The sequence below is a fragment of the Leucoraja erinacea genome, unplaced genomic scaffold, assembly GCF_028641065.1.
Source record: "Leucoraja erinacea ecotype New England unplaced genomic scaffold, Leri_hhj_1 Leri_82S, whole genome shotgun sequence".
Classification (NCBI taxonomy): Eukaryota; Metazoa; Chordata; class Chondrichthyes; order Rajiformes; family Rajidae; genus Leucoraja; species Leucoraja erinaceus.
This window is the reverse complement of record NW_026576762.1, coordinates 157,570-445,927: the sequence shown is the minus strand read 5'-3', so window position 1 is coordinate 445,927 and position 288,358 is coordinate 157,570. Positions and strand designations below refer to the sequence as shown.

General features: G+C 47.9%; 2 protein-coding genes across 4 annotated transcripts in view; both read left to right on the top strand.

The window, feature by feature from the left end:
* The window catches only part of LOC129694866 (SUN domain-containing protein 2-like), a 17,473-nt gene extending 4,491 nt beyond the window's left edge, over positions 1-12,982 (top strand). Inside the window, exons 2-5 of one of the 3 annotated variants that reach the window (XM_055631624.1) lie at positions 6,253-6,293; positions 7,424-7,569; positions 10,101-10,310; positions 12,730-12,982. In XM_055631624.1, coding sequence (XP_055487599.1) covers positions 7,513-7,569; positions 10,101-10,310; positions 12,730-12,843 — 381 coding nt within the window. In that variant the 5' untranslated portion in view covers positions 6,253-6,293; positions 7,424-7,512 and the 3' untranslated portion in view covers positions 12,844-12,982. The remainder of the gene's footprint in view (positions 1-6,252; positions 6,294-7,423; positions 7,570-10,100; positions 10,311-12,729) is intronic. The other 2 variants (XM_055631622.1, XM_055631623.1) reach the window with 2 other exon arrangements.
* An 85,529-nt stretch (positions 12,983-98,511) lies between these two features.
* On the top strand, positions 98,512-237,248 carry LOC129694860 (murinoglobulin-2-like). The gene is made up of 38 exons (XM_055631616.1): positions 98,512-98,624; positions 105,760-105,961; positions 108,569-108,737; positions 122,539-122,591; positions 123,155-123,175; positions 124,152-124,317; positions 126,484-126,568; positions 128,084-128,183; positions 130,273-130,387; positions 130,617-130,726; positions 134,689-134,850; positions 135,461-135,667; positions 151,276-151,339; positions 153,297-153,442; positions 154,016-154,165; positions 154,974-155,123; positions 162,295-162,382; positions 165,232-165,367; positions 166,242-166,467; positions 168,130-168,253; positions 169,870-169,991; positions 172,236-172,287; positions 173,078-173,161; positions 178,355-178,531; positions 179,604-179,685; positions 180,686-180,842; positions 181,091-181,171; positions 181,590-181,659; positions 201,956-201,999; positions 202,361-202,520; positions 210,261-210,475; positions 211,277-211,489; positions 212,551-212,660; positions 214,194-214,266; positions 214,387-214,455; positions 214,606-214,711; positions 215,147-215,203; positions 237,148-237,248. Exons 1-37 carry the CDS (start codon positions 98,560-98,562, stop codon positions 215,194-215,196), a joined length of 4,404 nt encoding a protein of 1,467 aa, XP_055487591.1. The 5' UTR covers positions 98,512-98,559; the 3' UTR covers positions 215,197-215,203; positions 237,148-237,248.
* Positions 237,249-288,358: the final 51,110 nt, after the last annotated feature.

Below are 288,358 nucleotides of genomic sequence, written 5' to 3'. Positions count from 1 at the left end.
TCTCCCCTTAAACACCGACCCACGGCAGCGCTGTCACAGCCCAGGGGCGCTTCACCGCTGAATGAACCAACCGCACATTTTAAAGAAGTATTGTACAAGTTATTGACATTTGTAACTTTACAAAAACTACTTTTAAAGCCGCTTCCACTTGCCCTGTCTGTCAATGACGTCACGATGGAATCCCGAATCTCATTCATTTACATAAAATTCTAAACAAAATCTGTTTCATTCAAATTCTTCCGTTTTCATTCACAATAAACGTCACACATGGAATTCGAATCTCATTGACATTAAACATCGTGTGGGGTTGGGGTGGGATAGGGTAGAGGTGAGGAGTGGGGGAGCAGGCAGGCAGGGAGAGGTGTTATGGAGGGAGGAAGGGAGTGACTGAGGGAGGGAGAGGTGGTTGAGGGAGGAAGAGAGGGGAAAGAAGAGGGAAGGTGAAGGAAGATGCCTGGTGTGGGCCGAGCCTTGGAGCTGTAGCCGGGCCCAGGATTTGGGCGCTGGGGAGCGGACAAAGACACGGACTGGGCCCTGAGTGCGGCTCCGGGCCCTGCGCTGGGGTTCGAGCCGGTGTGGGGTCCGGGGTTTGCTGTTCCGGGCCCGCGGGGAGGGAGAGGAGCGGGAACCTGGGGCAAGAACCTCCCCCAGACCACAGCCTCAGCCTCTCCCTCCCATGGCTCCAGACCTGTCGACACGTGACGCCTGTATGGTCGTGAATAGTCGTCCAAAAAGTCGTACTTTTTCCTGGTCACCGCTGGATTTTCAACACGTTGAACATTTTTGGCGACCTGCTGCGACTATGACGGGTGCCGGCAGTCGCCGAAAAAAATAGCCTAAGTGGGGCAGGCCCTTTAGACTGTTGAGAAAGCCTTGTTTATGGGCTCATAGTCAGGTGGGGGCTGTAAAGCTCCACTTGGTTCCAGTTGGATTGTCTGGTCCCTGTATTGTCAGAGAGACACAAAATGCTGGAGTAACAATAGGACAGGCAGCATCTCTGGAGAGAAGGAATGGGTGACGTTTCTGGTCTAGACGCTTCTTCAGACAGATATCAGGGGAGTGGGAGGTACATTGACAAGGAAATCTATAACTGTATAGATAAGGATATCTCCCACTCGCCTGACATCAGTCTGAAGAAGGATCTCGACAGGAAACATCACCCATTCCTTCGCTCCAGCGATGTTGCCTGTCCCGCTGAGTTTCTCCAGCATTTTGTGTCCATCTTTGGTGTAGAGCAGCATCTGCAGTTCCTTCCTACACAAGCCATGTGGACAGGCCGGTGGGGGTGGGTAGGAACGGGTTGGGGGAGAAGTCGGGAGTATGACGACGGCCGCTGACTCTACTAACAACGTACCTTGGTGTAAAACACCCCCCCCCCCCCCCCCGGACATAAAGGATAGTTTGAGTGAGAATGCTAAATGCATTTCGTTGTCTCTGTACTGTACACTGACAATGACTGTGAGTATGGGACAATTAAAATTGACGACAAAGTCACTGTGTTGATGGTGCAGGTTTAAAAGGGTGGCACGGTGGCGCAGTGTAGAGTTACTGCCTTACAGCGCTTGCAGCCTCAGTGATCAGGGTTCGATCCCGACTACAGGTGCTGTATTTACACAGTTTGTATGTTCTCCTCGAGGGTTTTCTCCGAGATCTTCCATTTCCTCCCAAGCTCCAAAGACATATAGGCTTGTTGGTTAATTGGCTTTGGTTAAATGTAAAATTGTCCCTAGTGTGTGTAGGGTAGAGTTAATGTGCGGGGATTGCTGGTCGGTGTGGACTCGGTGGGTCGAAGGCTTGTTTCTGCGTTGTACCTAAACTCCACAGTGATTGGAAACAACCAGCGCTGCCTCTGGGTTGTTGGTTTTTGGTCACATTTGCTCTGAAACACAGAAGGAAGCAGATCCGGTGAAACTTCTCAAAGAAACTAGAGAAATGATGGAATGGGTTTACTAGCCAGTGGGCGAAGAGCGAGGGGCAGGGGGATTGGTGATTGTTCAAGCATTTGTGATTATCTTCCGTTCACACAAAGTGGGCGCAGGCAGCCATGTGTTAGACACTTAATACAACTAGTTATAACTCGTCCCAAAGACGTGCAGATTTGTAGCTTTATTGGCCTCTATAAATTGTCCCTAGTGTGAAAGGGAGTGGATGTGAAAATAAGGTCGCTTTGGGGTTATGGGGAAAAGGTGGGAGTATGGAGATGATGGGAAAAGATAGATCAGCCATGATTGAATGGTGTAGTAAATGATGGGCCGAATGGCAATTCTGCTCCTCGAACATATGAACATAGAACTAGTATGAAAGGGAGATCGATGGTCAGCGTGGACTCGATGGCCAAAGGCACTTCGATCCTTTCAGTACCTCACGTTTAGCTTTATTATTGTTACATGTGCAGTGAAAAGCTTTGTTTTGTAAGCTATCCAATCAAATCAGATAAAAAATATTCATCAATACAATCGCCAAATCAAGTTGAATAGATGGAGCAAAGGGGAAGATACAGAGTGTAGAATATAATTCTCAGCATTGTAGTGCTGCAGTTCCAGACACTGTCCAATGTGTGCAATGGGGTGGAGGTGAATTGGACAGTATCCTAGTTTCATTCGTTCATAAGTGATTGGAGAAGAATTAGGCCATTCGGCCCATCAAGTCTACTTCGCCATTCAATCATGGCTGATCTATCTCTTTCCCCGAACCCCATTTCCTCCCCATAACTCCTGACACTCCGTACCAATCAAGAATCTACCTATCTCTGCCTTATAAATATCCATTGACGGCCTCCACAGCCTTCTGTGGCAATGAATTCCACAAATTCATCCCCCTCTGACTGAAGAAATACCTCCTTATCTCCTTCCTAAAGGAATGTCCGTTAATTCCGAGGCTCTGACCTCAGATCCTAGACACTCCCACTAGTGGAAACATCGTCTCCACATCACATTAGGAGATTTACTAGAATGTTGCCTGGGTTTCAGCAACTAAGTTACAGAGAAAGGTTGAACAAGTTAGGGCTTTATTCTTTGGAGCGCAGAAGGTTAAGGGGGGACTTGATAGAGGTCTTTAAAATGATGAGAGAGATAGACAGAGTTGACGTGGATAAACTTTTCTCACTGAGAGGAGGGAAGATGCAAATAAGGGGACATGACTTGAGAATTAAGGGACAGAAGTTTAGGGGTAACATGAGGGGGAACTTCTTTACTCAGAGAGTGGTGGCTGTGTGGAATGAGCTTCCAATGAAGGTGGTGGAGGCAGGTTCGTTTTTATCATTTAAAAATAAATTGGATAGTTATATGGACAGGAAAGGTATGGAGGGTTATGGTCTGAGCACAGGTATATGGGACTAGGGGAGAATACGTGTTCGGCACGGACTAGAAGGGTCGAGATGGCCTGTTTCCGTGCTGTAATTGTTATATGGTTATCACAGTTTATGATCGTTCTAATAATCAGACAATTGGCCTGCCACATGCTGTATCCAGAGACTTGATGTGTGTGTGGGTACTCTCCCATCCCTACTGATGTTGCCCATTTTTGATGATTACAGCCCACAAAATGCTCTGCCTCATCATCAGATGCCTGGAAGCCAGGGCAATGGTGAGCTGGATAGAACAGTGCTCTGAAACAAAGCTCTGCCGTGTATATTTCTGTGAACGGTGGCACAGCGGTAGAGTTGCTGCCTAACAGTGCCAGAGACCCGGGTTCCATCCCGACTACAGGCACTGTCTGCATGAAGTTTGTACGTTCTCCCCGTGACCGCGTGGGTTTTCACCGAGATCTTTGGTTTCCTCACACACTCCAAAGACGTACAGGTTTGTAGGTTAATTGGCTTAGTATACATGTAAATTGACCCTTCCTCAGGCACAGGCATCAGCTGCCCTGGCCATTTTATGACTGTTTTTTTTTACTTGCATTTTAATGTTGCCTTTTACCTGCACTTTTTAAAAAACTATTCATACTGTTTTTTATCAGGAACTGGATTGTTTTTTATTTATGCTTGAAATGTTCACGACGATGCAGTAACTGCAAGACATTGTGTATTCCCTTCCTGAAACCTGCAGACCCAGTTTCAGCAAGTCTGTTCAGCAGCCATTTCATGCTCTTTATTTCAGTCTACCTGGCCAACCATTTTACCTTTACAGAACAATCTTATAGCGTTGATTCAGGATTTCCATTCACATCAGTAGTCTGTTACCTGCGATGGAGATAGTGAGGTCTAGAAACGGTTGGGAGATGTCGGAAATGGTTGAGGTGAATTTGAGTGCCGGATGGAAGTTATTGGTGAAATGGATGAAGTCAGTGAGTTCTGCATAGGTGCAGGAGGTAGCGTCAATGTAGCGGAAGTAGTGTTCGCTGATAGGGCCACGGTACGCCTCCAACAAAGATTGTTCTACATGGTCTACAATGAGACATCCATTTGATTTTTTGAAGATGTGACCAGAAAGGTGGATGAGGGCAGAGCTATAGATGTTGTATACATGGATTTCAGTACGACATTCTACAAGGTTCTGCACGTTAGGCTGCTCTGGAAGGTTAGATCGCATGGGATCCAAAGGAGAGAAAGCTGAATGGATAGCAAATTGGTTCCGTGGAAGGAAGCAGAGGTTGATGATGGAAAGTTGCTTCTCGGACTGGAGGTCTGTGACTAGGGTTGGGTGCTGTTCCCGTTACTGTTTGTCATCTACATCAATGATTTGGATCAGAACAAGTTTGCTGAAGATACAAAAGTGGGGGGTTTTGCAGATAGTGAAGATGGTTGTGAAAGATTGCAGCAAGATCTGGATCGATTGGCCAGGTTGGCTGAGGAATGATTGATGGAATTTAAACCAAAGGCGGCTTTAGCGTTTTCAAACCAAAGACAGCTTTAGCGTTTTAAAACCTTAGGCAGGTTTAGCATTTTGAAACCAAAGGCAGCTTTAGCGTTTTCAAACAAAAGGCGGCTTTAGCGTTTTGAAACCAAAGGCGGCTTTAACGTTTTCAAACCAAAGGCCTTTAACGTTTTCAAAGGCGGCTTTAACGTTTTCAAACCAAAGGCGGCTTTAACGTTTTCAAACCAAAGGCGGCTTTAACGTTTTCAAACTAAAGGGCGGCTTTGGCGTTTTTAAACCAAAAGCGGCTTTAGCATTTTCAAACCAAAGGTGGCTTTAGCGTCTTCAAAGCAAAGGCAACACAGCTTTGCATTTTCAAACCAAAACACACTTTTGCATTTTCAAACTACATTTTCAAATCACATTAAGGACACTGACAGGTCAGTAAAACCACTCACAGTTTAGTCGACATGTGGTCAGTGTTATTCACAGCTCAGACAGAGCTGTGACCTGTCGCTCCCCCCCCCCCCCCCCCCCCCCCATCTTGCAGATAACTGAGGCACCTCTACACTTGCGGGTTTTATAGTCCCTGAGGAAGGGGTGTGGCCTTCATGGCATGATGGACAAGAGAGAGAATCTCAATATTTTTAAAACATTAATAAGTCTTTTATTTTTCAACGATGGGAAAAATCCTCTGGCCCTGCGCAGCGGATGGGGACTCTGAGTAAGATGGCCAAAAATCACAGCCGTAAGTGGGAGCGTTTTTCTAAAATCAATATGCGGTGCAACAGGAAGTGGTCAAGATCAGAGTTTTAATGATATAGATTTAGCTTACAATCCTGTACGTCTTTGTAGTGTGGGTGGAAGCCTAAGCGTTCTCCATGCAGGTCATGGGGAGAACGTACAAACTCCATAAAGAAAGCACCCGTAGTCGGGATCGAACCTGGGCTCTGGTGCTGTGAGGCAGCAACTCCACCGCTGCACCACCGTGTTGCCCCTCAGCTGCTCTACCTCTCAGTCAGACCATTTATCTCAGCACATTTAATGCCATACTCTCAATTCCCTAATATCAAGGCCAGTCATCTCGCTGGGACTGGTCTCCGTAGCCACTTGGGCAGATAATTCCCTGCATTTCCCATCCGCTGGATGTTCAGCTGCTACAGTTCAGTGAAGTTTGCTTTCAATTGAATGGTGGATTCTGCGGGCAATTGATGGGAATTTGTGAGGAACGAGTTTCAAGGCAAATTTGTGATGGACTTGGATTCTCTGAGAGCTGGCAATGATTTGATGCGCTGAAATGGCCTATGTCATAAGGAAATATGAAGTATGGAAAAGTGACGTTTCTGCATTACATATTTGTAACTTTGACGTGTATGTTGTGACATAAGTAGCTACGAGTAGAATTAAAAATCCTCCAAACTTGAAAATAAAAGTTGTTTTTAATTTCTATTCCTAGGTGTTGCAGGAGGTGAAGGAAATGGAATCTGCTGTGGAAAGGTGCAGAGCTGCGCTGGGGTAGTTTCCAGACTGCATCAACTGCTCACAACGATAAATAAATAATTTAAGGGCCTGTCCCACTTGGCGCTTTTTTTCGGTGACTGCCGGCGTCATATCAGTGTCGCCAAAGATTTTGAACATTTCAAAATACAGAGGCGACAAAAAAAAACTTGAAAAAACACCGCGCATCCACACGTGATCACGCCACGTCACATGTCATCACGCCGCGTCATACGTCATCACGCCACAAATGTTTCGGCGTTGATGTCGTCGGCCACAGCAAAGATCCTATAGCGGAACTAAAAGAATTATGAATCTAACCCTATATCACACACACAAACCATTCCCCCGCAACGTTGATTACACTGCGAGTCGGGTCTGGTCGGGTAGGTTCCGGGTACTAAAATGGGCGGGGAAAAATGCCCAGGATCCCCTCCGTAGCGTACTACACGTCAACCCATTGCATTTCCCAGCAGTGGCCTATCTTACTCCACTGTAGGATCTTTGGGCCACAGTATCTGCAGATGCATCATGATGCCCTTGGGGTTGTGGCACGGCAGCAGGTTTGCCTGTGGCTGAGCTGTGAGCAGCATAACGCTGATGCTGTAAGTTTCCAGCCAGGAGTGGAGCAGCAGCAGACCCCTGGGGGGGAGGGGGCTTCGTCGGTTGCTGCGTGCAACAGGTCAACATCGTCTTTAGTTTAGAGGTACAGCGTGGAAACACGTCCTTCGGCCCACCGAGTCCGTGCAGACCAACGATCAGCCTTACACCGATAGTCAGGATTGAACCCGGGTCTCTGGCGCTGTAAGGCCGTAGCTCTACTGCTGCACCACCGTGCCGCCTCTGCTCTTACACTCTGATGGCTTGCTTTGTCCTGTATAGGACAGGTTTTGTCTGGGCCACAGCCAGACATAAAAACAGTATTTTTCCACGAGCAGTAGCTCTACTCAACAGTAGCCTCTGTTTACTCTGGTACTTTATTTCCACATGTTTAAATCATAATATTTTAGTTTTAATTGTCTACTGTATATCATGTATGTATCCTTGCAAGCAAAGCATCAAGGCAAGTTCTTGTATGTATACATACTTGGCTAGTAAAATTATATTGATTATTATTATTATTATTATAGGTTGACAGATGAACAGAAGCAGCTACTGACTGCACTGGCATTGCTGGAGGAGCAGCTCAGCCAGACACGGCTGGAACTGCAGACTGCACATGTGGCACAGAAGGACATGGACCCCAGCATGCAAGCTTTGGAAAGCAGACTTCAAAGTATGTCTGACGCAAGTCTTCCCAAATGTTTTTTTATTTAACTGTAAAAGGCCAAAACTTAGCACTTCTTCTGCCCAGAGTTGATTAAAGAGATTGAGGTGAAGAGGAAAGTGTGGAAAGTATCTTGCCCTCTTCCCTCCCCTTCTTTAACACTCAACTCCCACTACCCCCTCCCTCTCTACTGCGTTCTTCCCTTTCTCTCACTGTCTCTCCTTTTTCCCCCTCTGCTCCTTTCCATGTGTTCACGACGTGGTCTCCTCTACATTGGAGAAACCAAACGGGCGTTGTGTTCGATCCATGGGGCACTGCTGAGCTGCCTGTTATCTCATTCTGACTCTTGGATGTGGGACTTCCTGTACTGTTGCAATGAGGCTCATAACAATCTTGAGGAATGGCATCTCACCTTCCATTTGGGCTCATGGCAGTCCCCTGGGCTTGTACTGAATTTGATAATCTTGGGTAACTTGATTCCCCTTTTAGTATCAATTGTCCATTCGTGATAATTGGGTTGGCTTGTTTTTTAAAATCTCTATCCAAAAGTGGAGGGCATGTCCATGCTGACCTGCCAGACATGTCTTGTGTGAAAAGCGTCTCCTCCTGAAACGTCACCCATTCCTTCTCTCCAGAGATGCAGCCTGTCCCATTGTCTATCTTCGGTTTAAACCAGCATCTGCCGTTCCATCCTAGACATGTTTCCTTGCTGTGGATTTTGTAACTGCTACGATCTTTTGTCTATTTTTCTTATCACCTAACCGCTCCTATTCACTCCTTGACCAAATAACTTTGTGTGCAGCTTATCGCCTGGGTTTACGCTATCGGAGTTATCCACCCACCTGTGCAGTTTTACAAGTTTCTTTTGTCGCCTCCCCAGCTCTGACAAAGGGTCTTTGACTTGAAACATGAATTCTGTTTCTATGGCTGTGGATTTGACCCGAGTGCTCCCAGCATTTTGTTTTTCAGATTTATTCCATCTGCAGTTTTCACGCATTTATTCTAACTTTTTTTTCTATTTGACTGCCACCTTTCAGTCCATGTTAGCACACTTCCTCCAATATCTTGGGTTCTTCATTTTTGTGCAGCAGCCTCATATGTGACAAATGCCTTTTGGAGATCTAAATCCACACTACATTTACAGGAGATAGACACTAAAAGCTGGAGTAAATCAGCGGGTCAGGCAGTATCTCTGGAGAAAACAAATAGAAAAGTCCTTTTTCTCCAGAGATGCTATCCGAGCCGCTGTTACTCCAGCTTATTGTGTCTATCTTTGGTTTAAACCGGCATTTGCAGTTCCTTCCTACAACATTTACATTACATTATCAACTCCCTATCACATCCTGTCATGTTTTGTCACACATGATACAGTGTGGAAACAGACGCTTTGGCCCAACTTGCCCACACCTGCCAACATGTCTCATCTACACTAGTCCCACCTGCCTGCATTTGGTCCATATCCCTCCAAACCTGCCCTGTCCACGTACCTGTCAATTGACCTACAGTTCCCACCTTCTGTTTTATGTGATGGGAGGCCAGGAGAATCTCGCTCACAGCCTCTTCTATTGCTGGTCCAGGTGCCCAGTAAATGTGAGTTCTGCTTCCAACAACCATTCAGGCAGTGAACCCTTGGCCCACTGTACTAATTGCATCAAACCCTTGTGCCAATTGAATTACATTTCCAACTTTGTGCTGGAAAGATAGTTACATTGTTTACTCTGAATGGACCAGTCAGAATATCATAACCTTATGTGTAGGAAGGAACTGCAGATGCTGGTTTACCCCGCAGATAGACATCAGCGAGACAGGCAGCATCTCTGGGGGAGGGGGGAGGAATGGATGACATTTCGGGTTGAGATGTCTGAAGAAGGGTCTCAATCCAAAACATGATCCATTCCTTCTCTCCAAAGATGCTGCTTGTCCCGCTGAGTTACTCCAGCATTTTGAATTTTTTCTATATTATAACCACTCAAACAATCTACCTGCTGCAGTTCCTGGCAACTCTCTCCTTAGAACCTTTCTTCTCCAGTCCTGCAAATGTTGTAAACCTTTCTTGTGCCTCTCGAGTGAACTCCCATCAATCCTGTAGGGAGGCAACCAGAATCCACACAATGTTACAGGTACGGGTGAGCTAACGTTTTCCACAGTTTCAAGATGACTGTCCCACTACCTTCAAAGATCCATCAACAAGCTCTCCAAAGATAGACACAAAATGTGTGAGTAACTCAGCGGGATGGACAGGATCTCTGAAGCATTAGATGCTGCCTGGTCCGCTGAATAACTCCAGCATTTTGTGTCTATCTTCAGTGTAAACCAGCATGTGCATTTCCTTCCTACACAACAAGCTCTCCAAGATCTTTCTGTTCCCCACAACGGTTCAGTATCCTTTCAGCTATAATGTATTCCCTTGCCTTGTCTCCCTCGCCAAAGCATCAACAATTGTAAAATAATGTTTTTTTTAGGTTGACAAGGATACTGCTTTGCATTGATTTCAATGTTTACAAGGAGGAGCACTGACTATCCTGCTCTTGTGTGTTTAGAAGGAGACGGTGTTGCTCCCACTTGTCCACAAGCTGCTCTTCGGTTCATCACAAGATAGCACAGGGGAACCACTGACAGCACAGCTGGTACATCACAAGGAACTTGATGCCCTCCTCGCTGGCTTGGAGAAGATCCTCTCTGATGCTTCACTTTATCCTGGTACTGCAATGGAGGCACACTCGACAGCTGTCAGAGCAGGGATTATTAAGGTACAAGCATACAAGCAGTCAGTGGTTCTGGAGCACATTATTGTATTTCAGAAAAGTAATTTATGCATAATACTAGACTAGGTGGAACCCGTTCGGTCCCATATTCACACGGGTCCCATATCACACGGTCCCATATCCCCCAACGCAATATTCCACCTCTCCACCAATTCCAATATTGGTGGTGGGGGGGGGGGGGGGGGGGGCTTTCTGGAGTGCTAGTATGGGTGTTGTGGGCTGAAGGGACTGGTTTCCAGAGGGCTAGTATGGACATTGTGAGCTGAATGGATTCTTGGGCTGGCAGCTCAGTCACTCAAGCCTGGTGTGCTGGCAGCTCACTCACTCACTCACTCACTCACTCACTCACTCACTCACTCACTCACTCACTCACTCACAGCTGGTGGACTGGCAGTTGACTCAAGGCTATTCCTTGAAATTAAATTTTAAGCAGATTGCAAGGCCACCAAATTCAAAAGCAGTTTCCTACCATTTCAAGCAGGGTGCAAGGCCACCAAGGTGACCTCTCCCTCCCCCATCTTGCAGAGACTGTCACGCCCACAATTCCGGATTTTAGAGTCCCTCCCCCTCCCACCAGAAGGGGCGTGGCCTTCATGGCAGTGATTGACAGGAGAAAAATCTCAACATTTTTTAAAGACAAGTAACTTTTATTTATCATCGATGGAAAAAATCCTCTTGTTCTGCGCAGAGGGTGGTCTCTGAGTAAGATGGCCAAAAATCACAACCGTAAGTGGTCGCATTTTTTCTAAAATCAATATGCAGTGCAAACAAGAAGTGGTGAAGATGAGACTTTTAATTATATAGATAAACAGTTAATGAAATTCGGGCATGTCTTGCTCCACGTTCCATCAATTCAGCACTTTCGTTTGCAATGCGTCAATGAACACCACATCCTTAAACAGTGCTCCCATGAAGTGTCTGAGAGTCCCTCAGTGTCTCGTGGTGGCCGGACCTTAGACATGGGCCACTTCGCCACAGCCTCTGCAGTGACTGCACTGAGCTTCAGTGTGTCCCTCACACCACATACTCTCACACCCTGGAATGTGCCAGTCGGCAGCAATTCATTTACCCACATCTTATGCGGGAAGATCAATTTTTGTGCAGACCAAAGTGAGTCTTCCGCTGAGATAATGATCTTCTAGCAGCAAGATCTTGGGCGGCCCTGTGAACAGCTCACTGACGCACAACTGCTCAGGATGAACCATGACAAGAGCCCATGCATTCTTCTGACCTTCCTGTCAAACGCTCAGTGCATAAGGAGGTGAATGTTTCAGTGAACACCACAACCATCTCAATGGCAGCGTGCATTTTTGACAGAGCAGGCAGGGTCTGACTGGGAGGGCTCCTCACACTACTGTTGCCGAGTTCCTCTGTCTGATTAGGGAGCCATCTGATGGGATCCATCAAGTCCTTCTCCCACGGTGCCTGTAGCTTGTTCTACCTTGATCACTAGTGGTCAAAGGTAGTTTTCTTCAGGAAGCTTTATGTGAAGGACAGGTAGTAAGGCAATGTCAAACTGAATGGAACGTTGCATAAGTCTACATCGGCCAACATGTCCCAGCTACACCAGTCCCACCAGCTTGCGTTTGCCCCATATCCGTCCAAACCTGTCCTGTCCATGTCAATGTAGTGTAATAATTATTGACCTGATCACATAATCCTGCCGCCTTCTATGCAGTATACATGGCCTCTCCATTGCTCACTTTTATGAGACCTTGCTAATTCCACATTATGGGAATGGATAACAGGGATCATTTTGTGGGAACTGTTGAAGGGACAGTTGAGTGGGCTCTGCACTCTATTGCACTCGACTGCTCCCTTCTTATCCCAGATGCAAAGATAGGGAAACCGAGGAGAGCTGATCTACTTGAAGCCTCTACAAGTTTCAAACTTGCTGAACCAATCCAGAGTACAGATTGTAGAAACAAGAACCTGCAGATGCTGGTTCACCGAGGAAAGACACAAAATGCTGGAGTAACTCAGCAGGTCAGGCAGGCCCAGGAATACTGCCGACCCACTGAGTTACTCGAGCATTTTATCTTTCCAGAATAGGTTTATTTTTCATGGCCACTTTATTCACAATTTGTCAGTTGCCACAAAGCAAGCATGTGTAAGTAAGCTTGTTCTCTCCTCATCCACGATGCAACATGGAGTAAAGCTGTTGCTCCCAGTATTTCCTGCTGTCATTTGAGATCCATGTTCTCCTCATACCTCTAAAGTACCGACCTTATCCATGATAAAATGCTTGTAATCAATGCTGTATGTAATTGAATAGAATGTCCTGAAATCCATGATCAGTAGGATGTTTTAAGTCTGGTTTGTAGCTAATCCATCTTCTCTCCTGCCGACTTTCATACTGAAGCACAGGTTCTCTGATCTGTCGTCATGTTTTTTTGCTTTGTAGAACAAAGATGCTGCAGCATTCAAACTAATTGAACAGCGGGTGAATAACAACTGGGGTCATCCAGAATACACTTGCCTGTACCGGTTCTGTGTCCACGGAGAAGCAGCGATGTGATTCTGGAGGTCAGCTACCCCGCACTGTGCAACACTAACAACCTCTACGTAATCTGGATTCAAAGTTGATTTCCTGCAACAATGTAAATTTCTGTCATAAATGCTAATAGTGTTTTAAATTATTGATAAGTATTTTGTATTAAGTATATTTAGAATGAAACATCTTTAATTTGAATGTGTGGGGGAAGGGGGTCGTGGGGGAGAGGGGGAGGGGGGGTGGGAGAGGGGCTGTGGGGGAGGGGGGGGGGGGGCTGTGGGGGAGGGTTGATGGGGGGGTTCGTGTCGGGGGGTGTAGGGGACCTCCAGAATCACATGGGGTGTGGGAGGGGGTGTGTGGGCTTACCGGTTCCCAATTTAGGACGTGTGTGCAAGAAGGAACTGCAGAGAGAGACAGAGAGCCAAACCCAAGGGTTCTTTGTACCTTAAGCTCCTGAATTAAATCTGCTTCATTGCACATGCATATTGAAATCCCCACACGCACATTGAAGTCACGTTTCCTTGCTCACATGCTTATATCTCCTGATGTAACTTATACCCTACATCCTGGCTACTGTTTGGAGGCCTGCATATAACTCCCATCAGGGTATTTTCACCCTTGCAGTTTCTTAACTCTACCTACAAAGATTCCTCATCTTCTGATAGAAACATAGAAACATAGAAATTAGGTGCAGGAGTAGGCCATTCGGCCCTTCGAGCCTGCACCGCCATTCAATATGATCATGGCTGATCATCCAACTCAGTATCCCGTACCTGCCTTCTCTCCATACCCCCTGATCCCCTTAGCCACAAGGGCCACTGATCTTATGTCATCCCTTGCTAAGGATTGAATTGGGGTTGAAGATTGCAACCTTCACGTGGTCCGCCCTGTTTCTACTAATGCAATCAACTTGACGTGCACAAACGGAATATCAAATAGAACAAGTTGTCCAACAAATTTAGGCTGTGCACGCCACACGAAAGAAGAAGGATTGAATTTCATTTCTGTACCAGCAGAGCCACCCCACTCTCTCTGCCCACCTGCCTGTCTTCTTGATCGGATGTGTATCCTTGCATGTTTAGCTCGCAGCTCTGACCCTCTTTCAGCCAAGTCTCTGCGATCCCTACGTCGTACCAACCAGTTTCTAACTATGAGCTCATGCACCTTGTTGCGTACACGGTGTGCATTCAATTACAATGTTTTTACATATAGTAATAGACAATTGGTGGGGAAATTGTGTATTATTGCCAATTGTCCGTTATAACCGAGTATAGTATTATCATTGTACGTAGTTGAAACAAAGAACTGCAGGTGGTGATCAATACACAAAAGGACACAAAGTGCTGGAGTAACTTGGGCAGCATCTCTGGAGAACATGATAATTTGGGACGTGTGTGCAAGAAGGAACTGCGGATACTGGGTTAAACCAAAGATAGACATAAAAAGCTGGAGTAACTCGGCGGGACTGGCAGCATCTCTGGAGAGAAGGGATGGGTGATGATTCGGGTCGGGACCCTTGTTCAGACTGCTGAGTGCTCCAGCACTTTGTCGTTTCACCATAAAACTGGCGCCAATGCCGCTGCTCTGCACCACGAGCCCTTCTTCACCCACCGCACGATCCGAGGAGACGGTTGTTGTTGCGGCTCATGTTGTAGACCCTGGGAACTAAGCTTTCCTCAAGCTGCGGCCAATGGGGGTCCCCTCCCCACTCACCTGCTGCCGCTTCCAAGGTGGAGTGTGCGAGGGAGGAGGAGGAGGAGGTGGCGGCGGTGGGCAGGTGGAGGGAACCTGAAGAAAACGCTGATGACCAGGGGCTACAATGAGAGTCGCAACAACAGCCACAGTCATCAGTTCATACGGATGGTGAAGAAGCGCACCTTGTCAGCCGGGGTTGGGGCAGAAAGCCTGTCCGCTATCATTGAAATTTGTTAGGTGGTCAGTTAAATTAAGGATTTACTGTATTCGCTATCACTTTTAAATTGGTTCACATTTTGCCTGACATTAGATTCTTATCGCTTTTTAAACTTTTGCTCCTATTACGTCTGGACATGAATAACCTCTCCTGGGTTCTCCTTCCCTTTAACTTCATGAATACATTTCCAATTTGTTGACCTCACCCCCCCCAACTATTTAGTTGAAAGCTCTATCTACATCAAGCCCTAATGAGGTGATTTGCCAGGACCCTGGTCCCAGCAGCGGGTCCTATTGGAACAGTATCTGTTTCCTTTATACCACAGTGTCCCACCAATTTGAACCAACTTCTCTCAGACCAATCTTTGAGCCACACGTTGAAACGATTTGCTTGTTTGGGGCTCAGGAAGTAAGCCAGAGATTATGATTCTGAGGATCTGCTTTTTAATTTAGTCCCTCTTGAAGTCCCTCTTGCCCAAATTCAGAATTGTAACTTGTGGGCCCACCCTCAATGTTGGTTTAATTGTCTGGTGTGCAAATAAACCGTGCTTTTCTTACATACAGTCCATATACAAACACAATTCCCCATTAGCAAAGTGTACAGAAATAGTCTACTGAGCCCGCTGCACGTAAGAGGCGATAGGTTTTGGCACTTTTTGCAAAAAGTGTACCTTCTTGCAGATGGTACGAGTAAACGTGGTGGGGGTCCGTGATGATGCCTTTTGAGGCAGTGTCTCCTGTAGATCCCTTCAATTGTGGAAGGGTCAGTACGTGTGATGGACTGGGCAGTGTCCACAATTCCTTGTAATCACCTTTGTTTCTCGGAGTTTGAGAAGCTGAACCAGCCCGTGATGCAACCAACCTACAAGCTCTCGACCGCACACATGTAGATGTATTCATGGACATACTCATGTAGGATAGACTAGTGTACGGATGATTGCTACACAACATGGGCTGACAGGCCTGTTTCTCGATGGGCCGACAGGCCTGTTTCCATGCTTTATCTCTAAACTAAACCATACCAAATCATGGAATGTTCAAAGTTCTTTAATGCTATAAAGCAGGTGGGAACCGTGGACCTTAGTAATGAGGAGTTGAAGATGTCCATAAAACTTCCACACTATCTAGCTCCAGTGCCGTCAAACACTCATCATATGTTAACCCACATATTAACCATATAACCATATAACAATTACAGCACGGAAATAGGCCATCTCGACCCTTCTAGTCCATGCCGAACACATAATCTCCCCTAGTCCCATATACCTGCGCTCAGACCATAACCCTCCATTCCCTTCCCATCCATATAACTATCCAATTTATTTTTTAATGATAAAAACGAACCTGCCTCCACCACCTTCACTGGAAGCTCATTCCACACAGCTACCACTCTCTGAGTAAAGAAGTCCCCCCTCATGTTACCCCTAAACTTCAGTCCCTTAATTCTCATGTCATGTCCCCTTGTTTGAATCTTCCCTACTCTCAGTGGGAAAAGCGTTTCCACGTCAACTCTGTCTATCCCTCTCATCATTTTAAAAACCTCTATCAAGTCCCCCCTTAACCTTCTGCGCTCCAAAGAATAAAGCCCTAACTTGTTCAACCTTTCTCTGTAACTTAGTTGCTGAAACCCAGGCAACATTCTAGTAAATCTCCTCTGTACTCTCTCTATTTTGTTGACATCCTGGCATCCTGGCATCGTTCTTGTAAACCTCCTCTGGACCCTCTGCAGAGCCAGCACATCCTTCCTCAGATATGGTGCCCATAACTGCTCACAATGCTCCGAATGTGGCCTGACCAGCGCCTTATAGTCTCAGCATTACATCCCTGTTTTTGTATTCTAGCCCCCTTGAAATATATTTCGCTTGCCAATGGGAGGGAGAGAGAGACGAGGGCAGGCTGTTACGTTTTTACCTCAAATTGGAGAATGAGAATCGCATGGGGCGAGCACAAATTGAAGGGTTTCAAACAAGAGTGAACCCTCTGAGGTGAGGTCTGCCTGCCTGCGTTTCACAAATATAGGCAAGGCAGCCTCTCCAAGAGAAGCACAGCTACTGAGCCATTATAATGACAGAGAAAAAAAGCAAACAAATCAAAAGGTGTGAATGGCTCCGTCTCATCTCCTTCCAGTACTTCCTTTTTTTTTTTTTTTTGTTTATTTTATTAGAAGTTAATACAGCACAAAACAGTACAGTGGAACCTAATTTTAGGTGTCAACTATGTAATACCGTAATCCATTCTATGTACAACCTCTAGTTTTATGTTATAAGAAGGAAGTAAGCAGGACAAGAAAAAGAAAACAATAGAAAGGGGAAAAAGTGGAAAAATAGATGGTAGAGAGTAGAAAAACGTGAAGTGTGTATATAAAAAATAAAAAAAGGAAGAGAGAAAGTGGAAAGTAGAAATAGAAGAGAAGGCCCCTTAAAAGAGAATTTTTCAAATCTGTATTCGGAGATGTTGATCTATCCGCGTCATGAACTGAAATCAGCAATCCTTACGGTACCGCTGCATCACATGATTCCAAAAAGTCGATGAAAGGAGACCAACTCCTTAAGAATTGGTCATATTTATCTATTAGTCGGAGTCTCATTTCTTCAAGGCGTGCTATGTCCATCATATTCCTAATCCACATTTTAACAGTTGGTGTGGTTGTATTTTTCCAAAATGTAAGTATCAATTTCTTTCCAATTATTAACCCATAATTTAAAAAAACATTTTGATCTTTATTTAAATTGGTATCTTCTCCTATTATTCCAAATATAATCCATTCCGTTTTGGGTTCCATTCTTGACTTGAAAATCTTTGTAAATATATCAAATATATCACTCCAAAATTTATTCAACTTTGTACATCCTACAAATGAATGTGTTATATTAGCGTTTTGAAACAAACATTTATCGCATCTGGGAGAGACGTTTGGATAAAATTTATTCAACCTCGTTTTTGAATAATATAGTCTATGTAATAATTTGAATTGAATTAAATTATGTCTTGCATTAATAGAACAGTTATGTGTATTCATCAAATACTTTTCCCATCTATCCTTCGAGATCTTTATCATTAGCTCTTGTTCCCAATCTTCCCTTAATGCTTCTGTTGAGGGTGATTCTCTATTTAATATATTATTATAAAAGTATGATATTAATTTTTGTGAATCAGCCTTAATATTCATTGCTTCTTCTAAAGGATCTAAAAATATAGTTTGAAATCTATGTGTATATTTCTTCATAAAGTCACATACCTGTATGTATTTAAAATATTGATTATCCTTCAATTTAATTTTTAATTTTAATTGTTGAAATGATAACAGTTTGCCCACTTCATACATATCCCCTACTTTCCTAATCCCCAGTCTATCCCATTGTTGATATGTGTTGTCGATGAGAGAAGGTTTGAATGCGGGGTTGTTCAATAGTGGGGTTAGTACTGATAAATTATTTAATTTCATTTCATTTCAAGGATACTTTATTTAATTTCAAGGATACTTTTATCCTTCCAGTACTTCCACACCTCAAAAAAAAGTTTCATTAAATAGAATCCCAAATTACCTGGAATTTGATGGTATTTCCAAAAATTTTCAAAAATGCCTCCTGCGTGCTATTTGTTTTTAGGTTTTTTTCACGGGCACACGTTAACAACACAAAGAAGAATAAGGCAAAACTGATCTATGTAACTACACTGTAGCTGCCTGCTTGTTATTCAGTTGTACAGTGTTAAGCATGGCAGCTTTCCTTGCCCCCAACAGCTTTTGTTTTTTCACCGCTCTCATGTCTCTCAGTCTCTCTCTCTCCCTCCCTCCCTCTCTCTCTCTCGTCCCTCTCTTGCTCTCTTTCTCACTCTCCCTCCTTCCCTCCCTCTCTCTCTCCCACCCCCTCCCTCCCTCACTCTCTTATTCCCTCCCTCTCTTGCTCCCTGTTCCTCCTCTGTTGGCAGAGGTGAATTGTGCAGCGATTCTTGCAGCCTACCCAGTGCTAGACCGACGATAATTCAGAGGAGTAAAAAACACAGTGGGGCATCCATCTTGTTCAAACGGGAAAAAAAACTTTATTGACACACATGCGCACACATCAATAACAGCACCTCTCATTGGCTGTTATCATTGTCAGTTATTATTGGCTGTTATCATTGTCAGTTATTCACTACCTGCATCAAGTTTGTCTGAGTAACAATACAACATTAAGATTAACTTCTTTACAATTGAGAGCATATTTTTCATATATGTCAACTTGCTCTCGCATTGTTATCTTAACTCAAAATAAAACATCCTAAGGTTTTCTACCTTACATCATGTAGACTTTTACATACATGGTTGCTCTCCAAACATAAACTTTGCAAACTCCATCAACTTAAATTTTGTTGCAGGTTTTGTCATCACATCTGCTACCATCTGGTCTGTTGGGCAATACTCCAAACTTATTTTGCCATGATACACAGTGGACCTCACAAAGTGATATTTTAGGTCCACATGCATACACCTCTGTCTACATACAGGATTCTCTGCTAACGCAATTGTACCCTGGTTATCCTCATAAACCTTGGGTGTTGGTTACTGATGTCCATCAATACCTTCTAGTAGTTGTACTAGGTACATACACTCTTGTAGTGTTGCGGCTAACGCCATATACTCAGCCTCACAAGTTGACAGTGCAACGGTGGGCTGCTTTTTGGTTTTCCATGAAATCAAAGGACCATTTTTGTTTAGGCTTACACAATAACCGGTTGTACTACGTCTGTCGGTTACATCAGCCGCCCAATCTGCATCACTGTACGCTTGTAACGCCAGTTTCTCGTCGTCACATTTCTTGTAACACAACTCTTTCTCAATTGTGCCTCTCAGATATCTCAGTACATGTTTTACAGTAGCTCATTGCTTTTCCGTCGGCTCAGTAAAGTACTGTGACAGTTTACTTACTGCAAAACTGAGATCGGGTCTTGTGCAAGTAGTCAAATAGATTAGGCTACCTAATACCTCTCTGTATTTTCTGACATCAGTCATCATTTCTGCATCATCAGTGTAGTTCAATTTTTGTTCACAAGGTGTCACCCTCGGTTTACAATAACCATACAACAATTACAGCACGGAAACAGGCCATCTCGGCCCTACAAGTCCGTGCCGAACAACTTTTTTCCCTTAGTCCCACCTGCCTGTACTCATACCATAACCCTCCATTCCCTTCTCATCCATATGCCTATCCAATTTATTTTTAAATGATACCAACAAACCTGCCGCCACCACTTCCACTGGAAGCTCATTCCACACCGCTACCACTCTCTGAGTAAAGATGTTCCCCCTCATGTTGTATTGTATTGTATTGTATATCTTTATTGTCATTTCCTGAGTATTCGCATGCCCAGAGGAAACAAAAAAACGTTGCTCAACCAGTGTCCATTCAGTGTGCATGAAAAATAAATAGAAATAAAAAAAAATACATGTATCATGAACAAATTTAACTCTCTACTAAACATTCAACAGGCGTTCCGACCGGCAGCGGCACAACAGTGGCTCTGCTGCAGTGTGGGGGTTTGTGCGCGATACTTGGCAGGGGGCAAAGTCCATTTAGCAGTCTTATAGCCTGTGGGAAGCCTGTGTGTTACCCCTAAACTTCTGTCCCTTAATTCTGAAGTCATGTCCTCTTGTTTGAATCTTCCCTATTCTCAAAGGGAAAAGCTTGTCCACATCAACTCTGTCTATCCCTCTCATCATTTTAAAGACCACTATCAGGTCCCCCCTTAACCTTCTGCGCTCAAGAGAATAAAGACCTAACTTATTCAACCTATCTCTGTAACTTAGTTGTTGAAACAATCTTGCATATCAAACCTTTCAAGTATTTTCTCCACATATTTCTTCTGTGACATTCTCACACAGTTATCACTCTGGTAAAAATCATTGCCAAGAAAATGTTTCAGTTTGCCCATGTCTTTCATCTTGTATTTGGCTGTGAGCATCTCCTTCACAGCTTTCAGTGCCTTTTCATCACTGGCAGCAATAATTAAGTCATCGACCCATATTATCATGATCACTTCCTCATTTTCTGTTTCTCTTGTGTAAACACAATGATCAGCTGAGTTTTGCACAAAGTCGTTCTCAGTCAGATACTCGTGTAGCATTTTGTTCCAATTTCTACCCGACTGTTTTAACCCATAAAGTGACTTTTCTAGCTTATACACCAACTTTTCATTTGCACTGGATTTTACATCATAACCTTCTGGCTGTTCCATGTAAATCTCGCAATCTATTGGTGCATGTAGGTAGGCAGTTTTGACATCCATCTGATGCAAAATCAGGTTTTCCTGTGCTGCTATTTGCATCATCACTCTGATACTGGTCAGTTAGCAGTAGGAGAAAATGTCTCCTCATAGTCTACACCCAATATTTGACTGTATCCTTTGGCTACATACCGTGCCTTGTATTTATCAGATCCATCCTCATTGTTCTTGATTGCATATACCCATCTACCCCCCACTGCTTTCTTACCCTCAGGCAAGTTGGTTAGGGTAAATGTGTCATTTTCTCTCAGCGACTGCATTTCCTCATGCATTGCGTTAACCCATTCCTTTGAGTTAGTTGAGGTTACAGCTTCCCTGAATGTTAGGGGGATGTTACACATCAATCTGTAGCAATAATCTATGTTAATCATTACATGATCATCACTCGCCTTGCCAGTTACATATTCACTTAAGTAACCTGGTTTCTTCCTCAATCTAGAAGGGTAACGTGCAGGCTCATGCTTGGTTTCACCTGTCTGTGCTTGGCTATTCACCTCAGGCCTAGTTACTGGATCTTGGCCCTGAGTATGTCCTGGACTCTCATCAGTATTTTTTCTCATCCTACTGGCCCTATTCTGCACCTCAAAGCCATCGTCACCGGTGGTCATGTCAGTCTGTGTCTGCCGCTCTACAATTGTTTTGGTCACAAACTTCACCAGTCTGTGCTTCTTTACTTTCCCATTGTCAGGATAGTAAACCATGTAAGCTGGGCTATTCTTGTCGTACCCGACAAAGATTCCCTTCTCACACTTTGAGTCCAGTTTTCTCCTTTTCTGTTCATAGGCATAACACTCTGACCCAAACTTTTGCATCCTAGACATGTTGGGCCGTTTTCTTGTCAGCATCAAGTAAGGCGTCTGCTTTGTGCGCTTGTTAAAGCATCTGTTCCTCACTACAGCTGCTGTCTGCACTGCATAGGTCCAAAACTGTTTAGGTAACTCACTCTCTATTAGCATACTCCTGGCCATGTCAAACAGGGTGCGCCAATTTCGCTCAGTAGTACCATTCTGGTGTGGTGAGTATGGCGCTGAGGTCTCATGTCTAATGCAATTTCTGCTGAGTAGTGCCTGGTAATTCTTTCCCATGAATTCAGTACCATTGTCAGACCTCATACATTTAATCTTCCCGTATGGGGCTGTGTCAGCAAGAAACCTCTTGGTGGCTTGCACTGTGTCACTCTTATTCTTTAGAAAGTACACAAACACTGCACTGAAATAATCATCAGTGAATGATAGCGCAAACCTGTACCCCTCTCTGGACTCTGGGTCTATCGGTCCCGCTAAATCTGTGTGTACCAACTTCAAGGCTGCTTTGGCTCTTACATCAGGGTCCCTAGTTTGGGTAAACTTTCCCTGAGTACACACTTCACAGTGTAGAGCAGGTTTGTCTGTTTTGCCCTTAATTGCCATACCTTCAACAACATTCTGTAATTTTTGAATATCTTCATAATTACAGTGCCCTAGAATCTCATGCCATGTCTGCATATCATAACTGCTCTCACATTGGTCATCACATTCAACGTTTACCGTGTGCAAGTAGTACAGTCTGTTGTACTCATGAATGTGGAATTTTGTACCGTCCTTGTGTTGTAGGACGTCTTCCCCGTCCCTGAAGATTACGTTGCTCCGCTGGAAGTAGCTGCTTTTACAGAGAAGATGTCCTGCGGGTATGAGGGGATGTACAATGCCTGCCTCAGTGTTGTGTTGTGGCGGCGCCCTTGGCTGTCGACCAAGCAAACCTCCGCGTCTCCTCTGCGCTCCGCGACTCCATCACACCTTGTGCCGTCAGCCAACTCCACGCTGTGTGTCTCGGACTGGAACATATCGTCAAACCTCTTGAACCTTGCTATATCAGTGATGATATGCGAAGTTGCCCCCGTATCGACCATCAGCCCTTTCAATTCGACTCCACGATCTGACTGAATCACCACGTCCCTTTCACTCACCAGGAATGCATATTTCTTGTTGTTAGTCTCCACGGAAACTTGTCGTGCGTCGTCCCGCCGCTGTTTCCGTCTACAGGTAGCGTCCCGATTTGTGGTGCTTTTACAGTGAATACACCACTGCTTGCGTTGACATGCTCTGGCTTTATGTCCCTTTAGGCCACACCTGAAGCACACAGTGTCCGCTCTCTCCGCACTTGTACTTGTCGTGGCGGGTCTCACACTCGGTTGCACACGTGCCTTCATGACATTGTCATCGGATGCTGCTGCACGCACCTTTTCCGTGTCTTCGTAGTTTAGTTTAGTTTTAAATTCGGCAAAAGGCATTGCCTGCTCACTTTGCGTGACATGGATAGCAAATGGTTTGAAAGATTCAGGCAGTCCCTTCAGAATCATTGCAATTAACAGTCCGTCACTCAATACCTCACCAGCGTTTCTCAATGCTGTGATGGCTGTCTCTGCCCGTATAATCTAAATGGTGGCCGACTAGGATATTATCTAAATGGTGGCCGACTAGGAAAAGCGGAGATGCAGCGAGACCTGGGTGTCATGGTACACCAGTCATTGAAAGTAGGCATGCAGGTGCAGCAGGCAGTGAAGAAAGCGAGTGGTATCTTAGCTTTCATAGCAAAAGGATTTGAGTATAGGAGCAGGGAGGTTCTACTGCAGTTGTACAGGGTCTTGGTGAGACCACACCTGGAGTATTGCGTACAGTTTTGGTCTCCAAATCTGAGGAAGGACATTATTGCCATAGAAGGAGTGCAGAGAAGGTTCACCAGACTGATTCCTGGGATGTCAGGACTGTCTTATGAAGAAAGACTGGATAGACTTGGTTTATACTCTCTAGAATTTAGGAGATTGAGAGGGGATCTTATAGAAACTTACAAAATTCTTAAGGGGTTGGACAGGCTAGATGCAGGAAGATTGCTCCCGATGTTGGGGAAGTCCAGGACAAGGGGTCACAACTTAAGGATAAGGGGGAAATCCTTTAAAACTGAGATGAGAAAAACTTTTTTTCACACAGAGAATGGTGAATCTCTGGAACTCTCTGCCGCAGAGGGTAGTCGAGGCCAGTTCATTGGCTATATTTAAGAGGGAGTTAGATGTGGCCCTTGTGGCTAAGGGGATTAGAGGGCATGGAGAGAAGGCAGGTACGGGATACTGAGTTGGATGATCAGCCATGATCATATTGAATGGCGGTGCAGGCTCGAAGGGCCGAATGGCCTTCTCCTGCACCTAATTTCTATGTTCTATGTTTCTATGTATAACATATTCAGTTACACTCTCGCTGCTCAACTTTTGAAGTGAAGTCAGTTCTGTATACAGGCTTATTATACGTGGCTTTCCCTTACCCGCATAATAATCTCTCAAAATAGTTAGCGATTTCCGCCCATCGTCCGCTGCTTCTCGTATTACCAGCGACAAACTCTTGTCATCCAGAAACTGGATTAGCTCAGCATATGCCTCTGCATTTTTGGCCTCGTCTTCTTCATTGTCGGTAGGCTCTTCCAAAATGGTATCCTTTAGCCCTTGCAACCGAAGATGGCCCAAGAATTTTGTCTCCCACAGCTCATAGTTCTTTTCATCTCAGTCAAAAACTAGCCGAGACCAGCGGCTACTCGTCTGGGTGCTCTGTCTACTCATGGTGCTAGCTTAGCAAGTTAACTCTCACCGGACACGCGGTACGTCGCAACGTTTCTCTCGGTGGTAAATCCCTGGGTAACTGTCTCTGGGTACCTCTGGGTAACTCTAGGTAAATCTGGGTAAATCTGGGCCCATAACCTGTTGGCAGAGGTGAATTGTGCAGCGATTCTTGCAGCCTACCCAGTGCTAGACCGACGATAATTCAGAGGAGTAAAAAACACAGTGGGGCATCCATCTTGTTCAAACGGGAAAAAAACTTTATTGACACACATGCGCACACATCAATAACAGCACCTCTCATTGGGCTGTTATCATTGTCAGTTATTATTGGCTGTTATCATTGTCAGTTATTCACTACCTGCATCAAGTTTGTCTGAGTAACAATACAACATTAAGATTAACTTCTTTACAATTGAGAGCATATTTTTCATATATGTCAACACTCTCCCTGCACCCTCTCGGTCCCTTGAGCCCACCCACCCAGAATTCTACCACTGCCAGAAAAATAATCAAAGGCTCAACTTTTACTGAGAAAGAGAATTCCAAAGAAATATACATTATAGAAACTTACAAAATTCTTAAAGGGTTAGACAGGCTAGATGCAGGAAGATTGTTCCTGATGTTGGGGAAGTCCAGGACAAGGGGTCACAGTTTAAGGATAAAGGGGAAATCCTTTAGGACCGAGATGAGAAAGACATTTTTCACACAGAGAGTGGTAAATCTCTGGAACCCTCTGCCACAGAAGGTAGTTGAGGCCACAGTTCATTGGCTATATTTAAGAGGGAGTTTGAAGTGGCCCTTGTGGCTAAAGGGATCAGGGGGTATGGAGAAAAGGCAGGTACAGGATACTGAGTTGGATGATCATCCATGATCATATTGAATGGCAGTGCAGGCTCAAAGGGCCACATTGCCTACTCCTGCACCTATTTTCTTTGTTTCTATGTTTCTAAAGATTCATTATTATACAAGAATTTTCCTGAACAATCTTTGACCCATAACGTTATATTGAATTGAATCCTTTATTTGTCATTCAGACCTTTCGGCCTGTACAAAATGTCGTTGCCTGCAGCCATACATACAGCCATAAACAACACACAATAAACACAAATTAACGTCCACCACAGTGAGTTCACCAAGCACCTCCTCACTGTGATGGAGGCAAAAGTCTTAGGGTTGCTGTCTCTTCCCTCCTCTTCTCCCTCTGCGCTGAGGCGATACCCCACCGGGCGATGGTAAGTCAGTCCCGCGGTTCAAGCTCCGCAGCCAGGGGGTGGTCGAAGCTGCCGTCCTCCAGACCAGCGGACGCAGTTGTTACCACGGGAGCTCCGGAAAACAGGCACCAGCCTGTGACCCGCGAGCTCCCGACGATGTCATCCACTGGCCCGCGGCCGAGCCCCGGATTCAGGTCGGCGCCGCCGGAACGCCGCCTCAGCCACCGGAGCACCGCCACCGGGCCGCCCCCACAGGAGCGCCATTCCAGCCCCGAGCCGGGCCTCCCTCACGGGAGCGTCTCAGCCCCGCACCGGGCCGCCCCCACGAGAGCGTCTTCCAGCCGGGAGCCCTGGCCACCCTCACAGGAGTGTCTCAGCCCCGCGCCGTCCGCCCTCACCGGAGCGCCGAGTCATGCCGCTGCCCGAATGCCGCCGCAGCTCGAAGACGGCCAGCCTTGCGTTGGTAAGTCCTGGCTGGCTCTACCTCCGGATCCTCGAGGTTGGTCGCAAGATGGGGGAAGAGAAGGGGGATACGACACGAAAGTCGCATTCCCCCGAAGGGAGAGACAGAAAGCCCTGTTTCACCCCCTCCCCCCACACTCATAATACAACCTAATAACCAAAAATTCCCAGTTCCTGGGAATAAACATCTCCCAGGACCTCAAATGGCAAATGAACACCGTCACTCTCGTGAAGAGGTCTCGTCAGCAGCTGTATTTCCTAAGGTCTCTACGGAGAGCAAACGTCTCACAGCTGCTGCTGCTGTCCTTCTATCAATGCGCCGTGGAAAGTATCCTCACCTATGGAATCCTGGTGTGGTTTGCCAGCTGTACTGTGGCTGTGAGGAGGGCGCTGCAGGGAATTATAAAAACTGCGCAGCGCATTACAAATGCTAACCTGCCCTCCTTGGATGACATATACAAGGCCCGATGCTTGTGCAGGGCCATAAATATCAAGAAGGACACATCCCACCCTGCCAACCACCTTTTTACTCTGTTACCCTCCGGGAGGCGATTCAGGTCTCTGCAGGCTCTCACTGGTAGACTAAAAAATAGTTTCTACCATTGTGCGATAAAAGTGCTTAACTCCAATAGTGAACACTGGGAAGCAAGAAGTAACTTCGAGGAATACCGCTAAATTCTTTTAATCTCTTTTAAAAATGTATTTATAATTTACTATTCAAATCTCTGAATGGGCTCGCCCCGCCTTACCTCTCTGAGCTGCTCCACCCATACACTCCTGCCCGGTCCCTCAGGTCAGCTGGTCAGCTGCTCCTGGAGGTACCGAGGTCTAGTCGGAGGCTCAGAGGGGATAGAGCCTTCTCTGTTGCTGCTCCGGCACTCTGGAACACCCTGCCGCTGCACATCAGACAGGCCCCCTCACTGTCCATCTTCAAATCCAGTGTTAAAACGCATTTGTACTCCCTGGCTTTTGACCATGCCTGAGGCTTTGCTTCTGTTTGTGGTGTTTTTGATGTTTCTTTATTTTACATGTCTTTTCCTACTATTTCTTTTGATTGTTATTTTTGGTGTGTATTAACTTTTTTGTCAATGATTAGTGATGTACAGCACTTTGTTGCAGCTATGTTTGTTTTTAAAGTGCTCTATAAATAAAATTATTATTATTATTATTATTACTATTAACTGTACATATGTGCATTGGTGTTGTGTTGTATTTCTTTTAACGGAGGAGAAACAAATGGAATTTTGTTGCTCAGTTTTGTGCAATGACAATAAACATATTCTATTCTAAGTGAACAAGACAAAAAAAAACAACACAAAAAAGTGCCGCCACTTAATATAACGTTAATAAAGTCTTTGGACCTTAATCACGGCGTGAGACTTTGGTTATTCCTACAGCAGAAGTTCAACATATATTTCAGGGGGGTGTCAGAAGTGGGATCAAACCCACGCTTCCACTTGGAGACCAGAGATTTGCTGTCCGTGATGAGCTAGTGCTGCAGGATGGCATAATTTTAAAAGGACACAAGGCTGTGGTCCCTGCTTCGCTGCACAGCCAATATTTTAACGCTGTCCATACAGGGCACCCACATGCTGAAGCTACTGTCCTACGGGCAAGATACATGTTTTACTGGCCTGGCATGGCCGAATACATCACAGAGAATGTGGCGTCCTGTGCAGTGTGCAACAGCTTGGCACCTCACCAACAAAAGCAACCCCCCCCCCCCTTCTCCTAAACTGACACCATTCAGATAATAATCTGCCTTCCTCTGAAGTGGATAATCTCACATTTATCCACATTATATTGCATCTGCCCACTCACCCAACCAATTCCAAGTCAGCCTGCAGCCTCACAGCATCCTCCTTGTAGCTCACATTGCCACCAAGCTTTGTGTCATCCTCAAACCTGGAGATGTTGCATTTAATTCCCTCGTCTAAACAGTCAAAAAGGCACAACATAGGATGTATGTCCTACGGCAGCTGAGGAAGCACAATCTGCCACAGGCAATGATGGTCCAATTCTACACGGCCATCGCAAAGTCTGTTCTCACCTTCTCCATCATGCTCTGGTTTGGCTCAGCCACCAAGCAAGCCACCTGGAGTCTGCAGCGAACTGTACACTGTAAGGGCCAGGAAGCGAGCAGGCAAGATCATCTCTGACCACTCTCACCCTGGCCACAAACTGTTTGAATCACTTCCCCCTGGAAGGCGACTCCGGACTGTCAAAGCTGCCACAGCCAGACATAAAAAGTTTTTATCCACCAGTAGTTGCTCTACTCAACATCCAAAAATCTGTAGCCTGGTATTTTGTTGGTTCACATGCTTGATCAATGGTGTTTTATGATTAATGTTTTATTAGAATTAGTGTTTTCTGAGTCATTCGTAACTGTCACTGTATGTCATGTTGTTAGTTGTGGGTGGAGCACCAAGGCAAATTCCTTGTATGCGAATACTTGGCCAATAAACTTACTTACTTACTTACTATGCGGCGGCCATTTTTGTAATCATGCAGCGACCGTGTGGCAGGAATCCGCAGCAGCCGTTTTTCTAATCGCTTTGGTGGCCATTTTTGTAGTTGCGGCGGTGGCCATTTTTGTAGCCGAATGGCGGCCATTTTGTCGGCGGGCGGGCGGGGCGGCCATTTTGTCGGCGGGGGGGCGGGGCGGGTCGGTTGGCGGGCGGGGCGGCCATTTTGTCGGCGGGCGGGCGGGGCGGCCATTTTGTCGTTGGCGGGCGGGGCGGCTGGGGCAAGGACAGGCCCCACTCACCCACCGCTACAGGTTGGGATCGGTTGGCGGGCGGGGCGGCCATTTTGTCGGTCGGCGGGCGGCGGGCGGCCATTTGTCGGTAAGCGGGGGCGGGGCGGGCCGTCGGTTGGGCGGGCCGGGCTCCCATTTTGTCGGTTGGCGGGCGGGGCGGATTTTGTCGGGCGGCCACGGGGCGGATCGGGCGGGGGCCGCTGCCGGTTGGCGGGGGGGCGGCGGCCATTTTGTTGTCGGCGGGCGGGCGGGCGGCTGGGGCAAGGACGGGCCCCACTCACCCACCGCTACAGGTTGGGATCGGCTCCACCCACCGGCGCCGGGGCCGCTCACCCGCTCCCTCCCCGGAGTCTGGAAAACTGCCGGGGAATCGGTGGCGACACCGACCGACCGACCGCCGACTGACGAGCGGCCGATGCTCCTCCACCCCGATGCTGGGCGGAGCGGACGGGCAGCAGCGGCTGGGGATCGTCGACATCGACATCGGCGCCGGTGAGTGAGGGGCAGAAGGACGTGTTGGGCCGGGCGGGCGGGCGGGCAGCTGCCGCCCCAGGTCGCTCTACCGGGTGGCGACGCCTTGAGCAGCGGCGGCGGCGGAGAGTCGGGGAGTTGACGGTCCGGCCGCTGGTCGATGGGCGGCGGTGCCGGTGATGCTGGGGGCGGGGGCTCCGGGCGGCAGCCGCGGCCTCTCAGGCCCGGTGGCGGCTCCGGGCGGATCGGCTCTGTCATGGAGGAGGGAAAGCGAGGGCCGAGGCTGCTGTTGCCGCTGGCAGATGGTGGAGTCAGTGACAAAGATGAAGGTGAAAGTGATTAAACTTGTTGGATCAGGGCGAACTGGGAAATGTAAAACCAGAGAGATGTGGGTGGGAAGGTCAAAGGGAAATATGGGACTAGAAGATGGAGATGAACGTCCTTCGCTTCACTCCCCCCCCCCCCCCCCCCCTACTCACTCACCCTGGTGAACACATTGCCCCCCTCACTCACTCTCTCACTAACCAACACCAGTCGGTCCTTTCCTTCCTCTCTACACTCATCTCTCAAACACCAGACCCATAGAGAGTTTGCAGCTGTGGAGGTCACGACCCGTCATCCGTACTGTTGCCACGCAACGACAACTGGAGTACACGCGGTGAAGCCAACTGGAGTACACGCGGTGAACTGCAGGTAAGCATTTACTATGTAGGAATGTTACAACAGTTTGAGATTTTAAACATCAGATAAAGCATAAAAATAAGTTTAATTTGACACCTAATTCACTTTCATATCTTCAGTATTAAAAAAGTTATGGCCATTTTCATACTCGGAAATTAGCATCTTGTTCTCTATTGCTTTTCCATTTAGGCTGTGGGCCGAGCATCAAAAATGTGTCTAGAAATCCATTTTCGTGACCCACATCTCGGAACTACATGAAATTTTCCATCGATTTAGATGAAATATAATTGAGAAGAAAGTTATGACTCGTCAGTGCCAAACATTGCACATTAATCAATTAAACTAATTAGCAAAGTTACAAAATTTTGAGATTTAAAAAATTAACTCTGCAATTTATCCCATCAGATAAAGCACAGAAAGAAGTTTAATTTGACACCTAATTCACTTTCATATCTTCAGTATTAAAAAAGTTATGGCCATTTTCATACTCGGAAATTAGCATTTGTTCCCTATTGCTTTTCCATTGACTTAACACACAAGCTGTGATCAAGGACAGTCAAAAGCCCATAACTTTCTTAAAAATTAAGAGAACTGAAAGAATTTTTCAGTAATTATAGATTGAAGCATTCTGAAACAAAGTTTACCCAAAGCAAATAGGTAGTGTGTGAGGCAGGAGGCAGAGAAGGGAAGCACTCAGACCCAACATGTAGGGGGGAGAAGAAAAAATATAATAAACAGAGAATAAGAGGAGGTGGGTCTCTTAAATGTGTGAGCAGAGAGACAGAGGGGTGTAAAATGAGGGTAGAAGCATTAGGTTGCAAGGTGAAAAGTAAAAGTGGCAGGCAGACAAATCTAGGGCAAAAAACAAAAAGGGCCATTTTTCAACATAATTGTATTAGGGCTACGAGTGTTGTAAAAACAAGCCTGAAGGCTTTGTGTCTCAATGCAAGGAGCATTCGTAATAAGGTGGATGAGTTGAATGTGCAGATAGTTATTAATGACTATGATCTCGTTTGGGATCACGGAGACATGGCTCCAGGGTGACCAAGGCTGGGAGCTGAACATCCAGGGATATTCAATATTCAGGAGGGATAGACAGAAAGGAAAAGGAGGTGGGGTAGCGTTGCTGGTTAGAGAGGAGATTAACACAATAGAAAGGAAGGACATTAGCTTGGAGGATGTGGAATCAATATGGGTAGAGCTGCAAAACACTAAGGGGCAGAAAACGCTAGTGGGAGTTGTGTACAGGCCACCTAACAGTAGTAGTGGAGTTGGGGATGACTTCAAACAGGAAATTAGAAATGCGTGCATCAAAGGTAAAACAGTTATAATGGGTGACTTCAATCTACATATAGATTGGGTGAATCATATTGGCAGGAGTGCTGAGGAAGAGGATTTCTTGGAATGTGTGCGGGATAGTTTTCTGAACCAACATGTAGAGGAACCAACAAGAGAGCAGGCTATTCTAGACTGGGTATTGAGTAATGAGGAAGGGTTTGTTAGCAGTCTTGTGTGTGGCCCCTTGGGCAAGGGTGACCATAATATGGTTGAGTTCTTCATTAGGAAGGAGAGTGACATAATTAATTCAGAAACAAGGGTTCTGAACTTAAAGAAAGGTAACTTTGAGGGAATGAGACTTGAATTGACCTAGATAGACTGGCAATTGATTCTTAAAGGGTTGACGGTGTAGATGCAATGGAAGGCATTTAAAGGCTGCATGGATGAACTACAACAATACGGTTTGGCAAAAGAATTAATCAGGGAAGGTAGTGCACCCGTGGATAACAAGGGAAATCAGGGATAGTATCAAAACAAAAGATGAAGCATACAAATTAGCCAGAAAAAGCAGCCAACCAGAGGACTGGGAGAAATTCAGAGTCCAGCAGAGGAGGACAAAGGGCTTAATTAGGAAAGGGAAAATAGATTATGAAAGAAAACTGGCAGGGAACATAAAAACTGACTGCAAAAGTTTTTATAGATATGTGAAGAGAAAGAGATGAGTTAAAACAAATGTAGGTCCCTGCAGTCAGAAACAGGTGAATTGATCATGGGGAACAAGGACATGGCATACCAATGGAATAACTACTTTGGTTCTGTCTTCACTAAGGAAGACTTAAATAATCTGCCGGAAATAGCAGTGGACCGGGGGTGAAATGAGATGGAGGAACTGAGTGAAATCCAGGTTAGCCGGGAAGTGGTGTTAGGTAAATTGAATGGATTAAAGGCCGATAAATCCCCATGGCCAGATAGGCTGCATCCCAGAGTACTTTAGGAAGTAGCCCCAGAAATAGTGGATGCATTAGTGATAATTTTTCAAAACTCTTTAGACTCTGGAGTAGTTCCTGAGGATTGGAGGGTAGCTAATGTAACCCCACTTTTTAAAAAGGGAGGGGGAGAGAAAACGGGGAATTACAGACCAGTTAGTCTAACATCGGTAGTTGGGAAACTGCTAGTCAGTTATTAAAGATGGGATAGTAGCAAATTGGGAAAGTGGTGAAATCATTGGACAAAGTCAGCATTGATTTACGAAAGGTAAATCATGTCTGACGAATCTTATAGAATTTTTCAAGGATGTAACTAGTAGAGTGGATAAGGGAGAACCAGTGGATGTGTTATATCTGGACTTTCAGAAGGCTTTCGACAAGGCCCCACATAAGTGATTGGTATACAAACTTAAAACACACAATATTGGAGGTTCAGTATTGATGTGGATTGAGAACTGGCTGGCAGACAGGAAGCAAAGAGTAGGAGGAAACGGGTCCTTTTCAGAATGGCTGGCAGTGACTACTGGGATACCACATGGCTCAGTGCTGGGACCCCAGCTATTTACAATATATATTAATGATTTGGACGAGGGAATTGAATGCAACATCCCCAATTTTGCGGATGACACGAAGCTGGGGGGAAGTGTTAGCTTTGAGGAGGATGTTAGGAGGCTACAAGGTGACTTGGATATGTTGGGTGAGTGGGCAAATGCATGGCAGATGCAGTATAATGTGTATAAATGTGAGGTTATCCACTTTGGTGGCAAAAACAGGAGAGTAGACTATTATCCGAATGGTGGCCGGGCAGATGCAACAAGACCTGGGAGACATGGTACACCAGTCATTGAAAGTAGGCATGCAGGTGCAGCATGCAGTGAAGAAAACGAATGGTATGTTGGCATTCATAGCAAAAGGATTTGAGTATAGGAGCAGGGAGGTTCTACTGCAGTTGTACAGGGTCTTGGTGAGACCATACCTGGACTATTGCGTACTGTTTTGGTCTCTTAATCTGAGGAAGGACATTCTTGCCATAGAGGGAGTACAGAAAAGGTTCACCAGACTGATTCCTGGGATGTCAGGACTTTCATATGAAGAAAGACTGGATAGACTCGGCTTGTACTCGCTAGAATTTAGAGGATTGAGGGGGGATCTTGTAGAAACTTACAAGATTCTTAAGGGGTTGGACAGGCTAGATGCAGGAAGATTGTTCCCGATGTTGGGGAAGTCCAGAACAAGGGGTCACAGTTTAAGGATAATGGGGAAATCTTTTAGGACTGAGATGAGAAAAACATTTTTTACAGAGAGAGTGGTGAATCTCTGGAATTCCCTGCCATAGAATGTAGTTGAGGCCAGTTCATTGGCTATATTTAAGAGGGAGTTAGATGTGGCCCTTGTGGCTAAAGGGATCAGGGGGCATGGAGAGAAGGCAGGCACGGGGTACTGAGTTGGATGATCAGCCATGGTTATATTGAATGGCGGTGCAGGCTTGAAGGGCTGAATGGCCTACTCCTGCACTTATTTCCTATGTTTCTATGTAGCTAATTACAAAATTCAATTACTAAATCTAAACATCTATCCATTTCTTAAGAAAAGATTAACATTTTTTAATAGCCTAAGTGTCCAAATAACATTCACACAAGAATTCACAATATAACATGATTTTTAAATCTCATTGTCATGAATTTATAGGCTAAATGGAAGGAATTTAGTGTTTAATTCTCGTAAATTAAAGGCCATTTTAATCATCTGGCGAGAGGGTTTTTGAGCAACGCGATCATTTGGAATGTCGCGGTTGCAGTGAATTTAAACCCCATATTGGCAGGAAAAATACTGCCGGTTCGTATGGGTCCTAAATCACCGTTTCGCGACGTAAAATGTGGATTAAAGGCATCTTAAGAAGCACTTTTATATATAAAATAAACGGCTTTCCTTTACCTGTCCTGTACGTGAAATCCGTCCCCGTTGTCGGCGTTGACGGCTTTAGAAACTGATTTTTAAATTACTCCTGTGCTGAACTTGTCGGGCGATTTAAATAAAAATTCACAGAACGGCTGTCGGAACAATTCTTCAGCAAAAGCTTGCACTCCGCATAAAAAATATATTCAGGACAGGTAGGAGTAAAACACATTTTAACCCCGCCCCCTTCCCCCCCTCAAAGGCGCCAAAGTCGCGCACACGGCCAGTGGTAGAACTGCAGCGCCGCTGAAGGTAAGTTTTGAAACATACCTAAACTAATTAGAAAATGAGATTGGAAAAATAAGCGCCATCTGGTGGCCAATACCCATATTACACCATGGGGAGCCTATTTCCGTGTTGCAGTCCATTTAAACTATATATTATACCTATATATATGACTGTAATCATATATAGTTAAGTATAATTATATTATATAAAAATATTATGATGAATATAATTGTGAGTGTGTTTTTTGAATGAGACTGCTGCAGAGATCTGCCTTCTGAACCAGCCCAATTAATAGTTGAGGGCAGTTCTTGTGGGTTCCTCCCTTTACTAATAACCATATAACCATATAACAATTACAGCACGGAAATAGGCCATCTCGGCCCTACAAGTCCGTGCCGAACAACTTTTTTCCCTTAGTCCCACCTGCCTGCACTCATACCAAAACCCTCCATTCCCTTCTCATCCATATGCCTATCCAATTTATTTTTAAATGATACCAACGAACCTGCCTCCACCACTTCCACTGGAAGCTCATTCCACACCGCTACCACTCTCTGAGTAAAGAGGTTCCCCCTCATGTTACCCCTAAACTTCTGTCCCTTAATTCTGAAGTCATGTCCTCTTGTTTGAATCTTCCCTATTCTCAAAGGGAAAAGCTTGTCCACGTCAACTCTGTCTATCCCTCTCATCATTTTAAAGACCTCTATCGTCCCCCCTTAACCTTCTGCGCTCCAGAGAATAAAGACCTAACTTATTCAACCTATCTCTGTAACTTAGTTGTTGAAACCCAGGCAACATTCTAGTAAATCTCCTCTGTACTCTCTCTATTTTGTTGACATCCTTCCTATAATTGGGCGACCAAAATTGTACACCATACTCCAGATTTGGTCTCACCAATGCCTTGTAGAATTTTAACATTACATCCCAGCTTCTACACTTATAAAGGCTAGCATACCAAAAGCTTTCATTACCACCCTATCTATATGAGATTCCACCTTCAAGGAACTATGCACGGTTATTCCCAGATCCCTCTGTTCAACTGTATTCTTCAATTCCCTACCATTTTCTTGGTCTTGGTGAGACCACACCTGGAGTATTGCGTACAGTTTTGGTCTCCAAATCTGAGGAAGGACATTATTGCCATTGAGGGAGTGCAGAGACGGTTCACCAGACTGATTCCTGGGATGGCAGGACTGTCTTATGAAGAAAGACTGGATAGACTTGGTTTATACTCTCTAGAATTTAGGAGATTGAGAGGGGATCTTATAGAAGCGTACAAAATTCTTAAGGGGTTCGACAGGCTAGATGCAGGAAGGTTGTTCCCGATGTTAGGAAAGTCCAGGACAAGGGGTCACAGCTTAAGGATAAGGGGGAAATCCTTTAAAACCGAGATGAGAAGAACTTTTTTCACACAGAGAGTGGTGAATCTCTGGAACTCTCTGCCACAGATGGTAGTTGAGGCCAGTTCATTGGCTATATTTAAGAGGGAGTTAGATGTGGCCCTTGTGGCTAAGGGGATTAGGGGGTATGGAGAGAAGGCAGGTACGAGATACTGAGTTGGATGATCAGCCATGATCATATTGAATGGCGGTGCAGGCTCGAAGGGCCGAATGGCCTACTCCTGCACCTAATTTCTATGTTTCTATGTTTCTATTTACCATGTACGTCCTATTTTGATTTGTCCTGCCAAGGTGTAGCACCTCACATTTATCAGCATTAAACTCCATCTGTCATCTTTCAGCCCATTTTTCCAAATGGCCTAAATCACTCTGTAGACTTTGGAAATCCTCTTCATTATCCAAAACACCCCCTATCTTGGTATCATCTGCATACTTACTAATCCAATTTACCACCCCTTCATCCAGATCATTGATGTACATGACAAACAACAAAGGACCCAACACAGATCCCTGAGTCACCCCACTAGTCACCTGCCACCAACCCGACAAACAGCCATTCCCCATTACCCTCTGGCTTCTCCCATTCAGCCACTGTTGAATCCATCTTGCTATTCCGGCATTTATACCCAACAGTTTAACCTTCTTAACCAACCTTCCATGAGGAACCTTGTCAAAGGCCTTACTACAGTCCATATAGACAACATCCACTGCTTTACCCTCGGCAATTTCCCTAGTAACCTCTTCAAAAAATTCAAGATTATTAGTCAAACATGACCTTCCAGGCACAAATCCATGTTGACTGTTCCTAATCAGACCCTGTTTATCCAGATGCTTATATATATTATCTCTAAGTATCTTTTCCATTAATTTGCCCACCACTGAAGTCAAACTAACAGGTCTATAATTGCTGGGTTTACTCTTAGAACCCTTTTTAAACAATGGAACAACATGCGCAGTACGCCAATCCTCGGGGACTATTCCCTTTTCTAATGACATTTGAAATATTTCTGTCATAGCCCCGGCTATTTCTACACTAACTTCCCTCAATGTCCTAGGGAATATCCTGTCAGGACCTGGAGACTTATCGGCTTTTATATTTTTCAAAAGTGTCAGTACTTCTTTTACTTTGAAACTCATAGTATCCATAGCTACTCTACTCATTTCCCTTACCTCACATAATTCAATATCCTTCTCCTTGGTGAATACCAAAGAAAATAAATTGTTCAATATCTCCCCCATCTCTTTTGGCTCTGCAGATAGCTGCCCACTCTGTCTCTCCAATGGACCAATTTTATCCCTCATTATCCTTTTGCTATTAATATAGCTGTAGAAACCCTTTGGATTTACTTTCACCTTACTTGCCAAAGCAACCTCATATCTTCTTTTAGCTTTTCTAATTTATTTCTTAAGATTCTTTTTATATTCCTTATACTCCACAAGCACCTCATTTACTTCATGCTGCCTATAATTATTGTAGATCTCCCTCTTTTTCCGAACAAGATGTCCAATTTCCCTTGAAAACCAGGGCTCTTTCCAGTTTTTACTGTTTCCTTTCAACCGAACAGGAACATAAAGATTCTGTACTCTTAAAATTTCCCCTTTAAATGTCCTCCATTTCTCTTCTACATCTTTCCCATAAAACAAAATGTCCCAGTTCAGTCCTTTTAAATCATCTCGCATCTCATCAAAGTTAGCCTTTCTCCAATCAAAAATCTCAACACTAGGTCCAGTTCTGACCTTCTCCATAATTATATTGAAACTAATGGTATTGTGATCACTGGACCCGAAGTGCTCCCCAACGCATACCTCCGCCACCTGTCCCGTCTCTAACAGGAGGTCCAGCACTGCCCTTCCTCTAGTAGGTACCTCTATGTATTGCTGCAAAAAACTATCCTGCACACATTTTACAAACTCCAAACCATCCAGCCCATTTACAGAATGTGTTTCCCAGTCTATGTGTGGAAAGTTGAAATCTCCCACAATCACCACCTTGTGCTTACATAGTTTACTGAACCCCACTGACTGCCAGTGTGCAGAGTGGGGGTCATGGCCATAGTGGGACTGGGGCAGTGCCATGCTGGGGGACAGACCGGCAAGGCATCTTCCAGTCGCTTGAATAGGAAAATGAATGAGACTGCCGCAGAGGTCCCAGGTTTTAAGGGCTCATGAACCTGGTTTTAAGGGCTCATGAACCTAAAGGGTCAGGACAGATCTTCTGGGTTTCCCCCGTTTGCTGAACCCCACTGACTGCCATAGTGGGGAGTGTGGGGGTCACGGCCATAGTGGGACTGGGGTACTGCTAGGCAGGGGGACAGACCTGTAAGAGTAAAATCTTATTTCTGATGTAAATGTCACATCGTGACCAAGAATCGAATGCTCTGATGTTTACTCGATGAGTATTCATTTTAAGCTACAATGAGCCTATATTTATGTTGGAGAACCCTCCCCGCCCGCCCCCCGTGGTGCCTTTGCAAATGAGGGCTATTAGCTTTACCCTAAAAGAATCCTAAAAGTGTTGCATTGAGTATCTGTAGTTTGTGTGCGTGTCTGTGTATACCTGTCAAATGGGTGGATGTAAACGTGTGGATGTATGTGTGTGAATGGATGGATGTGTGTGTGGATGTGTGTGTGTGTGGATGTATATGTGTGGATGGATGTGTGCATGCATGTCTGCATGCGTGTGGATGTGTGTGTGTGCGGATGCATGGATGTATGTATGTGTGTGTGTGCATGCATTTAAGTGTGCGTATGGATGGATGTGTGTGTGTGGATGTATGTATGTGTGGATGGGTGGACTGTCGCACTGTCAGCACGCCATTATCATAAGTAACTCACTCAATTTTTAAATAATTTGACCAAATAAACAGTGAAGCGATCGACATTAAAATAAAACTTTATATAATAATTTATTTCCCCAATTTATTTGTTTACATTACATCTGATCTTCATCTGAATAGTCTTCATCAGATTCCAAGTCTTATGCAGTAATAGAGTTTCTGCAGTCAACACATAAATCTGGACATGGCTCACCATGCTGTTGACAGGAGTATCTTCCTTTCCCTGTACTTGATTTCTCAGTTTGTTTTCTTGCATGAACAGTATGTTAATTCTAGCAAGGTGCTTGTGGCTGGAGGCAGATCACCCTAGTCAATGTTCAATTCACCACCTACAATTTTCCACCCATGTCCATGTTTGTTGTCATGGATCGAAGCAGTCTCTTTAGGGCCAGCTCATCTGCTTCGCCATCAGGAACTGCCTCTTGAGGTGATTCACCGGCTTCAGGCTTTTCAGTGTCTTGAACTCAATTGAAAGAGGAAAGAGAAAACAGAAAAGGAATGAAAAGTAAAATAAATCAACATCCTCAAATATATCTTTTCATTTTTTAAAGTAACATCATATGACCGTTAATAAAAAGAATTGTTGTTTGAGTCCTATCATTAGCTTTCTTCCTTCTAGACCTTGCTATAGCTCGATTTATTGTTGTAGAAACATAGAAAATAGGTGCAGGAGGAGGCCATTCGACCCTTCGAGCCAGCACCGCCATTCATTGTGATCATGACTGATCTTCCCCTATCAATAACCCATGCCTGCCTTCTCCCCATATCCCTTGACTCCACTAGCCCCTAGAGCTCTATCTAATTATCTCTTAAATCCATCCAGTGACTTCGCTTCCACTGCTCTCTGCGGCAGGGAATTCCATAAATTCACAATTCTCTGGGTGAAAACGTTTTTTCTCACCTTAGTCTTAAATGACCTCCCCTTTATTCTAAGACTGTGGCCCCTGGTTCTGGACTCGCCCAACATTGGGAACATTTTTCCTGCATCTAGCTTGTCCAGTCCTTTTATAATTTTATGTTTCTATAAGATGCCCCCTCATCCTTCTAAACTCCAGTGAATACAAGCCTAGTCTTTTCAATTTTTCCTCATATGACAGTACCGCCATCCCAGGGATCAATCTCGTGAACCTACGCTGCACTGCTTCAATCACAAGGATGTCCTTCCTCAAATTAGGAGACCAAAACTGTACACAATACTCCAGATGTGGTCTCACCAGAGCCCTATACAACTGCAGAAGAACCTATACTGAAATCCTCTTGTTATGAAGGCCAACATTCCATTACCTTTCTTCACTGCCTGCTGTACCTGCACACCAACTTTCAGTGACCGGTGTACAAGGCCACCCAGGTCTCGCTGTACGTCCCACTTACCTAACCTAACCCCATTGAGATAATAATCTGCCCCCTTGTTTTTGCCGCCAAAGTGGATAGCCTCACATTTATCTATATTATACTGCATCTGCCACGCATCTGCCGTCTCACTCAACCTGTCCAGGTCACACTGCAACTTCCTAACATCATCTTCACAGTTCACACTGCCACCCAGCTTTGTGTCACCCGCAAACTTGCTAGTGTTGCTCCTAATTCCCTCTTCCAAATCATTAATATATATATGATAAATAGTTACGGCCCCAACACCGAGCCTTGCGGCACTCCACTCGCCACTGCCTGCCATTCTGAAAAGGACCTGTTCACTCCTACTCTTTGCTTCCGGTCTGCCAACCAATTTTCTATTCATGTCAACACCCTACCCCCAATACCATGTGCTCTAATTTTAGTCACCAGTCTCCCGTGCGGGACCTTATCAAAGGCTTTCTGAAAGTCTAGATACGCTACATCCACTGGCACCCCTTCATCCATTTTATTTGTCACATCCTCGAATAATTCCTGAAATTAGTCAAGCATGATTTCCCTTTCATAAATCCATGCTGACTTGGACTAATCCTTTTCCTGCTATCCAAATGCCCCATTATTACCTCTTTAATAATTGACTCCAGCATCTTTCCCACCACTGAAATCAGGCTAACTGGTCTAATTCCCCGTTTTCTCACTCGCTCCTTTCTTGAAAAGTGAGATAACATTAGCTATCCTCCAATCCACGGGAATTGATCCTGAATCTATTGAACATTGGAAAATGATCACCTATGTGTCCACTATTTCTAGAGCCACCTCCCTGAGGACCCTGGGATGCAGACCATCAGGCCCAAGGGATTTATTATCCTTCAGTCCCATTAGCCTACCCAATACTATTTGTCGCCTAATGAAAATAAATTTCAGTTCCTCTACCCCCTTAGATGCTTTGTCCTCCAGTACATCTGGGAGATGGTTTGTGTCTTCCATAGTGAAGACAGATACGAAGTACCTATTCAACTCCTCTGCCATTTCCTTGTTGCCCATAATAATTTCACCCGTGTCTGCCTTCAAGGGACCCACATTTGACTTTGCTACTCTTTTTTTCCTTAACATATCGAAAGAAGCTTTTACTGTCCCTCTTTATATTCCTGGCCAGCTTCCCTTCGTACTTCATCTTTTCAGCCCGTATTGCCCGTTTTGTTTCCTTCTGTTGTCCTATGAAAGTTTCCCAATCCTCTGGCTTCCGGCTACTCTTTGCTGTGTTATACATCTTTTCTTTTAGTTTTATTCTATCCCTAACGTTTCTTGTCAGCCACGGTTGCCTCCCCTTAGAATCTTTCTTCCTTTTTGGAATGAAATGATCCTGCGTCTTCCGCATTATGGCCAGAAATTCCTGCCATTGCTGTTCCACCGTCATTCCTGCTAGAATTCCTTTCCAGCCTACCTTGGCCAGCTCCCTTCTCATGACTTCATAGTTCCCTTTGTTCAACTGCATCACTGCCATTTCCGATTTAACGTTCTCCTTCTCAAATTGCAGATTGAAACTAATCATGTTATGATCACTACCTCCGAGCGGTTCCTTTACCTCGAGTTCTCTTATCATATCTGGTTCATTGGACAACACTAAATCCAGAATTGCCTTTTCTCTGGTCGACTCCATTACAAGCTGCTCTAAGAATCCATCTCGGAGGCCTTCTACAAACTCTCTTTCTTGGGGTCCTGAACCAACCTGATTTTCCCAGTCTACCTGCATATTGAAATCCCCCATCACCATAGTGGCATTACCTTTGTTACATGCCAGTTTTAACTCCTGCTGCAACTTACACCCTACATCCGGGCTACTATTTGGGGGTCTGTAAATAACACCAATTAGTGTCTTTTTGCCTTTGCAATTCCTCAACTCAATCCACACTGACTCTACCTCATCAGTCCCTTTGTCTCCCCTCACAAGGGACTGAATTCCATCTCTCACCAGCAGAGCTAACCCCGCTCCTCTGCGCACCTGCCTGTCCTTTCAATAGGATGTATAATCCTGAATAATAAGTTCCCAGGCCCGATCCTCCTGCAGCCACGTCTCAGTAATCCCCACAATGTCATACCTACCAACCTCTAACTGAGCCTCAAGCTCACCTACTTTACTTCTTATACTTCGCGTATTCATATACAATACTTTTAATTCCTTTCACATCGATCCCTATTACACTTGGCTATACATCCTATCCCATTGTGAGCCTTTCCCGTTAATTCTGGAGTCATTAACCGTCCCTTTACTCTCTTTCCCTTTAACTGCATCCTCGACTATCCCATTTGACACCCCACCCCCCTCGTTCAGTTTAAAACCACCCGTGTAGCAGTGGCAAACCTGCCTGCCAGAAATCTGGTCCTCCACCTGTTAAGATGCAATCCGTCCCTTTTGTACAGTTCCCCCTTACTCCAAAACAGATCCCAGTGATCTAAGAATCTAAATCCCTGCCCCCTGCACCAGTTCCTCAGCCACACATTCAGGTCCCGTATCCCCATGTCCCTGCTCTCGCCAACATGAGGCACTGGAAGCAAACCGGAGATAACAACCCTGGAGGTCCTGCTTTTCAGCATTTTTCCGAGCTCTCTAAAGTCACGCTGCAGAATATTCACCCCCTTCTTTCCGACATCGTTTGTGCCAACATGCACTACCTCTTCCGGCTGTTCACCTTCGCCCTTGAGTATTTTCTGTACTCTATCCATGACATCCTGGCACCAGGAAGGCAGCACACCATCCTCGAATCCCGTCTATTCCCGCAGAAACCCCTGTTCGTACCTCTCACAATGGAGTCTCCAACTACAATGGTGTTGCCTGACGTTGGCCTCTTTGGTTTTGGCTCAACAGCCCTTTTTGCTTCGCAAGCCAGTCCGCCACTCAGTGTGATAGTGTCTTCTGTCCCGACATCTTCTAAGTGGGTGAACCTATTCACAAGAGGTACACTATGATGTCTATCAGTGATGATAGCACTCAGCATGATAACCCGGGATACACTGCTGCCTCCTAATAATAGAAGATAAAATGTGTTGGGGAGTATTTTATATCTTTTCATGTTTTATATTACGTAAGACAATATCAACATATCAATAGGGAAATTATACATGTATGCATGTCCTGGTGGATGGGATGGCAAATCTGCAAATGATCAAATTAGTGCTCATTATGGCACAGTGCCGACAGTGAAAAACACTTTTGTGAGGCCAGGCTCTGAAGAGTGGAGGGGCAGAAGCTGCAGAACTTCTGCCCCTCCCGACTTAGGTCTGCATGGACTTCAATTCATAAAATGTCAATCTCTTCTTAATGTCAATGAGACTTACGCTGTAATTTACCGCCATAAGATAAGTTAGATCAAGTTCGAGGGGAGGGGCAGAGGCTACAGAATAGCTAGAGAAAGAAACAACTCAAAGTATTTAGGTCTGCATGGATTTCAATTCATAAAATGTCAACCTCTCCTTAATGGCAATGAGACTTGCACTGTTATTTACTACCATAGATAAGTCGGTTCAAGTTAGGGCGGTGGGGCAGAGGATACAGAAAAAAAAAATCTCATAGTCATTAAGTCTGCATGGACTTCAATTCATCTCATTTCAACCTCTTCTTAATGTTAATGAGACTAACACTGTTACTATCATAGATAAATTAGTTCAAGTTCAAGTACACCAATTCATTTCTACATAAACATCAACCATTTCTGACCATTTATCACTCCAATGGAAGCCTATAAAGTGCAGTCAATATACCTCCGTTGTTCTCCCGTGGCCAGGGCCTGGAAGCGGCCCCGTTACAGCTTCCCCCTGCGGAGATGATCCAAACACACTCCGCGTTCGCGAATCGGCCGATTATTAATTGAGACCGTGGCTTCACTATGTTAAGTACATGTTAGTTTGACGTCAGTGGTGGGCAAATTAATGGAAAGGATACTTAGAGATAATATATATAAGCATCTGGATAAACAGGGTCTGATTAGGAACAGTCAACATGGATTTGTGCCTGGAAGGTCATGTTTGACCAATGTTCTTGAATTTTTTGAAGAGGTTACTCGGGAAATTGATGAGGGTAAAGCAGTGGATGTTGTATACATGGACTTCAGTAAGGCCTTTGACAAGGTTCCTCACGGAAGGTTGGTTAAGAAGGTTCAATGGTTGGGGATTAATGGTGGAGTAGCAAGATGGATTCAACAGTGGCTGAATGGGAGATGCCAGAGAGCAATGGTGGATGGTTGTTTGTCAGGTTGGAGACCAGTGACTAGTGGGGTGCCACAGGGGTGTTGGGTCCACTGTTGTTTGTCATGTACATCAATGATCTCGATGATGGTGTGGTAAATTGGATTAGTAAGTATGCAGATGATACTAAGATAGGTGGGGTTGTGGATAATGAAGTAGATTTTCAAAGTCTAGTTCCTTGAGTTGGGTCACGAACTTGCACAAAAAAGCTCCTCGGCCCACAGCCTAATTGACTTAACACAAAAGCTGTGATCGAGGACAGTCAAAAGCCCATAACTTTCATATAAATTAAGAGAACTTAATGAAATTTTCAGTTATTATAGATTGAAGCAATCTGAAACAAATATAAAACATCTTACTTGGATGACCTGAAATTAAAGCATATAATTAGCTAGTAACCTAATTACAAAATTGACCGTTGTGACGGAAATAGTAATTAACACCCAGACTGCCTTGAAAATTCAAAAATGTGATATTCTCATGATCAAAACTTTAATATTATTGTAACAGATGGGTAAATAAATTTCTAGCAATAGACCAAGAGTTTATGAAGATCAGTTGCTAGCAGATCAGTTGCTAGCTGGTACTTTGGCATATCATAATCAGTAGCATCATCATACTAAGCAATTCTGTACACCTTGTACAGAGCCGGTCCTTCATTCCCAGCAACCGGACTGGTTACACACTCGTGGACCCCGGGCCAACTATCCACGCAGCTGTGAGTGGGTGGGTGGGGGGGGGGGGGGGGGAAAGAGGTCGCGTGTCGGTGCAGCATGGTCAGTGACTGGGTGGGAGGAGGGAGCAGACCATCCCCAACTGACGTTGCCTGGAGTCGCAGCCCCGCTTCCCCTGGCCCCGCTTCCCATGGCCCTGGCCCCGTTCCACCCCGGCCCCCACTTCCCATGGCCCCGGCCCCGTTCCACCCCGGCCCACTGGCCCCCAGCCCAGCCCCCGTTCCCGGCCCCGCTCTCCGCTTCGCCCCGGCTCCGTCCACCCCCCCCGCCCCGCTCCAACTTCCCCCCGGCCCCGCTCTCCGCCCCCCGGCCCCGCTCTCCGCTTCGCCCCGGCTCCCGCTCTCCGCTTCCCCCGGCCCCGCTCTCCGCTTCCCCCCCGGCCCAGCTCTCCGCTTCCCCCCCTTCCCCCTCTCCTCTTCCCCCCCGGCCCAGCTCTCCGCTCTCCGCTTCCCCCCCCCGGCCCCGCTCTCCGCTTCCCCCCGCCCCGGCTCCGTTCTCTCCGCTTCCCCCCGGCCCCGCTCTCCGCTTCGCCCCCCGGCTCCGTTCTCCGCTTCCCCCCGGCCCCGCTCTCCGCTTCCCCCCGGCTCCGTTCTCCGCTTCCCCCCGGCCCCCGCTCTCCGCCCCCCTCTCCGCTTCCCCCGGGGCCCCGCTCCCTTCCCCCCGGCCCAGCTCTCCGCTTCCCCCCCGGCCCCGCTCTCCGCTTCCCCCGGCCCCCCCGCTCTCCGCTTCTCCCCCCGCTCCAGCTCTCCGCTTCCCTTCCCCGGCCCCGCTCTCCGCTTCCCCCCGGCCCCGCTCTCTCTCCCCCCCGCTTCCCCCGGCCCCGCTCTCCGCTTCCCCCCCGGCCCCGCTCCCCTCCGCTCTCCCCTCCGTCTCTTCCCCCCCTCGGCCCCGCTCTCCGCTTCCCCCCGGCCCCGCTCTCCGCCCCGCCCCGCTCCCCCCGCTTCCCCCAGCCCCGCTCTCCGCTTCCCCCCCCGGCCCCGGCCCCGCTCTCTCTTCCCCCCCCCACTTCCCCCTCCCCTGGCCCCGCTCTCCGCTTCCCCCGGGCCCCAGCTCCCTCCGCTTCCCCCGGCCCCGCTCTCCCGCTTCCCCCCCGGCCCCGCTCTCCGCTTCTTCCCCCGGCCCCGCTCTCCGCTTCCCCCCCCCCCCCGGCTCCGGCCCCGCTCTCCGCTTCCCCGGCCCCCCCCCCCGCCCCGCTCCGCTTCCCCCCGGCCCCGCTCTCCGCTTCCCCCCGCCCCCGCTCTCCGCTTCCCCCCGGCCCCGCTCTCCGCTTCCCCCACCCCCCGGCCCCGCTCTCCGCTTCCCCCCGGCCCAGCTCCCCCGGCGCTTCCCCCCCCCGGCCCCGCTCTCCACTTCCCCCCGGCCCCGCTCTCCACTTCTCCCGGCCCCGCTCTCCGCTTCCCCCCCGCCCAGCTCTCCGCTTCCCCCGGCACCGCTTTCCACTTCCCCCCCCGGCCCCGCTCTCCACTTCCCCCCGGCCCCGGCCCCGGCTCCACTCCCCCTGGCCCGGCTCCCTCCGTCCCGCTCCGCTAGCCCCGGCCCCGCTCCCCCCGCCCCAGTTTGTGGGTGCTGCCAACCCACATCCCCTGACAGTGTGGCCCACAAGGGGGGACGGGGCGGAGGGCGGCCATGGCTGGACAGCTTTGACCACGAGGGGAGAGTGGGGGCTGTCCCAAGGGATGCGCTCCTTCAGCCGCTTACACCTTGGTGCTCGGGTTCAGAGCAAAGATACCTTCCCACTTTCAATGACAGCACCCACAAATATTTATAGTGCAAAAAATGACAATTTTGGCGTTTTTTAACAGGTAAGAAGGTACGGGTTCTGTGTGTTAACAGTGTTTGCTGAGGCAGCTATGTTCTCCACATGGATTGAGCTGCTCCGTGCGTCACACCCTTTGACCCGATGACCTTACGTGCAACCCCCCTTTATTTCCTTCTCTGCCTTCCACCCATATCTCTCCCTCTAGTTTTAGTTTTATACTAAAGGGGGACCCGTTGGGTCCCATCATCACACGGGAGGGCTGGTCACCAACGCAATATTCCACCTCTCCACCAATTCCAATACTGCTCACCAGTGGGGAGGGGGGGGGGGGGGGGGGCTGTCTGTTGCGCTAGTATGGGTGATGCCGGCCGAAGGTACTGGTTTCCAGAGGGCTAGTAAAGACATTGTGGCCTGTATGGATGCTTGGGCAGGCATCCAACTGTTGCAACGATTTTAAAAGCCAAGCCAAGGCAAACAATTGGGCTGCAGCCACCCGACAAACCAAAATTCATTTTGTAAACACAAACTTGTTAAAAAAGGTGAGGCAAACAATTGGGCTGCAGACACCCGACAACCAAAATTCATTTTGTGAACATAAACTTTTTTAAAAGGGCTGCAGTCGCTTTACAGCCGCATCGAGGTGACTCACCTTGGAGTAGACGTGTGTTCCGTGTTATTCGCAGCTCAGTCTCTCCCAGACCCTCTCGCTTCCTGGGTCTGGCAGAGACTGAGTGAGGCACGACACTTCCTGGTTTTATAGTCCCTCCCCCTGCCGCCAGCGGGGGCAGCAGAGAGTATGGGGAATTTTGTAAAAACATTAATATCTCTCATCATCGACGGAAAAAATCCTCCACACTCATATGGCGGAGGGGGGCTCTGAGCGGGTGGCCAAAAATGACGGCTGTAGGTGAAATCGCAGCACAGTCGGCCAAAAGCGGTCAAGATCAGAGATTTAGTCATATAGATTTCAGCGTCTCCTTATCTGGCATTTTATCCCTTTCACCTTGAGCCTTTGGCACTCACTCCATCCCTATGCTAATCACGCTTCACATGTAAAACCTATTTACTTGCTGGCTTTGTCCTGCGTGCCTCTGCTTCTTTTCACTCTCTTTCATCAGGCTGAGAAAATTCCTGACCTGAGATGTCATCTGTCCATTCCACGTGGTCAGGTAAGATTGTGCCTTTACTGCTGAATTCCTCCAGCACTTTGTCTTTAGTCAGAGCCATGTTCCCTGGTTAAGGTAATTGTAGTTGGCTCCTATTACAGGGAAGTAGAGTTTAATGTTTATGGTGTATTAATTTGACTGTTTTGTACATCTTTGTCAACTCCATCAGGATTTGGTCTTTATGGGCATGGCATTAAGGTAAGGCCCCTGTTTCAAACCCTCTCTTGGGTTTCAGTGTTTGGGGAAAGATTGGGCAGCACAGTGGTAGAGTTGCTGCCTCACATCACCAGAGACCTGGGTTCAATCCTGACATGTTTTGTCTGTACAGAGTTTGTATGTTCTCCCTGTGACCATGTGGGTTTTTTCCAAGTGTTCTGGCTTCTTCCAACATGCCAAAGACATTCATATTTGGGAGATTTGTTTTATTAAACTGTCCCTAGTGCATAGGATAGTGCTAGTGTACGGGGTGATTGCTGGATTGTGCAGACTCAGTGGACCAGTGGGCCTGTTTCCACAATATATCTTTGAACAAAATACGTTATTTTGTATTCAATGTTCTTTCAATTCAGGATGCTGGAATCTTAAACAAAAACAGCAGTGCTGGAGGAACTTGGTGGGTCCGGCAGCATCAGTGAAGCGAAAGGATAGAAGTATCTGGGGTTACACACAAAAGCTGGAGAAACTCAGCGGGTGCAGCAGCATCTATGGAGCGAAGGAAATAGGCAACGTTTCGGGCCGAAACCCTTCTTCAGACTGATCGGGGGCGGGGGTGGGCGGGGACAAGAAAGGAAAAAGGAGGAGGAGCCCGAAGGCTGGGGGATGGGAGGAGACAGCAGGGGGACTGAGGAAGGGGAGGAGACAGCAAGGACTAACAAAATTGGGAGAATTCGATGTTCATGCCCCCGGGATGCAGACTCCCCAAACGGAATATGAGGTGCTGTTCCTCCAATTTCCGGTGCTGCTCGCTGTGGCCATGGAGGAGACCCAGGACAGAGAGGTCGGAGACGGAGTGGGAGGGGGAGTTGAAGTGCTGAGCCACCGGGAGGTCAGCTTGGTTATTGCGGACCGAGCGGAGGTGTTCGGCGAAACGATCGCCCAACCTCCGCTTGGTCTCACCGATATAGATCTGCTGACATCTAGAGCAGCGGATGCAATAGATGCGGTTGGAAGAGATGCAGGTAAACCTCTGTCGCACCTGGAACGATTGCTTGGGTCCTTGAACGGAGTCGAGGGGGGAGGTAAAGGGACAAGTGTTGCATCTCTTGCGGTTGCAAGGGAAAGTGCCCGGGGAGGGGGTAGTACGAGAGGGAAGGGAAGAATTGACAAGGGAGTTATGGAGTGGAGCGGTCTTTGCGGAAGGCAGATATGGGGGGAGATGGGAAGATGTGGCGAGTGGTGGGGTCACGTTGGAGGTGGCGAAACTGACGGAGGATTACTTTTTGTATGTGACGGCTGGTGGGGTGAAAGGTGAGGACTAGGGGGACTCGGCCTAAGTTGCGAGTGGGGGGATGAGGAGAGAGAGCAGTGTTGCGGGGTATGGAAGAGACCCTGGTGCGAGCCTCATTTATGGTGGAGGAGGGGAACCCCCGTTCCCTGAATAATGAGGACATTTCAGATGTCCTGGTGTGGAACGCCTCATCCGTGGAGCAGATGCGGCGTAGACGGAGGAATTGGGAGTAGGGGATGGAGTCCTTACAGGAAGCAGGGTGGGAAGAAGTGTAGTCCAGATAGCCATGGGAGTCAGTGGGTTTATAGTGTATGTCGGTCAGAAGTCTATCACCTGCAATGGAGATAGTGAGGTCAAGGAATGGTAGGGAAGTGTCGGAAATGGTCCAGGTGTATTTGAGTGCCGGATGGAAGTTAGTGGTGAAGTGGATGAAGTCAGTCAGTTGTGTGCGGGTGCAGGAGGTGGCATCAAAGCAGTCGTCGATGTAGCGGAGGTAGAGGTCGGGGATGGGGCCCTGGTATGTATTGAACAAGGATTGGTCGACGTAACCTACAAATAGGCAGGCATAGCTGGGGCCCATGCGTGTGCCCATAGCTACGCCTTGTATTTGGAGGAAATGGGAGGAGTCGAACGTGAAGTTATTGAGGGTAAGGACTTCATTATCCTCAGATAGAACCTCAGATAGAAGTATCTGGTTGGAATCCTTCAGACTAGAGTGGGGGAAAGCTGGAAAAGTGAGGTGGGGTGAGGCGAAGCTTAGCGAGTGGATTTTGTCCTGCTCCCTTTTCTCTCCCCACTTTCTCTGACCTACTCCATCAGTCTGAAGAAGGTTCCCGACCCAAAATGCCTGTCCATCCACTATGTGTTCAGACAGATGGTGCCTGAACCACTGAGTACCTCCAGTACTGTTTAGACCTAGTTATATTCCCTGGTTAAATTAGTGCTAAAGATAGTGCGAAAGACATATTCATGGACTTCATTTTAAGCCACTTACAATTTATTAATCCAGCCCATTCCAGTAGTCTCTAGTTTGGAGAGATAGTATGGAAATGGCCTCTTTGGCCCACTGAGTCCATGCTGACCAACAATTACCCACATTTTACAGAAGCCGACTAACTTACAAACCTGCACCTTTGGTATGTGGGAGGAAAGCAGACACCCAGTGAAAATCTCTGTGGTCGCAGAGAGAACATACAAACTCTGTGCAGACAGCACCAGAGATCAGGATCAAACCCAGATGTCTGCTACTGTAAGACAGCAACTGTACTACTGTGCCACCCATATTTTAGTTGGCTTTAATGTATTTGTTTCGTAAAATGTGAAGGAGGGTCCCGACCCGAAATGTCACCTATCCATGTTCTGCAGAGATGCTGCCTGACCCGCTGAGTTGCTCCAGTACTGTCTATTTTTCATAAACCAGCATCTGCAGTTCCTTGATTTTCATGCCAAATCTTCCCTGGTTTCAGGGCTTTTACCAACATTGGCATCTGGGCAATACGAGCATTTTGGGGAAAGAAAACGGGTCACAGAGCAATAAAGAACCATTTTGCAGTAAAGAGAAAAATTATATCTAATTTGTAGACATCATTCCCAATGTGCAGTGAATTCGTATAACGGGTCGCTCCGATTTGTGGTCAACACTCCCACCATGTGGTGATCCGCTGCACTGCAGGCCCGTCCAATTTGTGGTCAATACTACCATCGTGTGGTGGTCCGCTGCCCTGCAGGCTCATCTAATATGTGGACAACATACTAGTTTAACTCTGATGGTCAGGCAACATCGCTGGAGAACATGGATTGGTAATTCTGCGTTGGGACTTTTCAGACCCTTAAGATCAAAGATCCTAGAGGAGCAAGATAGACCACTCCTTCGAAATCCAATGGACTGGCGTGTAGTACGTGACGGAACGTCACGGCCGCCATTTTTTAATGCGACACGCGACTTCCGGTATGCCACCCGCTGTGATCCAAAGCAAAGATTATAGAGCTCCGCTATAATCTTTGATCCAAAGCAAAGATCCTTGAGTATCTTGTAGTAGGAACAGCCCCCTTCTTTGCGTAGTTTCCCTTGCATTGTATTGTGCAGTTTCCCTTGTATTGCTTTAACACACACTGCACAAAATTAAATTTAACGTATATATATTTTACATATTTATATGAATGTGTGTCTGTGTGTGAGAGGCAAGTTAGAGATAATAAAGTTTATTCTCATGGATCAGAAGCAACTTTGATTTAAATAATCACTACAGGAATTCATTTGTCTTGTAAGATGATGTGCATGAACCATAAAGGCAATTATATATATAATTATATAGTAATAATAAATATATGCATATATATATTTATACACATACATATATACACACATACATATATACACATACATACATACACACGTATACACATACATATGCACACATACATATGGATACATTTATATGCATACATACACACATATATAAACATATATACATACATATATATATACACACATATACATGCATATATACACATACATGCATATATACACATACATATATATTTATACATATGATCATTTTCCAACGATCAATAGATTTACGATCAGTTCCTGTGAATTGGAGGATAGCTAATGCTATCCCACTTTTCAAGAAAGGAGCGTGAGAGAAAACGGGGAATTACAGACCAGTTAGCCCGACTTTGGTGGTGTGAAAGATGCTGGAGTCAATTATAAAAGATGTAATAATGGGGCATTTGGATAGCAGTAAAATAATTAGTCCAAGTCAACATGGATTTATGAAAGGGAAATCATGTTTGACTAATCTTCTGGATTTTTTTGCCGCAAGGCTTGGTGTTGGGGCCGCAACTGTTTACCATATATATTAATGATTTGGAAAAGGGAATTAGGAGCAAAACTAATGCATACATACCTACATATTTAAATTCATCTGATAAGTTGGTCAAATAACATGGGCACCTTCTTGCTTTTTTTGAGACATGGATTTTTTAAATGTGAATGTCTCATAGCAACACATTTGTGGGTCAACAGTATTTTGTACCAACCTCCACAATTTCAAATAATTCTAAATTGAACTTCTTAAACAAGGAAAACAATTTTTATTTACATCATTTTGTGTGGCTGTCAATTATGAGACTGCCGGGCAGTATCACTGTGAATGGCGGTGGCTGTGTGTTTTAATGCAAGTGTGAAAAGGAGAGTGCCAATGGCAGGTAAAAAAAAACAGTATCGCCAATGTGAAATGGTGATTTGAGTGGCCAGTGTGTTTTAATGCAAGTGTGAAAAGTCAGAGTAAAGAGTTGTTTAAGCCTCAGAGACAATGTGAGATATCCTTGCCTGACGGCAGGGTTTCATCCAAGAACCAATTTAAAGGCAAGGTTCCATCAATTACAGTATTTTAATTGAAAATCTTACTCTTAATGTTCTTCCTAATTAGGCTTTTTGTGTTCCCTCTTGAACCTTGTGTCTCCCAGAGCCTCTGGGGAGGTTCTGGAGATACAATAACCCAATCTTGAGGCAAATAACCATAGTTAAAACTGGCATTGCCTCTGCCTTTAATTCTACATTCTCCGAGGATGCTGGATGCTGCGACAATCCCTTGCAACAAGTACAGAAAGGCAGTCAGCTGCAAAAAGATCAAAGAGAGGAAAGAGTATGGAAGGGAAAGGCTTTTCAGAATCATAATCAGATTTTATTTGCCAAGTATGTTTTGCAATATACGAGGAATTTCATTGGCCAGGTCAGTCATACAATTAAAAGCAACAGCACTCAAAAACACATTTTAATACGGACATTCACCAAAGTGACTCCTACACATTCCTCACTGTGATGGAAGGCGAAATAAAGTTCAAGTCCCTTCCTTTTGTTCTTCCTCGGTCGGGGGCCTCAAGCCCCCCGTTCAAACTCCGTTCAATGGTGAACTCCTCTTGGTCTCCAGGCCTATAGTGCTGCACAAATCACTGCACCACATGCATCTATTTATTCCTTTTTCACATGGTTCATGCAGCTGGATATTAACTTGCTGACATGGAAAGAGATGCAGTGAGCATTCAATAGTTCAGACTTCTGTGCGAATTAAGAGGCTGCTTGATGGGCTGAGGGTAATCGAGATTGTCTGATTGTCATTCTTTTGGAAGAACTGATGGAAGTTCTTATGGAAAAGCTGATGAATTGACTACGGGATGAGCTGGTGGGCTCGAGGATTGCTGGATGAGTGTTCTAGAAATTTAGAAAATAGGTGCAGGAGGAGGCCATTTGGCCCTTCGAGCCAGCACCGCCATTCATTGTGATCATGGCTGATCAGCCCCAATCGATAACCCATGCCTGCCTTCTCCCCATATCCCTTGATTCCACTAGCCCCTAGAGATCTATCTAACTCTCTCTTAAATCCACCCAGTGATTTGGCCTCCACTGCCCTCTGTGGCAGGGAATTCCACAAATTCACAACTCTCTGGGTGAAAAAGTTTTTTCTCACCTCAGTCTTAAATGGCCTCCCCTTTGTTCTAAGACTGTGGCCCCTGGTTCTGGACTCGCCCAACATTGGGAACATTTTTCCTGTATCTAGCTTGTTCAGTCATTTTATTCATTTAGATGTTTCTATAAGGTCCTCTTGCATCTAACAAGAGTGTTTTATTGTCATGTAGAACAATTTCCTGCATCTAGCTTGTCCCAGATAGAACAATTAAATTCTTACTTTCAGCAGCACAACAGAATCTGTAAACATAGTACACTGTAAACAATATGGTAAGATCCCCCCTCATTCTTCTAAACTCCAGTGAATACAAGCCTAGTCTTTTAAATCTTTCCTCATATGACAGTTCTGTTAGGTTATTTCATGGTTAGGACAGGTTTAGAGGGGTATGGGCCAAATGCAGGCATGTGGGACTAGTGTAGATGGGACATGTTGGCCAGCGTGGGCAAGTTGAGCTGAAGGACCTGCTTCTACGCTGTGAGATTCTATGACTAGGTGATCTGTTGAGGCTGGTGGCATGCCATGAGGAACAATGGGCATGGACCTTTGTAAACCACCACCTGGTTGAGTCTCCTTGAGTCACCATTGATAACATCAGTCAGGGGTTGATGATCTGCAAAAAACAAGTTGGTCTCATTCTTGTTCTCTCATGCGATACAGGCAGCAGCTCTGAACTGCCTGTGTTTGCCCTCTTGGCTGTCTTGTTAAATTACGCTGGAGATTAGAGTCACCCCTGAAACAAACAGTGCCTTGTGATCCACAGGGGAAAAATAAAATCTAAATGCAAAACAATGGATGGTTTAAATCAAAGAAAATGTTACAAAGAGGCCATTAGAGCAATACCGATCTAGGAAACTGAGAGCAGATTTTACAATGCATTTAAACCTCTCCCATCGGTTTCCTCCCACACTCCAAAGACATGCAGGTTTCTAGGCTTGGTATAAGTGTAAATTGTCCCTAGTGTGTGTAGGATGGTGTTAGTGTGCGGGGATCGCTGGTCAATGCGGACGCGGTGGGCCAAAGGGCCTGTTTCCGTGCTGTGTCTCTGTAAGAAATAGAAGCAAGGATAAGCCATCTAAGTTCACACCACCATCAGTAAGATTATTCTTGATCCTGCAACTCAACACCTTATTCCCACATTCTCTCCATTATCCTTCATCCTCTTCGTATTTGAAAAAAAAATCTCTCCTTTCAAGGGCTCGACTTCCACCATCTCACGGGATAAAGAATTCCAAGATTCCCAGCCCTTGAGTGAAGAAACTGCTCCTTGTCTCATTACTAAATACCCATATTCTGAGACTTTGGCCCTCGTTCTAGATCACCAGACCAGCCGCAATCTCCACCCACGAGTCCAATCTAAACAGAGATAGACACAAAATGCTGGAGTAACTCAGTGGGTCAGGCAGCATCTCTGGAGAAAAGGAATAGGTGACGTTGTAGGTCGGAAGCCTTCTTCAGACTGCGTTCTGACACTTCTTCTTCATCTTATTGCGTATGGCGTGCACAGCCTAAAGTTGTAGGACAACTTGTTCTATTTGATCTTATTTGACTGTGCACACCGGGTTGATTGCATTTGTCGAAACAGGGCGGACCACGTGAAGGTTGCAATCTCCCACCCCGCGTTCTGACACCAAAGAGCAAAATGTCCAACGTAGATACAATAATAAATATATCGCCATTTGCACAATTTCACACAATGCACATAAGACGGCAGTTATTTGACAAATACTCTGCAGTTCGGTGCAGGAGATCTTGTCGACGAGTATTCTGGACCCACTGTTGACATCTGAAATTACAGGAGATATCATTTAGGATTAACTAATAAGAAAAAAGATGATCATAACTACATGCCTGAACAATGGATGATATATCACTTAAATGCAATTGTTTTCAGTTGTGTGGAGATCTGTATGTTGAAGATGCTTTTTGCCAACTCTCACGAAGAGGTAAGGGAGGGAGAGAAGGAAGGGAGGGAGATCGAGAGAAGAGAGAGAGAGATCGAGAGAAGAAAGGGAGAGAGAGAGATCGAGAGAAAAGAGGGGAAAGAGAGGGAGAAGGGGGAGAGAAGAGAGGTAGAAGGGGAGAGGGAGATGGGGAGAGGGAGAAGGGGGAGAGGGAGAAGGGGAAAAGGGAAAAGGGGGGAGAGGGAGAAGGGGGGAGAGGGAGAAGGGGGACAGGGAGATGGGGGAGAAGGGGGAGAGGGAGTGGAACGATACCACATTATAACGCGCAGCCGTCCCATTCCGACCAAAGATTATAGAGCAGAGCTCCTCTCGTATCTTTGATTGCGGCCGCCGCCGCCTAACCCCCCGGCCCACCATTGCACCCAAAGATGATAGAGCAGAGTTGTATAATATTTGATTGCACCCTTCTTCACGGCGGGCTTGTGATCTTTGCTTGTGATGTCTCGACAATTCGAGGGACATAATGGGTAACAGCCGCCGCATTCTCGGACACGAATCTGAGCTCGAAAAATCCCGTGGTCACTGGGCCTGATGTGTCCGCGGGCCATATTTTGGAGATCAATCCCTTACAAGAACAAAACCAAAAATGTACAGAAGTGTTAAAATTGTCTTTATTATTATGGTAAGTAAAGATCTATTAAAAATAAGTTTAATAACTTTCTAATGTACCGACAAACCTAGTTTCCCAATGGCTGTTGATGGGAGAACAGAAAATAACATTTTCACGACAGAATATCGACTGAAAATAATAATAATATTTTCTCACCTTTCTTTTTTATTGGGGAACCTAAAGAGTGACAGGTTGGGTCGTTTAGATTTACGATTAGAACAATTGATAGCAGAGCAGTGATGTGAAGATTTAGATAAGGACGCCATGACAGTGTGGGGGAAGCCCAATAAAATGCCTCACAAAATGGCGTCGACAATCACACACGTCATACTACGCGTTTTTCGAGGAGTGGTCTATCTTGCTCCTCTATAATCTTTGCTTAAGATTGTTAGTCTAAATATTAGACTACCTTAATATTGGTCCAACCTGTAGCAGTTGCTGCTGCAGAGACACAATTGTCCAGGTGGAGGATTAGAATCTTCTCATCCAAGGCTGTCCGTCCAACTGAGTTACTCCAACACTTTGTCTATTTGTAGAAAAGGACGTTGGAACATTTCGAACATCATGGTATGTTAATTTTACTGCACCTCTTGAATTACTTCAAGTCTACCTGGATTTAGTCTTTATGGATGTCATAGGAAAGTAAGGCACCTATTTCTAACCCTCTTCAGTTTAATGGGATAAATGTGTTAAATTAATGATGGCTTTTCCAAATTCTTTTGAGAAAGTTCTTGCATGTATTGGGGGTAGGGTGTTGACATGGATAGAAATTGGTTGGCAGACCAGAAACAAAGAGTAGGAGTGAACGAGTCTTTTTCAGAATGGCAGGCAGTTGCGAGTGGAGTGCCGCAAGGCTCGGTGTTGGGGCCGCAACTGTTTACCATATATATTAATGATTTGGAAGAGGGAATTAGGAGTAACACTAGCAAGTTTGCGGATGACACAAAGCTGGGTGGCAGAGTGAGCTGTGAAGAGGATGTTAGGAGGTTGCAGGGTGACCTGGACAGGTTGAGTGAGTGGGCAGATGCGTGGCAGATGCAGTATAATATAGATAAATGTGAGGTTATCCACTTTAGTGGCAAAAACAAGAGGGCAGATTATTGTCTCAATGTGGTTAGGTTAGGTAAGGGGGAGGGGCAGCGAGACCTGGGCGTCCTTGTACACTGAAAGTTGGCTTACAGGTACAGCAGGCAGTGAAGAAAGCTAATGGAATGTTGGCCTTCATAACACGAGGATTTCAGTATAGGAGTAAAAAGGTTCTTCTTCAGTTGTATAAGGCTCTAGTGAGACCACATCTGGAGTATTGTGTACAGTTTTGGTCTCCTAATTTTAGGAAGGACATCCTTGTGATTGAGGCAGTGCAGCGTAGGTTCACGAGATTGATCCCTGGGATGGCGGGACTGTCATGAGGAAAGATTGAAAAGACTAGGCTTGTATTCACTGGAGTTTAGAAGGATGAGGGGGTATCTTATAGAAACGCTAGACTAAGTGGGACCCGTTGGGTCCCATGTTCACATGGGAGGGCTGGTCCCCCAACGCGATATTCCACCTCTCCACAAATTCCAATATTGGTGGCCAGTGGGGGGGAGGGGGCTTTTTGGAGAGCTGGTATGGGTGTTGTTGGTTGCAGGGACTACTGGTCTCCAGAGGGCTAGTATGGACATTGTGGGCGAAATGGATTCTTGGGGTGGCAACTCAGTCCCTCAAGCCTGATGTGCTGGCAGCTCACTCACAGCTGGTGGGCTGGCAGTTGACTCACAGCTATTCCTTGAAATTCCATTTCAAGCAGAGTGCAAGGCCACCAAATTCAGGTTCAGTTTCCAACCACTTCAAGCAGGGTGCAAGGCCACCAAATTCAAGTGCAGTTTCATACCATTCAAGGAGGGTGCAAGACCACCAAATTCAAATGCAGTTTCATACCATTTAATAGTAAGATTAAACGAGTACTTACCAGTACGAAGTTTGATCTGTATTTTATGAGGAGTTACGATGAGGGATTACGTGAAGACCCCAGCCCAGTGCGCAGGTGCGGCATACTTCGAAGCAGCGGTGTGAAATCACAGGATAGACACAATATTTGAAGTAAGATAGTAAAGATCATGAGACATCAGTTTATTAGTTTGATCTATATATTGAGGGTGGGAGCGGAGGGTTTATAAAATACAGATCAAACTTCATACTGGTAAGTACTCGTTTAATCTTACTATTTTACTTCGGAGTCACGTGAGTGATTCCGTGAAGACTTCAAAGGTCTGTGATTTCAAACCGTGTAACAGTTTTTATTTCACTCACTGCCGAAGTTTTTGAGGGAGGAAGTGTTATCGTAATCAACCAATGGATCTGCTTTCACAAGAAACAGAAAGGTATTTGTTAACAATAACAACATAAATAGCTCCCCTGAGCTTAAATTAATATTGCAGTTTGTAATATTCTTTCTGCAATTAAATCAGGCTTATCAACGGTTTACAATAAAAAATGTTCTGAACGTCGTTTCCCTTGACCATCCTGCCATATTGAGAATGTGGTCAACCGGGATGTCCATTCGTTCAGCCGCTGATATCAATGCTGCCCTAGTGGAATGGGATTTAAATGTATTATTATCTATTCCGGCAGCTTTCAGTACCTGTTTGAGCCACCTTGAAGTGGTTTGGCTCGTTACCCCGTCTTGGGGTTTCTGTGGTTGACCCATAGGCTTTCCTCTCCCTCTAAGATTGTGGGTTGTGTCTATATATTGTTGTTGATGGGTCACCACTCTCAACCTGGACTCTGGTGGGTAGGCCCGGAATCCCACCAGTGAATTGGGCGTTCCTGGTCCATATAACCATATAACAATTACAGCACGGAAAAAAACAGGCCATCTCGACCCTTCTAGTCCGTGCCGAACACATAATCTCGCCTAGTCCCATATACCTGCGAGTTAGGTTTTTACCAGACCTAGAATATGAACGTGATGCGTCTGGGGTAATCACCATGTTATCCAGTCTAGTTTTATGGAGTGACTGGACTCTGTGAGCGTATACGAGAGCCATAAGCATGAGCGTTTTTAACATAGATTGAACAAGCTGAGGGATCTGGCTGGTGCCATTCTCTGATATATGTCAATATCACACCGATATCCCATATATGGGTATACCTGGGTTTTTGGGGCATTATTATAGTTGCCCTTCATAAGTTTACCTTCAGTGGATGGGATCCCATGCTCTGCTGTCCTGCTGTTTTTAGATAAGCAGACAGGGCGCTCCATGCTGTATTTACGGCACTGTAACTCACCTTTTAGTCATGGTGTAGATGTTCCAGGAACTCCAGTACGTCAGTGGTTGAATAGTTTGGTATGTTGTCCCTGCGTCGTGGCAGTATTTTACCCATGTTAGCTCTTGGTGACTGTTCGCAGGGATGCCGACATGGTGGTAATGGTTCCTTTGGATAATCCCAGTCCCTGGTAAGGTCTATTCAAAACCTGCACCCAGGAGTTTAATGTTTTTATGGCATGGGTGGCTTATGCCTGATACTGGGTTGAGTCAGCAACCATGGTCCACTAGGGAAATCCATAGGTGACTCGCCCACCATGTCGTGATGAACTGGGAACCATGGCTGTGTAGGCCGGTCGGGCACGTTCAATATCTCGGAGACAGATTCCATCTGTATTGCGAAGTGCCCGACTGATGAGGCAGAAGGGAGGAAGGCAAAGCAGGAATTCCCCCTTCCAGCGTGTAGGCATCTATCGCTGCTGCCTCTGATCTGGTTCCTAAGTCACATACATAGGTTACTGGTGATTCCGTCTTGTGCAACCAAATTGATATCTGGCTTTCAAACTGCTTAATACCTTTAGCAGACATTTTGGGTTTGACATCTATTCAATGTTGTCATAACTGTTTACCCGTGATGTGGTGTCTCCCACTGTGTTCTAGCTTCCTAGGAAATAGGCAGCTGATAGTTAAAATGTCTTTTGACACACCATTGCCAGATCTGTTTGACCAATTTGTTGCACGATAATGATTTTATGCTCCCCACATGGTTGATATAAGCCACCACCATAGTATTATCAATCCGTAACCGCATATGTACGTGCTGCATTTGAAATGCATATGCTTTTTAGCCCAATAGGCGATCACCAATCCCAAATAGTTGATGCCCGGTGTGTGTAGTAACGATGATTCTGAATTGGTCCATCTGTTACCTGTGCTGGATATGGAGTTTAGTTGCTCCCCAGCCTAAAGTACTGGCATCGGTTTTTTAAATAACCAAGTTGGGATTGGTGATAATAATAGGGCTGAAAACTATGCCAAACATATGTCTGCCCACCACTGTAATTGTGATATAGCTTCAGTGGGTACATTCATGATTTGATTATAGTGACCCAAGTACCTTGGCAAAGTAACAGTCATATGGATGGAATTGATATTGAAGCCCAGATAATCCATGGTAGTTAACGGCTTCAGTTCTGGTTTATCTGGACGTGGGATGAACCTCAGTGCTTTAGGGAGCTGTTTCGTAGCTAGAACTGCTGCCACAGCTAATTCCTTTGTTTCCCCTAATATGAGGATATCATCCAATATATGCCATGATTATGCTTGTTTTCTTAATATTTTCATGGCTATTTTTAATATTTATAATAGTTTAATAGCCCCATTGGGAATGCTCTATACTCCCATAGTTGCCCTAACCGGGATATCCATTATCCAGGTCAATTTTTTAGGTATCTACAATGATCCTAGTGTATGGGTATAAGATAGTTTGCATCTTCCATATCAATGCTCGCCATAAGGTATCCTTTGGAGATCAGATGTCTGGCAGTGACAAAAACCCCGTCTCCATCTTAAAGTGTATATACTCAACAGATTTATTTAGTGATATTAGATCAATGATGATGCTACATTCACCATCTTTTGTAGTTTTAGTGAATAAATTCGATACAAATTCCAATGGTTCATGTTTATTCCCATGATCCGTTTAGTAATGAGCCTTTCTAGTTCAGCTTGACCTTCTCCCTTCTCTTTCTTAGAGGGAGAAAATGCCCTTTGGGCGCATTGCTGAACTGGCGGTAATATTCCCAATTTGAATTCAAGTTTTTATCCACTAATACTGTTGAGTATATATTAGTTATTTGTGACAGCACCCCATGCTTTTATCAACAAGTGTAAATGCCCCCCCCCCCCCCCCCCCGCAGTTAGTAGAACACCCTTATTTTGTGTAAACTGGGAGGAACCAGACTACCTACCTCCATGTTCATTGTTTTTTCATGAAGGCTTAGTTTTGCTGGTATGCTGGTGCTGTCGGTGGGGCGGCACATTTTCCCACGGCTCCGCTCTGGGCCCCTGTCTAAAAAGAACTTTGGGGGTAATGTGAAGCGGTCGCCAGGCTTTCACCAGTCCTTGTTCGATATTTGCTGGTGGATGCCGAGGGGTGCTGCCAGCTGGGTGTTGGATGCGATGTCCTGCTCGTTCCATGGCCTGCCCTCATGAGGCGCACAGGTTTGGCTGCCTCTCTTCCCGCAGCAGCGGTTGCATAGCCCCGTATATTTGGGGTTGAGGGCAGGTCTTATATGCACAAATGTCAGTCGAGTATCCCAAATTTGGGCACATCTTAGGCGTCAGCACACTCGTAGTGCAACGGGATAGTCTCATCCTGGGAGAACCACCTTGGTAATCATGGCATCTCGCCTGCCAGGTGAGTATGATCTGTGGAAAAAACGAGCAAAGGCGGTGACATCTTGACCCTCTGTTAGGAGCTTCAAAGTTCGCTGCTTTTAGCTCTTGTCTGCGAGTCTGCTGACCCAGCTGCCTGCAGATTTGCCTCTAGAAAGGCCTACTCCTGCAGGGCTTTGTTTGGGAAGATGGTCGCGTGGAGGAGCCATGTAGTGGCCCACGACACCCAGCAGCTCTTCCTGATCCTGCACCCCCGGCATACTGCTGTTCTCGTCCGCCTGCCCAGCGTTTAAGCCAGCCCAGCCCTGGCCTCCTTAGCTAGCCTCAAAAGAGGGAGCAAAAGGGTGTGCTGTAAATTGGAGGAGGCATAGCTCAAACTCCGTTGTTGCATCAATCCCTCGACAAGGGAGATGGCTAGTACAATAGCACTGGGGTAGGAGTTTTTCCTGGAGGTTTTGAACTCCATGACCTCCTCTGGCTTGGGGAGACAGATATACTTATTTTTGCTGTCTCCACCTGTTCCAGTGTTGGAGGAAAGTTGATTCCTATAGAACCTGTAGTTTTAGTAAGGTTTTGGCTTACCTGTAGTTAGAGGCTGCCTGCCGTTTTTCAGGCGGCATTATAGCGGTTCCCGGGCGGCGATTCCCCTTGTCAGGAGTCTGCAGGGCGTTGGGGCTTTGGCGGCAACGCCAAAGCCCCAACATCCCCAACGCCAGCCGCGTAACCCCAACGCCAGCCGCGTTACCCCAACGCCAGCCGCGAAACCCCAACGCCAGCCGCGAAACCCCAACGCCATCCGCGAAGCCCCAACGCCAGCCGCGGAGCCCCAACGCCAACCGCTGATCCCAACGCTAACCTCTGAGCCCCAACGCCAGCCGCGTAAACCCAACGCCAGCCGCGTAACCCCAACGCCAGCCACGTAACCCCAACGCCAGCCGCGAAACCACAACGCCAGCCGCGAAACCCCAACGCCAGCCGCGAAGCCCCAACGCCAGCCGCGGAGCCCCAACGCCAACCGCTGAGCCCCAACGCCAACCGCTGAGCCCCAACGCCATCCGCTGAGCCCCAACGCCAACAACTGAGCCCCAACGCCAGCCGATCATACCCAACGCCAGCGACTAAGCCCCAACGCCAGCCACTAAGCCCCAACGCCAGCCGCCAAGCCCCAACGACATCCGCCAAGCCCCAATGACAGCCGCCAAGCCCCAACGCCATCCCAACGCGGATGGCGTTGGGGTTTCGCGGCTGGCGTTGGGGTTTTGCGGCTGGCGTTGGGGTTACGCGGCTGGCGTTGGGGCTCGGCGGCTGGCGTTGGGGCTCGGCGGCTGGCGTTGGGGCTCGTCGGCTGGCGTTGGGGCTCGGCGGTTGGCGTTGGGGCTCGGCGGTCGGCGTTGTGGCTTGGGGGTTGGCGTTGGGGCTCGGCGGTTGCGTTGGGGCTCGGCGGTTGGCGTTGGGGCTCTGCGGTTGGGGTTTCGCGGCTGACGTTGGGGCTCAGCGACTGGCGTTGGGGCTCAGCGTCTGGCGTTGCAGCTCAGCGGCTGGCGTTGGGGCTTAGCGGCTGGCGTTGGGGCTTAGCGGGGTTTCGCGGCTGGCGTTGGGGCTTAGCGGCTGCCGTGGGGGCGTCGCAGGTGGCGTTGGGGCTCGGCGGCTGGCGTTGGGGCTCGGCGGCTGGCGTTGAGGTTTTGCGGCTGGCGTTGGGTGATGGCGTTGGGGCTTGGCAGCTGGCGTTGGGGCTTGGCGGCTGGCGTTGGGGCTTGGCGGCTGGCGTTGGGGCTTGGCGGCTGGCGTTGGGGCTTGGTAGCTGGTGTTGGGCTCAGCGACTGGCGTTGGGGCTCAGAAGTTGGCGTTGGGGCTCAGCGGTTGGCGTTGGGGCTTCGCGGCTAGCGTTGGGGTTTCGCGGCTGGCGTTGGGGTTTGGCGGCTGTTGTTGGAGTTTCACGGCTGGCGGGGGCGTAGATTTTGGGGTTGGTGCTTAGCGGCTGGCATTGGGGCTTAGCGTCTGCCGTTCGGGCTTCGCAGTTGGCGTTGGGGCTCAGCGACTGGCGTTGGGGCTCAGCGTCTGGCGTTGGGGCTCAGCGGCTGGCGTTGGGGCTTGGCGGCTGGCGTTGGGGCTTGGCGGCTGGTGTTTGGGCTCAGCGACTGGCGTTGGGGCTCAGATGTTGGCGTTGGGGCTCAGCGGTTGGCGTTGGGGCTCCGCGGCTGGCGTTGGGGTTTCACGGCTGGCGTTGGGGGTTCGCTGCTGGCGTTGGAGTTTCGCAGCTGGCGTTGCTGCTTCGCAGCTGGCGTTGGGGTTTCGCGGCTGATGTTGGGGCTGGCGTTGGGGCTCAGCGACTGGCGTTGGGGTTTCGCGGCGGACGTTGGGGGTTCACGGCTGGCGTTGGGGATTCGCGGCTAGCGTTGGGGTTTCGCGGCTGGCGTTGGGGCTTTGCGGCGGTTGTTGGTGTTTCGCGGCTGGCGGGGCTGGGCTTTTGGCATTGGTGCTTAGCGGCTGGCATTGGGGCTTAGCGGCTGGCATTGGGGCTTAGCGTCTGCCGTTCGGGCTTCGCAGTTGGCGTTGGGGCTCAGCGACTGGCGTTGGGGCTCAGCGTTGGGGCTCAGCGGCTGGCGTTGGGGCTTGGCGGCTGGCGTTGGGGCTTGGCGGCTGGCGTTGGGGCTTAGGGCTGGCGTTGGGGCTTAGCGGCTGGCGTTGGGGCTTCGCGGTTGGCGTTGGGGCTCAGCGGTTGGCGTTGGGGCTTCGCGGCTGGCGCGGTTTAGCGGCTGGCGTTGGGGCTTGGCGGCTGGCGTTGGGGCTTGGTGGCTGGCGTTGGGGGCTTGGCGGCTGGCGTTGGGGCTTGGCGGCTCGGGGGATGGCGTTGGGGCTTGGCGGCTGGCGTTGGGGCTTTGGCGGCTCGGGGGATGGCGTTGGGGCTTGGCGGCTGGCGTTGGGGCTCAGCGACTGGCGTTGGGGCGTTGGGGGGTTCAGCGGTTGGCGTTGGGGCTTAGCGGTTGGCGTTGGGGTTCTACGGCTGGTGTTGGGACTTAGTGGCTGGCGTCGGGATTTAGCGGCTGCCGTTATGGGCTTAGCGGTTGGTGTCAGAGCTTAGCGGTTGGTGTTGGGGCTTAGCGGTTGCCGTTTGGGCTTAGTGGCTGGCGTTGTGGCTTATTGGCTGGTGTTGGGGCTTCGCGGCTAACGTTGGTTTATAGCAGCTGGCTTTCTGGTTTAGAGGATGGTGTTGGGGTTTAGCGGCGAACGTTGGCGGCTCAGCGGTTGGCGTTGGGGCTCAGCGGTTGGCGTTGGGGCTCAGCGGTTGGCGTTGGGGCTCAGCGGTTGGCGTTGGGGCTCAGCGGTTGGCGTTGGGGCTTGGCGGCTGTCGTTGGGGCTCGGCGGTTGGCGTTGGGGCTCAGCGGTTGGCGTTGGGGCTCAGCGGTTGGCGTTGGGGCTCAGCGGTTGCCGTTGAGGTTTCGCGGTTGGCGTTGGGGTTACGCGGCTGGTGTTGGGGCTCAGCGGCTGGCGTTGGGGCTCAGAGGTTGGCGTTGGGGCTCAGCGGTTGGCGTTGGGGCTTAGCGGCTGGCGTTGGGGCTTCGCGGCTGGCGTTGGGGCTTCGCGGCTGGCGTTGGGGCTTGGCGGCTGCGTTGGGGCTTGGGCGCTGGGGCTCGGCGGCTGGCGTTGGGGCTCGACGGCTGGCGTTGGGGCTCGGCGGTTGGCGTTGGGGTTTCGCGGTTGGCGTTGGGGCTTCGCGGCTGGCGTTGGGGCTTCGCGGCTGGCGTTGGGGCTTCGCGGCTGGCGTTGGGGTTTCGCGGCTGGCGGGCTGGCGTTGGGGTTTCGCGGCTGGCGTTGGGATTTCTCGGCTGGCGTTGGGGTTTCGCGGCTGGCGTTGGGGTTACGCGGCTGGCGTTGGGGCTCAGCGGCTGGCGTTGGGGCTCAGCGGCTGGCGTTGGGGCTCAGCGGTTGGCGTTGGGGCTCAGCGGTTGGCGTTGGGGCTCAGTGGATCGCGTAGGGGCTCAGTGAGGCAATACCTTCAGCAGTCTTCCCAGATCATAACACCCCCACCACTCACAGATGAGTTGGTATGTTTTGGATCATGGGCAGATTCTTCTCTCCTCCATACTTTGTTCTTGCCATCACTCTGAAATAAGTAAATCTTTGTCTCGTGTCCACAAGACCTATTTCCAGAACTGTGCTTGCTTTTTGCCAAGTGCTTTTTTAACTACTTGGCAAACTGTAATCTGGCCATTCCTTTAAGCTCGGGAGCAGCAGGAGGGAGTTAGGTGATTGGCTGTAAGGTAAGCTCATGGCAGTTTATTTTGTCTCCTTACAGGAGCGGTTAGTTTAAAACCGGGCGCGACCAGCTGGGATCACGTTCCTTACAGGGCAGGAGGGAGTTAGGTGATTGGCTGTAAGGTGAGCAATTTGCAAATTGGTTAATTGGTTGTTGGCAAATTGGGCAATTTATCAGCCAATATAAGCACGGTTTGCTGTCGGGTAGCGCCGTGGTTTTTGAAATCCTGCTACAGGTGCACAACCTTTTATCCGAAGTTCCAAATAACGGAAAGCTCTGAATAGCGGACATTTTTTCGGTCCTTGAAAAAAGGTCCTTGAAGACGTTCACCGAGGTCGGTCCTCGAAGAAAGGGGAACTAAATCCCCATTCATAAAAGAGAAGGTGAGGGTATATTGCGCGGGAGGGTTAATAATTGACAATATGCTGCTGCCTGCCCGTTGAGTTAAAAAAGTTCCCACGGTAGACTCAAGATACACAGTATATCGTGAGTCTTGCGTGGGAACTTTTTAACTCAGCGGGCAGGTAGCAGCAGATTGTAGCTCCCTTCAGTTTCACCCCACCTACACCCCTCTGCTTCCCGGCCATGTGTGTGACCCCTTCCCTCCCCTCTCCAGCTCCCCGCCCATTGCACCGGCGCGGGGGCTTTGCACTGTCTTCACGTCGGAGCCAGTGCCAGTCACCGGAGACGTCAGGACCAACTGGACACTGGCCCCCAGGCCCACTACAAGCACGGAGATCCCAGAGACCCACAGCCAGCAGCAGCCCAGCCCCGTTCCAACTACAGAGGAACACGCTCCCCGTAGGGACAGAAGCTGATGGTGTGCAAAGTACGTCTTGGTCTTGGCGTTGCGGATGAGGGGGCGCAGCTCGGGCTGTGAGGTCTCCGGCCACCCCCCTGTACAGGAGATGAGACTGGGAACTGTGGGGTTGTTTGCAGTTGCCGAGGGAGGGGGTAAGGGCGGTACAGTTCCCAGTCTCAGCTCCATTCTAGGGGGTGACCGGAGACGTCAGGACCAACGGGACACCGACTGCAAGCACGGAGATCCAAGAGACTCACAGCCAGCAGCAACTCTAGCCCAGCCCCGCTCCAACTCCAGAGGAACCCGGGTTGCGGATGAGGGGGCGCAGCTCGGGCTGTGACGTCTCCGGCCACCCCCCTGTACAGGAGATGAGACTGGGAACTGTGGGGTTGTTTGCAGTTGCCGAGGGAGGGGGTAAGGGCGGTACAGTTCCCAGTCTCAGCTCCATTCTAGGGGGTGACCGGAGACGTCAGGACCAACGGGACACCGACTGCAAGCACGGAGATCCAAGAGACTCACAGCCAGCAGCAACTCTAGCCCAGCCCTGCTCCAACTCCAGAGGAACCCGGGTTGCGGATGAGGGGGCGCAGCTCGGGCTGTGACGTCTCCGGCCACCCCCCTGTACAGGAGCTGAGACTGGGAACTGTACCGCCCTTGCAGGTGAGCAGGAGAGTGGGGTTGTTTGCAGTTGCCGAGGGAGGAGGCAAGGGCGGTACAGTTCCCAGTCTCAGCTCCATTCCAGGGGGATGACCGGAGACGTCAGGACCAACGGGACACCGACTGCAAGCACGGAGATCCCGGAGACTCACAGCCAGCAGCAACTCTAGCCCAGCCCCGCTCCAACTCCAGAGGAACCCGGGTTGCGGATGAGGGGGCGCAGCTCGGGCTGTGGGCGAACTGCCACTTGTCGCTGTAGCGGCGCATCGAGGAGCGGGTTCTTGTTGGTCCTGACGTCTCCGGCCATCCCCCTGGACAGTAGCTCAGAGACGTCAGGACCACCAGAAGCCGCTCCCCAATGGGCCGCTACGGCGACAAGTGGCAGTTCGCCCACAGCCCGAGCTGCGCCCCCTCATCGGGACATCGACCCCAGGCCCACTGCAAGCACGGAGATCCCAGAGACTCACAGCCAGCAACAACTCTAGCCCAGCCCCGCTCCAACTCCAGAGGAACCCGGGTTGCGGATGAGGGGCCGCAGCTCGGGCTGTGGGCGAACTGCCAATTGTCGCCGTAGCGGCCCATCGGGGAGCGGATTCCTCTGGAGTTGGAGGGACAGGGAGACACAGCGGCTTTTGAGAATGGTGGGCAATCACTTCCAAAGTTCTGCCCACACAGTCAGTACACCTCTCCTACACTTGTCTCCCGCACTAACATCATCTCGCAGAGAATGATCCCAGCCTAACCCTCCCTATTCTCTGCTATTCTGCAAGAAAAAAATACATTGAAGACTCAAACTCGCGATTGAGTAACTGCCGGGATCGTGGCGCATACTCGCGACCTTGCGGATATGAGCCGAGCACTCTACCACTACGCTAAAAATCTTCCATTCCGAAAGCCGAAAAATTCTGAATTACGAAAAGTGTCTGGTCCCAAGGTTTTCGGATAAAAGGTTGTGCACTTGTACTATTAAGCCAAGTGACAAGGAGGGGCAGTGACGTGACTTTGTTGTGGGTCCCAGCACACATTGGTGTTCTAGGGAATGAAAAGGTGGATAAATTGGCAAAGGAGGCTGTAAAAAAAAGAAACATAGAGGTAAACTTACAACTATCCAAATCTGAAGGAAAACACATTGTGTGGATGAAAATAAATCAGGAATGGCAACAATACTGGGAACAGGAGACAAAGAGGAGACACCTCTATTCGCTACAAAACAGAGTGGGCATTACAGTAAGAAGAGGGGGGAACAGGTAGTATTAACAAGATTGAGGATAGGACACACTCACCTGAACAGCACCTGAAAACACCCTACTCGTCTGTGTGAGGAATGCCATCAACCAGAAACAGTTCAGCATGCCCTAGTTGCATGTAGGAGATATGAGACAGAAAGAGGATTTATGATCATTGAAATGAGGAAAATTGGATTGACAGAAATATCGGTAAAGAACATTCTAGAGTGTGGAGGGAAAGGAAAAGGAATAAAGTTGTTGTTTGATTTCTTGAAGGCCTCTGGGCTTATAAAAAGGATCTAATGTAAAGACATGAGTATTGTGGAATAAAGCCAGAATGTGGCGGTAATGCAACATTGCGGATGCCGGCTGCCGTAAAACTCCAAAGAAGAAGAAGAAGAAGAAGAAGAAGAAGGGTAGCGCCGTGTTAAGGGAAGTGCCTTGTGAGAAAAGTGCGAGTCTGGCGTGGGGGCTAAGGGGAGAAGACTAAGCAAAAGGCTGGAGAGGATGGGACGCGGTGAACACATAACGGGTAAAATGAGGCAGTATGATGTTTACAGGATGTGGGAGGCCAGGGACACTGATGGAGCCTCTGACTGCTACAACTGTGGTAAGTGTGTCCAGGTTCAGCTCCTGAAGGGCCAAATGGCCTCCTCCTGCACCTATTTTCCATGTTTGTTCCAAACAGCTTGTTCAGTCCCAACAATTTACCGAACCCATTTCCTGACTAATGTGGATTCTCTTCAGTTCCTCACTCTCACTAGATCCTCGGTCCATTAGTATTTCTTGAGGATTGTTTGTGTCTTCCTTATTGAAGATAGAACCAAAGTACTCGTTTAACTGTTCTGCCATTTCCTTGTTTCCCTTTATAAATTCACCTGTCTGTGATTGCAAGGGACCTACATTTGTCTTCGCTGATCTTATCCTTCTTGCATATCAAAATAAGCTTTTACAGTCAGTTTTTATATTCCTCACAGGCTTTCTTTCATGCTCTTTTTCCTCCCATTTTATTAACTCTGTTCTAAATTTCTCCCATTCCTCCGTTTCACTGCTTCCTCTGGCCAATTTATATGCCTCTTCCTTGTATGTAACGATGTTAACGAGGCAATAAATAGACATGGGATTTAGGTTCCACAGCATAGCTAGTTTATGTTTAAAATAAACATTAGGGGTTGTAAACTAAGTCAGGAGCAATAAAACTGATCAGGAAGTAATTACTTTTACTGCATTCATGTGTTATTCAAATGGCAGAGTGGATTTCTAAATTGCAGCGAACACAAAGATAACTATGGGGAAAGCAAAGACGTAGTGCTTCAGAGACACTGATCAATGATGAATTATTCAAATATGTAGAATCCACATGTGACCATGTGAGAATGCAAACATGCTGTGGCTGCTGTCAGACTTTGTAACTTTTTTCTGAGGGTGCTTACCAGTGTGCACCGTTAAGGCCTGATTTGCTCGAAAAACTGAGGAGATGCAGGCCCTTCCAGTCCACAATCCATGTACGGCCCTTGACATCAAGCATTTGCAGGTCTATCTGGTCCAAGTGTAGGCCTCACGTTGAGAAAGTGTAGGCTTAACTGGACAATGGGCCTGGTGAAATGTGGGCATCAACACCTGGGAGATGCCTCTCCAACCAGTCCATGGCCCGAGCATGTATGGCCCTTGACGTCTGGCATCTGCAGGTCTAACTAGCCCATGGACCAAGCCTGGCCAAGTGTGTGCCTCAAAACCGTGAGGACAAGAATTGAATCAACCTCCAGGCCGGTTCAAGTGGATGTCCCAATGTCACGGGCTGCAGGCCCGACTGGACCACCATGTTTGCAGGAAAAATGTTCCCAATGGTGGGGGAGCCCAGAACCAGGGGGTCACAGTTTAAGAAGTTTTTAGGCATTTACAGTGGCGCAGCAGTAGAGTTGCTGTCTCACAGCGCTGGAGACCCGGGTTAGATCCCGACTATGGGTGCTGTCTGTACGGAGTTTGTACGTTCTCCCCGTGACCAGCGTGGGTTTTCTCCGAGATCTTCGGTTTCCTCCCACACTCCAAAGATGTACAGGATTGTAGGTTAATTGGCTTGGTAAATGTAAAAATTGTCACTAGTGGGTGTACAATAGTGTTAATGTGTGGGGATTGTTGGTCGGCGTGGGCCCAGTGGGCCGAAGGTCCTGTTTCTGCGCTGTATTTTTAAACTAAACTCAATAAGTGGTAGGCCATTTATGCCTGAGATGAGGGAAAACTTTTTCACCCAGAGTTGTAAATCTGTGGAATTCTCTGTCACAGAAAGCAGTGGAGGCTAATTCACTGGACATTTTCAACATAGTTAGATGTAGCTATTAGGGCGAATGAAATCAAGGGATATGGGAAGAAAGCAGGAATGGGGTACTGATTTTGGATGATCAGCCATGATCATATTGAATGGCGGTCCTGGCTTAAGGTGCCGAATGGCCTACAACTGCACCTATTTTCTATGTTTCTACCATTGAGTTTATTGTCATCTGCACTAGGACAATGAGGGACAGGTACAATGATAACTGCCTGTGTCAGCCACAGGGATATAGGCAAGACACAATACATGAGGTAAATTTAAATACAAACATTTTGCAGGGCAGAGAAAATGAAATGACTGGGAAACGCAAGATGTTGGTGCTGCAAATCCATACGATTGGAAAGCCCAGTCATTGGTGGTCTGTAGTTTTCCATTGCTGTTGTCCATATTACCCAAGGTACAAGGTCCATTAAATGATTCAATGTAAACAAACAGATATGTTACAGCAAAGCCAGATATTGTGACAAACACTGATAGCCAGCCAAGTAATCTGACCCATGTCCTCTTCACTGCTACACAAGGTACAGAGGTCCCACATCACCGGGTTCAGGAACAGCTACTAAACAACCATTAGGTTCTTGAACCAACCTGCACAACCCTGATGAAAATGCCGTGGATATTTTCTAATTGACCAAAAATCAAGACAATAAATCCTAACAGATCATAGACTGTTTTTCCATATAGTCATTGTAGTTTAAAGATTAAATAGACAATTTCACCTGAAACGTTGAATGGAGTTATCGCCAAGTTAGCAGCCCTACATTCCACAGTCCCTCAAAAACAATTTTCCAGACATGTTTTCTCCTCGCACCTGTGCTCATTGCCTGGGAACACAGTCTTCAAGGCCATTCTATGGGAAACACAACACAACAGCAATTGTTGGGTAGATCTCTGCTGCTAAGTAGCGCACACTGCCGCAAGTAGCGCAGAAACGTTGCAGACAAGGGAGGCTTATGATTGGCTTGGGAAGGGGGCAGTGGGGGCTGCTTTGATAAGAAATGCCATAAAGATTGGTGTTGGGACTTCCGGTGGCGCTATGGAGACACGCGTGCAACAGCTCTGAACCGTATTGACTAAATTACTTTATAAAAAGAATGAAACGGATCGTTAAACTACATACTCACCGGTAGAGGCTCAACAGACCGCATAGTTATGCGACTCCCGAACATCGCCCAAATGGGCGAAAAAAAACCGAAGAGGAAGGCCGCGGAGATGCCCCGACCTCACCTGAAGAACAGTCCCGGGAAGGAACGGCAATTCAAACGCCCGCCCTGCAAGACATTGGAGTGCTACTACGTCGGGAACTTTTAATAGTGAAACAAGAGATCTGCAACAAGATCGACTCTCGTATTGAAGAGGTAAATACTAACCTGAAAGGGGAAATTCAAAAGCTGGAAACCGGCATCAGCCATAAGCTGGAATCTATTCTGACTACTTCACTTTCACACAGGATACTCCCTGGACTAATCGGGAGCTGGAAATAGCAGCGGCAACAAACTCAGAGGTTACAGACAAGCTGACAGCTGAAGTGGAGCGCATCTCCGGCTTGGTATCAAAATTAACAGACAAATGTCTAGATCTGGAGGGGCGTTCCAAGCGTCAGAACTTAAGGATTATCGGAGTGAAAGAAGGCAAAGAACACGATTAAAACGTCCGAGACTTTACAGCTCAGCTACTTAAAGATCCACTCACTTTGGATGAAAAACCCATGCTCGACAGGGCACCCAGGCCGGACGACAACGCCCCACCGAGACACCTGATCCTGTGGGTGCATCACTGCCATGTCCTGGAGGAAATACAGGTGCACAACCTTTTATCCGGTGTTCCGGAAACCGAAAAACTCCGAAAACCGGCCATTTTTTCCAGGATGTCGTCTGCACACCAAAGCTCGCGTTTGGCGCCAAACTTGACCCGAAACGACCCACGGTCAACCCAGGTCTGTACTACTGTAGCGGCTGCCTCCTCCCCGGAGACCGGAGAGACACTTAAACATCTGTAAATCATTGCTTAAATGTTAGTCAGTTAGTTTGGAGGGCTTTTATGTGAAGGGGGGGTTGAAGGGGTAAACTTTAATTCTTAGTCCCCTACCTGGTCGGAGAGACGGGGAGCGGTCAATGCCTTACCGGGTCGCCGTGCAGTAAGCTCCGCAGCGCTGTGGCCGGTGGGGCTGCGGGCGGCGCCGGTTGTAGCTCCGACCCCGGCAACTCTACCCCTGGCTGCGAGGCGCTCCAAATCCAGCGCGGCCCGCGGCCGGATGCCCCAGCTCCGCAAATGTTGGGAGTCGGCGGCGTCGCAGCGCTGGGATACCAGCGGGAAGTGGGCAATGCCTTACCGGGTCGCTGTGTGGTAAACTCCAGGGCGCGGAGGCCGCCTTCTCCCAACATTCGCGGAGCTGGGGTGGGGGGCGTCCGACCGCGGGCGGCGCTGGATTTGGAGCGCCTCGCAGCCAGGGGTAGAGTTGCCGGGGTCGGAGCTACAACCGGCGCCGCCCGCGGCCGGACGGAGCCCCCAGCTCCGCGATGTTGGGAGTCGCCGACCAGGTAGGGGGCTAAGAATTAAAGTTTCCCCCTTCACCCACCCACCCCACCCCACCACCACCACCACCACCACCACCACATAAAATCCCTCCAAACTAACTGACTAACATTTATGCAATGATTTACAATGATTCCCCGGTCTCCGGGGAGGAGGCAGTCGCTCCAGACTATTCAAGCCGCCCGCGCTACCTACCTAATCTACGCTAAAAATCTTCCATTCGGAAATCCGAAAATGTCCGAAATCCGACAAGTGTCTGGTCCCAAGGCTTTCGGATAAAAGGTTGTGCACCTGTACTTTGTAAAGTGGCCAAGGACAGGAATTTAACATACCAAGGACAACAGATACGAATTTTCAGAGACTTTCCCCCTGAAGTCGTTAGGCAAGGAACACTCTTTTCCAAGTCGAGAGGCATTCTGAGGGACTTACCAGGAGTTCGATTCGATACCCTGCCAAGCTCTGTGTCACACATAAAGGTGTTGAATCTTGTTTTACCCATCCGAACAAAGCATTACTGTTGGCTCAGGACATTGCCAGAGCCGACAGGGCATAAGTACTTGTCCATAGAATTTATAAATTACAAGCTGTTACGGACTCGCGACTTGGTAATATGTCAAACACAGTATCGGCTGAAAGTTAACTACATATGTTAGTTGAAATCAACACTCAGCTAATTACACATACCTTTGTATAGATCCCGAACTGGAGGGGAATGCTGCGCCCCTAAATTAAAAAGTAATAATAATTAAATAAATAAAATAAAAAATCTTCACGTTTAGTTCTGTTTAGTTTTTCTAACACGTTAAAGCTGCGGGACTATCTTAATATCTAATAATCTTATAATAATGATAGTATTTATAAGGAAGTTTACTCGAACACAACCACCGATGTGTGGTAATCATTAGCAACATCTTTATGTTCTTTCTTTTGTTTCTTTTTTCTTCTTTCTTAACTTTGTAATAAGTATCTTAATATCTTGTACTAAAGTACACCTTTCTTGGAGATATCTCTGGGTGGTAGGGGTAAAGGGTGGGGGTTCACAGCTAACATTCAAAAGAAATACTTTAATCATTGTGTTGGACCATTTAATTCAGCAGAGATCATATCATTTAGATATGGAAGATGATGTAGCAAGCACATTGGGCGGGTAAGGAATCACCTAGGCCAGAGGCTTTCGTTCCCAGTTGAAATTGCAGTTACCAACCTGCGACCAGACCTCAGTCTCTCGTCCAACTCCTGTTGGCGTGTTTTCATCATTGAGCTGACGGTTTCATGGGAGGATGCGGTGGACGAGCATTATGAAAGGAAAAAGCTTTGATATTCAAACCTTGCATGAGAGGCAGAGGAGAGAGGTTTGAGGGTAAGGGTGTGTCCAGTGGAGGTGGGGTGCATGGGCTTTGTAGCCAGTTCCATTGCAAGGCTCCTGAGGAAAGTAGGCATCAAAGGGCAGACACAAAGGAGGATAATAAAATAACTTGCCTATGCCGCCGAACGGAGCAGTCACTGGCTGTGGCTGAAGAGGAAAGAAACTGTCTGGGCTGCCACGTGACCATCTAGAGACAATAAGACACACTCCCAGGTCTGATCACCCTACGGTGGGCCTGCTTCGACTGAGGGTGTCTTGTGATAAAAGGCCGAAACACCCAGTGACGTTGAGGTACACAACTGAAGATGTGTCTGATTGGTAGATAATTCACTTAGTGGTCATAACCAAGAATGTCAATTGTAGTGAAATCTTAGGGATTGTAACACCCAGTCCTACTAATCAATAGATATGGAAGATGATGTAGCGAGCACATCGGGCGGGAAAGGAATCACGTTTTGTAGTTGGAACGTCAGGGGTGCAAATGAACCAATAAAAGGGGTTAAATACTAGCCCACTTTAAAATCTCTTAACACTGACATAATATTCCTTCAGGAGATTTCCCTCAAAAACGAATCAGGTCCAGGCACTTTTCAAGGGTTCACCCCTCTGAAGGATTTCCTGACATTGGCCTCTGTGACTGAGACTGAAGTACCATCACAGCGAATGGAGGCTCGGGAAGGCACATCAGTGTTCTCCCTATCAAAGCGTGCGTAAAACGCTTTGAGCTCATCAGGGAGTGATGTTTCGCCGACATTCGAGCTGCCTCCTCATTTAGTGGTTGGCGTTGGGGTTTTTGCGGCTGGCGTTGGGGTTTCGCGGCTGGCGTTGGGGTTTCGCGGCTGGTGTTGGAGTTTAGCGGCTGGCGGGGTTTCGCGGCTGGCGTTGGGGTTTCGCGGCTGGCTTTGGGGTTTAGCGGCTGACACATCTGTAAAACCCCAATCTCTCAAACCTCATCTCTCAAACCGTAGTCCCATATTTTCCTCTCTCCCTTCCACCCATCTCCCTCCCTGTAGTTTCATATTTCAGTGCTTTCCTTGTTTGGCATTTTGTCCCTTTCACCTTGAGCCTTTGGCACTCACTCCATCCATATACTAATCACGCCTCACATGTAACACCTATTTACTTGCTGGTTATCCACGTGAGGTTATCCACTTTGGTATCAAAAACAGGAAAGCAGATTATTATCTAATGATGTCAAGTTGGGAAAAGGGGAAGTACAACGGGATCTGGGTTGTCCTTGTTCATCAGTCAATGAAAGTAAGCGTGCAGGTACAGCAGGTAGTGAAGAAAGCGAATGGCATGTTGGCCTTCATAACAATAGGAGCAAAGAGGTCGTTCTGCAGTTGTATAGGACTCCAGTGAGACCACACCTGGAGTACTGTGTGCAGTTTTGTTCCCCTAATTTGAGGAAAGACATTGGGCAGCACTGTGGTAGAGTTTTGTATGTTTTCCCTGTGACTGTGTGAGTTTTCTCCAGGTGTTCTGGCTTCTTCCAACATGCCAAAGACATTCAGATTTGGAGGTTGATTTGTTTTAGCAAACTGTGTAGAGTCTTAGTGTCTTAATTTGAGGAAGGATATTCTTGCTATTGAAGGAGTGCAGCGTAGTTTTACAAGGTTAATTCCCGGGATGGCGGGACTGTCATATGCTGAGAGAATGGAGCGGCTGGGCTTGTATACTCTGGAGTTTAGAAGGATGAGAGTGGATCTTATTGAAACATATAAGATTGTTAAGGATTTGGACACACCAGAGGCAGGAAACGTGTTCCTGATGTTGGGGGAGTCCAGGAGTCACAGTTTAAGAATAAGGGGTAAGCCATTTAGAACGGAGACTAGGAAACACTTTTTCTCACAGAGAGTTGTGAGTCTGTGGAATTCTCTGCCTCAGAGGGTGGTGGAGGCAGGCCACTTCTCTGGATACTTTCAAGAGAGAGCTAGATCGTTTTCTTAAAGATAGCGGAGTCAGGGGATATGGGGTGAAGGCAGGAACGGAGTACTGATTGGGGATGATCAGCCATGATCACATTGAATGGCGGTGCTGGCTCGAAGGGCCTACTCTCGTGCACCTATTTTGTATTGTAGGATGGTGCTAGCATACTGGATTGCTGGATTGTGTGGACTCAGTGGACCCGAGGGCCTGTTTCCACAATATATCTTGGAACTAAACGTTCTTTCAATTCAGGGTGCTGGAATCTTAAACAAAAACAACATTGCTTCAGGAGACTCGCCTCAAGAACGAATCGCATAACAGGCTGATTGGACAGTTGTATCACTCCACCTTTCCCTCTAAAGCCATGGGAACTGCAATTCTAATCCGTAAAGGTATCAAACATAAGTCCACAATAGCTGATAAGGAAGGTAGGTCCATTATAGTATCCGGTGAACTGGACTCAACATCATTGATGTCGGTGAACATATATGCTCCAAATTGTGATAGCCCCCCAATTTTTCAACCAAAAACTGAATTTAATACCAGACATGTCCCAATCCAATTTGATAATGGGGGGGGGGGGGGGGGGGGGGAGAGGGCACACACACGCGCGCGCACGCACACACACACACACACACACACACACACACGCGACAAATAGACAGCCGTGCTGGAGAAATTTAACCCACAAATACTTGGAGAGGCCAGGTGTTGTGACTTGCTTTAGGAAACTTTTAAAGCCCTCCTTAGAGGCTGCATCATTTCATACCAAGCATCACAGAATAAGAGAAATAGGGCAGAACAATTGGAGTTAGAAAAACAAATCAGACAATTAGACTTAGAAAATACAGCTGACCCGACCACGAGAAAACACAATAAGATAGCTGCGCTGAAATTCAAATTAAATCAGACACTCTCGGCAACAATCAGTAGGGCATTTCAATACACCAAACAAAACCACTTTGAATTCGGAGATAAACCCCATAAACCTTTAGCAAGACAACTTCTTAAACTAGAGAATGACCGCATCACACATAAAATCAGATCAGAAAAAGGCGAACTGCTCTCACTGCCCAAAGATATCAATGAAAGATTTCTACAATTTTATCAAACCCTATACTCATCACAAACATCAGCCGATTTAGCGAAGATGAAGATCTTTCTTGATATGTGCAATCTCCCATCCCTCAGTGAGACGGAACGTGAGGAATTAGGTGCAGAGATAACAATAAAGGCCATTTCAGACACCATTAAATCACTGAAAAATGGAAAAACTCCTGGCCCAGACAGGATTAATAACGAATTTTATTAAAAAAATTCAACTGCATTATTTCCCCACGTCTTCAAAGCCTCTATACCCAAACATTCAAAGTGCAGACTTTACCACAGACTCTTGGTGAATCAATTATTATGTTAATTCCCAAAAAAGATAAAAACCTTGAAGAGCTGAGATCTTATAGAGCAATTGCCATCTTAAAAACTGACCAGAAGATTCTAGCCAAGACTTTGGCTCATAGACTCATTGGCAAACTTGTACACCCAGATCAAACCGGGTTCATACTTAAACCTAAACCTATCTTATATTATGCCTGTTTAATATAATTTATTCGCAGAGAATATCAAACAAAAACCTAACAATCATCTCACTGGACATGGAAAAAGCTTTCGACCAAGTGGAATGGCCTTATCTTTTTGCAGTGTTGGAAAAATTCCAATTGGGGGGAAAACTTCACCTCATGGGTGAAGCTTCCATACACTAATCCGAATGCCAGAATACTAACAAATGAAATGCTTTCACCTAAATTTTACCTATTCAGGGGCAATGGACAAGGATGTGTACTCTCCCCGATGCTATTTGCATTAGCCATAGAACTTATTGCCGAGAATATTAGGTCCCACCCAGGCATATATGGATACAATACTAAACACACTACAGGTATTAACAAAATTTCCCTATATGCAGACGATGTACTTTTATACGTTACTAACCCCCAAATCAGTATTCCAAATTTACTAATCACGATGGATCAATTAGGTTCCTTTTCTGGCTACAGAAGCAATTGGAACAAAAGTGAAATTATGCCAATAAAAGAACAAGACGTCACCCAGCTCCATCAGTTTCCCTTTATAATAATTACTGAAAAATTCAGATACCTCGGAGTTCACGTTACCAGAAAATATTCCCTTCTGTTTAAAACAAATTTCCCTCCATTAATTACTCAATTTCATACACTCAACTGCGTATATTCAATTTTGGAAAACACTGCCTATTTCCCTCCTCGGCAGACTAAATGCCGTAAAGATGATCTTTCTCCTGCAGCCTTTATACCTATTCCAGACAATACCGATATATCTTCCCAAAATGTTCTTCAAAAAAATTGATTCCATTGTCACTAATTTCATTTGGGACTATAAAAGCCACTGAATACACAAAATACACCTGTGCAAATCTAAAGAGAATGGAGGATTAGCCTTATCCAATTTCCTCTTTTACTATTGGGCAACAAATATTAAAACAAGAATTTTCTGGCTGGATGACTCGTACCAACAGGCAAACTGGCTAAAAATGGAAAGAGAAGATTGTTTGCCTTTGCATAGGCTCGATTGTCCTGTCTCCAATATCCCTGAATAAGTCAATGTATGAGCATAACCCGATAATACATGGTACTATTAGTATCATAAACAGTTGAAGCTCAGTCTCAAATTAAGATACATGTCTCCCCTTCCAATGGCAAACAATCCCTCTTTTAAACCCTCTACTCTAGATGGTGTTTTTGTTCAATGGAAGACTAAGGGAACTAAGGGAGACCTTTATCAGAAGGGGACTCTTTCCTCCTTTCAAGAATTGCAGGAGAAATACGATCTGAACACCAATAATTTTTTCAGATACCTCCAAGTTAGGGACTACGTGAGGCCACACAGGCACCACTGCTCCTCTGCAGGTCCAGACAAACTCGATGAGTGTTTGAATAGACATGCAGATACAGAGAAGTTGACATCCCACATTTATCAACATTTATGGAGAAGGTCAGAACTGGATCTAGGGTTGAGATTTTTGATTGGAGAAAGGCTAACTTTGAGGAGATGCGAAAAGATTTAAAAGGAGTGAATTGGGACATTTTGTTTTATGGGAAGGGTCAGATTCAGATTCAATTTTAATTGTCATTGTCAGTGTACAGTACAGAGACAACGAAATGCATTTAGCATCTCCCTTGAAGAGCGACATAGCAAACGATTTGAATAAAAAAAAATAATAAGTGTCCGGGGGGGGGGGATTGGCAGTCACAGAGGTACGTTGTTGAGTAGAGTGACAGCCGCCGGAAAGAAGCTGTTCCTCGACCTGCTGGTTCGGCAACGGAGAGACCTGTAGCGCCTCCCGGATGGTAGGAGGGTAAACAGTCCATGGTTGGGGTGAGAGCAGTCCTTGGCGATGCTGAGCGCCCTCCGCAGACAGCGCTTGCTTTGGACAGACTCAATGGAGGGGAGCGTGGAACCGGTGATGCGTTGGGCAATTTTCACCACCCTCTGCAATGCCTTCCGGTCGGAGACAGAGCAATTGCCATACCATACTGTGATGCAGTTGGTAAGGATGCTCTCGATGGTGCAGCGGTAGAAGTTCACCAGGATCTGATTCTTCAGTCTCCTCAGGAAGAAGAGACGCTGATGAGCCTTCTTGATCAGAGTAGAGGTATTGTGGGTCCAAGAGAGGTCATCGGAGATGTTGACTCCCAGGAACCTGAAGCTAGAAACACGTTCCACCTCCGTCCCGTTAATGTGGATGGGGGTGTGCGTGCCGCCTCTGGACTTCCTGAAGTCTACAATGAGCTCCTTGGTCTTCTTGGAGTTAAGGGCCAGGTTGTTGTCAGCGCACCATGCTGCTAAGTGCTGGACCTCCTCCCTGTAGGCCAGCTCATCGTTGTTGCTGATGAGGCCAATCACCGTTGTATCATCTGCATACTTGATGATGGTGTTAGTACCATGTACAGGTGTGCAGTCATAGGTGAAGAGGGAGTAGAGGAGGGGGCTCAGCACACAGCCCTGAGGAACGCCGGTGTTCAGGGTGAGGGTTGAAGAGGTGTGCTTGTCTAACCTCACAGACTGGGGTCTGTTGGTTAGAAAGTCCAGTATCCAGTTGCAGAGGGAGGGGTCGATGCCCAGGTTACCGAGTTTGGTGATCAGTTTTGATGGAATAATGGTGTTGAATGCTGAGCTGTAATCGATGAACAGCATTCTTACATAAGTGTCTCTGTTGTCGAGGTGGGAGAGGGTGGAGTGAAGTGCCGTTGAGATGGCATCCTCCGTACTCCTGTTCTTGCGGTAGGCAAACTGATAGGGATCCAGTGTGGGGGGTAGGCAGCTTTTGAGGTGTGCCAGGACCAGCCTCTCGAAGCACTTGGTGATGATGGGGGTAAGTGCAACTGGGCGGAAGTCGTTGAGGCTTGCCGCAGTGGAGTGTTTTGGCACTGGCACGATGGAGGTGGCTTTAAGGCAAGTGGGGACAACTGCTTGGGCAAGTGACAGGTTGAAGATGTCAGTCCAGACGTCTGTCAGCTGCGCAGCACAGGCCCTGAGCACGCGCCCGGGGATGCCGTCAGGGCCAGCAGCCTTACGTGCATTAGTCCTACTCAGTGCCACGTACACGTCGTAGGGGGTGAGTGTGAGGGGTTGGTGATTGGCAGGTAGCACAGCCTTGATGGCTGTCTCTAGATTGTCCCTGTCGAAGCGGCCATAGAAGTGATTAAGCTCCTCAAGGAAGGAGGCGTCGCTGGATGTGGGGGTGATGTTGGAGGGTCTGTAGTCCGTGATGGCCTGGATGCCTTGCCACATGCGTTGGGGGTCGGAGTTGTTGTTGAAGTGCTCCTCAATCCTGAGCTTATGGCAGTGCTTGGCCTTCCTGATGCCCCTCTTCAGGTTAGCCCTGGATGAACTGTAGGCTCGAGCATCGCCTGACCTGAAAGCGGTGTCCCGTGCTTTCAGCAGTAGCCTGACCTCGCTGTTCATCCATGGCTTCTTATTCGGGTATATGGTCACCTGTTTGAGGGAGGTGACACTATTGATGGTGGAGTTTATAAAGTCCAGAACAGAGGATGTGTAGGAATCAATGTCCGTTTGAGAGTCAAGGGTGGCCTGGGCTGCAAACGCCTTCCAGTCAGTGTTTCCAAAACACTGCTGAAGTGTGAAGTCCGCTTCCTCTGACCAGACTTTAACTGTCCTTACAGTTGGTTTAACCCGTCTGATGAGTGGGGAGTACTTAGGGAGCAGGAACAATGAGACGTGATCAGACTGACCAAGGTGGGGGAGGGGGATGGCTTTGTTAAGCTTCAGCCATGTTGGTGTAGACTTTGTCCAGTGTCTTGTCTACTCTAGTGGGGAAGGATACATGTTGGTGGAATTTGGGGAGTACAGTCTTCAGGTTGATTGAAGTCACCCGCAACAATGAAGGCTGCCTCGGGGTTGTGTGTCTGTTGTTTGCTAATGGCAGTATGCAGCTCTTTCATTGCAAGCTTGGCATTAGCATCAGGAGGGATATAGTCTGCAGTCACAACAGTGGAGGTGAACTCTCTGGGCAGATAGAACGGTCTGCATCTAACCAAGAGGAACTCAAGGTTAGCTGAGCAGTGACTCTCGATGATGGTGGAGTCCGTGCACCATGCTTTGTTTACATAAATGCACAGACCCCCCCCCCTCTGGTCTTACCAGAGTCTGATGTCCTGTCCGCTCGGAGTAAATGACGCCCCGATAGCTGGATGGCGCTGTCAGGAACGTCAGTGTTGAGCCAAGTTTCAGTGAAGATCAAGATGTTGCAGTCCTTGATCCGGTTGTGGGAGGTGATCCTTAGCCGGAGTTCATCCATTTTGTTTGCCAGTGAGCGCACGTTGGCGAGGAAAAGGCTAGGAATCGCTGCCCTGTGTGGGGCTAGCTCTAACCTGGCCTTTAACCCACCTCTGCGTCCCCGGCGGTGTTTTCGTACCCGTCGCCGTCTGTTGGTGCTTCTGGTGGGCCGAGCTGGCTTGGTGCGCGCTGGTGTTCTGCCGCTCCGTTGCTCCGCGTCTGCGTTACTCCGCAGGCGGTCTTCAGCCCCGCGGCTCTGCTGATGGTCTCCAGCCCCGGGGCTTACCTGGCGTTCTCCAGCCCAGCGGGTCGGGTGGCGGTCTCCAGCTCCACGGGTCGGGTGGCGTTCTCCAGCTCCATGGGTCGGGTGGCGTTCTCCAGCTCCAACGGGTCGGGTGGCGTTCTCCAGCTCCACGGGTCAGGTGGCGTTCTCCAGCTCCATGGGTCGGGTGGCGTTCTCCAGCTCCCCTGGTCGGGTGGCGTTCTCCAGCTCCGGGGTGTTCTCCAGGGGTCGGGTGGCGTTCTCCAGCTCCGGGGTGTTCTCCAGCTCCACGGGTCGGGTGGCGTTCTCCAGCTCCGGGGTGTTCTCCAGCTCCACGGGTCGGGTGGCGTTCTCCAGCTCCACGGGTCGGGTGGCGTTCTCCAGCTCCGCGTGGCGTTCTCCAGCTCCGGGGTTCTCCAGCTCCACGGGTCGGGTGGGACCGGGGGTCGGGTGAGCCCCGGGGGTCGGGTGGCGTTCTCCAGCTCCACGGTCGGTCGGGTGGCGGTCTCCAGCTCCACGGGTCAGGTGGCGGTCTCCAGCTCCACGGGTCGGGTGGCGGTCAACAGCTCCGGGGGGTGGCTCCAGCCCAGCGGGTCGGGTGGGCGGTCTCCAACTCCGCGGCGTCGGGTGGCGCTCAGATCCAGGTCGGGGGGCGTTCTCCAGCTCCGGGACCCACCTCGGCGGCGGTCTCCAGCTCCGCGGGACGTTTCCAGGCTCAGGGGGTCGGGGTGGCGTTCTCGGGAGGAGTCGGGCGAGGACCGGGAGTCGGGCGAGGACCGGGGGTCAGGTGAGGGCCGGGGATCGGGTGAGGACCGGGCGTCGGGCGAGGGGCCGGGAGTCGGGCGAGGGCCGGGAGTCGGGCGAGGGCCGGGGATCCGGTGAGGACCGGGAGTCGGGTGAGGGCCGGGGATCGGGTGAGGGCCGGGGATCCGGTGAGGGCCGGGAGTCGGGTGAGGGCCGGGAGTCGGGCGAGGACCGAGGGGCCGGGAGTCGGGTGAGGGCCGGGGATCCGGTGAGGACCGAGGGTCGGTTGGGCTCCGCGGGTCGGATGGCGGTCTCCAACCCCGCGACTCACCTGGCGGTCTCCAGTCGGGTGCTCTGTTGCTCTGATGAGCTCAGACGGAAGAGGGAGATCGTCCAAAAAGTTGTTGCAGCCGCAGGAACCGAAGTCCAGAAGTTCCTGTCGGCTGTACGAGATGAATACAAGACTGCTCCGAGTGAGCAGCCTTGAAGCAGGTAAGGGGATCGTCGCTATTTTTCCCATTCTAGGGAGACACAGGGCGTCGCGGTGTGCCCGCGCCGCCGCCATTTTAGATTTATCTAGATGAACCCCAAGTTCTCCGGAGATGCTGCATGATGAGTGTTTGACTGCACTGGGCCTGTGCTCGCTGGAGTTTAGAAGAATGCGGGGAGATCTCATCAAAATGTACTGGATAATGAAAGGCTTGGATAGAGTGGAGAGGATGTTTCTACCAGTGGGAGAGTCTAGGTCTAGAGGTCATAGCCTCAGAATTAAAGTACGTTCTTTTAGGAAGGAGATGAGGGGGAATTTCTTTACTCAGAAGGTAGTGAGTCTGGATTTCTTTGCTACAGAAGGCTGTGGAGGCCAAGTCAGTGGATGTTTTTAAAGCAGACTCTTGATTAGTCCGGGTATCAGAGGTTATCGGGTGTAGAAGAGAAATGGAGGACATTTAAAGGTGAAATTTTAAGAGTACAGAATCTTTATGTCCCTGTTCGGTTGAAAGGAAGTAGTAAAAATTTGAAAGAGCCATGGTTTTCAAGGGAAATTGGACACTTGGTTCGGAAAAAGAGAGAGATCTACGATAATTATAGGCAGCATGGAGTAAATGAGGTGCTTGAGGAGTATAAAGAATGTAAAATGAATCAAGACAGAAATTAGAAAAGCCAAAAGAAGATGTGAGGTTGGTTTGGCAAGTAAGATGAAAGTAAATCCAAAGGGTTTCTACAGCTATATTAACAGCAAAAGGATAACGAGGGATAAAATTGGTCCATTAGAGAGTCAGAGTGGACAGTTATCTGCAGAGCCAAAAGAGATGGGAGAGATATTGAACAATTTATTTTCTTCTGTATTCACTAAGGAGAAGGATATTGAATTATGTGAGGTAAGGGAAACAAGTAGAGTAGCTATGGAAACTATGAGATTCAAAGAAGAGGAAGTACATACACTTTTGAAAAACATTTGAAGTCGGTGGTGGGCAAATTAATGGAAAGGATACTTAGAGATAATAATATATATAAGCATCTGGATAAACAGGGTCTGATTAGGAACAGTCAACATGGATTAGTGCCTGGAAGGTCATGTTTGACTAATCTTGAATTTTTTGAAGAGGTTACTCGGGAAATTGATGAGGGTAAAGCAGTGGATGTTGTCTATATGGACTTCAGTAAGGCCTTTGACAAGGTTGCTCATGGAAGGTTGGTTAAGAAGATTCAATTGTTGGGTATTAATGGTGGAGTAGCAAGATGGATTCAACAGTGGCTGAATGGGAGATGCCAGAGAGTAATGGTGGATGGCTGTTTGCCAGGTTGGAGGCCGGTAACTAGTGGGGTGCCTCAGGGATCTGTTTTGGGTCCACTGTTGTTTGTCATGTACATCAATGATCTGGATGATGGTGTGGTAAATTGGATTAGTAAGTATGCAGATGATACTTAGATGATACTTAGATAGTGCTGGCCTTTGTAAATCAGAGCATTGAGTATAAAAGTTGGGATGTAATGTTAAAATTCGATAAGGCATTGGTGAGGCCAATTCTGGAGTATGGTGTACAATTTTGGTCGCCTAATTATAGGAAGGATGTCAACAAAATAGAGAGAGTACAGAGGAGGTTTACTAGAATGTTGCCTGGGTTTCAGCAACTGAGTTACAGAGAAAGGTTGAACAAGTTAGGTCTTTAATCTTTGGAGCACAGAAAGTTAAGGGGGGACTTGATAGAGGTCTTTAAAATGAGAGGGATAGACAGTTGACGTGGATAAGCTTTTCCCATTGAGAGTAGGGAAGATTCAAACGAGTACATAACTTGAGAATGAAGGGACATAAGTTTAGGGGTAATATGAGCCGGGGCTATGACTTTACTCTGAGAGTGGTAGCTGTGTGGAATGAGCTTCCAGTGGAAGATGGTGGAGGCTTTTTCGAATCCATCACAGTTATAAAAATAAATGGATAGGTTATGTTAAAAGGAATGGAGGGTTATGGTCTGAGCAGGTATTTGGGACTAGGGTAAATAAGGTTCGGCACGGACTTGAAAGGCGAGATGGCATTTTCGTTTGGAATTCCAATATGGACAGTAACCATATAACCATATAACAATTACAGCACGGAAACAGGCCAACTCGACCCTTCTAGTCCGTGCCGAACACGTATTCTCCCCTAGTCCCATATACCTGCGTTCAGACCATAATCCTCCATTCCCTTCCCATCCATATAACTATCCAATTTATTTTTGAAATGATAAAAAGAACCTGGATGTTGTCTATACAGCTACCTTCAGTAAGGCCTTTGACAAGGTTCCTCTCTGAGTAAAGACGTTCAGTTCCCCTAAACTTCAGTCCCTCATGTCATGTTAAGAAGATTCCCTACTCTCAGTGGGAAAAATGGTGGAGTTATGGTATTCACACAGCCCTCCAATACAGAACACCATCGTCTGAGGTTGGATAGGCATTTTGGGAGGATGAGATTTGCCAACACATCTCCAAGGATATATGGGATGAAAGCCGACAATACATCCACTATTGCTCCCTAAATGCCAGACACTGCCTGATACATTTTAAAGTGCTGCACAACCTATATTACTCAAAGACCAAATGAAGCAAGATTTTCCCCAGTGTTTCCCCTCTTTGTGATAAATGTCAATCTCAAGAAGCCACCTGAACCCACAGTTTGTGCTGTGTACAAAAATAGAAAGTTTTTTGACAGAAGTATTCAGCGTCACCTCCAAAACACTGACAACTCCATTTGAGACGGACCCAAAATTGAAAATACTGGGAATATCAGGCATGTAGCAACCTGATGGGTTCTCAAAGACGCTTTCCCGAATATGGACTATTATCAGCAAAAAAACATACTTATATTCTAGAAAAAGACGGAAGTCCCCTCAGTGAAGATGTGGATTATTGAAATGACGGGCACACTACATCTAGAGAGAATTAGGTTTATCTTGAATGACAAACCGGAACAATTTAAAACATGATCTCCTTTTATTGAATTTCTTGAGAAATAAAATGATTGAACACAAACTCAAAATTGATTGTAGGACTGGGTGAGCGGGCACATGGGTGGGTCGAAGGACATATCTGCTCTTTTTTCTCCGTCTTTTCATCTTTCTCCTTTCCTTCTCTTTTCAACTTAATATTCTGGTTGTAAAATATTAAAATTGAAGCTAGCATTGGAGAACTGTCAAGTCATTTTTTTTGTACAATTGCTTCCGATAAAATATATATTAAAAAAAAAAAGATTGGTGTTGGGCGCCCTTTCAGGTAGAGAACCTCAACCAAATTTAGTAGTGTAATAAATTACTGAGTAAATAAAAACACCTGAATCCAGTGATTTATCAAACACACCATTTGGCGTGGTCGTCAGGATTCAGATAACTATCTAACCATCTAATGTGCTCCCATAAGAGGGAGCACATTACGCCAATTTTGGCCTCCCTTCACTGGCTCCCAGTGCACTTTCGAGTTCATTTAAAAATTATTTTATTTGTTTTTAAATCATTGAATGGCCTCGCCCCGCCTTACCTCTCTGAGCTGCTCCACCTGTATGCTCCTGCCCGGTGCCTCAGGTCAGCGGATCAGCTGCTCCTTGAGGTACCAAGGTCTAAGCGGAAGCTCAGAGGGGATAGAGCCTTTTCTGTTGCTGCCCCGGCACTGTGGAACATCTTGCCGCTGCAGATCAGACAGGCCCCTTCACTGTCCATCTTTAAATCCTCCCTAAAAACTCACTTTTATTCACTGACTGAGACACTGGCTGAGACATTGTTCCTGTTTTTAGTGCTTTTAATGTCTTTTAATTTTTACTGTTTTTATAGTCCTGTCCTCTTAATGGTTTCAGTAGTTTGTAATAACTTTTTGTTGACTTCCCATATACAGCACTTTGTGGTAACTGATGTTGTCTAAAAGCGCTTTATAAATAAAGTTATTATTATTATTATTATTAACCATATAACAGACACTTGGTATTAAACTAGACTCAGTGGGACCTGTTGGGTCCCTGTCACATGGGAGGCCTGGTTCCCCCATGCAACCCGTTCCCCATCACAATATTCGACCACTGATCCTTTCCACCCACGCAACCCGTTCCCCCAACGCAATATTCCACCACTCATCCTTATCTCCTCCCATCAAATCCACCCTTCTCTATCCCCCTCTCTCTCTACTCCCCCAATCTATCCCACCTGGCCCATCACCCTGGTCCCCTTCTACTCCCCTTCCTACCCCTCCTCCACTCCACCACCTCTCTACCCCACTCCCTCCCTCTCATTCCACCCCTCCCTCATCCCTCTTTCCCCTCTCCCTCCCCCACCCACCCTCATCCATCTCCCTCCATCATCCTTCTTTACCCCTCCCTCATCCCTCCCACCCTCATCCACCTCATCCACCCTCCCTCCCTCCCTCATCCCTCTCCCCCCTCCATCCCTCCCCCCCCCCCCACCAGTCTTCTCTCCCCCCCTGTGCTGTGGGCTGTGCTGCGGCACTCCCTCTCTCCGTGTAACGGTGTGATGCGTTAGGCCCGCTCCCAATGTCAGCACCGGTGGGAAAGGGAAAATATACACTTAATAACATGGCCCTCATGATAGAGTAGTAAAGAAGGCATACAATATGCTTGCCTTCATCGATCGGTACAATGATTATAAGAGTCGGAAAGTCATAATGCATCTCTACTGTATATAATTTGGTTAGCATGCGGTTATAGAGTCATAGAGTGGTACAGTGTGGAAACAGGCCCTTCGTCCCAACTTGCCCACACTGGCCAACATGTCCCAGCAACACTACTTCCACCTGCCTGAGCTTGGTCCATATCCCTCCAAACATGTACCTGTCTAACTTTTTCTTAAACATTGGGATAGTCCCAGCCTCAACTACCTCCTCTAGCAGCATGTTTCATATGCCCACCACTCTTTGTGTGAAAAGGTTACTCCTCAGATTGCAGCAGGCAGTGAAGAAAGCGAATGGTATGTTAGCTTTCATAGCAAAAGGATTTTAGTATAGGAGCAGGAAGGTTCTACTGCAGTTGTACAGGGTCTTGGTGAGACCACACCTGGAGTATTGCGTACAGTTTTGGTCTCCAAATCTGAGGAAGGACATTATTGCCATAGAGGGAGTGCAGAGAAGGTTCACCAGACTGATTCCTGGGATGTCAGGACTGTCTTATGAAGAAAGACTGGATAGACTTGGTTTATACTCTCTAGAATTTAGGAGATTGAGAGGGTATCTTATAGAAACTTACAAAATTCTTAAGGGGTTGGACAGGCTAGATGCAGGAAGATTGTTCCCGATGTTGGGGAAGTCCAGGACGAGGGGTCACAGCTTAAGGATAAAGGGGAAATCCTTTAAAACCGAGATGAGAAGAACTTTTTTCACACAGAGAGTGGTGAATCTCTGGAACTCTCTGCCACAGAGGGTAGTTGAGGCCAGTTCATTGGCAATATTTAAGAGGGAGTTAGATGTGGTCCTTGTGGTTAAGGGGATCAGAGGGTATGGAGAGAAGGCAGGTACGGGATACTGAGTTGGTTGATCAGCCATGATCATATTGAATGGCGGTGCAGGCTCGAAGGGCCGAATGGCCTACTCCTGCACCTAATTTCTATGTTTCTATTCCTATTAAATCATTTCCCCTTCACCTTAAACCTATGTCCTCTGGTCCTCGACTCCCCTTCTCTGAGCAAGAGATTCTATGTATCTACCCGACTTAATCCTCTCATGATTTTATACACCTCTTTAAGAACTGGTCGTCCCATTACAGGAAAGATGTAGAGGCTTTTCAAAGGGTGCAGAGGAGATTTACCAGAATGTTGACTGGAACATGGGGTATTAGCTACAGGGAGAGGTTGGACAGATTTGGATTGTAATTTCTAGAACACTGGAGAGACAGGCAGACAGAGAGAGGGGAGGAGGAAAATGGGAGAAAAGAAAGGATAGGAGAGAGAGGGAAGGTGAGAGAAGGGAGAGAAAGAGAAGGAGGGATAGAAGGGGAAAGAGAGAGGGGAAATAGGAGGAGAGAGGAGGGAAGGAGAGAGTCGGAAGAGAGAGAGAGATGGGGAAGCGAGAGAGGGGAAGAGAGGGGAATGGAGAGGGGAAGACAGTGAGGGAAGAGAAAGAAAAAGGAGGAAGTGGAAGAGGGGAAATAGAGAGAAAAAGGAAGAGAGGAGGAGGGTGTTAGACAGGGGAGAGAGGGAGAACTGACAAGCGGAGGTGGGGTGAGGCACTGACAGGAATAGCCTGGAGAGAGAGTGAAGATAGTTCATTCAATGCTTTGGCTGAGTGGAGGGAGTGTCCACAGACAGTGAGCCCCCTGCACATCCTCCCAGTCCAGAGTTGACCATGTAAACAAGAGCTGGGTTCATCAACTTTACACAAGAGTCACCAACGGACGTTATCTCCCTGGCGCTAAACTTATCTCTCGATATATAGAAAACAAGCACACCCATGTTAACTTCCAATTTATCTATTTATCTAATTTATCCACCTATTTATCTATTTATTTATTTATTTTCTTGATTTATATTTTTATTAGAAGCAGTGTACAGTAATATAAACGGCCGCATATGACAAAAAAACATTTATTGTACATCTTCCATTTTTAATTTAATGAAAAAGAAATAGAACAAGAGAGAAAGAGCGAGAAAGTGAACGAAATAGTGAATGTGTAAACCCCTAAACTACCAAATAGTGCAGTCCAGGAGTGAATAAGTAAAAGCTTAAAAAAGAAGAAGAAGACAAAAACGAAGAATAATGAAGAAGAAAGAAAAGGAACCATTACGAGTTGATATACCTGCTTCATTTCTCACCACACCCATCACCCTGTTTGTGAATCGGTTTAATTCCAGAATTGTGTTGCACCATACTATACTTGTAATGAATCAATGAAGAAGATCATATCTTTAAAAATTGCTCTGATTTTCCTGCTAAGACGACTCATATCTACAAAATGTAGCGTCTTAGACATGTTTGTAATCCACATTTTGAGAGTTGGGGTAGAAGCATTTTTCCAAAATTTAAGTATAAATTTTTTTGCCATTATCAGGCCATAATTAAGGAAACGTCTTTGAAATATTGATAGCTCAGCACAGACTCCTGTTATTCCAAGAATAATCAATTCTATGTGGGGGTCCAGTCTTGGTTTTAATAATTTTGAGAAGATTTCAAAGATTCCTTTAAAAAATTTATGAAGTTTTAAACAAGAGGCAAAGGAGTGTGTTATAGTTGCTTCTTGAGATAAGCATTTGTTGTAGATGGGCGATAGGGAGAAAAAGGAGGAAGTGAAAGAGAGAGGGGAAATAGAGAGAGAAAGGAAGAGAGGAGGAGTGTGTTAGACAGGGGAGAGAGGGAGAACTGACAAGTGGAGGTGGGGGGAGGCACTGACAGAGGAATAGCCTGGAGAGAGAGAGTTCATTCAATGCTTTGGACGAGAGGAGGGAGTGTCCACAGACAGTGAGCCCCCTCCACATCCTCTCTGGGCTCAGTCCACCTCTGCTAATAGTTGACCAGGTAAACAAGAGCTGGGTTCATAAACTTTACACAATAGTCAACAACAGACGTTATCTCCCTGGCCCTAAACTTATCTCTGGATATCTAGATAACAAACACACCCACGTTAACTTCCAATTTATTGACCATCGCTCCATCAGTAACACTATAATCCCATCCAAACCCATCTCCAAACCCCTGGGCCAAGGCGTACCCACCCCCCTCTGCCACTGGATCCTGTGCGTTCTGACCCACACACCACAGTCGGCGAGTATGGGCAACAACACCTCCTCCACAGTAAGATTCTACACCGGAGCCCCGCAAAGATGCGTTCTCTGCCCACAACTACACTCCCCACACACTCACGACTCCACGGTCAAATTTGGCTCCAACTCCATGTACAAGTTTGCAGATGATGCCACTGTAGTGGGACGCATCACGAACAATGATGAACAATGACGAGACGGATTCAAGGAAGGAGATAGAGAACTTAGATTCATGGTGTCAGGACAATAACCTCTCCCTCAATGTCAGCCAAAGGGGCGAAATGTTTGAGAGAAACATAGAAAGATAGATGCAGGACTAGGCCATTCGGCCCTGTGAGCCAGCACCACCATTCAATATGATCATGGCTGATCATCTAATATCAGTACTCTGTTCCTGCATTTACCCCATATCTCTTTGATTCCTTTAGCCATGAGAGCTAAATCTAACTTAAAAGCTTCAATTTCCTTGGCATTAGTATGTGTATGAAGGTGGACAAATCTCCAGGGCCTGATCAGATGTATCCAAGGACATTGTGGGAAACCAGAGAGGAAATTGAGGGAGCCCTGGTTGAGATTTACGGGTCGTATTTTAATACAGGAGAGATGCTGGAAGACTGGAAGGTGGCAAATGTTGTGCCTCTATTCAAGAAGGGCTGCAGGTTAAATGCTTGGAACTATAAGTCTGTGAGCTTAACATCTGAAGTTGAAAAGATATTGGAGAATTTTCTGAGGGATAGTATATACATGCATTTAGATGGACAAGGGTTGATTCAGGATAGTCAACATGGTTTTGCACATGGGAGGTCGTGTCTCGCAAATCTGATTGAGTTTTTTGAAGACGTGTTAGTGCAGCAGTAGAGTTGCTGCCTTACAGCGATGGAGGCATGGGTTTGATCGTGACTATGGTACTGCCTGTATGGAGTTTGTACATTCTCCCCGTGGCCTGTGTGGGTTTTCACCGGGATCTTCAAAGACGTACAGGTATGTAAATTAATTGGCTTGGTAAATGTAAAAATTGTCTCTGGAGTATGTCGGATAGTGTTAACATGCAGGGATCACTGGTCGGCACAGACCCGGTGGGCCAAAGGGCCTGTTTCCGCTCTGCATCTCTAAATTAAACTAAATGTGACTAAAAAGTCAGTGAGGACAGAGATGTAGATTTACATATGGACTTCAGCATTCGACAAGGTATCTGCATGGTAGGCAGACACAAAATGCTGGAGTAACTCAGCGGGGCAGGTAGCCTCTCTGGAGAGAAAGAATGGGTGACGTTTTGGGTTGAGGCCCTTCTTCAGATTCTGCATGGCAGTCAGCTCTGGAAGGCTACATCGCATGGGATCCAAGGAGAGATAAAATAGCTCAATGGATAGAAAATTGGCTTCATGGAAGGAAGCAGAGGGTGATGGTGGATGGTTGCTTCTCGGACTGGAGGCCTGTGACTAATGGTGTGCCTAGGGTTTGGTGCTGGGCTTGTTACTGTTTCTCATCTATATCAATGATTGGAATGAGAACATACACAGCAAGATTAGCAAGTTTGCTAATGATACAAAAATGGGCGGTTTTGTAGATAGTGAAGATGGTCGTGAAAAATTGCAGCAGGATCTTGATCAATTGACCAGGTGGGCTGAGGAATGGTTGATGGAATTTAAAACAGAGAAATGTGAGGTTTGCAATTTGGGGATTCTAACATGGGCAGTGAATGGTAGGGCTCTGGGGAGTGTAGTAGAGCAGAGGGATCTAGGAGTACAGGTACATGGTTCCTTGAAGTTGGAGTCGCAGGTAGATGGGTGGTAAAAAGACTTTTGACACATTGGCTTGCCTCAATCAGTGTATTGAGTTAAAAGTTGGGAGGTCATGTTGCAGTTGTATGAGACGTTGGTGAGGCCGCATTTGGAGTATTTCGTTCAGTTCTAAGCACCATGCTATAGGAAAGATGTTGTCAAGCTGGAAATGGTACAGATAAGATTTACGATTATGTTGTCAGGACTAGAAGGTCTGAGCTACAAGGAGAGGCTGAGTAGGCTGGTACTCCTTTCCTTGGAGTGCAGGAGGATGAGGGGTGATCATATAAAGGTGTATAAATGCATGGGAAGGCATGTAAGAATTGTAAACGTGTAAGATGAGGATAGAAGAGGCCCAGGCCAGAAAGGTCTGTAAGGGAAGTGGAGGTAAAATGATTAGCAACAGGGAGAGATCCCACAGACCTTGGTGGACCGAACACCTGTGAAATGGTTGCCTAATCTGGAAGGACTGCTGAGGTCGCTGGATGGATGTGACAGAGGAGGTATAGAGACAAGGGATATGGGGAGAAGCAGGAGAATGGGGTTGAGAAGAAAAGATAGATCAGCCATGATTGAATGCTGGACTAGACGATGGGCCGAATGGCGGAATCAAAGGATATGGGGAAAAGGCAGGAACAGATCATCAGCCATGATCACATTGAATGGCGGTGCTGGGACGAAGGGCCGAATGGCTGACTCCTGCACCTATTTGCTATGAATCTATGCCTAATTCTAGTTCTAAATGTTATGAACTCATGACAGGTGTTGCATCTCCTGCGATTGCAGTGGAATGTACCTGGAGAGGGGATGGTTTGGTGGGAAGGGGTGAGTGAGCCAGAGTTGTGGAGGGAGAGATCTCGGCAGAAAGGGGTGGGCTGCCAAACCTGCTGGAACACCTAGTAGCTAACAATGTTAATTCCCATTCCCCTTCCCTTTCTGACCTGGGTCTCCCCCTGCATTACCATAGTGAGGCCACACGCACAAAGGGAGGAACAGCGCCTCTGTTGCACTCGGGCAGCTGAATTCTCAAAAACTGACAGGTGTTGCATCTCCTGCGATTGCAGTGGAATGTACCTGGAGAGGGGATTTTTGTAACGATTCCACAAAGCTTTCTCAAAATGTACCTTCCACAAATTTGCACCTTCCCTCTTCCCCCTCCCCCCCCCCCCCCCCCCCCCCCCCCTGTGCTTCAACTGGATAAGTACCCATTTTCCCCTTCCTTTACCTTACTTTACCAAATCATGACATGAATAGATTGGCTTCCCTGTGCTTCAACTGGATAAGTACCCATTTCCCCCTTCCTTTACCTTACTTTACAAAATCATGAGAGGAATAGATTGGCTTCCCTGTGCTTCAACTGGATAAGTACCCATTTCCCCCTTCCTTTACAAAATCATGAGAGGAATAGATTGGCTTCCCTGTGCTTCAACTGGATAAGTACCCATTTACCCCTTCCTTTACCTTACTTTACAAAATCATGAGAGGAATAGATTGGGCACCGAATCGGGGAATCGAGGGCCGGAGGACATAGGTTTAAGGTGAATATGTAAAACATATTTAAAATTGAATTGGAACCTGATGGGTAACTTTTTCACACATAGGTTGTGGGTGTATAAAACTGACTGCTGGAGGAGGTAGTTGAGTCAGTCACTAGAATTTAGAAGATTGAGGGGGGATCTTATAGAAACTTACAAAATTCTTAAGGTGTTGGACAAGCTAGATGCAGGAATATGTTCCCGATGTTGGGGAAGTCCAGAACAAGGGGTCACAGTTTAAGGATAATGGGGAAATCCTTTAGGACCGAGATGAGAAAAACATTTTTCACACAGAGAGTGGTGAATTTCTGGAATTCTCTGCCACAGAAGGTAGTTGAGGTCAGTTCATTGGCTATATTTAAGAGGGAGTTAGATGTGGCCCTTGTGGCTAAAGGGATCAGGGGATGGAGAGAAGGCAGGTGCAGGATACTGAGTTGGATGATCAGCCATGATCATATAACCATATAACAATTACAGCACGGAAACAGGCCATCTCGACCCTTCTAGTCCATGCCGAACACATAATCTCCCCTAGTCCCATATACCTGCGTTCAGACCATAACCCTCCATTCCCTTCCCATCCATATAACTATCCAATTTATTTTTAAATGATAAAAACGAACCTGCCTCCACCACCTTCACTGGAAGCTCATTCCACACAGCTACCACTCTCTGAGTAAAGAAGTTCCCCCTCATGTTACCCCTAAACTTCAGTCCCTTAATTCTCATGTCATGTCCCCTTGTTTGAATCTTCCCTACTCTCAGTGGGAAAAGCTTTTCCACGTCAACTCTGTCTATCCCTCTCATCATTTTAAAAACCTCTATCAAGTCCCCCCTTAACCTTCTGCGCTCCAAAGAATAAAGCCCTAACTTGTTCAACCTTTCTCTGTAACTTAGTTGCTGAAACCCAGGCAACATTCTAGTAAATCTCCTCAGTACTCTCTCTATTTTGTTGACATCCTTCCTATAATTAGGCGACCAAAATTGTACACCATACTCCAGAATTGGCCTCACCAATGCCTTGTACAATTTTAACATTACATCCCAACTTCTATACTCAATGCTCTGATTTATAAAGGCCAGCACACCAAAAGCTTTCTTTACCACCCTATCTACATGAGATTCCACTTTCAGGGAACTGTGCACAGTTATTCCCAGATCCCTCTGTTCACCTACATTCTTCAATTCCCTACCATTTACCATGTACGTCCTATTTTGATTTGTCCTGCCAAGATGTAGCACCTCACACTTATCAGCATTAAACTCCATCTGCCATCTTTCAGCCCACTCTTCCAACTGGCATAAATCTCTCTGTAGACTTTGAAACTCTACTTCATTACCCGCAACCCCACCTATCTTAGTATCATCTGCATACTTACTAATCCAATTTACCACCCCATCATCCAGATCATTGATGTACATGACAAACAACAGTGGACCCAACACAGATCCCTGTGGCACCCCACTCGTCACTGGCCTCCAACCTGACAAACAACCATCCACCATTACTCTCTGGCATCTCCCATTCAGCCACTGTTGAATCCATCTTGCTACTCCACCATTAATCCCCAACCATTGAACCTTCTTAACCAACCTTCCATGAGGAACCTTGTCAAAGGCCTTACTGAAGTCCATATACACAACATCCACTACGTTACCCTCATCAATTTCCCGTGTAACATCTTCAAAAAATTCAAGAAGATTAGTTAAACAAGACCTTCCAGGCACAAATCCATGTTGACTGTTCCTAATCAGACCCTGTTTATCCAGATGCTTATATATATTATCTAATGGCGGTGCTGGCTCGAAGGGCCGAATGGCGTACTCCTGCACCTATTTTGTATGTTTCTATCACAATGTTTAAGAAACATTTAGACAGGTACATGGATACGGCCGGTTTATAGGCATATGGGCCAAATGCAGGTGGGTGGGACTAATGTAGATGGGACATATTGGCCGGTGTGGAAAGTTGGGCTGAAGCGCCTCTTTCCATGCTGTGTGACTCTCCGTTTCTATAACAGGCTCTTGTATCCTCAGCTCTTTATCTCACATTAATCCCCCCCCCAACTAAATATCCACCTATCACTCACCAGGGATATGGGGAAAAGGCATCTCCCCTTTCCAACTCTCAAACCTCTGCAGCCACCACAATCAGTCTGAAGAAGGGTTCTGTCCTGAAACATCCCATTTCCATGCCCTCCAGAGACGATGCCTGACCCGCCGATTTACCCCAGCACTGTGTCCTTTACAGCAACCACAGTTCCCTGTATCTAAAGCTTTTCACTGGATGTCTGTTCACATGAAAGTAATACCATACCAACAACTATGGTTCCCTCATCTTGCCTTCCTTCTCCCTCCTTACTGGTTCATGAGGGTCTTTCACTCTCTCCCAATGTTCCTTCCTGTCTCACTATTCCCTCTCCATCTCCTCTCTCTCCCTTCCATCCCTTCCCTCTTTCCCTTCTCTCTCTTTCTATCTTTCCGTCTCTGACTGTCTATTCCTCGGTGTTTCTCCCCATTCTCTCTCCCTCCTGTTCTTTCCCCTACTTCCCCTCCCCCATCCCCCTTTCGCTCCATCTTCCTCTCCTCCCTTCCCCATGTCTCTCCATCTCCTCTTTCTCATGCTCCCCTCTCCATCTCTCCACAATCTTTCATCTGCTATCTCTTCCAACACTCACTCCTCTTCCCAATCTCCTCACCCTTCCCCGTGTCCTGCCGTTCACTGGAACCTCTCTGTGTAAACATGTTTATCAGCATTGATAGTGAAACCCACTCTGTGACCTTCTGTTGCTGATTTAAAGATCAGTCGGGAGTCAGACTCGCAGTCAGTGAAAGACTGAGATGGACAGGAGAGAGATGGTGGCTGGCGTCCTGTTCCTCCTACTGGGGGTAGTGGGAGCAGCCCCGTGAGTACTGGTGGACAGGGGGCAGGGGGTGCGAATGGGGAGGGGGAGATAGTGAAGAGGGAATTTGGGCCGAGGGAGAGATCAAAGGTAGAAAATAGGTGCAGGTGGCCATTCAGCCCTTCGAGCCAGCACCGCCATTCAATGTGATCATGGCTGATCATCCAAAATCAGTACTCCATTCTTGGTTTCTCCCCCTATCCCTTGCTTCCGCTAGCTCTGTGCTAATTCTCACTCTCTCTTGAAATCACCCAGTGAATTGGCCTCCACTGTCCTCTAAGTGAGTGGGGGAGAGAGCCGGGGTGGGAGAGAGACTGGGAGAGAAAGGGAGACTGAGGAAGACAGGGAAGGAAAAAGAAAGGCAGGGGAGGGAAAGAAATTCTGGGGGAGAGAGACGGGGAGAGAGAGACTGGGGTAGAGCAACACTGGGGGGTGAAAGACTGGGGGAAAGAGACGGGGGAGAGATCGGAGAGGGAGGTGGGTGAAGGAGGGGTGCGGGGAAGAGAGACGGGGAGAGATACAGGGGAAATAGGGGCGAGAGAGAAAGACAGGACCAAGAAAGATAGGGGGAAAGAGAGATGTGGAAAGAGATGGGAGAGAGAGAGAATGGGGAGAGTGAGAGACTGGGAGAGAGAGAGAGAAAGAGAGAGAGACTGGGGGCAGTGAGAGGCTGGTGGGAAAGAGAGGCTTGGGAGAGAACGGGTAGCAGAGGAGAGAAAGAGAGGCTGGGGAGATAACAAGATCACACAGAGAGCTAGAGAGAGAGCGGGGAGGTAGAGAGAAAGTGAGAATGGGAAGGGAGGGAGAGAGAGAAACTGGGTAGGGAGAGGGATCAGAGAGAGAGAGAGAGATTGGGGAGAGGGAATGAGGAGAGTTCAAGAGGAGGGATGTTCCTTCTCTCTGTTGCTGACACTCCCTCTACCTGCTGCTCTGCTCTATAACACGCGGTGGCAAATTCTGTGGAAGTTCAGTGTCAGTCAGGCTGGGACCATCCAGTTTAAGAAGGAATCTGAACCGGCTTACTGAATAATAAAGGCAGGAACTTAGTATAGAAATTGGGATGTAATGTTAAAATTGCACAAGGCATTGGTGAGGCCAATTCTGGAGTATGGTGTACAATTTTGGTCGCCAAATTATAGGAATGATGTCAACAAAACAGAGAGAGTACAGAGGAGATTTACTAGAATATTGCCTGGGTTTCAGCAACTAAGTTACAGAGAAAGGTTGAACAAGTTAGGTCTTTATTCTTTGGAGCGCAGAAGGTTAAGGGGCACTTGATAGAGGTCTTCAAAATGATGAGAGGGATAGAGTTGACGTGGATAAGCTTTTTCCATTGAGAGTAGGGAAGATTCAAACAAGAGGACATGATTTGAGAATTAAGGGACAGAGGTTTAGGGGTAACATGAGGGGGAACTTCTTTACTCAGAGAGTGGTGGCTGTGTGGAATGAGCTTCCGGTGGAAGTGGTGGAGGCAGGTTTGATTTTATCATTTAAAAATAAATTGGATAGTTATATGGACGGGAAAGGAATGGAGGGTTATGGTCTGAGTGCAGATATATGGGACTAGGGGAGAATAAGTGTTCGGCACGGACTAGAAGTGCCGAGATGGCCTGTTTCCGTGCTGTAATTGTTATCTGTTATATGGTTATTGGACCACTGGCAAATGATGCTGGATAAGTAGTGATGGAAAATAAAGAAATGGTTGATGAACTGAATACATTATTTTGTGCCTGTCTTCACAGTGGAAGACAATGTGAAGCAAGGTGATAGAAACACATGAGTCAGGGACAGAAGTGAGTGCAATCGTTTTACAGAGGAGAAGGTGCTTGGGAAGCTGAACGGTCTGAAGGTGGATAAATCACCTGGACCAGATGGACCACACCTCAAGGTTCTGAAAGAGGTAGCTGTAAACATTGTGGAGGCATTCGTTCAGATTGTTCAAGAATCACTAGAGTCAGGAATGATTCCAGAGGAAAATGGTAAATGTAACTGTACTGCTGTAGAAGGGAGCGAGGCAAAATAAAGGAAATTATAGGCCGATTAGCCTGAAGTCTGTTATTGGAAAGGTTTGACTCCATTATTAAGGATGTGGTTTCAAGGTATTTGGAAGCAGATGATAAAATAGGTCAAAGTCAGAATAGTTTTGTTAAGGAGAGATTTGGCTGTCAAATTTGTTGGAAGTCTTTCAGGAAACAGACAAAGGAAAGTCAGTGGAAGTTGTTTAATTACATTTTCAGAAGGCATTTGATAAGATGCTGCATTGTGAGGCCACTAATCAAGATAGGAGCCCATTGTTTAAGAGGCAAGGTACAAGTATGGATAGAAGATTGGTTGACTGGCAGAAGGCAAAGAGTGGGAATAAACCAGGAAGGCTGGTTTAAATAAAGTCCTATCGTATCGTATTGTATTGTATTGTTTTCCGGTTCACTACTGGTAAGGGCTGAATGGCCTACTCCTGCACCTATTTTCTATGTTTCTATGTAACTTGTGGTGTTCCTCAGGAGTCAGTGTTGGATCTGCTACTTTTCATGTTACAGTATATTATTAATGATCTGGAAGATGGAATTGTTTAAGAAAAAACTGCAGATGCTGGAAAAAGTGTAATTGATGGAAAATGGAATTGATCGCTTTGTGGCCAAATTTGTGATATAACAAAAGTTGATGGAGGGGCAGGTAGTGTTGAGGAAACAGGGAGTCTGCTGAAGGACTTGGACAGGTTGGGAGAGTGGGCAAAGTGGCAAATGGAAGACAACATGGTGATGCACTTTGGTAGTAATAATAAAGAAATAGATTATTTTCTAAATAAGGACTGTATTCAGAAATTGGAGGGGCAAAGGGACTTGGGTGTGTTGGTGCATGTTAATTTGCAAGTTGAGTCAGAAGTAAAGAAGGTAAATGCAATGTTCGCATTCATTTTGAGCGGATGAGAATATCAAAGCAAAGATGTAATACTGGTGACCGCATTTGGAATATTGTGACCAGATATGGGGCCCATGTCTGAGGAGGGATGTGGTGCTGGGGAAGGTCAAGAGGAGGTTTATAAGAATGGTCTCACGGACGATTGGATTGACGTATGAAGAGCGTTTGACGGCACTGTTCTCTGGATCTGAAGGGTGGGATCTAATTTAAACCTACTGAATAATGAAAGGCCTGGATAGGGTGGATGTGGAGAGGATGGGAGTCATGGGAGCGTCTAGGACCAGGGCACAAGCTCAGAATAAAATGACGTACCTTTAAAAAGAGGAGGAAGAATTTCTTCGGACAGAAGGTGGTGAATCTGTGGAATTCAATGCCGCAGAGGTCTATGGAGGCCAATTTGCCACAGAGGTCTATGGAGGATAATTTTAAAGCAGAGATTGATAGGTTCTTGATAGTAAGGGTGTCAGGGGTTATGGAGGGAAAGGGGGAGAATGGGATTGAGAGGGAGAAAGAGAACAGCCATAATCAAATGGTGGAGCAGACAGGATGGGCCAAATGGCCTAATGCTGCTCCCAATTATATGATCTTATGGTAAATGACAGAGGCTTATGGTGGAAGGACAATATTCAGGCTGGAGGTCTGTGACCAGTGGAATTCCGCAAGGATCTGTGCTGTGATCTCAGCTCTTTATGATTTATACAAACAAATTGGATGTAAACTTAGACAGGTTGGTTAGTAAGTTTGCCATCAACATCCACGGGTGAGAGACATGTGGGTCACGTTAAGGAAGGGCAAGGGGTAGAGGCAGGAACGAGTGAGTACTCCAATGTCGGTACACCTCGCAAATAAGTACTCCTGTTTGAGCACGGATGGGGGTGACAGGGTTGCACTTGAACCCGAGGGGGACCAATATCCTAGCGGGGAAATTTGCAAAGGCAGCTGGGGAGACTTTAAACTAGAATGGTTGGGGCGAGGGACTCAAATAGCGAAAGGTAGTAGACAGAATGGGAGGCAGGAAGCAGAAATGGGAAGCACTCGGACACAAGAGGAGAAAGAAAAAAAAGGAAATAAACAAAGAATAAGAGACGGGGGTTTTCTTAAATGTGCATATTTTAATGCTAGGAGCATTGTAAGAAAGGTGGATGAGCTTAGAGTCTGGATAGACACCTGGAAGTATGATGTTGTGGCGATCAGTGAAACGTGGTTGCAGGAGGGCTGTGATTGGAAACTAAATATTCCAGGATTTCGTTGCTTCAGGTGTGATAGAATTGGAGGGGCAAGAGGTGGAGGTGTTGCATTGCTAGTCAGGGAAGATATTACAGCAGTGCTTTGGCAGGATAGATTGGAGGGCTCATCTAGGGAGGCTATTTGGGTGGAATTGAGAAGTGGGAAAGGTGTAGCAACACTTATAGGGGTGTATTATAGACCGCCAAACGGGGAACGAGAATTGGAAGAGCAAATATGTAAGGAGATAGCGGAGATTAGTAGTAAGCACAAGGTAGTGATTGTGGGAGATTTCAACTTTCCACACATAGACTGGGAAACACATTCTGTAAATGGGCTGGATGGGTTGGAGTTTGTAAAATGTGTGCAGGATAGTTTTTTGCAGCAATACATAGAGGTACCTACTAGAGGAGGGGCAGTGCTGGACCTCCTGTTAGGAAATGAGACTGGACAGGTGGCGGAGGTATGCGTTGGGGAGCACTTCGGGTCCAGTGATCACAATACCATTAGTTTCAATATAATTATGGAGAGGGTCAGAACTGGACCTAGGGTTGAGATTTTTGATTGGAGAAAGGCTAACTTTGATGCGATGCGAGATGATTTAAAAGGAGTGAACTGGGACATTTTGTTTTATGGGAAAGATGTAGAAGAGAAATGGAGGACATTTAAAGGGGAAATTTTAAGAGTACAGAATCTTTATGTTCCTGTTCGGTTGAAAGGAAACAGTAAAAATTGGAAAGAGCCCTGGTTTTCAAGGGAAATTGGACATCTTGTTCGGAAAAAGAGGGAGATCTACAATAATTATAGGCAGCATGGAGTAAATGAGGTGCTTGAGGAGTATAAGGAATGTAAAAAGAATCTTAAGAAAGAAATTAGAAAAGCTAAAAGAAGATATGAGGTTGCTTTGGCAAGTAAGGTGAAAGTAAATCCAAAGGGTTTATACAGCTATATTAATAGCAAAAGGATAAGGAGGGATAAAATTGGTCCATTGGAGAGACAGAGTGGACAGCTATCTGCAGAGCCAAAAGAGATGAGGGAGATATTGAACAATTTTTTTTCTTCGGTATTCACCAAGGAGAAGGATATTGAATTATGTGAGGTAAGGGAAACTAGTAGAGTAGCTATGGATACTATGAGGTTCAAAGTAAAAGAAGTACTGACACTTTTGAAAAATATAAAAGTGGATAAGTCTCCAGGTCCTGACAGGATATTCCCTAGGACATTGAGGGAAGTTAGTGTAGAAATAGCCGGGGCTATGACAGAAATATTTCAAATGTCATTAGAAACGGGAATAGTCCCCGAGGATTGGCGTACTGCGCATGTTGTTCCATTGTTTAAAAAGGGTTCTAAGAGTAAACCTAGCAATTATAGACCTGTTAGTTTGACTTCAGTGGTGGGCAAATTAATGGAAAAGATACTTAGAGATAATATATATAAGCATCTAGATAAACAGGGTCTGATTAGGAACAGTCAACATGGATTTGTGCCTGGAACGTCATGTTTGACTAATCTTCTTGAATTTTTTGAAGAGGTTACTAGGGAAATTGACGAGGGTAAAGCAGTGGATGTTGTCTATATGGACTTTAGTAAGGCCTTTGACAAGGTTCCTCATGGAAGGTTGGTTAAGAAGGTTCAACTGTTGGGTATAAATGCAGGAATAGCAAGATGGATTCAACAGTGGCTGAATGGGAGAAGCCAGAGGGTAATGGTGGATGGCTGTTTATCGGGTTGGCGGCAGGTGACTAATGAGGTGCCTCAGGGATCTGTGTTGGGTCCTTTGTTGTTTGTCATGTACATCAATGATCTGGATGAAGGTGTGGTAAATTGGATTAGTAAGTATGCAGATGATACCAAGATAGGGGGTGTTGTGGGTAATGAAGAGGATTTCCAAAGTCTACAGAGTGATTTAGGCCACTTGGAAAAATGGGCTGAAAGATGGCAGATGGAGTTTAATGCTGATAAATGTGAGGTGCTACACCTTGGCAGGACAAATCAAAATAGGACGTACATGGTAAATGGTAGGGAATTGAAGAATACAGTTGAACAGAGGGATCTGGGTATAACCGTGCATAGGTCCTTGAAGGTGGAATCTCATATAGATAGGGTGGTAAAGAAAGCTTTTGGTATGCTAGCCTTTATAAATCAGAGCATTGAGTATAGAAGCTGGGATGTAATGTTAAAATTGTACAAGGCATTGGTGAGACCAAATCTGGAGTATGGTGTACAATTTTGGTCGCCTAATTATAGGAAGGATGTCAACAAAATAGAGAGAGTACAGAGGAGATTTACTAGAATGTTGCCTGGGTTTCAACAACTAAGTTACAGAGATAGGTTGAATAAGTTAGGTCTTTATTCTCTGGAGCGCAGAAGGTTAAGGGGGGACCTGATAGAGGTCTTTAAAATGATGAGAGGGATAGACAGAGTTGATGTGGACAAGCTTTTCCCTTTGAGAATAGGGAAGATTCAAACAAGAGGACATGACTTCAGAATTAAGGGACAGAAGTTTAGGGGTAATATGAGGGGGAACTTCTTTACGCAGAGAGTGGTGGCGGTGTGGAATGAGCTCCCAGTGGAAGTGGTGGAGGCAGGTTCATTGGTATCATTTAAAAATAAATTGGATGGGCATATGGATGAGAAGGGAATGGAGGGTTATGGTATGAGTGCAGGCAGGTGGGACTAAGGGGAAAAAAAATTTGTTCGGCATAGACTTGTAGGGCCGAGATGGCCTGTTTCCGTGCTGTAATTGTTATATGGTTATATGGTTATTGCTGGAGTCATGAACTGGGAGGAATGCTGACAATGTATAGTGGGGTATAGATCAGCCTGTAATCATTTACTTCAAATGGGACTAGATGCAATCTTGGTGGGCCTGGACAAGGTGGGCCGTAGGGCCTGATTCCGTGCTGCACAGCTCGAAGTCTCTATGGGTCTCACAGTTTGGGGTGAGGGGTCTCTAGGGTAGGAGTTTTCATGACGTTTCTCTCCCCCCTCCCAGGCACATGCTGGTCCTGATCCCGTCGGAGATCCAGCTGGGAAGCCCGGAGAAGTTGTGTGTGGTGCAGCCGGCCGGGGCGCAGGGGAGCGAGGGCTCCCTCAGGGTGACTATGTCCTACGGCCAGGTCCATATCACCCTCCTCCAGATGGAATCGCAGGACATCGGAGCCTATCGCTGCGTCCAGTTCACGGCGAGCGAAGGGGTGAGGCATGGGGGGGGGGGTGGAAACTGTGGGTGGAGAGAGGGCTTGTAGGGAGAAGGGAGACAGCGAGTGGGCAGATGGGGCAGGGGATATTGCTGTGGGCATGAGAGTGGTGGGCGGCAGACTGGTCAGGGGGGAGACACTCCAGAAGTGGGAGACCTGAGGAGGGGTCAGCCAGCAGGTGGGGGGGGAAGCGGGAGAGACTGCATGCGTGGGCTCTGTGGGGGGTGGGGGTGTGGGAGACATGAAGGGGGCGAATGGTTGGGGGATGATGCAGAGAGCCCACAGAGAGAGGAGAGACTGGGGATGGGGAGGCAATGGCCTGGGGTGATGGGGTGAGATGGTACAGAGAGATGGGGAGGAGATAGAGAGATAGAAAGACAGATAGATACTTTATTATCATACGTGATATATCACGGTGAATATCTTTGTTTTGCATTCCATGCACAAGGTATGCAAAGGTCGCCAAGTTGTAGACCATTCGACCCTTCGAGCTAGAACCACCATTCACTGTGACCATGGCTGATCATCCACAATCAGTATCCCGTTACTGCCTTCTCCCCATATCCCTTGACTCTGCTATCTTTAAGAGCTCTATCTAACTCTCTCTTGAAAGCATCCAGAGAACGGCCTCCACTGACTTCTGAGGCAGAGAATTCCACAGATTCACAACTCTGGGTGAAAACGTTTTTCTTCATGGCCAACCCCTTATTGTTAAACTGTGGCCCCTGGTTCTGGACTCCCCCTACTCGGGAACATGTTTCCTGCCTCTAGCGTGTCCAATCCCTTAATAATCTTATATGTTTCAATATATCTCTTCTCATCCTTCTAAATTCCAGTGCGTACAAACCCAGTCGCTCCATTATTTCAACATGTGACAGTCCCAAAATCGCGGGAGTTAACCTCGTGACCCTATGTGATACTTCCTCAAATTTGGAGACCTAAACCGCATACAATACTCCAGGTGTGGTCTCACTAGGACCCTGTACAACTGCTGAAGGACCTCTATGCTCCTATACTCAACTCCTCTTGTTATGAAGGCCAACATGCCATTCGCTTTCTTCACTGCCTGCTGTACCTGCATGCTTACTTTTAGTGACGGATGAACAAGGACCCACAGATCTCGTTGTACTTCCCCTTTTCCCAACTTGACACCATTCATCTAATAATCTGCCCATCTGTTCTTACCACCAAAATGGATAACCTCACATTTATCCACATTAAACTGATTTTTAATTTGATTTAATTTATTGTCATTGTCTTCAATGAAGAGACAACAAAATTATTTTGCCCTTACAGTCATACAAAAATAAATAAATAAATAAATAAACCACAGAGCACAGTCTACAACACAAACATCCCCACAGCAGCACCAAAGTTCCCCACTGTCAGGGAAGGAACCTAAGTCCAGTCAACCTCCTAGCCGATGTTTCCAAATGTTCACCCGTGGTCGGGGCCTCCCGAGCACCCAATAGTCGCCGCTGCGGGCTGCCCGATGTTCAGGTCTTCTTGCTGAACCTCTGATCGGCCACCTTTCACCGGAGTCTGTGGCAACTGATGTCCTCAGGCCGCGCTGGCTGGAGATTCGCGCTGGCGACCCCCTGCAAAGAGTCCCAGGACGCCGCGATGTTAAAGTCGGCGCCGCCCGTATTGAGAGCTCCGCACCCACAGCTCTGCGATGTTGGAGCAGCGGCCCAGCACTCCGGAGCTCCATTCGGCAATCCCAGGGAAGGCCTCGCCCGCTCCGTGATGTTTCCAGCGCTTCGCCGCCGCTGTTGAAGCTCTGGTCCGGTCACGGCAGGAAAGGCCGTGCCATTCCAGCTGGTAGGCTGTGAGGTGGGGGGGGGGGGGGGGGGGCGAGGAAGTGACTCGAATAATAGCTGCATCCTCACCAGGAAGCGACTGAGGACGGTTTCCCCCTTACCCGCTTCCCCCCACATAAAATACCAAACAAAATCTAAAAAACAAAAAACACAACAAAATATAAAAAGATGGCCAGACCGTGGGCGGAGCAGCTAGCAACCGCGCCACCGGATGTCCAGACCAATGCATCTGCCATGCATCTGCCCACTCCCCCAACCTGTCCAAGTCACCCTGCAGCCTCATAGCATCCTCCTCACAGTTCACACTGCAACCCAGCTTTGTGTCATCAGCAAATTTGCTAATGTTACTTTTAATCCCTTCATCAACATCATTAATGTATATTGTAAATAGCTGCGGTCCCAGCACCGAGCCTTGCGGTACCCCACTAGTCACTGCCTGCCATTCTGAAAGGTACCCGTTAATCCCTACTCTCTGTTTCCTATCTGCCAACCAATTTTCTATCCATGTCAGTACCCTACTCCCAATACCATGTGCTAACTTTGCCCACTAATCTCCTATGTGGTGGTGGGTCCCACCTCGCTCTCGCAGCACGGGTCCCATTGACGTCTGCGGCAGTCAAGCCGGGCTGACTGGAGGGCTTTTTTCCGCTCAGCGGGAATACTCCTGGCCATACTGCTAACCGGGAACAGGGGAGGGAGGGAGGGAGCAGGGGCGGGATTTGTGTGTCTCCTTGCCACACCGCACACCGCTCTCCTGAATGGTCTCGTGCTGTTCCTCGTGTAGGCAGTGAAGCTGAATCTGGACAATGAATGGAATTCCGTGGCCACAGTCACGGTGATCGGATCTGGGGAACTGGCCGCGATCAAGATCACCAAGAATGTTCTCCTGAAGAAGTACCACTCTCTGACCTTTGTTCAGACCGACAAACCCGTCTACAAACCAGGGCAGACAGGTGGGTGGTGAGGACATACATCCACACACAGCAATGGTCCGCACACTCTGCATTCACCGCACCACCCTCGGTGTTGGTCCGTGCACTCAGCATCCACCACACCCATTGTTGGTCCGTGTACTCAGCAACCACCACACCCATTGTTGGTCCGTGTACTCAACATCCACCACACCCATTGTTGGTCCGTGTACTCAGCATCCACCACACCCATTGTTGGTCCGTGTACTCAGCATCCACCACACCCATTGTCGGTCCGTGAACTTGACATCCACTATTTTACCCTCATTGATAATCTGTGCACTCAACATCTATCACTCCATCCTCATCGTTAGTATGTGCCCTTGCCATCTGCTGCTTCACACTTATAATTAATCTATGCACTCAGCATCCGCCACACCACACTCAACATTAATATGTGTACTCCACATCCACTAAAGTAGCCTCAAATTTAGTCCAGCATAATCAAGGACCAGCCTCATCCTGGTCACTCTCTCCTCCCTTCTCCCATCAGTCAAGAGATACAAAAGTGTGAAACATAGAAAATAGGTGCAGGAGTAGGCCATTCGGCCCTTCAAACCTGCACTGCCATTCAATGTGATCATGGCTGATCATCCCGCAGTATCCTGAACCTGCCTTCTCTCCATACCCCCCCGATACCTTTAGCTACAAGGGCCACATCTAACTCCCTCTTAAATATAGCCAATAAACTGGCCTCAACTACATTCTGTGGCAGAGCATTCCAGAGATTCACCACTCTCTGTGTAAAAAATGTTTTTCTCATCTCAGTCCTAAAAGATTTCCCCCTTATCCTTAAACTGCGACCCCTTGTTCTGGACTTCCCCAACATCGGTAACAACCTTCCTGCATCCAGCCTGTCCAAACCCTTAAGAATTTTGTACGTTTCTATAAGATCCCCCCCTCGATCTCCTAAATTCTGTACAATTGCAGTAGAACCTCCCTGCTCTTATACTCAAATCCTTTTGCTATGAATGCTAACATACCATTTGCTTTCTTCACTACCTGCTGCACCTGCATTCCTACTTTCGATGACTGGTGTACCATGACACCCAGGTCTCGTTGCATCTCCCCTTTTCCTAATCGGCCACCATTCAAATAATAGTCTACTTTCCTGTAAATAGCTGGGGTCCCAGCACTGAGCCTTGCGGAACCCCACTAATCACTGCCTTCCATTCTGAAAAGGACCCATTTACTCCTACTCTTTGCTTCCTGTCTGCCTGCCAGTTCTCTACATTAATACTGAACCCCCAATACCGTGTCCTTTAAGTTTGTATACTAGCCTCTTATGTGGGACCATGTCGAAAGCCTTCTGAAAATCCAGATATAACACATCCACTGGTACTCCCTTATCCACTCTACTAGTTACATCCTTGAAAAATTCTATAAGATTCGTCAGACATGATTTACCTTTCATAAATCCATGCTGACTTTCTCCAATGAATTCACCACTTTCCAAATGCGCTGCTATCCCATCTTTAATAACTAGCAGTTTCCCCACTACCGACGTTAGACTAACTGGTCTGTAATTCCCCGTTTTCTCTCTCCCTCCCTTTTTAAAAAGTGGAGTTACATTAGCTACCCTCCAATCCTCAGAAACTACTCCAGAATCTAAAGAGTTTTGAAAAATTACCACTAATGCATCCACTATTTCTGTGGCTACTTTCTTAAGTAGCACATTTGGAAATTGGTGAAATCATTGGACAAAGTCAGCATGGATTCATGAAAGGTAAACCAGTTCTGACGAATCTTATGGAATTTTTCGAGGATGTAACTAGTAGAGTGGATAAGGGAGAACCAGTGGATGTGTTATATCTGGACTTTCAGCAGGCTTTCTGCTAGGTTCCACATAAGAGATTAGTATACAAACTTAAAGCACACGGTATTAGGGGTTTAGTATTGATGTGGATAGAGAACTGGCTGGCAGACAGGAAGCAAAGAGTAGGAGTAAACGGGTCCTTTTCACAATGGCACGCAGTGACTAGTGGGGTATGGCAAGGCTCAGTGCTGGGACCCCAGCTGTTTACGATATATATTAATGATTTGGACGAGGGAATTGAATGTAACATCTCCAAATTTGCGGATGACACGAAGTTGGGGGGCAGTGTTAGCTGTGTGGAGAATGCTAGGAGGCTGCAAGGTGACTTGGATAGGCTGGGTGAGTGGGCAAATGCACGGCAGATGCAGTATAATGTGGATAAATGTGAGGTTATCCACTTTGGTGGCAAAAACAGGAAAGTAGACTTATATCTGAATGGTGGCCGATTAGGAAAGGGGGAGATGCAAAGAGACCTGGGTGTCATGGTACACCATTCATTAAAAGTAGGCATGCAGGTGCGGCAGGCAGTGAAGAAGGCGAATGGTATGTTAGCATTCATAGCAAAAGGATTTGAGTATAGGAGCAGGGAGGTTCTACTGCAGTTGTACAGGGTCCTGGTGAGACCACACCTGGAGTATTGCGTACAGTTTTAGTCTCCTAATCTGAGGAAGGACATTCTTGCCATAGAGGGAGTACAGAGAAGGTTCACCAGACTGATTCCTGGGATGACAGAACTTTCATATGAAGAAAGACTGGATAGACTCGGTTTGTACTCGCTAGAATTTAGAAGATTCAGGGGGGATCTTATAGAAACTTACAAAATTCTCAAGGGGTTGGACAGGCTAGATGCAGGAAGATTGTTCCCGATGTTGGGGCAGCCCAGAACAAGGGGTCACAGTTTAAGGATAAGGGGGAAATCTTTTAGGACTGAGATGAGGAAAACATTTTTCACACAGAGAGTGGTCAATCTCTGGAATTCTCTGCAACAGAAGGTAGTTGAGGCCAGTTCATTGGCTATATTTAAGAGGGAGTTAGATGTGGCCCTTGTGGCTAAAGGGATCAGGAGGTATGGAGAGAAGGTGAAAAAGTTACTTATCTTAACTACTAAACCAGGTTCGCTTCTTAATAAACAGACACCACACAAACTGTTTTGGTAGACCAGTTCAAAACTTTACTTAACATCGGCCGATGGAAGGGAGGGAGAACTCCAGTCAAGTGACCAACACAGACACTTGACTGTCCTCAGCCACCTTCCCTGAACAACAGAATTACATTGCCTTAAATAGGGTTTTTTCCCCTTAACACCTTCCACAGACATTAATCATGTCAGAGGTACAGGAAAAGGTTTCCACAGAATGCATCACATCAAACCTTTTTTTTTTACATGGTACAAGATATACTAAAAACATTGTCCATTTGTTTTATCTCCAAATAGACCACCCTTGCTCTGTTCGCTGCTTCCTCTGTCATTTGGTCCCTCATAAACATAGGTCATTTGTTTACAAAGATGTGACTGTTTATTTCGCTCTTCCTTTATTGCCTCCTTCCCATAAACATTGGTTTATGGCATCTCCCTGTGAAGATTTAACCAGCTATCTCTATAGCTTCTCCTCTGCCTGTCACTTGGGAGACAATGTTATAGGATTTATTATCTCACACACCCACAACCTAAGGCAAGCCTAACTTGACACTAAATATAAGCTGTAAGCTAGCCCAGAAACCAATTTAATATCTTCTTATATTTTTAACTAAAACTCGGCTTCATCATTCCATCCTTTTATCAAAATTTTGATAACAACTACAGTCCTTCCTGAGTACATACGAAAGACCATAAGCATCTCATCAGACAAATTAATAGTACACTAGTAACACAATCAATTCATAGTGGACAATCGTTTCACAAGTCCCTCCAAACATTTTAAATGGCCACCAACCTCCCCCGGATGTGACACTAAGATACTATCATAGGACAGGAAAAGGTTCATAAAAATTGCTCAGCCTTTATTCGGCTTCATTTGGAATTCCCTGTGTGCTGGTGTAACTGGTTCATGCTTCTCTTGTGTAGCACTGCATTTCCAACATAACAATGCCCTGTCACAAATATACTGTTTCCTTAATATACACCAATGCCATGGTTGTGGCAAAAACAGGTAGATTTAACTGGCCTTTGCAGACCTCTTACTGTCTGTAGTCAGGGTATCTTTGCTGCGCTTGTCATGTTTGACTTCAATCTTGTTTAAAAGGAGGTGTGTACCATCCTTTAAATGTGGGTTAGTCTGCAAGTTTGCCATTCTGAAGAAAGTTCAGTCCATGTGGGCTGGGCCACCCCAGAATAAAGGAAGCATCAATAGCCCATCGTCCTTGTTTCCACAAACTGTTCACAGTCAATCAAATGTATCCAGCGATGATGATCTTTCATCTTTACAGCAGTTCATGTTGTTAGCAACACTTGGTTGTTTTTTTCAATACAGTTTCAATTTCTTCTTGTCCCTGCACCCCCGTCATCGTATAGCTTTTATGGCTCCCAGCAAAGCTCCTCCAACCTGGAATGTAGATCTGGCAAGACATGGGTTAATTGCCGACCATACATAATTAGTTAATTGCACAGGGCCTGTAGGTGGCTTCCCCCCACTCTCCAGGGGCAATAAAAAGTTGTAAATCTTGTTCACCAGCTTAGTTTCACCAGCACTTTTGTCCTCCTTTGATCCTCCATGTTCCTTCTTAACACTTCCCTGTGAATTTATTCTTTAATCCGATTATATCCGAAGAGGCTCTCCCCACCTAAATATTCAATTCTCCAAATATGTTCTCTTCCCCAATCTACTTTATCTTGTCACCTTTTGTCCCTCATTGTGAGTTCCCTCAAACCTCCTTTTTTAAGTCGCAAGACAATTTTTCATCTACCTTCATTTCTCTCACACAGCACGTGCTACAGCAACATCTTTTTTTTTCCTTGAAAACAGTAATCTTGCTTCATTTGCATTTTAAAAGACAACCTCTGTTATCATATCAAAACAATCTTTCCCAAAAGAACTCATTCAGAATCAGTAATCAATAATACATTTTCTTTTCTCTGTAATTTTGACATTTCCAATCTCATTTAACACTTTAATCGGGATGAGTCTTTTTTAAACTTGGTTCAAAAGATTTATAACCAACCGCACCCCATTCATGCCTGTTTCGTAACGGACACACCATAAACTTTGTAGATTTGCATTTTAAAGGACAACTTCTTAAAAAGTGACACACAACTTTGCTCATTGCTTCGAATTTCACATTCCGCATACAAAAAACATTGTTTTTACAAGCAGTACATATACAAAACCATTGTTTTACCAGCAGTATATAATATTTCATCTTCATAGACATCTCTTTGTAATTTACTTTCCCTTTTTCTGACAAGACTTCTGTTTACCAAAATCCTGGTTACCTACCCCTAATTGGACATTGATCCAGATCATGATTAGTCAGACTCCCCTTGACTTTTCAGTCTCCCTATCCTATCCTATCCTCATTTCTCCATTGAATTTTCCTTCACCCCCAATTTTTATAACATAGTTGCTTGTCAGAAAAAGGATTTACCTCCTGGGTAATTTTGTTTTGCAATCCCCATTGACTCTTTCCACCATCCCAGATACCTGTGGGTGGTGTACACAGTGAATTGCTGTCAGATATTAAAATGTGCACATTTTTCCTTATTAATAGTGGTTGGTAGAGCTTCACTCCACCTACTAAATAAATCTAAAATTACTACGCAATATTTATAACACTGGGCCCTTGGCATTATCTCCTTAAACTGCTTTCCCATCCTTTACCAGCCTCAACTCAAGCACAAACAAAAGCCCCTGGATAGCTTTGTGATTAATAACATATGTATATATCATTTTCCTCAATGCCAGAGAGCTAAAGACACATAATTCTCCGGATATGCTCCTACAAGCTCACCTTGCCCACAGAACTAAATCTGCATTTTCTCCTGATTTTAAATTTTTTTTTTTTTTTTTTTTAAAACACAAAATCATTCAATATCCCTTCCTTCTCATCTTTTTTACTTATTTTGCTTATATGTAATACTTCTCAGTTAGTCCCTTCAAACATGTTGTCATATTCCCAATACATATCGTGTAAACATCTCCCAACCACTTGTTCTTGAATATAGTACTGGTATCACCAAAATCAATCCTCTATTTAATAGTTTAACAAATACAACGTGTTGCTAAAGTAGGAGCAATTCCAATCCAAGTCATTCTCATCATTCTTAATCTGTTACCTTCGACATAGAGATAACCAAATTTGTTCATCTTGGACCTTGCCTACAACTGAGACTCACTACCGAGAGACGTCATCCATCCAGACTTACTTTTACCAGAACCCCAGGACAGACTGAGTAGTCTCTCACAAGGTTGAACAACCTACCTACTGCAGGAATTGCCAGGCAGAGTGTTCTACAGACTCACCCTCAATGACATTTTGAAGGCTTTTTGTTGCCAAAGGCATTAAAAAGGAATCAAATATATTCAAATAACAATGGAAAAATGTATTTAAATAGTTTAAACATAACAGATAGTTTAAAACATGAACAGTAAAACAACTCAAGCATGTAACTTTTTACACAGGTCGGCAACCCCATGCAAATGAATAAAGTTGCCATTCCTAATATGCAGTGCCACCACATTTCCTTTGTTATCCTATCATTCCCTCCTTACCAGCATGGGTAAGACGGGTAAAAATGTATCGTTATACACCAACTTGTCCAAGCGGGGTGTGCTGAATCAATGGCACAGCCCACTTGTTTCCATAGTTATTATTATATACAAGAGGCGTCCCTCTATAATGTACATACCTCCCTCATGTTTGGCAGGACCGTTCTATTTGCTAGTATCTGTTTACCAGATGTCACCACGCATTTGGATGTACAGGCTGCTTGCTTGGATACACTATCAGCGACTCATTGCCTTTTGCTATAGGGTCCCCAGCACCAGTGTGTGCAGTACATTTAATAATGATCAGCTGTTCTGGTAGCATCAATGCCTTAAACAAATTACACACAGAAAGGCATTCCCGTGCTCCCAATCCTGGAGAGCTTTGTAAGGTCAGAACTTCAAGTTATAGGGATGTTACTGATGGAACTGTCCCAGGTAAAGATGCCATTGCTACTGGTAGACATCTCTCAAGATTATCTAACTCCTCCTCATTTTCATTACCAAATAGGGTCGTCGTGCCAGACATGAAGTCTCCTCCAGAGGATTTACCAGTACTGGGTTTATTTTTTACGAACCATCACCTGTTTTTTCTCACCTCCTGTCTGTCTTTTAATTCTATTCTCTTGTTCCTCTGCCCACTGGCATTCTAGTTGCAATAATTTCCATCCTTTCCTAGTGCTATCCTTGTTTCTTAACTATCTGGCAATTTACCAAACTGTGAGATTTAAAAAAAAAAATCAAATCTGCAATTTATCCCATCAGATAAAGCATAACAATAAGTTTAATTTGACACCTAATTCACTTTCATATCTCAAGTAATAAAAAAATTATGGCCATTTTCATACTCGGAAATTAGCATCTTGTTCCCTATTGATTTTCTATGGACATAACAAAAAAACTGTGATCATGGACCGTCAAAAGCCCATAACCTTCTTAAAAATTAAGAGAACTGAATGAAATTTTCAGTTATCATAGATTGAACCATTCTGACACAAATATAAAATAATCTTACTTGGATGACCTGAAATTAAAACATATAATTAGTTAGTTACCCAATTGTAGCTAATTTCAAACTTCAATTCCTAGATCTAAACATATATCTATTTCTTGATAAATGATTAACATTTTTAAATAGCCCAAGTGTCCAAATTATATTCACAAATAATTCACAATAAAACATGATTTTTAAATCTCATTTACATCAATTTATAGGCCAAATGGAAGGAATTTAGTGTTTAATTGCTGTAAATTAAAGTCTATTTTAAATCGGCTTTCTAGTGGGTTCCTGTCTTCCTTTCCCATATCAACACCTCTGCTTATTTAATTGTCTCGACATTCCATGTGCCCCCTACAGGCCAGGCTTCATCCCCCAACCATTTGGTCAACTTGTAACTTAACATTCTAAATTTCTTATTATACATAGGATTCAAATAACACATATATAGGACTGGTTTCCATAACATTCCCCATAGATAGATAGAAAGAGAGAGAGAGAAAACACACTTCTTAATTCCGAATCGTTCCAAATATATCAACCAGGCTGACCCACTAAATGAGACCCCAGTTTCTCAATTTGACTGACCTTTTTTAACTCTTTAATATACGACCCAAGTGTCTCAACGAAGCAGACCCGCTAACCGAGACCCCAGTTTCTTTCAACTTGGCAGACTTCTTAATACTGTAATATACAACGTCACTTATTTCTCAACCCGACAATTCTTCGGATGTCTCAATAAGCCAAACACACACCTCAACCCCCGTATCTCAACCCGACAAATCACGGATATCTCAACAAGGCTGATGAGCCCTTAGTAGAGAGAGAGAAAAAGAGAAAACAAAGAGAGATAGACAGAGAGAGGAAACACTCACGTCCTTCTTAACAATATACATAAGACCTTTCTTAAAAATACATACACAATTCCGTCTTAAAAATACATACACAATCCCTTCTTTAAAAAAAAACCATATAAAGCCCAACTGGTGTTACCTTTGTCTGTTGCTAAGAACCTCGGCAGGGAACCAATTCAATTTCTGATGAAGGATCACAGATGTGACCGGGAGGTTCTAGGGAGTCGGTCTTACAAGGGGACCGATAGAGCTCAGTTATCTCCCTTCCAATCCCGGCAACCTCCACAACCTCTTGCACAGTCAGCTGTTGATGTGGTCCCAGCGAGGCCTGCATAACTACGCCAATGAAAAAGTTACTTATCTTAACTACTAAACCAGGTTCGCTTCTTAATAAACAGACACCACACAAACTGTTTTGGTAGACCAGTTCAAAACTTTACTTAACATCGGCCGATGGAAGGGAGGGAGAACTCCAGTCAAGTGACCAACACAGACACTTGACTGTCCTCAGCCACCTTCCCTGAACAACAGAATTACATTGCCTTAAATAGGGTTTTTTCCCCTTAACACCTTCCACAGACATTAATCATGTCAGAGGTACAGGAAAAGGTTTCCACAGAATGCATCACATCAAACCTTTTTTTTTTACATGGTACAAGATATACTAAAAACATTGTCCATTTGTTTTATCTCCAAATAGACCACCCTTGCTCTGTTCGCTGCTTCCTCTGTCATTTGGTCCCTCATAAACATAGGTCATTTGTTTACAAAGATGTGACTGTTTATTTCGCTCTTCCTTTATTGCCTCCTCCCCATAAACATTGGTTTATGGCATCTCCCTGTGAAGATTTAACCAGCTATCTCTATAGCTTCTCCTCTGCCTGTCACTTGGGAGACAATGTTATAGGATTTATTATCTCACACACCCACAACCTAAGGCAAGCCTAACTTGACACTAAATATAAGCTGTAAGCTAGCCCAGAAACCAATTTAATATCTTCTTATATTTTTAACTAAAACTCGGCTTCATCAAAGGCAGGTACAGGATACTGAGTTGGATGATCAGCCATGATCATATTGAATGGTGGTGCAGGCTCGAAGGGCCGAATGACCTACTCCTGCACCTATTTTCTATGTTTCTACTCTGGGATGCAGTCCATCTGGCCCTGGAGATTTATCGGCCTTTAATCCATTCAATTTACCTAGCACCACTTCCCGGCTAACCTGGATTTCACTCAGTTCCTCCATCTCATTTGACCCCCGGTCCCCTGCTATTTCCGGCAGATTATTTATGTCTTCCTTAGTGAAGACAGAAACAAAGTAGTTATTCAATTGGTCTGCCATTTCCTTGTTCCCCATGATCAATTCACCTGTTTCTGACTGCAAGGGACCTACATTTGTTTTAACTAATCTTTTTCTCGTGACATATCTATAAGAACTTTTGCAATCAGTTTTTATGTTCCCCGCCAGTTTTCTTTCATAATCTATTTTCCCTTTCCTAATTAATCCCTTTGTCCTCCTCTGCTGGACTCTGAATTTCTTCCAGTCTTCTGGTAGGCTGCTTTTTCTGGCTAATTTGTATGCTTCATCTTCTGTTTTTATATTATCCCTGATCTCCCTTGTTATCCACGGATACACTACCTTCCCTGATTTATTCTTTAGCCAAACTGGGATGAACAATTATTGTAGTTCATCCATGCAGTCTTTAAATGCCTTCCATTGCATATCCACCGTCAACCCTTTAAGAATCAATTGCCAGTCTATCTTGGCCAATTCACGTCTCATAACCTCAAAGTTACCTTTCTTTAAGTACGGAACCCTTGTTTCTGAATTAATTATGTCACTCTCCATCCTAATGACGAACGCAACTATACTATGGTCACTCTTGCCCAAGGGGCCACGCACAACAAGACCTCTAACTAACCCTTCCTCATTACTCAATACCTAGTCTAGAATAGCCTGCTCTCTCGTTGGTTCCTCTACATGTTGGTTTAGAAAATTATCCTGCATACATTCCAAGAAATCCTCTTCCTCAGCAGTCCTGCCAATTTGATTCACCCAATCTATATGTAGATTGAAGTCATCCATTATAACTGTTTTTCCTTTGTTGCATGTATTTCTAATTTCCTGTTTGATGCCATCCCCAACTCTACTACTACTGTTAGGTGGCCTGTACACAACTACCACTAGCATTTTCTGCCCCTTAATGTTTCGCAGCTCTACCCATATCGATTCCACGTCCTCCAAGCTAATGTCCTTTCAATTGCGTTAATCTCCTCTCTAACTAGCAACGCTACCCCACCTCCTTTTCCTTTCTGTCTATCCTTCCTGAATATTGAATATCCCTAGATGTTCAGCTTCCAGCTTTGGTCACCCTGGAGCCATGTCTCCGTGATCCCAACTATATCATAGTCATTAACTAGACTAAGTGGGACCAATTGGTTTCCAGCATCACACGGGAGAGCTGGTCACCAATGCAATATTCCACCTCTCCACCAATTCCAATATTGCTCGCCAATGGGGGAGGGGGCTTTCTGTTGCGCTAGCATGGGTGTTGTGGGCCGAAGGTACTGGTTTCCAGACGGCTAGTATAGACATTGTGGGCCGAATGCATTATTGGGCTGGCAGCCAACTGTTGCAACGATTTTAAAAGCCAAGCCAATGCAAACAATTGGCTGCAGCCACCTGACAACCAAAATTCATTTTGTGAACTCAAACCTTTTAAAAAAGGCAAGGCAAACAATTGGGCAGCAGCCACCCGACAACCAAAACTCATTTTGTGAACACATTTTTTTAAAGGCGAGGCAAACAATTGCGCAGCACCCACACTACAACCAAAACTCATTTTGTGAACACAAACTTTTTAAAAAGGCGAGGCAAACAATTGGGCAGCAGCCACCTGACAACCAAAATTCATTTTGTGAACACAAACTTTTTTAAAAGGCGAGGCAAACAATTGGGCAGCAGCCACCTTACAGCCGCATCGAGGGGACAAACATGGAGTAGACGCGTGTTTTTCGCAGCTCAGCGACCCATGACTCTCGTTCCCTGGGTCTGGCAGAGACTGAGTGAGGGACTACACTTCTGGGTTTTATATATATCTCCAGCGGGGGCAGCAGAGAGAATGGGGATTTTTTTTTAAACATTAATATATCTCTGATTTTTCATCGATGGGAAAAATCCTCCCGTCACGGAAGGCGGAGGGGGGCTCTGAGTGAGGTGGCCAAAAATAACGGCCGTAGGTGGCGCCGTTCTCTCGGAAATCGCAGCACAATTGTGGGCCAAAAGTGGTCATGATCAGACTTTTAGTAATATAAAGATAGCTATCTGCACATTCACTATCCACCTTATTATGAATGCTCCTTGCATTGAGACACAAAGCCTTCAGGCTTGTTTTTACAACACTCTTACCCCTTAAACAATTATGTTGAAAAGTGGCCCTTTTTGATTTTGACACCCCACCCCCCTTATTCAGTTTAAAACCACCCGTGTAGCAGTGGCAAACCTGCCTGCCAGAATGCTGGTCCCCCACCTGAGTATAGAAGTTGGGATGTAATGTTAAAATTGTACAAGGCATTGGTGAGGCCAATTCTGGAGTATGGTGTACAATTTTGGTCGCGTAATTATAGGAAGGATGTCAACAAAATAGAGATAGTACAGAGGAGATTTACTAGAATGTTGCCTGGGTTTCAGCAACTAAGTTACAGAGAAAGGTTGAACAAGCTAGGGCTTTATTCTTTGGAGCGCAGAAGGTTAAGGGGGGACTTGATAGAGGTTTTTAAAATGATGAGAGGGATAGACAGAGTTGACGTGGAAAAGCTTTTCCCACTGAGAGTAGGGAAGATTCAAACAAGGGGACTTGACTTGAGAATTAAGGGACTGAAGTTTAGGGGTAACATGAGGGGGAACTTCTTTACTCAGAGAGTGGTACCTGTGTGGAATGAGCTTCCAGTGAAGGTGGTGGAGGCAGGTTCGTTTTTATCATTTAAAAATAAATTAGACAGTTATATGGATGGGAAGGGAATGGAGGGTTATGGTCTGAGTGCAGGTATATGGGACTAGGGGAGATTATGTGTTCGGCATGGACTAGAAGGCTCGAGATGGCCTGTTTCCGTGCTGTAATTGTTATATGGTTATAAGATGCAATCCGTCCCTTTTGTACAGTTCCCCCTCACTCCAAAACAGATCCCAGTGATCTAAGAATCTAAATCCCTGCCCCCATGCACCAGTTCCTCAGCCACACATTCAGGTCCCGTATCTCCCTGTCCTGCTCTCGCCCGCACGAGGAATGGATGCAAACCGGAGATAACAACACTGGAGGTCCTGCTTTTCAGCATTTTTACGAGCTCTCTAAAGACACGCTGCAGAATATTTATCCCTTTCTTTCCGACATCGTTTGTGTCAATATGCACTACCACTTCCGGCTGTTCACCTTCTCCCTTGAGGATTTTCTGCACTCTGTCCGTGACATCCTGGGTCCTGGCACCAGGAAGGCAGCACACCATCCTCGAATCCCGCCTGTTGCCGCATAAACATCTGTCCGTACTTCTCACAATGGAGTCTCCCATTACAATGGCGTTGCCTGACGTTGGCCTCTTTGGTTTTGGCTCAACAGCCCTTTTTGCTTCGCAAGCCAGTCCGTCGCTCAGTGCAATAATGCCTTCTGTCCCGACAGCTTCTAACACACACCTCCTGATTCAGAGATGGAAACCATCCTATCATCAAATAAAGAACAGTCCTGACCTCTTATATACTTCATTGGAGACCCTTAGACTACCTTTAATCGGACTTTGTTAGTCTTTATCTTGCACTAAACGTCATTCCCTTTATCCTGTATCTGTCCGATGCGGGCGGCTTGATTGCAATCGTATAGTCTCTCCATTGATTGTGTTAGCAAGCGGAAAAATAGCTTTTCACTATTCCTCGGTACATGTGACAATAAACTGAACCAAACTAAACCAAACTAAGCGAAGCTAACCTAAACTAACTGAACTAAATTAAAATAAACACAATTCTTCTCATCATTAGTCTGCACTCATCCTAATTGTTAGTCCATGCCTCAACATTCGACACACCATCTTAAAGTTGAGTCCATGATTCACCATCCAACACTTCACCTTCATCAGTTAATGTAGACACAAAATGCTGGAGTAACTCAGCGGAACAGGCAGCATTTCTGGATCGAAGGAATGGGTGTCGTTTTATTTGAGTCCCTTCTTCAGACCTCTGAGACCCTTCAGAAGAACTGACAGTGGAGATGTACAGGGCAAGATATTGTGGCCAAAGGGCCTGTTCTGTGCTGTACTGCCCCATGTTAACCTCCCCTTGCCCCCAGGCTACTGGAGGTGAAGGTTCACCCTGCCCTCACCCCCTGGGGGCGTTGTCACGGGATCTGACTGTGCCTCTCATCCCCCAGTGCGGTTCCGGGTGGTGTCATTGGACCAGGACTTCCAGCCGACGCTGGAGAAGGTGAGGTGACCCCTCCCCATCCCAGCCCCAGATTCCCCCAAACTCCCTCGCCAACGACCCTCCATCCACAGGTCCCCTCCCCCGAAGCCAAGGACATTCCAGATACCCCCCGCCCCCCTCTGCAGGACCCTTTCCCACTCCACACCACACTCGCCCAGACTCTCCTCCATAATCCCCTGTCCTGGACCCTCCCTCAGTGGACCCTCCTGCCCCCCTGCCCCCCTGACCCTAACCCCACAGATACCCTCCCCACCCAGATCAAATCCCTAGACCTTCCTGCCCCTCCCTGGAACATTCACCCTATCTCAGCCCCCTCTGCTTGCCCCTACCCCCACAATATTCCCATCTCCTCCTTCACCTCCTCGGTCTCCCCCTCCCTTCACCTCCTTTCCTCTCCCGCTCGACTTCCCCCCCCCCCCCCCCCCTCCCTCCCTCCAGCCACTCCCAGTCCCCCCTCACCACCCCCACCCTGACCTGCCCCCTCCCCGTGCATGCAGGAGACTGTTCTAAGGGCTCCAAGCTGTGCTGTGCCCCCACTGACTGCCTTCTCTTTCTCTCCCCAGTACCCGCTGATAACCCTCTATGTGAGTGTCTGTGATGGACTGCGGGGGAGAGCAGCGCACGATCGCCCCAGCTCCGAGCCCCGGTCCACGGTCCATGAGCCCGCCGGTCCCACGGAGGAGACGGGTCCTGGGGGCGGAGGCAGAGGCAGAGGCGGGTCCCACAGGGAGAGGCGGGTCGCACGGCAGAGCTAAATCCCCGGGCGGAGACCGTGCTCCACTGCTGGGTTCCTCCACTGCACCGATGCAGCTGGGGATGATGCATAGGGGTGGGGGGTGGGCAGTGGCCCAGCCTGGCATGTTGGCCCCTATGCCGAATCAGGCAGCGCTGCAGGAGGGGCGGTACGCAGGGAGTGCGGTACTGAAGGAGCGCCGTGCTGTGGGAGGGGCGGTAAGGTAGTGCCGCGCTGTGGGAGGGGCGATAAGGGAGCGCCGTGCTGTGGGAGGGGCGATAACGGAGCGCCGTGCTGTGGGAGGGGCGGTAAGGGGGCGCAGCGCTGTGGGAGGGGCGGTGAAGGAGCGCCGTGCTGTGGGAGGGGCGGTGAGGGAGCGCCGTGCTGTGGGAGGGGCGGTGAAGGAGTGCCGTGCTGTGGGAGGGGCGGTAAGGTAGCACAGCGCTGTGGGAGGGGCGGTGAAGGAGCGCCGTGCTGTGGGAGGGGCGGTAAGGTAGCGCAGCGCTGTGGGAGGGGCGGTGAGGGATAGTTACAAGTGGGAGTAAGATTAAGAGAGAGCGAGAGACGCAGAAGGGTGCATTGAAAGAGAGAATATGAGAAATAGAAGCAGAGAGAGTAAGAAATAGACAGGAGGCGAGGGAGCGGGAGTGAGCGAAGGGGTGGGAGGGAGAAGCGGAGGAGAGCGATGGACGAGAGGGAGAAGCGGAGGAGAGAGCGATGGATGAGAGGGAGAATAGGCAGTGATGCGCGAGAGCGATGGGGTGGATAGTGAGTGACGAGGGAGAGACAGAGAGGGAGTGAACTGCTGGAGATGTTGTGATCCTCAGGACCTTGCGCAGTATCGGATTGGCCAGTGGCTGGACCAGGCAGGCAGGCATGGGATCGTGGATCTCAGCTTCGACCTGAGTCCCGACACCCCGATGGGCTCGTACATGATCCAAGTGCAGAAGTCCAGCGAGAAAGTGACCCACAGCTTCACCGTGGAGGAATACGGTGAGCAATCCCTGCCACGGGATCCGGACATCTCCCCATTCACACCCCCTCCGCACATCCCTGCATTCTGCCGGTGCAGGGAAGCAGCCGAGGGATCAATGGCAGGACGTTTGGAATGGACCAGACTATTACTGTTCATCACCAGGGGACCGGGCATATGCTCCTCTCCCCCCGCTCCCTGTACCCTCCCTGACAACTCCCACCTCTCCCCTCTAACTTTTCAACTTCTACGCTCAATGCCCTGACTGATGATGACCAAAGACCTTCATAAGTTCATGTGCAGTTTTGGTCTCCTAATTTGAGGAAGGATATTCTTGCTATTGATGGAGTGCACCGTCGGTTCACCAGGTTAATTCCCAGGACGGTGGGACTATCATATGATGAAAGAATTGAATGACTTGGCTTGTATTCACTGGAATTTAGAAGGATGCGAGGGGATCTGATAGAAACATATAAAATTATTAACGGATTGGACAAGCTAGATGCAGGAAACATGTTCCCGATGTTGAGGGAGTCCAGAACCAGGGGCCACAGTTTAAGAATAAGGGGTAGGTTATTTAGAATGGATATGAGGAAAAGCTTTTTCACCCAGAGAGTTGCGAATGTGTAGAATTCTCTGTCTCAGAAGGTAGTTGAGCCAAATTCACTGGATGCGTTCAAAAGAGAGTAAAATAGAGCTAATGGGGTACTACTGATTGTGGATGATCAGCCATGATCATATTGAATGGTGGTGCTGGCTCGAAGGGCCGAATGGCCTACTCCACCTATTTTCCATGTATCTGTGATAGGAACAGAATTAGGCCATTTCGCCCATCAAGTCTACTCTATGCTTCAATCATGGCTTATCTATCTTCCCCCATTCTCCTGCCTTCTCTGGATACCCATACTAATGAACAATCTATCTATCACTGCCTTGAAAATATCCAGTCTTGGCCTCCACAGCCTTCTGTGGCAAATAATTCCACAAATTCTCCATCCTCTGAGGTGAGAACAGTCTTGACAGCAGTCAGTGTTACAGTTTAAGAGGTGCTGAAGGTACTATCATGATGGAAGGTAAACAAATCTCCAGGGCCTGATCAGATATATCCGAGGACATTGCGGGAAACTAGAGAGGAAATTGTGGGAGCCCTAGTTGAAAATTACGAATCGTCTTTAAATACAGGAGAGGTGCCGGAAGACCCTTCTTCAGACTAGTTAAGGATAAGGAAAACAAGAGATATAGATGGTGATGTAGAGAGATAAAGAACACTGAATGAAAGATATGCAAAAAAGTAACGATGATAAAGGAAACGGGCCATTGTTAGCTGTTTGTTGGGTGAAAACAAGAAGCTGGTGCGACTTGGGTGGGGGAGGGATCGAGGGAGAGGGAATGCCAGGGCTACTTGAAATTCGAGAAATCAAAAATCATTCCACTGGGCTGTAATCTGCCCAAGTGAAATATGAGATACTGTTGTGTTTCCAATTTGTCTTTCTGTTGAGAAGGGTTTCGGAGACCTGCTGAAATTCCTTAGTGTTCTGAGGAAGTCTAGGTGTTGGTCTTCTTTCTTGGCCATAGCGTTGATGTGGTTGGTACAGGATAGATTGTGGACATATTTCCGGCCAGGAGCTTGAATCTCTCGACCTGCCTCTGATATCCCGAGGAAGAGATGCAGGAAGGAGGCTCTCTTTCCTGGGGTAGCCTCGAGCGAGGGGCTCCATTGAAAACATGGGACGTCCCGTGTGAGATGGAGAGCCAACGGTAAGGGATTCCCATGAAGCATTGGGACCTTCTCTCTGGAGGAGGTGAAGCCGGTGGATATTTCGGAGACATGAGGAGATAGAGGGCCGATGGCCAAGGATGCATGATCCCAGCTGCCTATACCTGTCCCAAGTCAGAGGTTACCGGGATCCGATCTGACTGAGAAACCTCCTCCTTGTCCGTGTCCTAGGAGAGGAGTTTGGGATAGATGGACAGAGTTCCCAGGTGGAAAGAGGCGCTGGGGGGAAGAGTTTGGGTCATGGGCCATTGAAGGGTCTCTGGAGGAGGTGTGGATGGGTATCGGAGAGCTGAAGCCAGCGGGAGGGAGGCAGGGCAGGAGGAGTGTACCGGGTTTGGGAGTGCGGTGGGTGGGGGACCACGTTGGGGAGGGGATGCAGCTTCACTGACCTTCTCCTTCTGTCTTACAGTGCTGCCCAAGTTTGAACTGAAGGTTCATCTTCCAAAACAAATCACTATCCTAGACACAAGGATTCCCATCAAAGTGTGTGGCAGGTAAACGGGTCTGCTTTCAATTCTGAGCCACAACTTAGTCAGCTCAGGTGTGTGAGGGGACAGTGTGGAGGGAGCTTCACTCTGTGTCTGATCACGGGAGTGTGTGAGGTGACCATGCAGAGGGAGCCTCACTCTGTCTGATCACGGGAGTGTGTGAGGGGACCATGCAGAGGGAGCTTCACTCTGTGCCTGATCACGGGAGTGTGTGAGGGGATCATGCAGAGGGAGCCTCACTCTGTCTGATCACGGGAGTGTGTGAGGGGACAGTGCAGAGGGAGCTTCACTCTGTGTCTGATCACGGGAGTGTGTGAGGGGATCATGCAGAGGGAGCCTCACTCTGTGTCTGATCACGGGAGTGTGTGAGGGGACAGTGCAGAGGGAGCTTCACTCTGTGTCTGATCACGGGAGTGTGTGAGGGGATCATGCAGAGGGAGCCTCACTCTGTGTCTGATCACGGGAGTGTGTGAGGGAACAGTGCGGAGGGAGCCTCACTCTGTGTCTGATCACGGGAGTGTGTGAGGGGACAGTGCGGAGGGAGCCTCACTCTGTGTCTGATCACGGGAGTGTGTGAGGGAACAGTGCGGAGGGAGCCTCACTCTGTGTCTGATCACGGGAGTGTGTGAGGGGACCATGCAGAGGGAGCCTCACTCTGTGTCTGATCACGGGAGTGTGTGAGGGGACAGTGCAGAGGGAGCCTCATTCTGTGTCTGATCACGGGAGTGTGTGAGGGGACCATGCAGAGGGAGCCTCACTCTGTGTCTGATCACGGGAGTGTGTGAGGGGACAGTGCAGAGGGAGCTTCACTCTTTTTTTCCTTCCAAGGACTTTATTCAATAATTGCATATTCATTGGCGGTCACACATAGAAACATAGAAAATACATTCAGGAGGAGGCCATTCGGCCCTTCGAGCCAGCACCGCCATTCATTGTGATCATGGCTGATCGTTCCTTATCAATAACCCGTGCCTGTCTTCTCCCCATATCCCTTGACTCCACTCGCCCCTAGAGTTCTATCTAACTCTCTCTTAAATCCATCCAGTGACTTGGCCTCCACTGCCCTCTGTGGCAGGGAATTCCATAAATTCACATCTCTGGGAGAAAAAGTCAATCTTCCCCGTCGAAGTTGCAACTCTGAAGGTTTTGACCCCCAGGTCCATTTGAACCACTTCAGCTTCACTGGCAACCAAAAAAACCCAGTTCCCCTCCTTACCAGCTAACCTGGACGAGTTAAATCTGCATGGGAGGGAGGTATTCAATGTAAACAGCCACAACATCAATCCAAATCTCAGCTCCCCTGTTTCCAAGTGTTCTTGGCAATCTGCCAGTTACTTCTGATCCTACAACTTTCAAGGAGACACAGTCAAATTCCTCACAAATTGAATTAACAGCTTCTCGTGTCTGTCTGTGTGATGGGACAGGGTAGAGGGTGTTTCTCTCCTGTCTGATGCCGGGAATGTGTGAGGGGACGGGGGAAGAGGCTCTCTGTCAATGACCGGTGCTGTGAATGTTTTGCAGATACACCTATGGTAAACCCATGCGGGGAGATGTTAACGGCACTGTTTGCCTGCAAACAGTTTACCGTTCTCAGAGAAACTGTCACATCATGACAGGCAAGGTCAGCACCTGGTATTGGTTTATTATTGTCACCTGTACCATGTTTTGTTTGTGTACTGTCCAGTCAAATCATGCTGAGATGCTGGAGAGTGGCAACTTACTGGAGAAAATTCTGAGGGATAAGATATACATGCATTTTGGATCGATAGGGGCTGCTGAGAAATAGTTAGCATGGTTTTGTATGTGGTAGATCGTGTCTTATGAATCTCATTGAGTTTATTGAAGAGGCAATGAAAAAGGATGATGAGGGCAAAGCCACAGACATTGTCTATATGGAACGCAAGGCATTTGATAAGTTTCCACTTGGTAGGCTGTTCTGGAAGGATAGATTGCATGGGATCCAGGGAGATCTAGCAGACTGGATATGGAATTGGTTTCATGGAAGGAAGCAGAGGGTGATGGAAGGTTGTTTTTCAGACTGGAGACCTGTGGTGTGCCTCAGGGATCGGATCTGTGCCCATTGCTGTTTGTGATTTGGATGAGAATGTACAAGAATGGTTAGTATGTTTGCAGATGACACCAAAGATAGTGAAGATGGTTATCAAAAATTACAGTGGCATCTTAATCAGTTGAGCAAGTGGGCTGAGGAATGGTTGATGGAGGTTCTTGGTTTCTAGGTCCTCCAAAATATTCCAGCTGGAATTTAAACTGGAGGTGGTGAAGGGAGGGATTAAGCCAGAAAGGGTTATTGGGAAGAAAGAGAACACAGATAGGTGCAAGTGTTACATTTTGGGAAGTCAAACCAAGGCAGTATCCACACAGTGAATGACAGGGCCCTGGGGAGTGTTGTAGAGCAGAGGGATCTAGGAGTACAGGTACATTGTTCCTTGAAATGGTGTCACAAGTAGATAGGTTGGTCAAGAAGGCTTGGTCATAGGCCTTCATTACTCAGGGTGCTGAGTATAGAAGTTGGGATGGTACACAAAAATGCTGGAGAAACTCAGCGGGTGCAGCAGCATCTATGGAGCGAAGGAAATAGTCAACGTTTCTGGCCGAAACCCTTCTTCAGACTGATGGCGGGTGGGGTGGTGGGGAAGAAAGGAAAAAGGAGGACGAGGTGCCCGAGGGCTGAGGGATGGGAGGAGACAGCCCGAGGGCTGAGGAAGGGGAGTGCATGTTATGTATGTTATGTTATGGGAAGTTGGGATGTTATGTGACAGTTGTACAAGACATTGGTGAGGTCGCATGAGGAATATTATGTTCATTTTTGGTCACCCTGTTACAGGAAAGATGTTGTTAAGCTGCATATAATGCAGAGAAGGTTTACCAGGATGTTGCAGGCATTAATGGCCTGACCTATCGGGAGTGTTTGAGCAGGCTAGGACTTTATTCGATGGAACGCACGAGGCTAAGGGGTGAAGTGTAAAAGATCATGAAGTGCATAGTTCTTTACCCAGAGTAGGAGAATCAAGAACCAGGGGACAAAGGTTTAAGGTGAGAGAGAAAAGATTGAATTGGAAACTGAGAGGTACCTTATTCAAACAGTGGGTATATGAGGCGTAACAGAGGCGTTTTGGCCCACTGAATCTGAGCCTACCAGCGATCACCGCGTACAGTAGCACTAACCTAAACAATATTGACAACTAATCTACAAACCTGTGCATTTTAGGAATATGGGGAGAAAACCAGATCACCCGGAAAAAAACACAGTCACAGGGTCAACATACAAGCAGCATTTGTGGTCAGGATCTAACCCGGGTCTCTGCCACAACTGTGCCACTGCTCCTCTCTTTCAAAAGACATTTGGACAGTTACATGGGCAGGAATGCTTTAGAGGAATATGAGCCAAATGCAGGTGGGCAGTACTAGTGGAGACGGAGCACTTCTGGTCAGCAATGGGAAAATTGGACCGAAGGACTTGTTTCCATGTTGTATGACTATAAAGTCAGTCCAACCTCCCCCTGCAGTCAATGCCCCCTAATCCAGGCATCATTCTGGTAAACAGTCCCCTGCAGGAAATGCCCCCTAATCCAGGCCTAATTCCGGTAAACACACATGGACAGGGGGTGGGGGTGGGACAGGAGGGTGTGGATGAGTTTCCCAGCTCAGCTCTTGCCCCTGGGTCTCACTCTCCCCTCTCACACCCTCAGACGGATACAGACGGCTGTTTCTCCAGGGATCTGTCCATGGACACCTTCCGGATCAGGACCAACCGGCGCTCTGGGAACATCCACGCACACTTCGTAGTGGCTGAGGAGGGGACAGGTGAGACTGTGCCGAACTCTGCTTCACCCCCCACTCCCTCGATCCCTCTCTCCTTCACCCCCCACTCCATCCTGCCCTCACTCTGTCTCTCCATCCTCACCTTCATCCCCCTATCCCTCTCTCAATTCCCCTTTCCCTCCCTCGCTCACTCTCTCCATCCTCTCCTTCATCCCACTTTCTCTCCCTCCCTCCCTCACCTCTGGGTGACTGAGTTTGACACCATCCACAGGGATAAGGAGGGAAGGTTCGGGCAGCTGCCAGGTATCATCAGAGGTCACCACGATCAGTTTTGAGGAGGTGGAAAAATACTATAAGACCGGGATCCCGTACACAGGAAAGGTAAGGTGTGGTGATGTGTGGTACACTGCAACAGGGGGTGAAAATCCCCACACACACACACACTGTTTGTACATCCCTACATGGGGAATCTCCCCCCCCCCAAACACACACACACACACACACACACACACACACACACACACACACACACACACACACACACAGTGTGATACACACACAAGCACACACATACACACACACACACATGTACACACACACACACATGTACACACACACACACATGCACATGTAAATGTACACACACGCAAACACACGCGCACACACACACAGTGTGATACACACACACACACGCACATGTACACATACATGCACATGTACATGTACACACACACAGTGTGATACACACACAAACACAGTGTGATACACACACACACACACACACATTGTGATACACACACACACACCGTGTGGTACACCCCTACATGGGGAGGTGCAAAGTGACATTTCCCACACACACACACGCACAGACACAGTGTGATACACACACAAATGCACACAGCGTGATACACACACATGCACACACACACACACACACACACATGCACACACACACACACACACACGCACACAGTGTGATACACACACACATTGTGATACACCCCTAAACGGGGGGGGGGGTACAGAGTGACACTTCCCACACACACATACACATGATACACACACATGCTGCACACACAAGCAATAGCCAATAGGTGCAGGAAACATAGAAAATAGGTGCAGGAGTAGGCCATTCGGCCCTTCGAGCCTGCACCGCCATCCAAGATATTCATGGCTGATCATCCAACTCAGTATCCTGTACCTGCCTTCTCTCCATACCCCCTGATACCTTTAGCCACAAGGGGCACATCTAACTCCCTCTTAAATATAGCCAATGAACTGGCCTCAACTACCTTCTGTGGCAGAGAATTCCACAGATTCACCACTGTGTAGAAAAATGATTTTCTCATCTCGGTCCTACAAGTCTTCCCCCTTATCCTTATCCTTGTTCTGGACTTCCCCAACATCGGGAATAATCTTCCTGCATCTAGCCTGTCCAACCCCTTAAGAATTTTGTACGTTTCTATAAGATACCCCCCTCAATCTTCTAAATTAATGTTTAAAAAAAATTCACCATTCTCTCTGCTGCCCCTGCTGGAGGGGGACGGACTATGTTTGAAGTAAAAAAATGGTTGTTTGAGGGGTTTGGGTTGAAGTAAAAAGGCACTCTCTCTCTCTCTCTCTCCCCCCCAATCTCTCCCTATCCCTCTCTCCTTCTCTCTCTCCCCCGCTGTCTCTCTCCCTTTCTCTCTCTATCTCTCCCCTCCTCTCTCTCCCCCCACTCTCTCCCCCCCCTCTCTCCTCTCCCCATCCCCCCCCCCTCCCCATCCCCCCTCTCCTCATCCCCCTCTCCTCTACCCCCTCTCCTCCCCCTCTCCCTCCTCCCCCTCTCCCTCTCCCCCCTCTCTCCCCCCCCCCTCCTCTCCCCCCCCTCTCCTCTCCCCCTCCTCTCCCCCCTCTCCTCATTTCTCCCCCCCCTCTCCTCATTTCTCCCCCCCCCCTAGCCTCTCCCCCCCTCTCCGCTCCTCTCCTCTCCCCTCCCCTCTCCCCTCCACACACCCCAACCCCCTTCCTTCCACCTTCCCTCCCTGCTCCCCACCTCTCCCCCTCAGCACACCCTCTCCCCCCTCTCCCTCTCTCTCCCCTAATCCCCTCCCTCCCTCCCCAAAACCCACTCCCCACCCCCTACCCTCTTCCCTCCACCCTCCCTGCTTCCCCCTCTCCTCTCTCCCCCCCTCCTCTCCCCATCTCTCCTCTCCTCCCTCCCCCCTCCCTCTCTCCCCCCCCCCTCCTCTCCCCATCTCTCCTCTCCCCCCTCTCCTCCCCCCCCTTCCTTCTCCCCCTCTCCTCCTCCCTCCCCCCCCTCCCTCCCCCCCCTTTCCTCTCTCCCCCCTCTCCTATCTCACCCTCTCCTCTCTCACCTCTCTCCTCCCCCCCTCTCCTCTCCCCCCTCCCTCTCCCCCTCTCCTCTCCCCCTCTCCTATCTCACCCTCTCCTCTCTCCCCCTCTCCTCTCCCCCTCTCCCCCTCCCCCCTCCCCTCTCCCCCCCTCCACACACCCCTAACCCCTTCCCTTCACCCTCCCTCCCCCTCTCAGCACATCCTCTCCCCCCCCCCCCCCCCTCTCTCTCTCTCCCCCTCCTCCCTTTCCTGTTTTTTTGCTAACCTCACATTTATCCACATTAAATTGCATCTGCTATGCAAATGCCCACTCACCCAAACTGTCCACCCTGCATTCTCATAGCATCCTCCTCTACCACCCAGCTTTGTGTCACCTACAAGTTTGCTAATGTTACTTTGAATCCCTTCATCTAAATCATTGATGTAAATAGCTGCGGTCCCAGCACCGAACCTTGCGGTACCCCACTAGTCACTGCCTGTCATTCTAAAAGGGACCCGTTAATCCCTACTCTTTGGTTCCTGTCTGCCAATCAATTTTCTATCCATGTCAGCACTCTACCCCCAATACCATGTGCCCTAATTTTACCCACTAATCTCCTATGTGGGACCTTATCAAATGCTTTCTGAAAGTCCAGGTACAGTACATCCACTGGCTCCCACTTGTCCATTTTCCTCCTTACAATCTCAAAAAATTCCAGAAGATTAGTCAAGCATGATTTCCCCTTCGTAAATTCAGTCTGACTCTGTTACTGTTACTGCTATCTAAATTTTGGCTAATTCATCTTTTATGATTGACTCCAGCATCTTCCCCACCACTAATGTCAGGATAGCTGGTCTATAATTCCCTGTTTTCTCTCTCCCGCCTTTCTTACATACACACGGGGTGTGACACACACACACACACACACACACACACACACACACACACACACACACACACACACACACACACACGCACACACACACACACACACAATGTGAGACACACACACACACACACACACACACACACACACACACAACACACACACACACAATGTGAGACACATACACACAGTGTGATACACACACTAAAACACAGTGTGACACAGACACATACACACACTAAAAAAACACAGTGTGACACACACCCACACACACACACACACACACACACACACACACACGGTGTGATACAAACGCACGATGTGATACGCACACACACGCGGTGTGATACACACACGCACGATGCGAAACACATGCGCACACGGTGTGATACACACGCACACACGGTGTGATACACACGCACACACAATGTGAGACACACACACACACACAATGTGATACACACACACACGCACGATGTGATATACACACACACGCACACACACAAGGCGTGATACACACACACACGCACAATGTGATACACACACTCACACACGACGTGATACACACACACGCACAATGTGATACACACACTCATACGGTGTGATACGCACACATGCAGTGTGATACACATGCATGATGTGATACACACAATAAAATAGTGTCTCACACACACACACGGGATGTGATACACACGGGGTGTCATACACGCGCACACACACATGGCGTGATACACACACACACGCACAATGTGATACGCACGCACACACACGGTGTGATACACATGCATGATGTGATACACACACTAAAACACAGTGACACACACACACACACACGGGGTGTGATACACACGGTGAGATGTACACACACACACGCGCACACACGGGGTGTGATACACATGCATGATGTGATACACACACTAAAACACAGTGACACACACACACACACACGGGGTGTGATACACACGGTGAGATCCACACACACACACAGTGTGATACACAAGCGCACACATGGGGTGTGACACACACGGTGAGATACACCCCTACACGGGAGGTACAGGAGAAACTCCGACAGTCACCATTCTGCTTGTAACGACTCCTTGTCAGAAGCTTCATCAGAATTCTCTCGTCTGATCCACAGGTGAAGGTGAAATATGTCATCGGCCGCCCGTTTGCAAACGCACGGATATATTTGTTCAATTCCCAATATCCGGGAGCACAGCAGGTTGTTGCGGACGAGAGAGGAATGGCCACGTTCACCTTCAACACCTCCGCCTGGGAGATGCAGCCTGTGCAACTCATGGTGAGTCTGTACTGGGGTCCGTCTGCAAGGGCACCCACATATTCTCTCTCGCTATCACTCCATCTTTCCATCTCACTATCACTCTCTCACTACTATCTCTCTCACTCCCTCACTCACTGTCCCTCAACCCTCTCTCCCTCCGTTTCTCTCTAACTCCCTTCCTCTCTACCTGCCCCTCCCCCTCAACCCTCTCCATCCTATCCCCTCTCCTTACTCTTTCTCCATCCTCCTCCCTTTCTCACTCCCTACCTCTCTCTCTCTCTCTCTCTCTCCCTCCCTCCTCTCTCTCTCTCTCTTTCTCTCTCTCTCTCTCTCTCCCCTCTCTCTCCTCTCTCTCTCTCCCCTCCAACCCCCTCTCTCTCTCTCCCTCCCTCCCTCTCTCTGTCTGTGTGTCCTCCCCCTCTCCTCCCTTCCGTCCCCCTCCCTCCCCCTCCCCCTCTCCCTCTCTCCCCCCCCCCCCCCCCTCCCCCTCCCTCGCCCCCTCCCTCCCTCCTTCCCTCCCACTCTCTCTCCCTCTCCCTCCCCCTCCCTCTCTCTCCCACTCCCGGGTAAGTTCTCCCCTCCTCTCCGGGCAGTTCAGGGCTAATGTCTCCATCTGCTCCCCCCACAGGCCATTTACCAGCTCCCTAATGAACAGTATTCAGCCAGACACGCTCCCGCCCGTCATTCCATCAAACCCTTCTACTCCAGGTCGGGCAGCTTCATCTCCATCGGGAAGGTCAGCAGCGAGATGCCGTGCGATTCCCAGCTGGACCTGCCCGTCACTTATGTGTTCCAGAACCTTCCGCAGGGAGCTCCTCTCCATCTCTTCCAGCTGGTGAGTTGACCTGAAATACCGGATCTGCCGGAATGTTCTACCCCACCCCGACGTTGTGCCGCCCACCCCCCTGTCCTCTCTCTCTCTCACCCCCCCTCTCCCCCCCCCCCCCCCCCCCGACTCTCCCTTACCCCCACCGGACCTCATCCCTCATTCCCCATCATCCCTCCCTCAGCCCACGGCCCTCCCTCATGTACACGCATGAAGCAGCTGGCCGCTGGGCCCCTCTAACCACCCCTATCATCACCATGGATGATGCTGATCTCCGCACCACTCCCGGTCCTCAACAACCAGTTTGAAACTGCAGAGGCAGGGGGCGGGAAGACCAGAGCCATTGGAACAGTAGCAGGTTATTCGGCCCATTGAGTCCACTCCTCCATTCAATCATAGTTGATCTATTTACCCCTCTCAACCCCATTCTCCTGCCTTGTCCCCGTAACCTTTGATAGCCTTACTAATATCAAGAACCTGTCAATCGCCACTAAAAATACTAAATATCGGGCTCCAGAGTCGTCTGTGGCAGAGAATCACACCGATTCATCGCCCTCTCGCAAAATAAATTCCTCCTCATCTCCATTCTAAAGATACATCCTTTTATTTTGAGGCAATACACTCTAGTTCTAGACTCTCTCGCTAGCTGAAACATCCTCTCCACATCCACTATCTAGACCTTTCGCAGTTTGGTAAGTTTCAATGAGATTCCCCCACCCCCCCTCATTCTTCTAAACTCCAGTGAGTACAGGCCAGAGCCATCAAACAGATCTCGAACGTTAACCCAATCATCCCCGGGATCATTCTCGTAAACCACCTTCGGACCCTCTCTAACGCCAGCACATCCTTCAAGTAACTGCTACCAATATTCCAAATGCTGCCTCACAAGCACCTGATAAAGCCTTAGCATTACATCTTTGGTTTTATATTATAGTCCCCACTAAATAAACACTAGCATTGCATTTGTTTTCCTTAATACTGATTCAACCTACAAATTTACTTTTGAAAATCCCGTACAAGCACTCCCAAATCCCTTTGCAGCTCCAATTCATGAATCATCTCCTACTTCAGAAAATGGACCATGCCTTTATTCCTTCTATAAAAATGCATGTTCACACTTTTATCGGCTGTATTCCATCTGCCACGTCCAGGGATGCCAACATTGGGTGAGAGTTGGGAGTGAGAAATTGCGAGAGACTAAGCCCGAGGGAGCATAGCGACGGAGGGGCGGGAGGGTGTGGGAGGGGTACAGAGCTTTTGCATTTTTCAGCTTGAAATTGTGCAATCTGGTGCATACTGTAGCGAGTCTTTTAATTTACACTTGAATGCAATATTTATGCATTAAATTGGATTAGCTATGAATAAGGTTAGGCTAAATTCCATTCCTAATTACATACCACAGTAGAGCCAGGCTCTGATCAACAGGTGCAGCATATGAATGATCTTAGTGTATTCATGTATAGATATCACATTATAATCAAGCACTTGGCCCATGTTGACCAACCTGGGTCTCACTGCACAACTGGTACTACTGACCCTGACTCCAGTTGCATTCCTGACCCTGAGTCCAACCTTACACCTTGCCCTCTGTTCTACCCTGACCATAGCTGATTACCTGCTTAGGTTCCCAGTGCTGAATACTCCCATTGTCCCAGCTTTGACTGCACACCTAGTAATATTCCAGACCTTGACTCTGGATGCACACTTGGCCTTGTTCCTAGCCCCTCTCCACTGACAATATATCTGACCCACACATAAAGTCATATATCTGACCCCCTGGACTTAACCTATTACGTTCAAGTCCACTGGCGGTTATCTAATGTGGTAATCTTTTATGGGGCACTTCACGAAATAACAAAATTTGCTACATGCATTGGCTTCCTTGTTATCTAACATGCTAGTTATTTTGTCAAAGAAGTAATTCATTGGTTGAACACAATTTCTCATTCATAAAATTATACTCACTTAGCTGTATGTATTCTGTTACCATTTCCTTCATTTTCTTAACAAACTGTCCTGAAGTCATTTTCACCCCCAATATTTTCAATATTTTGCTGTCTTCCTCTCAGCTGGGACTTTTCCGAAATGCAAAGTACAATAACAAGATATATTTAAGCAAATATTTTCTGCATAAGTGCATAATATTTTCTGTGGTATTCATAGCACAACAACGATAAAAAAGATCTTTGTTTTGATTGCACCTACGAACATTAAGGGACAAAAGTTTAGGGGTAACATGAGGAAGAACTTCTTTACTCAGAGAGTGGTAGCTGTGTGGAATGAGCTTCCAGTGGAAGTGATGGAGGCAGGTTTGATTTTATCATTTAAAATTAAATTGGATAGGTATATGGACAGGAAAGGAATGGAGGGTTATGGTCTGAGTGTAGGTAGATGGGACTAGGTGAGAGTATGTATTCGGCACGGACTAGAAGGGCCGAGATGGCCTGTTTCCGTGCTGTAATTGTGATATGGTTATATGGTTACGTGCATGCATTGTTTTACTTCGAAGTCACGTGAGTGACTACGTGAAGAAGAACCCCGCTCGTGTGCATGCTCGCCATGCCTAGTCTCTGGCAGCATAGGCCTGTGGGAGAGCCAGCGCCAGCAGCACCTTTGAACCGGGCTGCTTCATGTTGATGCCTAGACCAATGACAGCGTTTGGCGGGTCTATGGGAGAGTCCGCACTAGTAGCGTCAGATGAGATGTCCTGAACCTGGCACCAGGCAGGCCACACAACCTTCAGGACTCTCGATCCTTGTGACAGAGAATTGTGTCCATTCCCCTCACTATACTATCCCCAATGATGACTACGTGTCTCTTCTCTCTCCCCTCTCGAATGGTTCCTCTGATACATGGTGCCCTGATTGTTAATCCTTCCTATAGCCCCCACTCTCATCCACACAGGGAGAAAGACTCTCAGACCTGTTAGACAAGCTCAAGGGCTGAGGTTCCTCCAATACTGCCTCTTGTGTCTCCAACCTGCCTCACTCACAGTCATCCTCTCCTCCTCCTGACCACGGACCACGTTGGAAGTAGTGACTCTAATGGGTGTGACTGCATTCAGAAACACATCCAGGAAATTCTCCCTGTCCCTGATGTGCCGCAGTGTTTGAAGCTCAGACTCCAGGTTGTCAACACATCACAGGGCGGCACGGTGGCGCAGCGGTAGAGCTACTGACGGCCAGAGACCCGGGTTTGACCCTGACTACGGGAGCTATCTGTGCAGAGTTTGTACGTTTTCCTTGTGACCCGCGTGGGCTTTCTCCGAGATCATCGTTTTCCTCCCACACTCCAAAGATGTACGGGTTTGTAGGTTAATTGGCTTGGTATAAATGTAAAATGGTCCCTAGTGTGTGTAGGATAGTGTTAGTGTGCGGGGATCGCTGGCCGGTGCGGACTCGGTGGGCCCAAGGGCCTGTTTATACTAAAAAAAAAAGACTAAATGATCCTGCATCCCAATTTTATTTTTTCCCAACGCCTCAGTTTGAAACTCCCCACTGCTGCTGAGCAGCCTCTGGGCAAGAAACGGACTCACTTGCCAGCTCAACACTCTGCCCTTATGTTGTGCATTTGGGTGCTTGGAACAGACTTAAAATAACACTCGGACACGGGAGTACACTAACAAGCTTCTTTATTCCAGGACGCTACCTTGAGTCTCCCCCGCGCATGCGTACTTGCACCAGACATCACATATGCTAATTATATCACATATCTAATACTCCTCCCCTTTTAACTTGGAGGCAGGTAACACCATTTCTATTACATACACCATACTACTCCCCTTTTAACTCAATTTCACCTGCACGGTATATGCTCTTTACTTCACATATCATGGATGAATACACTCTTGCACAATTGTGTTATTACATTCATCTTACATGACATCCTCATAACTGTAATAATCCTATCTAAAGCAGCACTTATAATTTTTTCATTCCACCCATCTTCCTTAAACCAAATACATTACCCCTGGCTTTATGTGTTATCATTTTCAGTTCCTTTACGTGTAAATTGCAAACACTTTCTAATCACTCTAGCTCTGCCTGTATCTCTGCTTCTTCCCTTTTAAATGTCCTAATCTAATTTGCAAATTTCTTCCTGTTCCTGATATTCTGCGTTTCATTTTCTAGTTCATGTATTTGCTTTGTTTTCCTCTTCGTAGGTGGGATCTGACCCATGGCTGCAAGCTTTTGTTTTAGAAACATAGAAAATAGGTGCAGGAGTAGGCCATTCGGCCCTTCGAGCCTGCACCGCCATTCAATATGATCATGGCTGATCATCCAACTCAGTATCCCGTACCTGCCTTCTCTCCATACCCCCTGATCCCCTTAGCCATAAGGGCCACATCTAACTCCCTCTTAAATATAGCCAATGAACTGGCCTCAACTACTTTCTGTGGCAGAGAATTCCACAGATGCACCACTCTCTGTGTGAAAAATGTTTTTCTAATTTCGGTCCTAAAAGATTTCCCCCTTATCCTTAAACTGTGATCCCTTGTTCTGGACTTCCCCAACATCGGGAACAATCATCCTGCATCTAGCCTGTCCAACCCCTTAAGAATTTTGTAAGTTTCTATAAGATCCCCCCCCCTCGATCTCCTAAATTCTAGCGAGTACAAGCCGAGTCTATCCAGTATTTCTTCATTTGAAGGTCCTGCCATCCCAGGAATCAGTCTGGTGAACCCTCTCTGTACTCCCTCTATAGCAAGAATGTCTTTCCTCAGATTAGGAGACCAAATTGTGCAGCTTCATGTGGTGACACCACATTGGGTATCTGTCGTATTGGTCAAGAAGGAATTGGTGGGGTGGCACGGTGGCGCAGCGGTAGAGTCGCAGCCTTACAGCTATAGAGAACCATGTTCAATCCTGACTACGGGTGCTGTCTGTTCATTCTCCCCGTGACTGAGCGGGGTTTTTGTCCCGGATGTTTCGGTTTCCTCGCGCACTCCAAATCATTCATTCATTCATGATCGTTGAAAACAGTAGCGACGCAGTGGCGCTGGTTTCCGACGGGAACAGTTACGGACGCACCACACATCTCTGTCCTCCTGTTCCTGCAGACTTCCGCCACTGGAAGTATAGGATTTTGGTGTGTGTGTACGCTTTATCAACATTCCTTACAATGCTATGTACGACAGTGATCGCAACTTCTACTGAAGTGTAGATGGCCGTTGGCTCGCTAGAAGTTAATCCGCCCTTTGACAGGTCTTGTTTTTGGTCCTGCTGGGGGTCCACAGCCCCCTCCTCACCTGGCAAACCAGGTGCGGGAGACGGTTTAGTCGCCGACTACCCGACCATGGAGCAGGTAGCGCAGGATTACATGGTACCCGTGGCAGGGGGAACTCCCCCCCACCCGACCTGACCTCGACGCCAAAGGCGTGCTGGTTTGTTGGTTAATTGGTTGTAAAATTGTCCCTAGTGTGTGCAGGGTAGTGCTAGTGTACGGGGTGATCGCTGGTCGGCGTGGACTAGGTGGGCTGCAGCTCCTGTTTCCGCGCTGTATCTCTAAAGTCTAAAGTAAAGTTTTAGGAATCAGACTTACTGATTTCGGATGTGGCCAGTACTTGTCGCGATTTTAAAAAACTGACTCGCAATCTCACTGTTACCAACAAGATTCTAAATGGAATTGGCACGGCAGAAGGTCCAGAAAGACAGCAGTCTTGCAATGAGGAAATGACCATTTATTACTGAGATAAGAAGTTTATTTTAGTCAAATTGTTGTAAACATTAGGATTTCTCCACTTATCCACCTCCACTCAGGTAGAGGATATTGTGAGCGTTATTGGACCACATATCCGAGGAAGGATGTGCTGACGTTGGAGAGGAGGTTTAACCTTAAATGATCATCAATCTTCTACTGCATGATGAGCATTTGATGGCTCTGGGTCTGCGCTCGCTGGAGTTTAGAAGGATGAGAGGGTATCTCATTGAAACCTACTGAATAATGAATGGCTGAGATAGAATGGGCAATGAACAGCTTCCTCTGTTGTTCAATTTCCATTCGCTGCTTATTTATCTGCTCTTGTGGTTTAATGAGATTCTGCAATGCATAACCATTTGTCCATTGCTCAGTGAAGGAGGCTCCATGCTGGACCATAGTGAAGTGTCCTAATCGCAATCGGTCCTGCATACATTTGTCTCTCTTCTTTAGACTTTTCTATTAGCAGCTTTTTGCTCATTGTCACACATTTATTTAACCGTTCTTTGTATTGTTTAATCCTTTTCTGTTGTTCATCTTTTATATAATTTAAGCCTTTTCTGTGGTGCATCTATTTGTCTGCTTAAGTCTTTCCTATACCAAATCCTATACCAAATCATACGGAGTACTGACTGCACTTTTATAGTAGCCCTTTTTTTGCTTAACCCACTGCCTAACCATCATACTCTTGTAGGCAGCCTGAATGGTAATGGTTGCATACCTCATTGACTGATATTGCATCAACTGGGAATGCCCTATTTTGCATGCTTTGTACCATCTCTGGATCGAAATGACTGCTTATCGCATAGCTCTGGAGCGTACCCTTGATTGGTAGCCATGGTATGCAGCTTGCAGAGTGATTACAGCCGCCTTTTGCTTCAAGAAATGCTTTCTTGTAATGCACATCATTATGGCATGCTGCCTTGATTTTCTTAACCAATTCTCTGGCTTTAATCCCGCGGTAGAAGGCCTGAATACAAACCACTGCTTTTCTCAAACTATTATAATGTCTCTCTTGGATATCTCTTATCTGGCAAGCTCTGTATCGTTGCTGAAGAAGCAATGGCAGACCAGCGTAGTTGCTTGAAACACTGACGCTGTTCATGCATCGGATAATAAGTCTGTATGACCTTGGCAGATTTGTGCATGCACCACAATTGCTTTCGAACAACCATTCCTTGGTAGGCTGCCTGAAGCAGCACAACACTGCTGCGTACCTTCATGTAAGTCTTGCGATCACTTTCCATTTGAAGGTGTGCCCTATAATGGGTTTGTACTATCATAGCTGCCAATCTCATTGCCCTGTATGGACGGTATACTCTGTGCATTCTAAATGCTGCTTGAATTACCGTTGCTGCCTTTTGTTTGTTCCGGATCTCTCTCTGTACCTTCATACCATTGAATGCAGCTTGAATAGCTAGGGTTGCCCTCTGGATGGTAATTTCCCTTTGTCTTTGCCTTTTTTACCTTTGCCTTTTACCTTTGGCCTTTTGCACTTGACCTTCGTCACTTGGCACGACCTTCGTCACTTGGCACTTGACTTTTGTCACTTTGTCCTTGACTTGTCACTTTGCACCTCCCGTTTGTCCTTTGAAGGACTCCCTGCCCTCATTAGTTCAGGCTCCTTGCCTCTGGATGTCCTTTTTGGGGATGAGGTTTTGGGGAGAAATGAGCCATTAATGCCTCCTTACACTCCTTGTACGTTTTATCCGTGGGCTTTGCTGGCCGCAGTAACGTACGTAAAACGTGATAACCCTCTCTCCATAAGCCTACTATGAACCAATCTCTCTTCTTCTCTCCAGTGATATCATTGGAAATGAACGAAGCCAACAAGACTTCAGTCCATTTCTCAAAATTACACACAGAATCCACCAGGGGCAACTTTCCTGCCATTTGAAAAGCCATGCTACCTGGTGCTATTCAGGTGCCCTATATTCTGTTCTCTCACTGTGTTTTCTGCCTTGGACTTAATCCTTTTACATTCTAAGAGATTATCCAGCTCACTGACTATTACTTAATCTTATAATAATAGATTTATACTAATAACCAACATTTCAGGTTAATGCCACTAGAACATTTTAAACCATATTCCTTCTATGCACACAGATTTACTATTGATAACAGTGACCAATGCATTATGTCCAAACAGTCCTTTTACTGTGAAGGAATAGTGAATAATGCATTACATTCAACAGGGTTTTTATTTGTGAAGGATTTCACTGGTCCAGCTTGTCGGCTCGACCTCTCAGGCTCCTCGTCCCCACCAGTACTTTTGCTGCTGGCCTCACCTGACCTCCGCTGCTGCTTTCGCTGGCTCTCCCGGCCTCACCGTTTTTTACTTTTAAATACTGCTGGCCACTCCAGACCTCATCTGCTGTTGCTGGCTCAGCCGTTACTGTTGCCTCCGCTGGCTCGCTGCCAAATCGACTCCCGCTGCTCAGCTGACTTGCCTTCCCGCTGTCTCCACAGCCCTCCCGGCTGCTACCGGACCCGCTGCTCGTCTCATCGCTGGCTCCCGTGGACACCCTGCAGAAGGCGAGTTGCTGCTCGTTTCTGCTGCTGGTCCCCGCTACTCTCTCCGCTTTTCTCTGGCGGTCGGCTTTCCCACTCGGCTGGTTCCGCTTCTCTCTTGCGGCCGGACCCTCTACTGTTCACAGTCGGGCTGACTCTGCTCCCGACCGGGCTTTCTCCTCTTTCTCCCCCGACCGGGCTGAAGACTCGGCTTTTGTCGGTGGCTTCTCTGGACCTGTCCGTGGCCTACACGGCACTAGGCTCTCACCCGACGTCTGTGACTGCTGCTTGGGCCTGGCTGTGGGCTGCACAGCCCTGGAAACGTTCCAGGTAAGTTGACACCGTCGCTCCTAGCTTCCAGCTGCGCTCAGTGACCCTTACTGCCTGCTTGTCTTCCTTGCGCTCTTGATTCCCGTTCCAACCTTTTTTTTCTTTGGCGCCAATTCAAAACCATTTGGCGCCAAATCCTTTTGCTTGGTGCTGTTCCACTTTGTTTCCAAATACTACCTCTATATCATTTCCAATGATATCACTGGAGAGAAGAAGAGAGATTGGTTCATAGTAGGCTTGGGAAGAGAGGGTTATCACACCTTACGTACGTTACTGCGGCCAGCAAAGCCCACGGATAATACGTACGAGGCATTAATTGTTCAGTTCTCGCCAAAACCGATTGTTGTGTATTTGGGTGCTTGGAACAGACATAAAATAACACTCGGACACGGGAGTAAACTAACAAGCTTCTTTATTCCAGGACGTCACGCGCATGTGTACTTGCACCAGACATCACATATGCTAATTATCACACATACCTAACACTTTAATTGTCCCCAGATTCTCCAACTCACCTACACTTTGGGCAATTGGAACGGGGAAATTATCCAAGTTCCCGCTGCTGCTGCTCCACCTCTGGGTTTGCCAGCTCCACTCTCCCTCCCTCAGCTCTTCACCAAAGCCTCTCGAGTCAAAGCCGCCATCTTGCACTAGGCCTCAATACGGCCGCTCCCAATAGGCCTTTCGCTAAACTTTCTTTCCTTTTTTTGGTCAATCTGTCTCTTCCCTAGCCAATCAGAAGCCAGCTTATTTAGATTTCCTGCCTATTCAATTAAAAAAACAACTTTATTTCCACAGAGGAAACCAGCAAAGTGGGTCAGAACTTTGATGGAGTGATGGGAGGTAGAGGTTCTGACCAGAAAGGGGAGGGATGAACAGGCAGGGAGAGGTGAGGCTGATAGGCTGAAGTGTGTTTATTTCAATGCAAGGAGTTGTGGAGAAAGCAGATGGCTGTAGAGCCTGAATCAGTGCTTGGGACTATGATGTTGTGGCTATTATGGTTGAGGTTGTGGGAGGGTCGTGACCGGCAGCTCAATGTTCTGGGGTTTCGATGTTTCAGACGTGATGGAGAGGGAGGAACAAAGAGGTGGAGGAGTTGTCTTACTGATCAGGGAGACTGTGATAGCAGCACTCAGAGAGGACGTACTGGAGGGTTCATCTACTGAGGTGGAATGGGTAGAGCTCATAAAGAAGAAAGGAGGAATTACTCTAGGATTATATTATAGGCCATCCAACAGCCAGTGGGAGATAGAGCATCACACATGTAGACAGATTACGGAAGGGTGCAGGAACCACGGGTTGTAGTGGATGACTTTAACTTCCCCAATATTGACTGGGACTTAATCAGGGCAAGAGAATTAGACAGGGCAGAATCTGTTTGTTTGGTGCATCCAATAAGGTTTTCTTGAATAGTGTGTGGATAGTCCAACCAGAGGAGACCTTGTGTTGGGAAACGAGCCTGTCCAGGTGACTGGAGTTATGGTGGAAGAGCATTTTGCAGATAGCGACCAAAGCTCCATAGATTTTAAGAGTGTTTTGATTAGGGACAGGTCTGGATGTTGGGGAAGGTACTTAATTGGGGCAAGACATATTGCAATGTCATTAGGCAGGAGCTCAGGAGGGTAGATTGGTAGTTGTTTAAAGGCCAGCTGATCAAAGTGTAGGATCAGCATGTTCCAGTAAGGAGGAGGGATATGGGCAGCAAGGTAAAGGAACCATGGATAACCAAGGAGGTTGTAAACTTCATCCAGTAGAAAAAGGAAGTGAATGTCTTGTTATATGGTTATACAGGTGCACAACCTTTTATCCGAAAGCCTTGGGACCAGACACTTGTCGGATTTCGGACATTTTCGGATTTCAGAATGGAAGATTTTTAGCGTAGATTAGGTAGGTAGCGCGGGCGGCTTGAAAAGTCTGGAGCTGCTGCCTCCTCCCCGGTGACCGGGAGAATCATTGCATAAATGTTAGTCAGTTAGTTTGGAGGGATTTTATGTGGTGGTGGTGGAGTCGGGGTGAAGGGGGAAACTTTAATTCTTAGTCCCCTACCTGGTCGGCGACTCCCAACCTCGCGGAGCTGGGGGCTCCGTCCGGCCGCGGGCGGCGCCGGTTGTAGCTCCGACCCCGGCAACTCTACCCCTGGCTGCGAGGCGCTCCAAATCCAGCGCCGCCCGCGGTCGGACGTCCCAGCTCCGGGAATGTCGGGAGTCGGCGGCGTCGCAGCGCTGGGATACCAGCGGGGAGCGGGCAATGCCTTACTGGGTCGCCGTGCGGCAAGCTCCGGAGCGCTGTGGCCGCCGACACACAACATCGCGGAGCGTCGCTGGATTTGGAGCCGTGGAGCTGGGGGCTCCGTCCGGCCGCGGGCGGCGCCGGTTGGAGCTCCAACCCCGGCAACTCTACCCCTGGCTGCGCGGCTCCAAATCCAGCGACGCTCCGCGATGTTGTGTGTCGGCGGCCACAGCGCTCCGGAGCTTGCCGCACGGCGACCCGGTAAGGCATTGCCCGCTCCCCGCTGGTATCCCAGCGCTGCGACGCCGCCGACCCCCGACATTCGCGGAGCCGGGGCGTCCGGCCGCGGGCCGAGCTGGATTTGGAGCGCCACGCAGCCAGGGGTAGAGTTGCCGGGGTCGGCGCTACAACCGGCGTCGCCCACAGCCCCACCGGCCACAGCGCTGCGGAGCTTACTGCACGGCGACCCGGTAAGGCATTGACCGCTCCCCGCCTCTCCGACCAGGTAGGGGACTAAGAATTAAAGTTTACCCCTTCACCCCCCTTCACATAAAAGCCCTCCAAACTAACTGACTAACATTTAAGCAATGATTTACAGATGTTTAAGCGTCTCCCGGTCTCCAGGGAGGAGGCAGCCGCTACAGTAGTACAGACCTGGGTTGACCGTGGGTCGTTTTGGGTCAAGTTTGGCGCCAAACGCGAGCTTTGGTGCGCAGACGGCATCTGGAAAAAATGGCCGGTTTTCGGAGCTTTTCGGTTTCTGGAACACCGGATAAAAGGTTGTGCACCTGTATAGTGTAGGCAGGTGGGACTAAGGGGAAAAAAAGTTGTTCGGCACGGACTTGTAGGGCCGAGATGGCCTGTTTCCGTGCGGTAATTGTTATATGGTTATATGGTTAATGTCAGTTTTAAGGAGGTGACATCAGATGGGGCTTATAAGGAATATAAATTGTGTAGGGAAGAATTTGAAGTGGGCGATTAGAAGGGCCAATTAAATGTCATTGGCGAGCCAGAAAAATCCCAAGGCTTTTTTGCTTAGGTTCAAAACAGTAGGGTGACCTGGGAGTACGTAGGACCGATCAAGTATAGAGGAGGAAATCTATGGAGTTGGGGGATGTAGGTGAGGTACTTTGTATCTATATTCACTGAGGAGCTCACCTTGGAGTACAGCAAAATCAGGGTGGAGAATACAAATATGCTTGGGTTTGAGATTGAGGAGGAGGAGGAGGTGGTGCAGAGGCTCTTGAAGATCATTAAGGCGGATAAGTCCCCTGGGACTGATGGGATCTATCCCAGGTTATCGAGGGAGACAAGAGAGGAGGTTGTGGGGGCCTTGACAAGGATCATTGTTTCTTCTCTAGCCACAGGTGAGGTCCCAGAAGTCTTGAGAGTGGTCAATGTTGTTCCTTTGTTTAAGAAGTAGAGAGAATCCAGAAATGGGCGGAGAAATGGCAGGTGGAGCTTAATTTGCATAAAGGCGGCACAGTGGTGCAGCGGTGGAGTTGCTGCCTTAGTGCACCAGTGATCGAGGTTCGATCACGATTACAGGTGCTGTCAGTACGGAGTTTGTACGTTCTCCTTGTGACCGCATGGGTTTCCTCCAGTTGCTCCAATTTCCTTCCACATTACATAGATTGGATGGTTAATTGGCTTGTGTACATTGCCACCTGTGTGTAGCATGTGAAACTGGGATAATTGTGACCTGGGAGTACATAGGACCGATCAAGTATAGAGGAGGGAATCTATGGAGTTGGGGGATGTAGGTGAACTTGTGTAGGGCTGATCATTGGTTAGCACCGACTCGGTGGGCTCAAGGGCCTTTTACCACTTTGTAAAAGCTGGAATAGCTCAACGGATCAGGCAGCATGTCTGGAAACACGAAATAGGTGACATTTTGAGTCAGGAACCTTCTTATATGTGGTTGGATTGACTTATGTATGGTAAGATCAGACTGCACTGTGTGCAAAATAAATGTTTTTCACTGTCGGTACATTTGACAATAATAAAACGTGTGCAGTTGGATTTGCCCCCATTTCGGCATGGAAAGGATGATAAGTTCTGTTCTAACTCCCTGCAGGCCGCAGCTTGAGTTTCTATGCCCCTTGACTTTCCACGGAAGTTCCAGCAGAACTGCCAAAGCACCAAGTGTTCCATCGTGCAGACCCTTCTCTCTCTCCAGGAGTCTGTACCTTCTATACTCGCATGTCTAATTTCTTTAGTAAGGGTAATTACATTGAATTTCAAGCTGAATGATATAGAGAACTTGAATGAAGGATTTGTAGCCCATTCAAACGGTTGCTTAATTTATTAAATAATTTTCAGCTGGGATCTCGTAAGAATGTGGAAGGGAATTTTCAGTATTTTATGCTACAAGTACATACTGGTGTCTGAATTACATAGTGATTTCTGATCTAAAACCACCAAGCACATTATAATTAATAAGCACGTTGATTCCTGGGATGTCAGGAATTTCATATGAGGAAAGACTGGATAGACTCGGCTTGTACTCGCTAAAATTTAGGAGATTGAGGGGATACCTTATAGACACTCACAAAATTCTTAAGGGGCTGGACAGGCTAGATGCAGGAAGATTGTTCCCGATGTTGGGGAAGTCCAGGACAAGGGGTCGCAGCTTAAGGATAGAGGGGAAATCCTTTAAAACCGAGATGAGAAGAACATTTTTCACAGAGAGTGGTGAATCTCTGGAACTCTCTGCCACAGAGCGTAGTTGAGGCCAGTTCATTGGCTATATTTAAGAGGGTTAGATGTGGCCCTTGTGGCTAAAGGGATCAGGGGGTATGGAGAGAAGGCAGGTACGGGATACTGAGTTGGATGATCAGCCATGAACATATTGAATGGTGAATGGTGCAGGCTCGAAGGGCCGAATGGCCTCTACTCCTGCACCTATGTTCTATGTTTCTATAACAGCACACCAATGGATCCCATTTATTTAAAAGGATATATCAGGTTGGCACAGTGGAGGAGCTAGTAGGGTTGCTGCTTCACAGCACCAGACACTCAGGTTTGTTTCATGTCAGGACCCTTCACTATATGCTGCCTATTTGGAATATAATTCATTCTACAATACCTGGTGAAGTATTTTCCTTACATATTTTTTAAGTCCTATTCCAAGTAGTTTCAGTTTACAAAACGCTGTTCCTGTTGTCATTTATGTTGCATTTCCTCTTTCCCTTTCTAAACAAGCGACCCTATGCCTAAATGAACCCGCCATCCTCTAATTGGACAGTCTGGCCACAGGGTGATTTCCCCTTCACAAATATGCTGGCAAATGAGCCGGCCGAAGTGACGCATTGTGGATTTCAAAGTCAGCCACCCCTCACTAATCTGCTGTCATTTATAGAGTGAGTGATTGCATTAGTGAAGAAAGGCAATCCAATAGGTATCATTTACTTTGATTTGTAAATGTTCCAATTCTAAAGGTTTTAAAGAAGATTAAGGATCGTGGAATTGATGACAATTCTGTTCACATGACTGGAAAATGGCAGCAGAGATCGATGCAGAAACCTTGAGCTTGACCTGATGGGAAGATGGGGACAGGGGGTGACATTGTGTTGGTGGGGGAGGGATATCTTGTGGTTCTCCTGGTGTCAGGATGTTACCTGCCGCAACGTGCAAATACCCCGATCAATATGAATTGCAGTTGGTGACCCTGTAGAGAACCATCAACATGTTCCACACCACACAGTTTCAGGACTCAGCTTTGAACAGCAGAATGAGCTGGAGATTGCACACTTTACTCCCAGAGAGTGGTGAGTCTGTGGAATTCTCTGGATGCTTTCAAGAGAGAGCTAGATAGGGTTCTTAAAAATAGCGGAGTCAGGGGATATGGGGAGAAGGCAAGAATGGGGTACTGATTGGTGATGATCAGCCATGATCACATTGAATGGTGGTGCTGGCTGGAAGGGCCGAATGGCCTCCTCCTGCACCCATTGTCTATTGTATCTGTAAACTAGAATGTGATGTGTTGAACTTTGGGATGACCAACGTAGTATACAATTAATGCCATGACCCTTCACAGCATTAATGTATAGAGGGATCTTGGGGTCCAAGTCCATAACACGCTGAAAGTTGCAACACAAACATAGAGTGGTAACGAATGCTTGCTTTCATAGATCGGGGCATTGAGGATTAGAGTCAGGAAGTCATGATGCATCTCTATAGGACTGTGGTTATGCAGTTCCAGTCACCCCATTACAGGAAGGATGTGGAGGCCTTGGAGAGGATGCAGAGGAGGATAACAGAATTATGCCCGGATTAGGGTGTATTAGCTACAGGGAGAGGTTGGATAGATTGGATTGTTTTCTCTGCTGGGAGACCTGGTAGAAGTATATAAGACTGTAAGAGGCATGCACAGGGTAGAGAGTCAGAACATTTTTCACGGATAGTTTTTCAGGTGACGTGTGGGTCAAATGTGTAGCTGGAGTCGAGAGTGGTGATGCAGACAGGTTCAAAGTGGTGTTTATACAGGGAATGGAGGCACATGGTTCATGTACAGTCAGATAAGAGTTGGTCTTGGCATTGCGTTTGGCACAGACCCTGTGGGCCGAAGAGCCTGTTCCTCTGCCGTCCTGTTCTATGTTGATCTCTCTGTCCCCTCCCCCCTCCCCCCACGAGAGAAGGCTCCCTCCACACCTCAGTTAAAAATGACGCAGTTATCTTGTCCTCATCCCACCAATCGAGACCCCGCTCCCCTGGGTCAAGACCGCACCCCTCATCAACACCTCCCTGTTGCCCCTCCTCACCCCTCCCCACTGTCCCCCCCCCCCCCCCCCCCCCCCCCCCCCAATTGCAGCACACTCTCAGCCTCGGCCTCTCCTCTCTCCCCACAGGTCATGGCCAAAGGGAAGATCATCAGCCTGGAGAGCACCCCCCTCATTGTCGAGGGGACGCACGGTACGGGGAGGGGGTCGAGCTGGGGAGGAGGGGAGGGAAGGGGGGGGGCGCGGTGGTGTGGGATTACACTGTGTAACGGGGATGTGTGGGATCACACTGTAACGGGGATGTGTGGGATCACACTGTAACGGGGATGTGTGGGATCACACTGTAACGGGGCGGTGTGGGATCACACTGTAACGGGGATGTGTGGGATCACACTGTAACGGGGATGTGTGGGATCACACTAACGGGGATGTGTGGGATCACACTGTAACGGGGATGTGTGGGATCACACTGTAACGGGGCGGTGTGGGATCACACTGTAACGGGGATGTGTGGGATCACACTGTGTAACGGGGATGTGTGGGATCACACTGTAACGGGATGTGTGTGGGATCACACTGTAACGGGGATGTGTGGGATCACACTGTGTAATGGGGATGTGTGGGATCACACTGTGTAACGGGGATGTGTGGGATCACACTGTAACGGGGATGTGTGGGATCACACTGTAAAAGGGATTTGTGGGATCACACTGTAACGGGAATGTGTGGGATCACACTGTAACGGGGATGTGTGGGATCACACTGTGTAACGGGGAGGTGTGGGATCATACTGTAACGGGGATTTGTGGGATCACACTGTAACGGGGATGTGTGGGATCACACTGTGTAACGGGGATGTGGGATCACACTGTGTAACGGGGATGTGTGGGATCACATTAACGGGGATGTGTGGGATCACACTGTAACGGGGATGTGTGGGATCACGCTGTAACGGATTTGTGGGATCACACTGTGTAACGGGGATGTGTGGGATCACACTGTGTAACGGGGATGTGGGATCACACTGTGTAACGGGGATGTGTGGGATCACACTGTAACGGGGATGTGTGGGATCACACTGTGTAACGGGGATGTGTGGGATCACGCTGTAACAGGGATTTGTGGGATCACACTGTGTAACGGGGATGTGTGGGATCACACTGTAACGGGGATGTGTGGGATGGGGTCACACTGTAACGGGGATGTGTGGGATCACACTGTGTAACGGGGATGTGTGGGATTACACTGTGTAACGGGGATGTGTGGGATCACACTGTTTCGGGGATGTGTGTGAGCGCACTGTGTAACAGGGCGGTGTGGGATCACACTGTATCGGGGATTTGTGTGGTCACACTGTGTAACGGGGATGTGTGGGATCACACTGTGTAACGGGGATGTGTGGGATCACACTGTAACAGGGATTTGTGGGATCACACTGTGTAACGGGGATGTGTGGGATCACACTGTAACGGGGATGTGTGGGATCACACTGTAACGGGGATGTGTGGGATCACACTGTAACGGGGATGTGTGGGATCACACTGTAACGGGGATGTGTGGGATCACACTGTAACGGGGATGTTGTGGGATCACACTGTGTAACGGGGATGTGTGGGATCACTCTGTAAGTGGGATTTGTGGGATCACACTGTGTAACGGGGATGTGTGGGATCACACTGTGTAACGGGGATGTGTGGGATCACACTGTGTAACGGGGATGTGTGGGATCACACTGTGTAACGGGGATGTGGGATCACACTGTGTAACGGGGATGTGTGGGATCACACTGTAACGGGGATGTGTGGGATCACACTGTAACGGGGATGTGTGGGATCACACTGTAACGGGGATGTGTGGGATCACACTGTAACGGGGATGTGTGGGATCACACTGTGTAACGGGGATGTGTGGGATCACACTGTAACGGGGATGTGTGGGATCACACTGTAACGGGGATGTGTGGGATCACACTGTGTAACGGGGACGTGTGGGATCACACTGTAACGGGGACGTGTGGGATCACACTGTAACGGGGACGTGTGGGATCACACTGTAACGGGGATGTGTGGGATCACACTGTAACGGGGATGTGTGGGATCACACTGTAACGGGGATGCGTGGGATCACAATGTGTAACGGCTTCCCTCCAGCCCCACAGGGGGTGCTGACGCTGCCGCTCCACCTGGCCGCCCTCCTGGCTCCCACCGCCCGGCTCCTGGTCTTCACCGCCCTGCCCAGTGGCGAGATGGTGGCCGACTCCACACACATACACATGGACAAGTGCTTCCGCAACAAGGTGAGGAACCTCCCACCCATCTAGGATGTACTCCCCTTTTCACCCCACTTCCCTAACACCCCTCCTGCCTGTTTACTTCCCTCCCATTCACCCCTCCTCCCCCTCTCCCTCCCACACCTCTCCGCCTCTACCTCCCACCTCTCCCCCTCCATCTGCCTCCTGCTCGCTCCCTCACTGTACTCCATCACGCGCTCTCTACCGCTGCCTCATCGCCCTCTCTACCGCTACCTCACCGCGCTCTCTACCGCTACCTCACTGCGCTCTCTACCGCTACCTCACCGCGCTCTCTACCGCTGCCCCGCCGCTCTCTCTACCGCTTCCCCGCCGCTCTCTCTACCGCTGCCTCACCGCGCTCTCTACCGCTACCTCCCCGCGCTCTACCACTGCCTCACCGCCCTCTCTACCGCTACCTCACCCGCGCGCTCTACCGCTACCTCACCGCGCGCTCTACCGCTACCTCACCGCGCTCTCTACGCTACCTCACCGCGCTCTCTACTGCTACCTCACCGCGCTCTCTACCGCTGCCTCACCGCGCTCTCTACCGCTGCCTCACTGCGCTCTCTATCGTTGCAGGTGCAGCTGGGTTTCTCCGTGCCGGAGGAGTTGCCGGGCAGCAAGGTGTCGCTGCACGTCGCCGCCGCCCCCGGCTCCCTCTGCGGTCTCCGCATCGTCGACCACAGTGTGCTGCTCCTCAAACCCGAGAGTGAGCTCACAGTACAAAGTGTAAGGTCCAGCCCCACCCTGGGGTGCAGACGGGGGCCAGCCCCACCCTGGGGTGCTGATGGGGGCTCAGCCACACCCTGGGGTGCAGAGAGGAGGGGGGCCAGCCCCACCCTGGGGTGCAGACGGGGGCCCGGCCCCACCCTGGGGTGCAGAGAGGACAGGGTATAGATGGAGTGAGGGAGGTAGGAAGTGTTGACGGAGGGGGTAGAGGTGGGGGGAGGGGGAGAGGATGGGTTGGAGGGAATGAGTTGAGGGGAGGAGGGAAGAATGGGGGGGGGGGGTGGGGCAGGGGAGGAGGGGGGATGGGGCAGGGGGTAATGAGTTTCTACGATCCCTGCCGCTGATCTTTGTCAGCTGTAATTTATATTTCTGTCACCCTCACTTGTCGCTCTCTCTCTCTCCTCTCCCCTCTCTCTTCCTCCTTTTCCCTCACTCTCCCTTACCCTCCCTCTCTCCAACTACCCTGACTCTCCCTCCCTTAACCCTCACCTACTTGCCCCCTCGCTCTCCTCTCACTCTCGCTCTCCTCTCTTCCTCTCTCAATCTTTCCTCACTCTCTCTCCCGTCCGCCTCCTCCCCCTTCATTTCCCTCCATCTCTCTCATCTTCCCTCCTCCCTCCCTCAATGCTGTCTTCCTCCCACTCGCCCATCTCTCCCTCCCCCATCTCTCTCCCTCCATCCCTCCACCTTGCTCTCTCTCTCTCTCTCTCTCTCTCCCTCCCTCATCCCCTCGTGTCCTCCACAATGTTCTCCCTTTCCCTCCTCTGTTCCTCCCCCTGTCCCTCTGTTCCTCCCCCTGTCCCCACAGGTCTACTCCATGCTGCCGGTCACTGACCTGAACGACTACTCCAACTTAGTGCATGAACATAACTCTGACAACTGTGTTCCTGAGCCTGACGATTCACTGCTCAAACAGTTGGACAAGGACTCGGTCATTGACGTGGCTCAGTTGCTGCAGGTGCCACCCAGGGAATGGGGGAAGGCGTGGAACAGGGGCTGCAGAAGGGAGGGGAAAGGGGAGAAGTGGAGGGTTGGAGCGAGGGGGGATGCAGGGGGCAAGGGAGGAGAGGTAAGGGAGGGAGTGAGGGAGAGAGCGAGGGAGAGAGCACAAGGGAAAGGGCCAGACGGAATGAGGGGAGAAGGGGGTCATAAGATCATAAGTGATACATAGATACAAATTTACATAGACAATAGGTGGAGGAGTAAGCCATTCGGCCCTTCGAGCCATTCAATCTGATCATGGATGATCGTCCACAATCAGTACCCTGTTCCTGCCTTCTCCCCATACCCCTTGATTCCGCTCGCCCAAAAAGCTCTATCTAACTCTCTTTTGAGTGCATCTTGTGAATCGGCTTCCACTTCCTTCTGAGGCAGAGAATTCCACAAACCCATAACTTTCTGTATGAAAAAGCTTTTACTCATCTCAGTTTTAAATGGCCTCCCCTTTATTCTTAGACTGTGGCCCCTAATTCTGGACTCTCCCAACACTGGGAACATTTTTCCTGCGTCTAGCTTCTCCAGTCCTTTTTTTAAACAATTTTATACATTTCTATAAGATCGCCTCTCGTCCTTCTAAACTCCAGTGAATACAAGCCTAGTATTTCCAATCTTTCCTCATATGACAGTCCCGCCGTCCCAGGGATTAACCTCGTGAACCTACGCTACACTGCCTCAATCACAAGGATGTCCTTCCTCAAATTAGGAGACTAAAACTGTAGACAGTACACCAGATGTGGTCTCACCAGGGCCCTATACAACTGCAGAAGGACCTCTTTCCTCCTATACTCAAATCTTCTCATTATGAAGGCGAACTTGCCATTAGCTTTCTTCACTGCCTGCTGTACCTGCATGTTTACTTTCAGTGACAGGTGTACAATGACACCCAGGTCTCATCACACTTCCCCTTTTCCTAATCTGACACCATTGAGATAATAATTTTCCCCCTTGGTCTTCTCGCCAAAGCGGTTAACCATAAATGTATCTACATTACATACTGCATCTGCCCACTCACTCAACCTGTCCAAGTCAACCTGCAACCTCCTAGCATCCTCTTCGCAGTTCACACTGCCACCCAATTTTGTGTCATCTGCAAATTTACTGGTGTTACTTTTAATCCCATCATCTAAATCATGAATATATATTGTAAATAGTTGCAGCCCAAGCACGAGTCTTGCGGCACTCCACTCACCATGCCTGCCATTCCGACAGGAACTCGTTTATTCCTACTCTTTGTTTAATGTCTACCAACCAATTCTTTATCCATGTCAATACCCTACCCTCAATACGATGTGCTCTAATTTTGCCCCCTAATCGCCTGTGTGGGACCTTATGAACACCTTCTGATACACTACATCCACTGGCTCTCCTTCATCCATTTTACTTGTCACATCCTCAAAAAAATTCCAGAAGATTAGTCAAGCAGGATTTCCCTTTTATAAATCCATGCTGACTTGGACCAATCCTTTTACTGCTACCATATGCGGCATTTTACGTCTTTAATAATTGACTCCAGCATCTTCCCCACCACCGAAGTCAGGCTAACTGGACTATAAGTTTCTCTCTCGCTCCTTTCTTGAAAAGTGGGATAACATTAGCTGCCCTCCAATCCACAGGAACTGATCCTGAAACTATAGAACATTGGAAAATTATCACCAATGCATCCGCTGTTTTTAGAGCCACCTCCTGGGATGCAAACCATTAGGCCCTGGGGATTTATCATCCTTCAGTCCCATCAGTCTACCCAATACTATTTCTCACCAAATGCAAATGTCTTTAATTTCCTCTGTCTCCCTAGATCCTCTGTCCTCTAGTACATCTAGTAATCTGGGAGTCCTTTGAAAATTTCCCAATCCTCTGGCTTCCCATTACGCTTTGCTATGTTATACACCTTTTCTTTTAGTTTTGTTCCATCCCTATCTTCCCTTGTCAGCCACAGTTGCCTTTTATTCCCCTTAGAATCTTTCTTCCTCTTTGGAATGAAATGATCCTGCATCTTCTGGATTATACCCAAAAATTCCTGCCATTGCTGTTCTACCGTCATTCCTGCTAGGATCCCTTGGCCAGCTCCCGTCTCATGCCTTCATAGTCCCCTTTATTCAACTGCATCACTGAACCTTCTGATTTAACCTACTCACTCTCAAATTGCAGATTAAAACTTATTATATTGTCACTACCTCCTCGCAGTTCCTTTACCGTGAGTTCCCTTCTGGTTCATTAGATAACACTAAATCCAGAATTGCCTTCTCTCTGGTACACTCCAGTACAAGCTGCTCTAAGAATCCATCTACAAACTCCCTTTCTTTGGCTCCAGAACCAACCTGATTTTCCCAGTCTACCTGCATGTTGAAATCTCCCTTAACTCCAGTGGCATGCATTACCTTTGTTACATGTCAATGTTCACTCCTGCTGCAATTTGCACCCTACATCCAGGCTACAGATTTCTATTTATTTATTTATTTATTTTAAATCAAAGAATTTATTCCATTATTAAAAATAATATTGACCCTCCAATAAAACAAGGCAGAAACCACCACCATAATACAATACAAACATATATCCATAATAAACTACAGGTGCACAACCTTTTATCCGAAAGCCTTGGGACCAGACACTTGTCGGATTTCGGACATTTTCGGATTTCCGAATGGAAGATTTTTAACGTAGATTTGGAAGGTAGCGCGGGTGGCTTGAAAAGTCTGGAGCGACTGCCTCCTCCCCGGAGACCGGGGAATCATTGCATAAATGTTAGTCAGTTAGTTTGGAGGGATTTTATGTGGTGGGGGTGGTTAAAGGGGGAAACTTTGATTCTTAGTCCCCTACCTGGTCGGCGACTCCCAACATCGCGGAGCTGGGGGCTCCGTCCGGCCGCGGGCGGCGCCGGTTGGAGCTCCGACCCCGGCAACTCTACCCCTGGCTGCGAGGCGCTCCAAATCCAGCGCCGCCCGCGGCCGGACGCCCGCAGCCCCAGCTCCGCGAATGTTGGGAGTCGGCAGCCACAGCACTGCGGAGCTTACTGCACGGCGACCCGGTAAGGCATTGACCGCTCCCCGTATCTCCGACCAGATAGGGGACTAAGAATTAAAGTTTACCCCTTCACCCCCCGTTCACATAAAAGCCCTCCAAACTACTGACTAACATTTAAGCAATGATTTACAGATGTTTAAGTGTCTCCCGGAGGAGGAGGCAGCCGCTACAGTAGCACAAACCTGGGTTGACCGTGGGTCGTTTCGAGTCAAGTTTGGCGCCAAACGCGAGCTTTGGTGTGCAGACGACATCCTGGAAAAAATGGCCGGTTTCCGGAACACCGGATAAAAGGTTGTGCACCTGTACTATACAACTATGTTACAATCCTTATTGAGGATACATTCAACACCTTGCGGAGCCCAGCGGTCCCGTAACTCCCTCAGGGTGCCCGTAGACAGGGCGTATTCCCTTTCTAACCCCATCCGGGCACGGACGTAACCCCGGAAAAGGGGCAGGCAGCTGGCCCGGGTAGAGCCCTCCACCGCCTGGCGCCGTGACTCGCGGATGGCCAGCTTGGCCAGGCCCAGGAGCAACCCAACCAGGACATCTTCGGCCCTACCATCTCCCCTACGCACAGGGTGTCCAAAGATGAGGATGGTGGGTAGAAAATGCAGCCAGAAGGCAAGGAGCAGCCCTTTAGATATTCAAACAGGGGCTGCAGCCTCACGCACTCCATGTACATGTGGTACACAGTCTCTTCCAGCCCGCAAAAGTGGCAGGCGGCTGGCGAGTCTGAACAGCGCGAGAAACAGGTTGCAGGGAACACCTCGGTGCAATGCCCTCCACCCCAGGTCCCCAATGTAGAGGGGGAGAATCCCTGCGTAGAGGGACCCCCACCGGGGGCCCCCTTCCAGGCTACTGTTTGGGGGCCTGTTGATAACTCCCATTAGTGTCTTCTTAGTACTTTACAATTCCTCAATCCTATCCACAGCGACTATACATCACCACCCCCCCACCACTATTTAGTTTAAACTCACCCGTGTAGGAGTGGTAAACCTGCCTGCCACAATGCTGGTCCTCCACCTGTTAACGTGCAACCCGTCCCTTTGTACAATTCACCCTTACCCCAAAACAGATTCTCAACAAAGGCTTTCTGAAAGTCCAGATACACTACATCAACTGGCTCTCCCTTGTCCATTTCACTTGTTACATTCTCAAAAGAATTGGGAAGATTTGTCAAGTATGATTTCCCCTTCGTAAATCCATGCTGACTTGGACCGATTCTCTTACTGCTATTCAAATGCGCTGCTATACATTGGCGATAATCAACTCCAGCATCTTCCCCACCACCCATGTCATGCTAACTAGTCTATAATTCCTTGCTTTCTCTCTCCCTCCTTTCTTGAAAAGTGGGATAACATTCGCTACCATCCAATCCACAGGACCTGATCCAGAATCTATAGAACATTGGAAAATAGGAGCAACTGCCATTCAATCGTGGCTGATCTTCTGGCTTCCAACAGGAGGCTTATTATCTGCAAGTCAGTTGCCACTATTCTGCTTTGCTCCCTCCTTGTGCAACAGGGTAATATTGGCAATTTTCTAATCATCTGGAATCACACCTGACTGTAGCGATTCCTGAAATATGCCTCCACAATCTCTAAAGCCACCTCTTTCAGAACCCTAGCGTGTAGTCCATCTGGTCCAGGCGACTTATCCAGTGATATTGGGAGAGTTTGGGGTGAGTAAATTGCTATTAGTGTTCTCCAGCTCAGCTGATGTCGGCAGAACTCTGACTGACGAGGGATATTGAAGCTCTAGTCAGGAGAAGAAGGGGATACATAGAAATATAGAAAATAGGTGCGGGAGTAGGCCATTCGGACCTTCGAGCCTGCACCGCCATTCATTATGATCATGGCTGATCATCCAACTCAGTATCCTGTACCTGCCTTCTCTCCATACCTCCTGATCCCTTTAGCCACAAGGGCCACACCTAACTCCCTCTTAAATATAGCCAATGAGCTCGCCTCAACTACCTTCTGTGGCAGAGTTCCAGAGATTCACCACTCTCTGTGTGAAAAATGTTTTTCTCATCTCGGTCCTAAAAGATTTCCCCTTTATCCTTAAACTGTGACCCCTTGTTCTGGACTTCCCCAACATCGGGAACAATCTTCTTGTCTGTCCAACCCCTTAAGAATTTTGTACGTTTCTATAAGATCCCCCCTCAATCCTCTAAATTCCAGCGAGTCGAGTCTATCCAGTCTTTCTTCATATGAAAGTCCTGCCATCCCAGGAATCAGTCTGGTGAACCTTCTCTGTACTCCCTCTATGCCAAGAATCAGATTAGGAGACCAAAACTGTACGCAATACTCCAGGTGTGGTCTCACCAAGTAGAACTGCAGTAGACCCTCCCTGCTCCTATACTCAAATCCTTTTTCTATGAATGCTTACATACCATTCGCTTTCTTCACTGCCTGCTGCACCTGCATGCCTACTTTCAATGACTGGTATACCATGACACCCAGGTCTCGTTCCATCTCCTCATTTCCTAATCGGTCGCCATTCAGATAATGGTCTACTTATCTGTTCTTGCCTCCCGAAGTGGATAACCTCACATTTATCCACATTATACTGCATTTGCCCACTCACCCAACCTATCCAAGTCACCTTGCAGCCTCCTAGCATCCTAGCTAATGTTCTTTAAAAGCTTCCCAATCCTCTGGCTTCCCACTAACCTTTGCAGTGTTATATACCTTCTCTTTTAGTTTAGTTTAGAGATACAGTGCCGAAACAGACGCTACGGCCCTCTGAGTCCACGCCGACCAGCGAACCCCACACTATAGCACTACCCTACAGACACGAGAGGCAATTATTTTACATTTATACCAAGCCAATCAACCTGCAAACTTTGGAGTGTGGGAGGAAACCGAAGATCTTGGAGATAACCCATGTAGGGGGACAATGTACAAACTCCGTACAGACAGCACCCATAGTCAGGATGGAACTGGCACTGTAAGGAAGCAACTCTACCGCTGTGCCACCATGCCGCCCAGGTTTTATATTGGCCTTGACTTCCCTTCTCACCCACGGCCATCTCTTTCTCCCCCTAGAATCTTTCTTCTTCTTTGAAATGAAAAGATCCTGCATCTTCCGGATTATTCCCCAAAATTCCTGCCATTGCTGTTCCACCGTAATTTCTGCTAGGATTACTTTCCTTTCAACTTTGGCCAGCTCCTCCATCATGCCACTGTAGTTCAGCACCTCTTTTACAGCTGCCTTTGCTCAGCTGTAATGCCGGCACATAGAAACATGGAAAATAGGTGCAGGAGGAGGCCATTCGGCCCTTCGAGCCAGCACCGCCATTCATTGTGGTCATGGCTGATCGTCCCGTATCAATAACCCGTGCCTGCCTTCTCCCCAAAACCTTTGACTCCACTAGCCCCTAGAGCACTATCTAACTCTTAAATGCATCCAGTGACCTGGCCTCCACTGCCCTCTGTGGCAGGGAGTTCCATAAATTCACAACTCTCTCGGTGAAAAAGTTTTCTCTCACCTCAGTCTTATATGACCTCCCCTTTATTCTAAGACTGTGGACTAGTTCTGGACTCGCCCAACATTGGGAACATTTTTCCTGCATCTAGCTTGTCCAGTCCTTTTATAATTTTATATGTCTCTATAAGATTCCCCCTCATCCTTCTAAACTCCAGTGAATACAAGCCTAGTCTTTTCAATCTTTCCTCATATGACAGTCCCGCCTTCCCAGGGATCAATCTCGTGTACCTACGCTGCACTGCCTCAATCGCAAGGATGTCCTTCCTCAAATTAGGAGACCAAAACGACACAATACTTCGGATGTGGTCTCACCAGACCCTACACAACTGCAGATGAACCTCCTATACTGAAATCCTCGTGTTATGAAGGCCAAGATCACCTTCTCCCTCTCAAATTGCAGGCTGAGGGAGGGGTGAAGGGAGGGAGTGAGGGAGGGAATGAGGGAGGGGGTGAGAGGGTGACGGAGGGAGAGGGTGAGAGTGCGAAGGAGGGAGGGAATGTGAGATAAGGAAGGAATGAGGGTGTGAGAGGGTGAAGAGGTGGGAGAGAGGAGGGAGCAGGGGTGATGGAGAACAAGTGACTGGGGAAGACCCTGACCTCTGTCCTCCCCACAGGGCCTAGGCCTGAAGGTCTTCACGGACCTGGAATACCAGGTGCCCCTCAACTGCGAAGTGGGAATAGTCTCCTATCACTCATTTATCGGTGAGTAGTGATGTCTGCTGACCCAGCTACTGACCCTTCATTAACCTCGCTCTGACCCCCGTTGACACCCATGCTGACCCCCAGACTGTGACCCATTCCCCCCTGCCCCAATCCCACCATGACCTGCTGACCCTTGCCATCACCACCGACCCTTACTTAGCCATCCCCACCGTGACCCCCCTCCCCCACCGTGACCCCCCCCCTCCCCCCCGTGACCCCCCTCCCCCACTGTACCCCCCCTCCCCCCCCACCATGACCACCCTCCCCAACCGTGACCCCCCCCCCCCCCACCATGCCCCCCTCCCCAACCGTGACCCCCCTTCCCCACCATGCCCCCCTCCCCCACCATGACCACCCTCCCCCACCGTGACCCCCCCCTTCCCCACCATGCCCCCCCCTCCCCCACCATGACCCCCCCTCCCCCACCATGACCCCCCTTCCCCACCATGCCCCCCTCCCCCACCATGACCACCCTCCCCAACCGTGACCCCCCCCCCTCCCCCACCATGACCACCCTCCCCCACCGTGACCCCCCCTTCCCCACCATGCCCCCCTCCCCCACCATGACCACCCTCCCCAACCGTGACCCCCCTTCCCCACCATGCCCCCCCCCCCCCCATGCCCCCCTCCCCCACCATGACCACCCTCCCCCACCGTGACCCCCCTCCCCCACCATGACCACCCTCTCCCACCGTGACCCCCCTTCCCCACCATGCCCCCCTCCCCCACCATGACCACCCTCCCCCACCGTGACCCCCCTTCCCCACCATGACCCCCCCCCCCCCCACCATGACCCCCCCTCCCCCACCATGACCCCCCTTCCCCACCATGCCCCCCTCCCCCACCATGACCACCCTCCCCCAACCGTGACCCCCCTCCCCCACCATGACCACCCTCCCCCACCGTGACCCCCCTTCCCCACCATGCCCCCCTCCCCCACCATGACCACCCTCCCCAACCGTGACCCCCCTTCCCCACCATGCCCCCCCCTCCCCCACCATGACCACCCTCCCCCACCGTGACCCCCCCCCCCCCCCACCGTGACCCCCCCCCCCCCACAGTGACCCCCCCTCCCCCGCCGTGACCCCCCTCCCCCGCCGTGACCCCTTTCCCTCACCGTGACCCCCTCCCCCACCGTGACCCCTCTCCACCACCGTGACCCATCTACCCCACCGGCACCCCTCTCCCCCACCGTAACCCCCACCGTGAACCCCTCCCCCACTGTGACCCCCGCTCCCCCACCGTGACCCCTCCCCACCGTGACTCCTCTCCCCCGCCATGACCTCTCTCCCTCACCGTGACCTTCCTCCCCCCCATGACCCCCCTCACCCAAATGTCATTAGAAATGGGAATAGTCCCCGAGGATTGGCGTACTGCGCATGTTGTTCCATTGTTTAAAAAGGGTTCTAAGAGTAAACTTAGCAATTATAGACCTGTTAGTTTGACTTCAGTGGTAGGCAAATTAATGGAAAAGATACTTAGAGATAATATATATAAGCATCTGGATAAACAGGTTCTGATTAGGAACAGTCAACATGGAATTGTGCCTGGAAGGTCATGTTTGACTAATCCTCTTGAATGTTTTGAAGAGGTTACTAGGAAAATTGACGAGGGTAAAGCAGTGGATGTTGTCTATATGGACTTTAGTAAGGCCTTTGACAAGGTTCCTCATGGAAGGCTGGTTAAGAAGGTTCAACTGTTGGGTATAAATGCAGGAATAGCAAGATGGATTCAACAGTGGCTGAATGGGAGAAGCCAGAGGTAATGGTGGATGGCTGTTTATCGGGTTGGAGGCAGGTGACTAGTGGGGTGCCTCAGGGATCAGTGTTGGGTCCTTTGTTGTTTGTCATGTACATCAATGATCTGGATGAAGGGGTGGTAAATTGGATTAGTAAGTATGCAGATGATACCAAGATAGGGGGTGTTGTGGATAATGAAGAGGATTTCCAAAGTTTACAGAGTGCTTTAGGCCATTTGGAAAAATGGGCTGAAAGATGGCAGATGGAGTTTAATGCTGATAAATGTGAGGTGCTACACCTTGGCAGGACAAATCAAAATAGGACGTACATGGTAAATGGTAGGGAATTGAAGAATACAGTTGAACAGAGGGATCTGGGAATAACCGTGCATAGTTCCTTGAAGGTGGAATCTCAATAGGGGTAGTAAAGAAAGCTTTTGGTATGCTAGCCTATATACATCAGAGCATTGAGTATAGAAGCTCGGATGTAATGGTAAAATTGTACAAGGCATTGGTGAGATCAAATCTGGAGTATGGTGTACAATTTTGGTCGCCCAATTATAGGAAGGATGTCAACAAAATAGAGAGAGTACAGAGGAGATTTACTAGAATGTTGCCTGGGTTTCAACAACTAAGTTACAGAGATAGGTTGAATAAGTTAGTTCTTTATTCTCTGGAGCGCAGAAGGTTAAGGGGGGACTTGATAGAGGTCTTTAAAATGATGAGAGGGATAGACAGAGTTGATGTGGACAAGCTTTTCCCTTTGAGAATATGGAAGATTCAAACAAGAGGACATGACTTCAGAATTAAGGGACAGAAGTTTAGGGGTAACATGAGCGGGAACTTCTTTACTCAGAGAGTGGTAGCAGTGTGGAATGAGCTTCCAGTGGAAGTGGTGGAGGCAGGTTCGTTGGTATCATTTAAAAATAACTTGGATAGGCATATGGATGAGAAGAGAATGGAAGGTTATGGTATGAGTGCAGGCAGGTGGGACTAAGGGAAAAAAGTTGTTCAGCACGGACTTGTAGGGCCGAGATGGCCTGTTTCCGTGCTGTAATTGTTATATGGTTGTTATATGGTTAACACGGTATTGCGTTCGCCATGGAATCAGTACACAATGTTGTGTCGTTCATCGACGACATGGTGGTGGCGGTGCCGGGACGGTCGAGAGTGTCCACGAGGCCCAGGCAGCTCCAGGTCCGCCAGTACTTCCCCGAGACCTGGCACTGGGACCTGATTCCAGTCGGGTAGGATCAACGCACCACACACAGTCTGTCATCTGACCTCACCTCACCTGGGAAAACTACCCAAAGGGAGCAGTGTGGGAGAGGGTCAGAGATTGGGAGGGGGATTGGGAGGGAAGGGGTTCACAGAGATCGGGATAGGGGTGTAGGGGATGGAGAGGTTTGAAACGAGGAGGGGATGTAGGGGCCAGATGGGTTATTAAGATTAGAAGGGTTGCAGGAATGGAGGGAGCTCCAGAGACGGGCTATCATCACATCATCGGTGCCCCGCTCCCTGCCATGGATGCCCTCCACCGCACACGTTGTCTGAGATGGGCTGGGAAAATCATTAAGGACCCCTCACACCCTAACCATGGACTATTTGCCCTTCTCCCATCAGGGAGATGGTACAGGAGCCTCAGGTCTCGCACCAGCAGGCTAAGGAACAGCTTCCTCCTAAATACTATTACCCTGCTGAACTCACAGGCCCGACGCTAGCTATCTTTATACCCTTTTATCTGTATATATTTATTTGCCTACGTACTAGATCAATTTATCCACCATGTACATATTGTTTTAACCAGTATTTTTACTACTTTGCACTCTGATTAGATGCTAAACTGTATTTTGTTGTACCTGTACTCGTATTTGTGTAATGACAATACAGTTGAATCTAATCTAATCTGATCTAATGGTGCAGTGGCCAGGGGTGTAACATGGACAGGGAAGGGTGTAAGGGCAAAGGGGGGCTTACAGATGGGGGGATGAGGGGCTGCAGGGTGTTACAGAGACTAGTTTTCAGGGGTGGGGGGGGGGGGGGGGGGTGTCGCTCTGAGGGAGCTGGTACGGGTGGGACAGCAGGGAGAAGATGGGTTGATGGGTCTTTCCTGTGTCACAGGCCAGAGGGCCGGGCCTCGGTGGAGCTGACAATCCCCGACACCATCACGGAGTGGAAGGGCAGCATGTTCTGCAACGGGGAGACTGGCTTCGGCCTCTCGCCCACCGCCTCCTTCACCACCTTCAAGCCCTTCTTCCTGGAGCTGGCCCTACCCTACGCCGTGGTCAGGAGTGAGGGCTTCACCCTCAAGGCCAAGCTCTTCAACTACCTGGCCCACAGCCTCATGGTGAGGGGGTCCCACGGGTTGGGTGGGGGGGGGGGGAATCCATGGGTGGGGAGGCACCCATTGATCCAGTTGGGGGAGGGTGGGGGTGGGTCTGTCCCAGGTCCTTGCCTCCGATCCTCGACTAATTGCATTTTGCACTCGTCTCTTTCCCCCTCCCTTCACTCTGCATCTCCATTGAAGTAAGAGATTGACAAAAAGTTTCCCCTAGCACCGCCCCTCCCCCCCCACCCCCCACATAAAAAAAACAAAGGAACACTAAAACATACTTTTTAACGCATACTAAAAATAACAAAAAGAAAAAAGGACAGACAGACTGTTGGCGAAGCAGACTCTACTGGTGGTGCCACCCCATGCCAATTCACCAATTGTAAGAAGAATAAGGAGGCTTTCGAGATGGGATAGAGGAGCTTTTCCAGCAGCTGAGGTTTATCTTAATCTGAAGAATGGTCCCAGCCCAAAATGTTGCCTGTCCATGTTGTCCAGAGATGCTGCCTGACCTACTGAGTTACTCTAGCACTTTGTGTCTTTGTTTTACTATAACGCTGCCTGGATTAGAGGCTATTAAGAGGAGGATGGGCAGCTTGGATTGTTTTCTCTGGAACGCAGAGCCTGGGGGAGAGCTGATAGAAATATATAAAATTAAGAGATACGTAGATATGGTGAGCAGTTAGGACCTTTTTCCCAGGATGGAATTGTCAAAGACTAGATGCATAGTTATAAGGTGAGAGGAGCAAGTAGTTTGCAGAGAGTGGTGGCGGCCTGCAACATGCTGCCAGTGTGGTGGTGGTACAGATATGATAGTGGTGTTTAAGAGGCACATGGATTTGTAGAGAATGGAGGATATGGATCATGTTTGGGTAGATAAGTAGTTTATCTTGACACAGACACTGTGGGCCAGAGGGAGGGCTAGTTCCTGGACTGCACTGTTTATGTTCTGTGTTCATTAATGTGAGCTCACCATGTGGTGCAGAAGGCTTAGGACACACCGGCGTTCATCAGTCACGAGATTGAGTACAGAGGTGGGGACGTCCTGGTACAGCTTTACAAGACAGTACTGTGTGTAATTTTGATCACTCTGCTACACAAAAGATGCCATTCAGCTGGAAAGAAGGCAGCGATTTCTGAGGATGTTGCCAGGACTTGAAGGCCTGAACTACAGGGAGAGGTTGAACAGGCTTGGACTTTATGCACTGGAGTGCAGGAGGATGAGGTTATTCTTATAGAGGTTATTCAATCATGAGGGGAATAGATAAGGTGAATACCCAGAGTAGGCGTATCAAGAACCAGGGGCCATAAGTTTAAGATGATGGGGGGGATGATTTAATAGGAACCTGAGGGGCAACATTTTCACACACAGCGTGAGTGGTATCTGGAACGAGCTGTCAGAGGAGGTAGTTGTTGCAGGTCGCATAACAGGGTTTAAAAGATACTTGGGCGGGTACATGGACAGGGGAGGTGCAGAGGGATATGGGCCAAACGCTTGGCTTCACTTAGCCAAGGCACCATGGTCAGCATGAAGGATGGGCTGAAGGGCCTGTTTCCGTACCGATATGTGAATCCCCCGATGCAGATCTGCTGAAGTGTGAGCACAGGGACTGGTGACCTCTCTGCGAACCCAGTCGGCCACACACTGACCCGTTTACCCTTTCACCCCATCTGAAGGTCAAGGTCACGCTGCAGGAAGCCCAGGGCTTTGCGCTGCAGTCGTCAGACAGCCAAGTTCAAGTGTGTGTCTTATCCACAGACAGCGTCACTATCAGCTGGAATCTTACAGCCACCGGGCTGGGTGAGTTAGTGACCGGGTCACACCTGCGTCTGCCCCACCCCTGGGGCAGTGAGGGAAGGGGAGGGAGTGGCTGGTTCTGCCCCCACCCCTGGGGCAGTGAGGGAAGGGGAGGGAGTGGCTGGATTCATCCCAGGTCCCTGTCCCCACCCCTGGGGTAGTGAGGGAAGGGGAGGGAGTGGCTGGATCCGTCCCCAACCCTGGGGCAGTGAGGGAAGGGGAGGGAGTGGCTGGATTCATCCCAGGTCCCTGTCCCCACCCCTGGGGTAGTGAGGGAAGGGGAGGGAGTGGCTGGATCCGTCCCCAACCCTGGGGTAGTGAGGGAAGGGAGGAGAGAGAGGGGGAAAGAAGGAAAGGGAGGTGGCCGAGATGGAACACAGGGGAGGGTAAAGAGGGGGAAGGAGGGAGAGGGGTTGGGGTGGGGGTGGGTCTGTCCCAGGTCCCTGCCTCCGATCCTCGACTAATTGCATGTTGCACTCTTCTCTTTCCCCCTCCCTTCACTCTGCGATTTGTTGTGGACGTGAATATCGGATTAGTTTAGAGATACAGCGTGGAAAACGGCCCTTCAGCACACTGAGTCCTCACCGACCAGCAATCACCCAGTACACGAGCACTATCCTACACACTAGGGACAATATACAATTTTACCAAAGCCAATGTCTCTTCTCTGCCCTCACTCTGCCTCCTGCTCTCTCTCTCTCCCTCTCCGCCTCTCTCCATCGGCAGGCCCCCCTTTCCCTCCTGGACTCTCTCTCAAACTCGTACTCCCTATATCTCTCTTCCCTCCTTCCCCTTCTCCCTCTGTCTCCCTGCCTGTCTCCCCCTATCTCCTCCTACCCCTCTTTTCCCCTCTCCTCTTTTCAACCCCTCCCATCCCCCTCCCCTTTTCTCCCCCATTCTCCCCCCTTTCCCCCTTTCTCCCTCCTCCCCCCTGTTTCTCCCCTTTCCCCCCTCCCTCCCCCTCCCGTCGCCCTCCCTCCCTTTTCTCCCCGTCTCCTTTTTTTTCCTCCCCCCTCCCCCTCCCCCTCCCCCCCCCCCCTCCCCTTTTCTCCCACTCCCCTTTTCTCGCCCTCCCCTTTCTCCATCCTTATCTTTCATCCTCTATCTTTTCCGCTTCTCTACCCCCATTTCTCCCCCTCGCCCTCACCACCTCTCCTGCTTCTCTCTTCCTCTTACCGTCACATTTTCTATCCTCCTACCCCTATCCCCTTCCCCTCTCTCTTTTCCTCTCATTCTCTCCCCCTCACTGCCTCTTTTACAGTCTCCTTCTCGGTCCCCTCCCTTTGTCTCGCCCTCTCCCCACAGTTTAGTTTAGAGATACATTGCGGGAACCGTCCCTTCCACCCACGGAGCGCGCAGGCTAACGTTAGTTCTCTATCAAGCACGATCCTACACAATGTGGACAATTTACAACCAAAGCTAATTAACCCACAACCCTGCACGTCTTTAGAGTGTGGGAGGGAACGGAGCACCCAGAGAAAACCCACGCGGTCACAGGGAGAACGTACGAACTCCGTACAGACAGCACCCATTCCTTCAGGATGGACGCGGGGTCTCTGTTGCTGCGGCACCTTGCTGCCCCTCTCCCCACCTGAGCTCACTGAGCCTCTGTGTTGTAGGGAAGGTGAACGTGACGGTGACCGCTGAGTCCGTGCACTCCGCCACTCCGTGTGGGAACGAGGTGGTGTCCGTGCCCGAGAGAGGGGCCGTGGACATTGTACGCAGACCGCTGCTCATCCAGGTCAGTGCCCCCCCCTCCCCCCCCGTACTCCCCACGTACGCTCCCCCCCCCCCGTACTCCCCACGCCCATTCCCTCCCCACTCCCCACGTACGTTCTCCACCCCCCACTCCCCACGCCCCTCACTCCCCACGCCCTTCCCCCCCACGCCCCCCCCACGCCCCCCCCATCCCCCCCGCCCCCCCCCCGTACTCCCCACGTACGTTCTCCACCCCCCCCCTCCCCACGCCCCTCACTCCCCACGCCCTTCCCTCCCCACGCACACCCCCCCCCCCCCCAGCCCCCCCCCCCCCCGTACTCCCCACGTACGTTCTCCACCCCCCCCCCCCACTCCCCACGCCCCTGCCTCACCACGCCTCCCCCTCACTCCCCACGCCCTTCACTTCCCACGCCCCCCCCCCGTACTCCCCACTTGCGTTCTCCACCACCACCCCCACGCCCTACCCTCCCCCCACGTTCCTCCCTCCCCACGCCTCCCCCTCACTCCCCACGCCCTACCCTCCCCACGCACCCCCCCACTCCACACGCACCCCCCCCCCGTACTCCCCACGTACGTTCTCCACCCCCCTCCCCCCCACGCCTCCCCCTCACTCCCCACGTCCTACCCACTCCACCGCACCCCCCCCTCCACACACACGCCCCCCCCCCCCCCGTACTCCCCACGTACGTTCTCCACCCCCCCCACTCCCCCACGCCCTTCCCCTCCCCCCGGCCTCCCCCCCTCACTCCCCCAAGTCCCCCGCCCCCCCGTACTTCCCACGTACGCTCTCACTCCCCACGCCCTTCCCTCACTCCTCAAGCCCCCCCGTAATCCCCATGCTCCCTCCCTCATCCCCCCACCTCACCCCCACGCCCTCCCCCTCACTCCCCGCCCCCCCCCCGCGTTCTCCCCAAGCCCTTCCCTCCCCACGCCCCCCCCGTACTCCCCACGCCACCCCCCCCCCGACTCACCACGCCCCCCCCCGTAATCCCCATGGCCCCCCCTCATCCCCCCCCCCTCCCCCCACGCCCTCCCCCCTCCCCCCCCGCCCCCCCCGTTCTCCCCCAAGCCCTTCCCTCCCCCACGCCCCCCCCCCCGTACTCCCCACGACTTTCCCCCCCCCCTCCCCATGCCCTTCCGCTCGTACTCCCCCGCCACCCCCCCAACCCCCCCCCCTCTCCATGCCCCCCCCCATTCGTTCTCCCCCGCCCCCCACTCCCCCCACCGTCCCCCCCCCCCACGTTCTCCCCACGCCCCCCCCACTCCCCACCCCCCCACTCCCCACCCCCCGTTCTCCCCCAAGCCCTTCCCCTCCCCACGCCCCCCCGTACTCCCCACGACTTTCCCTCCCCCCTCCCCATGCCCTTCCGCCCGTACTCCCCACGCCACCCCCCCCCCCCCCCCTCACCATGCCCCCCCCCCCGTTCTCCCCACGCCCTTCTCCCCACACCGCCCCACTCCCCACTCCCCCCGTTCTCCCCACGCCCCCCCACTCCCCACCCCCCCGTTCTCCCCAAGCCCCCCATTCTGCCCACACTCCCCCCACTGCCCACGCCATCCCTCCCCACACCCCCCCCGTACTCCCCCCATATTCCCCACGCCCCCCCATATTCCTCAGCCCCCCCCCCTCTCCCCACGCCGCCTCCACTACCCACGCCGCCCCCACTCCCCACGCCCCCCCCCCCCTCCCCACGCCCCCCCACTCCCCACGCCCCCCCCCCACTCCCCACGCCTCCCCGACTCCCCACGCCCCCCCCCATATTTCCCACGCCATCCCCCCCCCCTCCCCACGCCCCACTAGCCAAGCCCCCCCACGCCCCCCCATGCTCCCACGCCCCCCCCATACTCCCACCCGTACTACCCATGTCCAAACCCCCCCCCCCGTACAGCCCACGACCTCCATCCCCTACTACTGCCTCACCCCAACTGTACCTCCCCACACTCCCCTCCCCCCCATCTACCACTTCCCCACACCTGTACCCACCCACAGTACCCGGGACCCCCACCCCCCCTCCGTACTCCTCCCTCCCCCCGTACTCCTCCCTCCCCACTACCCCCCCCCCCGCCTCCCCCCCCCCCCTCCCCCCTTACTGCCCCGCTCTACCCGGGGGACTCTCCTCTCCCCTCCCCTCACCACCTCTCCACCCTCCCCTCATCACCTTTGGCTCCATCTCTCCACCTCTCCCTCTCCTCTCTCTCCACCTCTCCCCCTCCCCTCACCACCCCTCCCCCTCCCCTCACCACCTTTGCCTTCCTCTCTCCACAGCCTGAAGGCTCGGAGACGGAGCTGACCCACAGCTCGCTGCACTGCCCGGCAGGTAAGTGCCCAGTGTCCGTGCGGGCATTTTATGTACGTGTGGCCGTGCTCTGGGTCTGGGCGTGAGAGTGGACTCTCTGCTCATCACTCCCTCACCCACACCCAACACCAGTCTCTTCCCTTCTGCCCCTCACTCCCTCAACCTTCCTCCATCTTTCTATTGTCCATGTGTGAACCTCATCCCTCGCTGTGTCAGCTTCATCCCACACAAAGAGATCGGAGATGAACGCAGGAACCCAACAGCGTCTGTAGACAGGGACAGAGTAAAGATTTAAGGTCAAGACACAAAGAACTGCAAGTGCTGGATTCGTGAGTAAAACCCAAAGTGCTGGAGTAACTCAGCGGGTCAGGCAACATCTGTGGAAGGAATGGATAGACATTGTTTCAAGTCTGAAGAAGGATCCCAAGCTGAAACATCACCTGTCCCCACTTCCTCCACAGATGCTGCCTGACCCACTGAGTTACTCCAGTACTTTGTGTATTTCTATAGGTTTAGGGTGAGAAGGGAAATATTTAATAGGGAGCCGAGGGGCAAGGTTTTCACAGAGGGTGGTGTGTGTATGGAACAAGCCACCAGGGGAGGTAGTTGAGGCAAGGACTGTAACAGCATTTAAATGGTACCTGAACAGGTGCCTGTATAGGGTAGGTTTCGAGGGAATGGGCCAAACGCGGGTAGGTGGAACTAGTGTAGGTGGGGCATGTTGGTCAGCATAGATGGGTTGGGCCGAAGGGCCTGTTTCCCTACTCTCCAGTCTCTACCTCTGCACCCTTGTCCATGTGTCCCGCTCCAGGTCAAAGCGTGACGGAGGAAATCGAGCTGCAAGTCCCGGAGGATGTGGTGGAAGGGTCAGCACGAGCTTCCTTCACGGTGCTGGGTAAGCAGATGAGATGCTGGCGTTGTGTTAATACCCCGGCAATGTGGGAGAGCAGAGGTGTCTCACTCTACACCAGTGGTTCCCAATGTGGGGCGTACGCCCCACAGGGGGGCAATTTGATTTTTAAGGGGGGCAATTGAGGTCTGGGTCCAAATTTTCGATTTTTATTTTTTAGGATTTTCCATCAGGTAAACATATGTAGTTTATGTTTCAGATGTTATTTTGAGTAAATAATTTTTGGGGGTAAAAAAGGTCTTTATTGTGTAGTTATTACAACCAAGGTATTGGTGTTTTAATCTTCATCAGCTGAAACGGAGTTCACTTTTTAAATGATAAGAATTATATATCACCACATGGGGGGGGAGGGGGGGGGGGCATCAGGATTTTAGAGGTGATTGGGTGGGGCATGGCCAAAAAAAGGTTGGGAACCATTGCTCTACACCGACACCCACCCACGAGGGGCCTCGCGCCTACACCGACACCCATCCACGAGGGCCTCACTCTACACCGACACCCATCCACGAGGGGCCTCACTCTACACCGACACCCATCCACGAGGGGCCTCACTCTACACCGACACCCACCCACGAGGGGCCTCACTCTACACCGACACCCATCCATGAGGGGCCTCACTCTACACCGACAACCATCCACGAGGGGCCTCACTCTACACCGACACCCATCCACGAGGGGCCTCACTCTACACCGACACCCATCCACGAGGGGCCTCACTCTACACCGACACCCATCCACGAGGGGCCTCACTCTACACCGAGGGGCCTCACTCTACACCGACACCCATCCACGAGTGACCTCACTCTACAGCGACACCCACCCACGAGGGGCCTCACTCTACACCGACACCCATCCACGAGGGGCCTCACTCTACACCGACACCCATCCACGTGGGGCCTCACACCTACACTGGCTGGCCCCAAACACAATGTGCTGCACTAACTCAACGGCTGAGGCAGCACCCCTGGAGACAATGGATATGAAACCTTGCGGCTCGGGACCCTTCTCCATAGTTTAGTTCAGAGATACAGTGGAAACAGGCCCTTCGGCCCATCCAGTCCGTGCCTACCAGCGATCTCCGCACACTAACACTATCCTACACACATTATGGAAAATTTACAATTATACCAAGCCAATTACCCTACACACCTGTACGTCATTGGAGTGTGGGAGGAATCCGGAGTACCCGGACAACATTTATGCAGGTCACGGAAGAATGTACAAACTGTGTACAGACAGCATTCGTAGTAAGGATCAAACCTGGGTCTCTGGGTCTGTAACTCTACTGCAGCACCACCTTCAGGCAACCGAGTACAGAAGTTGGGACGTTATGTTACAGTTGTAGAAGACATTGGTGAGGCTACATTTGGAGTATTGTGTTCAGCTATGTTCACCCTGCTGCAGGAAGCATGTTATTGAGTTCAAAACTGTGCAGAGAAAATCTACAAGGATGTTGCCAGGACTCGAGGGCCTGCGATACAGGGAGAGGTTGGGCAGACCGGGATTTTATATCTGGGAGGGCAGGAGACGTAGATTGTTTTGTCTGGAATGACAGAGGTTGAGGAGAGACCTGATAAAATTATGAGAGAGAGTCAGAACCTTTTTTCCCAGGGTGGGAATGTCAAACACGAGAGTGCATCAATTTAAGATGAAAAGGGCAACATTTAAAGGAGATTTCAGAATGTTTATGAATCAAGAACCAGAGGAGACATAGAAACATAGAAACATAGAAATTAGGTGCAGGAGTAGGCCATTCGGCCCTTTGAGCCCGCACCGCCATTCAATATGATCATGGCTGATCATCCAACTCAGTATCCCGTACCTGCCTTCTCTCCATACCCCCTGATCCCCTTAGCCACAAGGGCCACATCTAACTCCCTCTTAAATATAGCCAATGAACTGGCCTCAACTACCCTCTGTTGCAGAGAGTTCCAGAGATTCACCACTCTCTGTGTGAAAAAAGTTCTCCTCATCTCGGTTTTAAAGGATTTCCCCCTTATCCTTAAGCTGTGACCCCTTGTCATGGACTTCCCTAACATCGGGAACAATCTTCCTGCATCTAGCCTGTCCAACCCCTTAAGAAAGAGACGGGTTAAGGTGAGGGGAATGATTTAAATGGAGCCTGAGGGCCCAACATTTTCATACAGAGAATGTTGGGTATATGGAATGAGCTGCCAGAGGAGGTAGTTGAGGCAGGTACTATAGCAGCATTTCAAGAACATTTGGACAGGTACATGGATGGGTATGATTTAGAGGGATATGGGTCAAATGTGGATAGGTAGAACTAGTGTAGATGGGGCATCTTGGTCGGCATGGGCCTGTTTCCATGCTATGACAGTACGTGGGGCATGTTCTCTACAGAGAGTGGGGGTGTCTGGAACTTGCTGCCTGGGGTGGAGGTGGTGGAGGCAACTACGATTATGATGCTTAAGAGGCTTTTAGATTGAACATGTGTTTGCAGAGAACATGTTTAGTTTATCTCAGCATCATGTTTGACACAGACATTTTGGGCCGGGGGGGAGAGTCTGTTGTTTGGGTATACTGTTTATGTGTTCATTAATTAGAGCTCACCACCAAGATGGTGAAGAAGGCTTTGGACACACTGGTTCATCAGTCAGGGATTGAGTACAGAGGTGGGGATATTGTGCAGCTTTACCAGACACCTGTGAGGCTGCACGGGCTATTGTGTGACATCTTGGTCACCCTGCTGTAGAAAGATGCCATTTAGTTGGAAATAATGCAGAGAAGATTTACAAGGACTCTGGGACCAGAGGTATAGGGAAAGGTTGGGCACTGGAGGGTCCACTGGAGGTAGGGTCCACTGGAGGGAGGATCCACTGGAGGGTGGGTCCACTGGAGGGAGGGTCCACTGGAGGGAGGGTCATCTGGAGGGAGGGTCATCTGGAGGGTGGGTCCATTGGAGGGAGGGTCCACTGGAGGGAGGGTCCACTGGAGGGTGGGGCACTGGAGGGACGGTCCACTGGAGGGAGGGTCCACTGGAGGGTGGGGCACTGGAGGGACGGTCCACTGGAGGGAGGGTCATCTGGAGGGAGGGTCCACTGGAGGGAGGTTCCACTGGAGATAGGGTCCACTGGAGGGAGGGTCACCTGGAGGGAGGGTCCACTGGAGGGTGGGGCACTGGGGGAGGGTCCACTGGAGGGAGGGTCCACTGGAGGGAGGGGCACTGGAGGAACGGTCCACTGGAGGGAGGGGTCCACTGGAGGGAGGGTCCACTGGAGGGTGGGGCACTGGAGGAACGGTCCACTGGAGGTGGGGGCACTGGAGGGAGGGTCCACTGGAGGGAGGGTCCACTGGAGGGTGGGGCACTGGAGGAATGGTCCACTGGAGGGAGGGTCCACTGGAGGGAGGGTCCACTGGAGGGTGGGGCCACTGGAGGACGGTCCACTGGAGAGAGGGGCCACTGGAGGGACGGGGCACTGGAGGGTGGGTCCACTGGAGGGTGGGGCACTGGAGGGAGAGTCCATGGAGGGAGGGTCCACTGGAGGGAGGGTCCACTGGAGGGTGGGGCACTGGATGGAGGGTCCACTGGAGGGAGGGTCCACTGGAGGGTGGGGCACTGGAGGGTGGGTCCACTGGAGGGAGAGTCCATGGAGGGAGGGTCCACTGGAGGGTGGGGCACTGGAGGGTGGGGCACTGGAGGGTGGGTCCACTGGAGGGAGGGTCCACTGGAGGGAGGGTCCACTGGAGGGTGGGGCACTGGAGGGACGGTCACACTGGAGAGAGGGGCCACTGGAGGGACGGTCCACTGGAGGAGGGTCCACTGGAGGGAGGGTCCACTGGAGAGAGGGGCACTGGAGGGACGGTCCACTGGAGGGTGGGTCCACTGGAGGGAGGGTCCACTGGAGGGACGGTCCACTGGAGAGAGGGGGAGGGACTGTCCACTGGAGGGACGTTCCACTGGAGGGTGGGTCCACTGGAGGGTGGGTCCACTGGAGGGAGGGTCCACTGGAGGGTGGGGGCACTGGAGGGACGGTCCACTGGAGGGTGGGGCACTGGAGGGAGGGTCCACTGGAGGGTGGGGAACTGGAGGGAGGGTCCACTGGAGGGTGGGGCACTGGAGGGAGGGTCCCACTGGAGGGAGGGTCCACTGGAGGGTGGGGTCCACTGGAGGGACGGTCCACTGGAGGGAGGGGGCACTGGAGGGAGGGTCCACTGGAGGGAGGGTCCACTGGAGGGAGGATCCACTGGAGGGAGGGTCCCTGGAGGGAGGGTCCACTGGAGGGTGGGTCCACTGGAGGGAGGGTCATCTGGAGGGAGGGTCCACTGGAGGGTGGGGCACTGGAGGGTGGGGCACTGGAGGGAGGGTCCACTGGAGGGTGGGGCACTGGAGGGAGGGTCCACTGGAGGGTGGGGCACTGGAGGGTGGGGCACTGCAGGACAGGGCCACTGGAGGGAGGGTCCACTGGAGGGAGGATCCACTGGAGGGCGGGGGCACTGGAGGGAGGGTCCACTGGAGGGTGGGGCACTGGAGGGAGGGTCCACTGGAGGGAGGGTCTACTGGAGGGAGGGTCCACTGGAGGGTGGGGCACTGGAGGGTGGGTCCACTGGAGGGTGGGTCCACTGGAGGGAGGGTCCACTGGAGGGAGGGTCCACTGGAGGGTGGGGCACTGGAGGGTGGGTCCACTGGAGGGTGGGTCCACTGGAGGGTGGGTCCACTGGAGGGTGGGGCACTGGAGGGTGGGGCACTGCAGGACAGGGCCACTGGAGGGAGGGTCCACTGGAGGGAGGGTCCACTGGAGAGAGGGGCCACTGGAGGGAGGGTCCACTGGAGGGAGGGTCCACTGGCGGGTGGGGCACTGGAGGGACGGTCCACTGGAGGGTGGGGCACCCGGAGGGAGGGTCCACTGGAGGATGGGTCCACTGGAGGATGGAGCCCTGGAGGGAGGGTCCACTGGAGGGTGGGGCACTGGAGGGACGGTCCACTGGAGGGAGGGTCCACTGGAGGCTGGGGCACTGGAGGGAGGGTCCACTGGAGGGTGGGCACTGCAGGACAGGGCCACTGGAGGGGGGCAGTGAGATGAGGACCACTGGAATGGGGGGGCATTCACACTCGCTGGGAAGGAAGCGGTTGGGTTCCCTACAGGAGGGGGGTGGGCCGTTGCGGAGCATCAGGGGGGTCAGTGACCCTCTGTCCCTCTGTCCCTCTCTGACCCCTAGGGGACCTGATGAGCAGCGCTATGGAGAACCTGGACAGTTTGCTGCAACTCCCCACTGGCTGCGGGGAGCAGAACATGGTGAAGTTCACCCCCAACATCGTGGTGCTGAGTTACCTGGAGAAAACCCACCAGCTCTCTCCCAAAATCAGGTCCAAAGCTGTGGCCTTCCTGCAGACAGGTATCGTTGCCGGCGAGTTCTACACTCACTACGGACTGGCACCCAGGGGGAGGGAGGGAGGGGGCAGTGTGAGGGGGTCATGGGAACAGAGGGTGCAGATGGGATTAGGGGGAGAGCGAAGGAGAGCAGGGAAGGGAGGGTAGTGTCCGGCAGGGGGCTGGGGTGGGTTATGATAGACGGGAAGAGGGCAGTGGGGAGTGGGATGAGGGAAATGGTTGGGGGCACGAGGGAGGTGTATGAATGGGGGAGGGGGGGATAGGGGTGTTTTGTCTGCGTATGTGGCTCTTTGTCCATGCATGAATGTGTACGTCTGTGTGTCTATGTTTGACTGTATGTGTTTGTATCTCCGTGTTTGTGTCTACGTGTTGTGTAGGCGTGTTAGTGTGCGAGGCGTGTTTGCGTGTCTGTGTATTTATCTGTGTCTGTGTTTCTGTACGTTGCCTGTGTTTGCATTTGTATGTATGTGTGCATCTGTGTATGTCTATGTGTCAGTATCTGCATGTTTGTGTCTGTATGTGTGAGTGTCTGTATGTGTGAGTGTCTGCGTATGTGTGCGATTGTGTGATTGTGCATTTGTGTGTGTGTGTGTGCGTTTGTGTGTGTGTCTGTGTTTGTGTGAGTGCCTATGTGTGTGTGTGCATTTGTGTGAGTGTGCGTTTATGTGAGTGTTTGTGTGCGTGCGTTTATGTGAGTGTCTGTGTGTTTGTGTGAGTGAGTGTGTGTGTGAGTGTGCGTTTGTGTGAGTGTGTGTGTGCGTTTGTGTGAGTCTGTGTGCGTTTGTGAGTGCGTTTTTGTGAGTCGTGTGTGTGTGCGTTTGTGTGAGTGTCGTGTGTGTGCGTTTGTGTGTGTGCGTTTGCGAGACCGTGTGTGTGTGCGTGACGCCGTGTGCCTGCGTGACCCCGTGTGCGTGCGTGTGCCTGTGTGACCCCGTGTGGAACTCCTTGTGTGACCTCCCTGCAGAGACTGAGGCCCACCTGTGTGTGCGTGACCCTGAGTGCATGTGTGACCACCCGCCCCCCCGTGGACATTGCCGCGATAGCCCCCCCACTGACCCCCCCCCCCCCCCTCCCAGGTTACCAGCGACAACTCAACTACAAGCACAAAGACGGATCCTTCAGCGCCTTCGGAACCAGCGACCCCGAGGGCAACACATGGTGAGGGGAGGGCAGCTTCCAGCCCCGTCCCAACCACAGCCTGACCCTATCCCGTCTCCACCCCAATCCCCACCCCCATCCCCTCTCTCTCTCCGCCTCCTCTCTCCCCGTCCTCTCTCCCACATCCTCTCTCCCTCGGCCTCTCTCCCTCCCCACTCCTGCAACCTCCCCCCTCCTCCTCTCTCCCCTGCTCCTCTCTCTATCCTGCACCTCCCCCACTCTTTCCATTTCCCTATCCCTCTCCTCCCTCTCTCCACACTGTCTTCCCATTATCTCCTCCATCTCCCTTTCCCCTGCCCTCTCTGCCCCTGCACTCTCTTTCCTGCCATCACCCAATCAATCCTCCAGCTCCCTCCTCTGCCCCCTCCCCCCTCCCCGTATTGTCCGAATCCTCCCCCCCCCCTCTCTCCCGTTGGCTCCATCTGCCTCACCCACCCTTCTCTCCCATCTGCCTATCTTCGCCCCCCTTCACCTCTCACCCCCCATCTTCCCCCCCTCTCTTTTCCCCCCTCTCTCCCCCCTCTCTCCCCCCCTCTCTCTCCCCCCTCTCTTCCCCTCCCCCCTCTCCCCCCTCTCTCCCCCCTCTCTCTCCCCCCCCCTCTCTTCCCCCCCTCTCTTCCCCCCCTCTCTCCCCCCCCCCTCTCTTCCCCCCCCTCTCTCCCCCCCCCCTCTCTTCCCCTCCCCTCTCTCCCCCCCTCTCTCTCCTCCTCCTCTCTTCCTCCCCTGTTTCTCTTCCCCCTCCCCCCCCTCTTCCCCTTCCCCCCCCCCCTCTCCCCTCCCCCCCTCTCTCCTAACCCCCTCTCTCTGCCCCCCTCTCTTCCTCCCCCTCTCTACCTCCCCCCTCTCTACCTCCCCCTCTCTCTACCTCCCCCTCTCTCTACCTCCCCCTCTCTCCCTCCCCCTCGCCCATCTGCCTCTCGTCCCCCCCCCCCTCTCCATCCCCCCTACCTCTACCCCCCCCCTCTCCCCTGCCTCTCCTCCATCTGCCTCTCTCCCCCAGGCTGACAGCCTTCGTGCTGCGCTCCTTCCTCCAAGCCCGGCCCTACATCTTCATTGACGAGGCGGTGCTGCATGAGGCTGCCGCCTTCCTCATCACCCACCGCCTTCCCACTGGCTGCTTCGCCAGTGTAGGGCAGCTCTTCCACAGAGACCTCAAGGTGAGTATCTGGTCGGGAGGAGGGGAAGGGGAGGGGGTGGAGTTAGTGGCAGAGAGTGGAGGTGTGGTGGCATGAGGGGAGGGGGGGACGGAAAGGAGGGCAGGGGAGGTGAGGCAAGGGCAGTGGAGGAGGCGGGGGGAGGTGTGAGGAAGGAGCTGGTGGGCAGATGTGAGGGAACGCCGGGAACTGGGGAGCGTCTCCTAGGAGCGGCGGGGACTGTAAATGATGACCTGTTCACTCTCTCCCAGGGGGGAGTGGATGACGCCGTTTCTCTCTCCGCTTACGTGACCACTTCCTTACTGGAGCTGCAGAAACTGAGGACCACCATGGTGAGTGACGGGATTACCAGCTGTATTGTACAGCAGCATGGGGGAGGGGAAGGTAGGGGGACAACATTGGGGATATCAGCACGGATGGGAGGGGGGGGGGGGGTACGAGAGAGCAGGAGGGAGAGGGGACAGAACTGTGGACAAGGGAATGAGGAAAAAGAAGGGAGAGAAATGGGACAATGTGTGAGAGGTGTGGAGGTGGGACAGAAAGGAAGGAGAGTGAAAGAGCGGGGTGATAGGGAGAGAGAGTGAGTGGGAGAAATGTTGAGGGAGGGGAGGGAAAGGGGGGTAGCTGTAGTGAGAGAGAAGAGGGAAGTAGGGGTGATGAGGGAGGAGGGGAGAGGAGAAGGGAGGGAGAGAGGGAAGGGACTGATCTCTCTTTACCACTTCTTACCATCTCTTGTCTGCCTTCTGTCAGGCCTCCCAGGTTTATGAAGAGGATCAGAATACGCGTCGCGGCAGCTTTTCGCCAGGGCCGCCAAGATTGGGTGAGAGTTGGGAACGAGAAATTGTGAGAGACCAAGCCTGAGGGAGCATGGCGACCAAGGTGGGGTGCGGGACACCCCCCTCCCGCAACCCACCTCGGTCGCTATGCCATTGTTACGGAGCTTTTGTAGTTTTCAGCTTGAAATTGTGAATTCTGGTGCATTCTTTAGTGACTTTTAACTAACACTTGAATGCAATATTTATGCTTTAAATTGGATTAGCTATGAATAAAGTTAGGCTAAATTACATTCCTAATTACATTCCACAGTAGAGCCAGGCTCTAATTAACAGGTGCAGTACATGAATGATCTTAGTATATTGATGTATGGAAATCAGATTATAATCAAACATTTGGCTCATGTTGGCTAACTGCACATCTGGTACTACTCCTGACCCTGACTCCATTGCATACCTGCTCTCATTCCTGACCCCAAGTCCAGCTTTACAGCTGGCCCCCTATTCTACCCTGATCATAACTGCTTACCTGCTTAGGTTCCCAGTGCTGAACACCCCCATTGTCCCAGCTTTGACTGCACACCTAGTACTATTCCAGACCTTGACTCTGGATGCACACTTGGCCTTGCTCCTAGCCCCTCTGCACTGACAATATATCTGGCCCACACATAAAGCCCAATGTCTGACCCCCTGGACTTAACCTATCATGTTCAAGTCCACAGGTGCTTATCTAATGTGGTAATCGTTTATGCGGCACTTCACGGACCAAATTTTGCATAACAAAACTTGCTGCATCCATTGGCTTCCTTGTTATCTAACATGCTAGTTACTTTGTCAAAGAAGTCATCAATTGGTTGAACAAAATTTCATATCCATAACATTATACTCACTCAGCTGTATAAGTATTCTGTTACCATTTCCTTCATTTTCCTAACAAACTGTCCTCAAGTCATTTTCACCCCCAATATTTTCAGTATTTTGCTGTCTTCCTCTCAGCTGGGACTTTTCCGAAATGCAAAGTCCTATAACTATATATTTAAGCAATATTATTCTATTAAATGTTATCTTAAGAGAACATAATATTTTCTGTGGTATTCATAACACAACGATGATAAATAGATCTTTGATTTGATTGCACCTACCAACATGCATACATTATTATATTACAGTTAATATGTACCGAGGGCAAATTTTTATTCCAATGCTCCCCATTCCCAATTATTTTTACATTGAAGTGATTGAAATCCAAGTGAAGTTTTAATTGCATCAGAAAAATAAAACCTCCAAAATGGATGAAATTCATTACGTGGTTGGTTGCAGTCAGTATCAGCACAGTTACTATATTAAACTTTGAATCTTCCGATGACCTGGTTCAAGCTAAAACTAGAGACAAATAACAACCTCCTCACACATTCCGCTGCAAGTATCTCTGTCACTCCTTTAAAATATGCCCCTTCTTTCAACAAGCTCTTAAACTTCACATCTGAATCCGTTTCCATCCAATTACACTGTATGAGGATGTTCATCTACTTGTTCAATTAATAAAACAACGATATTGGGAACATTTCTATTCAATCTGTTATAGGAATTTGGGTGGGGGGGGTTGAGAAATAGTCAGTGAGGTAAACAAACATAATAGTTGAGTGGCAAATGACAATAGTGCTACCTTCCCAATATTTAACTGAAGGAAATAATTGGTTATTGGGGCTGTATGTAGTTACAGACAGCCTGACACCTTGCATGTCATTTTAATATTACACTTATCTCATCCCCCTGGATATTCCGGATTAATAAATTAAGGTTTTGTCAACTAATTACAATTACTAATTACTTCCCATTCTTTCCCATTGTATAAATGATTTGTCTATGATTGATGGTTTAAACGATGGATTATTGACTATTGGTATTAAAAGAGATAGGTTTCTTAATTTTAAAGTCTGTTTTTTATTTGTTTCCATGCTCTTATTGTGTTATGTATAATTGGATTTTTATTATAATTTTTATTATTCAAATTTGTTGGTGAGAGGATGGTCGCTCCTATATTACTCGGGGAGCAGTCCCCTTTTTCCATTACCATCCAGTCCGCCTGCTGTGTAGAATTGTCCAGCAGGTGAATCATATTTTTAATATTTACTGCCCAGTTATAATACATAAAATTAGGGAGCGCTAGACCCCCCAGCTCTTTTCGTTTATTAAGGTGTGCTATTTGTATTCTATGGGATTTATAATCCCATATAAAATTTGTAATGTCTGAGTCCAATTTTTTGAAAAACTTTTTTGGGAGGTATATAGGTATTGATTGAAATAGGTATAGAATTTGTGGTAAGAAAACCATTTTAATAGCATTTATTCTGCCTATTAAGGACATCGGAAGTGTTTTCCAGAATTTAATCAGATTATTCAATTTCTTGAGTAAGGGATTATAATTGGCTTTAAACATATCCTGGTAATTTCTAGTAATTTCAATTCCCAAATATTTGAATTTTTCTGTAGCTATTTTAAAGGGAAATTTCCGAAGCTGTGTTGAGTCTTTTGGTTTTATCGACATAATTTCACTTTTGTTCCAATTTATTCTATATCCTGAAAAGGATCCAAAGTCCTCAATTAAGTTTAGTATGTTTGGTATACTAATTTGTGGTTTTGTGATGTACAGTAGTACATCATCGGCATATAGGGATATTTTATTCTTTGAGTATTTTGTATTATAACCATAAATATCCGGATGTGTTCTTATTTTTTCAGCAAGGGGTTCAATTACCAAAGCAAATAACAGCGGTGATAATGAGCATCCTTGTCTATTGCCCCTTGATAGTTCAAATTTCGAGGATAAGATATTATTAGTTAATATTCTAGCCGTAGGTTTGTTATATAATAGTTTTATCCATGCGATAAAGTTTTCTCCCAATTGGAATTTTTGCAATACTTTAATCATATCAATTACTAATTACTAATCAATAATATTAGCCAACTCCGAAACACGAAGCGCTGAGCATTGGGATCCAGACATCACGGACAACTGGCCTCAGTACCCTGCTCACATCTGGCAGTGCTCTCCGTCTGAACCAGGGGCCACGGAGCGTTTTTGTAAGTGGGGGGGCTGAGCGATCACTGATCACTCGCCTTAGGGGCATCCGGCGAGGGAGTGTGGCACCCGAGTGGGAGGGGGGTGTGGTAGAGGGGTGCCCTCCCCCCCCTCTCATTGTAGGGCCTTTTTGAAATTTGATGTATTAAAATCATGTTTTAATGCATTGTAGAAGTATGTTTTTTTTGTTTAAAGTATTTTGAAGAGGTAACCTTTTAAGGGGTAACTTTTTCCACACAAAAGGTGGTGGGTGTATGAAACAAGCTGCCGGAGGAGGTAGTTGAGGCAGAGACTATCCCAACATTTAAGAAACAGTTAGACTGATACATGGATAGGACAGGTTTAGAGGGATATGGACCAAAAGCAGGTAATGTAGCTGGGACATGTTGGCGGGTGTGGGCAAGTTGGGCCGAAGGGCTTGTTTTCACTCTATGACTACATTAGCCGTTGCCATGCTGTGAGAACGCAGAGGTTGAGAAGGAGTTTCTTCCCAGAGGCCATTAAGACTGTAAACTCCTATCTCACAAGGGACTATCCTTACTGTACCACTCTACTGCTTTTTTTTTAAATTGCTGTTTTTTTCCCTTTTTCCTTCCGCCCACAATATTTAATATGAAAAAGAATACGTGATTCTGTTACATTCTGTTTGTAGTTTGTTTGGTTGTTTGTTTGTTTGGCTTTTTGCACAAAGTCCGCGAGCATTGCCACTTTTCATTGCACTGCGCATCTCGTATGTGTATGTGACAAATAGACTTGACTTGACTTGACATTATACCTTCACCATGCACAAATGCTTCAAAATCAAGTGGTCAAGTTTTATTGCCATATACTCAAGCATAGAAACATAGAAAATAGGTGCAGGAATAGGCCATTCGGCCCTTCGAGCCAGCACTGCAATTCAATATGATCATGGCTGTTCATTTAAAATCAGTGACTCCTGTTTTTTCCCCATATCTGTTGATTTCACGAGCCCCAAGAGCTAAATGTAACTCTCTTGAAAACATCCAGTGAATTGGCTTCCACTGCCTTGTGTGGCAGAGAATTCCACAGATTCACAACTCTCTGGGTGAAGAAAGATTGTCCTCATCTCAGTCCTAACTGGCCTACCCTTTATTCTTAAACTGACCCCTGGTTCTGAACTCCCCCAACATTGGGAACATTTTCCCTGCAGTTACAGTAAGTGAAAATCTATCAGGCAAGCAGGATGCTTTCTCCAACCACCCCCATTTGAAGGCCACTATCTTCCACCATTTCTACCCAGTGCTTGGTGCCTACTTCCAGCAGCCACTGTTTGTCCTCCAGGATGCACCGAGTTGCAGTCTGAAGGCCTGTCCCACTTAGGCGATCTTTTGGATGACTACAAGCGACAGAGGCAACAATTTTTGTTGTCGGAACTTGTCGTAGGTTGTCGCGAGGTGTCGTAGGTGAATGCTAGTAAAACTAGTCCCTGACAGTCGCCTCAATAGTCGCCTCAGTGGGAAAGGCCCATAAGTGCGTGGGTTAGCGCAGATCAAGGGATGTTACGGATACATGTAGATTGATTTGGTTTACTATTGCCACCTGTGGCGAGGTACAGGGAAAAGCTTTTGTTGCGTGCTGTCCGGTCGATGCAAGCAAGCCGCTCACAATGTACAGATAAAGGAGAACGGGCGCAACATAAATAATCAATAATACAATGGTTTAATAATCGGTAATATTGGGTAATCATCCCGGCATATCAGCGGAGGCCCAAGTATTACAATTAATGCCCCACAACGCCTAGACCCGGGTTCGATCCTGGTCTCGGGTGCTGTCTGTGTGGAGTTTGCACGTTCTCCCTGTGACCGCGTGGGTTTCCTCCCACATCCCAAAGACGTGCGGGTGTGTAGGTTAATTGCCCCCTAGTGTGTAGGGAGTGGATGGGAAAGTGGGATAACATAGAACCGGTGTGAACGGGTGATCGATGGTCGGCACGGACTCGAGGGGCCGAAGGGCCTGTTTCCACGCTATATCTTTGAACTAATTATAATCAAGACTTACCTATTGGATTTGAACATGAACAATATTATCCCAAGGTTGCAGAGTATTTGAATGGCCTTTACTGCATGATCCCTGAGATTATTCTTTGTAAAGTGAAGGGCAAAGTTCATCTCTACAAGTTTCATTTTCTGAAGTTAATTTGTAGTTTATATTTACCATCTTGCCTTTGCTGGTTTGTTCCCACAATACATGAATCCAAAACTTATATTTAAAGATGAACAAAATATCAATTTAAAGACAGATATCAACTATTCCCTAATTGAATATGAATATTGATTTCTTTAACATCCCCTCTCTCTCCGTCCCTCCCCCACCCGAGCGGTACCAGCCTCAACGTTGTCTTGTGGGGTCTCATTGTGTGAGAAGGAACTGCTGGTTTAAACCGAAGAGAGATACAAAATGCTGGAGCAACTCTGGAGAGAAGGAATGGGTGACGTTTCGTGTCGAGACCCTTCTAAAGGTTTCGGGTCGAGACCCTTATAATTACGACCAGAAATGTCAGCCATTCCTTCTCTCCAGAAATGCAGCCTGATCCATGGGTCCAGGGCGAATTCGGCACAGAGACTAACGGCAGCAGAGCAGATGCCTCTGATGGCCCGGGACTCTTGCACTGAGGCTGCTCCATGGCCAGAGCTGCAGCGAGTGACTCGCCAGCCCGGCAAACCCTCGCCATCCCCGGCTCCCTGTCAGCATCTGTCCCCACCGCTGCCTCTGCTTTCATCCCTCCCTCAGCCCTGGATCTCCAACCCGCAGCCCATGCACTTGATACAATTTTGAAATTGTCGTTGATCACAGAATTCCTCTCGACAGAGCGTGTGAAATTTGTGATCAGCTTGAGAGTGTGAGCATTTGGCCAAATGCGTGATTCTCACGCCCAATGCGTGAGAGTTGTCAGCCTTGGAATGATTTGTTCATTGAGCTAGGTTGGTGCAGGCTCTATGCCCCCTGACATGGCCTAACCCAGGCCTAACCCAAACTACCAGGGCCTAAACTAGGCGTAACCCATTCCCGCGGAGATTATTCCCGGCTCCTTAGGCCTAACCTAGACCACCGAAACTCGTAGGAAAAGTAGATGAACAGAGCCCGGATCAGTGCTTGGGACTCATTTTCTGTGGTCATTACGTGATTGTGGTTACAGTAGGGACACTACTGGAGGTTGCAATGTTTCAGACGTGATTGATGGGGAGGCAAAAGAGGTGGAGGAGTTGTGTGGAGCTCAGATATATGAATGGAGCAAGCACTGTAATCGCCCCCAATAGCAAGTGTGAGATTGAGGAACAGATATGTACACCGATTACCGAAGATACCAAACAACTTTAACAATATTGACTTGGACTTGCTAAGTACAAAGGTTTAGACGGGGCAGATGAGGTTACCCAGGATGGATTCTTCAAATACTATGTGGATAGTCCAACCCGAGAAGGGAACATACTGGAGCTTGTGTTGGGAAACATGCCTGACCAGGTGACTGGTCTTTCAGTGGAAGAGCATTATGGGGGCAGTGATCAGGGATATGTTTGGATTTTGGGGCAAGGAAAAAATTTGTAGTCGGCCAAAGGAAGGGAACCATAGAACATAGAAGTGTTTGAAAATGTGATAAAAAAGAACAAGGAAGCACATGCAAGGTTCAGAAAGATTAAATCAGAAACAAAGCCACGAGAAAATAATTTGTGAATCATTAGAAAGGCCAAAAGAGGCCATGAACTGTGTTTGGTGAGTCGAGATTAAGACAATCCCAAAGCCTTTATTATGCTCATTAAAAACAGGGTATGGTGGGCAAAGGTAGGTCTGCTCAAAGATAAATATAGAACAGTATAGCACAGCAACAGGCCATGCGGCCCACAAATCCTGTGCAGACTGTGATGTCGGGACAGTGCAAGTTGGTAGAGTCGCTGCCTCATGGCGCCAGAAACATCAGTTTGGTCCTGACCTCAGGTGCTGTCTGTGTGGAGTTTGCACATTTTCACTGTGAGCTTCCTTCGGTTTCTTTTCCACATCGCAATGCTGTGCAAGTTTCTAGTTTATTTGTCCTCTGTTGTCTCGAGACTTTCTAGTTTATTTGTCCTAGTGTCTCGAGAGTGGATGTGAAAGTGGGAGAAGATTGAACTAGAGTGGCACAGGATGAGTCCTTCGGCCCGCAATGTTTGTGCCGGAGATGATGCCAAGTTAATCACAACTCATCTACTCGCCTGTACATGATCTATATCTCTCTACTCCCTGCACTTCCATGTGTCTAATAGCCTCTATCATATCTGCCTCCACCTCCACCCCTGGCAGAACGTTCCAGACCCCCACTACTCTCTGTTAAATACCTTGTCCCGCACATCTCCATTAAACCGTTCCAATCTCACCTGAAAATGATGCCCTCGAATGTTGGACATATCTACCCTTGAAAGAAGGTTCTCATTGTAAGCCTCTCATAGTTTTATATATTTCTATCAAGTCTCCCCTCAACCTCCTGCATTCCAGAGAAATAAGCTGAAATAGTGCAGAGAAGATTTACAAGGATGTTACCAGGATTTGAGGGCGTGCGATACAGAGAGAGGTGGGGCAAGCTTGAACTTTACTCCTTGGAGCGCAGGAGGCTGAGGGGTGATCTTGTAGAATCACAAGAGGGACAGATTGGGTAGATGCACAGATTCTCGTGCTCAGAATGGGGGAACCGAGGACCAGAATAGGGGAACAGGCTTAAGATGAAGGGTAAAGATTTAATAGGAATCTGAGGAGTAACTTTCTCACACCTAGGGTGGGGGATTTATGGAACGAGCTGCCAGAGGAGACAGTTGAAGCAGGGACTATCGTTTAAGAAGCAGTTAGACAGGTATATGGATAGGATAGGTTTAGAGGGAAATGGGCCAAAAGCAGGCAGGTGGGACGTGTAGCTGGGACATGTTAGCTGGTGTGGCCATGTTGGGCCGAAGGGCCTGTTTCCACACTGACATCTCCTTTAATCCCCCCCAGTCTCAATCCATTCTCATGTGGATTGAGAGTGGCTTACTGATAGAAGACAGGGGGTTGTGGTGGAAGGACAATATTCAGGCTGGAGGTCTGTGATCAGTGAGGTTCTGCAGGGATCTGTGATGGGACTGCTGCTGTTTGTGACATATATAGTTGCAGGAGGAGATCATTCAACCCTTCGAGCCAGCACCGCCATTCATTGCAATCATGGCTGAACATCCACAATCAGTAACCCGTGCCTGCCTTCTCCCCATATCCTTTGGCTCCACTTGCCCCTAGAGCTCTATCTAACTATCTCTTAAATCCATCCATTGACTTGGCCTCCACTGCCCTCTGTGGCAGGGAATTCCATAAATTCACAACTCTCTGGGTGGAAACGTTTTTCTCACCTCAGTCTTAAATTACCTCCCCTTTATTCTTAGACTGTGGCCCCTGGTTCTGGACTCGTCCAACATTGGGAACATATTTTGTGCATCTAGCTTGCCCAGTCCTTTTATAATTGTATATAAGAACCCCCCTCATACTTCTAACCTCCAGTGAATACAAGCCTGGTCTTTTTAATCTTTCCTCATATGACAGTCCCGCCATCCCAGGGATCAATCACGTAAACCTACGCTGCACTGCTTCAATCACAAGGATGTCCTTCCTCAAATTAGGAGACCAAAACTGCACACAATACTTCAGATGTGGTCTCACCAGAGCCCGAAACAACTGCAGAAGAACCTCTTTACTCCTATACGGAAATCCTCTTGTTACGAAGGCCAATATTCCATTAGCTTTCTTCACTGCCTGCTGTACCTGCACGCCAACTTTCAGTGACCGGTGTACAAGGATGCCCAGGTCTCGCTGCACCTCCCCCTTACCTAACTGGTAATATCCATTGAGATAATAATCTGCCCCCTGTTTTTGCTGCCAACGTGGATAGTCTCACATTTATCTATATTATACTGCACTTCACTCGCCACTGCCTGCCATTCTGAAAAGGGAATCTATGGCGGAAAAGTCCACAAATTCACAACTCTCCGGGTGAAAAAGTTTGTTCTCATCTCAGTTTTAGATGGCTTCCCCTTTATTCTTAGACTGTGGCCCCTGGTTCTGGACTCTCCCAATATTGGGAACATTTTTCCTGCATCTAGCTTGTCCAGTCCTTTTAGAATGTTATGTCTCTATCAGATCCCCTCTCATCCTTCTAAACTCTAGTAAAGACAAACCCAGTCTTTCCAAGCTTTCCTCATACGACAGTCCCGCCATCCCAGGGATTTACCTCGTGAACCTTTGCTGCACCCCCTCAATAGCAAGGATGTCTTTCCTCAAATTAGGAGACCAAAACTGCTCACAATACTCCAGATGTGGTCTCGCCAGGGCCCTGTACAACTGCAGAGGGACCTCTTTACTCCCATCCTCAAAGCCTCTCGTTGTGACGGACAACATACCATTAGCTTTCTTCACTGCCGGCTGTACCTGCATTTTTACTTTAACTGACTGGTGCACCCTGGTCTCGATGCACTTCCCTATTCCCTAATCAGACACCATTGAGATAAGAAGGATCATGAACCAAAACGTCGCCCATTCCTTCTGTCCATAGCTGCTGCCTCACCCACTAGGTTATTCCAGCATTTTGTGTCGACCTTCGATTTTACCAGCAACTGCAGTTCTTTCTTACACACCATTGAGATAATAATCTGCCTCCTGTTTCCTGCCACCAAAGTAGATAACCTCACATTTATCTACAGTATACGGCATCTGCCATGTATCTGCCCACTCACTCAACCTGTCCAAGTCACCGTACAACCTCCGAGCATCCGAGTTCACACAGCCACCCAGCTTTGTGTCATCTGCAAATTTGTCAGTGTTACTTTAATTCCATCATCTAAATCATGAATATATATTGTAAATACTTGCGGCCCCAGCACCAAGCTTTGCGGCACTCCACTCTCATTCTGACAGGGACCCGTTTATTCCTACACATTGTTTCCTCTTCCTTCCTACCCTACCTTCAATACCATGTGCACACATTTTGCCCCGTAATCTCCTGTGTGGGACCTTATCAAAGGCTTTCCATAAGTCCAGATACACTCCATCCACTGGCTCTCCTTCAGTATAGGAGATGAGAAAAACATTTTTCACACAGAGAGTGGCGAGTCCCTGGAACTCTCTGGCACAGAAGGTAGTTGAGGCCAGTTCATTGGCTATATTTAAGAGGGAGTTAGATGTGGCCCTTGTGGCTAAAGGGATCAGGGGGTATGGAGAGAAGGCAGGTACAGGATACTGAGTTGGATGATCAGCCATGATCAATATTGAATGGCGGTGCAGGCTCGATGGGCCGAATGGCCTACTCCAGCACCTATTTTCTGTTTCTATGTTTCATCCATTTTACTTGTCACATCCTCAAAACATTCCAGAAGATTAGTCAAGCAAGATTTTCCATTCACAAATTCATGCTGACTTGGACCAATCCTTTTACTGCATCCAAATGCCCCATTATTACTTCTTTAATAATTGACTCCAGCATCTTCCCCACCACCGAAGTCAGGCTAACTGGTCTATAATTCCGTTTTTTCTCTCTGAAAAGTGGGATAACATTAGTTAATCCACAGGAACTGATCCTGAATCTATAGAACATTGGAAAATGATCACCAATGCGTCCACGATTTCTAGAGCCACCCTGGGATGCAGACCATCAGGCCCTGGGGATTTGTCTGCCTTCAATCCCATCAGTCTACCCAATTTTATTTCTCGCTAATGCAAATTTCTTTCAGTTGCTCTGTCTCACTCGATCCTCTGTCCTCTAGTACATCTGGGAGATTGTTTGTATCTTCCTTATTGAAGACAGAACCAAAGTACCTATACAACTCTTCTGCAATTTCCTTGTTCCCCATAATAATTTCACCTTTCTGCCTTCAAGGGACCCACATTTGTGTTTATTATTTTTTTTCTCTTAACATACCTAAAGAAATGTAACTATCCTTCTTTATATTGTTGGCAAACCTATCTTCGTCCCTCATCTTTTCACCCCGTATTGCCCTTTTTGTTACCTTCTGAAGTCCTTTGAAAGTTTCCCAATCCTCTGGCTTCCCACATCTCTTTGCTATGTGATACACCTTTTTTTTTAGTTTTATTCCACCCCTATCTTCCCTTGTCAGCCACAGTTGCCTCTTACTCCCCTTAAAAATATTCTTCCTCTTTGGAATGAAATGATCCTGCATCTTAACCATATAACCATATAACATATAACAATTACAGCACGGAAACAGGCCATCTCGACCCTTCTAGTCCGTGCCGAACACATAATCTCCCCTAGTCCCATATACCTGCGCTCAGACAATAACCCTCCATTCCCTTCCCATCCATATAACTATCCAATTTATTTTTAAATGATAAAAACGAACCTGCCTCCACCACCTTCACTGGAAGCTCATTCCACACAGCTACCACTCTCTGAGTAAAGAAGTTCCCCCTCATGTTACCCCTAAACTTCAGTCCCTTAATTCTCATGTCATGTCCCCTTGTTTAAATCTTCCCTACTCTCAGTGGGAAAAGGTTTTCCACGTCAACTCTGTCTATCCCTCTCATCATTTTAAAAAGCTCTATCAAGTCCCCCCTTAACCTTCTGCGCTCCAAAGAATAAAGCCCTAACTTGTTCAACCTTTCTCTGTAACTTAGTTGCTGAAACCCAGGCAACATTCCAGTAAGTCTCCTCTGTAATCTCTATTCTGTTGACATCTTTCCCATAATTAGGCGACCAAAATTGTACACCATACTCCAGAATTGGCCTCACCAATGCCTTGTGGAATTTTAACATTACATCCCAACTTCTATACTCAATGCTCTGATTTTTAAAGGCCAGCACACCAAAAGCTTTCTTTACCACCCTATCTACACGAGATTCCACTTTCAGGGAGCTGTGCACAGTTATTCCCAGATCCCTCTGTTCACCTACATTCTTCAATTCCCTACCATTTACCATGTACGTCCTATTTTGATTTGTCCTGCCAAGATGTAGCACCTCACACTTATCAGCATTAAACTCCATCTGCCATCTTTCAGCCCACTCTTCCAACTGGCATAAATCTCTCTGTAGACTTTGAAACTCTACTTCATTACCCGCAACCCCACCTATCTTAGTATCATCTGCATACTTACTAATCCAATTTACCACACCATCATCCAGATCATTGATGTACATGACAAACAACAGTGGACCCAACACAGATCCCTGTGGCACCCCACTCGTCACTGGCCTCCAACCTGACAAACAACCATCCACCATTACTCTCTGGCTTCTCCCATTCAGCCACTGTTGAATCCATCTTGCTACTCCACCATTAATACCCAACCATTGAACCTTCTTAACCAACCTTCCATGAGGAACCTTGTCAAAGGCCTTACTGAAGTCCATATACACAACATCCACTGCGTTACCCTCATCAATTTCCTGTGTAACATCTTCAAAAAATTCAAGAAGATTTTCTAGATTATGCCAAAAAATTCCTGCCATTGCTGTTCCACCGTCTTTCCGCTTAGGATCATTTTCCAGTCGACCTTGGACAGCTCCTCACTCATGCCTTCATAGTCCCCTTTGTTCAACTGCAACACTGACACTTCTGATTTAACCTCCCTCTCTAATTGCAGATTAAAACTTATCATATTCTGGTCACTGCCTCCTAGTGGTTCCTTTACCTTCTGACGTCTTAAAACCTTCTGACCCTTATAAAATCTGGTTCATTAGACAACACTAATTCCAGAATTGCCTTTTCTCTGGATCCAATACAAGCTGCTCTAAGAATCCATCTTGGAGGCACTCTACAAACTCCCTTTCTTGGGATCCAGAACCAACCTGATTTTCCCAGTCTTTCCCATTTTGAATCCTGCTGCAACTTGCACCCTATGTCTAGGCCACTGTTTGGGGGGGCCTGTAGATAACTCCCATTAGTGTCTTCTTACCTTTACAATTCCTCAATTCTATCCACATCAAATCTACCTCGTCAGTCCCTATGTCATCCCTCGCAAGGGACTGAATGTCATCCCTCATCAACAGAGCTAACCCACTTCCTCTGCCCACCTGCCTGACCATTCTATAGGATGTATAACCCTGACTATTCAGTTCCTAGATCCGATCCTCCTGCAGCCATGTCTCTGTAATCCCCACAATGTCATGTCTACAGATCTCTAACTGAGCCTCAAGCTCATCCACTTTACTTCCTATACTTTGCGCATTCATATATAATACTTTTACTCCATTACTCACCTCACCTTTCACATCGATTCATATTTCACTTGGCCATACTCTCCAATCCCTTTGTGAGCTTTCTGTTCTGTTAATTTTGTCAGACAAACTGCCAGAGGAAATAGCTGAGGCAGGAACTATGAACGTTTATGAAACAGACAGACAGGCACAAGGATTGGACCGGTTTGGAGGAATATGGACCAAATGTGGGGCGGTGAGACTAGTGTAGCTGGGACACACGCACGTGCCCCGTCAGGGTAGGCAAGGTAGGCACTGCTTACCCTGATTAAAATTATAAAATGATAATTATTAAATATATATAGTAAAGGCATGAGAGAATTATGCCGACCTAAGAGATTGATCTCTTAGTTAGGCATAATTCTCCGTGCCTTTCATGTGCAGTACATGTAATACGCGAGGGTCTGTGCAGCACACGTGCCGTCGACGCTGCTTCAAGCCGTCAATTTCAAAGGTAGGGGAAGGCAGCTGAAATTCTGCCTTTGCAGCGTGGACTGCGTACTGCGCTTGTGCAGCGGCCTACTGCGCATACACAGCGCAAGTTTCTTGATGGGTTTCTCTAACATGGATTGTCACTATCTTAAGAGTATCTTAAGAAACAAAGAGAGAAGAATGGAGTTTGTGTACAAATAGTGGTAAATAGATTTCTTTGAGCTATATGTTTTTAAATACCGTATTTCCCGGCAACGAAGAAGCTATTTTACCCAAAAATAAGGCACGAAAATTTACCTGCATTTTGGAGGCCGAAGGTTAGGTTGTTAGCCAAGAAAGATAGACTTGGCTATCCCTGTTACAGCCAAGTATATCCCTCATTGCTGGCAGCTGATGGGAAGCGGTTGTAAAAGGACGGTGCCGCTGGGAGCGGGGGGCGGGAGAGTTCCTTTCACAGCATGTGGGGAGGGGTAAAGTTGCGGGAAGAGGGACACTCCTGTGTCCAGGGACATTCCTGTGTTCGCGCTGACACAGGAGTGTCGACTGCCCGCTGTCCTGTTATCCATCACCCGCTGACCTGCTCCGCTCTATGATCTTTGCTCTTGAGCTGGTCCCCTCACTGTTCAGATGGAGAGCACTGCCAGTTGTGAGCGGGTTGGCAGAAGGCGCTGAGGTCCCGGCAGCCGCTCGCAGCCACCCGAGCTACTTCTCTCCCCGGCCACAATGCGGTGGCTCCGCGCCCGGAACGCCACGGCAGCAGTGAGAGAGTGGGTTACTGGCATGATCCCCGACCTCCTCCTTTTCAACGCTCCTGCCCTCCCCACAACTTTACTCCTGGTCAGACTCCCCACACGCTGTGAAAGGGACTCTCCCCGCAATTGGTCCCTTGAACTAGTATTGTCATTCAATAAGATCACAACTGATTCAACTTGACCCGGTGTGCTCCTGTTTTTCCTACCCTCTCCACCTGCCATCACCCTCCATTCCCCACCAATTCAGTAATTCAAAATGAAGGAGACTTGGAAGCTTGGGCAAATTGAATTGAATTGGTACTTTATTTATTTTTATATTTTATTTTTATGTAGTGGAGAACAATCTGCACTTTAAGATTTTTTTAAAAGCCGACTGACTGCCTACCCTGAGTATTTACTCACGGCACTTGCCTGCTGGGACATGTTGGTCGGTGTGGGCAAGTTGGGCCGAATGGCCTGTTTCCACGCTCTTTGAATCTATGACTAAATGTAGGTGTTGAACGGGAGGTGAAATGCAAATATATATAATCAAAGGCATGACCCCTCACAGCATTGATGTACGGAGAGATCCTGGTGTCCACGTCCATAACTTTCTGAAAGGGAAAACACAAGTAGATAGAGTGGCAATGAAGGCATATGGTGTGCTTGCTTTCATAGGTCAGGGCATTGAATATAAGTAACAAAGGCATGATGCAGCTTTATCGGACTTTGGTTTGGATGCATTTGGAGTATTGTGTGCAGTTCTGGTCGCCAAATTACAAGGCAGATGTGTAGGCTTTGGAGAGGTTGCAGAGGAGGTTCACCAACAAGATGTCTGGATTAGAGAGTATTAAAAGAGAGACATTCGTCAGACTTGGATTGTTTTCTCTGGAACGCCAGAGGTCGTGAGGATTCTGCCAGGTGTATAACATTCTGAGAGACGAGGATAGAATAGACAGTCTGAACCTTTATCTCCAGGGTGAAAAGATCAAATGTTGGAGGACACAGCTTTAAGGTGAGTGGGTAAAGATTAAAGGAGATGTACAGGGCAGGTTTTTGACACAAGGGTGGTGTAGGGAAGATGCAAAGATCTTTGTGAATGCTCCCACAATCTCCTCTCTTGCCTCTCCCAATAACCTGGGATACATTCCAACAGATGGTGTGGTAAAATGGATTAGTAAGTATGCAGATGATACTAAGATAGGTGGTGTTGTGGACAATAAAGTCGTTTTTCAAAGTCTACAGAGAGATTTAGGCCATTTGCAAGAGTGGGCTGAAAGTGGCAGGAGTTTAATGCTGATAAGTGTGAGGTGCTACATCTTGGCAGGACAAATCAAAATAGGACGTACATGGTAAATGGTAGCGAATTGAGGAATGCAGTTGAACAGAGGGATTTAGGTATAACTGTGCATAGTTCCCTGAAGGTGAAATCTCATGTAGATAGGGTGATAAAGAAAGCTTTTGGTGTGCTGGCCTTTATAAATCAGAGCATTGAGTATAGAAGTTGGAATGTAGTGTTAAAATTGTACAAGGCATTGGTGAGATCAATTCTGGAGTATGGTGTACAATTATGGTCGCCAGATTATAGGAAAGATGTCAACAAAATAGAGTACAGAGGAGATTTACTAGAATGTTGCCTGGGTTTCAGCACCTAAGTTACAGAGATAGGTTGAAAAAGATAGGTCTTTATTCTTTGGAGAAGGTTAAGGGGGGGACTTGATAGAGGTCTTTAAAATTATGAGAGGGATAGACAGAGTTGATGTGGATAAGCTTTTTCCATTGAGAGTAGGGAAGATTCAAACAAGAGGACATGATTTGAGAATTAAGGGACGAAATTTTAGGGGCACATGAGTGGGAAATTTACGGGGACATGAGGGGGAACTTCTTTACTCAGAGAGTGGTAGCTGTGTGGAATGAGCTTCCAGTGGAAGTGGTGGAGGCAGGTTCGATTTTATCATTTAAAAATAAATTGGATAGGTATTTGGACGGGAAAGGAATGGAGGGTTATGGTCTGAGTGCAGGTAGATGGGACAAGGGGAGAATACGTGTTCGGCACGGACTAGAAGGGCAAAAATGGCCTGTTCCCGTGCTGCAATTGTTATATGGTTATATAGATACTGGGGATTTATCCATTTTAATGGTCTACAATAATCCCAACACCTCCTCATTCTTAATCTTAAACTGCCGTGGCATATTAGTATTCTCCACACTGATCTAACCGCCCCCACATCAGTCTTGGTGATAAAACTGATGCAAAGTGTTCCAAACACAAATCGCCTCCTTTATCCCTGAGTCACCCTACTCCTATCCCTGAGTCACCCTATGGTTACTCTCATATGGCTTGCAACCAGGCCATCATGCCCCATCTAGGCTGGTCCCATTTGCCCGCATTTTCTCCTTATCCTTGTAAACCTTCCCTATGCATGTACCTGTCCAAGTGTTATATTACCTGCCTCAACAATTTCCTCTGCCAACTCGTTCCATATACCCATCATCCACTAAGTGAAAAGGTTACCTCTCAGATTCCTATTAAATTCCCCTTGTGATTTTATGCACATCTGTAAGATCACCCCTCATACTCCTGCACTCTATGCAGTTCCAGCCTACTCAACTTCTCCCTATAATACAGACCCTCGACTCCTGGCAACATCCTCGTATATCTTCTCTGTACCGTTTCCAGCTTGGCAATATATTTACTATAATAATAATAATATATTTTATTGTCATTGCACATAAGTGCAATGAGATTTGGTATACAGCTTCCATCCGATGTCATAACTTAAATAACTAATAAAATTTAGATTTAGATACCCCGAGAACATGGTTTGTAAAAAGAACATTAAAACAGTAAAACAGTCAAAGCAGATTAAAGTGCAGATGTGTTTGTGCGACATGACCATCCGAGGAAGACAGTCCATGGGGGTGGGGGGCACTCAGCAGGGCCGGTTCAGAGCCACTATAGCTCTGGGAATCAAGCTGTTCCTGAGTCTGGAGGTGTGGGCGTAGAAGGCCTTGTAACGTCTGCCGGAGGGAAGTAGTTCGAACAGTCCATTATAAGGGTGTGGGAAGTCTTTATGGGTGCTGACTGCCTTCCTGAGGCACCGTGTGTAGTAGATGCACTCCAAGGCTGGTAGCGGTGTCCCAATAATCCTCTGCGCTCTGTGGACGACACGCTGAAGAGCTCTCCTCTCCGCCTCCGTGCACCTGAGATACCACACAGAGATGCCATACTGGTATGCTGTCTGTGGTGCAGCGGTAGAAGGTTGTCAGCAGCTATTGGGGCAGACCAGTCTTTTTTAATGTTCTCAGAAAGAAGAGTCGTTGCTGTGCCTTCTTGACCAGCGCAGCGGTGTTGGTGGACCATGTGAGGTCCTCTGAAATTTGAGTGCCCAGAAACTTAAAGCTAGACACTCTCTCCACATTGTCCCCGTAGATGGAGATTCTCCGTTATGTGACCTCTTGAAGTCAATAATCAGCTCCTTGGTCTTGGAGGTGTTTAGTGACAAGTTGTTACGTGAGCACCAGTCCGCCAGGTTCTGCACCTCTGCTCTGTATTTTGTTTCATCACCGTTGGTGATCAGCTTGATCCCCGTTGTGTCGTCTGCAAACTCGACGATGGTGTTGGTGTCGAATGCAGGAACACAGTCGTGTGTGTGAAGAGGGAGTAGAGCATGGGGCTCAGTACACAGCCCTGGGGTGTGCCGGTGCTCACGGTGATAGTGGAGGACAGGTGCGGGCCCAGTCTCACTGCCTGCGGTCGCTCCATCAGAAAATTCAGGATCCAATCGCATATGGGCGAGCTCAGGCAGGCCTAACTGGTGGAGTTTGGTGGTGAGCTTGGTGGGGATGACCATATTGAAGGCAGAGTTATAGTCTATGAAGAACATCCTCACGTACGTGCCCTGTCCCTGTCTTTCCAGGTGAGTCAGGACAGTGTGAAGAGCCAGAGGGATGGCATCTGTGAATTGATGAGAATCCAGTAAGGCAGGGATGCTGGATTTGATGTGGGAGAGGACCAGCCTTTCGAAGCACTTCATTGGTTTGAACCTATAACAAGGTTCGTAGAACTGAACACAATGCACAAAGTTGGAAGGTCATGTTGCAGTTATATATGACATTGGTGAGGCCTCAGCTACATATATAACTGCAACATGACCTCCCAACTTCCATCCTCAATATTCTGGTTGATGAAGGCCAAAATACCAAAAGCCTTTTTGTCCACCCTATCAACCTGCGACTCCGATTCAGATTCAAACTTTATTGTCATTGTGCAGTGTACAGTACAGAGACAACAAAATGCAGTTAGCATCTCCTTAGAAGAGCGACATAGAATATGAGCAATAAATAAATATATTTACGTGCATACAGTCATAGTAGTGCAATTATTTTTTTCCTGGTGGAAGGAGTGTCCGGGGGGTGGGGGGGCGATTGGCAATCACCGAGGTACAGTGTAACAGCCGCAGGGAAGAAGCTGGTCCTGGACCTGCTGGTCCGGCAACGGAGAGACCTGTCGCGCCTCCCGGATGGTAGGAGGTTAAACAGTCTGTGGTTGGGGTGAGAGCAGTCCTTGAGGAACCTTCAAGGAACTATGTACCTGCACTCCACGATCCCTCTACTCTATAGAACTCAATAGAGCACTACCATTAACTGTGTAGGTCCTGAGAGGAAAGCTTTTCACTCAAAGGGTTCAACCTTGAAGCTTGAACCACCCACTTTTGTATCATCAGAAAACCTACTAATCTTGCCATGTATGTTGTCATCCAAACGATTGATACAGATGACAAACAATAACGGGCCAAGCACCGAACCATGAGGTACACCACACGTAACAGGACAACCAGTGTCGGACAAATATTTGCCAGAATATCGGTGGTAGACCTGTAAAGGATCAACATTAGTTACTCTCCCGTCCTCTGGGGCCTGATGGAAGTATATAATTATGAGAGGCTAGACAGAGGAGACAGTCAGACCTTATTGTTAGGTTGGAAGTGGTAAAGAGTACAGATAATGTTCGAGTAAGTGTTTAGTTTGGTGTAGTTTAGTTTAGAGAGATGCAGCATGGAAACAGGCCGTTTGGCCCACCCAGTCCACACCGACCAGCACGTGTGCTGGATACAAATTACAATTCTACCAAGCCAATTAACCTACAACCTGTTTGTCTTTGGAGAAGTGATCCATGGGGAGGAGCGAATGCCACCTGAACACAAGTCGTGGTCTGATCAACCACGGCTGGGTCGCCTGGGTAATGGTGTCTGATGTTGAGAGACCCGAAACACCCAATGACACCCAGGTTACATCACTGATGATGTGTTCAGGAGCACCAATAGATGTATTTTTATCAATAGAGTGTGGGAGAAAATCAAAGATCTCGGAGTAAACGTACAAACTCGTACAGACAGCACCCGGCAGGATTGATGGCGGATATTTGGCGCTGTAAGGCAGCAAGTCTACCGCTGCACACCATGCCACCCTGGTTTACACAGTGGGTGGTGGGTGCCTAGAACCTGCTGCCAGGTGGTGGCCGTGGAGGTAGATATGATAGTGGTGTTTACAGGGCTTCAGACAGGCACATGGATATGTTGGGAATGGAGGCATTTGGATCATGTGCAGGCAAAGGCGATAGGTTTGATTTGCTCCATGTTGGGGACGGACATTGTGGGCCGAATGTCTGTCCTGTAACGTCCCGACCCGATACGTCACCGACCCTCGTTCTCCAGTGATGCTGCCTGACCCGCTGATTATTCCAGCACTTTGTGTCTTTATTTGTAACCCGGCGCCTGGAGTTGCTGTCCTCGTTCCTGTTACATGGTTGGTTCTGGTCCACTTCCCACTCACATATTCATCACCTCCTTCATTTCTCTCCTCGTCCTCCACAGATCTCGAGTCTGGTCTAGTCCGGCACCTGCCCTATAGCTTCAAGGTGAGGACATGTTGGAGTGGGTGGGGGGATCACCAAGGGAACCTCAGCTGGGGGGGAGGGTATCTGAGGGAACCTCGACTGGGGGAGTGGGGTGCTGGAGGAGGAGTAGGGTATGGGGGGATGGGGTTGGAGGTGGGGAGGGGCATTTGGTGGGGGGGAGAGGGGTAAGGGGGTTATGAGGGGTATCGAGAGGTGTAACATTGGGGGTGAGGGGCAGTGGGAGGAGGAGATGTGGAAGCGGGGACAACCGCACCTGTGGTGGGGCAGGTACTGGGAGAGGAGGAGGGGTAGCGCATTCTCCTGGCATCCAGCCTCCCCTCTCTGACCCTCCCTCCCTGTCTACGTCTTGTACCCCGTCTAGAACCTGGTAGACTGGTCACTGGAGTGCCTGCGTCATGCCACTGGGACGGTGAACAACACCTACACCCTCGCCCTCCTCGCCTACGCCTTCACCCTCGCTGGAGACAAGCCCTCGAGGGACAGCACCCTCCTCCGGCTGGACGCCCTCGCCATCAATGAGGGTGAGGACCCAGGCAGTCTCACTCCTCCCTCCACCCCTCACTCAACTCCTTCCTCTCACCTCCATCCACCCCTCACCGCCTCCCTCTACGCCTTGCCCCCTACCTCCACTCATCCCTCCCTCCTACATCCACACCTCACCTCCTACATCCAGTCCTCGTCCCCTCCCTCCCACCACGCTCACTCCTCCGTCTATCTTACATCCACCCTCCCTCTTACCTCCACCCCTCAGCCCCTCCCTTAATCCCTTCCTCCCACCCATCTAAACCCACTCTTCACCCCCTCCCTCTACCCTTCTTCGCCCCCTCCCACACTACCCTCGTCTTTTTCCCTTCCTCCTCCCCTCCACCCTTTGCTTTCTCCTTTCCCTGCTCCCTCCATCTATCCCCTTCCTCCCTCCACCCCTCCCTCCCTCCAACAAACTCCCTACAGCTCACACCCTCGAGTTATGGCAACATCCTCGTAAATCTTCTCTGTACTCTTTCCAACAACACAACATATTTCCTATAACATAGTGCCCAGATCTGAACACGATACTCTAAATGCTGCTTCACCAACGCCTTATATAACTGCAACATGACCTCCCAACTTCTATAAGACTGATGAAGGCCAATGTGGCAAAAGCCTTTATGACCACCCTAGCTACCTGTGACGCCACGTTCGATGAACCATGCACCTGCACTCTTGGATCATAGAAACATAGAAAATAGGTGCAGGAGGAGGCCATTCGGCCATTGTGATCATGGCTGATCGTCCACTATCAATAACCCGTGCCTACCTTCTCCCCATATCCCTTGACTCCATTAGCCCCTAGAGCTCTATCTAACTCTCTCTTAAATCCATCCAGTGACTTGGCCTCCACTGCCCTCTGTGGCAGGGAATTCCATAAATTCACAACTCCCTGGGTGAAAAAGTTTTTCCTCACCTCAGTCTTAAATGACCTCCCCTTTATTCTAAGACTCTGTCCCCTAGTTCTGGACTCGCCCAACATTGGGAACATTGTTCGTGCATCTAGCTTGTCCAGTCCTTTTATAATTTTATATGTTTCTATAAGATATCCCCTCATCCTTCTAAACTCCAGTGAATACAAGCCTAGTCTTTTCAATCTTTCCTCATATGACAGACCCGCCATCCCAGGGATCAATCTCGCGAACCTACGCTGCACTGCCTCAATCACAAGGATGTCCTTCCTCAAATGAGGAGACCAAAACTGTACACAATACTCTAGATGTGGTCTCACCTGAGACCTATACAACTGCAGAAGAACCTCTTTACTCCTATACTGAAATCCTCTTGTTATAAAGGCCAACATTCCATTAGCTTTCTTCACTGCCTGCTGTACCTGTAAGCCAACTTTTAGTGACTGGTGTACAAGGACGCCCAGGTCTCGCTGTACCTCCCCCTTACCTAACCTAACCCCATTGAGATAATAATCTGCCCCCTTGTTTTTGCCGTAAAAAATTGATATCCTCACATTTATCTATATTATACTGCATCTGCCACGCATCTGCCCACTCACTCAACCTGCCCAGGTCACCCTGCAACCTCCTAACATCCTCTTCACAGTTCACACTGCCACCCAGCTTTGTGTCATCCGCAAACCTGCTAGTGTTGCTCCTAATTCCCTCTTCCAAATCATTAATATATCTGATAAATAGTTGCGACCCCAACACCGAGTCTTGCGGCACTCCACTCGCCACTGCCTGCCATTCTGAAAAGGACCTCTTTAATAATTGACTCCAGCATCTTTCCCACCATCGAAGTCAGGCTAACTGGTCTGTAATTCCCCGTTTTCTCTCTCGCTCCTTTCTTGAAAAGTGGGTTAACATTAGCTATCCTCCAATCCACAGGAACTGATCCTGAATCTATTGAACATTGGAAAATGATCACCAATGTGTCCACTATTTCTAGAGCTACCTCCCTGAGGATGCAGACCATCAAACTAGGGGATTTATCATCCTTCAGTCCCATTAGCCTACCCAATACAATTTCCCGCCTAATGAAAATTTCTTTCAGTTCCTCTACCCCTCTGCATTATAACAGTCCCCATTCACTGTGTAAGTCCTGCCCATGTTAGACATCCCAAAACGCAAAATCTCACTTTCTCTCTATTAAATTCCATCAAAAATTGCTCAGCCCAACTGGCCAATCAATCAAGATCCTGCTGCTATCTGGAAAACCTCCCACTTTTGTATCATCTTCAAACGTGCTAATCTTGTGATGTACATTATCGTCCAAATCATTGATATAGAAGACAAACAGTAACGGGCCCAGCACCGAGCCCTAAGGCACACCACGAGTCACAGGCCTCCAGTCAAGAAGCAACCTTCCATCATAGAAACATGGAAATTAGGTGCAGGAGTAGGCCATTCGGCCCTTCGAGCCTGCACCGCCATTCAATATGATCATGGCTGATCATCCAACTCAGTATCCCGTACCTGCCTTCTCTCCATACCCTTTGATCCCCTTAGCCACAAGGGCCACATCTAACTCCCTCTTAAATATAGCCAATGAACTGGCCTTGACTACCCTCTGTGGCAGAGAGTTCCAGAGATTCACCACTCTGTGTGAAAAAAGTTCTTCTCATCTCGGTTTTAAAGGATTTTACCCTTATCCTTAAGCTGTGACCCCTTGTCCTGGACTTCCCCAACATCGGGAGCAATCTTCCTGCATCTAGCCTGTCCAACCCCTTAAGAATTTTGTAAGTTTCTATAAGATCCCCTCTCAATCTCCTAAATTCTAGAGAGTGTAAACCAAGTCTATCCAGTCTTTCTTCATAAGACAGTCCTGACATCCCAGGAATCAGTCTGGTGAACCTTCTCTGCACTCCCTCTACGGCAATAATGTCCTTCCTCAGATTTGGAGACTAAAACTGTACGCAATACTCCAGGTGTGGTCTCACCAAGACCCTGTACAACCTCCCTGCTCCTATACTCAAATCCTTTTGCTATGAAAGCTAACATACCATTCGCTTTCTTCACTGCCTGCTGCACCTGCATGTCTACTTTCAATGACTGGTGTACCATGACACCCAGGTCTCGCTGCATCTCCCCTTTTCCTAGTCGGCCACCATTTAGATAATAGTCTGCTTTCCCTGTTTTTGCCACCAAAATGGATAACCTCACATTTATCCACATTATACTGCATCTGCCAAACATTTGCCCACACACCCAGCCTATCCAAGTCACCTTGCAGTCTCCTAGCATCCTCCTCACAGCGAACACTGCCCTCCAGCTTAGTGTCATCCGCAAACTTGGAGATATTGCCTTCAATTCCCTCATCCAGATTATTAATATGTATTGTAAATAGCTGGGGTCCCAGCACTGAGCCTTCGGTACCCCACTAGTCACTGCCTGTCATTGTGAAAAGGATCTGTTTACTCCTACTCTTTGCTTCCTGTTTGCCAGCCAGTTCTCTATCCACATCAATACTTAACCCCCAATGCCATGTGCTTTAAGTTTGTATACTAATCTCTCATCATCCTCTGCTTCCTTCCATGAATCCAATATTCTATCCATTCAGTATCTCTTCTTGGATCCCATGCTATTTAACCTTTGCGAGCAGCCTACTATGTGGAGCCTTGTTGAATGCTTTGCTGGTCCATATATACATCTACAGCTCTGTCCTCATCAACCTGTTTTGTCACATCTTCAAAAAGGGCAAGTCAGATTGGTGAGACACGACCTCCCATATATACAACCATACTGACCACAACATGATAAATTTTAATCTGGAATTTGAGATGGAGAAGGTGAAATCAGATGTGTCTGAGCAAAGGGGACGACAGAGGCATGAGAGAGGAGCGGGCCAAAGTTGACTGGAAAAGGATCCTGGCAGGGATGACAGTGGAACAGCAATGGCATGAAATTCTGGGAATTATCCAGAAGATGCAGGATCTTTTCATTCCAAAGAGGAAGAAAGATTCTAGGGGGAAAACTGACAATGAACTCAAGAACAGTATAAAACTAAAAGAGAAGGCATAGAACAGAGCAAAGAATCCAGAGGATTGGGAAGGCAATACGGGAGGGGGGGAGAGATGAAATACGAAGCTAGCAAGAGTTTCTTCAGTTATATAAAGAGTAAGAAAGGGGCAAGAGTGGACGTTGGGCTGCTGGAAAAGTGTTTAATGGGGAATAAAGGAATAGAAGAGGAGCTGAATACCTTTTTTGCATCAGTCTTCACAGTGGAAGACACCATCAACATGCCTGAAATTCAAGAGAGTCGGGAGTGGAAGATAGTTGAGTGGCAATTACTAAGGAGAAGGTGCTTGGAAAGCTGAAAGGGCTGATCACCTGGATCAGATGGACTGCACCCTAGGGTTCTGAAAGAGGTGGCTTTAAGGATTGTGGAGGCATTGACAGTGATATTTCAAGAATCACTAGAGACAGGAAAGGTCCCAGATGATTGGAAAATTGCCAATATTACCCTGCTGCGCAAGAAGGGAGCAAAGCAGAATAGTGGGAACTATAGGCCAGTTAGTCTGACTTAAATCCTTTGGGATTGTCCTTAATGGTAGAGTTGTCTCCTGGCCCCTTTTTTGCCCAACTGTTATCCTTTTTTGGTTAATCCTAAAGCAATGTTACAAAATTTTGAGATTTTAAAAATCAAGTCTTTAATTAATCCCATCAGATAAAACATAAAAAGAAGTTTAATTTGACAATTAATTCACTTTCATATCTTCAGTATTAAAAAAGTTATGGCCATTTTCATACTCGGAAATCGGCATCTTGTTCCCTATTGCTTTTTCATTGACTTCACACAAAAGCTGTGATCGAGAACATTTAAAAGCCGATAACTTTCTTAAAATTTAAGAGAACTGAAATCAATTATCAGTTATTATAGATTGAAGCATTCTGAAACAAATATGAAACAATCTTACTTAGATGACTTGAAATTAAAGCATATAATTAGTTAGTTACCTAATTGTAGCTAATTACAAAATTCAATTACTAGATCTAAACATCTATCCATTTCTTAAGAATAGATTAACGTTTTTAAATAGCCTAAGTGTCCAAATAACATTCACACAAGAATTCAGAAGATAACATAATTTTTAAATCTCATTGTCATGTGTTTATAGGCGAAATGGAAGGAATTTAATGTTTAATACCTGTAAATTAATGGCCATTTAAATCAGCTTGCGAGTGGGATTTTCTGGAACGGGACCATTTGGAACTTTGAGGTTGCGGTGAATTTAGTCCCTATATCGGCAGCAAATACACTGCCGGTTTGTTCGGGGACTAAATCATCGTTTCGCAACTTAAAATGTGAATTAAATACATCTTAAGAAACATTTTTATACATAAAAATAAACTACCTTCTTTTACCTGGTCCTCCATAAAATCCGTCCCCGTTTTCGGCATTGATGGCTTCAGAAGCTGATTAAAATAATTCCAGCGATTAACTTGTCGGGTGAATAAAAAAATTTAAAAAACACATAGAACGGCCATAGGAACGATTCTTTAGCAACATCTTGCACTCCAACAAGTATAATTCAGGACCGGGTCGGGAAAAAACCCCGTTTTAACCCAGTCCCCCCCTCAAACGCGCCAAAATCGCTGACACGGCCAATGGCAGAACTGCAGCGCCGCTGAAGGTAAGTTTTGTAACATACCTACTCCTTAGTTCCTGAAACTCCTCCAGGGATACACTTGATCTCAGCTGCCTATACCTGTCCCATGCGTCCTTCTTATTCTTGATCAATGCTTCAATTTCCCTTGTCAGCCAAGCTTCCTAACGTTTGCCTGCCTTGCCCTTCACCCTAACACGGACGTATATACCCTGAGTTCTTGTCAGCGCACTTTTAAAAGCATCCCACTTGACTGATGTTACTTCAAACAACGTGCTCCAATCAACTTGAGCGAGACCTTCTCATATCCTCAAAGTTGGCCTTACCCCAATGGAGATTTTTAACACATAGGCACAGTCTGGCACTATCCATAACTATCTTAAACCTTAAATTGAACAGTGGCCACTCGTCCCGAAGGCTCCTCCGCAAAGACGTCATTCACGTGCCCTTCCCAATGTTGCCCTGTCACATGTGGGGCTCCCTACATATTGTTGGAGAAAACTCTCCTGAGAAATTACAATCCATCTGAACCTTTCATACTATGATTTTCCCAGTCAATATTGGGAAAGTTAAAATCCCCAACTATAACAACCTCATTTGACCTGCAGCTGCCTGCAATCTCCTGGCATATTTGTTGTTCTAATTCCCGTTGACTATTTGGGGGACAGTGGTGCACCCCCAACAAGGTGTTCACCCCTTTCTTGTTCCCCAGCTCCACCCATACAGCATCACTAGACGAACCCTCCGTATTGTCACCTCTAACTAGTGCTGTGACATGTTAGAGGTGACAAACTAACTAGTTTGTCACCTCTAACTAGTGCCCCCCCCGTCTCTCCTAAAGCTCCTGCACCCCGGAACATTAAGCTGCCAATCCTGCCCCTCCCCTAACCAGGTTTTAGGAATGGCTACATCGTCCCAGCCGCTCGTACCTATACAAGCTCATCTGCCATACGCATCAAGCCCCTTGCATTCAAATACGTGCAGTTTAAACCAACAGTCCTTCCTCTCTCTCTCTCTGCCTTTCACCCGTCTATTCTGTCAACTAAACTTTCTCTCACCACCCGCCATACCAGCCTCTAATCTCCCACCTTCCTCTGTCCTGTATGTGATCCCACTCCCCTGTCAATCTAGTTCAGTACTAATGAGCCAGCCTGCCCGCAACAATGTTGGTCCCCCTCCAGTTAAGGTGCAGCCCGTCCCTTTTGTACAGGTCACCACTGCGGGGATCCCAATGATCCAGAAATCAAAATCCCTGCCTCCTGCACCCTCCTCAGCCACTCATTCATCTCCCTTATCTTTCTCTTCTTACCTTCGCCAGCACGAGCTACTGGAAGCAAACCAGAGATAACTATCCCTTTCAGCCTTTTACCTAATTCCTGAACTCATGTTGCAGAACCTCCTACTTCTTCCTCCCAATATTATTTGTGCCCTCCCCTCAGCCCCTCCCCTGCTTTCCTCTCCTCCCTTCCCCCGACTGTCTCCCCACGACCCTCTCCCTCGACCTTCCCTATCCCCCGACCCTCTCCATCCCCCCGAGTCTCCCCCCAACCCTCCCTCTCCCTGACCCTCTCACCCGACCCTCTCACCCGACCCTCTCCCCCGACCCTGTCCCTCTCCCACTGACCATCGCTCTCCCCCCGACCCTCGCTCTCCCCCCCCGACCTTCTCTCTCTCCCCCCAACACTCTCTCTCCCCTGACCCCCTCGCTCTCCCCCCCCTCCCCCCTGACCCTCTCTCTCCCCCTGACCCATCTCTCTCCCCCTGACCCATCTCTCTCCCCCTGACCCATCTCTCTCCCCCCCTGACCCATCTCTCTCTCCCCCTGACCCATCTCTCTCCCCCTGACCCATCTCTCTCCCCCTGACCCATCTCTCTCTCCCCTGACCCATCTCTCTCTCCCCCTGACCCATCTCTCTCCCCCTGACCCATCTCTCTCTCCCCCTGACCCATCTCTCTCTCCCCCCTGACCCATCTCTCTCCCCCCCTGACCCTCTCTCTCCCCCTGACCCATCTCTCTCCCCCTGACCCATCTCTCTCCCCCCTGACCCATCTCTCTCCCCCTGACCCATCTCTCTCTCTCCCCCCATCTCTCTCCCCCTGACCCATCTCTCTCCCCCTGACTCTCTCTCTCCCCTGATGCTCTCTCCCCCTGACTCTCTCTCTCTCCCGGCAGATGGTCTGACCCATTGGGGTCAACGTGAGGATGGAGTGGAGGGGTGGGGGCTCTGGCGGAGGGCCCCCTCGGCTGAGGTGGAGACGACGGCCTACGTGCTGCTGGCCCTGCTCTCCCCCCCCAACATCAGCCCCACCCACCTGCACCGCTCCTCCCGCATCGTCGACTGGCTGGTCCGCCAGAGGAACTCGTACGGAGGCTTCGCCTCCACTCAGGTGGGGGGGGGGGGGGGGAGGGGGGGAGGAGGAGGGAGAGAGGGGGAGGAGAGGTGGGGGGCACGAGATGGGAGGGAAGGAGTGGAGAGGAGAAGGGGGGGCAGGAGAGGATAGGGGGGAGGGGAGAGGAGAGGGAGAGGGAGGAGAGGAGAGAGGGGGTAGAGGGGGGGAAGGGTGGGGAGGAGAGGGGGAGGGGAGGAGACGACAGGGAGGTGGGTGTAGGGTCTGAGAATGAGGGGGAGGAAGAGACGGAGGCGACAGACTAAGGGCGGAGTGAGTGAGGGGGAATGGGGGGGGGCAGAGGGGGGGGGTGGAGGGGGGTAGGGATGAGGGACAGAGAAGTGAGTGAAGAGGTGGAGGAAGGCAGTGGGAGAAATGGAATGGGGATGGAATGGGGATGGAAGGAGAGAATGAGGGGGGTGGGAGTGGGGTAGATGGAGGGAGTGGGAGGGATAGAGGGGGAGAGAGATGGGGTGAGGGACGGAGGGGTTGGTGGACAGAAGACATGAGGAGGGGGAGGGAGAGAGGGGGGAACATGTTCCTTGACCAAACACTGTTGAATCGATCTCCAAACTTAAGTCTTCCACCTCTACCCCATGTGCAACCGGTCAAAGGCCTTGCTAATGTCCTGCTATCTTCCCCCCCCCCCTCCCCTTTTCCCCACCCCACCCTCTCCCATCACACTCTCCCGCACCCTCTGCCGCCTATCCTCTCCCCCATCCACCCCATTCTCCACCTCCCTTTCCCTTCCCCCCATACCCCTCCCCCTCTCCCCCTCACACCCTCATCCCCCCTCTACAGGACACAGTGGTGGCCCTCCAGGCCCTCTCCCTCTACGCGACCCTCACCTCCACCCCCGAGCCCCTCTCCTCTGTCTCGCTCAGTGGCCCCGGCGGCTTCCAGCGGCTCTTCCACGTCGACGCCCACAACCAGCTGTTGGTGCAGAGAGCGGCACTGCCGGGCCCTGGCACCTACATCGGCAACATCACCGGCACCAGCTGTGTGCTGCTCCAGGTGAGGGGGGGGGGGGGGGGGGGGGGGGGGGGGGGGGGGGGGCAATGGGGGGGCAGGGAGGGGAGGGGAGGGAAGGGGGAGTTGAAGTGCTGAGCCACCAGGAGATCAGATTGGTTATTGTGGACCGAGAGGAAGTGTTTGGCGAAACGATTGCCAAGCCTAGGCTTGGTCTCACCGATGTAGATCATCTATACTCTATACACTGACTGATGAAGGCCATTGTGCCAAATGCCTTTTTGACCACGCTATCTACGTGAGACTACACGTTCAAGGAACCATGACTCCGAGATCCCTCTGCTCTACAACTCCCTGGAGCCCTACCATTAACTCTGTAGGTCCTGCCTATGTTAGACTTCCCAAAATGCAACCTCACATTTCTCTGTATTACATTCCATCAACCATTCCTCAGCCAACCTGGCCAATCGATCAAGATCCTGCTGCAATCTTTCACAATCATCTTCACTATCTGCAAAACCACTCACTTTGCTATCATCAGCATACTTGCTAATTTTACCCTGTAAGTTCTCATCTAAATCATTAATATAGATGACAAACAGTAATAGGCCCAGCACCGAACCCTGAGGCACACCATTAGTCACAGGCCTCTAGTCTGAGAAGTGACCTTTCACTATCACCCTCTGATTCCTTCCATGAAGCCAATGTTCAATGTATTCAGCTATCTCTCCTTGGACCCCATGCGATCTAACATTCCAGGGAGTAGGGAGGGTTTGAGGGAGGGAGGGAGGAGGGAGGGAGGGAGGAGGGGTGGAGGGAGGGAGGGAGGGAGGAGGGAGGGAGGAGGGGTGGAGGGGAGGGAGGGAGGGGGGGAGGGAGGGAGGGGGGGGAGGGAGGTGAGGGAGGGTGGAGGGGTGGGAGGAGGGCTGGAGGGAGGGAGGAGGGGGGGGGGGGCGTGTCGGAGGGAGGGAGGCTGGAGGGGCGGAGGTTGTATTGAGGCCGGTGTGGGAGTGGTGAGGGAAGGGTGGAGGGTGAGTGAGGGAAGGGTGGAGAGAACGGTGAGTGAGTACTGTACTGATCCTGCCCCTCCCTCCTCCATGCCCCAGACATCTCTACGTTACCACACACTGCCGTCTGCCGGTGCTGCCGCCTTCCAGCTCTCCCTCCACCTGGAGCCGGACGAGAAGACGGAGGCGATGCTGCACATCAACATCACGTGAGCTCCACCGTCTGGTGGCCAGAAGGGCCGACTGGGGGAGGGAGGGAGCATCTTGGGGGAGATGGGCCATCTGGGCCAGGAGAGAGGGGTTGTCTGGGGGCTAGACAGTTCATCTGGGCAGTGGAGACGGGCTGTCTGAGGGATGACGGGACGTCTGGGGCGGTAGAGATGGGCAGTCTGTGGGTGGAATGGGCCATCTGGGGGAGGGGCCGTCTGGGGAGTGAGGATAGGTTGTTTGCAGCGAGACGGACTGTCTGGGGCGGGAGACGGACTGTCTTGGGATGAGATGGACTGCCTTGGGGAGGGGCCATCTGGGATGGGGTAGGGACCATATAGGGGGGAAGACGGGCCATCTGGGGCAATAGAGAAGGGCTTTCTGGGGGGTGGGGCCATCTGTGGGGCAGGTGGGCCACCTGGCGGGGCTAGATGGGTTGTGTGGGGAGAGACGGTCCGTCTGGGTGGTGTGACTGTGCGGGGGTGGGGATGTCCTGGAACCGTGTGGGGGGAGGGGCCGATTGTGCCCTAGTGCTGTGAGCCGGCGTTGTGCTCCTACGCTCTGTATATAACCGTGTGCTCCTGTGAGTTCCCGTGCCCCATGTTTCCCCCTGGGTTCCTTTTGTTTTCGTGTTTGCCTTTGTGTACCCGTGTTTTGCCATTTGCGCCCATGTGTTTAATGTGTGTCCATGTGTGACCGTATTCACGTGCCCCATGTGTTACCCTGGGCTCGTGTATTCACGTGCCCCGTGGTTTCCTGTGTGTTCCCATGTGATTGCATGTTCCCACATATTCCCGTGTGTGCCCGTGTTCACGTGCCCCATGTGTTCTCGTCTCCCATGTGTTCCCGCATCCACGTGCCCCGTGTGTGATCGTGTGTTCTTGTCTCCCATGTGTCCCCGTGTTCACGTGCCCCGTGTGTGATCGTGGGTTCTCGTGTCCCATGTGCTCCCGTGTGTTCCCGTGTCCACGTGCCTCGTATGTTCTCGTCTCCCATTTATCCCGTGTCCACGTGCCCCGTCTGTTCTTGTCTCCCGTGTGTGCCCGTGTCCACGTGCCCTGTGTGTTCTCGTCTCCCATGTGTCCCCGTGTCCACGTGCCCCGTGTGTGATCGTGTGTTCTCGTCTCCCATGTGTCCCCGTGTTCACGTGCCCCGTGTGTGATCGTGGGTTCTCGTCTCCCACGTGTCCCCGTGTTCACGTGCCCCGTGTGTGATCGTGGGTTCTCGTGTCCCATTTGCTCCCGTGTGTTCCCGTGTCCACGTGCCTCGTATGTTCTCGTCTCCCATTTATCCCGTGTCCACGTGCCCCGTCTGTTCTCGTCTCCCGTGTGTGTGCCCGTGTCCACGTGCCCTGTGTGTTCTCGTCTCCCATGTGTCCCCGTGTCCACGTGCCCCGTGTGTGATCGTGTGTTCTCGTCTCCCATGTGTCCCCGTGTCCACGTGCCCCGTGTGTGATCGTGTGTTCTCGTGTCCCATGTGCTCCCGTGTGTTCCCGTGCCCTGTGTGTTCACATGTGTTACCGTGTTGCCCCGCAGCTACACGGGATCCCGCAACGTCTCCAACATGGTGATCGTCAACGTGAAGATGCTCTCCGGGTATTCCCCCCAGGTACGGGGTTGGGGCAGGGTGGGTTTCACGGGGGATCCCCCACAACGAGGGGGAGGGGGGTTATGGGCTGCCGCCTCCATTCGGGGCAGTTACTGATGACCTTTGCCCCTCTCGCTCCAGACCACGAAGCCTGTGGGTGTGAGTCGTACGGAGTCAAAGGACGGACATTTCCTGATGTACATTGAAAAGGTGAGGGGGGTTCGTATGGGGAGTGGAGACGAGGGGGTGGGGGAGGGGGATGGATGAAGGGGGAGGGTAGGTGGGGGAGGCTGTTTTAGACGGGGGAGATGCTGTGGTCCCGGGACTGACTCCCCCCCCCCTTCCCCACTGCCCCCACAGATGGACGCCGGCCAGACCCTCACCCTGTCCATCCGCATCTTCCAGGAATTCCCTGTGGAAAACCTGCAGGCAGCCCATGTCTCCGTCTACGACTACTATGTGACCGGTAGGGCCCAGCCCCTCCCGCGCACCCCCTCCCCCCTCACTCCCCTCCCCCCCCCCCGCTCCTCCCCCTCCTGCTCCCCCTCCTCTCCCTCCCTCCTCCCTCACTCCTCCCCCTCCTGCTCCTCCCTCACTCCTCCCCCTCACTGCTCCCTCACTCTACCCTTCTCCTCTTCCTGCCCCTCCCTCCACTCTCCCTCCTGCTCCCCCCTCTGCCTCCTCCATCCCGCCCCTCCTCCTCATTCCGTCCTCTACCTTCTGCACGCTCCTCCACCCTCCACCACTACTCCCTCCACCCTCTCTCCCTCTATTCTCTCCCTCCATCCACCATATGTCTACCCTGCCACCTTCCTTCCTTCCACCACCCATCCACGCTGCCTCCCTCCACCCTCCCTCGATGTTAAATCACTCCTCACCTCTCTCTGTCTCTCTTTGCCAGACGAGGCCGCCATTGCTGGGTACCAGTGGCCCACTTCAAGCGAGGATTAGCAAATCAGTGAGTGTTTTCACCCCCCCCCCTCACCCCTGCCCGCCTCCCCTCCCCCGCCCCTCCCCACCACTGTTCCCTGGAAAGATGGGGCCCAGGATCACCTCACCTCTCTCTGTCACACTCTTGGGGTCCCAGACTGGGGCCGCTGAGGCTGGGTCACCAGTGGGGCCCACTTCAAGCGAGGATTAGCAAATCAGTGAGTGTTTTCACCCCCCCTCACCCCTGCCCGCATCCCCGTTCCTGCCCTCCCCACTCTCCCTTTCCCACTCTTCCCTGGAAGAGATGGGGCCCAGGATCACACTGGGGGATGGAAACGGCTACACGGGGGACGGGTCACACTGGGGGGGATGAGGAATGGGGTCCCACTGGGGACTGGGGTCACACTGAGGGGGTCTGGGGTCACACTGGGGTGGGGGGGAAGGGGTCACAATGGGGAAAGGGGTCACAATGGGGTGGGGGGGAGTGGGGTCACACTGTGGTGGGGGGGTGGGGTGGCAGCTTCTGTCCAGGTCCGTGAGAGGTGTTGTATTTGGGAAGTCCACCAAGGGCAGGGCCTTCAGAGTGATGGGTGGGTCCCTGCGAGTGCTGCAGAGCAGAGGATCCAGGAAACCTAGAGTGGAGGCACTGTACAGCACGGTAACACGATGGATGATGTGCTCCAGGCCCACACCACCCTCAGTGTAAAACTACTTGCCCACCACATCTCCATTCAACTTTCCCCCTCTCACCTTATAGCCAAGTCATTTAGTATTGGACTTTTTCACTCTGGGGGAAAAAGGTTCTGACTGTATACCCTTTCTACGTCTTTCATCATTTTATGGACATCTATCAAATCTCCCCTCAACCTCCGACATTCCATAGAAAATAATCCAAGTGTGTCCAACCTCTCCCAGTAGCTGAACCCTCTAATCCAGGCAGCATTCTGGCGAACCTCATCCGCACCGTCTCCAAAGCCTCCAACCCTTTCCTGTAGTGGGGCGGCTAGAACTACATGCAATATTCCAGGTCGGAACCCTTCATCACGATTTTACTAAAGGTCTGATCTTTACAACTTCCTGTTGTTCTGTATAGTGATTTTAGAAAAAATGCTGCCACTTACGGCTGTGATATTAGGCCATCTTACTCAGAGCCCCCCTCCGCTGTGCAGGATAAGTGGATTTTTCCCATCAATGAAAAATAAAAGAGTTATTAGTGTTTAAAAAATGTTGAGATTCTCTCTCCTGAAGGTCATACCCCTTCCGGAGGAACGATAAAACCCGGAAGTGTTGAGTGCCTCAGTCAGTCTCTACATAGGGGGGGGGGGGCGAGAAGGTGAACACATGTCTACAAAACTGTGAGTGTGGTTTTACTGACCTTGAGTGCCCTTAATGTGGTTTGAAAATGAAAGTGTGGTTGGTTTGAAAAAGCACAGCAAATATAAACATATAACAATTACAGCACGGAAACACGCCATCTCGGCCCTTCTAGTCCGTGCCGAACACTTACTCTCACCTAGTCCCATCTATCTGCACTCAGCCCATAACCCCCCATTCCTTTCCCGCCCATATACCTATCCAATTTATTTTTAAATGATAAAATCGAACCTGCCTCCACCACTTCCACTGGAAGCTCAAATGGTTGTTGGTGGTGGTTGGTTTGAAAAAAAGCACAGCAAATGGTTGTAAGTCTAAACTTGCCAACTTGCTGTTTGCACTGTATATTGATTTAGAAAAAAGGTTACCACTTGTGGCTGTGATTTTTGGCCATCTTACTCAGTCCCTCTCCGCTCAGCAGGTGCAGAGGCGTCTTCCCATCATTGGCATTGCACCTTGCTTGGTGGCATGAAACTGCACTAGAATTTGGTGGTCTTGCAGCCTGATTGAAATGGCATGAAACTACATTTGAATTTGGTGGCCTTGAACCCTGTTTGAAGTGGTAGGAAAGTGCACTTGAATTTGGTGGCCCGACACCTGCTTGAAGTGGTATGAAATTGCACATGAATTTGGTGGCCTTGCACCCTGCTTGAAGTGGTATGAAACTGCACTTGAATTTGGTGGCCTTGCACCCTGCTTGAAGAGGCATGAAACTGCACTTGAATTTGGTGGCCTTGCAACCTGCTTGAAGTGGCATGAAACTGCACTTGGGTTTGGTGGCCTTGCACCCTGCTTGAAGTGGTGGGATACTGCACTTGAATTTGGTGGCCTTGCACCCTGCTTGAAGTGGTGGTGGGATACTGCACTTGAATTTGGTGGCCTTGCACCCTGCTTGAAGTGGTTGGATACTGCACTTGAATTTGGTGGCCTTGCACCCTGCTTCAAATGGTCGGAAACTGCACTTGAATTCAGTGGCCTTGCACCCTGCTTGAAGTGGTAGGAAACTGCACTTGAATTTGGTGGCCCTGCACCCTGCTTGAAGTGACATGAAACTGCACTTGAGTTTGGTGGCCTTCCACCCTGCTTGAAATGGCATGAAACTGCCCTTGAATACGGTGGTCTTGCACCCTGCTTGAAATGGCATGTAACTGCACATGAATTTGGCGGACTTGCACCCTGCTTGAAATGGCTTGAAACTGCACTTGAATTTGGTGGCCTTGCACCTTGCTTGAAGTGGTCAGAAACTGCACTTGAATTCGGTGGCCTTGCACCCTGCTTGAAGTCGCATGAAATTGCACATGAATTTGGTGGCCTTGCACCCTGCTTGCACCCTGCTTGAAGTGATATGAAACTGCACTTGAATTTGGTGGCCTTGCACCCTGGTTGAAGTGGAATGAAACTACACTTGAATTTGGTGGCCTTGCAACCTGCTTATTGTGGCATGAAACTGCACTTGGGTTTGGTGGCCTTGCACCCTGCTTGAAGTGGTAGGATACTGCACTTGAATTTGGTGGCCTTGCACCCTGCTTGAAGTGGCATGAAACTACACTTGAATTCAGTGGCCTTGCACCCTGCTTGAAGTTGCATGAAACTGCACTTGAATTTGATGGTATTGCACCCTGCTTGAAGTGGTAGGAAACTACTTGAATTCGGTGGCCATGCACCCTGCTTGAAGTGGCATGAAATGGCACGAGTTTGGTGGCCTTGCACCCTGCTTGAAATGGTCGGAAACTGCACTTGAATACGATGGCCTTGCACACTGCTTGAAATGGCATGAAACTGCCCTTGAATACGGTGGTCTTGCACCCTGCTTGAAATGGCATGAAATTGCACTTGAATTTGGCGGACTTGCGACCTGCTTGAAATGGGTATGAAAGTACACTTGAATTCAGTGGCCTTGCACCCTGCTTGAAGTGGTCAGAAACTGCACTTGAATTCGGTGGCCTTGCACCCTGCTTGAAGTGGTCGGGAACTGCGCTTGAATTCGGTGGCCTTGCACCCTGCTTGAAGTGGTAAGAAACTGCACTTGAATTTGGTGGTGCACCCTGCTTGAAGTGGTAGGAAACCGCACTGGAGTTTGGTGGCCTTGCACCCTGCTTGAATGGGTATGAAAGTACACTTGAATTTGGTGGCCTTGCACCCTGCTTGAAGTGGTAGGAAACTGCACTTGAATTTGGTGGCCTTGCACACTGCTTGAAGGATGCAAGGCCACTGAATTCAAGTGCAGTTTCCTACCACTTCAAGCAGGGTGCAGGGCCACCAAACTCAACTGCCGTTTCCTACCACTTAAAACAAATGTAGGTCCCTTGCGGTCAGAAACAGGTGAATTGATCATAGGGAACAAGGGCATGGCAGACCAATTGAATAACTACTTTGGTTCTGTCTTCACTAAGGAAGACATAAATAATTTGCAGGAAATAGCAGGGGACCGGGGGTCAAATTATATGGAGGAACTGAGTGAAATTCAGGTTAGTCGGGAAGTGGTGTTAGGTAAATTGAATGGATCAAAGGCCGATAAATCCCCAGGGCCAGATAGGCTGCATCGCAGAGTGCTGAAGGAAGTAGCCCCAGAAATAGAGGAAGCATTAGTGATAATTTTTCAAAACTCTTGAGATTCTGGAGTAGTTCCTGAGGATTGGAGGTTAGCTAATGTAACACCACTTTTTAGAAAGGGAGGGAGAAAGAAGTTCAAGTGAGTTTATTGTCATGTGTCCCTGTATAGGACAATGAAATTCTTACTTTGCTTCAGCACACAGAACATAGTAGGCATTTACTACAAAACAGATAAGTGTGTCCATATACCATGATATAAATATATACATACATGAATAAGTAAACTGATAAAATGCAAATAACAGAAAGTGGTTATTAATAATCAGAGTTTTGTCCGAGCCAGGTTTAATAGCCTGATGGCTGTGGGGAAGTAGCTATTCCTGAACCTGGTTGTTGCAGTCTTCAGGCTCCTGTACCTTCTACCTGAAGGTAGCATGGAGATGAATGTGTGGCCAGGATGGTGTGGGTCTTTGATGATACTGCCAGCCTTTTTGAGGCAGCGACTGTGATAAATCCCCTCGATGGAAGGAAGGTCAGAGCCGATGATGGACTGGGCAATGTTTACTACTTTTTGTAGTCTTTTCCTCTCCAGGGCGCTCAAATTGCCGAACCAAGCCACGATGCAACTGGTCAGCATGCTCTCTACTGTGCACCTGTAGAAGTTAGAGAGAGTCTTCCTTGACAACCCGACTCTCCGTAATCTTCTCAGGAAGTAGAGGCGCTGATGAGCTTTTTTGATAATTGAGTTAGTGTTCTCGGACCAGGAAAGATCTTCAGAGATGTGCACGCCCAGGAATTGGAAGCTCTTGACCCTTTCAACCATCGACCCGTTGATATAAATGGGGCTGTGGGTCCCCCTCCTACTCCTTCCAAAGTCCATGATCAGTTCCTTGGTTTTGCTGGTGTTGAGGGCCAGGTTATTGCGCTGGCACCATATGGACAGTTGCTCGATCTCTCTTCTATATTCTGACTCATCCCCATCAGTGATGCGCCCCACAACAGTGGTGTCGTCAGCGAACTTGATGATGGAGTTCGCCCTGTGATTGGCTACTCAGTCATGGGTATAGACAGTACAGCAGGGGGCTGAGCACACAGCCTTGAGGTGCTCCCGTGCTGTTTGTTATCGAGGCTGACACATTTCCACCAATAAGAACAGACTGGTCTGTGAATGAGGAAGTCGAGGATCCAATTGCAGAGGGATGCGCAGAGACCCAGTTCTGCGAGTTTGGTAACCAGCTTGGAGGGGATGATAGTGTTAAATGCCGAGCTGTAATCAATGAATAACAGCCTGACATATGAGTTTTTTGTTGTCCAAGTGGCCCAGTGCGGAGTGGTGGGCCAGCGAGATCGCATCCACCGTTGATCTGTTGTGGCGGTAAGCGAACTGCAGTGGGTCCAGGTTTTTGTCGAGGTAGGAGTTGATTTGCACCATGATCAACCTCTCAAAGCACTTAATCACCACCGACGTTAATGCCACTGGTCGATAGTCATTGAGGCACGTCACCTTACTCTTCTTGGGCACCGGTATATTTGATGCCATTTTAAAGCATATAGGAACCTCAGAAGTGAGAGATTGAAAATGTCCGTAAAAACTCCAGCCAGTTGGTCCGCACAGGTTTTTAGAACACGCCCGGGTATACCATCAGGTCCAGGTGCTTTTCGGGGGTTCACCCCTCTGAAGGATTTCCTGACGTCGGCCTCTGTGACTGAGACTGAAATACCATCACAGCGAATGTGGCATCGGGAAGGCACATCAGTATTCTCCCTATCAAAGCGTGCGTAAAACGCATTGAGCTCGTCATGGAGTGATGTTTCGCCAACATTCGAGCTGCCTCCTGGTTTCGCCTTGTAGGAGGTGATTACATTCAGGCCCCGCCACAGCTGCCGAACATCTGTTTCATCCTCCAGTTTGGAGCAGAAGTCCCTTTTGGCCTTTTTGATGGCCTTACCAAGGTCGTATCTGGACTTCATGTAGGCCACTCTATCATTGGAAGTGAATGCCCTGTGTCTGGACTTCAGAAGAGTGCGGATCTCAAAGTTCATCCAAGGTTTTTGATTGGGAAACACTCGGAAGGTTTTTGAAGGGATGCAGTCCTCCCCACATTTCTTTACGAAGTCTGTAACGACTGTGGCGTATTCGTTCAAGTCCGTTGCCGAGTCCTTGAACATTGCCCAGTCTACAGACTCCAAACAGTCCTGGAGTTGTTCCTCTGCCCCCCCGACCAGCTCTGTACTGTCCTCACTTCTGGGGGTGCGCTCTTTAATTGCTGCCTGTAGGCAGGAAGAAGCAGCACCGCGGTATGGACGGATTTACTGAAGTGAGGGCGAGGGATAGAACGATAGGCATTCTTGATGGTGGTGTAGCAGTGGTCGAGGGTGTTATGTCCTCTGGTGCAGCAGGAGACATGTTGTGGAAGTTAGGGAGTGATTTCTTTAGGTTTGCCTTATTGAAGTCCCCAGCAATGGTGGTAAATGCCTCGGGGTAAGACGTCTGGTGTTTGTTGACCACGGCGTGCAGCTCCTCCAGTGCCAGACGGACGTCTGCCTGGGGTGGGATGTAGACCGCGGTCAGGATAATGGAGGTGAATTCCCTTGGGAGGTAGAAGGGACGGCACTTCACCGCCAGATGTTCGAGGTGTGGAGAGCAGGAGTTGGACAGGACTGTCACGTCTGAGCACCACACAGAGTTGACCATGAGGCAGACGCCCCCTCCTCTCCCTTTCCCAGATGCCAGGGTATGGTCCATACGGTGGATGGAGAACCCTTCAGGCTGGACCGCTGAGTCTGGGGAGCTGGGGGTGAGCCATGTCTCTGTGAAACAGAACACAGAGCATTCCCTCAGCTCCCTTTGATAAAGCAGTCTTGCCCTTAAGTCCTCCACTTTGTTTTCAAGTGACTGTACGTTGGCCAGTAGGATAGTAGGGAGAGGGGGCCGAAGTCCCCTGCGCTTCATTCTGACCTGAAGTCCTGCCCGTCGGCCACGTTTCCGGACACAATGGAGGCCTCCCCTTTGTTTCCAGATACTGTACCTGCTGTTTTTGCGGACCTGCGCTGGAACGGGGATTCCCTCACATTCCCTCACAGAGCTCCAGCTCCGTAACAAACGGGGGTTACCTCAAAGTCGGCAGCTCCAGCTCCGTTGTTCCTGGAAATTCCAGCCCGTCAGCTCTGGGGGTCATCCTGGGGTCTCCAGGTACCATACCTGGGTTCATCAGTCGGGTGCAGGTGATTTCCAGCCAGCGTGGGAAAGTTTAAAGTCTGGGGCTCCCGCAGCTGTGGGAGATTGCAAAATTGCGAGATCCTTGAGGTGCTCAAGCAGCTTGTCCGAAACGGCACCGATTTCTGCCGTTTTTCTGATCCAGGTAAGTTGTTGGAAGTTGTAGTTGAGCCTTTTATTTTCCGGAGCTCCGCAAAAGTCGCCGCAGGCAGGCGCCATCTTGCACAGAAAATGAGGAATTACAGACCAGTTAGTCTAACATCGGTAATGTGGAAAATGCTAGAGTCAGTTATTAAAGATGGGATAGCAGCACATTTGGAAAGTGGTGAAATGATTGGACAAAGTCAGCATGGATTTATGAAAGGTAAATCATGTCTGACGAATCTTATAGAATTTTTCGAGGATGTAAGGGAGAACCAGTGGATGTGTTATATCTGGACTTTCAGAAGGCTTTCGACAAGGTCCCACATAAGAAATTAGTATGCAAACTTAAAGCACACGATGGAGAAAAATGGATGGACGGGTGGATTAAATAAGAAATCTGCTGATAATTCACCCAAAAGCACTTACTTGTTTGATCATCTCCCGATGACTTGTTTGATCATCTGCCACTGACTTCCCCTTGTAGACTTCTTCCTAAGCCGCAGTTGTGCTGGAGCCTGCAGTGGGGATGGCAATGATCTTTCTCTGGCTGTACTCCTGACTGCTCGGGCTGGTGGATCCTGAGGGCCCCTCAAGGGGATCAAGCTCATCCTCACTGGAGATGGCACACTGTGGTTTCTCCTTGTTAAACTGGAAGAAAATAAATGTGTATCACAAATGTTCATGACCATGAGGACGGGGCAAGCAAGTTGACAATCAAATTACCAATGACAAAATATTTTTTGCTATTCACCTTCTTGGTGCTTTGCTTCATCTCCACTCGAATCATAAAACCACATTTTTCGACTATTCACTTCTGCCTCTCGGTAACAAATTGACTGGCATAGCCAGACTTGTGCAAACTGTGCGATCGCTTGCCGTACCTTGTCCTCTGGCTTTTAAACCATTGGCAAAGTTGGTCGTCTGTGAAAACATAGAATGAATGAAGATCAGTGTGGAACAAATTGTAATTTTAATTGGAAGTATTATTATAATGACAGAAATGCAGACAAACAACAAAGTAAGTGAGTACTTACATGCAGCCAGGGAACCCCTTCACCTTGGTCTCAAGCAACATGTGCCTTCGCTCTTTACTCTTGAAATGCGTGTTGTTTTTGTCATACAGTTCTGGGTTGGCCTGATCTACCAAGTCCTCTTGTTCCCTGCTAAAGTCACATGGCTTGGTTACTATCAGCCTCTTCATGATCTCAACTGGCTCAGCTGCGGCATCAGTATCCTCACCAAAATCTGAATCCCAATCTACACAGATCTAGCAACTGCAGCAGGAACAGGAGCAGGAGCAGGACCCTCCTCCACCTGGATCTCAATCTGCTGAACCTGGGTCTTCTCTTGCATGGCTGCTTTTAGTTGTGCTTTGCTCTTCTGGTGAGCCCTGCTTCTCTTGGGTCCCATTTTCCGTTCTTCTCCGTTGCAAGTGAAAAAAGTTTTGTAAGTCCGCGCACTATATACCCGAGTGATCATGTGGTGCAGCGCTCAAATAACGCTTCGTGACACGCCGCAACGGATCAGGACGTATCTTTGTCACATTCTGACGCATGGTGATGTATGGTGACGAACAATGACGCATGAGGATTTTGAACGTTCCAAAATCCTGGGGCGGCAGTGAGTCACCGCGCGTCACTACACGTGTCACCAAGCGTCACGACCCGACCACGACGCAACTACCTCTTTTCAGGCTGTCGCCTAAAATGCGACAGGCCCTTTAAAGTCACCCACTACAACAACCTTGTCATATATCAATAATCTGCCTACATTTGAATCATAGAAACATAGAATATAGGTGCAGGAGGAAGCAATTCGACCCTTCGAGCCAGCACCACCATTCATTGTGATCATGGCCGATCGTCCCCTATCATATAACAATTACAGCATGGAAACAGGTCATCTTGGCCCTTCTAGTCCGCGCCGAACACTTATTCTCACCTAGTCCCATCTACCTGCACTCAGACCATAACCCTCCATTCCTTTCCTGTCCATATATCTATCCAATTTATTTTTAATTGATAAAATCGAACCTGCCTCCACTACCTTCACTGGAAGCTCATTCCTCTCTACTATCTCTATTTTGTTGACATCTTTCCTATAATTTGGCGACCAAAATTGTACACCATACTCCAGAATTGGCCTCATCAATGCCTTGTACAATTTTAACATTATATCCCAACTTCTATACTCGATGCTCTGATTGATAAAGGCCAGCACACCAAAAGCTTTCTTTACCACCCTATCTACATGAGATTCCACCTTCTAGGAACTACTTAAGGAAGTAGCCCTAGAAATAGTGGATGCATTAGTGATAATTTTTCAAAATTCTGGAGTAGTTCCTGAGGATTGGAGGGAACCTAATATAACCCCACTTTTTAAAAAAGGAGGGAGAGAGAAAACGGAGAATTGCAGACCAGTTAGTCTAACATCGGTAGTGGGGAAACTGCTTATAGAGTCAGTTATTAAATATGGGATAGCAACACATTTGGAAAGTGGTGAAATCATTGGACAAAGTCAGCATGGATTTATGAAAGGTAAATCATGACTGCCGAATCTTATAGAATTTTTTGAGGATGTAACTAGTAGAGTGGATAAGGGAGTGGATAGGGGAGAACCAGTGGATGTGTTATATCTGGACTTTCAGAAGGCTTTCGACAAGGTCCCACATAAGAGATTAGTATACAAACTTAAAGTCAAAGTAACTATTGTCAATTCAATTATGCAACAGAGGTTACACATAGGATCGAAATTACGTTTCCCCATACTACAAATGTGCAAGTAATATTAAAAACACAGACAGACAACATATCAATAAAAATAGACAATAGACATACATTATTTAAAATATTAAAATATTCACAGTATGCCAAAATGTAGCAAAACCTTTGAGGTATTTTACACAGGGTGCAACAATGAAAGGTGCAATATAGAAAAAATGCAAATTCCGTACTGGAGACATTGAGCCAAAGTTATTTTCACAGTTTGTTGTCTTTGTTTGCGTACTGTTCATGGAATTTACTTGAGTGTGTTGAGTAGTCTGATGGCCTGAGGAAAAAAGCTGTTTTTGAATCTGGTGGTTTTGCTCCACATGCTGCGGTAGCGCTTACCGGAAGGTAGGAGGGTGAACAGTTTGTGTGTTGGGTGAGTGGTGTCTTTGATAATATTGCGTGCTCTCTTGCGACAGCGAGAAGGGTATAGGTCCTGGATTGCTGGTTGGGGTGATCTGGTGATCTTCTCAGCTGTCCTCACCACTCTCTGTAGGGCCTTCTGGTCAGCAGCAGAGCACACGGTATTGGTGGTTCAGTATTGATGTGGATAGAGAACAGGCTGGCAGACAGGAAGCAAAGGGTAGGAGTAAATGGGTCTTCGGTTTTTTCTTCGGTATTCACCAAGGAGAAGGATATTGAGTTATATGAGATAAGGGAAACTAGTAGAGTAGCTATGGATACTATGAGGTTCAAAGTAAAAGAAGTACTGACACTTTTGAAAAATATAAAAGTGGATAAGTCTCCAGGTCCTGACAGGATATTCCCTAGGACGTTGAGGGAAGTTAGTGTAGAAATAGCCGGGGCAATGACAGAAATATTTCAAATGTCATTAGAAACGGGAATAGTCCCCGAGGATTGGCGTACTGCGCATGTTGTTCCATTGTTTAAAAAGGGTTCTAAGAGTAAACCTAGCAATTATAGACCTGTTAGTTTGACTTCAGTGGTGGGCAAATTAATGGAAAAGATACTTAGAGATAATATATAATGGCATCTGGATAAACAGGGTCTGATTAGGAGCAGTCAACATGGATTTGTGCCTGGAAGGTCATGTTTGACTAATCTTCTTGAATTTTTTGAAGAGGTTACTAGGGAAATTGACGAGCGTAAAGCAGTGGATGTTGTCTATATGGACTTTAGTAAGGCCTTTGACAAGGTTCCTCATGGAAGGTTGGTTAAGAAGGTTCAACTGTTGGGTATAAATGCAGGAATAGCAAGATGGATTCAACAGTGGCAGAGAAGCCAGAGGGTAATGGTGGATGGCTGTTTATCGGGTTGGAGGCAGGCGACTAGTGGGGTGCCTCAGGGATCTGTGTTTGTTGTTTGTCATGTACATCATTGATCTGGATGAAGGTGTGGTAAATTGGATTAGTAAGTATGCAGATGATACCAAGATAGGGGGTGTTGTGGATAATGAAGTGGATTTCCAAAGTCTACAGAGTGATTTAGGCCATTTGGAAAAATGGGCTGAAAGATGACAGATGGAGTTTAATGCTGATAAATGTGAGGTGCTACATCTTGGCAGGACAAATCAAAATAGGACGTACATGGTAAATGGTAGGGAATTGAAGAATACAGTTGAACAGAGGGATCTGGGAATAACCGTGCATAGTTCCTTGAAGGTGGAATCTCATATAGATAGGGTGGTAAAGAAAGCTTTTGGTATGCTAGCCTTTATAAATAGAACATTGAGTATAGAAGCTGGGATGTAATGTTAAAATTGTACAAGGCATTGGTGAGACCAAATCTGGAGTATGGTGTACAATTTTGGTCTCCCAATTATAGGAAGGATGTCAACAAAATAGAGAGAGTACAGAGGAGATTTACTAGAATGTTGCCTGTGTTTCAACAACTAAGTTACAGAGATAGGTTGAATAAGTTAGGTCTTTATTCTCTGGAGCGCAGAAGGTTAGGGGGGGACTTGATAGAGGTCTTTAAAATGATGAGAGGGATAGACAGAGTTGATGTGGACAAGCTTTTCCCTTTGAGAATAGGGAAGATTCAAACAAGAGGACATGACTTCAGAATTAAGGGACAGAAGTTTAGGGGTAAAATGAGGGGGAACTTATTTACTCAGAGAGTGGTAGCGGTGTGGAATGAGTTTCCAGTGGAAGTGGTGGAGGCAGGTTCGTTGGTATCATTTAAACATAAATTGGATAGGCATATGGATGAGAAGGGAATGGAGGGTTATGGTATGAGTGCAGGCAGGTGGGACTAAGGGAAAAAAGTTGTGTCGTCACGGACTTGTAGGGCCGGGATGGCCTGTTTCCGTGCTGTAATTGTTATATGGTTATATGGGTCCTTTTCAGAATGGCAGGCAGTGACTAGTGGGGTACTGCAAGGCTCAGTGCTGAGACCCCAGCTATTTACAATATATATTAATGATTTGGACGAGGGAATTGAATGTAATTGTTATATGGTTACTTCATTATTCACAACACCACATATCTTAGTATCATGTGCATACTTACTAATCCAATTTACCACACCATCATCCAGATCATTGACGTATATGACAAACAACAGTGTACCCAACACAGATCCATGAGGCACCCCACTAGTCACCGGCCTCCAACCTGACAAACAGCCATCCACCGTTACTCTCTGGCATCTCCCATTCAGCCACTGTTGAATCCATCTTGCTACTCCACCATTAATACCCAACAATTGAACCTTCTTAACCAACCTTCCATGTGGAACCTTGTCAAAGGCATTACTTAAGTCCATATAGACAACATCCATCGCTTTACCCTCATCAATTTCCCTAGTAACCACTTCAAAAAATTCAAGATTAGTCAAACAGCAGGCACAAATCCATGTTGACTGTTCTTAATCAGACCATGTTTATCCAGATGCTTATATATATTATCTCTAAGTATCCTTTCCATTAATTTGCCCACCACTGACATCAAACCAACAGGTCTATAATTGCTAGGTTTACTCTTAGAATCTTTTTTAAACAATGGAACAACATGCGCAGTATGCCAATCCTCCTGCACTATTCCCGTTTCTAATGACATTTGAAATATTTCTGTCATTGCCCCTGCTATTTTTACACTAACTTCCCTCAATGTCCTAGGGAATATCCTGTCGGGACCTGGAGACTTATCTACTTTTATATATTTCAAATATAATAGTAAGATTAAACGAGAACTTACCAGTTTGAAGTTTGATCTTTATTTTATGAGGAGTAACGTTGAGGGAATACGTGAAGAACCCCGCCAGGAACCATGCGTGTCATTCTTCAAAGCAGCGGTGTGAAATCACAGATAACTGTAATGACTAAGCATAGTAAGATTAGAGAAGAAATACCAGTTCAAGATATGATCAAGGGTGGGAGCGGAGGGCACGTATTCCCTCAACGTTATTCCTCATAAAATAAAGATCAATCTTCAAACTGGTAAGTTCTCGTTTAATCTTACTATTTTACTTCGGAGTCACGTGAGTGACTACGTGAACATTTTAAAGCTCTGTGATTTCATGCCGTGGAACAAGTCCATGCATCACATCTGCCTTGATTTTTGGGGAGAATAAAGTTAACATCATTAGACAACAATACGATATTGAAACCCAATAGTAAAAATATTAACACCAATTATTGCCCCTATTTCTGGGGTAAATTATATACAGAACTTAAAGTTGTTTCTGCAAATGTTCCAGGTTGAATGACTGGTTTGTTATAAAGTCGTTGGAAAGTTTCCTCCATTGACCATCCTGTTGTCTTGAGGATTAGTCCATTGGTACTTCCAACTTCATAGCTGCCAATGTAGCTGTAGCCCTGGTGGAGTGAGATTTGAAATGCTAGTGTCCACTCCAGCCTATTTAGGACTTGTTTTAGCCATCTAGAGATGGTCTAGACTTTCACTGTTTGAATGGCTGTTAGTAGCTGATTAAAGTGACATTTCTTCCCTCTGATGATCTTTGGTATAACCATATAACAATTACAGCACGGAAACAGGCCATCTCGGCCCTACAAGTCAGTGCCAAACAAATTTTTTTTTCCCCCTTAGTCCCACCTGCCTGCACTCATACCGTAACCCTCCATTCCCTTCTCATCCATATGCCTATCCAATTTATTTTTAAATGATACCAATGAACCTGCCTCCACCACTTCCACTGGAAGCTCATTCCACACCGCTACCACTCTCTGAGTAAAGAAGTTCCCCCTCATATTACCCCTAAACTTCTGTCCCTTAATTCTGAAGTCATGTCCTCTTGTTTGAAATCTTCCCTATTCTCAAAGGGAAAAGCTTGTCCACATCAACTCTGTCTATCCCTCTCAACATTTTAAAGACCTCTATCAAGTCCCCCCTTAACCTTCTGCGCTCCAGAGAATAAAGACCTAACTTATTCAACCTATCTCTGTAACTTAGTTGTTGAAACCCAGGCAACATTCTAGTAAATCTCCTCTGTGCTCTCTCTATTTTGTTGACATCCTTCCTATAATTGGGCGACCAAAATTGTACACCATACTCCAGATTTGGTCTCACCAATGCCTTGTACAATTTTAACATTACATCCCAGCTTCTATACTCGGGTATGATAGTACTCCTATACTCAGGTACTTCTATACTTCAGGTATGATAGTAAGTGTGTTATAATACAGAGATGACCATCTGTAGGGTAGGCCCTGAATTCTGTTTTTTAGGCCTGCTGACTTCTGTCTGTTCCTTATGACTATTACATTGATGTGAAAATTAAATTCCAGATGAATTAATCATGTTGTCCAACCTTATTTTCTGTAGTGACTGGACCCTTTGTGCCGTGACCAGGACCATCAGCATGACTGTTTTTATAGTCAGTTTCCGTAGGGACAGAGCTGTAGCTGGAGACCAGTTTCTTAACATGGTCAGTACAATGCTCACATCCTATATTTGGGAGTACCTGGTTCTTGAGGATTAATTTTAAAATGCCCCTCATGAGTTTGGTTACCAGGGTGTGTCCCAACAGAGTGCGGTTCTGTACCTTCGATAGGTATGTTGACAGAGCACTTCTGGTGCAGTAGATGGCACTATGACTGAGCCTCTCATCGTAATGGCGGCTTGCCAATGATTCCAGAACAGACGGGATGTTCATAGATCTGTGAGTGATGATTATAGTTGTGGCAGTACTTCCCGTACCTAGATGATACCAAGTACTGATGTTTGGGTGGACTGTCTGTGACCCGCTGAAATAATTCCGCATTCGGTCCGTCAGTCCCAGGTGTAGAAGAGGTGCTTTCAACTCTAAATAAATAGGTTAATATATAATAGTGACATGGGTAACTCCCCTAGAGCGGGAAGAACCAGTAAGTTAGGTCTATGATAGATGGTGATGTATGGTTCTGACCCATGTTGATATCACCCGGACCCATGGTTTCGTAGGGCAATCAGGTATTATCAAAATTCGAGACGTGGAGTCTATTGTTTCTTCCTAAATACCCGACTGATGAGGCAAAGGGAGGGATGCATAAATGATCCCCCAATCAGTGAAGATGCATCTGATCCACTGACCCAGGTTCTGGCTCCCAAGAACATAAGTTGATAACTGGTAAAAGCATGGATGTGAATAGGTTGTTATCTGGTGTTCCATACCGTGCGGTTCCAGCAATACATATTTTATCCAACATCCATACAGTGTTTTTAGACTAGCGTGACATGATGTCTGCCACTAAATTCAGTTTCCCTGGTAGTTGGTAGCTGGTATCCAAATCTCTATCTGGATACGCTATTAATCCAGATTAATAGAGGCAGTAACTCTAAGACTTTAGCCTCCATCACAGTGAGGAGGTGTTTGGTGAACTCACTGTGGTGGATGCCCATTTTGTGTTTATTGTGTGTTGTTATATTACATGTATGGCTGCAGGCAACAACATTTCGTTCCGACCGAAAGGTCTGAATGACAATAAAGGATTCAATTTAATTAATTCAATTCACAAATAGTGTTGGCCAGCTAGTCACATGGTGCCGATATGTTTCTACCCATATGGTTGACATATGCTACCTTGGTGGTGTTGTCAATTTGTAGTCTAACATACTGGTGATAAAACCCAAAACAATATGACTTAAAGCCATGGCTACACTCACTTCCCCAGGTATATACGCCCAACGTTAGTAGTGATGCCTCCTGTGCATTCCATCTCCCGCACAGCTGGAGATGGGATTAGTAGCATCCCAATCCAAGGCCCATCAGTATGTGGTTCCATAGACGGGTAACTGTTAACGTTTGGTTAGGAACAAGCCTAATCTATGTTCCACCATTATTAACCATATAACCATATAGCAATTACAGCACGGAAACAGGCCATCTCGACCCTTCTAGTCCGTGCTGAACACATAATCTCCCCTAGTCCCATATACCTGCGCTCAGACCATAACCCTCCATCCCCTTCCCATCCATATAACTATCCAATTTATTTTTAAATGATAAAAACGAACCTGCCTCCACCACCTTCACTGGAAGCTCATTCCACACAGCTACCACTCTCTGAGTAAAGAAGTTCCCCCTCATCTTACCCCTAAACTTCAGTCCCTTAATTCTCATGTCATGTCCCCTTGTTTGAATCTTCCCTACTCTCAGTGGGAAAAGCTTTTCCACGTCAACTCTGTCTATCCCTCTCATTTTAAAAACCTTTATCAAGTCCCCCCTTAACCTTCTGCGCTCCAAAGAATAAAGCCCTAACTTGTTCAACCTTTCTCTGTAACTTAGTTGCTGAAACCCAGGCAACATTCTAGTAAATCTAATTATTGTACCATAGTGGCCTCTGTTGGTTGCTTCATTAGCCTGTCAGAATGACCCCCCCCCCCCATAAATTATTGAGTGACGCGTGATTGCGCTTAGTAATTTGATTATGTAAAGGTCACGGTATCATGTGGCTGGCACACAACCCCTAATGCCAATATTCTACTACCAGTCTGGTGGATGGTTTTGTTCCCTGCAAGCATCCATTAAGGCTGTACCCTTCCTTACGGCAAAGTCACTGCCATGTGAACTGTGTTAACAGTGAACCGCAGATGATCTGCTGTGTTAAATACATCTGTGGGCACCTCCAATGAGTACTACATAGCAAGCATATTTTAATACGATGCTTGCCATGTAGTACCCTAGGATCAATACCTTTGTTGCCATTAGAAACGGGAATAGTCCCCGAGGATTGGCGTACTGCGCATGTTGTTCCATTGTTTAAAAAGGGTTCTAAGAGTAAACCTAGCAATTATAGACCTGTTAGTTTGACTTCAGTGGTGGGCAAATTAATGGAAAAGATACTTAGAGACAATATATATCAGCATCTAGATAAACAGGGTCTGATTAGGAACAGTCAACATGGATTTGTGCCTGGAAGGTCATGTTTGACTAATCTTCTTGAATTTTTTGAAGAGGTTACTAGGGAAATTGACGAGGGTAAAGCAGTGGATGTTGTCTATATGGACTTTAGTAAGGCCTTTGACAAGGTTCCTCATGGAAGGTTGGTTAAGAAGGTTCAACTGGTTGGGTATAAATGCAGGAATAGCACGATGGATTCAACAGTGGCTGAATGGGATAAGCCAGAGGGTAATGGTGGATGACTGTTTATCGGGTTGGAGGCAGGTGACTAGTGGGGTGCCTCAGGGATCTGTTGGGTCCTTTGTTGTTTGTCATGTACATCAATGATCTGGATGAAGGTGTGGTAAATTGGATTAGTAAGTATGCAGATGATACCAAGATAGGGGGTGTTGTGGATAATGAAGAGGATTTCCAAAGTCTACAGAGTGATTTAGGCCACAAAAATGGGCTGAAAGATGGCAGATGAGTTTAATGCTGCTGTGTGAGGTGCTACATTGGCAGGACAAATCAAAATAGGACGTACATGGTAAATGGTAGGGAATTGAAGAATACAGTTGAACAGAGGGATCTGGGTATAACGTGCATAGTTCCTTGAAGGTGGAATCTCATATAGATAGGGTGGTAAAGAAAGCTTTTGGTATGCTAGCCTTTATAAATCAGAGCATTGAGTATAGAAGCTGGGATGTAATGTTAAAATTGTACAAGGCATTGGTGAGACCAAATCTGGAGTATGGTGTACAATTTTGGTCGCCAAATTATAGGAAGGATGTCAACAAAATAGAGAGAGTACAGAGGAGATTTACTAGAATGTTGCCTGGGTTTCAACAACTAAGTTACAGAGATAGGTTGAACAAGTTAGGGCTTTATCCTTTGGAGCGCAGAAGGTTAAGGGGGACCTGATAGAGGTCTTTAAAATGATGAGAGGGATAGACAGAGTTGATGTGGACAAGCTTTTCCCTTTGAGAATAGGGAAGATTCAAACAAGAGGACATGACTTCAGAATTAAGGGACAGGAGTTTAGGGGTAATATGAGGGGGAACTTCTTTACGCAGAGAGTGGTGGCGGTGTGGAATGAGCTCCCAGTGGAAGTGGTGGAGGCAGGTTCATTGGTATCATTTAAAAATAAATTGGATAGGCATATGGATGAGAAGGGAATGGAGGGTTATGGTACGAGTGCAGGCAGGTGGGACTAAGGGGAAAAAATTTGTTCGGCATGGACTTGTAGGGCCGAACTGGCCTGTTTCCGTGCTGTAATTTGTTATATGGTTATATGGTTGCACCAAAGGTTCCCATCTGTAATGAATATAAAGTATGAAGTATTCAAATTAGTCCAAACTAAGATGAAGTGGCAACCACCTCTATATTATGATAAGGATATTTAGGACACAAATTCCTGTGATTCGTGTTGGATGTCCTCCGTAACTCCTATTTATATGGGCACTGTAGTTCAGTATGCGCTTAAGTTTGTTTCTATCCCTGTAAGCATGAACATTCAGTTTGGTACATGCTGAACTGGAGGATGATGGAATGAATAATTCTAAGGTATACCCCTATACATCTGAAATTTAAGTGACGATAGAAATAATTCTATGCATACAGATAGATCTGTCATCTCCCACCAACCTCGTAAGGAGTCAAACCCACCTTCCTCCATGGTTACTATAAGTAGGTTTGTTACTATTTCGGCATCCTCCGTGATCATTGAGGTGTCGGTGTCTGTAATGAGGGTTAGCGCATTTCCCAGGAAGTAGATTTTAAGACGTTCCTTAATGTGCCCCAGTTCCCTCTATGTGAAGTTCTTTCCCTGTTAAGATAAAATGCCTCCAAATTTTAATATTGGAGGTTGGGAGGTTCCAGGTTAGCATATAAGGCCAGTGAATCCTGGTGATCTAGTGTGATGTCCTTTGTGTATAGTGCAGCCGATCCTGTCCCGCTGTTAGGACTAGAACTTTCTTTCATTACAATTCCCTGCCCTACCATGTTCAGGTTGATACTGCGAACATTCAGGTTTTGCAGTTCCCTGATGGTAAGTGTCTTCCAATAGGTTTTCTGCACCCTATGTGTACTAGGGGTATGTTCTGATCCCCTGTTCAAGTGCAGCCCAAAATTGACCCCCTATACTCCCCTCTGATGAGGGAGAACACTGTGCTACAAGAGGCACTGCTGTAGGACTTACTAGCTGCCCCTCTGTGAGTAGTCTCCATCTGATGGAGCTGCCACTTACCTGCTCCAACAGCCGGTCCAGCTGGCCCCGATGCTGTCGGGCACCCAACTGGCTCCAATGCACATATATGGTCACTGGCCATCGCGGCTGCTCCTGAAGCCGTTCCTCCTGAGGCTGCTCCTGCTCCAGTTCCTGCAGCCACTCCAAGGATTGACTCTCGGTGTTCCCCTTTGATGAGTGAGAAACACTGTGCAGCCCTACAAGAGGTACTGCTGTGGGGCTCACTATCTGCCCACTGTGGCTAGCCTCCATCTCCTGCCACTTTGGGGTATTTCCTCCAGCAGCCGTTCCAACTGGCTCTTATGCTCTCGGGCATAAGCCACTCCCGGCTGCTGTTGCCCCATCCTGCAGCCGCTCCAACCGGCTCTCGGGCACTGGCCGCTCGCGGCTGCTTTGTTTCTCCTGCAGCCACTCAAACCGACCCCCATGCACACGGGCACTGGTCGCTCGTGGCTGCTTTGTTTCTCCTGCAGCCGCTCAAACCGGCTCTCGGGCACTGGCCGCTCGCGGCTGCTTTGTACCTGCTGCAGCCGCTCCAACCGACCCCCATGCACACGGGCACTGGTCGCTCGCGGCTGCTTGGAGCCCCGATCCCAGCCGCTCCAAACGGCTCCCATGCGCTCGGGCACTGGCCGCTCGCGGCTGCTCCTAAAGCCGCTCCAACCGGCCCCCAGTGGGCACGGGCACTGGCCGCTCGCGGCTATTCAGAGTCAACGACTCTGTGTATGCTTACCTCTCCCGACCGGCCGGGCCCGGCGCGGGAGCAAAGTCGGGCACAGCTGTTCCCATTACGGGAGATCAGCGTGCCGTTTGCTGCTGCTGCCGCCAGCTTCCTGCAGCCGTCATGGATCCGGTCCATGTCTCCACCTAAAAGGTAAGTGGAAGGAACGCAGAGTCTCTTACCTGCTGTTCCCGACTTTCAAATTCTGGAATGCAGAGTCTTCTTCCCTGCTGTTCCCGGCTTTCAAATTTTGCCGCTAGGGGAACATTGTTCCCCCTGCTGTGACTCGTGCAATGCGTGTAGCGATATGCCACGCATGCGTCCTGGCGGGGTTCTTCACGTAGTCACTCACGTGACTCCGAAGTAAAATTCAATATCCTTCTCCTTGGTGAATACCGAAGAAAAGAAATTGTTCAATATCTCTCCCATCTCTTTTGGCCTTGTACAATTTTAACATTACGTCCCAACTTCTATACTCAATGCTCTGATTTATAAAGGCCAGCACACCAAACGCTTTCTTTACCACCCTATCTACATGAGATTCCACCTTCAGGGAACTGCACAGTTATTCCTAGATCCCTCTGTTCAACTGCATTCCTCAATTCACTACCATTTACCATGGACGTCCTATTTTGATTTGTCGATGCAACACCTCACATTTATCAGCATTAAACTCCATCGGCGATCTTTCAGCCCACTTTTCCAAATGGCCTAAATCTCTCTGTAAATCTCCCTTAGGAGCACCATCTCGACGCACCTGGCGCAGATGTGGACGGCTGCCTACGTTCATTGCGTATATGAGTCAGGAAGCTTTATAAATGTCTGATTGGACTGTATTTTGAGTATTGTGTGCAGTTCTGGTCAGCCCCCTTACAGGAAGGATTTTAGACTTTAGAGATACAGCACGAAACAGGCTCTTCGTCCAAGCGTGTCTTTGCCGACAAGCGATCACACCGTATATTAACACTATCCTATACACTGGGGAAATGTGCAATGTTACCAAACCAATTATCCTACAAATCTGTACATATTTGGATTGTGAAGGGAAACGGCACCCGGAGGAAACTCACATGGTCACAGGGAGAAAGAACAAACCCATACAGCCAGCAGCCCATACACTAACATACCCTACACACTAGTCAGGATGGGCAGTAGCTGTAGGAAAGTAGCAGTCAGGAATTACCCTGGGTCTTTGGCGCTGTAAAGCAGCAGCTCTAACCGCTGCACCACTGGATGGGGGCACTTTGTAAAGATGCAGAAGAGATTTAGCAGAATGAAGCCTGGAAGATGAAGTGACTGTTCCCGGGTCTGGCCCCTGCAACTCCCTGCCTAGTAGCGGTCCGGATTACATCCCCGCTCCAGGCGCTGTGGGCCGAAGGGCCTGTTCCTCTGCTGTACTGGTTTGTGAGTCCAGGCCTGGTATTACACCGGCACTTCGTGACTAACCCTGGGTCAACCTGCTGCTAGCCCCTCCCCAGCTGCATGGCGAGTGGCCGGCGTGGACCCACTACCTTACTGCACCAATCTCCTGCCCGGCAAGCAAGCACCCAGATTCACCCCGACTAGCCAAGCTGGCAGCCCCGGGGCGGGGGCATGGGACCGGAGAGGAGGCTGGGCAAGGCAAGGGCAGCAAAAGCCCAAACTCACAGTCCATGCTCTGTGTTGACAGTGAAGGAGGCCGCGGGTCGAGTGGGTCGAACACAGTGGCTCCCAGCACCGGACAGAAGCCGAGAACAATCAACAATCAGCCTCAATAAATGATTAAATCAATCCCCCTCATGTCTCTATTCAATCCTCACCTCCCCATCCTGTACACACCTGCTCACTCCAGCACCCTTGCTTGGGGCACTACTCCAGTGGCACGGACATGTGCGACACATGTCAATACACACACAAGCATATGCACACATGTACACACACATGTGCATACACGCACGCACACATACGCATGCACTGCATACGTACGCACGCACGTTCCACCACACCGAACAGTCGACTGGAGTGCCAAGACATTGTTCCCTGCTTTCAGTCATGGGTAGATACGGTGGTAAAGAGGGTTTTGTTACATTGGTCTTTGTCAGCCTGGGAATGGAGTCTTGCTGTTGGGACGTTATTGTGCAGCAGTACAAGACGTTTGCGAGGCCACACATGGCGTGTTTTCAGCAGTGTTCACCTTGCTTCTCTGTGCACTCCCTCTCCTTGTCCCTCCACTCTCCCTCTCCCTGCCCCTCCACTCTCCCTGCCCCTCCACTCTCCCCCTCTCTGCCCCTCCCACTCTCTCTGCCCCCCAATCTTCCTCCACATTCCTCTACGCACTCACCCACACACTCCCTGCCACCTCTCCCTTTCTTTGTTGCTCTCTTTCCATTTCTCCCTCACCTTCTCTCTGTTTCTCCACCAATCCACCCTTATTCTTCCCTCTGCCCACTCTCACTCACTCCCCATCCTGCCTCTCCCACCTCCCTCTCGCTTATGTCCATCCCCCTTCACTTCACCTGTCTCTCAATCTTGTTGTCTTACACTCTTCCATTTCTCTCTTCGTCCTATTACCTCAATCTCTCCATCTCAATCATCTCTTGCTACCCCCTCTGTACCCCTCTGTCTGCTCCACCTGCTTCCCCTTTCACTCCCACCCCTTCCCTCCTTTGCTCACTCTACCCCTCTCTCTCCCTCTTGCTACCTTCTTCTTCCTTTCCTTCTCCCATTCTCTCTCACCATTCTTTATTTTGCTCTCCATATCCCTTTCTCCCGCTCCCTTTCGTTCTCTCCCTCTAAGCCCATTTCTTTGTCCCTCTCCCCTCTCTTACCCACCTTCTGTTTGTCCATCCCTCTCTCCCCCTCTACGCTTTAAAGCACCTTTCTCTGTCCCCATCTTGGTACCCCTCTCGCTCCTCATCTTTCTATTCAGTTCCTTTCCTTTTCTCTCTTACCTTCCCACTTTGCTTTATTTCTCCTCCCTTGCTCCACTTTTTTCGTCTCAACCCACCCACCTCCCTCCCACTGTACCCTCCTCCCCGCCCCCCCCCCCCTCTCCTCTTACTCCTCCTTCCTTCCTTTCCCCCCCCCTCGCTCCCCTACTATCTTCCTGCAAAACACAAAGTGCTGGAGGAACTCTACGAGTCAGACAGCGTCTGCGGAAATGGTGCAGTCTGTAGGAGGACCTCGTCCCGAAAAACCACCCGTCCCTTCACTGCATAGATGCTGCCCGGCTCGCTGTTCCTCCAGCACTTTGTTACCTGCTCAAGATTCCATCATCCGCAGTTTCATAGAACAGCACAGGAACAGGCCCTTCGGTCCGTCGTGCCCTTTCTGAACATGATGCCAAGACCAACTCTTGCCTGTTGGGGGGGACACAGCGCGAGCGCATGCGTGGTCCCTGTGGACAGTAACATCAGGAGCTGACCTGGTTGGTGACCGACTCCGAACTCCAGCAACAGCAGATTCGTCCGCCCCGAATCGTACGGCTTCTATCGGGCCGTTTGCGGGGCCTTTCATCGGTCGGCGGGGGCTTCAACATTGGGAGCCTCGATGCAGCAGTTTGACTTTCCTGCATCTAGCATGTCCAGAACTTTCATAATTTTATATGTTTCTATAAGAACCCCCTCATCCTTCTAATCTCCAGTAAACACAAGTCTAGTCTTTTTAATCTTTCCTCATTTGACAGTGCTGCCATTCCATGGATTAATCTTGTGAACGTACGCTGCACTGCCTCAATCACAAGAATGTCCTTCCTCGAATTAGGAGACCAAAACTGTACACAATACTCTAGATGTGGTCTCACCACAGCCCTATACAACTGCAGAAGAACCTCTTTACTCCTATACTGAAATCCTCTTGTTATGAAGGCCAACATTCCATTAGCTTTCTTCACTGCCTGCTGTACCTGCGCGCCAACTTTCAGTGACCGATGTACAAGGATACCCAACGCCATTGAGATAATAATCTGCCCCCTTGTTTTTGCCACCAAAGTGGATAACCTCACATTTATCTATATTATACTGCATCTGCCCACTCACTCAACCTGTCCAGGTCGCCCTGCAACCTCCTAACATACTCTTCACAGTTCACACTGCCACCCAGCCGTGTGTCATCCGCAAACTTGCTCCTAAATCCCTCTTCAAAATCATTAATATATAAGGTAAACAGTTGCGGCCCCAACACTGAGCCTTGCGGCACTCCACTCGCCACTGCCTGCCATTCTGAAAAGGACCCGTTTACTCCTACTCTTTGCTTCCTGTCTGCAAGCCAATGTTCTATCCATGTCAATACCCTATCCGCAATACCACGTGCTCTAATTTTAGTCAACACTCATTTGCTATGAGAATGCAGGGTGACTTGGACAGGTTGGGGGAATGTGCGGATGCATGGCAAATGACGTTTAACATGGAGAAATGTGAGATTATCCACTTTAGTAGCAAAAACAGGATGGTTACTATCTAAATGGCGTCGTTGGGAAAAGGGGAAGTACAGCGGGAAATGGGGGTCCTATTTTCACCAGTCTATGAAAGTAAGAATGCAGGAACAGCAGGCGGTGAAGAAAGCGAATGGCCTTTATAAGAAGATTATTCGAGTAAAGGGGCAGAGGTCTTTCTGCAGTTGTACAAAGCCCTAGTAAGTGGAGTATTGTGTGCAGTTTCGGTCCCCAAATTTGATAAAGGAGATTAGAAACATATAAACATACAAAAATGGGTGCAGGAGTAGGCCATTCGGCCCTTCGAGCCTGCACCACCATTCAATATGATCATGGCTGATCATCGAACTCAGTATCCTGTACATGCGTTCTCTCCATACCCCTGATACCTTTAGCCACAAGGGCCACATCTAACTCCCTCTTAAATACAGCCGATGAACCCGCCTCAACTACCTTCTGCAGAGAATTCCAGAGATTCACCACTCTCTGAGTGAAAAATGTTTTTCCCATCTCGGTCCCTTATCTTTACAATATGACCCCTTGTTCTGGAATCCCCCAATATAGGGAACAATCTTCCTGCATCTAGCCTGTCCAACCTCTTAAGAATTTTGTAAATGTCTATAAGATTCCTCCTCAATCTTCTAAATTCTAGCGAGTACAAGCCGAGTCTATCCAATCTTTCTTCATAGGAAAGTCTTGCCATCCCAGGAATCAGTTTGGTGAACCTACTCTGCACTCCTTCTATGGCAAGAATGTATTTCCTCAGATTAAGAGACCAAATCTGTAACCAATACTCCAGATGTGGTCTCACCAAGGCCCTGTACAACTGCAGTAGAACTTCCCTGTTCCTATACTCAAATCCTTTCGCTATGAATGCTAACATACCATTCGCTTCCTTCATTGCCTGCTGCAGCTGCATGCATACTTTCAATGACTGGTGTGCCATGACCAAAAGGTCTCGTTGCATCTACCCTTTTCCTAATCGGCCACCATTCAGATAATAGTCTACTTTCCTGTTCTTGCCACCAAAGTGGATAACCTCACATTTATCCACATTATACTGCATCTGCCATGCATTTTCCCACTCACCCAACCTACCCAAATCACCTTGCAGCCTCCTAGCATCCTCCTCACAGCTAACACTGCCCCCCCCCCCCCCCCCCCCCAGCTTCACGTCATCCGTAAACATGGGGATGTTGCATTCAATTCCCACATTCAAACCATTAATATATATTGTAAGTAGATGGAGTCCCAGCAATGAGCCTTGTGGTACCCCACTACTCACTGCCTGCCATTCTGAAAATAACCCGTTTACTCGTAGTCTTTGCTTACTGTCTACCAGCCAATTCTCTATCCACATCAATACTGAATCCCCAAAACCGTGTGCTTTACGTTTCCATACTAATCTCTTACATGGGACTTTGTCGAAAGCCTTCTGAAAGTCCAGATATAACACATCCACTGGTTCTCCCCTATCCACTCTACTAGTTACATCCTCGAAAAATTATATAAGATTCGATCATGATTTACCTATCATAAATCCATGCTGACTTTGTCCAATGATTTCACCACTTTCCAAATGTGCTGCTATCCCATCTTTAATAACTGACTCTAGCATTTCCCCCACTACTGATGTTAGACTAATTGGTCTGTAATTCCATGTTTTCTCTCTCCCTCCCTTTTTAAAAATTGGGGTTACATTAGCTACCCTCCAATCCTCAGGAACTACTCCAGTATATAAAGAGTTTTGAAAAATTATCACTAATGCTTCCACTATTTCTGGGGCTGCTTCCTTAAGTACTCTGGGATGCAGCCTATCTGGCCCTGGGGATTTATTGGCCTTTAATCCATTCAATTTACCTAACAGCACTTCCCGATTAACCTGGATTTCACTCAGTTTCTCCATGTCATTTGTCGCCCGGACCCCTGCTATTTCCGGCAGATTTTTTATGTCTTCCCCAGCGAAGACAGAACCAAAGTAGTTATTCAATTGGTCTGCCATGTCCTTGTCCCCCAACATCAATTCACCTGTTTCTAACTGCAAGGGACCTACATTTGTTTTAACTAATCTTTTTCTCTGCACATTTCTATAAAACATTTTACAGTCAGTTTTTATGTTCCCTTCCAGTTTTCTTTCATAATCTATTTTCCCTTTCCTAATTAAGCCCTTTGTCCTCCTCTGCTAAATTACTCCCAGTCCTCTGGTAGGCTGCCTTTTCTGGCTAATTTAATCATATAACAATTACAGCACGGAAACAGGCCATCTCGGCCCTACAAGCCCGTGCCGATCACTTATTTTCCCCTAGTCCTATCTACCTGCACTTAGACCATAACCCTCCATTCCTTTCCCATCCATATACCTATCCAATTTATTTAAAAATGAAAAATCGAACCTGCCTCCACCACTTCCACTGGATGCTCATTCCACACAGCTACCACTCTCTGAGTAAAGAAGTTCCCCCTCATGTTACCCCTAAACTTTTGTCCCTTAATTCAGAAGTAATGTCCTCTTGTTTGAATCTTCCCCACTCTCAATGGGAAAAGCTTATCCACGTGAACTCTGTCTATCCCTCACATCATTTTAAAGACCTCTATCAAGTCTCCCCTTAACCTCCTGCGCTCCAAAGAATAAAGACCTAACTTATTCAACCTTTATCTGTAACTTAGTTGCTGAAACCCAAGCACCATTCTAGTAAATCTCCTCTGTATTCTCTCTATTTTGTTGACATCCTTCCTATAATTGGGCGACCAAAATTATACACCATACCAGAATTGGTCTCACCAGAATTGGTCTCACCAATGCCTTGTACAATTTTTACATTACATCCCAACTTCTATACTCAATGCTCGGATTTTCACACAGAGAGTGGTGAATCTCTGGAATTCTCTGTCACCGAAGGTAGTTGAGGCCAGTTCATGAGCTATATTTAAGAGGGAGTTAGATGTGGCCCTTGTGGCGAAATGGATCAGGGGATATGGAGAGAAGGCAGGTACGGGATACTGAGTTGGATGAGCAGCCATGATCATATTGACTGGCGGTGCAGGCTCGAAGGGCCTGCACCTAATTTCTATGTTTCTATAAATGCTAGCACACCAAAAGCTTTATTTACAACCCTATCTACATGAGATTCCCCCTTCAGGGAACTACGCACAGTTATTCCCCGGCCCCTCTGTTCAACTGCTTTCCTCAATTCGTTACCATTTACCATGTCCGTCCTATTTTGATTTGTCCTGCCGAGATGTAGCACCTCACTCTTATCAGCATTAAACTCCATCTGCCATCTTTCAGCCCATTCTTTCAAATGGCCTAAATCTCTCCGTAGACTTTGGAAATCTAGTTCATTATCCACATCCCCACTATCTTAGTATCATCTGCATACTTACTAATCCAATTTACCACCCCATCGTCCAGATCATTAATGTACATGACAAACAACAGTGGACCCACACAGATCCCTGAGGCACCCCACAAGAATCCATCTTGCTACTCCACCATTAATATCCAGCAATTAAACCTTCTTAACCATCCTTCCATGAGGAACCATGTCAAAGGCCTTACTAAAGTCCATATAGACACCATCCACTGCTTTACCCTCATCGATTTCCCTAGTAACCTCTTCAAAACATTCAAGACGATTAGTCAAACATGACCTTCCAGGCACAATTCCATGTTGACTGTTCCTAATCAGACCCTGTTTATCCAGATGCTTATATATATTATCTCTAAGTATCCTTTCTATTAATTTGCCCACCACTGAAGTCAAAATAACAGGTCTATAATTGTTAGGTTTACTCTTAGAACCCTTTTTAAACAATGGAACAACATGCGCAGTACGTCAATCCTCCGGCGCTATTCCCGTTTCTAATGACATTTGAAATATTTCTGTCATAGCCCCTGCTATTTTTACACTAACTTCCCTGAATGTCCCAGGGAATATCCTGTCAGGAACTGGAGATTTATCCACTTTTATATTTTTCAAAAGTGTCAGTACTTCCTCTTTGAATCTCATAGTTTCCATAGCTACTCTACTTGTTTCCCTTACCTCACATAATTCAATGTCCTTCTCCTTGGTGAATAGCGAAGAAAATAAATTGTTCAATGTCTTCCCCCATCTATTTTTGGCTCTGCAGATAGCTGTCCACTCTGTCTCTCTAATGGTCCAATTTTATCCCTCGTTGCTATTGCTATTAATATAGCCGTAAAAACCCTTTGGATTTACTTTCACCTTACTTGCCTAAGCAACCTCATATCTTCTTTTAGCTTTTCTAATTTATTTCTTTATGATTAATGATTAATGATTCTTTTTACATTCTTTATACTCCTCAAGCACATCATTTACTCCATGCTGCCTAGAGACAATATAATTATTGTAGAACTCTCTCTTTTTCCGAACGAAATGTTGAATTTCCCTTGAAAACCAGGACTCTTTCCAATTTTTACTATTTCCTTTCAACCGAACAGGGGCGTAAAGATTCTGTACTCTTAAAATTTCCCATTTAAATGTCCTCCATTTCTCCTCTACATCCTTCCCATAAAACAAAATGTCCTAATTCACTCCTTTTAAATCCCTTCGCATCTCATCAAAGTTAGTCTTTCTACAATCAAAAATCTCAACCCTAGGTCCAGTTCTGACCATCTCCATAATTATATTGAAACTAATGGTATTGTGGTCACTGTACCCGAAGTGCTCCCCAACGCATACCTCTGCCACCTGACCTGTCTCATTCCCTAACAATCCAAAACTATCCTGCACACATTTTACAAACTCCAAACCGTCCTCCCCATTTACATAATGTGTTTCCCAGTCTATGTGTGGAAAGGTGAAATCCCCCACAATCATTACCTTGTGCTTACTACTAATATCTGCTATCTCCTTACATATTTGCTCTTCCAATTCTCGCTCCCCATTTGGCGGTCTATAATACACCCCTATAAGTGTTGCTACACATTTCCCACTTCTCTGTTCCATCCAATTAGCCTTCCTAGACGAGCCATCTAATCTATCCTGCCAAAGCACTGCTGTAATATCTTCCCTGACAAGCAATGCAACACCTCCACCTCTTGCCCCTCCAATTCGACCACACCTTAAGCAACGAAATCTTGGAATATTTAGTTTCCATATAATAACCATATAACAATTACAGCACGGAAACATGCCATCTCGACCCTTCTAGTCCGTGCCGAACACATAATCTCCCCTAGTCCGATATACCTGCGCTCAGACCATAACCCTCCATTCCCTTCCCATCCATATAACTATCCAATCACAGCCCTCCTGCAACCATGTTTCACTGATCGCCACAACATCATACTTCCAGGTGTCAATCCAGGCTCTAGGGTCATCCACTTTACCATCTCGGCCCTACAAGTCCGTGCCGAACAAATTTTTTTCCCCTTAGTCCCACCTGCCTGCACTCATACCATAACCCTCCATTCCCTTCTCATCCATATGCCTGTCTAATTTATTTTTAAATTATACCAATGAACCTGCCTCCACCACTTCCACTGGGAGCTCATTCCACACTGCTACCACTCTCTGCGTAAAGAAGTTCCCCCTCATATTACCCCAAACTTCTGTCCCTTAATTCTGAAGTCATGTCCTCTTGTTTGAATCTTCCCTATTCTCAAAGGGAAAAGCTTGTCCACATCAACTCTGTCCATCCCTCTCATCATTTTAAAGACCTCTATCAGGTCCCCCCTTAACCTTCTGCGATCCAGAGAATAAAGACCTAACTTATTCAACCTATCTCTGTAACTTAGTTGTTGAAACCCAGGCAACATTCTAGTAAATCTCCTCTGCACTCTCTCTATTTTGTTGACATCCTTCCTATAATTGGGCGACCAAAATTGTACACCATACTCCAGATTTGGTCTCACCAATGCCTTGTACAATTTTAACATTACATCCCAGCTTCTATACTCAATGCTCTGATTTATAAAGGCTAGCATACCAAAAGCTTTCTTTACCACCCTATCTATATGAGATTCCACCTTCAAGGAACTATGCACAGTTATACCCAGATCCCTCTGTTCAACTGTATTCTTCAATCCCCTACCATTTAGCATGTTCGTCCTATTTTGATTTGTCCTGCCAAGGTGTAGCACCTCACATTTATCAGCAGTAAACTCCATCTGCCATCTTTCAGCCCATTTTTCCAAATGGCCTAAATCACTCTGTAGACTGTCGAAATCCTCTTCATTATCCACAACACCCCCTATCTTGGTATCATCTGCATACTTACTAATCCAATTTACCACACCTTCATCCTGCCAAAGCACTGCTGTAATATCTTCCCTGACTAGCAATGCAACACCTCCACCTCTTGCCCCTCCAATTCTATCACACCTGAAGCAACGAAATCCTGGAATATTTAGTTTCCAATCACAGCCCTCCTGCAACCACGTTTCACTGATCGCCACAACATCATACTTCCAGGTGTCTATCCAGACTCTAAGCTCATCCACCTTTCTTCCAATGCTCCTAGCATTATAATATGCACATTTAAGAAAACCCCCGTCTCTTATTCTCTGTTTATTTCCTTTTTTTTCTTTCTCCTCTTGTGTCCGAGTGCTTCCCATTTCTGCTTCCTGCCTCCCATTCTGTCTACTACCTTTCGCTATTTGAGTCCCTCGCCCCCAACCATTCTAGTTTAAAGTCTCCCCAGCTGCCTTTGCAAATTTCCCCGCTAGGATATTGGTCCCCCTCGGGTTCAAGTGAAAGTGAAAGTGTCCTTTCTGTACAGGTCCCACCTTCACCAAAAGAAGTCCCAATGATCCAGGAACTTGAATCCCTGCCCTCTGCACCAGTCTTTCAGCCACGCGTTTATCCTCCACCTCGCTCCATTCCTACTCTCACTGTCGCGTGGCACAGGCAGTAATCCTGAGATTGTTACCTTTTTGGTCCTTTTTCTTAACTCTCCTCCCAACTCCCTAAATCCTCCCTTCAGGACCTCTTCCCTTTTTTTACCTATGTCATTGGTACCTATATGTACCACGACCTCAGGCTCCTCTCCCTCTGATTTAAGGATATCTTGGATGCGTTGAGACACGTCCGAGACCTTGGCACCAGGGAGGCAGACCACTATCCTGGTCTCCCGACTGCGTCCACAGAATCGCCTATCCGACCCCCTAACAATAGAGTCCCCAATTACTATTGCCCTCTTTTTTTCCCTACCTTTTGGAGCAACAGGGCCGGTCTCTGTGCTGGAGGCCCGTCCGCTGTCACTACCCCCGGGTAGGCTGTCACCCCCATCCGTGCTCAAACAGGAGTACTTATTTGCAAGGTGTACCGACATTGGAGTACTCACTCGTTCCTGCCTCTGCCCCTTGCCCTTCCTTAACGTGACCCACATGTCTCTCTCCCGTGGTTTTGGAGTGACCACCTCTCTATAACTCCCCTCTATGACCTCCTCACTCTCCCTGATCAGAGCGAGGTCATCGAGCTGCTGCTCCAGGATCCTAATACGGTCCCTTAGGAGCCCCATCTCGCTGCACCTGGTGCAGATGTGGACGTCTGGAGGGCCATCCGACACCATGACCTCCCACATCTGACATCCAGAACAGTATACTGCTCTGACTGTCATTCTCCCGCCTTACCCTGGATCTGATACCAGTATAATACAATAGAAACTGCTGGGAGAAATCAGCAGGTATCTGACTCACAACAGCTGCTCCCTCGTGACCTTTAAACTGCACCTTTATTATATAAACAAAAAGCACTGTACCTTTAGCCCACTGTACCCTTGGCTCACTGTACCTTTACTAAAGCACTGTACCTTTAACCCACTGTACCCTTGGCTCACTGTACCTTTACTAAAGCACTGCACCTTTAACCCACTGTACCTTTAGCCCACTGTACCTTTACTAAAGCACTGCACCTTTAACCAGAAAGCACAAATGCTAACCTGAGGTTGCACCCAATCAGCTGCTTCCTCTAGTCTGCTTCCACCAATCAGCGGCTTCCACCAGAACCCTCCCTATGGAGTGTGGAACGTTACGGATTTCGGTAAAAGCCCTGACCCTCCTCCACTGCTCTCCAACGGTCCTGGGCCTCTGTGAAAACAAGCCCCGCGCCCGATTTATATACTCACCGCCCTGACCCTCCTCCACTGCTCACCAACGGTCCTGGGCCTCTGTGAAAAGAAGCCCCGCGCCCGATTTAAGTACTCACTGCCCTGACCCTCCTCCACTGCACCAACGGTCCTGGGCCTCTGTGAAAACAAGCCCCGTGCCCGATTTAAGTACCACCGCCCTGACCCTCCTCCACTGCCCACCAACGGCCCCGGGCCTCGGTGAAATCAAGCCCCGCGCCCGATTTATATACTCACCGCCTTGACCCTCCTCCACTGCCCACCAACGGTCCTGGGCCTCTCTGCTCCTAGCAATACAATGCTCCTAGCATTAAAATATACAGATTTAAGAAACCCACCGCCACACATTCTCTATTATCCTTTTTCTTCTTCACCCCCTAGATTTTCGGTCCGAGTGCTTCATTTATATGCTTCATCTTTCGTTTTGATACTTTCCCTGATTTCCCTTGTTATCCACGGATGCACTACATTCCCTGATTTATTATTTTGCCAAACTGTGATGAACAATTGTTGTAGTTCATCCATGCAGTCCTTAAATGTCTTCCATTGCACATCCACCGTCAACCCTTTAAGAATGAATTGCCTGTCAATCTTGGCCAATTCACGTCTCATACCCTCAAAGTTACCTTTCTTTAAGTTCAGAACCCTTGTTTCTGAATTAACAATGTCACTCTCCATCCTAATGAAGAACAACCTTATTATGGTCACTCTTGCCCAAGGGGCCACGCACAACAAGACTGCTAACTAACCCTTCCTCATTACTCAATACCCAGTCTAAAATAGCATTCTCTCTCGTTGGTTCCTCTACATGTTGGTTTAGAAAACTATCCCGCATACATTCCAATAAATCCTCTTCCTCAGCAACCCTGCCAATTTGATTCATCCACTCTATATGTAAATTTAAGTCACCCATTATAACTGTTTTACCTTTGTTGCACGCATTTCTAATTTCCTGTTTGATGCCATCCCCAACACTACTACTGTTAGGTGGCCTGTACACAACATCCTACTAGCGTTTTTTGCCCCTTAGCGTTTCGCAGCTCTACCCATATCGATTCCACATCCTCCGAGCTAATGTCTTTCCTTTCTATTGCGTTAATCTCCTCTCTAACTAGCAACGCTACCCCACCTCATTTTCCTTTCTGTCTATCCCTCCTGGATATTGAATATCCCTGGATGTTCAGCTCCCAGCCTTGTCACCCTGGAGCATTGTCTCCGTGATCCCAACTATATCATATTCATTAATAAATATCTGCACATCCAACTCATCCACCTTATTACGAATGTTCCTTGCATTGAGACACAACGCCTTCAGGCCTGTTTTTACAACACTCATAACCCAACAATGTTGTTGAATAGTGGCCCTTTTTGATTTTTGCCCTGGATTTGTCTGCCTGCCAGTTTTAGTTTTCACCTTGCTACCTATTGCTTCTAATCTCATTTTACACCCCTCTGTCTCTCTGCTCATGCTCCTATCCCCCTGCCACTTTCTTGCTATTGAGGGAGTGCAGCGTAGGTTTACAAGGTTCATTCCCGTAATGGCTGGACTGTCATATGCTGAGAGAATAAAGCAGCTGGGCTTGTATTCTCTGAAGTTTAGAAGGATGAGAGGGTTTCTTGTTGAAGCATATAAGATTGTTTAGACACGATGGAGGCAGGAAACATGTCCCCTATGTAGGGGGAGTACAGAACCATGGGTCACAGTCGAAGAATAGGGGGGCAAGCCATTGAGAACGGAGACGAGGAAATACGTTTTCTCACAGAGAGTTGTGAGTGTGTGGAATTCTCTGCCTCGGAGGGCGGTAGAGGCAGGTTCTCTGGATGCTTTCAAGAGAGAATTGGACAAGGCTCTTAACGATCCCGCAGTTAGGGGTTATGGGGAAAAGGCAGGAACGGGGTACTGATTGGGGATGATCAGCCATGATCACATTGAATGGCGGTGCTGGCTAGAAGGGCCGAATGGCCTCTACTCTTGCACCTATTGTCTATTGTCACCAGTCTCCCGTGCGGGACCATATCAAAGACTTTCTGACCGTCTAGGTACTCTACATCCACTGGCTCCCCTTCATCCATTTAATTTATCACAGCCTCAAAACATTCCAGAAGATTTGTCAAGCATGATTTTTCCTTGCATAAATCCATACTGACTTGGACTGCTTGGAATCCTTTTTACTGCTATCCAAATGTCCCATTATTACCTCTTTAATAATTGACTTAAGCATCTTTGCTACCACCGAAGTCAGGTGCACTTCAAGGCGACTGCAGGCCAGCAAATCCAATCTCACAGCAATTCAAGCAGAGTGCAGCTCAGCAAAGCCGACCTCGCATCACCTCAAGCAGAGTGCAGCTCAGCAAATCCAATCTCACAGCACCTCAATAGAGTACAGGCCAGCAAATCAAATCTCAGAGCACTTCAAGCAGACTGCAGGCCAGCAAATCCAATCTCATATCACTTCAAGCAGCCTGTGCAGATCAGCAAATCCAATTGCACAGCACTCGAAGCAGGGTGCTGGCCAGCAAATTCAATCTCACAGCACTTGAAGTTGGGATGGCCAGCAAATTCAATCTCACATCACTTGAAGCGGGGTGCAGGCCAGTAAACTCAATCTCACTGTACTTGAATCTGGGTGCAAATCAGCAAATCCATTCTCACAGCACATGAAGCGGAGTCCAGGCCAGCAAATCCATTCTCACAGCTCTTGAAGCGGAGTGCAAGCCAGCAAATCAATTCTCACAGCAATCCAAGCAGAGCGCAGGCCAGCAAATGCTATCTCACAGCACTTCAAGCAGAGTGCAGTCCAGCAAATCCAATCTCACAGCACTTCAAGGCGAGTGCAGCTCAGCAAATCTGATCTCACATCACCTCAAGCAGATTGCAGCTCAGCAAATCTTATCTCACAGCACTTCAAGCAGAGTACAGGCCAGCAAATCACATCTCACAGCATTTCAAGCAGAATGCAACCCAGCAAATACAATCTCACAGCACTTCAAGCAGAGTGCAGGCCTGTAAATCCAATCTCACAGCACTTCAAGCGGAGTATAGGCCAGCAATTCCAATCTCACAGTAGTTCAAGCAGAATGCAGGACAGGACATCCATCTCACAGCACTTCACGCAGAGTGCAGGCCAGCAAATCCAATCTCACAGCACTTCAAGTAGAGTGCATGCCAGCATATCCAATCTCACAGCATTTCAAGCAGAGTGCAGGACAGCAATTACAATCTCACAGCACTTCAAGCAGTGTGCGGGCCAGCAAATCCAATCTCACAGCACTTCTAGCAGAGCGCAGGCCAGCAATTACAATCTCACAGCATTTCAACCAGATTGCAGGCCAGCATATTGACACACACACACACACACGCAACAACACGCACACACACACACGCACATGCGTGCGCACACGCACACACACACACCCTCCACCTCACACACACACTCGCACACACACATACACTCACAGACACATACACACAGATAAACTCACCCCCCTCCACACACACACACACATACACCCTATACCTCACGCACACTTTCTTGAATCTACTCACACGGCTGAGCGCGGCCTCTCCACTATGGGGCTTCCGCAGTTGCGGCATTTCTGCAACCGCTGCACTTACCGGAAATTACGTAATCAGCGCGACCTGTTCACTAAGCGGAAGTCACGGAATGAGCGGGACATTTGTACTAAAAGCAGTCGGACCTAATATAGCATTAATATATGCAAACGATTTTATAGATGTGTGAAGAGAAAAAGATTAGTTAAAACAAATGTAGGCCCCTTGCAGTCAGAAACAGGTGAATTGATCATGGGGTGCAAGGACATGGCAGACCAATTGAATAACTACTTTGGTTCTGTCTTCACTAGGAAGGCATAAATAATCTGCCGGAAATAGCAGGGGACCGGAGGTCAAATGAGATGGAGGAACTGAGTGAAATCCAGGTTAGCCGGGAAGTGGTGTTAGGTAAATTGAATGGATTAAAGGCATATAGATCCCCAGGGCCTGATAGACTGCATCCCAGAGTACTTAAAGAAGTAGCTCCAGAAATAGTGAATGCATTAGTGATAATTTTTCAAAACTCTTTAGATTCTTGAGTAATTCCTGAGGATTGGAGGGTAGCTAATGTAACCACACTTTTTAAAAAGAGAGGGAGAGAGAAAACGGGTTATTACAGACCAGTTAGTCTAACATCGGTAGTGGGGAAACTGCGAAAGTTAGTTATTAAAGATGGGATAGCAGCACATTTGGAAAGTGTTGAAATCATTGGACAAAGTCAGCATGGATTTATGAAAGGTAAATCATGTCTGACGTATCTTATAGAATTTTTCGAGGATGTAACTAGTTTGATAAGGGAGAACCAGTGGATGTGTCATATCTGTATTTTCAGAAGGTTTTCGACAAGGTCCCACATAAGAGATTAGTACACAAACTTAAAGCACATGGTATTAGGGGTTCAGTATTGATGTAGATAGAGAACTGGCTGGCAGACAGGAAGCAAAGAATAGGAGTAAACGGGTCCTTTTCACAATGGCAGGCAGTGACTAGTGGGGTGCCGCAAGGCTATTGACCCCAGCTATTTACAATATATATTAATGATTTGGACGAGGGAATTGAATGCAACATCTCCAGGTTTGCGGATGACACGAAGCTGGGGGCGGTGTTAACTGTGAGGAGGATGCTAGGAGGCTGCAAGGTGACATGGATAGTCTGTGTGAGTGGGCAAATGCATGGCAGATGCAGTATAATGTGGATAAATGTGAGGTTATCCACTTTGGTGGCAAAAATAGGAAAGTAGACTAATATCTGAATAGTGGCCGATTAGGAAAAGGGGTGATGCAACGAGGTCTGGGTGTCATGATACACCAGTCATTGAAAGTAGGCATGCAGGTGCAGCAGGCAGTGAAGAAAGTGAATGGTATGTTAGCATTCATAGCAAAAGGATTTGAGTATAGGAGCAGGGAGATTTTACTTCGGAGTCACGTGAGTGACTACGTGAAAGAAGCCCGCTACGGACGCATGCGTGCCATATCGCATATCAAGGTGCCGGGGACCCGCAGCAGCAGCCGCCGGCACAGGCAGCTTGTACTGAGACAGCTGTGCCAGATTTAAACCCCGCGCCGGGAAAAACAAATTCTAGACCGGGCGGGAAGGCAAAACGGAAAACCTATCACTGCGAAAGTGAGCTGGAAAAGTCGCCGGATAATACTTATCTATACCGCAATAACGATGACCAGCTGCAGGGTATAGAGCAGCCAGCAGCGACCACATCTGCAGAGCTCGGAAACCAGTACGAGTGGCTGCAGCATGTGGGGCCGTCATCAACATGTTCCGACGAGTACCGGGACGGCGAACAACGGCACTTGGAGCGGCCGGGAGCAACCAGAGCCGGTAGGCATGGGGACCGGCTGCGACAAAAACCGCGTGTGACTAGTGCCCGAGGGCACGAAAGTCGGCAGGAGCGGTGGGATAAAAATAAACACCCGCGATCGACCAGTGCGGGAGAGCACGTAAGTCGGCTGGAGCGGTTGTGGGAGGAATTTCTCCACAGTGCCAGGCTCCAGAATATGGATAAAAGCCACACAGGCAAAGGTGTAAGTCCCTCAGCACATTGCCAGAAAAGGCTGCTGGACATTTCATCCTCCTCTGAAGAGGGTGTTCAAGGGCTGCCTGAGTCAGACTCTGAACAAGAGTCAGAGCCACGTTCCCATATGGAGGATGAGGGAAACACAGTTGCTGGACATGGTGGGCAAATATTTCCAGCAAGAACAGACTGGCAAAGACCTAGAGGCCAGGATGGAAAAAAAAAAAAAAAGAATTTCTCCACAGTGGCAGGCTCCGGGATTGGAGGAGAGCCACAGTGGGCAAAAAATATAAGTCCCACAGCAGTTTCCCATAAGGGCTGCATGAAATATCAGACGCCTCTGAGGAGGGTATGGAAGGTCTGACGGGGTAAAATCTGAGCAGGTGATGGAGCCACCTTCCCCTATTGAAGGGTGGGATAAAACAACCTGCTGAACATGATGAGCCAGTACTGCCAGCAGGAACACACTGAGAATGATCTCGAGAAGGATGGCTGTGAGTATTGAATATATGTCCACCCATCAACTTCAAGCTAATACTTTTTGCTGAAGTGTTGGCAAGGTTTTATACCCCGGGATATTGTGGTGCTCTTAATGTAGCCAGTGTTACAGGTGCACTTGCAGACATGTTGGGAAGGCCGTTAGGAGTCGGGATATTAAAATCCAAAATACTCTGAAAGGTCTCATGGCGGGCATAACAGCTTTGGCCCGCATGTTAGAAAGGTGGACATAATTAGTGACCACAAGGATGCCATTAGCACTATTTTTTGCAATGTGCAGTTTGAACTAAATATATTAGAAAGAGGGCCATTCAGCCAGCTCTAGACCCTAAGTTCGCTATACTATGTAAGCAAAGGGCTATAGACCCCGTTATTTGGGGGAGACCTGTCCAAACAGGTTAAAGAATTGGATGAGGAGGCTCGACTTTGGGGCTGATTAGAGCATCCAAAGGATATCTGGGGAAGACATTAACCTTATGTGCATCCTAAGAGAGGTAGTGTTTGTAATTATACTACAAAGAATTGGGCAGAGGTACCCAGCAGCAGCGTCCTGTTTAGGGTTTGGCCCGGGACGACCACTGTGGAAGATGCAAAAGCCTCTACGTCAGCATCTACCCTAACCTAAACCTTTAGGCCCTCCACAACCGCGAATGAAACCAAGAAAATAACTTGGTTACCACCGATAACCATGGAGGTAGGTGAATTTGGGGCTCCAGCATTAATAGGGAGCACGGAAGTTGGAGGGACATTGCAACTTCATGTTGAAGCTTGGTGTAATATATCTATGGACAGATATATCCTTAGCAGTTTTAAGGGATATCTGATAGAGTTTTCTACACAAACAAAACCCTCCAGTACAACATATACCGGACAGATATACATGCTTACTGAAAGGGTAATGGAATAAACCAAACCTGAACAACAGGATTTGTCTCAAACATCTTTATTAGAAATAAGAAAGATGGGGGTTGCCGTATTATTATGGATTATCAACGCTTCACAATGTTGTGCAATATATTCATTTTAAAAATGGATACTTTTAGCAGTGCTAAAGAGTTAGTTTTCAGCAGGCTAGTTTATGGCAAGTATTAATCTTTAAGATCTTTACTATTCAAGATCCAACAGGAGAAAATTTTTAAACCAGCTTTGGGACTGCTGCAACACCAAAATCATAGAGTAATGGCATAGTTGGATGATATCCTTATTGTGGGAATAATTTATGAATTGGCATGTTAGGCAGTGGTTGCCACTAAACAATTGTTTGAACAGCTGGGATTCATTGTCCATCCACTTAAGTCAAAATTGACACCATTAACACATTTAATATGTTAATGACTTTACTAATAGGGAAAGCCACAGAGTTCAATGGGCTCAAAATTATAGAGGCCATTTATTTTGGCCAATGGAGCTAACGATAGAAGCTATAAAAGAATTACAATGTTGGGAACACAATGTTAAGTATTGCTCCAACCCAATAGTTATTCACAACCCGTCTGTGCTATTACAAACAGATGCCAGTGCAATTGGTTACGGTACAACTGATATCATCTCGAGCTATGGGGGAGATGCAATATACAAGAAGCTAACCTACTTAACACTAAGGGTATAAGTACTTAGAAATGTTAAGTGCATTTCATGGGCTAAAATCTTATTGCTCAGGAATGAAACTGCAGCATGTTAGATGGTAGATAGATAATACCTCGGTGGTGGCATATATAAGTCATATGGGTGGAAATATATCAACATCTTGTGATGAATTGGAAAATTCAATTTGGCAATGGTGTGTCCAAAGGAATTTTGGTTATCGGCTACATATCTACCAGGGATACTAATTCAGTGGCAGACACCAGGTCACGAAAATTTATTGAAAGTACTGAATGGATGTTGGATAGAACGGTATTTGCTGAAATCACAGTAAAGTATGTAAGGCCGGATATTAGAATTGCATCCAGGTTTAAATCACCAGTTACCGAGGTATGTATCATTGGTACCAGATCCTGAGGCAGAAGCTACAGATGCTGTTTCACTGCACTAGGGGGGGGGGAGATTTCATTTATGTATTTCCTCCTTTTTCTACTTTATTAATTGGGTACTAAGGGAAATTCAACAGGAATCGGCATCGGGGATGTCTTAGTACCTGATTGGCTTACCCAACTATGGTTTTTCCGGGGTACAGGACATGGTGCTGGAACCATGTATAACTGTAAGACATAGTCCTAAGTTACTGGTGCATCCAGTAACTCAGGATAGCTATCCATGTCATAGAAAATATTGATTTAGTAGGTTGTAGACTCTAAAAGACCGCTACGGGACATGGGGCTATTAAAAAGAACTGTGGACATGATCACAGCAGCACAAAGAAGGTCTACACAAAAACAGTATTTAGGTCATATTAAAAATGGACGAATTACTGCCATAATAACCTTCTGGACCACAGAAATAAGGATGTTCCGGCGGTGTTAGAGTTTCTCACCAGCCTGCACTATGGAGGACTGAGTTACAGCACTGTGAATAGTGCCAGAAGTGCATTGTCAAGTTATTGGTGGCAAGGAACAGTAAGACAGTCTGTGGGATCACATCCTCTGGTAGTTAAAATTTTAAGAGGCAATGTTAACACCAAGCCACCAAAATAAGATACTACTATATCTGGGATGTAAGTGTGGTCTTGACCTTGCTAAGGAATTGGTCGCCGGCTACAGCATTAAATCTGGATAAACTAACTAAGAAATGGTAATGCTGATGGCGATAGTCACAGCGCATAAGGTCCAGTTATTGCAAAAAGTAAGTGGATGGCTTCACTATGGCGGCAGGAAGTTTGGGGTTTGTGATCCAGGACCGTATTATTAAACAGGCCAGGATCAGCGGAGCAGGTCATAGAATTGATGGCCTGCCCGGAGGACAAACGCCTCTGTATAGTGAAGCACGTTTTGTTATACAGTGAAAGTACAAAGGCTATCAGAGGCAAGGAAATGGCGTTTAATCAGCTATAAGAAACTGTACCGTAGAGTGTAATTCAGACCATTTCGCGGTGGCTGAAATATGGGTTAAGATAGGCGGGAGTGGACAATAACATATTTAAATATCACTCCACCAGGGCTGCAGCTACATCCGCAGCAAAACGCCTTGATGTATCCATGGACCAAATCCTCAGGATCGCAGGATGGTTGTCAGAGAAAACGTTTCAGAAATGTTATAACAAACCAGTTAGCAGTATGGGAACGTTTTCGGGGAACATTTGAAGTTCTGTATGATAATTTATCCCTGAAGAATACAGGGTTATGATTTGAATTAATTAGATATTATTTATCATTTCCATTAAATAATTGGTATGAATGTTTTGAATATAATTAACAATTTCTCCCTAACTACCAAGGCAGTTGTGAAGCATGGACTCGTTTCCACGGCATGAGGTCACAGAGCTTTGAAATCTTTCACGTAGTCACTCACGTGACTCCGAAGTAAAATAGTAAGATTAAACGAGAACTTACCAGTTTGAAGTTTGATCTTTATTTTATGAGGAGGAACGTTGAGGGAATACGTGCCCTCCGCTCCCACCCTCGAATGGTCATATCTTAAACTGGTATCTCTTTAATAATCTTATTATTTTCGGTCATTATAGTGTATCTGTGACCTCACCCTTGTGGCTAAAGGGATCAGGGGGTATGGAGAGAAGGCAGGTACGGGATACTGAGTTGGATGATCAGCCATGATCACATTGAATGGCGATGCAGGCTCGAAGGTCTGAATGGCCTACTCCTGCACCTAATTTCTATGTTTCTATGTTTCTATTCATTCCTTCCAAACACAGTTGGACCTAATGAAGCATGTATTCCTTCCAAACACAGTCGGACCTGACCACGCATTGCGGTTTCAAGCACAGGCATGGCAGCGAGCCAAACAACTTATGGCTTTGTAATTAAGGTGTAACAAATAATTTATTCCATGTACGTTGTAGACTCACAGTTCAGGTGATTCACAGCCTAGAATCACAGTCGATTCTCACCCTCGTAATCTTCCAAAGTGACTGACTCACGTCCAGGCATTCGGGGTTTTATAATCCTGAACCCCCCCCCCCCCCCCAACAACCCCCACCCCCCACCCCCCCCCCCCCCCCCCCCCCCCCCCCCCCCCCCCCCCCCCCCCCCCCCCCCCCCCCCAACCCTTCATCGTGGTAATTGACAGGCGAGAGAATCAATCAACTGTTCTCAAGGTTTTTTAAACATTCATAACATTTTCATTTTTCATCGATGGGAAAAATCTTCGGGGCAAAGTAAGATCTAAAATCAATATACAGCGCAGGCAGGAAGTGGTCAAGATAAGACTTTTAGTTATATACATGTGAATCGCAGTGCACTTGAAATTATGTGTTTATGAAGGAACTGCAGATGCTGGATAATCGAAGGTAGACAAAAATGCTGGAGAATCTCAGCGGATGAGGCAGCACTCAGAGGGCGAGTGAGCTCCATAGATGCTGCCTCACCGGCTGAGTTTCTCCAGCATTTTTGTCTGCACTCGAAATTAAGTTCCCTCACACTTCAGAGATGCTACCCGACTTTTTGCGTTAATCAAACATTTCTGTCATTCTTGTGTAAACCAGCATCTGCAGTTCCTTGAGACTCCATTTTATATCACTGGGGAAACTTTACTCTCCATATAATTAGACCATCCAATTTTTTAAACGTATTCGCAGTAACTGAAACTCTGGCCTGTGAGCAACGAAGGTAAATATTGCAATCTATTTTGTTCTATTTCCTATTTTCAGCGGTATCCATTGATATATTTACATAAATTGCAGTCGGGTGTTATTCTAGCTGGTAATGTACATTACAGCTAGGATCGATTTGTGACCATGTTTGTGGAATCAGTGAGTCAGAAAGACGGTGTTGCTTCGCCTCAAGTAAATAAATCATTGGGGGAAATGTGTAGTCGTTGGTAGTGTATTGCGGTTCACAAACAAATGGAAGTGTGAGAGTGGAACGAAGGTCATACAAACTCTCCGATCCAACTTGCCCATACCGGCCAATATGTCCCAGCTCCGCCACCTGCCTGCGTTTTGTTCCATATCCATCCAAACCTATCCTATCCATGCAACTGTCTTACGATTCCTTAAACGGTGGACTGGTCACAACCTCTCTGGTAGCTTGTGCCATAGCCCACCACCCTTTGTATGACACATCGGCGGCGTAATAAAGACATACGATTTTGTTGAGAGGGGAGTCTGAGAGATAACTATTTCATACAAAGGGTAGTGGTGTATGGAACAAGATGTCAGAGGAGGTAATTGAGGCTGGGTATATAACAATGTCTCAGACACAATTAGACAGGTACATGTATAGGGCAGGTTTGGCGTGATATGTACTAAACTCAGGCAGGTGGGTCTAGTGTACCTAGCACATGTTGGCTGGTCTGGGCACGTTGGGCCGAAAGGCGTGTTTCCACTGTGTCGCTCTATGACTATGATCTTCCGTTTCTTGAATGGCCACATCTCCACCTTGGGTCATAGGGTGCATGCACTAACTTCCACAGATAGCTTGACTGCACATCTCAGCTTCCTGCACATAATCCAATCTATTATAATCATATAACCATATAACCATATAACAATTACAGCACGGAAAGAGGCCATCTCGACCCTTCTAGTCCGTGCCGAACACGTATTCTCCCCTAGTCCCATATACCTGCGCTCGGACCATAACCCTCCATTCCTTTCCCGTCCATATAACTATCCAATGCCAGTGAATTCCGCTTCAACATATCTGATGACGTTTCTTCCGCAGAATTCTTCATGGGATGACAAACTTTCTCCCTCAAACCCCATTCCTTTCACAGCAACTGGACTGATTGACTACTTGAGCATTTTTGTATGTAACTGTGGTTCTTTCACTGCAATGCAGCGCATGCGAACGATTGTAACATAGAAACATAGAAAAATAGAAAATAGGTGCAGGAGTAGGACATTGGCCCTTCGAGCTTGCACCGCCATTCAGTATGGTCATGGCTGATCATCCAACTCAGTATCCTGTACCTGCTTTCTCTCCGTACCCCCTGATTCCTTTTGCCACAAGGGTCCCATCTAGCTCCCTCTTAAATATAGCCAATGAACTGGCCTCAACTACCTTCTGTGGCAGAGAATTCCAGAGATTCACCACTCTCTGTGTGAAAAATGTTTTCCTCATCTCGGTCTTAACAGATTTCCGCCTTATCCTTAAACTGTGACCCCTTGTTCTGGACTTCCCCAACGTCGGGAACAATCTTCCTGCATCTAGACTGTCTAACCCCTTAAGAATTTCGTAAGTTTCTATAAGATGCCCCCTCAATCTTATAAATTCTAGCGAGTACAAGCCGAGTCTATCCAGTCTTTCTTCATATGAAAGTCCTGACATCCCAGGAATCAGTCTGGTGAACCTTCTCTATACTCCCTGTATGGCAAGAATGTCTTTCCTCAGATTAGGAGACCAAAACTTTACGCAATACTCCAGGTGTGGTTTCACCAAGACCCTGTACAACTGCAGTAGAACCTCCCAGCTCCTGTACTCAAATCCTTTTGCTATGAATGTTAACATACCATTCGCTTTTTTCACTGCCTGCTGCACCTACATGCCTTTTGTCTGAAGAAGGGTTTCGACCCGAAACGTCACCTATTTCCTTCGCTCCATAGATGCTGCTGCACCCGCTGAGTTTCTCCAGCATTTTTGTGTACCTGCCTTCTTTCAATGACTGGTGTATAATGACACCCAGGTCTCGTTGCATCACCCCCTTTCCTAATCGGCCACCATTCAGATAATAGTCTACTTTCCTGTTTTTGCCACCGAAGTGGATAACCTCACATGTATCCACATTATACTGCATCTACCATGTATTTACCCACTCACCCAGCCTATCCAAGTCACCTTGCAGCCTCCTAGCATCCTCCTTACAGCTAACACTGCCCCCCAGCTTCGTGTCATCTGCAAACCTGTAGATGTTGCATTCAATTCCCTCGTCCAAATCATTAATATATATTGTAAATAGCTGAGGTCACAGCACTGAGCATTGCGGTTCCCCACTAGTCACTTCCTGCCATTCTGAAAAGGACCCGTTTACTCCTACTCTTTGCTTCCTGTCTGCCAGCCAGTTCTCTATCCACATCAATACTGAACCCCCAATGTGCTTTAAGTTTGTATACTAATCTCTTATGTGGGACCACGGTATGGTACAGCAGTTGCACCGTAGCGGACAGGAAGGCACTACAACGGATGGTGAAAACCGCGCAGTACTTCATCGGTGCCCCGTTCCCTGCCATGGATGCCCTCCACCGAAAACGGTGTCTGAGACGGGCCGGGAAGATCATTAAAGACCCCTCCCACCCCAACCGTGGACTGTTTGCCCTCCTCAGGGAGGCGGGACAGGAGCCTCAGGTCTCGTACTAGTAGGACGAGGAACAGCTTCTACAATAACACCATCACAATGCATTTCGTTGTCTCTGTACTGTACACTGACAATGACAATTAAAATTGAATCTGAATCTGAATCTGAATCTGAACTCGGAGTCCCGCCGATAGATTTCTCCAATCTCTCCGTCCACATTGTTTGATTATTCTGTATTTTTATTTCTATATTGCACTATACTACGGACTGACGCTAAACTGCATTTCGATGTACCCATACTTGTATTTGTGCAATGACATTAAAGTTGAATTGAATTGAATTGAATTATTGAATGTGGGACCTTGTCGAAAGCCTTCTGAAAGTCCAGATAAACCACATCCACTGGTTCTCCCTTATCCACTCTACTAGTTACATCCACGAACAATTCTATAAGATTCGTCAGACATGATTTATCTTTCATAAGGATCTAGACACTTTAGTGAGTCAATTTTGTGAGTCACTATAGTGGATATGACATGAACATCACACGCCGCAGCACTCGTGAGTAAGGCAAGACAGCGCCTTTACCACCTCAGGCAATTGAGGAAATTCAGAGTGTCTCCGAGGATCCTCCAGGGCATCTACTCAGCGGCGGTGGAAAGCATCTTGTCCGGAAACATTACCATCTGGTTTGGGAATTGCTCTGCCCAGGACAAGAAGGTTCTGCAGAGAGTAGTACGTTCGGCCGAACGCACTATGGGAACTTCACTCGCCCCCCTGCAGGAACTATACATCAGGAGGTGCAACTCCAGAGCAAACAAAATCATGGGAGACCCCTTCCACCCCTGCAATGGACCGTTCCAGCTGCTACGGCCAGGCAAACGCCTCCGTTGCCATGCTGTGAGAACGGAGAGGTTGAGAAGGAGTTACTTCCCAGAGGCCATTCGGACTGTAAACGCCTATCTCACCAGGGACTAAGTTTAATGAACCTTTTTCCTTCCGCCCACAATATTTAATATGTAAATGAATATGTGATTCTGTCTGTAGTTTGTTTGGTTGTTTATTTGTTTGACTTTTTGCACAAAGTCCGCGAGCATCCCGGAAGTGGCGGCGCTGCCCTGGCAGCAGCGGCTCGCCTGCAGTCCGTTGGTTTTTACTTTTTTGTATTGTTTTTTTCGTTTTTGTCTAGTTATGTTTTTGGTTTTTAGGCTGTGTTTATGTGGGGAGGGGGGTGGGGGGTGAAACGGGGGCTGCTGTCACTCCCTTCGGGGGAATACGACCTTTTTGTCGTATCCCCCTTCTTTGCCTCCGTCTACGATGGGGCCTAGCGGAGCCGGCGACCTCGGGACTCTGGAGGCAGCTGACAGGACTCGTCCTGGGCTCGCTCCCGGCCCAGCCCGGGATGGAACGGTGCTCCCGTGAGAGCGGCATGGTGAGGGGCTGGAGTGGCCCAGCCCGAGGGAGGAACGGCACTCCCGCTGGAGTGGCCCAGCCCGAGGGAGGAACGGCACTCCAGCTGGAGTGGCCCAGCCCGAGGGAGGAACGGCACTCCCGCTGGAGTGGCCCAGCCCGAGGGAGGAACGGCACTCCCGCTGGAGTGGCCCAGCCCGAGGGAGGAACGGCACTCCCGCTGGAGTGGCCCAGCCCGAGGGAGGAACGGCACTCCCGTCGGAGTGGCCCAGCCCGAGGGAGGAACGGCACTCCCGTCGGAGTGGCCCAGCCCGAGGGAGGAATGGCACTCCCGCTGGAGTGGCCCAGCCCGAGGGAGGAACGGCATTCCCGTCGGAGTGGCCCAGCCCGAGGGTGGAACGGTACTCACGTGAGGGCGATCCGGTCCGGGGGCTGGGACGGTGCTCCGGTGGCTGGGACGACGTTCTGGCGGCGGTGTCCAGAGTCCTGGGTTCAGCCGCGGGCCGGCGGCTGCGTGTGCTGGACTGGAGGTGCGGCGGCTTCGACCACCCCGGGCCGCAGTGTTTGAACCGGCCCGTTCTCGGGGTTCGGTGAGCTGCGGGACTGTTTGTACCATCGCCCGGTGGGGAATCGCCTCAGCGCAGAGGGAGCAGAGGGAGAGACTGCAACCCTAAGATTTTTGCCTCCACCACAGTGAGGAGGTGTTTGGAGGACTCACTGTGGTGGAAGTTAATTTGTGTTTATTGTTGTTATTATTGTATCATTGTATGTATGACTGCAGGCACAAAAGTTCGTTCAGACCGTAAGGTCTGAATGACAATAAAGGAAAATTCTAATTCTAATTCTAATTGCCACTTTCATTTCACTGTACATCTCCTATGTGTATGTGACGAATAAACTTGACTTGACTTGACGAAAAGGGAAGCGTGAGATATATGTGGTGATATAGAAATAAATGGAACAAATTAATGAAATATATGCAAAAAAAGATACAATGGTAAAGGAACGATCCATTATTTGATCCATTATTTGCTGTGCGTTAGGTGAAAACGAGTTATATAGACAACATTCACCAGGACGACAAACGAGTGCATCGACTAAGGTGAGGGAGGGATTGAGAGAGAGCGGATGCTTAAAGTTAGAGAATCAATATTCATAGCGATGGGTCGTAAGCTGCCCAAGCCATGTATGAGGTGTCGTTCCTCCAATTTGCATTTGGCCTCACTCTGGCAATGGAGGAGGCCTAGGACAGAAAGGTGCAAGAGTGGGAAGGGCAGTTAAAGTATTTAGCAATCGTGTTCGTGGACTGAGCGAAGGTGTTTTGCGAAACGATCGCTCAGTCGAAGTTTGGTCTCGCTGATGTATGAGACTCCACTCCTGGAACAACAGGTACAGTAGATAAAGTTGGAGGAGGTGCAAGTGAACCTCTGCCTATCCTCAAAGAACTGCTGGGGTCCATGGGCAGAGTCGGGGGATGCAGGTGTAAGGACATGTGTTGCATTTCATGTGGTTGCAGGGGAAATTACCTTGGGAGAGGGTGGTTTTGGTGGGAAGCAATTAGCAGGGGAATGTTCTCTGCGGAAGGTGGAAAGTGGTGGATATCGGAAGATGTGACTAGTGTTGGTATTCCGTTGGATGTGGTGGAAATGGAGGATTATATCTCATGCGACGGCTGAAAGGATTGAAAGGTAAGGACCAGAGGGGATCGTACCTCTGTTGCGGCGTGGGGCAAGAGCCGAACTGCTGGGTACTGAGGATATACGTGTGTGGGCCTCATCTATGATTCAAGAGGTACCACCCCTCTCCTCGCGTTCCCTAAAGAATGAGGACAAAAATAACAGAATTACAGAACAGTTGTTCGGTCAATCGGGTAAACGTAGGCTTCATGAAAAACCGCAGAACTAACTTCACAAACAGTTCTCATCTTTGTCATGGAAATTCCTTCCAGCCACGTAAGTATACATATGTATATTGAATTTTGAAGTATGAATTGTCACCACGTGAACACCACGAAATCAATGCTGCATTTTACAGAGCTGCGCGATAACCAAAAGCAAATTCAGGTGCCACTTTGGTTCTTTTGCATATTTAGCTTTATTCGTGTGTTTTATATTCCGCCAGCCAATAAGAGGCGCTTCCCTTTTGCTACTTCGCATATATTCTATGGGGCATTAACTATTGAGTGTGAGCAGCCAATCAGCATCTTGGCAGCGAGAGAACGAAAGTCAGCGGTCAATGATTCAAACTGGAAAATTACTAACACAAACGGATTTTTATTATGTACTGGACTGAGAACCAGTATCTTGTCTTCTGTCTGGGCACCCTGCTTATCTGACTCGATAACGTTTCCTGCAACTAGGCCTCTCTGTGTGGATCATAATTTGCCCTCCACATCATCCATATTTACTGCGGCCTGGCGTTCTTTTAACATATTCTCAGGCGTAAGCGGACATATTCAATTATCTTGTATTTGACAACAACAATATGCTTCTTCCATCGGAAACCTAGAATCACAAAACTCTGGTTTTCCAGCAGGAATCGGAAATGAACACATAATGCCCCTGTGCCCCTCCCCCCCCCCCCCCCCCCCCCCCCCCAACACCAACCCGGAGCGGGCGATGCATACACACGCTCACACTTCCACCAGCAGCAACATTAATTTAGTGCGCTACCCGTCGAGTCTTCTTCTTCTTCGTACATATGGCGTGCACAATCTAAAGTTATAGGTCAACTTGTTCTATTTTACCTCTTTGTTTGTGCACGTCAGCTTGATTGCATTAGTCGAAACAAGGTTAATCAGGTGAAGATTGTAATCTCCCACGCCACCCGTCAAGTGGAAATCTGCTCTTCTCTACGCTACTAGAAACGAGCACTGATTCAAGGACAATTTACAGAAGATATTCTAAGTGTGAATCTGAACTTTAGTTCTCAATCTCAACGGCCCACGCAAACGTATTTGACCTCGAGTGCCTTATCCATAGGGCCCCACAAAACCTCAAAAATATTCTTCCGGCTAGGCAGATTACACCACAGAAGGCTCCGATTTAAACCTTGGGATTAGTTTCCTTGATAGACTTTAAACTATTAGGACGGAGTTGGTGATTGGTCAACTCTTCGCCCGTACACTAATATTTTTCACTTTCTGTTAGAAACATAGGCACATAGAAAATAGGTGCAGGAGTAGACCATTCGGCCCTTCGAGCCTGCACCGCCATTCAATCTGATCATGGCTGATCATCCAACTCAGTATCCCGTACCTACATTCTCTCCATACCCCCTGATCCCTCTAGCCACAAGGGCCACATCTAACTGCCTCTTAAATATAGCCAATGAACTGGCCTCAACTACCTTCTGTGGCAGAGAATTCCAGAGATTCACCACTCTCTACGTGAAAATTGTTTTTCTCATCTCGGTTCTAAAGGATTTCCCCTCTATCCTTAAGCTATGACCACTTGTCCTGGACTTCCTCAACATCGGGAACAATCTTCTTGCATCTAGCCTGTCCAATCCCTTAAGAATTTTGTTCGTTTCTATAAGATCCCCCCTCAATCTCCTAAATTCTAGCGCGTACAATCCGAGTCTATCCAGTCTTTCTTTATAAGACAGTCCTGACATCCCAGGAATCAGTCTGGTGAACCTTCTCTGCACCCTCTATGGCAATAATGTCCTTCCTCAGATTTGGAGACCACAACTGTATGCAATACTCCAGGTGTGGTCTCACCAAGGCCCTGTACAACTGGAGCAGATCCTCCCTGCTCCTATACTCAAATCCTTTTGCTATGAATGCCAACATACCATTCGCTTTCTTTGCTGCCTGCTGCACCTGCATACCTACTTTCAATGACTGGTGTACCATGACACCCAGGTCTCGTTGCATCTCCCCATTTCCTAATCGTCCACCATTTAGATAATAGTCAGCTTTCCTGTTTTTGCCACCAACGTGGATAACCACTCATTGATCCACACTATACTGCATCTGCCATGCATTTGCGCATTCACCCAGCCTATCCAAGTCACCTTGCAGCCTCCTAGCATCCTCCTCACAGCTAACACTGCCCCCCAGCTTCGTGTCATCCGCAAACTTGGAGATGTTGCATTCAATTCCCTCGTCCAAATCATTAATTTATATTGTGAATAGCTGGGGTCCCAGCATTGAGCCTTGCGGCACCCCACTAGTCACTGCCCGGCATTCTGAAAAGGACCGTTTACTCCTACTCGTTGCTTCCTGTTTGCCAGCCAGTTCTCTATCCACATCAATACTGAACCTCCAATGCCGTGTGCTTTAAGTTTGTATACTAATCTCTTATGTGGGACCTTGTCGAAAGACTTCTGGAAGTCCAGATATAACACATCCACGTGTTTGCAAGCCGCCGTAAAAGTTTTAATTGTATTCCAACAACAGAGAGCTGTGAATGTGTGGAATTGTCCACTTCAGAGGGCAATAGAGGCCGATTCCCTGGTTGCATTCAAAAGAGGGTTACGGAGAGCTCTTAGTGCTAGCGGAATCAAAGGATATGGAGAGAAGGCAAGGAACGGGGAACAAATTGTGGATGATCAGCCATGATCACATTGAATCTAAGAGCCGAATGACCTACTCCTGCTCATGTTCTGTGTCTCTGTTTCTGTTTCTATTTCATTATCTATTTATTTCTGGGATTTGCCGTGTCTTTCCGTGTCCACCGAATCTTTCATTCTAACACCGCCGATGCTTGTATGATTGCGTATCTCCTTTCTCTTTGGCTCCTGTGCTCACTTTATCACATGCATTCACGTTTTATTTAACCAATTATCCCACCCCCTACACACATTATAGTAATTAAACATGTTTAGTTATGAATTTTTGTGAGCTCATTATGTCACCGATCTGAAATATTACTTTTTCGTGATGATTTAGTTAAGATTCGTTTAATTTAGTATGGTCACAATTTTCTTGTTTCTGTCGAATAATCATGTATTTACGGACATCGGAATATATCCTTCAACAAAGTGAAACTGAATTGAAACTGGTGTTCATTTTACTTCAGTTTAAATATATCTATTTAAAAATGAATAATCATAGGTTGTTAATAATAACGACATACGGGGGTCACATCTGGATCCATCCATATAGGTCATTTTTCCCTGTGGCTATCAAACTGTAGGGCGGAAATCGCTATTACCACATGGGGGACGCAATTGTTGATGGGCGCACGCGCGCACACACACACGCGCGAGGATTCGGTGCCTTCGGCCGTGGGCTCTGTGGACGGTAACATCGGGAGCTGACCTGGTTGGTGACCAACTCCGAACTCCAAGAACAGCAGCTTCGTTGACCCCGAATCGTGGTGCTTGACTCGGTCCGTTTACGGGGCTTTTTAATCTCCGGGCGCGGATTAAAATCGGCCAACGGGAGCTTCAACATCGGAAGCCTCCGTCGCCTCGACGCAGCAGTTTGAATGCCTGACCGCGGACCGATGGAAGATTCTGCGGCCGATTTTAAGCCGCGCCTGGCGATGAAAGCCCCCCCGCAAACGGGCCGATTCAGCCCTTAGAAAGCGGCTGATACCCGTTGAATCTTTCAAAAGCTATAATAATATGATGTATAATACTTAAACAATATAACTGAAGCAAATAAAGGCAAACAAGAACCAACCATGGAGGAGAGCGGGAGAGAGAGAGAGAGACGGAGTGTGTGTGTGTGTGTGTGAGAGAGAGAGAGAGAGAGAGAGGAGAAAGAGGGTGGATACTAAATAACGTGAGTGACCATGAATGAAGAACTTACTTGCAAGCCAGCCACGAATCCTGTTCGACCTGGAGCCCTTACTGACGACCCGTTAAAATCCGATACCCGTTTAAATATTTTCCATCCACCAATGCATCCAATTAGTTCAATTGGTAATTGTACCTGCATCAGACAGCTTTATGAAATTCTCCGTAAGTACCTTCAGTAATATTTGAAGGTCAAAACACAATTGGTGACACATCGTGTTAATACGATGATAATAGGAAGTGACATCTCCACTGTCTCGCGTAAAGCGCAGATGTTAATCGATTTTTTTCACCAAATTTCAGCATCCGGATTAGAAAAAATGGAGGTACACCAAAATGCTGGAGAAACTCAGCGGGTGCAGCAGCATCTATGGGGCGAAGGAAATACGGACCGTTTCAAACTGGTAAGTTCTCGTTTAATCTTACTATTCTACTAAGCAACAGAGTCAGGAGCAAACTAAAATAAATAACCAGTGAGAAAATCCAGACTGATCAAGAGCTTGAGTACAGAGGGAAATCAATCACTTTACTTCTCGCAATATCTTGTAATTTTACTTCGGAGTCACGTGAGTGACTACGTGAAGAACCCCGCTTACGACGCATGCGTGTCATATCGCATACACGCATTGAACGCGTCGCACCTGGGGAGGACGTCCCCTTGAACGGGAGAACTGAAAAAGCCGACGGACGGCAGGTAAGTGACTCTGCATTTCACCCTGTGTAGGAAATGGACAGAGCAACGCGTAGAAAGGCTGTAAAGAAGCTGCAGGACGTCAGTGGCGAAGGTGCCGGGGACCTGCAGCAGCAGCCGCCGGCACAGGCAACTTGTATGGAGACATCAGCTGTGCCGGATTTAAACCCCGCACCGGGAAAATCAAATCCTAGACCGGGCGGGAAGGCAAAGCGCAAAGTACATCACTGTGAAAGTGATGTGGAGAAACAGCCTCCGGATAATACTTACCGCTACCGGAGTAAGGATGAGCAGCTGCAGGATATAGCGCAGCCAGCAGCGGCCACTTTTCGCGGAGCTGGGAAACCGGTACGAGTGGCTGCAGCATGTGCCCGACCCTCAACCTCAAGGCCCTCCGCAACCACGGTTGAAACCAAGAAAGTAACTAAATTTCCACCGATAACCATGGAGGTAGGTGGGTCTGTGCCTCCAGAATTAATAAGGAGCACGGAAGTTGGAGGGAGGTTGCAATTTCATTTGGAAGCATGGTGTAATATAACTATGGACAGATATATCCTTAGCAGTATTAAGGGATATCTGATAGAGTTTATACACATACGAAACCCTCCAGTACAACATACACCGGACAGAATATACATGCTAACCAAATTAGAACAAGCTAAAGCTCACATAGAACTACAAAGGTTGCTCACTAAAGGAGTAATTGAAATGACCAAACGTGAACAACAGGAATTTGTCTCAAACATGTTGATTAGACATAAGAAAGATGGGGGTTGCCGTATTATTATTGATTTATCAACGCTTAACAATTTTGTGCAATATGTTCATTTTAAAATGGATACTTTTAGCACTGCTACAGAGTTAGTTTTAGCGGGCTACTTTATGGCAAGTATTGATCTTCAAGATGCTTACTATACGGTACCCATCAGAGGTGAACACAGTCGGTTTTTGAAATTTGACTGGATGGGACAGCTTTGGCAATACAAGGCGCTACCAAACGAGCTAACGTCAGCCCCTAGATTATTTACAAAAATTCTTAAACCAGCTTTGGAATTGCTTAGACAACACAACTATAGAGCAATGGCATATTTGGATGATATCTTTATTGTGGGGAAAACTTATGAATTGGCTAGTCAGGCAGTGGTTGCCACAAAACAATTGTTGGAACATCTGGGATTCATTATCCATCCAATTAAGTCAAAATTAACACCATCTACTAATATTGATTACTTAGGGTTCACCATTAACACACTTGATATGTTAGTGACTTTACCTATAGGGAAAGCTACGGAGTTACAAAAGGATTGCACAGAGCTTATTAATACCTTTAAACCATCCATCAGACGGGTAGCCAGGATTATTGGGAAAATTGTTAGCCACGTTTCCTGCCATTCAATTTGGACGATTACATTACCAAAATTTACAGAGAGAAAAAATTAGAGCACTCAAAAATAATAGAGGCCATTTTGATAGGCCAATGGAGCTAACAATTGAAGCCATAAAAGAACTACAATGGTGGGAACACAATGTTAAGTATAGCTCCAACCCAATAGTTATTCCCAACCCATCTATGGTATTGCAAACAGATGCCAGTGCAATTGGTTGGGGTGCAACGGATACCATCTCGAGCTGTGGTGGGAGATGGAATATACAAGAAACTAACCTACACTAAGGGTATAAACTACTTAGAAATGTTGAGTGCGTTTTATGGTCTAAAATATTATTGCTCGGGAATGAAACACCAGCATGTTAGATTGCAGATAGATAATACCACGGTGGTGGCATATATAAATCATATGGGCGGAAATATATCAACATCCTGTGATGAGTTAGCAAACTCTATTTGGCAATGGTGCATCCAAAGGAATATTTGGTTATCGGCTACGTTTCAACCAGGGATACTTAATTCAGTGGCAGACGCCAGGTCACGGAAATGTAATGAAAATACGGAATGGATGTTAGATAGAACGATATTTGCTGAAATCACAGCAAAGCATGGAATGCCGGATATTGATCTTTTTGCATCCAGGTTAAATCATCAATTACCAAGGTATGTATCATGGGAACCAGATCCTGGGGCAGAAGCTACAGATGCATTCTCACTGCACTGGGGGAAATGGTTCATTTATGCATTTCCTCCTTTCTGCCTCATCAATCGGGTACTACGGAAAATTCAACAAGATTCGGCATCTGGGATTCTCTTAGTACCCGATTGGCCTACCTCGGTTCTCGGTGCTACAGGATTTGGTGCTGACACCATGTATTATTTTAAAACATAGTCCTCAGTTGGTTGTGCATCCGGTGACTCAGGATAGCCATCCTTGCCATAATTATCTGAATTTATTGGTTTGTAGACTCTGAAAGACCCACTTCGGGACATGGGTCTATCTGATAGAACTGTGGACATGATCACAGCAGCACAGAGAACTTCGACTCAAAAAACAGTATTTATGTCATATTAAGAAATGGACTAAGTACTGCCAGAATAACAATCTGGACCACAGGAAGATGGATGTTCCAGCTGTGCTAGAATTTCTCACCAGCCTGCACTATGAAGGACTCAGTTACAGCACGGTGAATAGTGTTAGAAGTGCATTGTCGAGTTATTTATGGCAAGGCATAGAAAGACAGGCTGTGGGCTCAGATCCTCTAGTAGTAAAACTGTTACGAGGCATCTTTAACACCAACCCACCAATACAACCAAATCTGGGATGTGAGTGTGATCCTAACCGTGCTAAGGAATTGGTCGCCGGCTACAGCTTTAACTCTGAACAAACTCACTATGAAAATGGTAATGCTAATGGCGCTGGTCACAGCGCAAAGGGTCTAGTCATTGCAGAAATTAAGATTGGATAGCTTGACTGTGGCGACAGGAAGTTTGATATTTGTGATCCAGGGCCTTATTAAGCAAAATGTGGAATGAGCTTCCAGTGAAGGTGGTGGAGGCAGGTTCGTTTTTATCATTTAAAAATAAATTGGATAGTTATAACCATATAACCATATAACAATTACAGCACGGAAACAGGCCATCTCGACACTTCTAGTCCGTGCCGAACACATAATCTCCCCTAGTCCCATATACCTGCGCTCAGACCATAACCCTCCATTCCCTTCCCATCCATATAACTATCCAATTTATTTTTAAATGATAAAAACGAACCTGCCTCCACCACCTTCACTGGAAGCTCATTCCACACAGCTACCACTCTCTGAGTAAAGAAGTTCCCCCACATGTTACCCCTAAACTTCAGTCCCTTAATTTTCATGTCATGTCCCCTTGTTTAAATCTGCCCTACTCTCAGTGGGAAAAACTTTTCCACGTCAACTCTGTCTATCCCTCTCATCATTTTAAAAACCTCTATCAAGTCCCCCCTTAACCTTCTGCGCTGCAAAGAATAAAGCCCTAACTTGTTCATCCTTTCTCTGTAACTTAGTTGCAGAAACCCAGGCAACATTCTAGTAAATCTCCTCTGTACTCTTTCTATTTTGTTGACATCCTTCCTATAATTAGGCGACCAAATTGTACACCATACTCCAGAATTGGCCTCACCAATGCCTTGTACAATTTTAACATTACATCCCAACTTCTATACTCAATGCTCTGATTTATAAAGGCCAGCACACTAAAAGCTGTCTTTACCACCCTATCTACATGAGATTCCACTTTCAGGGAACTGTGCACAGTTATTCCCAGATCCCTCTGTTCACCTACATTCTTCAATTCCCTACCATTTACCATGTACGTCCTATTTTGATTTGTCCTGCCAAGATGTAGCACCTCACAATTATCAGCACCTCACAATTATCAGCATTAAACTCCATCGGCCATCTTTCAGCCCACTCTTCCAACTGGCATAAATCTCTCTGTAGACTTTGAAACTCTACTTCATTACCCGCAACCCCACCCATCTTAATATCATCTGCATACTTACTAATCCAATTTACCACACCATCATCCAGATCATTGATGTACATGACAAACATTATATGGATGGGAAGGGAATGGAGGGTTATGGTCTGAGCGCAGGTATATGGGACCAGGGGAGATTATGTGTTCGGCACGGACTAGAAGGGTCGAGATGGCCTGTTTCCGTGCAGTAATTGTTATATGGTTATATGGTTATAAAATAGACCAGGATCAGCGGGTCAGGTCATAGAATTCATAGCCTATCCGGAGGACGAACGCCTCTGTGTAGTGAAACACATTGTGTTATATATTGACAGAACAAAGGCTATCGGAGGCAATGAAAATGCTCTTTTGATCAGCCATAAGAAGCCGTAACATAGAGTCTCGACTCAGACCATTTCGCGGTGGCTGAGATATGGCTTAATAAAGGCGGGAGTGGACACTAATGTATTCAAATCTCACTCCGCCAGAGCTGCAGCTACATCGGCAGCTAATCGCCTTGAGGTATCGACCAAATCCTCAGGACTGCAGGATGGTCATCAGAGAAAACGTTTCATAGATTTTACAACAAACCAGTTATGAATGAAGAAACGTTTTCAGGGAAAATTTTAAGTTCTATAGAATTTATACCTGAAGCTTACAAGGTTTATGATTTGATTTAATAAATATTATTTATCATTTACGTTTTAAAAATTGGTATGAATGTATTTCTTGAATATCAGTAACAATTTCTCCCAAACTACCAAGGCAGTTGTGAAGCATGGACTCGTTCCACGGCATGAGGTCACAGAGCTTTGAAATCTTCACGTAGTCACTCACGTGACTCCGAAGTAAAATAGTAAGATTAAACGAGAACTTACCAGTTTGAAGTTTGATCTTTATTTTATGAGGAGGAACGTTGAGGGAATACGTGCCCTCCGCTCCCACCCTCATATGGTCATATCTTAAATTGGTATCTCTTTAATAATCTTACTATCTTAGGTCATTATAGTGTTTCTGTGACCTCACACCGCTGCTTTGAAGGATGACACGCATGCGTCGTAAGCGGGGTTCTTCACGTATTCCCTCAATGTTCTTCCTCATAAAATAAAGGTCAAACTTCAAACTGATAAGTTCTCGTTTAATCTTACTATTTTATTCTATTACTAGACTAAGTGGGACCCGTTGTGTCCCAGCCGGCGTTCTCTCGGAAATCGCAGCACAGTGGGCCAAAAGCGGTCAAGATCAGACTTTTATTAATATAGATTGGTGGTAACTTTTGTCTGCTTTATAACTGTGCAATTTACAACTACTCAGCTCTTGGGAACAAAGTATTACGCCTCACCATTGCAGAAGAACTTGGCTACATGCTAGGATTTTTGAGTACATGCACAAACACCTGCATTTACCCAATATCCCAAAGACACTTTAGAGAAGAATAGAAGAATATGATTAAACGCCCTGTCGTTCTCGTTTATAATGTATTTAATTTGTGAAATACTCATCCCATCTATTCGATTTCAACATTCTGATTAGAAAAAAATGGGAGGTACACAAAAATGATGGAGAAAGTCAGCGGGTGCAGCAGCATCTATGGAGCGAAGGAAATAGGGACGTTTCGCATCGAAACCCTTCTTCAGACTGATGGGCGGTGGGGGATGGGGGGGGGGCGGGGGGGAAGAAAGGAAAAAGGAGGAGGGGGAGCCCGAGGGCTGAGGGAGACATAGGAAGGGGAGGAGTCAGCAAGGGCTAACACAATTGGGAGAATTCAATGTTCATGCCCCCAGGGTGCAGACTCCCCAAGCGGAATATGAGGCGCTGTCCCTCCAATTTCTGGAGGTGCTCGCTCTGGCATTGGAGGAGGCCCAGGACAGAGAGTTTGCATACGGAATGGATGGGGGAGTTGAAGTGCTGAGCCACCGGAAGGTCGGGTTGGTTAATGCGGACCGAGCGGACGTGTTCGGCGAAACGACCGCCAAGCCTCGGCTTGGTCTCACCGATGTAGATCAGTGGACAACTAGAGCAGCTGATGCAATAGATGTGGTTGGAGGAGATGCAGGTGAGCCTTTGTCGCACCTGGAACGACTGTTTGGTCCTTGAATGGTCGAGGGGGGAGGTAAAGCGACACGGGTAGCATCTCTTGCGGTTGCTAGAGAAAGTGCCCGGGGAGGGGGTAGTACGGGAGGGAAGCGAAGAATGGACAAGGGTGTTGCGGAGGGAGCGGTCTTTTCGGAAGGCAGACATGGGAGGTGATCGGTGTCATTGGGGTCATTGGCCCCAGCCCTCAAAACATAGAAGCATAGAAACATAGAAAATACTGTAGGTGCAGGAGTAGGCCATTCGGCCCTTCGAGCCTGCACCGCCATTCAATATGATCATGGCTGATCATCCAACTCAGTATCCTGTACCTGCCTTCTCTCCATACCCCCTCATCCCTTTAGCGACAGGGGCCACATCTAACTCCCTCTTAAATATAGCTGTGTGAAAAATGTTTTCCTCATCTCGGTCCTTAAAGATTTCCCCCTTATCCTTAAACTGTGACCCCTTGTTCTGGACTTCCCCAACATCGGGAACAATCTTCCTGCATCTAGCCTGTCTAACCCCTTAAGAATTTTGTAAGTCTCGATAAGATCCCCCCTCAATCTTCTAATTTCTAGCGAGTACAAATCGAGTCTATCCAGTCTTTCTTCATATGAAAGACCTGACATCCCACGAATTAGTCTGGTGAACCTTCTCTGTACTCCCTCTATGGCAAGAATGTCTTTCCTCGGATTAGGAGACCAAAACGGTACGCAATACTCCAGGTTTGGTCTCACCAAGACCCTGTACAACTGCAGTAGAACCTCTCTGCTCCTAAGGGAGGAACGTGTCCCACCCATCCCACCCTGGATCTTGCATGTCTTACTAGAGACAGAAAATGCTAGTGTCACTCAGTCAGGCAGGCAGCATCTCTTGAGAGAACGAATGGGTGACGTTGCGGGACGAGTCCCCTCTTCAGACATTGTCCTACACTGGAAAGCCTCATCTTCAGAGAACATCAGGTGGAGACGAAGGAATTTAATGTCGGGGATAACGTCTTTGCAAAAGTCTAAGTTGGAGGAGGTGCAATCCAAGTAACTGTGGGAGTAGGTGGGTATTTATTCATCAGTCGATAGAATTTCCCACGAGATGGAGAAAGGATGCTCAAGGATGGGCGGGTAAGTGTCAGAAATAGTCCAGGTCAATTTCAGGGCTGAGTAGATGCCCTGCTGAAGTTCATGAATTGACCGAATTCTGCACGGGTGCAGGATGCTTCACCGATACATCCGTAGATGTGGAGGCGTAAGAATATGGGAATAGGGGCAGTGTAGTCAGGGGGAGTGGTGAAAACTCGACAATGGCGAGGGATGTGGTGAGAGGGGTAGAGGGCTGCTCGGGTGAAGTGCTATGGAGAGAGATGATGGGGGATGAGAGGGAATCAACAGGGGAGTCCGTCAAAGTGATGGTATGGGGGCAGGCATCAGCGAACAGTTGCGGCTTGCTAGTGGCGGGGCAGATGCAAGGAACAGCTGCTTTCTGCTGGCGGACGGTGCAGATAGCGCTATGGTCCATAGCTCGGCCTGAGGAAAGATCGCGGGTGGGCGGCGCGACGACGTTAGTTCAACCAGACTGGAGCGGTCGAATGCCTGCAAAGATCGATACGTTCTGCCTGGGAGCGCCGAGTAGGTGGAGCTGGCTGGCGGTGGCGGCAGCTTCAGTGGTACCGGCCCGGGGGTGAGACTACTTCAATGTTACCCATCTTTCCCACCGGTCCCTGCACATTAGGGGCAATTTAAATAGGCCATGTACCCTAACGTAAAATGTGTTTTGTGTGTTCCGTTGCTTTTTATTTGTATGACTGAAATGGCAAATGAGATTCCTCGTATATTGCAGAACATACTTGGCTAATAAAGTCTTGTTGTGAATGTGAATGTGATTGTGATTCCAGCTCCCTTCCACGTCCCAAGGAGGCAATTAGTTGACAGCGTAAATGTCCTCTATGGTCCGGCAAAGGTGAAGCAGGGCTGTTGTAGCATTAGTGGTCATTTGAGTGCAGTTCCAAGGGATACATTGAATGGCGTGAGTTGGGGGAAGTGATTGAAGGAATACTCTGACAGTCATATAACCATATAACAATTACAGCGCGGAAAACAGGCCGTCTCGGCCCTTCAAGTCCGTGCCGAACAGTTATTTCCCCCTAGTCCCATCTACCTGCACTCAGACCATAACCCTCCATTCTTTTTCCGTCCATATACCTATCCAATTTAATTTTAAATGATAAAATCGAACCTGCCTCCACCACTTCCACTGGAAGCTCATTCCACACAGCTACCACTCTCTGAGTAAAGAAGTTCCTCCTCATGTTACCCCTAAACTTCTGTCCCTGAATTCTCAGGTCGGCATTGACTGCTTGGTCCCAACCGCAACTCAGACAGGAAGATGCAATAACACGCTGTAGAAATAAAAGTAATTTCTTAAAGTATTTACAGTTTCACTGTGCCATTAAAGACATTTTATTGCATTTGAAAAGAAAACGAATGGGCTCTTAATGACATGTTTTAATTCCTCCCTGAATTTGTTCTGGGACACCCCATAAATAAACGTGTTGGTGCAGGCACTGAGGGCCCTCAGCATATATCCGGTCTGTTCTGTAATTGTAAATGGGTCGTTGTTATCTGAACCTAAAAGATGAATGTCTGTGAAATATACATTCATGAAACACACGAAGGTCACCATCCAAAGTAGTACGAAGTTACCGGATATGGCCAGCAATAGAATGATGGACTTCCTTCGGTTCTCCACCTCTTGATCTGCGCCGCTCTCGGCCTTTTTGTTCCTTCGGAGACCGCCCCTCACTCTATTGGCGAGTATAATGTGTCTGGTTGTCAGTGCGTTGAGGAGCAGAATCAGTAACATTGGTAGAATTGGCGTTAAAATGGTTTCGATCACTGAAAGTGCTACCCATATCGGTATAGTGTAGACGTCTGATGCAATCCAACAGTACCAAGCCACGTTGTCAATATTGTATAAAGGTACGAGGAAAAGATACACTGGAATATTTTGAATTATACTTAAGAAAAAAGTCACTCCTATCACCACAGCCGCAGTTTTCTCAGTGCAATATTTTGCTCGTAAATTCTGGTTACAAATAGTGACAAATCGATCGAAGGTGAAAGTCACGGTTAACCAGACAGAGCAATCAATGGAAATACAACTAAAGAAAATACGCAGCTTACAAATGTGAGATAAGTTGAGGAATGAAAATGGAAAGTAGCCATCTGAAATTTCAGAAAGAAATACCTCGAATATCAGAACCATTAAATCAGCTACGGCCATGGATATAAGATAGAGAGTGATACATTTGGAGAGACCACACTTCCTCCTGGTGAGGATGACGATCGCCAGCAGGTTAGCTGCAGAAACACAAAATTAAATTCACTAACGTTCATTGTTGCAAGAGAACGTTACTTTTAGTTCTGAAAAATAAATCATAGCGATGCACTTCGCAAACTAATAATGAACGTCATCCTGCGTCCAATAACATAACTGGACTTCAAAACTCACAGCGCACTGGAGGGCGTTTTTTAGAAATCGATTCAAATCACTTGTTATTCCATTTGCTTGGCCACAGAGGAATGTGAAGTCAGGAATATCGGGTGATTCACTTATCGCAGCCCAGTCCCCTACCTTATGTTTAAACCTGTCGGCAGACCGTTGGGTCAACATTAAAACGTGGAACCTTTAATGATTGCCCATTTCACATATATTGAATATAGATGTGTATTGCAGCGAGATGCTTTGCACACATCTCTACGGCCAAGCTTATATTTCTCGGAATCAATCAGATTGATTTCGCGATGCCCGTGCGAATGCAAATATTGCATTCAAATAACAAACTGCATATTCATTTCCTACTCCATTTACGTTACAAGGCGTTAGATTTTTTTTATCGGCTGTTCACCTCAAGGTAAATATACAATAGTGACACTGCTTCGTGACAGCTGCAGCGACCCGCGTTCAATACTGGTCACTGGAGCTGTTTGTGTGGAGTTTGCACCGTCTGCAATGTTCACGTTGGTCAGCCTCCGTGACTGATTGGTTGAATCAGTGTGTAACAGCCAACGGGCACACCGCGGCCTGCCGCTGAAACAAGGTTTACTTTATCCAACAATTCCATCCACTCCCAGCTGACTAGAAACATATTACATAATCCAGTTCGCCACAAAGTATCACATATTACGGGAGAAACTAGAGCTCCTCCATCTTTGGGATGAGGAAGAAACCACAGTTGATGGATGAATCAACCATGGCTCAAGGAGGTTGTATTAACTCCACACGGGAAACGCCCGAGGTCAGGATCAAACTGGCGCTGTGATGCGGAAGCTACTGTGCGGCCTGCGTGCCCCAGTGTCCTTCTACTGGCGAAATACTGCTGGCTGGTCGATTACTTGTCCATGTTCGTCGTAGCTGGGGAATCGGCTTCTAGCTTAAGCTTTAGGGAAATTGGGAAAAATATGTAAAAGGATAATCAGCCGGTGAACCAGATTGTAACTGGATGCGACGCGGACTAGATAGACCGAATTTGCCGCCTTCGAAATCCCCTATTTCGCTCCGATCCCTGCATATCCACGCGTCTGTCTAAATGACACTGGAGCTATTGACAATGGATTCGATTGAGTAGTTTCGATCTTCGGTGTAAATAACCATATAACCATATAACAATTACAGCACGGAAATAGGCCATCTCGGCCCTACAAGTCCGTGCCGAACAACTTTGTTCCCCTTAGTCCCACCTGCCTGCACTCATACCATAACCCTCCATTCCCTTCTCATCCATATGCCAATCCAATTTATTTTTAAATGATACCAACGAACCTGCCTCCACCACTTTCACTGGAAGCTCATTCCACACCGCTACCACTCTCTGAGTAAAGAAGTTCCCCCTCATGTTACCCCTAAACTTCTGTTCCTTAATTCTGAAGTCAAATAGTTGGATCAGTTAATTTTGCAATAAGTAAAATAACACGTATTTTTAGCAGTAAAGTCTAGCCGGCGAAACATCGGCAGGAAATAATACGGGGCTTACCAGGAACACCAATAATGACCAGGACAGGGTAGAAAATGTTTTCTACCTGGTTGAGAATCGGCAGTTCCATGACCAGAGATATTCGACGTTTCCCGACAGTGGTCTGACAGGTCTCTTGCTTTTAAATAAAGTAGTTGATTCTGCAGAGAAACCACGTGACGACTAATCAAGGGAAATCATTTGGGATTAGTGTTAGTCATTTAAACAAGCAATGTTGGCCAAGTCATGTTTGCTACCGCTAATTATGGAATTGCGTAACAACTGCCAGCACACCCCGGTATTCTATAAACTAGATACGTTATTGTTATAATTAAAGACAAAATACGAATTATAAATACGAACTTCCATTTCTTAGTCTACATGCATTCGCTACATACTGCAGCAATATAACGATGAATTGTCCATGTATTTCAATGTGCCTATTCTAAAGCCACATTACAGCTGCGTCCACCAGAATCACTGACATTGCCTTACAGCCACCCACCAAACTCTCCCAAAAAACTCTCCACGTACCTCCTTTAGAATTTGAGCCTCTCACCTCAAGTAAACTAATTTCCAGGGTAGAATTTTCCTTCAGATGACTTTCTATCCCATCAATTCCTCTCATAATTTTATATATTTACTAGACTAAGTGGGGGGCCGTTGGGTCCCAGCTGCACACGGGAGGGCTGGTCCCCCAAAGCAATATTCCACCTCTCCACCAATTTCAATATTGCTGACCAGTGCCCGGGGGGAGGGGGGAATTCTAGAGCGCTAGCAGGGGTGTTGTGGGCCGAAAGGACTGGTTTTCAGAGGGTTAGTGTGGACATCGTGGGTCCAATGGATTCTTGGGCTGGCAGGCTGGCAGCTGAGTAACTCAGGCCTGGCGGGCTGGCTGGTCAGAAACTGCCAGAAATTCTGCCCACAGCAGGTGACAGACTCTATGAGAGAGAAGGGGGGGGGGGGGGGGGGGGGGGGGGGGGGGGGGGGGGGGGGGGGGAGGGTGTACAATCACTTTTAGACATTTTCATCTTTTTTTTCAGATTACAGCAATGAATGAGGAAAGTCTATCTTTGCGTGGATCTTTGGAACGCAGTAAGGGAGTTGTGGGCTGAAGGAACTTGTTTCCAGAGGGCAAGTATGGACATTGTGGACTGAATGGATTATTGGACTCGCAGTTCAGTGAGTCATGGACGGTGGACCTGCAGCTCTCTAAGTCATGGCTGGTGGGCTGGCACTTATGCCATTTACAGCTGGTGGGCTGGCAGTTCACTTCCTCATGGCTGGTGGGCTGGCATTCCAGTCACTCGCGGCTGGTGTTGTGGCAGTTCATTCAGTCCTCCCTCCTCCCTTCACCCCCCACTCTGCTCCTTGCCATTCTCTCCCCCCTGCCCACGCATTCAGTCCATCTCCCCTCAACCTCCCCCCTATGCACTATTAGTGGCTATTAGGTTCCCATTGTGATGAAGAACATGCAGGTATGGCAAGTGGAAAAATAATTAATTAAAGTTTAAAATGTTTAAAACTATTAAAATATAACAACAATTTAAATGTTAAAGGTGAGTTTTATTAAGTTCAGTTCTTTCTTGGTGAGTCTCTTGTTGCGTTCTGTTGCTCATTGCCTCTGCTGTTGATAAAAAAAGAGACAATTTTAATATTGAGCGGTTACATTTTAACAAGAAAATCTGAGAAATTACCTCAAAAGTCATCATTCAGCGCAGGCCAGCAAAGCCAATCTCTCAGCACCTCAAGCAAAGTGCAGGCCAGCAACTTCAATCGCACAGCGCTTCAAGCAGAGTGCAGGCCAGCAAATCCAATCTCAAAGCACTTCAAGCAGAGCACTGGCAGCAAATCCAAGATATAGAATAATGTGCATAAATGTGAAGTTATCCACTTTGGTGATAAGAACAAGAATGCCGATTATTATCTGAATGGGGTCAGATTGGGAAAAGGGGACCTACACCGGGACCTGTGTGTCCTTGTACATCAGTAAACATGCAGATGCAGCAGGCAGTGAAGAAAACAAATGGCACGTTGGCGTTCATAGCGAGAGGATTTGAGTATAGGAGAAAGGAAGTCCTACTGCAGTTGTAGAGGGCCCTAGTGAGACGGCACTGTTCAAGAGAGCTAGATAGGGCTCCTAAAGATGGCGGAGTGAGGATATGGGGAGAAGGCAGGAACGGGGTACTGATTGGGGATAATCAGCCATGATCACATTGAATGGCGAATGTGCTGGCTTGAAGGGCCGAATGGCCTACTCCTTCACCTTTTATCAGGTAAACAGGGTCTGATTAGGAACAGTCAACATGGATTTGTGCCTGGAAGGTCATGTTTAACTAATCTTCTTGAATTTTTTGAAGATGTTACTCGGGAAATTGATGAGGGTAAAGCAGTGGATGTTGTGTATATGGACTTCAGTAAGGCCTTTGACAAGGTTCCTCATGGAAGGTTGGTTAAGAAGGTGCAATGGTTGGGTATTAATGGTGGAGTAGCAAGATGGATTCAACAGTGGCTGAATGGGAGATGCCAGAAAGTAATGGTGGATGGTTGTTTGTCAGGTAGTACCGCCGGTTGCTGCCCCGCTGGAATCGACTCCTCCGGTGGAGTTAAAGCACGGGCAGGTCTATAAGCGAGTTTTCTGCGTTGGGACATGTTTGCTAACAAAGAACCAACACCAACTCCCTCCGGTTTCCCAACGCACCGTCCACTTACCTGATGGTGCGTTTTTAAAGTGCAGCTGGAGAGCCTGACTCCAGCTGCCGCCGCTGTTGCACTTGCTGGGCGTAATGCCGCGCCTGCGCCCTGAGCGGGCTTCTTCACGAAGTCACTCACGTGACTCCGAAGTAAAATGCTGATAAGTGTGAGGTGCTACATCTTGGCAGGACAAATCAAAATAGGACGTACATGGTAAATGGTAGGGAATTGAAGAATGTAGGTGAACAGAGGGATCTGGGAATAACTGCGCCGTTCCCTGAAAGTGGAATCTCATGTAGATAGGGTGGTAAAGAAAGCTTTTGGTGTGCTGGCCTTTATAAATCAGAGCATTGAGTATAGAAGTTGGGATGTAATGTTAAAATTGTACAAGGCATTGGTGAGGCCAATTCTGGAGTATGGTGTACAATTTTGGTCGCCTAATTATAGGAAGGATGTCAACAAAATAGAGAGAGTACAGAGGAGATTTACTAGAATGTTGCCTGGGTTTCAGCAACTAAGTTACAGAGAAAGGTTGAACAAGTTAGGGCTTTATTCTTTGGAGCGCAGAAGGTTAAGAGGGGACTTGATAGAGGTTTTTAAAATGATGAGAGGGATAGACAGAGTTGACGTGGAAAAGCTTTTCCCACTGAGAGTAGGGAAGGTTCAAACAAGGGGACATGACATGAGAATTAAGGGACTGAAGTTTAGGGGTAACATGAGGGGGAACTTCTTTACTCAGAGAGTGGTAGCTGTGTGGAATGAGCTTCCACTGAAGGTGGTGGAGGCAGGTTCGTTTTTATCATTTAAAAATAAATTGGATAGTTATATGGATGGGAAGGGAATGGAGGGTTATGGTCTGAGCGCAGGTATATGGGACTAGGGAAGATTATGTGTTCGGCACGGACTAGAAGGGTCGAGATGGCCTGTTTCCGTGCTGTAATTGTTATATGGTTATATGGTTAATCAGTAGTCCGTTCCTGCCTTATCCACATTGAACTGCATCTGCCATGCATCTGCCCACTCACCCAAACTGTCCTACCCTGCATCCTCATAGCATCCTCCATACAGTTCACATTGCCACCCAGCTTTGTGTCATCTGCAAATTTGCTAATGTTACTTGTTATCCCTGACTCGGACCGACCCTGTTATTGCTATCCAAATGTGCCGCTATTTCATCTTTTATGATTGACTCCAGCATCTTCCCCACCACTGATATTAGGCTAACTGGTCTATAATTCCCAATTTTCTCTCTCTCGCCTTTCTTAAAAAGTTGGATAACATTAGTCACCCTCCAATCCCCAGGAACTGATCCTGAATCTATTGAACATTTGAAAACGAAAACCAATGCGTCCACGATTTCTAGAGCCACTTCCTTAAGTACCCTGGAATGCAGATCATCAGGCCCTGGGGATGTATCGGCCTTTAGTCCCATCAGTCAACTCAACACAATTTCCTGCCTAATGTGGATTTCCTTCAGTTCCTCCCATGTCTCAAGGTCACTAGTACATCAGAAAGATTGTGTCTTCCTTATTGAAGACGGATCCAAAGTACCTGTTTAACTCATCTGAATGTCCAGGTACACTACATCCACTGGTTCTCCCTTTTCCATTTTACGTGTTACATCCTTAAAAATGTCCAGAAGATTAGTCATGCATGATATCCCCTTCGTAAATCCACAAATGGACAAGGGGGAGCCCGTGGATGTAGTGTACCTAGACTTTCAGAAAGCATTTGATAACGTCTCTCATAGGAGATTCGTGGGCAAAATTAGGGCACATGGTATTTGGGGTAGAGTGCTGACATGGATAGAGAAGCGGTTGGCAGACATGAAACAAAGAGTAGGGATTAGCGGGTCCCTTTCAGAAAGACTGGCAGTGACTCGTGGTGTACCGCAAGGCTCGATGCTGTCTATTTACAATAAACAGGACATTCGGCCCTTCGATTCAGCACCGCCATTCAATGTAATCGTGGCTGATCGTCCCCGATTAATAACACGTGCCTGCCTTCTCCCCATTTCCCTTGATTTCACTAGCTCCTCGACTTGCAAATTTTACTTCGGAGTCACGTGAGTGACTTCGTGAAGAAGCCCGCCCCAGGACGCATTGCGGCATTACGTTTCAGCATGCAAAGCGGCAGCCGGGAGTCAGGGCTCCCGAAGAAACGAGAAAAAATCTAAGTTTAGGTAAGTACTTACCTTTACTGTTACAGCCCCTTTGCGTCTGCTTGTTTCCCGCAGGGCGTGCAAGCGGCCCCCTTGGACTCCGGGAGGAGTTTTCCGTTCGAGGGAGGGGAGGAAAGACGCTACTAGGGAGAGAGAGCGCCGGCGGACCATGAATGGGAGCTGTGCCGGTGCCGGTAAACTCTCCACAGGGGCGACATCAAGAGCGCAGGAGACGGCGCTAGCACTGCGTTGGGGTCCCCTCAGTCCTCGCTCGCTCGCGAGTACTGTCCAGGTGAGGCAGGCAGGCGGGCGGGAGGAGGCTTCCGACATTTGCGGAGCCGTTAGGGGGACCCACTGTGCAGTGCTGGCGTGGAGTGCGCTGCAGCCCGAGTGCAGGTGAGCAGCAGCCCGAGTGCAGAGTCAGCCAGAATTGCTAGATAGAGCGAGGACCGCTAATCAGCGGCCCGCTCCCGACTCTGCACCAAGCCGTCAGCATCAGCTGCGGGCTTGGGGGGGGGGGGGGGGGGGGATGCTGCACCTGCCCGCAGGACGAAAGGACGTCGTTGGGCAGCAAACAGGGGTGGACCGCTTAGCGGGCGGTCCGCAAACCCGACACCGCGACCGAGCCAGCCCGCTAGCACCTGAGCAGCGGGCTGGATGTGTGTAAAACCCGGCGGTGGAGCTGACATCGGACTGGGACGTCTCTCCACCCAGGAGGGGGAGAGACAGCCGCCTGAGCTGCAGGAGCGGCTCTTGGGCATTGGAAAGGTGAGTTTGCAGTTGTGTTTTATTACAGATTTCAGGAACACAACGCAAAAAACTCGCAAAGAGAAACTGCCCCGCTCCAACTCTACCAGCGGGGCAGCAACCGGCGGCAGCGTCGCTCGCAGAGCGGTTTTTCGCTATCCCTGAGACCGAGCCAAGCCAGTCTCGCCAGAGCCTGCACGGCGGACTGGGAAAGCGGCCAGGAAGCCAAACGGCCGGTCGTCTCCGATTCGTCGGAGGGGGACATGTCTCTACCAAAGCAGAGAGAGACAGCCGCCTGAGCTGCACTTAGCAGCTCCTGGAGGAGAAGGTCCACCGGGAACAGCAGCGCTCCCGGCGAGACAGGACAGGCACCTCCTCCATAGTGTCGTTCAGGCACTGCCCTTTGCTACCCTCATACCACGGGTTGGAGCAGGAGGCTAGCATTGGTGACCAGGGCAGGGCTGGTCTGCAAATGGGGCAGGCGGACAAAATCGGGAGTATGCATGAGGTGCAGGATCAGGAACAGCTGTTGGGTGTCGTGGACCGCTTCGTAGCAACCCCACGGGCTGGAGCACCGCCGGAGCCAAAACAATGGCAGCCAGCAAGAATATACAGCACCAGAGAACTATGAGGCCCTTACGGGGAATAAGCCTAAAACAGCAAAATCTGGAAGTTGTGGGGGCCCTTATGCGGGCATAAAAACTCAAGCTACAGCGGATCCGAAGGCTCCTGATGTCAGGTATCACAGCCTATGCTTGTTCTGTGGAGATAACGAGAATAATCTCTGAAGGGAAATACAACACCTGCCCTCAATCTCAAAGATGCAGGCTTGAGCAAAGCCCAGCAGCGGAGGCAGACTCACTGCTATTTGGGAGAGATCTGAACAAAAAGCTGAAGGAGATCGAAGAGGTATCAAAAACCTTCGACATCATGAGGGCAGGCCAAGGGACGAGCAAACCACGACTTTCGATACCCTAACAGCAGCACATCACGGCATCCACCAGTCTATGTCTAGAATATGGGACTGGTGAAAGCTTGGGGCCGCACTATCCCCAAAGATCTTTTAGATCAGGGCCCGCCGCGGACCCCCTGGAAAATGCGCGCCCCTCCCCCCCCCCAACGTCGCCAGCACATCCTCAGAACAAAAGCACTCAGAAAACACAAAACACAAAACCGCCAATAACCATGGAGGTAGGTGGGTCTGGTTCATACCAGCATATAGAGCGCTTTCTTGGACTATCTTGGCTTTCATATTAATTCAGTCCACGTAACTATAAGGATGCCAACAGACAACATAGTTGAATTGGCACAAACAAGCACAAAGTAATGGTCAAACTACCAACTACTCGACAAATAACAGAGTAATTGGGGAAAAAATGGTACCATTTCTGTCTACATCATTCAGATGTTAGTATCAAAAACAACATATAGGTTTTCATTGAGCATCTCATGAACTTACCCACTGAAGTAATATCAGAAAGACAGTAGTGGGGTTACCACTTATACTGGGCATTAATTATCTAAAAAATGTTCGGGTGAATTTTATGAGTTTTAAAGCACTTGCATGTATGGGTATAAATAGACTACACTATGGAGGTGGTCTATATTAACCATATGGCAGCATAAAGTCGGTATCATATGAGAAATTGGTCAAACCAATTTGGCAATGGTATATCCATAGATGTATTTGACTATCAACAACTTACCTGGGCGGTAAGCAAGATACAGTGACAGACACCAGGTCACATAATATTAAGGACTACATCAATTAGATGTTTTCATATAAAGTTAACAAAACTATTAAGCTATATGATGCAACAGATATTAATGCATTTCATTGTCGCTGTACTGTACACTGACAATGACAATAAAAATGGAATGTGAAACTGATATCGATTATTTGCATTAACGCTATATCACCAGGTGTTCGGGGATGTCCTATGTATGTCGCGGGGGGAAACCAGACCCTGGGCCAGTGGAATCCTCATTAAAAAAAATTCTCTGGGACAGATAGTTCCAGCAGAAAGATCGTCAGCTATATATATTAACTTTTCTGACCTATAGGTCATGTTGCCATTCAAGAATGTATTTATAATATTGATAGACAAATGCGTTCACGCTGCATTGGTGAAATTAATTCTATGTATTTTTCCCTTCTGCCTCACCAATCGAGAACAACGCACAGTACAAAAGGATTCTGCTTCAGGTATTTGATAGTACCTGACGGACTTACGCAGCCCTTGTTTCACTTCACGCCATGACATGGCTGTTGAAACTTGGATGGTGTTTTCCAGTACCCAGAATTATTAATAATCGGAGCCGGGCACAAATCAACTGTGCCATGAGAAAAAATAACCTCCTGAGCTGCAGATTCTGCACAACCTCTGGGACTGGGATTGTTATACTGAATAATCGACACCATGTCAGCATCCTTTTGAACATCCACTGGACTACAACATTTGTCCAGCATCAAGAGAAGTACTGCAAGGATACAGGGAAAAACCTACTCATCCGATACAGGTACTACGAACTG

Coding starts and splice junctions, on each gene's coding strand:
- LOC129694860 (XM_055631616.1), top strand. CDS start 98,560: ATGGACAGGAGAGAGATGGTGGCTGGCGTCCTGTTCCTCCTACTGGGG. Junction 134,851..135,460: donor TGCAGCCTGTGCAACTCATG/GTGAGTCTGTAC, acceptor CTCCCCCCACAG/GCCATTTACCAGCTCCCTAA. Junction 155,124..162,294: donor ACGTGGCTCAGTTGCTGCAG/GTGCCACCCAGG, acceptor TCCTCCCCACAG/GGCCTAGGCCTGAAGGTCTT.